Raw genomic sequence first — 240180 nt, 5'->3', positions numbered from 1 at the left:
TTTAGCTTGATAATTCCAAATGACTAGAGAGGAAGGCTTAAGCACTGAATTATTATTTATTTACTTATTTATTTTTTTACTTATTGAATTTATTTATTATTATTTTCTTTAAAAAACATTTTTTATATATATTTATGAGGCAGGATTGAGAACTTGCTGGATGTGGATGCAGGTGGCTGGCAGAGTGAAAACGTGGAATCTGACTGTCACAGCATTGGAAAAACTTAATTCAGAATTTTATTATTAATCTTGAGGTACCCAATGATTGCTTAAGGAGCTGAGGTCACCGGTGAAATCATGAAACACTCTGCTAAGGTGCCAATAAACGTTTACTTCCCATTGAATGAAAGCATTACCAGGTGGCTGAAGTATAAATGTCAAAGCTCACTGAAATTTATGGTAAACGTAAGTAAGTAATCGTATCCTTACAGGACTCGAACTGGAAACATTAGTTAAAAAATGTTTCTTCTTAGATGTGTGCTATTAAATGACGTCTTACAGTTTTTTTTCCTGATTTGTTCGTCTGACCTGAAAATGGGATTAACATGTAAAAACTCACAGTTGCCCCAAGCGCTATAATTTTACATCTTTGCAAATGTACGTACTTATTTATACTCTGTCTGATAATAATAGCCCAAGATTGATATTGTTTCTCTAAAAATTAGCTTTTGCATATTAGTCCAAATAACAAACGTTTCTTTCCTAACATCATACCATTACTCTGAAAAAAAAGAAGCTCATTTGATTCTACATAATTTGAACGTGTAAATCGGTTGCGCATGATTAAAAAGTGGTAGTTTTATGGAGGAAATGTGAAAAATGTGAAGAAAAAGTATCATAAATTGTTTGCAATTCAATAATTTTCTTGATGATGTTGCATATGGAAATTTCCAACCATAACCATTCTTAACAGCTATTTAAAGAAATAGTCTCTGCATTTAATCACCTGCTCGTTAGTAGAATTGCAAAACGTCCAAATCAATCATGGTTTATATTTGATTTTTTATTTAGATTGTTGATAAATGGCGATCAACACAAAAATATATTACATCTTGCCCAATAGCCATCGATAGTATGATGATTCATCTTTGTGAGTCTGCAACTTTTCCCTTTCAGTTTCTCACACTTGAAACTCACCAAAATAATCAAAATCTATGTCTCATGTTAAATCCCCCCCCTCAAAAAAGTTGAGTCGACATCTTACAAAACTCAAAAGTCAGCACAACATCCTTTAAGTCATGGATGACATTGGTGAGTACTGTTCTCTTTGTCTATTGTTGTAGGCATGTGTTGGAAACTTCCATTAAGAGCAAAACAATGACAAAGATGGGACTGATGCCATCATGCTATTAACAGCTGCTGTGTGTACTGTAGTACATCTGCACAACGTTGTATTAATTCAGGCAGGATATTAAAATTCAACTCAGGTATTTATTTGGGCGATTCCTGTTTGCTGTTCTGTGATTCTGCTGAACTTCAATTTGAGCAACCTTAGAAATGACAAATATAATACTGCATTGTCTTCACTTAATTTTGGCCCGATTTAAAAATTGTACAACTTTTGAGGTTCCAGGTGCTGTTGTACATTTTCCTACGAGCCCACGCAGTCTGGGAAGCAAGATGAATGACCTTAGCGTGAATGTTTGTCAGGAAACGTGGGCCTCTGCTCTGTTGTTGTATAGGCAAAGCAACCATTGTCTTGACCTTCTCATATTTGTCTCTCCACCACCCTTGCGGTTCAGCTCAATTTCTTTTTTAAGGATATTTTATGTTGTCAGAGTACCGGGGGCCTCTCAGATGGAATTTACGACAGACAAGTGGTAAAGAAAACACTGAGAAAAACAACAACAACAAAGGCCTGAGGCGGATGCAGAAATTGTCACTTGGAGTGAGTGATGTGAACACAGTGCAAGGACACGAAAGGAGTAGACAAGCAACAGAGACGCAGGCATGAAAAAGAGCGATGAGTGTTCCTACAGACCTTGCGCACGCCGTTGGAAGTCTTGCCAGTCCAAGCAGTGACTCATATGTGGCCTTGAGAGAAGAAATAACAACAGAGGGAACCCTGGACTTCCACGGCAGCTGATGTGGTCACCTTGTTTTCTCTTGTGAGGTTTCTGAATATGATTTAGGGGAAACTCTCCGGCGCTTATGAAGACCGACGTGACACATAGCAGCGTACGCAGAAACAAGGCTCAGTGTGAAAAAGCTTCGCTTAATTAGTCCCGTATCGGAATGGATAGCTGTAAAATGTGGGCCTCAATTATAGAATAAAGTAGTTCATCTCTCCAATGATGTAATGAGATGTGTCAATTACATAGCAAATTCTGTATTCACGTAAAAACTTACTTGCTCTGTTGCTATTTGCCGAGTCCAGAAACAAACACCGCTGAGGCATCTTTTAAAAAAATAAAATAAAGTAAATATTTTACAGGTACAGTTCAATCATTCAAACTGTTCTTTCTCTGTCGAATTTGTCTGCATCCTTCATTTCCTTGGAGGAAGAAGAAATGTTTATATTGGGCTTTCTCAGATAGAAAACATTTAGCTTGTTGATGTTTTATTTGAAATGTCATTCAAATCTGTTCCTGTTTACAAAAAAGGCAAGCAGTTGGTTTTGCATTTTGTTTGAATGTCAGCTGAACCAAAAACCAAATTATGACTTGAACTGTGACTTCACATACTGTTACACCCCCCGAGCCATTAACTATTGGTGTTGTTTCACTGTTACAACAATCCCCCTTGAGGCAACCGTACCAACGATGTGGTCTTTGGTCAAAACAAGTTTGACACGACTTATTTGCAAATCCTTTGCAAGTAAGATGGAAAAACAGGCCGACGGGGGGAAACGGTTGCCTGGTGGTTAGAAAATTTACCTCAAAGTCAACAATTTAAATTCGGGTCTCATTATAGAAAGTTTTTGGTGTAAATGCCAAGTTTTCCTGTGCTTCAGTGGATTTTGTTTTGGTGATACAGATAATAGATATGAGGAGATTTCATTTAAAACATCTGCGGCTTATAGTCCAGTGCGGCTTGTATATGAACAAAACAAGATTTTGCGGCTTATATTCAGGTGCGGTTTATAGTCCAGAAATTACGATATATATGGATATCAGTATAAATGGAAGGCAGACAGACAAGTTAGATGGCACAGTGAAATTTCATCACTGTGTCACATCAAATTGTTACTTTGAAACACCACACAGTTAGCATTTAAGAGTTAAATGAAGTTTTAATATAAAGACATGCCTATATAAACTTGGGAAATTTGCTCTCAAACATGTTTCCAGCTACATTAAAAGGATGTATTTTATATGTTTTATTTTTTTTCCAAGCAAAGTCAACAGATAAATGGGAGCAGCCTACTTCCTTGCTTGTTGGTATGTTCATTTCATGAGGTTGAATGCATGTAGTTGTGCTTCATGTTTACCAACCAAAACAAATTCTTACTCACTGGCCACACTGCGCAGTGGCACAGGCCCAATGTAAAGATGGCCGCACTGTGCAGCTACTGTGCTAACACCTCACTCGACAGGGTCTCACCCTTGGCTACCTCGTTAAACTCTCATGAAATAACCGGGGTAAAAATAAAAGACATCCCTTAAATAAGGAGGAAATGTCGGTTGGCTGCATGCCTTTAATCTGACACGTAAATATGAAATAACTCTCTTAAATTTGAAGTATTAAGTGCTCCCCTCAGGCAACCAGAAAAATCCCCCAATGCTGTGAAAATACAAAATGTTCTTTTTAAGAACTTTACATCAACTGGGGAAAAGACCCCATGGGGTCAAAAGTCAAACATAGCAATTTAATGGAAATCACCCTCATATTTTACCCTTAAGATGCCCCAACGGGCCGTATAAATAACTTTCTTGCTTTCTTTAAAGTTGGAAAAGGTCAGACATGAACGTTACTGTGCCAAAATGAAGTAACCTGACATGCTGGCTGCAGAAACTGTTACGAGTGACAGTTGGAAGGTGTTTTTATGCTCTGTACATTCTGGATGACACAGGCTAATCATTCCAACTACAGACCTGACAAACATTTATCATCACCTGCCAATCTGGACAAAACTTTCCGATGAAGAAAAGCATCTACTGTGCTTTCATCTTCTTTTACTGGGAAAAAAAACCAAACATGTCGACTTCATAGTTCTGATGGATGGATCACCCTGAAGCCTGGGGCACACAGCAATAAATTGTCGGCCGACTTCCAAACAATGAGAGAACCCACACGAGATGAGAAAAAAAACACAGCTAGAACAGTTTTGAATCATGTGTGCTGTGCAACGACACAGCAAGAGCAACACATCATACAAAAAGGGATTTCATTCATTAAAATTCCCACGGGTAGGACATTTGACACTCTGACGACACCACACCTAATTATCTGTTAAAGATTATCTTTGTAGCCATTACTAGAATCGGAGCTGACCTACGATTGTCGGGAAGGAAACCACGTGAACAGTAGCAGTGCTCGCTAATTGGCTCGATGAATGAGCGAGCAGCAGTGGTTTGCATCATCCATCTGTTATCAGCAAAGTAGTGCCATCCAAGACGTTTCAGGAGTCACGTTGAGTTGAATGCAGTCAAAAAGCTCCAACAAAGATTTCTACATCAACCCACAATCTTGGTCTAAAAATGACATATTCAAGGTAACAACTTGAGTCACATATTTGGTTTCTTTGTTGTCTTTTTTTTCCATTATTATCTCTGCAAGTATTTTCCATTGGGCTATTCTCCTGCAGTCTCTGGTTATCTTGGAAAAGATGACAAAGAGGTTAGCAGCCTGCGAAGCAGCAGCATGCTTCCTGTTCTCTCACCAGTATGCCACTGGAATGCAAGCCACTGGGCTTTCCCGCACTGGGCACTTAGCTGTGCGCCGAAAAACGGCCTGCCCGTCGGCCTGTCTGCATGCAAGTGTGTATTGGGGAGTGTGCGTGGGTGGGCGTGTGCTGCACACGCAGTCCGTGGGTGAAAAAAATGGTGGATATACCCCAGCACAGTGGGTGGGAGGCGCATGTGTTTCTTTGGAATGAGCAAATTATTTAATGGAAGTCGGGGAAATACATTTTTAAAGAATATTTTTAATGCAGAAATAGTGCGGCTGATCCTTAAAACGATGGCGAGAAACATTTTTCCCAATGTTGTATTTGTGGACTTTGTTGTTGGTCCAAGTAGCTTGAAATTTGTTTGCTCATTTTTCATTGTGACAACAATTCAATGACCGGAAAGTTGAATTTGAGCCTTTCTTTCAGCTCAAATTAGTACAGATCTGACGGTCAGATGTCTCTTAAAGATTATAAATATTAGTTTGGGGAAGGCTCGCAATTGTCGGTGGTGTTAGTAATTGCGTGGTATGTCGTGCTTTGTCATCAAGTACACCACACACACTTGCGGTAGATGCTGCAACATATTAATTTGGTTTTACAAAACAAATTGTAAGTGGTAATTTGGCGTTGCCCTCTTTCCGCAGTAAACTTATTTGCTGGTTGTTTGCTTATTTTCCTTTACTTTGTACTTCCGCAGCCGTCTCCGAGTTAACCTCTCTCCTTCATTTGCAACCAATAAAATGCGTTTGTCTTTTGAATGAGAAAGACTAGAACCGTGTTTATTTTATGCAAACAATGACCTGGAGCTTGAAAGAATAATAGTCTATAGAAATACACAGCCAAGCAGACACACATGCTTTCATTTGTTTTCTCCCTTCATCTGCCAGAAGAAGTGTGAGCTTAATCCAGTGATGGGTGCACTGCCAGTAAAAGGGCGTCGAAAGCTAAATTTGGCAGACTGGAACTGGCATGGAGGAAACCGTTGAATCCTTCTGGAGGGGGAAATTGATAGGTGCACAATGAGAGGGAAAAGTCCACAGAAATGAGGGCATGAGAAAAGAAGTGAATGTGATAAATGGATCTTAAATTTGGCGAATAAGGGAAATGGGATCACTTTGAATGCGTGTGCTTGCTCTCGCGTCGTCAAAACACTGCGCTGTATTTGTTTAACCCGGGCTTGTCATGAAGAATATTGAGTTAATTTTCACCTAATCTCTGCCCTGGACGTACTCCATTTCAGTGAGCATTCAACTTTTTTGTGGTCTGCTGAAGTTTATTATTTAATTTTTTTGCTGCAGTCAATGCTACAGATCGCTTCTTGAAAGTATCATTGCAACCCCACAGGTGAAAGACGTAATATTAAAATTGTTCACTAAAATTAGAGCGATGGAGTTTGGACTTTTTTCATGGATTTGTCCCATTGGTTAAATACAGACCATTTTTAACTTACTAAAATCTTGAGTAACTCCTCCCTTAAAAGCATAATGACAATAATGGCAAGTTGGGGAAAATTGGACTCATGAATTGACCATGAAATGGATTATATACTAATTTAAATGGTTACAAAACAATGAAGACAAAAAAAAGAACAAATAATGGAACACATACAAATACAGACCATTTTGAACGTATTAAAATCTTGAGTAACTCCTCCCTTAAAAGCATAATGACAATAATGGTAAGTTGGGGAAAAGAGGACTCATGAATTGACCATGAAATGGATTATATACTAATTTAAATGGTTACAAAACAATGAAGACAAAAAAGAACAAATAATGGAACACATTGTGATGTCATGCAACTGACTCAAGCCAAGGAAAAGAAAAGGTTTTCCTGCCTACCCAACAATTTTGGAATGTCTGGACTTTGGATTTCCAAAAGCTTCATTTTCAGTGACCTAAAACAGACTCTGCTTGTATAACTGAAGTCCAATACATAGTAAACCTGAACTTGGCACCAGTCATACAAAGTCAACAAACATGTTCCAAACGTTTGTGTGATGTAAAAAAAATAAATAATGAATACCAAAAAAAAAAATTACTTATAACCTGAACAACTGAAAGAAAAAATGAAGCGTTTGAATATTTGCTCCACTTGACGATGACTATGCTGTGTTCCTACGCCTCGGAGATTATTAAACCTTTGAACAATGGGAGGTCTCGGACACAAACTCTATTTTCATCTCCAGTGCAACATGCAGTCTAAATCTGTTCGGATACGTTTTAAACCAGGAGTTAGTAATTGACATGAGTCCACAATTTTCAAAAGGGCGGTTTGCACCATTGTGGGCGTGAACACAGCGGCCAATCAAAAGCGGCTCCGCTCATTCCCTTAATGAGGAGCACTCTCATCTTGCATGTCGACATCTGTGTGCAGAAAAGGACACAATGATCAGGCATGCAACCACAGAGAGCCCTTGAAAAATACAGATGGGAAGGCCAGAGCCGAAATTTAGCCGCGGGTCTTCTCGACAGACATGCTAACCATGATTTCATCCTGCTGTTCAAAATAATATGTGACCTCCCACAATGTTTTGTACTTTGCTGCCATGAAGAGTGAGCATAACAGTGTGCCAAAGGGTATGACCATTGAAAACCAAATTCTGTTTATAAATACACTTGTAAATAAAATGTGACAGCATGCTGACGAGGCAAAGTTCTCAACATTCAGTCAATCAATTGATCCACGCACCATTTGAGGTTACCCTATGCATGTCTATTGTGTAAAATCTGTGTGATCCCATTGTTTTACACTCTGTGCTGTCATCTCGATTTAACCACACAGATTTTTAATGGTGCTGCATTTTTGAATGATGGTGGGGAAAACACCAGCGTACTCATCATGCACTCTACAGACTAAATTCCCATTTGCATTTGTCATGACGTTACGGTAAAAAAAACATCAGTTCATTTGATGCTTTGTGTATTCTGCTTTGTAGCTCAACTCGAGAAGAAATGAAAATGTTTCCCCAAAGATTAGTTGCATTAAAACATCATGTCAAACACCATTTTAGGGATTAAAAGTTGGGCTCAAGGAAAGTCTTTGAGGCCTTAATCAGCAACTGCTGATGCCTTCCACAAACAGTTTCACAAAAGCCCCCAGTCAGAAACCATTTAGTTACACACACAATGCAGTCATAAACAAACTAATCTTTCTGAGTGGACTCACACACACACGCACACACACACCGTGGTCTAATGCTGGGAAAGCAGTGTGAGGCAGCCAGGACATCAAGCCGCCTTTTGCATCGGTGTGTGGGCAAGCCAGTAGCAGGGCTGGTAAAGCCAAGCAATGAGTAGTGGGTGCATTAATGCGTCATGGCTGAATAATCAGTGATGTTGTTGCTGTTGTAATGCTTGGCACGATGTTCACCTTTACTAAAGACATGAGGCTTGACACGTACGCTATGATGAGAAGGGAATTTTTACAGTAGCTTATTACTTTCTTCCAGCACTGTCGTCTATTGTTTCATTTTTTGATCAGTGGTGGGTTTGCTTTAGGGGCAACAGGAATTCAAAACCAGTGCGGTTCTGAGATTGTCACTAGCAGAAATGCTCGGATGTAATAACCAAGACTGTTCATTAAAACCTGGCAAAGTGCAAAAACAAGTAATACACAGCTGATTTTGCTCAATTGGCACAGTTCGGAAATGTGTCATGGTGGTATTAGAATTGGGAACTGGGATTTCCAGTGTGTAGTATATACAACGTTATTCCTCTTTTTTAGTCAAATAGTCCTTGAAATTGAAATCTTGCTGAAACTTGGAGCAATTATCACTGCAAGATAGAAGAAGATAAGTTTGAAGTTAAAATATTATGTCAAGCCCATATCCGGAAAGTTTGCGAGACTTGGCGAATGTTGATTGTTCTTCAGAGTTTGTTTAAAGTCGCAAATGGTCTCAAAGATGTCCGCCAGACATTCACAACCAGACATGTTGAAAATTTCTTGACAAGAACTGCTGGTTTTTGTCCGTTAACTGTTTGCAAATGTCTGGCGAATGTCTTTGGGACCAATTGTGACCTTGAATGACCCAGACGAAAAATATATTGGCAAATATTCGCAAAGCTTTGCTGCTCACGAGGATACTGGCAAATAAATCAAATTTTAGAAATAAGGATGTTTTTTGTTGGATGCAGATGGAAAATATTACTGTAATTTGCTTGTTTTATTAACATGGATTTGAAATAATAGTTTTATAAATATACACATACACAGCATGTTTTCATTGTAAACCTGATTTGGAACGTCGCAAAAAGAAAAAAAAATATTCCCGGAAATGTTTAGGGCCAGTAAATCGTGAGATTTAAATCATCTATTGGGATCAACCATTAAGACGCACACAATATGTCTCGAATAGAACAAAAGCACAGTCCAATAAGAAGCCTGCTTGAAGCCAAGTAAATCTGTCTGGGAAAGAGGAAAGAGAGAAAAACTAAAGTTAGTCCAACCAGAAAATGTGGAGAACGCACTGAGAACAGGGGGAGAAAAAAAAAAGTGCCGCTACTGAATTTGGAACAACAGCCATGTTAAAAAATAATTAAATAAAAATTGCTGTAACTTCATATCCCATACAGAGAGAATAATGATAATAATGAGAAATGAGATAATGACAATAAAGTTACAGTGTCCAAATGTTGTGAGTACAAACTGCTAAATACATTTGGGACCGATCTCAAGGCATGCCGATACAGTCACCAGGGAAATATTTAATGAAGGTTATCAACTGCGAGGCGACGTCTTCCCGCTGAACCCAAAAATGGTTGCACGGTTTACGGGGTGTGGTTTTCACAGGGTGTGAAAGCGGTGACTAAACTCACCGCTCATCTTTCACGTCTCGAAACCAAAACCAGGAGCGGGACTGTGATGACAGACAGCATATTCATTGTGTGAATCATTGGATTCTCTACGGTCACTTTTTTTTTTTCTCCACATAGTCAAGCCATCTCTCCCATGGTACCTCTTTATTTGGATCGCGTTTATTCAACCCTTTGCATAAAGGTAGTCGGTCAAATATGTAAAAGAGTCATTGAGTTTCATTCATCATGTAATAAATTCGGTGTAATTTTTCAAACTTTTTGTTGGAAAAATGTTTCATTTTTATCGTCCTTTAAAAAGCAGCCTGGCTTATCTAACAAGTGGTGACTATGGACTTGAACGGGTGAGCATCACCTGCTCCGAACGAACCCTAGATTGTCCAGAAGTTTCCAATAACACCGCATAAAGTTGCTTTACTTGTTGCTTCTTTGAAAAATAGCATTTAAATATAGAGCCTATGTCCCTGAGTCGTCTACACTGAGCAGTCCTGACTTTTGTCGCGTCTTAGCTCCTATAAAATATGGGGATCGGATCCAAGATTCCAGTGACGGGGCATTCCCGGCTTTGACTGCCACCATTGCACTCTGCCACCCTACAAAGGCCTGCACCATCAGCCAGCTGCGTTGAGCCTTCTGAAGGCAACATCAGAGAAGAGAATGTGGTCACTAGTGGTTAACCAGTAATTATTTCATGAGCTGAGCGCCTAAGCCTTTCTCTAAACCTACTCAAGGTTCAAAGCAGTGGTGAAATCTGGGGACATGGCATCTCCGTCATGCTACCCGCTCTAAGTATTGTGGTGGACGGGAATTGACCAAAATTGGTCCAGGGTACTTTATCAATAAAAAATAAAAGAGGCTGGTTTTGGATGTGAATGGTAGTTCAAATTATGTACAAAGGACTTATGTTAATCACAAATTGCATACATGCTAAATGTTTTATCTCGTCAAATTTTCCTCACCTAGAGGCTTGTAGAATTTCACCAAATCAAACCATTTGGTTATTCTTGCCAATGATGTGACAATCACGAAATAATGCCAAATGGAACAGAGGCGGTCAGCAAGTGATGGTAATCATTATTTCGTTCAAAAGCAACATTCCGGAAAGGTCTGGTCCGGAGGGATGTGGACACCAAATGAGAAGAATCTGAGTGGAACCAGCCATGGTGCTGCAATTTGTTGAGCGGTGATGGCCCAATCACTGCTGAGAAGCGAACTCCCTCAAGACAGAAACATCGTGGACTGTGATGGCATGTTGGAAGTATTACAGAGGCATGGCGAAAGTCAAAAAGAATCCAGGTGTTGGACTGGCTACCATTAGTCCAAGCTTGCCCTAAATTGAATACAGTTGAAACTCAAAGATTGGCTTAACCGCCAATTTGTTCTGGAAAAGAAAAATCCCAACGGAAACAATAGAAAGTGTCTTTTGATTTGAATCCCATTTTCTTGGCTATGGAAACAAATATTATTGCCTAACATCCTAATTTCTGATTTGAAATCTCGGTTTGGCCTCACTGTGTGTGGCAATGTTTTCCCCGTGCCAGTGTGGGTTTTCTGTCTGTACCTGGCAAAAACATGCACAGTAAATTAACCGAAGAGTCTAAATTGCCCGTCGGTGTTTATGTTAATGTGAACGGTTGCCGATGTGTATGTGCCCTGTGAATAACGAACGACCAGACCTAAACTTTTTTTTTTTATTATGACCCACCAACAACACGGTTGTCAAGAAAGAAGCAGAACACACTGGCTGCTGTAGTTATATTATCGTGGATAATAAATTAGAAAAAATACAATACAAGGAGGAAAGATTGTGGATATTTCAGGGGGTGTCAACAATGACAACCCAATTGACTGTAATTGTGCATTTTTGAAACAGAGACTCTCCTCGCTTCACTTTGTCACAGTTATAAGAAAAAATATTACGACAGTTAATTCCTGCTTGAACGATCATTCCTGAAACATTTTGTTTTTTGTTTGATTGAAATCTGAAATGAACAACCTTGGGGCTGGTCGTTGTTATATATATATATATATATATAAAAAAGAAAAACATCGCCATTTGGTAGAGAATTGCCCAATTAGCACTACCTGCTATGCAAAGGCTAGCACCTTGTAAGAGATACCTATGTATATTTCAGGTTTCTACAAATGTGCGTGTTGCTTGTCTACATGTGGCCAAAATCATCTGGCAAAGGCTCCAGCTCATCCATAGCCCTACTACGTTATAAAATGGGTAGTCTGTGTATTTGCTTCGTGACTGCGCAGGGCTGTGTGAATGTGCGTTCAACTGTTCAACAATCTTAAGTATGCTTTAGTGGGCCCTTGTCCCTCCTTAAAATGTGGTTTAGATGTTGTCAATTCCTGCCGCGGGGGGATTTCTTTCCAAGGTTCTGTTTTAGTGATTAACTATATTCCTCTGAGGCAGCCCCGCATTGAAATAGCTAAATAAAGCCTTAGTTGAGCCAGTATCTGCGTGTATTCTCGGAAGTTAAGACGGTTGATGTGGGTTTGTGATCCATCATGGTCACGTTTGTTCTTTTGAAAAATGTCATATTTATATGAAGAATAGCCGTGTGCGGAAAATGCCACCCTACTGTTTAACTTCTCATAATTCTTACGTGGTTTCCTCTTCAACGACAGGACTTCTAATCAATCTGACAATTTAACAATGGGAAGAAAACTGTCATCATTTCAATTTCAGAGATGTCAAAGTGGGAATTCCGGAGAAAGTACACATTCTAAGCGAGGTATTTTCTTTTTTAATTCCTTTACCGTGTGTGACAAACGCCAGGCTGCAACCCTGCCTGAGTAGTTAGTCAGGTCGCTTGCGAAAGAGACGCAGCCGAAACCCCCTTCAGTATTCCTGGCTTTCCCCTTCTTTTTAGTGGGGCACAATATAAACGGTCTAAGGCCTTTCTGTGGTCACACACTGTTCCAATTTCCTCTTTTCTTCTTTTCTCATCTTGTCAAGGAGCTGCCAAACTAGATGTCTGAATGAACCCTGAGCTGACATAACATCAGCTTAGTTTCATTCAGTGGTAAGAAATAAAAGGAATGGCAAACGAAAGGAATCCAGTGTTGTAAACGTTTGCTTTTAGGTTTTCAGAAGACTGACATACATAATGACTGTTTTAAATGAAGTTTAACCAATTTTTATATTTATTCACATTTCGATCAATACCCCCGAGGCCCAAAATTTCCCTCCCCTGGTAGAGTAGCCATAATGGTTTCCTCACCTTAATTCAATGGGTTCAATTGAATGCGAGTGTGAATAATTCTCTCAGTCCGCTCTGTGATTCGCTGGCAACCAAAATAGTGGGAGAATGTGTTAAACTATTTCCGTCTGTTCTTTCTAGTAAGTAATTTTAGATGACAGGATAAAGTGACATTAGTTGTAATTCACTTGTGATCAATTGTGTTTGTATTTCCACCGTGAGTAAGTGTTGAGACGGAGAAGCGACACCCCCTCCTTCAACGCAGCAATTTTCTCACAGACATGGAAATGAGACACATTCCAGATGGCATTCTACAAATTCTGTACACAAATGACATTACTTTTGAATTTGTTAATACAACACATCAGTCCTCACTACCTTAGGTGACCTTTAAGTCAAGGTCACATGTTATAGTTTCTTCCGTTACTTAATTTGATTGGTCTGCGAGAACAATTGTGAATGAGGAAGCCATTGCTAACCATTTTCTTTTCCAGGTATTTCTCAATGTATCTGTCAAGTTTGGTTTATGAAAATTACAATGAGAGGAACTGTTAGAAGACAATAAATGTGAGGCAGTATTGAGTGCATCTCCCATGATAATCATTTTGAATCCATGATCAAGATGTTGATGATAATGACCCTTCCCTAGATATTTCTTTTCCTGTGGTTGCGTGAAACAAAAACACTAGAAGCTCAATTTATCACTTGAAGACAATTCGGCTTTTCTTATCAAGGCCAACTTCTAAGTACACTTGAGCTGTCCTCATTTCCACCAGTGACTATCTCCGGCCAATAAGTGTAATTTTTCAAAACTGAAACAATGCAACTGTTCCTGCGGTAGAGACCATTTCGGAGAGGGAGGTTTTTTTTTTTTTTTTTTAAAGTGTCACTTTTTTTTTTTTTTTTTAAAGTGTCACTTTTTTTTTAAGACGCAGGCATTGCTAGTTTTTTTTTTTATTAGACAGTTCTGAGGTCTGTGGATCAAATCTCTCTTGTTGTAGACCATAGGTGTCAAACTCAAGGCCCGGGGGCCAGATACGGCCCGTCACATCATTATATGCAGCCCGCGAAGACAAATTGTGGATCGACTTCATGTATCAATACTGAAATCTTCACTTTTAAAAACTACAAATATTACTAACAATTTCTATTACCATTCATCTTTTTAAAATATTTGAACAGTTTTTACTAGTCTCTGATTTCAAAGCTAGTTATTTATCAATTTGTTGTGTAGCTTATGTGTACTGTATATAATATTAGGCGTTGACAGTCATAATGGGCACGCCGAAGGAAACAATGAGAACAATGTTTGAAAAAGGTTCATATCAACTGCGTAATTATTTCTGAAATTTGTTGGCTTCATAAGAAAAGCAACTATAGTTGACTTTCTTAGTGTTTCAGTGTACACAATGTGTGCGTGACTGTTTTTCACTCTAACAGGGGAAATTCCAGACTCTGGAGGACCTAATGAATGGGTCGTTTATGTCTTATTTTGTCACCCTTGTAAAATATTTCCAGTCTTGAAATTCGTGTCACAACACTCACACAATGATGTTTCTATTGTGTGCCGCATTATTTTTTTTTTAACCTACTAGGTGGCAATACTCCGAGAACATCATGAGCTAGTATTTGGTGACTCGCACCCAAGTGACATATGTGTTCATGGTCCAGACACACGACCGTGACTAATGATAAAGATGCTTCCAAACTCCTGTGGCTGCTTTAGATGAACAGGATAAGACAGGCGGAATCACTTAAACCCCAGTTTGGTTTTGATGGACCAACTCTACATATTGCCTCAATGATTTTGGTCATGAATATCTTTCTAACTTTAAACCCAATTTATGACCAAAACCACGCTGCTGAGCAGCAGGATTCTGTTTGTTCCAGCGATGGAAATAAAGTTAATTAATCTAACATCTGAAAATGCTCAGTGAAGCCTTTTTTTTTTTTTGAAGAAATGTTACTCCCCAAACACTGGAAACAAGTGTGGATATGTTGGCTGCAGACTTGTGACATCTTTAACTATTCCAGTAAATGTCTGTTCTATTCTAATGCTAAGGCAGAATTACAGCAAGGAAGAAGTAAACTTACAGTATACAGTAGAACAGTGTATCCCAACCTTTACTGAGCCAAGGGACGTATTTTATTATACGTAGAAACATATTTGACTTTTGCCATCTAATGCAAGAGCATTTATTTGTTCTGTCAGGCTGAACTATGTCTATGCATGGCTAGATAAATGAACAAAGATACATTACAATTCAGGGGAGGGCAACAAACTGATGAATAACTGGGATTGAAACTGGAGAATAAAACTGTTCAAATATTTTTAAAAGACCAATGGTAAAACTTTTTAGCAATATCTGTATTTCTTTAAAAGTGAAGAAAATTTGTCATTTTAATATTGACACGATGCACAATTTGTCTTCGGGGGCGACATAAAATGATGTGACGGGCCGGATCTGGGCCCCGGGCCCTGAGTTTGACACCTATGCATTACATGTAGTAAATAAATATTTTTTTTGTGACTTAAGGAGAATTTCCCATAGCACACTTTGGAAATGTACAGTATGTTTCAAGTGTGTGTCATGTCGCATTTGAGGTTCCACTCTGTAAAAATGAAAATACAGTACACACTTGAGTCTCTTGAGTGTACTACCAGATTGACGTGTTCGCGCAAGTCAGAAGCGCTCCACAGACGTCAACAGCTGACTTTAAGACGTCGTTTCCACAAACATATCCAGCAATTTCCATCCTGTTAAAGAAAAATTGGAAAAGTAGACACAACACAGTTTATTTTTCCTGTACAAACGTGACATTTCACTAACTTTACCAGATGGATGTTTTTTTTTCCCATAAGGATATCTTGATTCATCCTTGGTAGGTACAAATTGTGATGTAATTCCTGACCTTTCCAAAAGCGCGGCTTTGTTTGTGTGAAAGCATCCATAGAAGTGCATCTTTTTGACCTTTGTGACGTGATTTGGCCACTTAATGTGACTCCCAAAAGCTTTCTTAAGAGCCGCCGAGTACACATCAGTGTTGCCAGCACTTTGCAGTCTGCTCCTCTCATCAGAACCAAGAAAACCAAGCAAACGGGAAATGTGTGACGTATTGAGGCCATCAGACAATGAGTGGACATCAAATAAAATATGTTTTCTCAGAAAATGGTTTGGAAGATGGAAAAGATGATAAAGAGTGTCAGGAAGGACACCAGTACAATCAGACTCCTGTGACTCTTATTTGCCCACATCCAGAAAAGTCTCCACTGTAAATGGGCTGAACAACCACGATGTGTCTTTTGAGAGCCGTAATGATGATGATGTCAGTGAATCCCTGTTAGTCCAAACATGATGAGATGAGCAATAGTTCCGCTCGCTAAATTACAAAACTCTCTGGACTTTCATTTCATTTCAGGACAAACTTCAAAAATACAAACATCAATTAGACTGCTTCTGATGTAATGTAAAAGATTCTTTGGGAAATTGGAGAATTTACCTTACTAAAATCTTTCCATCCATTTCCCATAGAGAGAAATAATTCATTTTAGGCCATCGTGTCTATAATACAACCAAGGCAATGTTATGGCAATTGAGTTATCTGTTGAATGTTTTCCTCATAAGATCAGCCACACAATTTGGCTGCAGTTTTAACCAATATGCATATTTGTTACATTACATACCTTTTGTTAAAGTTGACGAATCATTTTCCCACTAGAAAGATGGCTGTGTGGGTGGATGAGCGCAACCGTCACAGGTCCTGACATTTCACAAGAACTGCAGTTAATCTAATGTGGCATGTTGTTTTAAAAAGGAAGAATAAAAATTATTTGGGTATTTTGCAGGTAACAGTGTATGCATGTATGTTTTTGCAAATAGAAGGGATACAATGTCTGTTATTCAACACTGATTGTCAAAGTAAAATGCTTTCATTGGTCGTCAAGTAGAAATATGGATCCCGCAAAAGAAACCACATTTGTAATTTGGGAAACCCCAATCTAAGGTTAGGAGAAGGTCATTTTATTGTAACCATCTGAAAAGATTCATGTTTTCAATAAACAGTACAATCAGGACAGCCAAGCTGGCCTGCAGCATCTTTTACATTGGAGATAATGGATCTTAGTCAGGTATGGCCTTCTCTTTGGTCTGTCAATGTACTGTAACTTAATACAGAGCATCCGGAACGTAGTTACAGCCCTTCAGTTTTTCCACAAGTTGTTCTGATGTAGCCATATTTCTAAATGCATTGACCCAGCCCACACAAAAAAAATACACGATTCCATAATGTCATTGTCAAGTGAAGTAATGCCATTGTGGGATCTTACGTTATGACTGTAACATGAAATGTGGAAAAAGAGCACAAGAGAAGACTATGATCGACCATCCAATAAGATGCTGGAGGCAAGCTTGGCTGATTTGAACGTGAACTTTTGCATGACACCGTATCAATCAGTCATCAAAATCGGCATTGCATCATCTTAATCTTTCCCCTCCCTTCCTGTCGTTTGCTGTATGGCGTGTTCCGCCTCAGTCCCTATGGAGTGAGTACGTACGCAAGCTTGCAACTGTGAGTGACATGCTGTCATCAATGTTTGCCAAAGTGAGAGCAGAAAGAATTAGAAGATGGAGAACGGAGACAAGTACTGACTAATATAGATTTGTTCAAGGTCAATTTAAATCAAATTCAAAAAGTTTAAAAAAAAAAGAAGTAAAAAAAAAGGTGAGTGAGAGCCAACGCAGCTTGTGTGCCGAAATGATTTTCACTGGAGAAAAGCATCAAATCATTTTGGCAATGATGAGCTTTTGTGTAATTTCTTTCAAACAATATCTGTCAAAGTTAAAAAGAAGCATGCATGATGGCCAAGCAGCGAACTCCTTCATGGTTTGGAGTTGCTGAGTTCAAATCTTGTTAGTGGATTCCTGTGTGGAGTTTCTGGTTTGGTTTGGTTTTCTTTGGATATAAGATTCAAGCAGCATAGTCCAAATCCTGATTGATTAATGACCTGATTAATTGATTAGTGTGTCCGTACGATAATAGCATCTTTTAGCTAAAGGTGTTTGATTTTCTTAAACAGTTTTTGTTTTTCTATAAAACTTAGCATTGTACATACCCTTCTGTTTCCAACACCCTGATGTTGTCATCCCCCCCAAAAATGAAAATGTGGTATAACTTTGGGCCATGGGAAAAATGTCATACATCAGTGATGCATGTTTTTCATCTCACATCCCTGTACTTTTTCAAATGATGTTTGCTTTTGCTGTGGCTTTACATCAATTTGTTTCCGAGTTGGAATCAATTACTCGTCATCGTCTCCTGCTCTTCTCTTTTCTTTCTCGTGTCAGACTTTAACCGCCGCATCGTTGGAAGGATTTATAGGGCCGAGTGTGGGAGCGCAGAACAGACTGTCACGGACCCATATGTCACGCAACCATTCGGGCTGTACATCACTTTTCCCAAACATTAGGATGGATCACATACACACGTCATACTATACTTCACTTTTCAATGCCAGGTATTGGGCAATCAAATAGAACAGATGCAGTGCTTTGGCGTGCTATGACGCACCTGATGAATCTGCACCAATAAGGTAATGACCGCTAGTATGATTTTTGTCCAAATCCAGGAACTAATGCCTAAATCAACATGGCGATCTTCAACATTAGTCTTCGAATGCAAATCCAGATTTCTGTTGTCATTCTGTGAAGTCAAGGAGCTTCAAAATTAAATTCAGAATGCCAGTGATTTATACTGTGTGGCATTAGATATAGTACAAGTTTTGAGGCCAAGAACTTAGTTGTAGTCTTCTTCCTCTCACTTTCATAAATCAAGGAATAGCAACGGTCACTATTCAGCTGTGTTTTCTTTATTTTTTAAGTTATGAAAGTATTTTCAGAAATTTGGGGAGAGTAAAAGCTTTGTCTCCCATCCTAGCCAAGGATTGGGTTAGGATTTTTTAAAGTCCTTCATTTTGACTCTTTTTATATCTATGTACTTTGTATATGTATTATGTTAAAATAACTGTTTATAATATATGAAGAATTGTAGCCAGGCAATCTGCTGACCTAGTGTCAAAGTCAAAGTCTGCTTTATTGTCAATTTCTTCACGTCAAGACACACAAAGAGATCGAAATTGCGTTTCCTACTATCCCACAGTCACCAGACATATTACATATTATATATATATATATATATATATATATATATATATATATATATATATGTATGTATATATATATTACATTATATTGGTCCACGGACAAACAAAACATTCAAGTAAACAATACAAAAAGTAAAAACAAGAAGGCGCATACAATGAATAAATAAAAACAATGAATAAATAATTAATAAATAAGAGCAACATGGTTGAAATGGAGCAATTGTGCATACAGCAGACAGTCAGAAGATTCTGCATATTCAGTTAACTGAAGACTTTGAATTTTCCATAGTTACCAATTTGAGTGATTGTTTGACTCTATGTGCCAAGTGACCTGTCCAGGGTATGCGTTGACTCTTACGCAAAGTCGGATGGATGAACGGATACACAAGACGACTGCAAATATCGTTATAGCAAAACCATTCATTCGAATTCAAGACGCTGTCTTATTACCACATTTAAAATACAGTACCATTTTGTTTTTTTATACTGATGTGTAATATTGAATAGAGTTGTTTCAGCTTCGGTAATCCAACGGTTATTTCCCATATTTAAAGGTGTAGTTTACATCCACACAGAAGGAATTAGATGTAATGCAATATGTCAATCATCAAGAATATGAGAGATGTAGAAATGCAACCACATGTCTGGATGAAGTATGCTAGAAAAACAGAGTGACACCCAAAACTGTGAGGTGGAGGCATGAGAAAGAGTGAAGTTGTTTTCTTAACATCCATCTGACAACTACGCCCACTTGACGTGTTTGCATCTTACCCCATCTGATATTTCATCAACCCTGTGACAATTTGGGAAAAAGGCTCCAAATGGAATAGAAACTGGAGAGAAAAGTATTTTTATACTCCCTTTTCATCCAGTCAACCAGATTTTTTTTTGTTAAAGTTGGCTTGAACATGAGGTCAAGATTATTTTATAAGCGTGTTTTCATTATTGTCTCGCCATATTTGTTGTTCACGCTACAGTGTGTTTTCTGAGCTTTCTGAACAGATTAGTGTCTGCCTATTTAAGTAACCATTTAAGGATTCTGTAACTTGAATTCACAGATTTCTGTCTAAATAAATAATGAATGAGTGACGATAATTACTGAGTTCGGAAAATTGCAGATGACTTTCCACAGTTACTGATACACATCACAATCATGAACGCACACGTAGCTGCGTCACTTCTGATGCTCCCAGTTGAATTTACATCGCGTCAGATTACATTCGAAAATTCTTCCTGACACAAACCTACAGTAAAATGGGTTTCATGTGTGTCCCAAGCCCAAAATGGACAAACAGGCGACACATGAGAAGCAAGTATGACAAACAGAGTGAAGGTTAGGATCAGGTTAAGGCAATAAACTGATGGCTGAGGTTTAGAAACAGAGCACTTTGTGTAAACTTGAGGAAAGCCGCTGGTCATGGTTGAAAAAGACAAACCTTTGTCTTCTACTCTCTATAAAAGAAGCCCTGGACATTGAACCAAAGTCAGCAAACATGTACTTCTGTGTTGTGGTTCAACGTTGGTACTTTCAGTCATACATACTACATTTCCATGTCAATCAAATGTGTGCCCAAAAAATACCATGACCTTTCCATAATCTTTGCTAAAGTGTAGATGCAGACTGTTGGATTGAACAACTTTTAGACCAACTTCTTCTTCATTCACTTCGGGAATGAGAGGAGTCGCTTTGATTGACGGCAATTCCAGTTGGCTGTGTTCACGCCCACATTGACGCAAATGGCCCTTTGGCAAATGTGCCGGCTTGCTATGTCGGTAGATTTTCGATTTCTGTTTCGTCATGTGTTTGATCAATGAAAATTTTGAAAACAACATTCCCAGAAGAAGCCCTTGCAAGCTCAAGCCATGACATTACCTCATCGGAGTTTCACAGACATTTTACATGAAGTTTATATATCATAGTCCCATAAGGTATCCATGTGCACTTACCAGATGTGTCTGTGTCTGCGTTTGATTCACTAGCATCCAAGCGGTCATGGAGTTGCCTACCATGAGTAATAGCCTGATAATGTTAGTGGCTTTCCTAATGAAAAGAAATTATGTTATGATTGTTGACTTTCCTTGATCATCATAGCTCAACAATTCCTGCGGGTGAACTGTACTAGTTGGGCTCAGATGATGCCTGTTTTGAAATTCCTCACAGTGATTGTCTTTATTTTCAGGAAATTCAAGTGAGGTATGAAAACTTGGAAATGCTTCTGTCTCCCCAGATTTATTTTGGGTTAGCTGAGATTTCACAACACGTGTGAAATGACTACAAAACGTTTCCCGCAACCTTTGCTTCTCTCCATGTTTTTCATGTCGACACCATTCTTGTGTCATGTTCAATCAGAACGGAAATTCTTGCCAAAGCAAGCGAAAAGGTAGAGTAATCCTATCCGACATTCAAAATCAACGAATGCTTTGCTGTTGCATAATATGATGAATAGCGTTTTCATCGTCACGGCGGTCTCAGGCCTCCTGGTGCCGTTCAAGGTATTTGTGTCACTGATAGTCACGCAATCTTCATACTTTTCAGTTTGGCCATAATATAATCACATTTTGATTCATTATTTCCAACTGCTCTCACAACCATCCAGGTTTCTTGAAGAAGTTGGTGACAGCAAAGACAACCACTTATCTCTGGTGACGATTGGCCGACAAAGGTTTGACCTTCAAAAGATACGTGAACTGCAAGTAAAGCAGCAAAGAGTTTTTTTGCTGCCTTGACCACAAGAGTCACCTCTCAATGTCAGGGTGTGAATCACACACTTAGTAAGAAAAAGCAACATGAACCACATGTATACAATTAGCTTCAGGATGCTTGTAAAGTACATTTGTATAGGTTGTACTCATCAAGCAGGAATGCAGAGAAAGTCCATGTAAAATGATCAAACATGAGTGTTGTGACACACTCATACAAAAAGTATTATTTGTCTGGTGAGGGTTTTATGCAAGATGTCCTTCCACTAAGTCTGTTGAAATCTGACCAAAGAGGATTGATTCTCAATAAAAAGTATCCTCATTGAGGTCACGGGTAAGCTGGAAGCTATTTCCGGTGACTTTGGGCAAGAGGCAGAGTACAACCTGGACAAATTGCCAGTCAACCCAGAGCACATGTCGGCAAAGAAGCAGTCACACTCACATCAATGGACAATTTAGTGTCTACAATGAACCCAACGTGAAGGTTGATGCACAAAAGGTCAGCAATGTCATCTGTTAAAGGGTTAAGCATGGCCTCTTGTAAGAGTTTATAAGAAAGCATGCTGTTGGCTTTAGTTGTTCTTCACAGCATGTCTCCCCAACCAAGCCAGCTATTGTCAGCAACATTAAAAGCCAGGACCATAAAAGAACTGCTGAACCAAAATACACAGATTTTGAAATCCATAAATTCCTCAGCAGAAACTATATCCTGAAGTCTTCGAAGTTTTGAACAAACATGACTTAATGCCAAAAGAAACTTTGGTCTTGCTCTATCAGTGATATCACAAGCATGAAGCCTGACTTGTTTTCTTGCTATTGTCTGTGGAAGACATGAAATAAGGTTCAGGATTGAGCAAAGGAAACAAACATGAGTATTAGGATCAAAAAAGTTATGAATGACTGACTCCATCACTGTTACAAGTCTGAATCATTTCCTCTCAAGAGTTAAATTAGGTCATGAATGCAAACAAAAGATGTTTTGGCATTTCCTAATCCATCTAAGCGGATTTGGCCTATCTTGTTTTCATGTGTGTCAAGTTGTCCTGATTTTCCCCAGTTCTTTGAAAAAGGGCTTTGGTCCTTAGAACGCAAGAACTCAGATCTTCCTCTTTTCTCTTTGCAGTTCATTGCACAATTAATTAGAGGGAGATTAGGTTGATAACATTAAACAAAGCAAACATTGCATTATTTTAAATTGAACTAAATTCAGTAATTGCATACCTATAGTAGGAAAATATGAAACATAAGTAACTACAAATTGATTGAGCCACTCAAAGTTAAGATAAACACAGTTTGTAGCTCAAACCAAACATTTCAAACAAACCAAGCATTAAGCAAACTTAGAACTATAGCAAACAAGTCCATTTCCTACCAGTTGCGTGTGAGCAGGAACTGAGGAGTCTCTTAGGGTTCCTTTTCTTTGCTTTCTCTGTTTAATTTTTTTTTTTCATTCACTAACAGGCTTTCCCCTAGGTCTGTAGGCAATATGCCCATCCCTGGCATCTGACAGAAAGTTTGGTGAATTGTGGTTGGGTTTTTTTCTCTGCCCCCTGCAGGTTTGAATGGGGACTAGTGGATATTTTGTCTGAATGATCTCTGCCTCTGTTTGTTGACGTGACAGTGTGCCTGCAAATATAAATAACAAATGCCAAGCATAGCAAAGGCTCTGAAACAATGAGCTCCAGTTCAAATTCCAAAGCCAATCCCAAAGGAAGCAATTGACGACGATGAATTTGTTTTCTTTCTGATTAGTACTCTTTTGATATTGTCAAACGTTTGTCGGACCTCAGAGACTACGGCACTTGAGTGCTTCTTATAATGCCACAAAAATGGAGTAAAAGTCATCTCAGGGGGAAAAAATCTAGAATCAGGCTTCTTCCTGGACTCAGGGCCAAAAACATGTTGCACAAACCACAATATCTTCCCTAACTTTTCCTCTCTCTGCCCTCCCAGTGTCTTCTTCCGTAATTAGGCCTCTTTTCTTTTTTTTTTTTTGCACATGAACTCCCTTTTTATCTCTTTCTCTGGTTTTCTTCTTCTATCCCACCAACTCCTCTAATCACGGCATGGTCACATACTTAGAAACCAGCGTTTGTTCACGCATAGTTTTTGTGTCTATCATGTCTTGCTGGTCTGTCAAACACATTGGCATGGGTTCGAGGCTCAAAAAAGCTTTTTGATCTGATGATATTCAGTGCTGATATGAAAAGAAAAACACAAGACCAAGTCATCCTTGGGTCAGTTTCAATATCAGTGCAGGAGATGGCAAACATACAGCAAGAAAATATGGAACCAATTTCCACTAAACTATGTGGATGGGTGTGGCACAGTCAAAGAAGGAATTCAATTTTAGAGCTGATCCATGACTTTTTTATTGCTGTCATTCTGAAAATAACCATTTTTTTGTTCAGCGGTTTCACCACTTTGCACCTTCAAGATGTCTTGCAGTGGTGTCAGCATTTTTCCATCCTCTGATTGGTTCAGCTAAATAGTGTTTTGTGTTTTTTTCCTCTGCGTTGTTGAACTAAATATGTGCAACAAAGATTGATTTACAGGGAGGATGATGTCGGGCAGGAGTAACAAAATTGTTCATGCTTCTATATTTTCAAATGATCACGTTCACAGCATTCCCTAGAAAATATTGTCTCGTCAACGGTGAGGTATTTTTAAAACAGACTACTCATGAGGTCCTCGGAATATACCATATTGGTGACCCCTATTGTAGAATATTGAAGTCAGGTGAGTGGCTTGTGATGATTCTGGTTAAGCTCCATGTTAATTATTGTGACTTAAACACAGAAGAATACCAGACTGGTATGTGTTGTTTGATAGCATGACAAGGAGCTGATAACTCTATGTAAACATGAGCATGTGTGTGTGTGTGTGTTTTCTGACATAAAGCTATGTGCTCATTAGTGCTGCACTGACCTACTGTTCTTTTCTAACATCTCTCAGTAGGCACTCTTTAGCACCAAGGAAGCGTTATCCTCATACAATTTTCAATCATTTCCTTTGGTACATGATGGCAAGTGGGTTATTCTTATTTTGTGTTACGGCGGCTATCTCCTACGTTTCCGCATCTCCCCAAGTCTGCAGCAACGCCCTCATACCTGGAGCTAAAGGTAAACACATGTATGTTGTTAATGTCTGCTTTGTTTTGCTGCAACAAAAGGGTTCAAGTCAAATGTATTTACTTCCGTTATTATGCGTAAGTGCCTCTATAAACTAGGATTCAGGAATGCAAATACTTTTCCATTCCAGACTGTTAACAAGTTGACTTGTCTCTTGTAAATTGGTTGTTTTGTTAATGTCAGTATGTGGTCAAATGAAAGAGCGAATGGAAAATTCTTAGGAAACACCAAGAATAATTTTCAAGGTCTTTATAGAGTTGTTGGTGAAGGTACCCAGCATGTAATGTCCTGTTGTTTAACAACGAGCTGACTGCTACCCCACAGATTTTTTTTTAGGAGGGAATGCCTTTCCATTTTACAACATCCAGTAGCTTATTCCCCTGCTGATTCAGACAGAGCCAATAAAACACACACCAGGCAAAGTTAAGCAGCATTTTTCTTTCCTCACTTTTGTGCCAAGAGGACACTAACGTAATGTGAGATGACGTGGAGAAAGTGAGGAAGTCAAGACCTGTTTGTGTGTGTGGTGCCACTGAGAAAGTCCCAGTGGAATTGTATGCGTTTAAACAGCTGCCGCTAAACTGAATTGATTATTTGCACAAGACTCCGATTCAAAATGACTCTAGAATTCATCACATGACAATGACCTGAACCATGTTTGTGTATTCTATAGTGTGGTTCTGGGTTAGCTGCGAATTACACAGCAACCACACTTTGTCAGTTTTCTCCATCACAGCTTCTTTTTCAGGCTTCATAATGCCTCACACTTTTACATAGACGTCAGCGTCCTGTTTTTTGAACAGGATGTGTGTTGTGAAACATTTTGTCAGGGACAAAACAAATGTCCCACAATCCTAGAATGACTCAATGCTAACTTGATTTTATTAATTTTATAATATCACCCATAAATATTATGGCTATATATATGAAGCCTCCACTCACCTTGATGCAACACAGTTTTTCTTTTGTTTATTTTTATTTTTTTATTGTGCCATTTGACCCTGGAAGGAATTAATTCACTTAACCGTGTTTCTCCTAAGAACTAGAAATGACAACCACTTGAAAGTCAACCGACGTCAATTGTGTTCACCTTTGGAGGTAGCATACTCAATTATAAATTGATGATGGTACAGTAAGAAATAGCCACACCAATTATCATTTGAGTAAAAGAAAGAAAACAATTCTAAACGAATGAAGGCAAAAAGGCTTTTAAAAGTGGGCATCTAAATATGCCTCAGTTCAAAGATGTTTGTTGCTTTCCTGCCTTTGCCCGGCACCTAGGTTACAAAGTGTCCCTGGCCGCTACGTCAGACATCTCATGTAGCCAAAACCTCTCTTGTACACCTCATTTTTGTTTTGACTCCCAAAAATGATGTCATAATTAATAGTTCAATGGAAGCTTTGCTATTAAAAAAGAAGTAGGCCCTCGCCTGTGTTTTTATTAGCATGCAGAGTCAAAAACACATCCGCAAAACATTAACCACACATTCAATCACGTCCCTCAATTGTGGACTTCATGCCCCAGTGATTTTGATAAAGATATATAATTAAACGGTTTTGAGAACTCTCTTGTGCGTCTTTATCGTCTTTCTGTCTATGCAGGAGACCAAGGTGAGATTGGACATGAAGGAGATGAGGGCAGAATGGGGAAGAATGGACCACCAGGACATCCAGGTAGCACGACCTAATTACTTTTCTCATTTCAATGATTCATCTTGATGCCAACATCTATTTCTACAACCATTGCTCTGCATATTGAAAAATCGTGTTGAATGAAAGCTACAAGTCCACTTCATGGTACAAATAGAACGTATGGAACTGAATATGGTGAATCGTAAAATCCCAATAGACACACATGCCCACACACAATGGCTGCCAGGTTGTTATTCTCCACAAATCTTCATTGAGTAACCTCATAAATGTAAGTACTAAATGTAAACATTTGGAGTGACTTCAGAGCAGCGTAGCCATGAGCCATTATGGTTTCTATGTGTTCACTTACTAACTGTCGCACCATTACAGCCTCCAACATCTCAGCTGCAGTATGTCAAGAGCTCAACAGATGACGCATAATTTCCCCTTTTTAATTTAGGAGATTTTACAGGAAAGCGTGGCTTAATTTTGGAATGTTAAGAGGGACTAAAGAGCAGTTAATGCCGTGGAAACAAAAACAATGCGTTGCTCTTGGATTATTAATGTCAACAAACACACACAACTGAATACAATAAAGGCTTCAGCTCAGGATGGTCGTCACAGTTTGAAAAGCTGCTTTACCGTCTTTGCGATCATATTTAGGTGATTTCAAATGTGTCTTCATAATAAAAAATGAGGCCTTCCACCTCTTTATCCACCAGCAGCTGCATGGGGAATCCAGACGTTAAGCCAGTTGGCGGGTTTGGCCATTATAAAAAGCAACAGCAGTGATAGGAGCAAGTGTTATCTGAAAGATGGATGAACCGTTTAACTGGCTAGTTTGAGCACGCAGAGTACAACATTCATCAACTCGAAACACAGGGAAGGCAAAGCAACACCTCCAGTTTCTATAAAAAGCAGAGAACAATTGGAATCTTTCATCACAGTATGCTCTCAGTGCGTCATTGTAATGTGCAGTTAGAAAAATATTGTTTTTGTTAGAAAGGTCTTTTTAAATACTCATATAGTACTTGTATTTAATTTTGACAAATATTTTGCACTGTATTTTCTTGAGAGCACATAAATTTCATGAGCACTTCTTAGACACCATCAAGAAGCAAATAAACTTGTGAATGTGTGTGTGCCACTTTGCTCTCATAGCAACAGCCCTCTCCAATGTGTCACTTTCTATTTCAAATATCATTCATTTCCAGTGAAATAGTTTCCTGAGGAAATAATCACAGCAGAAGGCCATGGTTTGGCTGTACTTTACTTACGCACACACTTTAAGCCTTGAAATAGTCTTAAGCTGTGGGTTTTGTTTAAAAAAAAGACAAGAAATTTCCCTTGCAGAACATAATCAAGTTTGACTCAGATAGTTTTTTTGTGTGTGTTGACGTTGATAATTACATACTCCATTAAATAACTTTTATGTACTCTAATTAAACCTGACCAACAAAGAGAATCACTCTAATGGCAGTCCAACAACAAATAAATATTACCTTGACTTATTATTATTATTATTATTATTTCCAGGAACATATAAAATGAATCAATTTCAATTTCTTTTTTTTCTCTACTTCCAGGAGCTTCGGGAGAGGTGGGGCTTAAGGGGGACGTTGGTCACATGGGAAAGATGGGACCCAGTGGAGACCAAGGTGCGACATAGAGAAATTTATTAGAATATTGAACATTAACACTATAGACTTGTTTATTGTGTTATTTAAAGTATGGGTCTTAATAAAATTCCCCTTCAAGAGAATACCTGAGTGATCAATAATTATATCCCAATTTATACACACTATTCCATGTCTTGAAATCAGCCTTTGTGCTGTAGCTAATATCATATTACACTTTTCAGCCAGTGTGCTGCAGCATACTAGTGAACCAAGGAGAGACATCATTATGCGTACTTCCGGAAATTATCCAAGTTCATTTTATATTCCCCAAAATGATTACTTATTTACTACAAACAGTATGTCTGTGTTCATATATATTTCGGTGACATTAAGTGACAGGCAGGAAAATTAAATGTTCTTCCACTAGATAACAGAATGGACAACATAAGATCTACCTACTGTCATTCAATACAATTTTGTTTCACTATCAGCAGTTTTCCACAATATATCCTATTTAATGTAACAATATGTTCATTTTATTGGTGATGGAGCTATTGGGTCGTCTGCCTCATGGTTCTGAGGTTGAGGGTTTGCATGTTCTCCCTCCTCTTGCAAGTTCTTCTTCACATATTGCCAAAACCCAGACCATTCATGGAAGACTTCAATATCATAGAAACACTGTTGACTTCACTGATGAAATTCTAAAATTGTACACATTTGTATGATGTCGCCATCTATTGGTAATATTTTGTTAGTACAACAATATATCTGATAAATCCATTTTGTGGTGGATTAGCAAATTTTATTATGTACTGTATTTCAGAGATCATATAATTGCCAAAATATTGTGTCATTGTCAACTGACTGTTGAATTGAATTCATTTTTAATTTGAGAAATATACACTTTTTGTACACTGGCTTTGTTTTAAATCACGCCTAGTGCTAGATATGCCCTGGCCAGAAAAATAAGCACCATGTGTTCCTCTGTAGGGGACAAAGGAGATGCAGGATTGGATGGACCCTTGGGTTTGAAAGGGAAAGCAGGTAGGGCCCTGGAACCTCATGGCACTATGAAACAGTTTCAAGCAGCTTACAGGATTTGTCTTCATGTATTTGTGTTGAAATTACACTCTCATCAATTTTAATATGTTGTAGCCAAATCTTCAGAAGTAGAATGCGATGATTCTGCTCAAAGATTTTGTTTTTCTAGGCACTACATGCGACTGTGGAAGGTACAGGAGGGTGGTTGGACAGATGGATGTCAATTTGGGCAAACTGAGGAACACAGTCAAGTTTGTCAAGAATAGTGAGTTTCTCATTTAAAGATCGTATATACTGTTTTCTAATGCAATAAAAAAAAAAAAAATCTCTTTTCCAGTCATGTTGGGCCTGACAGAAAGTGATGAGCACTACTACTTGCTGGTGAAGGAGTCCAAAAGGTTCAAGGAGGCCTCAATGAACTGCAAACTGAGAGGCGGTATCCTGGCCATGCCCAACAATAGCAATAGTAACCGTCTCATCGCTGATTATGTCAGTCAGGCTGGACTCACGAGGGTGTACATCGGAGTGCAGCCTAATAACACTGACCCGCTTATCGTATGTACATACTTTTTTTGGTTTCAGTAAATCCAAGTTTAATGAATGCTAAAAATAGAGTTCAGGTTAATAATAATAATATTGTTGAAAAAGCCCAATATGCTGAGCAAATTTGGCCACTAGGGTGTGTAAAGACACTCACTGTGTTTTTCACATTTATTCTTCAGCATGATGGAAGAAACAGTTCCCAAGCTGCAGATTCCAACCCACTCAAGGACTTTAGTGCATGGAGTCAAGATGAGGCACTCACTTCAACCAACCACAATGCGACCTGCGTAGAGCTGCTCAGCACAGGGACGTGGAGTCATGTTATGTGTGACATGGCCATGTTTTTCATCTGTGAGTTTCCAAAAAGCAGGATAAGAGGAGAAGGAGGAAGTGGAGGGACTATCGACTCAGCAATTTAAGTCATTGAACAGATTTTGATTTCGTTTTCGGCAAGTCCGACACACTTATTACAACTTCATTTCAACTCAAGACTGCAACTCTCTCTCTCATTTATGTATTGATGTACACACACGCTCAGCAATTCAACATTCCGCAATAGTGTTTATGCATTTACCGAAATGTTTAAGAGGTTTTGCAACAACATTTGCACGCATCAGCAGCACAGGCACCAGCCTCTATGGTAGACAAAATACAAGAGATTTCTATTCATTAGTCGGAAGTGTTCAAATATCAACAGTCCTCTGTGCTCAAGGTTATTTTGTCTCTGTTTGAAAATATTTTTTTTTTGTTAGGGGGTATATCAAGTATGTCCCCAGTTTGGTATTTTCATTTTTCTTCTTCAAAATAGAACTCCTTCAGAGTGTGTGTGCATTTTTTGTTTTACGCTGCAAGTATACATTCTCTTTTTTTTCTGACAGAAAATTAAAAGCTGGTTGATCTTAATAGGAAGTATTTCTTTAACCAAACCGACAACCTGCTGGTTGATAGACAAACACTCAACCACCTGAGCCATGATGCCCTAAAGTGACTCAAAGACTGACATGTCCAAATTTCTGTCCAAAATACTTTTTTTGGGGGGTGAGGCATTTAAAAGTCGAGCAATGACCTTAAATCCATGCACATGAACAATTGTGCTCTTGCAAATTTTTCTGACTTCCTGTTTTCGCAAAGCACAAGTTTGGAATTTGCTGACTGTCCCGAAATCTCAAAGATTCAGACCGCCTTCTACTGATAATGAGAGACAACAAACAAAAGTTTTACAAGTTACTCATTCTAGATAAAAGTACAGATAGTTAACGCGAGTTCCTAAAAACAACAGATGACAGTTCATATTAGGATTTGTATAATACGTATTGATGATAATAAATTAAGACACATATCACACTTATTCCCCCAGATGGCTCCTTTAAATTCAACAAAAGGTGTGGCCATTCATTTTCCCTGATTCAGCAGATGCGTGGGCCTTGGCAAGGACTATTTATTGCAACACTTGGTGGGGTAACAACCAGGAAAGCATCAATACAAATCGGACACATGTCTGTGACATTTAACCGAAACTTAGGGGTGGTTACAGGAGATGGGTGGGAATTAATGGAATCGAAATCAAATCACGGAGGGAGATTTTCTAAACCAGGTAAGAACAATTTAAATGTATACATTTTAAAAATGAGCAAACACCAATCTGTATTTCTTATTTGTGACTCAGCATGGTGGATTGGAGGTGTTGCAGTGTGTTTAGGATTGCTCTATCTTCTCCTGCTAGTTGTTATCATAGCCATGGTGGGCCAATGTGAGTACATGTCTGGACATGATTACAAGTCCCAACATCATTGCACTTATGTCATTGCTGTAGTTCACCAACACTTGCTATTATGTGCTCATTAATATTCCAGACATCAGACCGAGCCCTCTGACAGACGCTGAACATCCGCCCACCGCACTCACCACCTGTCAAAATGTGACTTCACAATATTTCCAGTTGCAAGGCAGATACAACACCTTGTCAGAAAGCAATAAGCAATTAGAGACTAAGATCTGCTCTCTGACCAAAGAGAAGGGCACGGTCGAGGGGGAACGAGATCGCCTTCAAAATCAGCGAGACGCCCTTCAGAACCAACGAGACGTGCTAGAAAGCGAGCGAAACGCCCTCCACGATGAACGCGACGGCCTCAAAATTGAACGAGGTACTATCAGGACTGAGCTGGACACACTTCATAATGAGCAGGAGGTCCTCACAAATGAGCGAGACACCTTCAAAGTTGAGCATGACGTCCTCAAAATCGAAGAAGAAAAGCTCAAGCATGAGGTGGACACCCTAAAGAATGATAAAGAGACACTTGAACAGGAACGAGACACCCTTCAAATTGAGCATGAAGTTCTCAAAAGTGAGCGTGATACTCTCAAGATAGATAAAAGCTCTCTCCACAAGGAGCAAGAGGTTCTCAAAAATGAGCGAGACAACCTCAAGAATGAGAAAGACATCCTCCAAAAAGAACAAGAAGCTCTCAAACGTGAGAGAGATGGCCTCAAACATGAGAAAGTTACCCTTCAAACAGAGCGAGATGGCCTCAGGGCAGAGCGGGACAACCTCACAGTTGAGCGGGACCAACTGAAATCAGTGTCCAGCAACCTGACCAACGAGCTGGAGGTGCTGCAGAGCCGATTCAGCAAAGTAGTTGCAAGTCGAGACGGCTTTAAGGAGGAGGCTCATGCGTTGAATAAAGACAGAACAGGCAAGTACTGCACACACACAAAAAACAAGTTGGAACCTAATTGTAAACACACATCTTTCCTTCTTTGAGATTCCCGATAAGCACAGTTAAATGGGCAAGATAAAGATCACATGAAGATAAAAAACACTTTCGCTTCACTCTCCATTGAAATAAAACTGAAAGAAAAAATATATTTATCCATCCATCCATACACCCGTCCGTCCATCCATCCATCCATCCATCCATCCATCCATCCATCCATCCATCCATCCATCCATCCATCCATCCATCCGTCCATCCGTCCATCCCTCATCCACCCCGCGCTCTCTCTCTCTCTCTCTCTCTCTCTCTCTCTCTCTCTCTCTCTCTCTCTCTCTCTCTCTCTCTCTCTCTCTCTCTCTCTCTCTCTCTCTCTCTCTCCGTCTATCTGTCTATAGATATCTAAATTAAGTAATTTTGCTGGATTTATTTTTCTCATAAATTATATTCATTATTAATGTATTAATTACTACATTGCATTAAAATATTATAATGTTTGTTCTTCTTATAGAAAAACTGTGCCCAACAAATTGGGTTAAATTCAAGGAGAAATGCTATTTCATCTCGGACAAAGGCGACAGCAATTCATGGAGATCGAGCAGAAGAAAGTGTCAAGACCGAGGAGGTGACCTGGTCATTGTCACCTCAAAAGAAGAGCAGGATTTTATTGTTACATATTATGATCGAGTGTGGATCGGTCTGTCTGACTTGGCGCATGAGGGCAAGTGGAAGTGGGTGAATGGAGACGAACTGAACTTTGATGGATTTTGGCAGAAAGGGGAGCCGAATGATGATTCCAGTTCCGAGGACTGTGTGGAGTTGTCACGTTCAGGGCAGGGATGGAACGACTTACCCTGCAGCACTGAACTCGCTTGGATTTGTGAGGATGAATGACTTTAACGTACAATCCATTTTTTCAGTTACATTTTAACATGCTTACCTGTCATACGAGTGTAGAACAAAGTCAACCACTGTGCTAATAAAGAAAAACAAAATACAAACACTGTACTATCTCTTTTTTGATGCCACGTCGTTTTTAGGAAAGGATAGATAGTCTTGGAGAAAGTCATGTTTGGCTCTTAAAAACCATGGAATGGTAGATCTTCACAACGTCCCTTGATTCACTGGAACTCGTCACCACTCCTCTTCCCCTGGGCCGGAATGCCCTTTTGGAGGTTATGTCAATATTGGTAGTTGTATTCCATATCCTAGCTAAATATTAACTGCAGCATGGCAGTCTTTCTCATTCTTTCTCTGTTGTCAGGTTTAATTTGTTTGACTTATATGGTCCTGCATTTAGTTAACCAGCTTCCACACCATTGTCCCTTCATTCAGTTTCTTTTCTTCTCTTGGTCACTTATGAGTAATCAATGAATGACTTGGTTCATCATTATCTTTCTTCTTACAAAAAGGAATACAGTGAGTCAGTGTTTCAATGATTAATTGCAGACTTGTTGCCTTCAGATGTGATTGGAAGAACCACAACTCCATGCAAAAGATATAATGATGTTTTAATTGAACATGTTAATTTAAAAGTAAGACCAGACAAACAAAGCATCGTTGAATGCCGTCATCAATATAAAATGGAATTGAAGTCCAAAAACAATGCACTCCATGAACTCGGTCATGTTGAAAGGGGATAGGGATTAGATTTGTTGGTGGTTCTCTACATAGTCGTGTGTATAATTATATAAAAAATAGATATAATTTCGAGAGGATGAAAATAGGATGAGCATTTTTATTTGATTGTGTTTCTCCATATCTCCACACATATGGATATATGAGGAAGCAGTACAATGCATTTTAATTAATTTTCTAATTTCGTTATTATTTGAATGTAATTTACTACCTTAATAGATTTTTAATAATAATATTTATACATATTTTGCAGTACTTTCTGGTATACAGCCTGGTTGCCTTCAGAAACTATCAATTATAAATTGGATTATGATCTTTCAATAACATTTGCATACACTTGCAGCCTTTTTAGTTAAATACAGTTGATGTACTGTAATTGAAATAAGTCCTCATGAAAGCGACCATTTTTCGCGCAGGCTATTTGGATGTGGAGATTTCCGTGAATCCGCGATGTCTATGAACGCAGCATCACGGTTCCAAAGGAGTGGCCGGTGCACCTGTCCGACCTGTTCTGTTGGAGAGACACATGACACCGGAGGAATTTCGCCCGAGTCTCCTGTCCTTTGTGCCAGTGGCTGCCCTGTTACCTCAGGGGTGAGAGAGCGAGAGAGGAGGCCGAGAAAGAGCGGCGAGAGAGGCGGACAGAGAGATGTCGGAGCCAGCCACCAATCCAGCTGCCACCACCTTCTCAGCGCCCACAATTTCGTTACCTTTGGGACTGGAAGTGTTGAGGACTTATTCTGGGGCGCTTATCTGCTTAGAAATAGTAAGTGTGGATCCTGAACTCATGAGATCACTCCTGTGGTTGTTTTGCATTGCAACATAGTAAACTTGTTGCAACCTCATGGTCTCTCCTGACAACCTTTAGAACTTGCAAGGTGATCTCACGGTTCTTGACACCTCTGAGCGGTTGCTTATTTTAACCCTTTCTCTCATATTTAAACTGTATTTGACATGTTTATATATGTATTCTTTAATTGCAATGTTGTGATTGTGATATTCCAGTCAAATATTGTTGAACCTGAATTTGTTATACAATTATAAAAACAATCTGAGCACTTCTTTGCAGTCATGCTAGAGTAACTAACTTCAAATTAAGAAAACTATTAACCGTTTGTATAGGGTTTACTGCAACTAACACATGTTCAGTATAATAAGCAATGTATATTGAATGGTTTATTATTTTGGTTATTTGATTAATTGAATTTCTCCATGTTGTGATGACCAGCTAGTAAACCGTGTCCTATGTTACCATGAGTTGCATTTCTGGTTCTGAGGTATTTTCATAGATATAGTTTCCGATTGTCAAACCGGCAGTGGCTATATTAAAGTACCGTTTATTTTTGCTATCTTTCTCAATGGGTGTATTTTGAAACGTTGTGTTCCTTTGCCTTGTATCTCCAGATATTTGGCGGCTTGGTATGGATCCTGGTAGCTTCCTCCAACGTGCCAGTCCCTCTGCTGCAGGGCTGGGTGATGTTTGTGTCTGTAACTTGCTTCTTCCTCTCCTCCACCTACCTCCTTTTCCTCATCACCGGCCTGGCTGACCGCATAAGTATTGACTGGAACTTTTCGGTAGGTTGTATTTGACTCTGTCGTTGGTTTACTCATTTAAGCAGTCATCTAGTCATGTATCCATTGAGTTAGCGGCTGTCATTTTGTCTCTATAGAAGATAGAAGTTGAAATGTTTTGCTCATCAGACTTGGCTATAGCAGTTTTGATCTGAATAACTAATCACAGGGTAAAAAAATACTGATGTTTGCATGGCCTGGCCAGCAAATCTTGTTTGGCATAACCCAGAAACCAGTGCAGTTTCTGTGAAGTGTGACCTGCAGCCTTGCTCTAGGTGCTAAGCGTCATTCAAAAGAAGCCGAACGTGCTATGTTTGTTTTCATCAGAACAATGAGCGACATGGATGATGAGCTCACAGCAGAAGACAACAAAGACCTCGCTGTTGCTCTCCCAACCCCTTCAACACAAACTCCCCCTTTCACTCTTTTGTTTTCCTCTGTAATGCAATACAATCTCGTTTTTTTTTCTCTTTTAAATCTGCCCTTTTCATTTCGCTATGTTTATAGTGCGTGGAATTATTGATACACTTCTGCATGTTTATATAAACTTTACAGTTAGTTGAATTTATTGACACATGAAACTTTTAGAATTATCTTGTTTATTTTGTGTGCTGTGTGCCGTCCTAATACGTCCCCTTTTCTCATTTACAGGATGTTTTTTACCATTTTTTAGCTTTGCTTTTCTATTTTGCCGCCTTTGTGCTGGAGGCGGCAACAACGGCAGCCAATGGAGGAGCCATCATCACACCACTGCCAAACAGTACAGGAACTGTAATGTGCATCCACTACCCTCGGGGAAATGTATTCACTCTGCTGACTGGCAACCAGTACAATATTAACGTGGTGGCCACAGTGAGTATAGTCTTTTTCAAACACCTTTCTAATTGTGCATATTTATATTCAAACCTTCAACCCTCTACAATGTGTCTCCACTGACACAATAATAATGAGGATCCTGCAGACAGGTGACGTTACACTATATGGCATATATGTGGGTGGGCGGGGGGGGCATCAGTCTACTGTTTGGATTCAAATTCTCCTCAAATATTTGCGATTGCCAGCTTTCCCAAACATGTTATATCCTCTCCATAATCTGTTTTGTCGTCACAGATATTTGCATTTGTGGTGACGCTATGCTACAGCTGCAGTTTGGTGATGGCCTTCAAGAGGTGGAGGATTTAACCTGAAACCCGAATTTTGCACCTGATCTCCACCAACAGGAGAAACATTCACAATACTACAATAGAATAGCTTCATAAATCATGCTGCTATTATTCATTGTGAAATTGGAATGCCCCTTTTCAAGTATGATCAGCTTGTGAATTTTATTTTTATTTTTTTTGTGGACTTTATTCATTACCGAATGACCAATATTTGTTCTAAGGTTATTAACATCTCACACATGTTGAGTGGTGTCGTAAATTGATGAGACAACATTGAAAAATGTTGCTATTTTATATTGCATGTATGTTTGTCATGTCCGTGACACTTATGCAACTAGTTTTTTATTCACACAAACACTGACTTCCTTATTCTACTGGATTCACATCCTCTATGAAGAGAATGTTTCCCAATTCCAAAACTTCTAAATCTCACTGAGTCGTGCTACTTTTGTTTCATGCACAAAAACAGAAACTTAATATGCTTGAACATTTTCTTGGACAGGCCCTACAAAAAAGGGGTGCAAAGGGAATGGAAACTCACCTCACAAGTGACATTATGTTATTAATTTTTTGAAATATGTACTGATATGGTATTTGAATTTCTATAAGAAAACATTTTGTTCGATTACATCATTGTATAGCTTCTGTTCAACAGGTAAGATTAAACACACAGATCTCCCAATATTGATATTTTAAAGAATTTTAACAAACTACACAGTTGGTTTTATACATACATATGACATTGCGTACCTTCTCTATAATTTATAGGATTAAACACTCAAGTCTACCAATATTAAAGAATTTCAACATAACCTACGCAGTTATTTCAATGGATAATAATAGTTCATTTACATTAAGAACAAATCATTATCATATTAAATTGTTGATTGATGTACCACTTTACAGTGATTAGTTAGATTTAGTGTAGGCTATCACGGTTTGTATTACAGTAGTAAATTATTACTAATTTAAAATAGATTGTTTGAATGCTTGTGCCTTTGTTACATTTTAGGACATTTTGCGAAGTAATGAAAAGTGAAACTGCAATAAAATCCTACAAAATGCCATGTCATTTATTTGCTGGATACATATATAAAGTCTTCACACCCCTATTTGTAATGCCAGGCTCTTTGTCATGTTTTATTTGAATAAAAAGAGAAGACAAAATCATAAGTTTAATCACTTTAAAACTGTCGAAGGACACAAACAAACAAATGACCCAAAATACACCACGGATCCGGTTTTTAATCTTGAAAGCTGAAACATAGTCTCCGTTTAAAACATGTCTCACTGTCAACCTCTAGTGGCTAAACGAGAGTCTTGTATTACAGACATTGAACATGGAGGGGGGGGAAAAAATCAGGATTACAATAACTAATTTTCAAATGCAATGTGTAAGTTAGTGTATGGACATCCACCCCCTGCCTCAAAAATGAACGAGAAATAAAATTAAATGGTAGTGAAACATTTCGTTACTGGCATGCAGTGAACAGATTGATTGATTGATTGAATATTTATTGATCCCCAGGGGTGGGGAAATTCAGGCCCCAGCAGTATCCATACCACAGAGTGGGTATACAAAAGACACATGAGCGCAACTCAATGAGCTCTCAAAAGGCTGCCACACAACGGCGCCACAAAGAAAGTCAGAAAGTGCTCAACATAAAAGCCATCAAAGCAAATCAAAGCTAAAAGACAAAGGGAAAAAAAAGTAACAGCGGCCATCCAGCACCCCTCAATACAAGAGAACACCCCAAAACACACAAAATAGCCTCCACGGGGTCCATTGTGAATTTAAAGACATTTTAAAAGTTTTTATTCAAACTGGGACATTGAAATCGATAACCGTAACGCAAGTTAGACACTTTTATTATTTTTATTATTTTATTATTTGGGGTAAATGTCATCGTCTGTTGTCGTTCAAACATCAGTCGCTAGATGACGCTCATTGACTGACATTCGGTACATGTTTTTTTTTTTAAATCGTGGAACTTGATGGTACAAAATATTCTATTATGAGAAACTGTCAGTTATTTATTCACAGACGTAAAGACGTGTTCTTAAATACTTCTTTTCATTATTTTTTCCAAACATCAAACATCCAAGCTAGTTCTGTTTAACTGACCTCTTTCATCACGGTAACGGCCGAGTCTTCACATTAAGAGTGAAAAAAAGTCTTAAATAAAATTTAAAAAACGCTGATAGATATTGAATATATATTTTCTACAAGATAATGGCGTCAAATAGAATGAGGGGATAATATATAATGTATATATATATATAATATAACTATTATAAAACTAAATATAACACTTTTATTTCTGTAAAAAAAAAAGTTGAATTGTACATTTTACGCAAGAGAAACTTTAGCACGTATTTTTTTTTTTTAATCCATCTTCAAAAGCATTTTTGTCATACATCTGCTTAGGAAATGCGTGTTCCTGTTAGTTGCACATCCTTTGTTATTGCTTTTATTTTGTAAGCCAACCGGAAGTGCATTTCTCCGGGTTATCGCGTGCTTGTCATGTTTTCGCTCTTGGTGTTTTTCACCGACTCTCTCAGTCGGTGTTTTTGATAGAGACGATAGAATACTCTGCCGGATATCTCAACTGGTTTACCTGTCAGTATCATCAGAGGATCGTAGATTTTGATAGTTTCTACTTCACTTGAACTTTCTGTTTTAACATGACTATTAAGCAAACGGCGTGGAGACGACAGTGGGAATTAAATTTTACTCTCGTTCCAACAGCCTCTTTGAAGTGAACGGTACACCGGGAGCAGTTTTTTTTTTCTCCTCACAACTTTGTGGTCGAAACGCCTCTTGTTGTTGATAACTCATCATTGGATATCCCAATTACAGCTCTTTTTTGTTTGTTTTGAATCTCTATTTTTGTTTTTCTTGTTGACTCTTCCGCCCTCACCTTCGGACCAGAGGTGTTGAGCTCAAGTCGAGGGTGACCACTTGGAGGTGGTCCTCTGAAAATGGAGGCTGTTATCGAGAAGGACTGCAGTGCACTTGGAGGACTTTTCCAAACTCTTATCGGAGACATGAAGGTAAGATGAAAGAAGTTATCGCACAGCTTCCAACAGACTACCATCTGAGTGATTTACTTGAGACGTGACTGCTTAGTGAAACTTGTTAGCGATGATCCATTTTTTAGACACAAGCAGGTGGAACGTCTTATTTCGCCCTCTTTTGACAGAGACGACTTGGAGAGACAATTGGCTGCTGTCTCAGCTGTTGTACTTGCCCCGCAGGAATGGAAAGAATGTGACCGACGGAGTGTAATAACGTCCGCGGGGTCTACTTGCATAGGGGTTGACGTATGGGGGGGCGCGCTGCAGGCATCGGTTTGCAAAGAAATTTGAAAACCTTTACGCTCCGGTGTTTAATTTCATAGTCAATATTGTCTCTAATATCAGTTGGAGTGAAATGGAGGCGAATATTTGGGAATTCCTTTTGAAATTTCTGCAGAAATTGATCATAAAACGTGACATGGTCTTCATCTAAATCAAAGTTAGAATGAACACGCTGCTTAAATTAAAACAACACAAACAATGATTTGTATTTTTTAAACAACATAAACATTTACAGGAAGATACGCTTGGATTGCATAACTGATTGACCCTTTCTCAGGAATAACGTCCAAGATTCCTGGGATGACTGGTGTGAATAGCTCCCTTAAGGTCATGCCATCGTATCTCAATCAGGTTGAGATCAGGATTGGTTGTAAAAGGTTACAAAAGTTGGGAAAGGGTACAAAAGTATCTTTAAAAGTCTTGATGATCATAGTGAACTGTAAAAGAAGTTATCTATAAATGGAGATGATTCAGCACTATTGCATCTCTTTCAAGTAGTGGCCATCTTGGAAAGATGATTGCCAAAACAAAAAAAAAGACCCAACATAAAACCGTCAGCTGATGACTTCACTGGCACATGCCAACATCTCTCTTAACAAATCTACCATACGCAAATCATTAAACTATCATGGGGTTCATGGGAAAATCCCAAGGAGGAAGCCATAGCTGTCTAAAAAAAGAAAACATTGCTGTGTGTTTGAAGTTGGTTAGGGAGCACTTGGGAGGAACACACAATGCCATGTGTGGGAAAAAAATGGCACAGCACCCAAACACCAAGACCTTATCCCAACTAAAGTGTGGTGGAGAGTAGGGCTGTCACAAACAAATATCTTTATCATCAATTATTCCATTGATCACACGAATAATTTAACATTACCCCTAATCAGTATTTATAGTCTTCCCTGGGCCGTATGAAAAGTACAAACGCATGAATGAAGCAACGAGCACAGCATCCTTTTCCGTGCAACCTTTCCTTCTGCAATCCTCCTCTGCTAGCTTTCTTGATCCATGCTGACGTGAGAGAGAGAGTAGTCAGAAGACGGCAAGAGCTTCATTGTTGGGTGTAATGTTTGACAGCATAACATAACATTCCTAAGGCACTTGACAGTAGTAGCACATCACTGGTAAACATTTGGTCAAGCCCTCGCTCTCTTTATCCTGTGCCGTTCCACTGCTGAGTTCCATTTCATAGCCTGCAGGCTCAACTGAACACCATTTTTTTTTTTTTTACTGTCATAGTTTAGATTCAACTATTTCAAGCGGTGGACCTCAATTTGGTAAATTTAGAGTCCCATTAGGTGCCGGGCTCATTATGACATGGTATTAATAGTTTTGCTGTGAGGGGACCGAAGAAGCCAGTGACCCATTTTGCAACCGACAGGACATGATGGTAAATATCTGTGTTCATAAGTGTTCTGATCGTTTTGAAGGTAAAATAATCATTTGAAGAGTAATTTGTTTGGGCAACAGTTTGCACATCTCTTCACCTGCGATACTAGATGTTATATAACCGGCGATTGCTAAATCTGTCTTGATCGCAACAAAGTTTTTCTCGTTGACAGAGCGGCTACCCGATTTGGGAGGACTTCATCACCAAGGCAGGCAAGCTGCAGTCACAGCTCAGGTGAGCATTTGCATGATTACATGGCTAATCTTTTTGTGGAGCTACATTCATACTGAATCAATGACTCACCAATGACCCCTTTTATATTAAAAATAACAATTCTATCAAAGATGACTTTTTACCTACTTGGTATAATATGTATGTCCTTCCAAAATTTAAATAAACCTCTCTCAGTCCTTTCTGCCCTTCCTGTCTGTTCATGTCTCAGTCCTAATTGTCTTCTTCAGGCTGTAAATTTGTGCACCTCCTGCCAGTCTTCTACTAACAATGTCCGCCACTTCTCGCCACTTCTCTTGGGCGCCTTTAAGTGGCCACGTGTCAGTAGACAAACAACTTACGACAGCTGCGATAAAAGCTTATTGTTCCCTATATACTGTCCTGCCGTCTTGAATGATCTTTGATTAACAATGTACGTCACATTTCTTGCCGAAGAAGTGTCCACGTGTTCCTGGACAGACTCATCGTGACAGCTGTATAAAGGCTCAGGGACTTAACAATAGCATCCAGAGGCCACACTGTGTTCCTTTCCTCTGTTTTCTCAGTGTTACAACTGATTGATGGTGATATGTTATTCGACTGTTACCATCATTTAGGGGTTAAATATGTGACCCTGTCATACTTTAGCTCAGGGGAGCATTTGTGCTCTTGTTGCTAATGACTCCCAATTTGCTAGTCTTAGAGTACATTGCGACCACTGACCGCTCTGGTGAAAAGGTTACGACGGAACGAATGGAGAGGAATCTCCATTTGACATAGATGATCCAAGTCAGGAGTGCAACAAGCGCTATTTATAGTCAGACTGTTGTGGGATTTCAAAACTTTGCCCCGATTACTGGACTTCGACTCTGCCATAGGTGGCAATCGCCCTTTCTACTGGATCACTTCCAAGTTTTGAGACTGAGCTCTACGAGTGAGCCTCTTGCCCTAATGGTAAACCACGATCGGGATTTTTTTTGGGTCCGCTTTAATGTTTTCTATAGCCACTTCCAATTTGGCACAAGTGGCGGTTTTGACCACAGCATAGCCAGCCCACACCCCATCCACCCATGGAGCTCTGTAATCTGTTGTGGGACCGGGTTGCATAAAGGGACACACACATGGTAAAACAAACACACCCACCTTCCCGCTTTGGTTCCGATAAGTGGCTTGCCAGCAGTGCTTGTGGCATGTGTCTATGTGTGTAATGATGTCCTTGGGGTACTGCTCTGTAATTTAGACCCTCTGCACCCCTCTCACAAGGCACCTAGGAAATCAACCAATTACAGTGTTTGGCCATTTTTTGGTCCATCAATGGCCTTTTTCCTTTCCTGCTAGTTTTGGTTTGAAGTATGGTGTAGAATAAAGGCTAGCTGATTTCTAATCATGGACTTTTTTGGTCCGTTTGTTGGCCGATGCAGCTGTGTGTAGGGATGAAGAATTTATTCTGGGTGGTGGAAAATGAAAGAAGCCCCTCAAGGCATGAATAAAATCAGTTTGAGCTCGGTTACTTAGATTATGGTCAATGCTTGCATGCAATGGCTTAAGTACATTTGACATACATACTCATCTGAAAATTGTTGGAATTTAGTGTGTCAGAAGTGGTGTCGAATTCACCTTCTTTCCAGGATGCAAATCAACCACAGCTACATTCCAGTTTCTGCTGCACTAAGAATAGATGGTGGCAGTCCATGTATCATTGTCGGCGGCTGAGCACTCAGTCTATAGGGAGTGGAGGTTGGCTTGGCCAGGCTTTCCTCAACTGACAACAATAAAATTGAATCCCTCACATTAAGGACAGGTGCTTTTTGACATCTGATACCATTTAAGAATGGTTTTACAAATATTGTTTCAAATTGAAGGAAACTTTTTGTCAGTGAATAACTTGAGCTGACTAGACTTTGGGAGAGCTTTCGATCCATGAGTATTGGATAAATGATCTGCTGGCTGGAGCTTCTCCATTGCCAGTGCTGTGCTTGAAATAGAATGGAATCTGAAGAGTGCCCACGTTGTTGTTTTTTTTCCATGGTCAAGCCACACCCTTTTTTTTCCATGGTCAAGCCACACCCTGGGATCTTTTTTCTAAATTCTTCCCCCAAACTGCTTGTTAGCCAATGCTACGTTTTATGAGATATTTGAGTGATAAGAAAAGTGGTGTTTGTTTGCATACAAAATCTTAAGACATTTTTGGCACTAAATTGTGGAATCCAGTTGTTTACGTTATTAGTTCTGGACTGTCATACCGGTAAGTTAATGAAGCAATAGTAAAAACTGTCCCCCAGTTTAGTGCGAAGGTTCTCTCTCGGACCCTGGAAATAAACAAGCATTGACAAATTGAATCACAGTTCAAAAGAAATGTCTTATTGTCATTTCTTGATTTTCATTAGATTTTCATTTACTTTTGTCAGATTTTGTCAGAAATGTACCGTAATTTTCGGACTATAAGTCGCACCGGAGTATAAGTCGCACCAGCCATAAAATGCCCAAAAAAGTGAAAAAAAACCCATATATATGTATATAAATCGCTCCTGAGTATAAGTCGCCCCCCCACCCAAACTATGAAAAAAACCGCGACTTATAGTCCGAAAATTACGGTAAGTTATTTCTTTGGCCACTTCGGGCTTTTCTTTTGTTAGCAGAAATGTACCAACAATTTTGTTCACGTGTGTACCTTCACTCAGTTCATGTTACCAACACATGGACTGCAAAATAGGATGTTTGTTCTGTAAGGATCGATTAATAAAGTGTTTTTTGTAACTGAAGCTCTTCTTTTTTTCATCTTCTAGAGCCACAGTGGTTGCTTTGGCTGCCTTCTTGGATGCCTTTCAGAAAGTGGCTGACCTGGCAACGAATTCAAGAGGTAGGAATCAAATGAATGGCTCCGCGCCATTTAGTGCAGGTGCTTTGGTCAAGTGAAACATTTTCGCTGCAGTTCAAAATCAACTGACACCAGTTAAGTTGTCCAGTTTGCTGAGAAGTATTTCTTAAGGTTGGTTTCTTTAACATATGGGTAATAAATCCATTATTTTGCTGTTTAAAGCTTTGTTTTGAGCATGCTCCCTCCCCTGATTTGAAGGCAGCTGCATTTGGACTAGCAGGGAAAATATTTGTGTGTGTTTATGAATGAGACATCAACTCCTTCCCCAGCACTAACCTGAGCCATCCCCCACCCCCCTCTCCTATAAATAGCAGATGACTTTTTGTATTTCGGTCCTAAATCAACATCATTCCACTGCCCCGTACGTTACCTAATGGATGCTACTAAACACACTTCAGATTTTTGACAGATTTGTCACAACTATAAAGTGATGGGAACAAAACACAACGCACATTTTCTCAAACAACGAAAACCGCCCCTTGACAATTAGACAACCATGCTACACATGGGTAACCATTCTAACCGAACCGCACCATGACCTGCGGATTTGTACGAAGTGTGAGAAAAATTGAAACATAACTATAAAGTAGATAATCGACCGAACACGTATCAATTTTCAAAGGCACCAGCCGCCTTTGTAGTTGATGTCGTAAAGCCTTCACGTTGTAAAGATTGACAAGTTGATCTATCGACTCTGGGACAGCCGTCGGTCTCTTATGTTTATACTGTAGTTGTAAAGAACTTCAGATGTAAGTCATTCCTCTGGAAATGTTATCAATGGTACTACTAAAAAGCTGAGACGGATTGATCCTTTTCCAACAGACTCATTTGAATCTGTTAAAACTTTGGGGTGGGGGGGGATCGGGATGATCGTCTTTAGTGCAATAAGCAATTATATCATCAATTACAGTTACATTTTGCAGCGTTTCACATGCTCCAAGAATGATTTCTTTAAATGCGTGCTCGAAAAACACGAGCTGCATAAGAACATCCTGTGTTAGTAGAGTGTTAGTGAGATGCACAGTTTAACAATTCACATGACAACCACTCTTTGAGGTTAATTCTGCCGTGCTTAATGAGGGTCCATATTTGGCGTAAGGTTTTGCAAAGCAGACATGGGAAAGTTGAGTTAATGTCCACTAATAGCTCTGAGTTCATTAAATGTGGCTGACGAACAGCGGGGACCAAAACTCTAAGAGGCATATAGGAGGTTACTAATGAGTGTGCGTCTGCACCAAGTCCATAAGCTCTTTGATTTTACAAGAGTCAAAAGGGGGCAAAAGAATGACCATTAAATCCCATGCACTGAAGCACACCGGAACCTAAGTGGAGACATGTTCACAGCACAAGTATGTGCATTCTCATGTGTGCATAGGAGTTAGCGTGTGCATGTGCGTACATTTTGCCAAGCACACGCTAAACACATCTTACGTTTGCCCAGCGATGTGTCCATCATTGCCCCCATTGACCCCGCCGTTGTTCCCTGTCACCTCGTTTTACATCATCATCATTCTGAATGAGAAAACACACTGCCTAGTTTTGACATATAACTGACTCTGTTGCCTATTGAATGACGCTTTTTTAAATTAGAAATGGAAAAACTGGGAAATCTTATCATTCCTTTTGTGCAGTGACGTATTTTTCGGTGCTCTCTGTGACCATAGAGGAAACTTTGCTGTGCTCAATTCATGGCTCGGCTTCTTGGTTACAGAGCAGCCTCACATCCTCAAGCGGGCCACTGCCTCAATGCCTCCTTTGAAAAGTCTGTCCTCTTTTTCACTTTTAGCCGTAGCGTGTACGATGTCTGTCCTCTATCCCGCTTAGAATCCTGTTCTCTGTACAAGTTTGGTGGATGGCTCTGAATTAAGTCTCTGTTCTCCCAGTTTGACCCGACCCCATCCTGAGAAACGTACAAATAGCTGGAGCCAGCAATTTAACTACCTACCAATATGGTCAAAAAGACACTCTGCCATTTACAAGTTTGCACAACCTTGTGTCTGCACAACCTTGTGTCTACACCCCCAAGCAACACAGCAGTTGATAAATACAGAATATATTAAATCCAAATAAATATTTAAAATATGCACACTTCTCTTTTTGACACACTTGATGACACGTTTTACAACTCTGCCTGTCATGAAAGCACTTTTTTTTTAGGGCATTCTGTAAAACCATTGCATTTTTTTATGCCACAATTTTACAATACATTAATGGGAAAATGATAATAATAATTCAAGTAAAAGAGCAATTAACATTTAACCTTCAAAAATCGCAAACATTGGCATTAAAATGTAGAACAACAAATGAACTATGAAAAAGTTTAGATAAATAAAAGAGCCAGGGCCTAGTTTGAAAAATATCCTTCCACAAATATTGACACACATAACTGCATCTTAAGTGTCAGAGTAAAATATTTCCATTGAGCGTATTTTTTAAGCAATACGTACTAAAGTCTACAGCATTTCTTGAAACGCTGATCTCCTCAACACTTGAATGGCGGCATCTCTTCGTCGATAACACCACGTAATGCCATCTGTGAGGCGTTAGAAATGCAAGCTGTCGCAAAATGGACGGCCAACCATGTCCTGCTGTGTTTTTTGTTAGGATTGATGATCGTGTTTAAATGGACGGTGAGGTTTGTTGTATTGCGACTTATACAATCGCAACATCCCAGCTTGGTGATGTTAGCTCGCCTCTCCGTGTTCTTTTGGCTTGAAACCAAAATGTTGTCATTGGCCTTTGGAACTAACTCCATTTATGCCACTGAATCTTGTGTAGTTGTGCAAGTGCAGCCATTTGAAAACTTAACTTTGAATATGCTAATCTTTTTTCTCCATTTCCATGTTGTTTGCACAGCCTGTTTGAATGAAGCAGCGTGACTCAATGATGACGACATATATAAACAAACTTTATTGGAACTGAAGGCGTCAATTTAATAATTATTGACAGGCATGTTAATAACAATAAAATTACTGTTATACTAGGTAAGCGTTAATTTACATTACAGAAGAAATAACTACCACATTTTTATCAAGAAAACAAAATAGGCTTAACAATCTCACTCTTGTCGGAGAAAGAAAGAATCAGTGTTGCACGTGTGTGTCACCAATGATGTTTGTGGGTGTTGTCTTTGTTTGCACTTTGTTTTTGTTTAAACATGAACCTGGCCAGACCAGTGAGTCGTGTCGGGAACGCGGTCACAAGGCCCCGTGTTTTCTAAATTTAGTTTTTCCTTTCTTCAACAAGCAATGCTGTACTAAAGACCACATTCCCCTTGGACCTTGGGCTGCCAGCCAACAATCCATCCTCTGTTCTATAGTAGCACGAAGGCTCTTACATTCTCACAGTAGGTCTCATAGATATGGAGCTTCTACCTTACCGGAGCTTGACTGAAACCCAAATAAAACAAGAGCATTAATCTGGCCATCGTTGGTGTGACTTTGACAGGAGCTTTGGCTTTCATACGGGACTACAATGAAAGACTTCATATTTTTCAGGGACTCTTTTCGCACTTCATCAAGAACGTTCTGTCTTAATTTATTGCGCTCTGCAGCATTTTCTTGCTTCTTTGTATTGGCATGCCTATCTACATTCATGACTGCCAAGCCAGGTGTTTATCTGCTGGTCTGTCAAGCAACACTAAAATGTTATTCGCTTCATCATGAGGATTTGAAAGCCAAAGAGGGAGAAGGTTGATAGGACTCGAGACAATAAAGTAACAAGATAGAAATAATACAAAGTCAAAATAGCAAATTTGTCATTGGGGCAAACCCTGATTGACTTCATAGTTTTGTTTTGGAAATTGCTCAATAGTTGCCGCTTTTGAAAGCGACCCAGCGAGTTGAGTGGTCCTGATTGTTCCTTGTTGTGCCGCAGACACTTCATGAAGCCCTTTCAATGAATGATGTGCTTGTGTGAAGACCATGTGTATGTGGGCGGGCGGATGGATATGGGGTGACGCCGGGTTGGATAATGTCACCTCACTTGCTCGTTGACAGTATCAGTGGCACATGTACACATGTACACACACACGAAGGCACACATGGTGGGTGTAATCTGTTGGTCATTATTTCGGACAAAAGCAGTGTTGTGTTCTAGTTGGAAACTGCTCAGTGTCTTCTGTTTATCTGGTTCTAATGATCACCAGTAGACATGGGACTGATGACTGGTTTGACGGTTTAACGTGGTTTCAAAAAGTCAAGGTTCCAATTACCGTTAAAACGCTCCATCACTGGTAATGTGCTTTTGTTTTGTTTTGTTTTTTTAGAGGACTTGTAAGCAGCTGCAATATGACCAGCAATTATGTTGCGAGTCACCGATAATAATCGGAATTAGTTGACTGATTGGGTCATCACAGCAGATTGCAGCAGCAAGCAGTTGTCTTTAGCAATGTTTGTGTTGTGAAATTTTAGGTATTACTTAAGTATTCATGTCATGTCTAATGCCTTCACTGTTTATGTAGCAAGAATGTCTGTGGTGGAAAGGAACATCTTGCAGCTTTTAAGATGTTATCGCGGGTGTTTTACGAGGGGACATACATACTGTCGTAAAATAAGTCTCTTCTTAAAAAGTTGTTTTGCTACCGACCGGGTACTTTCCCATGCAGCAATCAGTACTTTGCCCTGAATATTTATTTTGGTCCTGACTTTAGCCAGTCATTGAACCAGACGATTGTTTTCTAACTGGGACAAAACTCAGACAGCAAGTAAGCAGCAGGACACAGCCTACAGAGAAACAGAGAGCAAAGGTTGAAAATGAATGGACAATAATATATTTTGATTTTGACAGAAAGTATGCCACTACCATAACTTTAACATGCAAATATTTTGGTGATTGCCGATGCTGTTAATTTAGGGAAGCTGTGACAGAAAACTTCCATTGGATTATAGTCTAATAAATGTATCTGTACTACTCATTTGCATGTCAATTTCTAAGATTACACTTTGTTGAAAAACACTATGCATTCTTACTATCTTAATTGCGTCCCATTCATTGCATTGGTTGATAAGAAACATTCAGAATGCCTGGAATGGAGCTCCTAGGCATTGACCCATTTAATAATTTGTTAACAAAAATGCTATTTGTCAGCTATCTTTTCTTGTTTGTCCGTGCTCCCAAGACCTCGTTAGCATCCAAACTGCAAAACCACACAGAGGCGGAAGACTCAAATTACTCTTTGCTGTCATCTTTACTCCCTTCACAAATAACTTCCCACCTTATACTTAGTGTAGAATGTGTTTTCATGGAAGTATTTTCTGTGAGTATTGATAAGCCCCTACACAAAATTGTTACCATAACGATCTTGGAGAAATTCCACATTTTTAATTTATTTTGGCCGTTTGAATGTGTTTTTGCACCTTCTACCACTCTGATCTCATTTCTAACTTGCAATAAAATCAAGACATTTGTCTGTGAAGCATTTTCACAAGGAAATCAACTTGGATGAATGAGTAGAAATGAACTTTTTTTAAAACTGAACCATTGTGAACTCCAGTCGACGCCATGGCATTTAATTCCGTCACCAGAAAAAGGACTTTTCATTCAATGCTAATGTTCCAGCCTCTTATCCCCTCCCCTCTTTTTCCTTCTGTGTCAACAGCTGTTGATAGATGTGTTCGGACATTTTTTTTTTTTTTGCATGTCAGCACCCGTTGCTTTGCAGCAGGTGTGTGTGCGTGTGTTGCCCACAGCGGTTCTTTTGTGGCTTTCCACTGAGGCTAGACATTCTGACTATGGAGTATGTAGGTTGCCAAAGTAAGACCGCTAAGGACGCTGGCTGGCTGTCATCTGATCTATTAAGAGAGTGGCACATAAGCCCCCCATCATTCAGGAAAAACTGATAAAACAAGCAATTATTCGAAAAAAAACGTCCTCATTGATGGGCTTGCACCTCTTGTTTTGGCTCTTCTGGTCTTCCAGTCTCAGAATTGTACCCAACACATATGCTAGAATGAATAAAATTTTATTGCATAGTTTAACGTCAATGATGGCCGTTTATTATAAATGAGAACTGCTATTGCTAGCAAATTAAATGTTGCAGTTTTGCAAAAACAACACACCAGTAAAAGCTACATTTACAAATTATTTCCACAAAATTTCAACCATAGGTGAGTCATCATTGAAATTTTCATTTCTGATTTTTCTTTGTCTAAATTGCTTTTCAAAAGGATTTTATTCACACGCGTGACCAACTATGTAAGTGTGAATGCATTTGTCTGTCATATTGAAAGACTGATTACACAGGCACATAAATCAGTGAATGAAACACGAGTGCAATGTGGGTGGCTCAATCTGGACATACCAACAGCTCCAAAAGGAAAGTGTGTACCACGGGAATATTTAAACTATGGCCCGGGGGCTATTTGTGGACTGCCTCCCATTTTTCAGCAGCCTGTGTACTGTGTACATTGTACTAAAAATATTATTTCACTTGGCCCATTTCACAATTTAAAAAAACAGTGGCTCTTGCATTCTTCAAATTTTCTGTTTGCGGCCTTCAGAGAAAACGAGCTTGGACAGAATTGTCTCGCAGACAATGTTTGAAAGAATATTTAGATCCTACACCGTGCCACAAAAATGTCTTTTTGTTTTCACTGATGGAAGTTGTATTTGCAGTAAGCAAAATGTACTATTGTTTGAACATTCCTGCTGCATTTTTTTACAGCCATGCCCAAATGTACACCTCGAAGCCAACTCCAATTTGTTCTGGGCATGCTGGTTGACCTCTGAATTTGAAACATGGTGTTTCCCATCAGAACATTTTTTTGCAGTTCCTGAGTGCAAACAGTTTCATGATTCAACCTCAATCAAATGTACATGGAAATGTACACCAATCCAAGTGGAGGCCATCAATGAAGTCATTTTAATTCTTCAATCATCTTCTGTTAGTGCAGCCTTCTTGTTTTCTCTCGTGCTCTGATTTTTTTAAAGCAGAGTACCCTGGACCAGCTGGGTTAGTATATATGCGTATGTTTGAATCCAGCTGTACGGTCTCCAGCCTCTTATCAGTGCAACCACTGCCCCCCGCTTAACAGCAAACATGTGTTACGTGGCACACTGCTGGGATTACAACCTCTGTGCTCTGCAAGAAACTCAAATTGAATGTTTGCCTAAATTTCTGGCCATATTTTACCCATCACTCCAACAAGGTCCTTGATGACCTGTGACAGTTTGTCTTTTACCATTTTTAGCTTCACTCTACTGTATTATTGAATGTGCTGGACTTTTGTAAAAATGCGGAATTACGAAAAGGTTTCTTATTTCAATACTAATTTGTTTTGAATCTGTTACTTTGTGAACATTTATGCTATAATGCAATGGGGAAAAAAAGTTGTCCAGTTAGGATTATTGTTCACTAGAATGTAACAATGAAGATTATCTTGTTTCTTACAATGACCCCCCCCCACACACACACACCCCAACTACTTAAATGTTGAGCAGGTATAATTACAAGACTGCAAAACTGCATGTCACAATGCAGCTATTTCTGCAGACAGCTAGCTACAGCGCTCCATGTACACACTTAAAGCACTTTGGTAGGCTCGTCTGCTTTTGAGGTGCTCCGAGCTTGGTTTCATGTGCTTGTTGATGTGAGCCAGACAGCGTGTGTGGCACCCAACTTGAATTGTGTCTATTTGTGACAGTCACATGATGCTAGCCAGAGTAGATGCACTGTGGATAACAGTTTTACCCAGAAAGGACCACAACGGTTTTACAACAAGAACATAGGAACGTTCACATTTAGCTAGGCGAATTCTCTCATTACAGCTATTGCACAGCAGAGAATGCATGACTGTGAACTTTGGGCTAGGATTAATGAGAATATTGTTGTAGCCGTGAAAATGAAAAGAAAGTTGACATTGGCTCGAAGTAAGTTTTCTAAAAACAAAGAGCACCTAAAATCATATGAACCAAGCTGTAAATTTTATGGAAAGCCAGAACATGAAATATGCACAGCCACAGTATATACAAGCCTCTTTTACAAAAAGTGGCATGCCAGAACCATAAGAGAAGATTTACATTTATCTGGCCTTTCCTTTTACACGCAACTGAGCAAAGCAGGCTCGTGCAACACGGCATCCCGCTATCACATCATTTGATGCGTGACATGTCTAGTATGCCATATGAAATATTTGTCGGACAGCAACACAATAGGAGAAATGTTTGAGCCGGTGTTAAGTTACCCCCCCCCACCCTTCTACCGCCATTACAGCATTCCCTTCTACCTTCTGTCCTGCTTTTGTTATTGCATCCGTACTACCTTTGCCCCTCCCTCCCAACTCATCTCCCAAGCGCCGTTTATAGAGAACAGCCTCCCAGAAAAAAGTGATCAAAATGCCAACGTCAACATAAAAGAGGCTAGACGTGCACATGCAGTTTCCATGGTAACTGGCAATTGTTGCCGAAGCCACACGTTGACTTTTGCCGTAGGGGGGTCAGCATCATCAGTAGACACCTTTGTGGCAATGCCCATCGTGTTTGGCTGCATGGGTCATTTCAGATGAGACTTCTCCATTCAATGGGACATTGTTCAGACAAAACAGATTGCAGGTATTTCAGTCACATTGCCAACCCTTGACAGAGGCACTCTTGTTCCTGCTTCAAGATGACTGCGGTCTTTCCATATGCTTCATATCAAATCCAGATGTACGGGTGTGGTAGAAAAAAAAAATACATTATCAGCTGAAACCAAACTCTTCCCCTGACAGTACTGACTTGAGCTGCTGAATTACCGTGCAATGAAGAGATTTTGCCAGTACTAACACTTTCTTGGACCTTATGGCCTCCCTGTGGTACTCTTGACATCTGTTAGCCCCACCCTCAAGAATAATATGTTGTCTAGTGGTGAATGGATAGATGGATGGATGAATGACAAATAAGTGAAGCAAGAAACAAAAGAGCATCTTGTATTGTAGTTGTTAGTATCATTCACTTGCTTAACACGTTCTGGCTCACTCATTAAGAGAGAACAAACGTTATTAAATGTCCATAGTGTCTAGCAATAAAAATAATAATATATGTATATTTTTTTGTTGTTGTTTCCAGTCTAGGCGTGCAATCTGCAAAAACTGTGCTTACTTCACCAGAGCACAGTCCCACACATCCACACATAAGAACTTTCTGGCCTCACCTTTTCCCACATGCAGACACAAAGTCGTGCAAAGACGAACTCGTATATAGACACAAACACATGCAAGAACAATCTCACACAGAAACCTGAGTCATGCCGAGCAGTCAAACAAAAGTCCTGTCAGTCACCTTGACGTCCCGATGCAGACATCCAGTCTGAAAGACAGCTGCTGAGCCTTCAGGAAAGAATATGACACGAGTCTTTCGGGCCTTAATATCATCGTGGTCTTGTCTCGGTATGAAATAATAAGCCATTGTGTTTGAAGTTTTGGGCACGTCACATAGCCTGGCTGCTACAGCCATGGCAACAGAACTATCTCGAAAATTGTTGATATTACAATTTATTCAGTAATAAATATTTACTGCAATTCTTATTGTCAATTTTGTAGCTTTGTGTAGTGTTTCTGCATTCCAGTCCTGCCGATCTCCATCCGCATGAACGCATTGGTCACCTTTCTTTGTGATCAACTGCCCAAAACATAGAATGTAATTACGAAATACGTCTCGGGCAGGCCTCAAGTATCCAGTAAGAGTTTTAATGACAGCTTTGTGAAGTCATCTTGTTGTTAAGGTTTGTTGCTGAAATTGTTTCAACCTAGGCGTAGATGTTTTTGTACAATTCCCATATTGTGACTTTTTTTTTCCCATTTTACTTTTTTCTCATCGCGTTTCGTCTTCCCTCTTTTTTTTGTCATCGTACTGTGAGAGCGAGACTGTCACGTGGAAACTGATGTCCTGATCTTTGAAAACATATATCGTCTCTCCAGTGAAGCAAACACTGACTTTGTCACTGATTCACTCAACTCAATTATGCCTGTTTTTGTTTTCTATGTTTGTCTTTCAGGAGGCACCAGAGACATTGGATCAGCTTTGACCAGGATGTGCATGAGACATCGTGGCATTGAAGCTAAATTCAAACAGTTCTCCATGTAAGGAATTGAATTTGTGTGCGAATGTTTGGCACCTATCTTTGCTCAAGTACTGCACTACTGACATTTATTTACATGCCAGTACTGTTTTGGTCAGCACTTGACGGGAATGTATGATTGCCTGGTTTTGCATGTACAATCAAGCCTGCCATCCTGGAATATGTCGTAACGCGACACATTTGATGCGCTTCGACCCTCACGAGGCACATCCAATAAACGTCTTTGCGCATGTGGTGTCACTCTACGCACCAAGTGTTGATGTCATGTGCGAGAGTGCCCCCTGTAGTGCTGTACTTGTGCGAGAGACGATGCGTATAGCATTACGCATTAAGAATGTTTTAACGTCGACCCTCACACATGTCCACCGCATATCTGTCGCCATTTCACACACACACACACACACACATTACCCAGACAAGGGGCTCTAATTTCAAATGGCATTTCAGCGCATTCCTTTTGGATCTCCATAGCATGACCCTGTAGGTGGCAGCTACACCCGCACACCCACCCTCTGACAGACAGACAGACAGACAGACAGACAGACAGACAGACAGACAGACAGACAGACAGACACACAGACAGACAGACAGACAGACAGACAGACAGACAGACAGACAGACAGACAGACAGACAGACAGACAGACAGACAGAGAAATGTCGACAAGAGAGTGTTGCAGTCTAATTTTAATCGTAAGGACTAAGCCTGCAGCTGCCGAGCCCTCGCAGCTTCTTAAACACAGTCACATATGCACAAATGTCTCTCGACTCAGTGAGGTAATGATTGACAGATATGACTGCACAAGCGTCTAACATCCCACTGTGACACAGTTGGATATAAACACTCTTGCCCGGGTCGCCTGCCTATTAATGATTGACAAACGAGACGTCACCTTTTGCCAGTTTTCGGGCAAATATGTCAATAAGGTCTTCATTGTGGTTGTAACATAAAAATTAAACGTGAAAATATTTGCCCTCGTCAGTCTCAATGAAATATACTGAAAATGTGGGAGGACCTGTAAATTTTAAATGAACTTCACTAATAAAATAATAATAACTATGATTTTTCTGCAGGACCTTCCTGGAGGCTCTGATCAACCCCCTACAAGAACAGATGGAGGAGTGGAAAAGAGGGGTCTACACTTTGGATAAAGACCATGCCAAAGGTAGAACAGTCATAGGTCACTCACTTAAGCCCGTCACCATAATTACTTAACCATCCTATTGTTCGATAAATAAAATGGGCATCGTAGTTTTTCCCAGACTCGATACATTTTCTTTTCTTATATAATTAGCATTCTCGAATTTGCTTTTTCTGATGTCTTTGCAATTACAGAAAATTGGGCAGAATCAATGGAACTCATTTCGTTCCAAAGCTTTATGCCACAGTGGTGGTAATGTCTTGGGTTCAATCCAGATGAACACAGTGGCTGGCTAAAGTCAACAAGCTGGAATGTCGCATTTGTGTGGAGAAAGTTGCAAGACAGTGACCCTTCAGTTAAAAGTCCATTTCAAACACAGCCGTCCCAACCAATTGTAATGCCTGACATGTAGCGTGACTGGCTGTATAGAGAAAGAGATATAGCCATTTAACACTTGTTGAGACACCTGCATTTAAAGGAATGCTGCTGACGTTTATTAGGCAGCACAAATCCCCCTCCTAAAAAAAATTGCCATTCCAGCCTTATACAAATAGGTGATCGGTAAAGGAGATAAAAGTTCTCAGGAATCTCATTTTACTCTGCCGCTACATATATGTAGTTTTTTTTGGGCATGTGTTACTATTTAAGTGCATTTTTTTTTCCAGAGTCTGATTCTGTTTTATTGTAGATATATATGGTATTTGAATTGTTCTATATTTTAATGCCAAAGTTGATATCTATGTGAATCAAAAGTTAATAGTGCTTGAAAAAGATGTAACCTTCTGTAATATTAGCAGTGACATTAAAAAAAAACATGCTATTGGTTATGGCGGGTTTCTGGGAAAATATGTCGTCATAAAAGAAATGATCATGTAAGGCCAAGTCGCTGTCATCACTTTGAGCAAAGAAACATTTGATTGTAAGTCTGCTATGCCATTGAGGGACATTTACTAAATTCTTGCACACTCTTTTACTGTTTGTCTGAACTAGAGTACAAGAGAGCTCGGCAGGAGATCAAGAAAAAGTCATCAGACACACTGAAGCTTCAGAAGAAAGCAAAGAAAGGTAAAAAGACACTCTTAGTTTTGCTTTAATGCCAATGTCTTGGGAATAAATACATGACAAAGTAGGACCACAGTGAGACGTGCAGAATTACTTTGTCCTGACTGATGAACACTTGTGCAAATCTGGTACAGCTAAACATTGCCTTACTTGGTAGCTTGCATTGGGCAGTTTTTTTTTTCCTCTCTCTCAGGTTCTCTTGGCTCAGGATTTACAAACACATGTACCCACACTTGGATATATTGCTATGTTTTGGGATGTTTATAATTTGGCGTTTTAAAACATGACGTCAGTTGAACTTGTAAATCAGATTTGGCAATCATTCCTTGTTGTTCTTGAACAGCAAGTCACGATGAATACGCCGGCTGAGCGCAATGCAAACACGTTCTTTCAGTTGACTTTGTTTCTCTCCTTGTTCACATATGGTTCTGATAACCATCCTTGTCTTCCCGGAGCTGACACTTGGGGTAAGTCAGTCAGTGTCAAAGTGTCAATACATGGGTCGATATTTGTAATGCTTTGTCAAGTGATATGGAATATCAGTTGGCTAACTCTACAAATGTCATCTTTAATTTACGTTTCGGGGTTGCTATGGGTACATTGATAGTATGCTACTGGTTTAGGAGCCATACCCTAGGAAACGGAGACGCTTTTAATGTGTCTTTCCCTGCCTTTGTTTTTTCATGGCTTTTCTCGTTCAAGCTGTGCGGTTACACAGCATGTTGAATTAAACTCTTCACTCAACACTTTCCCTGGCTTCCAAGCTCCGTATTATTAGTCAGCACGAAAAGAGCAAGTTTCTCTATCTGGCTAACAGCAGAAAAGGCAAGTGTAAAGCTCATGGATCGACACTCGTTTTGAAATAAGGTTCTGGTTATTTTGCACTGATGTGCAGTTCAGATGAGATTTGTCAGCATACGGACTAAATAACAAATATCGTCTTTCTAGTCGTTTGGAATACAATAGATGAGCCACAACTCTAAAGCAACCAAGAAAATAAATACAAGTTTCTCATCCCATCTACGTAAAGTCCTAAGACGAGCAAAGTCAGTACACACGGTTATAACAAACAGCCCATGACTGTGGCTTAATGTAATCACTGCTCATGTGCAACCTGGAGAGGTTAATCGTGCATGTCAGATCACATGAACCGCACGTACACAGGCAATGTGCCAGTTAACATTACTTGGAAGGTAAAGTGAAATGTTTTGGAGGCTGGTGTTTTAGATACTTATTTAGCACTCTTCAGCAGTAAAAATCTCATATTTTGTCTATAATCATTTGATAATTTCATTATTTTTCCTGTATAAGTGACGAAGGTGATCCACATAAACGTGCATTTGTGTATGCACACCATCTTTTGGATCACTTCACTGTGAACTCTGTGAACGATGTCTTATTTCTTTGAAGACATAAGGAGTGAGGTGGTACAAATGGACTTGAAAACAAACTGTTCTATCGGAGAGAGCCAGCCTTCTCTTGTGGCATCACGACAGTAACATTTCTACTGCTCCATGAGAAAGGTCGGGCTTTGAAGTTCGAATCATTGTTCCACCACTTATTGTAGGACTTTCAAAAATGACTTGTTAAGAATAGCATGAATCGCAAATTGGACTCAATGTCACATTCAAACAGTGACAAAAAAAACAGATAGTGCGTGCTGGAGTAAAGAATAGCTCACAAGTTTGGTTATGTGGTTTAAGCCAAACAAATGACATGCACACTTCGGCCGTAGTTCCCATCATTCCCTTTGTACAGTCTCACGAGAAACTTGTGTTTGCCATTTAAGTGAAATGGAACTGCAACTTACCGTAATTTTCGGACTATAAGTCGCACCGGAGTATAAGTCGCACCAGCCATAAAATGCCCAAAAAAGTGAAAAAAAACATATATATGTATATAAGTCGCTCCTGAGTATAAGTCGCCCCCCCACCCAAACTATGAATGAAACCGCGACTTATAGTCCGAAAATTACGGTATATACCATATGTTGTCATGAAGTGCTGCAAAATTTCTCAGTTTATTGTAATTGGGCATTTCCTTCCTTTGGGTACAGGCGTGATCAGTAATGAACTCCATTCACTCAAAGCAGCTGTGAAACTTGCAGTGTGTATTTGTTGACATCATTCGTCATGTCTCATTGCCATTGCTTGTAATTTAGTCCGTCATGTAATGATTTTTTTTTTTTTAAACTTGACTCTACATAATGATCTAGTGTAGCTTCAGTGGACTACTATATACATTGAATTTGTCATCACGTTTGTGTTCACTGAGAGTTTAAGCATGGTGTGTCAGATTTTGCAAGACATTTTATGTGCCAGCTTTGGACAAATGCCAACCTTTGCACCTCCATTTGCAAACTCAGGATGGCTGGATTTGGGTTCAATGTATTTGGTCACCCCACACGTATGACACGATGTTGAGTTGTCACATTAAAAAAAAAAAAAACTTGCTACTATGGCGAGTGAACCTTCCTGTTCAGTATTGTAAACTCCTCTTCATCTTTGTCTTCTGTCCATAAGGTTTGCTAATTTTGTGTGTGTGTGCTCATTCTATCTGGCAGGTCGTGGTGATATCCTACCCCAGTTGGACTGCGCAATGCAGGATGTCAATGACAAATACATTCTTCTGGAAGAAATTGAGAAAGAGGCCCTGAGGAAAGCACTAATAGAGGAGAGACAAAGATTCTGCGCCTTTGTAGCCTTGCTGCGGCCTGTAGTGGTATGTAGCGTCTGGGTTTTCCTTCAGCACACCTCTTGATTGCTCAAGACTAAAAAAAAACTTAACTGGGTCACACTTTTAATACACATTTGGACAAACTAGTTAATTGTGTCAATACATACTGTGATTGCTACAAATTATTTTTACAGGATGAAGAGATTTCAATGTTGGGAGAGGTTACCCATCTCCAAGCCATCTCTGATGACCTCAAATTATTGACATCTGATCCTCACAAGCTACCCCCAGCCAGTGAACAAGTAATACAGCAATATTTAAAGAATTTTTTTTTTTTATGATCACTTTCAAAAGGTACACCATATGCGCAAGTATTTTAATCTTGTTTGTTCCTTCTAGGTGATAATGGATCTGAAAGGTTCAGACTACAATTGGTCATACCAAACTCCACCCTCTTCTCCTAGCACCCCTACGTCCAGGAAGTCCAGCATGTGCAGGTGACAACACACTATATACACAACAAAAAAGAAAATAGAGGACATAGATGTACATGATGGTATGAATTCACAATTATGGCATCAGCAAGGTTTTGTAGTCTTGTACGAAACATCTTTAAGTTCTGCCCTCTAGTGGTGGATATTAGCAGTAACTTGTGTTTTTAATGATTCATTGTGCTGTAAACGCTTGCTAAATATTTGTAGTGATGACGGAAGGCGATCCTTTTTTCATTAAATGGCAGTTCACACCTCTCATTGATTCAATGTGTCTTGCAATGTATAGTCGTTTTACTCGAACTTGTGTGCCAGCTAAACATATTTAATCCCGATAGTCACAGTAAGCAACAAGCTCGGTCCACCATATGCTCGGGAAGATCCATCTTCTCCCGTTGGCATTTCAGTCATCCTTTTACGTATTTGGCTTGTGTACTTTATAGGTACGCCGATTATGTTTTGACTCAAGTGGCCTCGGTCATTACCAGATGTAGTACATCACCTTGGGCTGCTGTGTTAATGATTTCCTACCTTGTTTTCTCCACGCACCCCGATTCCCTGCCTTCCTCATTTCCTCGTTTTCCCGACTCTTGATGCAAATCCCATCCTTTTCTTCACCTCTTTGGGTGGTTATCTGTTCTACCGTTGACTGTCCCTTCCTCCCTCCCTTCTCTGTCACAGTAGTCTGAACAGTGTTAACAGTAGTGACTCCAGGGGATCAAGTGGCTCTCACTCTCATTCTCCTTCCTCCTCTTCTTCCTCCTCTTCCTCACACCACCTCTTCCACCACCATCAACCTCGCCAACGGTATCGCAGCTCCACGCTGTCGCAGCAGGCCCCGGCTCGACTCTCCAGCATCTCCTCCCACGACTCTGGCTTTGTCTCTTCATCGCATGATCAGTGCACATCCTCAAAGTCATCGTCACCAATGCCGGCGAAAAACAAGGTGAGGGACATGCTCTTTGCTTAACACTTGTGCACCATATGAAAATACAACTGTGTTGTCTGATTTACAATCCGAGTGGGGGATCTAGCTGTTAATTCTCTACCTAACGAGCATTTTGAGCAATAACTTGATGTGACTGTGGTGAGGTTGACTGCACAGGAAATTAGTGTGCTTCCATTGTAGCCCAGGGCAAAGCAGGTCAGTCCCGTGCTACTATTAAACTCTCCACCGCTGTGAAAAAACGGAGTTTGCAGAGGCTCAGACATCCTGAGTTAATATCTTTTCCAAATGTGCATCTTAAAAAGTAACTCACAAGCAGGCTGGAAGTCTTTTTTTTACTGTTTCCTTATTCACAGGTCTCATTCTTGAAATTCAATAAAAAAAAAAAAAGTGAGAATGGGGCTAGTTTACGTTGATTTTCCGCAGGGCTGGAATAAATGAGTACCAGACCTCACTCACCAAGTTACCCACTAGAAGTTAATAATGTGTTAATATGATGCAATGATTGTGCTTTACTTCAACACTTGTAGTTGCTTGAAATATGAATAAATTACAAATGTTTATGACTGTTCTTTTAGCTCGCCTATAACTGCCTTTTTTTATTATGTTTTTTTTAATGCACTTCCCGCTGCACCTTCTCCACAGCCTGTACGGGCACATGAGTGCACATCTGAATAACTGCTTAGAACTATGGAAAAGGTGCCCGTGCTGTCTAACACACCGCTCGTCTCGCTGTCTTTCTGTCTTTGCCCTTGCTATTCTGTCCGTTTGTGTTTGTCGTCTGCTACCATCTTTTGCCTCTCCTGCTGCTGCTATGCTTGCTGCCCCAGCCTTGCGCCGGTTCCAGCTCTTCTGATGCGTCAGAGTATGAACAACTTCACAGTGACTTGGGCAGGAACCCCCCTGCTGGTGCTGCGTCTCTGCATACTGTTGACAAGGTGAAACACTCTTCCACTGTCTGCTCCAAATTAACCTGCATCCTTGCCCGCATCCTGCATCATACTGAAGCTAATACTTGGCTGAACATGATGTCAACATGGCTGTTTTTCCCCTTCACATGACAATAAAATTCTGATGAGCTAAAGGAAAGTACGAACCGTCCCAAAGGACTCCATATCCAATGTCATTTCCATTATTTGTCTCCTCAGTTAAAGCATTTATTTTCTTTTAGCTTTTCTTCTATGTTATGTAATTTTACAGAGCCCTGAAGGTGACATGCAAGAAAGAAAAAAACGAGAAAGAAACTTTGCCTTCCCTCGCAAAGTGAACACGGTTTGTTTTTCTTCCATGTCACCTTAGGGTCTTTGTACCATTTTGATATTTGTACAGGGTGGGTGAAAAGTAACTAGGCATTAAAAATTGGTCTTATAATTTTCATTCCCAGTACGTGGAAACAAATGTTATGCTATTTTATTACAATCAAAGAAGAATTGAAAAAAAAAAGTAAGCTGCTATGTATTTTAGCTCACTGGGTCATTTTTAGAAAATCAACAATAAGACAAGAAGAAATCCCCATTAGTGCTGTCTCTTCAAAAAAATATTTTGTAATGACGTCAGCAATACTAAAAATTTTATTTGTAATGTTACTGTGTTTCGCCCACACTTGTTCTCTCAGTTAATGTTTTTTTTTTTGGCTTATATTTTCATATCATTTATCATTCCAGTAATTCATCCCATCGTTTGTTTTTGTTGTCTCTTTTTGTTGTAATCCACCAACATACACAAGCAGCTGTCCAATGGCTTTGACCACTACAGCCCAGCCAACTCCCCTACCAATGGTGGGAGTTTGAGCTCAGGCACCAGCACAGCTTTCCCCTTCTTCCCTCCATCCTCCTCTTCCTCCTCCTGCCCATCGCGATCATGGTCACGTCCTGCCTCAGCGCTCCTGCCAGACTTCCCTCACAACTGCCCGATGGGCTCTCCCATGATGCCTTCCTCTCATGTTCCCAGCTGGAAGGTTTGTCCTAGAAAAATTCCAGGGTCTGATCAAAACATGCCATGCTTGTGTTTTGAAAGAAAGGAAAGAAGTGTACTTAGTTTGACAAAAAAAACAAATGATCAGAACAATGAGTTATGTTTCTTTCCAGGACTGGGCAAAACCGGGCCCATACGACCAGCCCATGGTCAATACATTGCGAAAGAAGAAAGACAAGGGACCTCCAGTTGTAATGGAAAGTAATGGAGATACAGGCAGGGAAAGCAGCGCACCGCAAAGCCTTACGACCACTACTCCGGCTCCAGCTGACCTGCATGCACCTCAAAAGGTCGCACTGGAAGAAAGAAACAGGACACCACTCAAGGTTATTTTCCCCATATCCGCTTGTCTCCTCAGGTAGTTTAACCATGTTAAAATGTGTCGATGTCTCCAGCCTGGTGATCTTGAGGCCCATGATGAGCTAGCTCTGGCCTTATCAAAAGGCCTGGAACTGGACACCCAGAGGTCCAATCGGGACTCAATCCAGTGCTCCAGTGGGTACAACACTCAGACAAATACACCCTGCTGCTCTGAGGACACCATTCCTTCACAAGGTAACACAAAGCACGCAAGCAGCAAGTTGAGTTTGGTCACTAACCTTGTTTTCCCCCCAACTTCTTTCCGTTTCAAACCCTCCAGTGTCAGATTTCGACTATTTTTCGATGGCCGAGGAACAGAATCCTGAGCAACAGCAGCCCGACTTTGACAAGTCATCCACCATCCCTAGAAACAGTGACATTGGCCAGTCATGCCGACGCATGTTTCAGACCAAGCGGCCCGCGTCCACAGCTGGCCTGCCCAGCACACCTGTGCAGGGGAGGTACCCCAACGGAGCTCCTCCCTCAACACCCACCCACACACCTTCTGGGCCTTATCCACCGACTCCGACAGGTTGGTACATCCCACGCGTGTACCCTCACCTCTCCCTTTGAGTACAGTGGTACCTTGACTTAGGAATTCAGTGAGTTTTATGACCAAGCTTGTAAGTCAGTGTATCACACTACCTGAATTGCTTCATTTGTTTTTCCCTTCACTCAAGTGGCATAACTTAATTTCAAGACAGGTAGTATTACGTCAGTTCGAAGACATTACTTATTGTAATCATGATTTTTTTTTGTGTGTGTGTGTGTTACTGTCCCTACAGGTTGTTTGAATCAGGGCTTTTATTCTGGATACCATAATGTCTCTGGGTCCTATTCTACAGGCCATGGTCCAGTTATTGTCACTCCAGGGGTTGCCACAATCCGCCGCACCCCTTCTTCCAAACCTTCTGCCCGCCGCTCAGGCTCAGTTGTCGGCGGAGGTCCCATTCCTATTCGTACACCAGTCGTCCCGGTTAAAATCCCAACAGTTCCTGACATCTCAGGAGTGGCAAATGGGAGCAGGAGCGGAGAGGAGATCAGAGGGAGTCCAGATTCTTCCACGTTCCCAAGAGGAGACAATGCTGGAGTGCCGCCTGGGGTGTCTTGGAGCGGTCAGGCTTCGATCAATCCTCCCACCGTCCTGCCGGCCAACCAACTGGCCCAGCAGCACCCTCATAGTGAGCGAGGAGAAACCGAAGCAGGAGAGGAGGTGGATGGCAACATGTTGGTGGCTATCCGTAACGGAGTCAAGCTGAAGAGGACCCTCACCAATGACCGCTCGGCACCACGCATCGCATGATTACGACAACACAGAGAGAAAGGAAAGAGATTGTGACATGACATTTTATTCAATAGGAAAATTTCGGTGTGTTAGGATGTCTTCCGACATGATCATCGGTGTGATCACTTTGACTCGTTGCTGCTTTTTCATTTGTTTTCACGAGTTTTCTCGCTCCCACTCTTGCCTGGCTAAATGTTTGATTTATGCCCGTGTTGCTAAAAAAGCATTTTCCTGCTTTTTACACTTACTTCCTCGTGCTCTTACACAGTGCTTGACACTTTCAGCATCACCCTTTGAACAAGGATGTGTAGCACATAAGTCTACTATACAGGAAAATGTGTACACACACACACACAGAACATTTTTTGTAGCATTTATTAGCAGTCATTAGCACTGCCTCATACTGCAGTTATTTGCGCATAGACCTTACTAATGTTATGTAAAAAATATGTTAAAGATTTTTTTTTAATGAAAGTTTAAGTTTAGTAGAAAACATAACAAAGTGTTTCTTTTGCAGCACTGTGTATCATTTATTCTATCACCTGTAGACAAACTGGTGTTGGGAATGTTATGTCAGTGGCGGCATTGAAACACATCCACTAAAATTTGTGTTATTTAAGAAATTTGGTTTTATTTTACAGTTGTTGCAGCAACATGAGGCCTTGTGCCGTGTTTTGTGTGTGTTTGCATTTCAGTTAAAGCACTGTGCGATCGTTGTGACTGCATATGGGCCTTGTAAATATTATTTAGCTTTACAAACATCTTTATTTATTTTCTCCATTTTGCAATGTTTATATCTTTTAAAACAGTGGTATTGACACCCATCCCATCTGATTTTACGGCTTTAGTGCCATATAGTTTTGGTCTATTATTTCACCTTCATTTCCAGTAGAATTCATTTTCATTTTGTCAAGGCTGACTGGTGAGAAAGCTGAAAGAAAAAAATCAAACAAGTCCATTGAAGGTCCACACAAGCATTACCGTATTGGCTTTGCGATGAAAACCCTTCATCAGCATTAATATTGTTGATATAGGAATACATTTAGTGCAGTCCCCCCTAAAAAATATCTTATTGTTTCATTTGTGTTGTAATCTCACCCGTCTTAACTAAAATACTCTTATTTCAGCTGTCCACTTGTACATAATATGTATTATCCACCATGGACTATTCATATTAAATGGCTAGTATAGCAGTTATATATTATATCAGAGTTCTGTATCTAGTGACTTAAGAAGTATATACTCTTCTGTTCTGAGGAGTGGAAAGTCAAGTTGTTTTAGTTCTGGTGTATAATTTCACACTCACTGCGTTAGACATATCTATTTGTCTGCACAATTGAACAGTTTGTTCCCTATCGTACTTTTGTGCAATGACCATGTCAGCAATATAATAAAAACAACAAAGACGAACGTGCTCCTTGTGCTTTGACTTTGCTGCTATTTTATTAATCTTTTTATTTTATTTTCGGAATTATTTAATTACTGCATTTCCTTCCTTTCAATTTAGGAAAATGATTGTCTGCAATTGAATACTGCGGTTTCCTGTCAAATTACAAAGACATGCATGCGTGTTGAGTAATGTAATTTACTCATGCGTGTGCATCGTTTTGGCCACCAGGGGTCAGTGTTGACCATGCTTTTTACGACACCGCTTTAAATGAGATTGTGATTTATGCACTTTCGTAGAAACATTATTTGGTGGAAACCTCTCACTTGATCAATAATCGTGTATCAAAACAAGCTGAAGGGCTTATAAACAGATGGACTTATAAAGGGCGCTTTGTTTTTATGTTAACTCTCTTAGAATGCACCACTGCTACCACTGCATAGTTTTCCACGCAGTCATCTTTTTCTCGAGGTGTGGAATTCAACCGGCACAACACGTATGTAAAAGAGGCAGGAATGTGATCACGCCCAACCATGCTTGTAATACTGATAAAGACTTAGCATTTTAACAATTATTATGCACTGTATGAGCTGGTTTCCTGTGCGTTTACAAAATCAAATTATTGAATAGTAACAAAATACTATTCATTCAGATTATTGTCTCTATGAGCTTGATATATCATTAACAGTACAGTACAGTAGTATTTTTATATAAATGTACTTCACCGTAGTATACTGGTTTTCCTGAACGTGCTTACGTCGACTGTGACGTCACGTTAAAGAAACCTGCCCCCTCATTGGTCACGTGTGGATGCTTCCAGCCGCTCCAGTCCGCCTCTCCCATCCGCCTCACAGCGTCCTGTCAACCGAAGGTTACAACGACAACAACCGCTTGCTAATATCATCATTGACGCCCATATTATCATTCAAAAATAGCATACTTTGAAGCTTTTTCTCGCTCCCATTTCCAGTTATCGTGCGGCGACTGGAAAAAAAGACACATATGCGCCGAGGCAGTCGCTGTTGTTATTTTCCGTTTTATTCCGGAGCTAGTTGGACGGGACAGCCGAGCATCGACTGAGGTGAGACAAGTTGCACAATTTGGACCGTTATCGCCTCATTTTGTAGTTTTCGTGATTGCCACTCCTGTTGTCAGCCTTCGAATGACCCGACTTGTGTTATCATGTGACCGCTTCTGAAAGGAGTTGTTCATGTGGGGCTTGTTCCATGACCCTGCAGCTTCCTGAGCCATACCCACTTCCACGGTCGTCCTCCCACCCGAGATGTTGCCCTGCCTGCGGGGAGTTTTGCGGCCCGTCCTCTACCTGCAAGCCGGTAGAAGGTCGCTCCAAGCCGAACTCTTGAGCCACCAAGCCGAACCTTTGGCAGTGTCGGCTGCAGAGCTCCCGGTCTCCGCGCTGGTTCAGCGGCGTCACCTCGGCACACACCCGCTGAAAGAGCCCGTAGAGCCCCTCAACTCGCCACAAGGAGCCAAGGAGTTTATTTATAGCCTCCATCCGTCTGAACGAACCTGCTTGCTGCGGGAACTGCACAAGTTCGAGTCCATCGCCATAGCTCAAGGTGAGTGATAGTGTCCAACTGGGAGTGTAAAATCCTTCCCTTTGTTGTGAACACAACAAAAATCGTGAAAGCATTTTTCCTCACTAGTTGTGCAATGTAAACATTCTACTAGGTCAACTACATCTTACTAGTAACATAATGAAACCAAAAGGCTACACTAGTGCATAACACATGCCACAAATGTTGCATCTGTTGCAATGTTAGCATAGCATTTGACTAAAAAGGTTTAATTATATACTTGTAGGCCAAGAGGGAAAAAACGTTATTGGTAAAACTTAGTCATCACTGTGTCACTGAACAGGCCTGGCTTTTAAAGCACCCATTCAATGCTGCAGTAATGTTGTAGAATGCAAGGATGGCAATACCAAGTGGACAAAAATAATACATATGCATATACTGCATGTTGGAATTAATATGCATAAAGCTTTAAGATATATGCCAATAGCAAAATAAACAGTCAGTGCTTTGTGGATGTCATCACTTGCAGGGGAAGTTTGTAATGTAACCCCTTGCAAATAAACAACAGACTAGTGTGTACATCTCTTTTTTTATCTTTTATGTGTGATAGTGTGGCGTGACATTTTCCTAATGCAAAATATGTTTCTTGGTTTAATAAAGGTTGAGAAACACACATTTATACTTGTTAGTGTAGCCTTAAAAAAGCATAGAGCTTGTTTATGATCTGGACAAATGAGCAGTGGTGAAACTGAGAGAATATAGAAAATCAATCAGATCCATGGAGCTAACATTGGCTATTGCTAATAAAACCATTTGGAGACTCCTGGAGAAGAAAGAAAACCCTTAAGAAACAGTTGCTTCATTTTTCCTTGATGTCATCATTCGGCATGAATTCATTTCCATCTCTGATGTTTGATCGTTGGAAGCCAGAGGAACTCTATATCCAGTCACACCGTCTGAGTTTGCTACAATGGATTAAGGTGATACGTTTTAAAAGTCTGGTTTCAATCGATTCATTGCCTCAGTTTTTTTTTTTTAAATGCCTACACTGTAGATCTACTGACTGACTAATTCATGCTGTTACAAGCTTCATTTCCAGGTAGCACTCTGCAATAATGAACTCCCCAGACACTTATTTAAGTACGCCTTCATAATGGATTGGTAATCTAATACAAGAGCGGTATAAAATTCAACATTAATAATGAATTATTTTGTAATTTTATTATTGCATTTGCAGAATCTCATTATTGTTATTATTATATTTGTGGCTCTCATTAGAAATTACAGGTGTACCAAATGTCAGTGTGGGAATCACACGCACCAGTTATTGAATCACTTTACCCCCCGGGTGCCGTTTTGCCTCAACCGCAATCTCTTACCTTCGACTTTCCTGCGTGCACAGGAAATCATTTATTGACGAGGATCAATTGGTTATGCTTAACCCCTGATTTCTGAAAGCATCAAGCAGTAGTCATTTGTAACACATTTTGTGTCTGCTTGGTCACGTCGTTCAAATTTAATATTTGATATGTGACAAAGCTTTCTGCTTCATCCTGGCATTGCAAGCTCAGCAACAAACTTTAATCAGCAGCCTTACATGGAAATTATGAATGTCAACAAGCTCTAATCTTCAGTAAAACAAAAAAGTTCTCATTTGGTTCATCATTTGCATTATCGCACCAACGCTTACGTTATACAATAATGAAAACAAATATTAACGTTGTGCGAAGAATTTGTAGAATACTGCTTTCTAATGAAGCGTGATGCAAATGTCCTTGGCACAGGTAAGATTAAACAAGCCTCCTTTTTGCTGCATAAATATTGACCCCAATTTAAAACTCCCATGAGCTCAACATTTTTGCGTCAAAGTAAAAATAAACTCTTTAATGTGCAAATTTCTCCCCAGTTTTCCGTCTCCCCATCCCCACTCCCATTTTGAAACCTTCAAAGCTTTTGACTGCTGAATGTGTTGCTCTCAATAATCCCCATAAAATCATTGCAATGCAGTATATGTTAACCTCAATTGTAACAATGAATAAATTGAGATGTTGAAATTAAACTAAATTAGCTAACAAATGTAGATGAAATTGTCGTGTCAATTCCAGCCTAAATGCTTGCTTGTTTATATTACATAGTACATTACTTTGAATATTGCTCACATATATCATTGTCATATACCATTAACATTGGTGACTGTACCTACTGAGAAAACCGTTATGCAAAGATCAGCTCTTTTTATTTCTTCCCATGACCTGCCTGGCCAGTTTCAAGTGTGATGACATCCTCACCTTCCCCTATCATCTATTTAGAAGCCCTCAGAGATTCTCTTACCGGGTGCCTATGCAGGTTGCGGAAGAGCTGAATCAGTGACTACTGAACCAGTTATGCGACAGTGGTTTTCATTTTTTAATAAACTTTGGATATATAGCACCTGTATTTAAATGTATTTACAAAGAATCTACATTTCCAATTCAATTTGTTATATTAAGATCCTAGACTGTCATTGGTGCTGCTCACTTTATTTTTAACAGGCACCTGCATTGAATATTGAATACTGGCGCTCTCTGAATGTTTTTTTTTTTTTTGTTAGAGAAAGCGAGAAGTCTCACCTTTTCATTTCTCCATAGTGCCTGAACTCATCTTCTGTATTTCACACACAGCTGTGCATCAGACAACCCATAGTGACACAAACACTCACGCACGCACACATCATTACAGACAAAAGAGCACCGCTGAAATTCATCTTAGCCTGATCTGAAACAAAAATGATTCTTCCTGAATGATTTGACATCATTTCACACTAGACAAGTCCAAACATGATTAATATTTATTCCCACGTGCAACAACAGTCATGCTAATTTATATTAAATTGCGTGAACATTGATCAAATTGAAGTAGCTCCTCTGAGTTAAGTAGCGTGGTCACGTTTGGAAATGAACTAATCGATTCATGTCCTCCAACTGGCTGTACTCAAAATGGAAGTGGCTACATATGGCAGGTCTTTATTGAGAAATCAGAACAGACAGACCCTTGTATAGATTTAATTATAACCGTACCACACACACTCAGTTAATGTGATTCCTCCAAAAATCATAGATGACTCTATATTCATGGCCAGAAGACGTTTTTAACATTATAAAGCATCATGGAATTCATATCTATGATGTACTACTTGGTGCGCTTCCAAAACTAAGATTGTTTGGCCTTGGCAGAGCTGTTCAAGGCTGATTTGCCAAAATTGCATGAAAATATGGTAAATATCGGTTTAAGTGGAAAAAAAGGGCAGATAAATCCGAGATTGGCCAAACTCATCAAAGCAGCTGCTATCAGTTTATCCTCAAGGTGCATGTCACACTATAAAGTCAGTTTCCTCTCTAGTTTCACCCTCAAGGTGATAAATGGCAAGGAGTGCGCCGGCAAGGGCAGGGGCAGGGAGGCCAATAACAATCAATCATCAATGCCGACAGTGATGATGCTTTAAGTAAGTGGGCGTCGCCGCCATGACGTGACTCATCACTTAGAGTCTAAGCCTAGCCTGTCTCACCTTTTCTGCCAATCCCAACATATACATTTGAATTGTGCGAAATACAACTTGAATGGGGCAAAATCAGTGCGGTTGCTTCCTGCAAATGAATGTTTGACGATATGTTGAATTGAAGTCATTTTGCAGCAGAACGTCTGCTTTTCTAAAGCGTCATTTACTTTGGCAGAGGTGAATATAACAACTCATTAACCACAAGTGCTCCATTCGGTCCCATCCGGAATTACTACACTACAAATGGATGTGAATGGTTTGGCTGGCGACTACCCTGTCTCTTGCCCAGAGTCAGCTGGGTTTGGTTTTAGTTGATCCGAAACCCAAATGAAGGTGAAGGGTATAGAAATCTGATAGCTTGGTGGTACTGTATAGTGATTTTGTCTGATGTGTTTAGGTTTGCTTTGTGCTGTAGCATAAAGAAAAAAACAATGACAGAGGCAAATTGGTCCAAGTGGAAAGGCCTTTGTCCTTTAAGTTTTGAGGTAACAATCTAAAATTAAATCTAAATTGAAATGGAGGTGAATTAAAGGTGTCTTTGAAAGATGAACTCGGCCTTACTTTAATTCCTTGGTACGCTGAAAAGCATAGTGTATTGCATTGCTTCATCGAGAGTGGAAGGCAATGTGCGAGAAAAGTATTTCCTGGCATGGGTTACATTGACTGCAATCGTGAGCAGATGGTGTCTATCAGCACTAAAATGGATGGAGCGTGAGATCAAATGTGTGCGCGGCTTCATCATCACCATCATCTCTGAGGAACTGTAGTCGCTTCGCTTTATGCTCAACGTGAATCCACTCTTTAGAGTTATTTTCAACAGCCCAATTAAAACCGCCGATTTCCCACGTCCTGTCAGGAGAAAGCTCGTTTTTCTTCTTCTTGAGGTTTCCTATGACTCTGTGCTGACATCTTGGGCAAACCAGCGAGATTCTCCTATCCTTGTATTCAGTTGAATTCATTTATTAATATTATTCCTGTAATGGGTCTTACATTTGGACTCCCTCTTTCCTAATCTCTGTTTCTGTCTCTCCAGCTCACATTTTTTGGGAATCATTTCTTGTGTTCTGTCTCATGAATCATATAAAAATACTGCAATGCTCTTAGCTTGATGAATGTCGCTCCTCCTGTACTGTGCTCTATTGATTTTGTAGATACGCAGGCAAGCGGTCTAATAGGCTGCGAGGAGCTCATCCGAGCAATTTCTTGAAATGATTGTCCGCACAAAAAGGAATGCCCACCAGGAGAGCAGCCACATGCCCAAACAGCAGAAGCATATGCGCCCACAAATGGGAAATACACTATCTGCTAGAATTAATGTGTGCTGCATCTCGCTGTTACTCAGCGAGGACCGATTCCTCATGAAACGCGATTTTCTATCACATCCCGAATGGGCGAAATCCCACACAGGGCGCAGCTTCAAAGTCTGAGATGAACAACGGCTCTGTGTTTAGTTTGATTTGCTCCCCATGCTAGTGAGCCAGCATTTCAGATTTTTAAAAACGTATCCTACTGATATTTAGTCATAATAAAATAAAAACAATAACCATATTACTCATACTTAAGATCATGTCATGTAAAAAGCTACTAATTAGCCACTAAAACAGAAATCGTCAACCTCGTAAAACAAAAAGACTCTTGGGCGTGTCTCTTTTAAACGTTTGCATTATTACCATTCAAAGCGTTTAACATACATCATAATTGGATCCTAAAGTGGCAGCTTTGTAATCATTTGAATGCCTTGGATTTGGGAGAATTTGGTCTGAGACAACATTCACCTACCGTATTTTCCGCACTATAAGGCACACCTAAAAACCTCCAATCTTCTCAAAAGCCGACAGTGCGCCTTATAATCAGGTGCGCCTTATATATGGACCAATATTGAGCCACTACAGCAGGCGTGTCCAAAGTCCGGCCTGCGGGCCAAATGTATATATCTTCTATATGGACAAAGTTTTAAAATGGGCCATTCATTGAAGGTGCGCCTTATAATCCGATGCGCCTTATATATGGACAAAGTTTTAAAGTGGGCCTTTCATTGAAGGTGCGCCTTATAATCCGGTGCGCCTTATAGTGCGGAAAATACGGTACTCTAGTTTATGACCTTTTAAAAATGCCATACAGTGTTAATATTATCCTGATTATCAACATATACTGACAGCTATCTTTCTGGTATTCTGAGTGACTGCATCAAATATCACCATACCCATCAACTGGGGGGAAAAAAACAAATAGAATCAGACATGAGTAGACTCTTAGATGCTTGCACTAGTGTGTGTGCGTGTGTGTGTGTACGTGTGCACTGCTCTGCTTTTAATAATCTAAAAGAATGTGTAAATGCTGCTTCAGGGTGCTGTTGGAGCTGACAGCCCCATTAACAAATGTGTATTTAAAGTTGTATCCATCAACACGACGCTAATCAGCAAGCAGTTATCTGCTGTATTGCTGCAGGATGGGGAATGCACCATCAGGGAAATAGGACGTGGCTGTCCCTGTTTGTGGCTAACCGCTCATCACAGTCCATTAAAGGCTTCCCCCCCCAGATCCTTTCTGCTGAGCCCAATCCTGGCAGTAAGGCAGCACTATGGGATTTTAGATGCCACACAATCAATACTTTACACTAGAAGCCTTTAGTGAGCCATGTCAGCCAATGAATTGGAAGGTGAGAAAAATCTTCGAGAGCTTCTACTACTTTGTTTGGCAATTTCACAATGATTTATTGTTTTGGAGTGGATTTGCCTTGGAGTTAAAGATTAAATGCCAAGTGGCATCACTCGAGTCTGACTAATGTGTGACTTTGGTGTGAGGAATGTGCTGTTATGAAACTCTCCCTTTATTGTTCTGTACAATAAGACAAAATGAGTCATGTGACCCTGCATCCTAAAAGGAATGGAAAGCAGGATATGAAACTAAATGTGGAAGGAGAAAACTGACTGATATAGCGCTTACAAGCTATCCATTTAACCTTATTATATGAACATGATTTGATTAAAATGACAAAGTCACAGTTTAAAACAACGTTGTCTTCCTCGAGGTGAGCCGGAATGAGTGACAGAATAGAAGTCAGCAAATGGAAAATCCGATTCCAATTTCCACAGACCTGAGTGAAACAAATCTAATTTCACAGAACCCGCAAAAGGGAACCGTTTTCTTGCCCTCGGCCTTTAAAACAACTGGCGTTAGCCAAAGAGGCTACATCGCGCAACTGTGACAGGACAACTGAAGTAACATTTAACTATTGCATATTCTTGACGTGCCCCCTGGCATGGCCTCCTCGGGAGCACAGTTGGATCAGCCGACGGGGGTCGGGAACTCGTCTACTTTTAGACACTCACCTTTCTGGGTGAAGGAGTCATCAAGAGAGATTTTCTACTGATGCACGTTTATCATATGGTCTTTTCTTTTTCTGTTTTGTCATGTATAAGCAAGCATAACATGTTCTCAACTTTTGTGTCAACAGGGCAGCTGGAAATAGCGCCCCCTACTTCAGCACAATTAAGATATGGTAAGAAGTAAATTATTTTTCCACAAATATTCTTGATGTTGTTTACAGAATGTTTGTATTCTACGTGTTTCCTTAGATGAACAATATCAGCCATAGATAGTTATTTTACCTCTGTACAAAACACATCAGATTTGATAAATTTTCTACTCTACCAAATGGATTATTGATTTACTGTTAAGTGTTTATTTTTCTTGTTAACGTAATTTGTGTGGTTGTTATTTTTCAGTTCTCCTGCACAATGCACTCCCTTTTGTTGGATTTGGATTTCTGGACAACTGCATTATGATTGTTGCCGTAAGTTTCACATACAGTAAACGCTAAAACAACTCCAAGTAGATGACAATGAATTATCTTGACTTTTTGCCATCTGCAATTGTTTTCCCGATTTGATTATCAGCACATCTCTACACATACATATTTACACCAAATTTGATTGGTTTGATTTGATTTGCCAGATTGAAGGAAGGTGGCTAAAGATAACTCAAATTAAAATTGAGATTTTGCCCTCAAATTAACCAAAGAAATTAAGTATTAAAATGTATCTAAAGTAATTAGACAGAAAGGCAACACTCCAGATGGGATTGTGACACTTTCTACTCAGTCATCATTTCACACTGTCTGTCTGATCTTGGTGCCTTTCTCCATCCCCTAACATTCTGCATCACATCTCACATTCTTCTTTAATCACCACTCATTAATCTTCCTGAAGGTCAAACAAACAAGATGGAAGAATGAAGTCTAATTTTTTGTTAGATGATGCCACGACTCAGTCAGATACTAATATACGTACATAGTTGACATTTATTACAGCGCCTTAAGCTATGATTACAGGATTTATGATCTGATATCATTTTAAGCTTTTGCAATGTCACAACCTTCATCTTGGATTTTGTATTGAAGATGTAAAAGTTTGATCAATGGCTAAGTTTATTGAATTGAACATTTAATTAGCCTTTAACAAATTGTTCACTATCAACAAAAAAATTTAGGTTTTTTTTTTCCACCATTAATCCAAGTTGTATTCACATGCTAGTCAATTAGTTCTCAAGGCAAATTTTATTATTTTAATCTACAAGCCAGCACTTGACCCTTTTGTTATGAGTTATCATCACCACTATATGTCCTTACAGTTATATCAATTAGACGTGGAAAAAAAAAAATGAAATAGCTTAATTCAAAGAAGCCAAGAAGAGCCTTGCCATCATTTCTGACACAGAAACAAGCAATGCCCCCTGTGTGGGGATAGAATATGAATTATGTATTATATGTAAAAGAAGAAAGTAACAAACAGAAAAGAACTTGCTCGCCGCAAAACAATTTGGACTCGTTATTGCACATTACGTAACTCACCGCAGTATAAAATATTGAAGTCATGCTTGTAAAATATTTACTATTTTTGTTGCTAGAACTAATTGTTTATAATACTTCAAGAGTTGAATGGATGGATGGATGGATGGATGGATGGATGGATGGATGGATGGATGGATGGATGGATGGATGGATGGATGGATGGATGGATGGATGGATGGATGGATGGATGGATGGATGGATGGATGGATGGATGGATGGATGGATGGATGGATGGACGGGTGCATGAATACACTGCAAGAAGTAAACACAGCTCCATCAGTAAAAATGCAAGAAGTATCACAGATTAACCTGTGTTATCATACTTCCTCAGTGTATTTGTTTCCCCCCCAGGGCACACAGATTGAGTTGTCTATTGGCGTGATCCTTGGCATTTCAACTATGGCAGGTAAGAGCATCACTGCTTCTTAATACATAATTTATTGAAGAGAAGAAAAAGGTGTCACCATGGCTGCCCTGTGGCAAATAAAGATTAGCTTTAGTTTATAACATTTCCTTTGTCTGTCTTTAGAGAGGCGGTGCCTATTGGCGGCCTGCCATTTGGTACCGGGTAGAGAGATACTGGCCGGAAAAAAGGGTTGGGAATCACTGCTTTAGAGAAATGATTATAAATGATAACTATGACAAAATATGGCACAACAAGGTAGACTCTAATGAGCTTTTAATGGCTTACTTACACTTGAGCAGTGTGTGTTTGTGTGTGTTTTCATAAAAGGGGCCATTTGCATTTTAACATGATGACTAAATGTGACTTTACAGTGATTTGCAATCCTATTCCTTCAAATGGACCTACGCATTCAGAAGTTAGATTAATTGGCATCATTCGGTGTGAAGGGATTTTTTTAAAGGTGAAGCTTTCTATTGATTTTAAATGCTGTCATATCTTCCATAAAATGGGTCGTTTCAGGTTCAGATGATGTTCCTCTTTGACCCAGTCGCAATCATGAAGAAAAACTTTCTCAAACACTTGTGATGTATTGCTCGACGACAGAGAGAACTCTTTTTGATTAACATTGAATCCTGTAGGATCTGTCCACTGCCTGTCAGGTCAAGAAAGATTAGTGGTCAGAGCTGAAGACTCAAGAGACGTTTTGATGCAAGCTGCTGATTTTTAGACATATACTGACTCTTATCTTTGATTGTAGAGATTTGCCCACAAGTGCGCTGGAGTTTATTTCATGCTTGAAGCTCACATTGGTGCCCAAAACTAGGAGATAGGAGCAGCTTCTTTTCCTTTCTGCCTGACATTTTCAACTGTTGAGATGCCATTACAGCCACTCTGGTGACATTCAAGATACAAATGGTTCCCTGGGTCACGGCTGCTTGGCAGTGATTTAGCACTCGTGTCAAGACTGCACTCAAGTCTCCCCAGCCAGCCAGCCAGCCAGCCAGCCAGCCAGCCAGCCACCCATCACTCCTTTTCTGGGATGCAAATGTGTGTAAATGATGACACGCACCATTGCTGATGGAAGGTCCGCCATTCCAAAATAATCTATGCTGTTCAATATTGCTGGAATAATAAGTGACAATTTGGTCAAATTAATATTTCACCCACACTTGTGGGTTTTATTTTTACAATTCATTTAACAATCAAAAGTGTTGAAAATGGCTTAGTCTCTTTGAGAATACAATGTTTGCCATTTTTGGGGTCTCCTGACGCGTGACTGTTTTGCAGGTATAAGGTTGGGGCACGATGCCAGCAATATCTCTTTTCCATTTGTTCTTCAGTGTAAAAAAACAATTTTTATTATTGCTTTTGAAAAGCTGCATGTATAATGCTACACAGGACATCATGGGTTAGAGGATGTTATGACCAATAGCACGCTCTGATTTAAGTTCTTTTCATGGCTCATTTATTCACTAGTTTTATATGTGGTGGGCAATATTTTTGGGTCAAGACATAGATCTGTATTTGCATGCCCAGCGCATTTCTAGCATGGTAAGATGTCTGAATCTGTACAGAGGCGGCGGCTTAGACCAATTTCTGACATCAAAATGTCAAAAGACCCGCCTTCTGTATCCCTGAACGCCCACCATGGCACAGAAAGTTGAACCAAATCCCCAACCTGGTGCGACAAGGCGAAAATTACGCCACAATTCACTTAGGCATTAAGCCGTAATTAATCATTCACTAAAAATACAGTATATACAATTTGAATGTTCTGCTGGCTAACTCCTGTGCTCCTCCCCTCCCCTTTCGTACACCAGCTTCTCCAGCACCACTACATAATGACTATTTTTGTCAGAGTGCAACTGCACCAACATGTGGAGGCGGACTGAAAAGTAAATGTTTTCATGTAGTAGCTGTGAGTTGCAAGCAGGGAGATGTGTGCCATTTCGTGCAACACATCTGCTCATTTAACAGTTTTCAGGATGTGCTGGCACGCATTCATTTCACTTAGCTAAAAATCCTCTGTGGCTCTTTAGCCCACGTGTTCAGGTGTATCATCCCAAAAAATAGATGAATAACCCTGGAAGGCTTACTTGCCATCTTGAAAGGCTGCTGGAATCCAAATTAGAAAAGCGGAAAATGGATACACTCACGGGAAATTTCAATTAAAAAAAAAATGTTATCTTTGGCAGTGTCACTCAATACTGTTTTGAGTCTTCAACTCTAAAATGGAAATTTTACTCTTCCCCAGCTGCTGCTCTTGGCAATTTGGTGTCCGATCTGGCAGGACTCGGGTAAGAAAAAGTTCACACTCAGTCATACGCACGCACGCACACACATACACACACACTCGCCTCCAGACACACTTAAAATACACACACAGTGACTTGAATTGAGATTTGTGACTCATGAGGTATGACTTGTGGCAAAGTGCATTTTATTATTAAACCTGAACTTTATAAAAGATAATGAGTGATGAAATGATATTTTTTTCATTTTGTGCGGAAATACTACGCGGAATTACACAGTGTAACAAATTTATTACACTACTGAGACTATATTTGTCTCAGAGGTCAAGTAACTTAGTGACTTTAGTCCAAAAAACAACAACTGGTTTCTGAAGCAATTTTGAAGCTTCATTTTCCCATCACAACCTTTGAGTGCCCAAAGTAGAAATGTGCCATACCCATTTGCCAAAAATAGTAACGGCAAAATGCTACTATAGCAGTTGAATTATTACGTTCCATGATGCAGCCATGCTGTTGTAATGAAGTCATGATCAAAAACATAACACATAGATATTGTTTCATGTTCAGTAGCAGGTCTACCGAAGCAGCACACAGACATCAACAAGGATGTGTTATGACCCCATGACGGATGACTCGTATTGTTATGGCCTTTTTACACACAAACACACGCCCTCACGTGTGTGTGTGTGTGCTAACTCTGTCACAATTAGACGGAGAACATCCCCGAGGTGTGTTGTCAAGATGAGACCAGATCAGGTCAGATATGAGAAACCAAGAGCTGTTGCTGTGCAACAATGGTGTCACACTTCATGTTCACTTTCATCAACAAAATGGAGGAAACCACACTAATCTAATTTGAAGTCCTTAGAGTCAAATAACCAGTGAACCAGATAAATGGTTAACATTGTTCAATTGTACAACGATGTATCGAAAAGCAATATAATACATGCCCATTGGTCTCTGTGATTATTCATAGAGCTCTGGTGGGAATCATTTCTTTTCCAGGGTAGGCCAGATGCCGAATAGCCAAATGTATGCTTGCACCCATACATTTGCATGATTTATAGAGTGGCCTTTGCTGCTCTGCCCAATTCCAGGCAGACTGGGTAGAATATCCATGAATTAGTCAGTCGTTATTCCGACCAAAAAGCCTCATGAAAAGCTCATCGATTGATGTTTGTTTTCACTCCGAGTCTCAGATTTGGAAAGCGTGGTGTTAAAGCTGCTGCATCACAGTAAGTCCCAAAATCTTTGGTCTAAATCGAAATTGTACGACGAAGAGAGCCTTCGGCTTAAGATGTACAACTACAGAGAAAGAATTTTGTGTGCTTGCTGAATTCAGTTAATGAGAATGCATTAGACACTCATCCTTTACCCCAACTAATGCATTTTAAATAGTAGCGGCAATCTCCCAAGTCAACAATTCCTTCCCATCATATCATTGCCATTTAATGTAAGGTCAGAAGATGAAAGTGTCTTCACACTGTTTTCGTCTTGAGACTTTCGCTTTAATTATTTTGTCGGCTTTCTCTTAAGTCAGTGCGTGAGCTGTACTGCTTTTTACAGTTTTTTTTAAAATGTGACTCATTTTATGGAGCTTGCATGGCACATTTGTGCCCATAGATCAAATGTTCTTCACCAGCTGTCTCGGCTGCAGTTTTTCTTTTTTTAATGGGCCAATTCATCTGGTGCTTCCTAGTACAGCACAGAAGGACCGTCTATAACATATACTAATTGGACCTAGAAAAGTTAAAGGGAAAAAAAGAAACAAAAAAATGCGTTTTTTGCCTCCAGGGGGATACGAGTGGAGAGAAATATATCTGCGCTCACCACGTTATGACCCACAAGCTGACTGTAACGCAAAGCTATGATGCATTATCATCATATCCTGCAGTTTATCCTCGTTCATCTCGCCACAACTCAAAATGTTATCTTATTTATCACACAAGCAGCCAGCTTCCATTTCTTTGACCATAAATATAACTGTCATTCAGCCTTAGCATACATATTGGTATTTGTCCCCCCCCCCCCAAAATTGTTGCTAACCAAAACAGCAGCACCCAAGCATATTGACAGTCTCACATGATCTGATGTTAGCCTGTCTTGCTACATTTCTCCATTACAATGCTTTTTATTGTCTTTCACTTCTTTTAGCCCAATGAATATTATCCTAAAAGACAAACTAATACCAGCCTAGATTCCCTCCATAGTTTCTGTTCCACTGTGTTTACAGTCATCCTGCAAAATATTGTCTTCACCCTTCCTTCCTGAAATATGATATTTGTCATCGCTCAACCTTGCTGATTCCACAGTCGGGTGACACGGAGTAGCTGAGCAGCCGTTAAATGTGTCATGTAGTTTTAACTTAAAATGTTACAAATGCATTTGTCACACCGAAACTGCACGCCGATGAAATATGATCGGTTTGAGTAGCAATAATTTTTTTTTTAACTGCTGTACATAAAAAAAGAAATGTTGCGAAAAAAGTCAAAAGGTATCCCAGTGGCCCCATATTCCCTCTGGTTTCCTTTTAGTGATGAATGACTTTGTAGCAGTTCAATTTTAAAATCTGTCACAAGACCCCAGATGATTCATTGATGTTTTTTTTTTGTATTTTGCACAGTCCTGACATTTGTTGCTCTGTAGGAGCCTCATAATCATCCTCATTTTTAAAATTATAATAATCAGATGGTCATTCATTGGTGTACATTGATTGCCGATTGTTGCTGGTTACAAAATGATAATAAGTGTGTATTGGAGTCCCGGAGATAGAAGGGCTAGGGGTGTGATTAAAGTCGTTGGCGAGAAAAAGGGGATTGTGCTGATATTTTGTGCAGTGTCCCTTGGGAGAGAGGGGACGTGAGCACAGGTCAAAAAATGATTGATTTATGGCGCGTCAAAGATGTTTTGGCCTCCTTGGCCGCCTCTTCATCCCCCACCAAAATAATAAAACTGTCAAAATGTTGATGACTCCACTTGTTGGTTGGGGTGACAAAGTGCTCTTCATGCTTTATGGGTCACAAAACAACCAAAAAATGCATAATGCATGTCATTTCAGGACGATTCCCAATCGCCACATGCAGACAGCCGATCATACCTCTGGACAATTTGGAGTCTTCAGCCAACCTAACGTCTTTTTGTTTATTTCTCTTATGAACTTTCCAGGCTGGCAGGTTACGTGGAAGCTCTGGCATCTCGACTGGGGATGCAGATTCCTGACCTGAGTCCAAAGCAGGCCGACATGTGGCAGACCAGAGTCAGCTCCCACTCGGTTGGTAATCAAGTCAGGCAAACACTTGCCAAATGTTGCTAAACTATGAAGCAACAATATCCAACAAAACAATGCTCCTTAAAATACCTGCTTAAAAATCATTCTGAATCAGCATGGATTGGTAATAAGACCCCATAAGTGGTAATGGTAATGCAGATGAGGGTTGTGTGCGTTGTTTAAAATTTGCAATCTATTGGTTGACTTCATTTAGTTTCACAGACACATATTAATTTATGTTTACCACAGTGATTAGAATTAAATAGCCCTTTCAAATTGGTAAGAGATGACTGGAGCAAATCAAAATTAATTTGCATCATTATTGCCTTTCGGTGCTTTAACTGGGTGCTTAAGCAGCTGCAGGCATTGATGGCTTTAATTTGTCTTGTTAGGCAAGTCAGATCTTGGCTTTGTGGCCTTTTAATCGCTCGATATTAGAAAGAAAATTACACTTGAAAGATTTTCAATCGTGCCTACCTGTGAGGTGTCATTAGGTATGACTGGTTTGATTTGTTTGACACTTAAAGGCGGACTGCAAAAGTTCACCCAACTCTTTTGTGCTGCGCTTTTCCGAAAGTTTTGATTGAAGTCAATGTTGTCCATGAATAGTTCCTGCAGACAAATCTCCCGTTTGCCGATAAATCCCCTTCATGGCCTACATCATGATGATATCACCGTGTTAGCTGGAGGCAAAAGAAACAAACATTGGGGGCAAGAGAACACGCCAGGAGTAAACCTCACTACTTTTATGTGAAAAATGTCATCAAGCAAAAACAAAAACTTGAAATTCAGCCACATCCCAGCCCAGGCTGTGGTTGAACGCGATTAGTCGACTGGACTGAGAGTATCATCAAGTATGCTCGCGTTGGCAACGCACACTTCATATCAGGTAAGATTTAACATGAAATGTACTCACATGAAATTTTGAAAGTTATTTTGTAAATCTTGAACATGTCCATTCAAGATGTAGTCATAGGCTTCTAATGATTTATAGGCCTCATTTTTTTTCTATGAGGTCGGTTTAAATGTCCGGTCATTGCACTGTGGGCAGTTCTGTGAAATGGCCCATCCAGTAAGTGGCGTAGGCGTTGAAAATAAAATAGCGAAATTGCTTCCCATGATGGGACTCCCATCAGCCACAGTCAACTTTTTAGAGTAACATTTATGGTCGTGTCCAGCTAAACCACTCCCGTAAATGACATCACATTGTTTCCAAACTTTGAAAGGGTCTAAGCAGACTTTGATATGACGTTAAGTGTGATGTACTGTTTATGACAGTAAGGCTGCACTCAATTCAATTCCCAGTAACCTTTCACATTTTTACTTGCAGGGCAAAGCCATCGGCGTGGGCATCGGTTGCATCCTGGGCATGTTCCCCCTCCTCTTCTTCAGTGACGACGATGACAAGAAAAAGGCAAACAAGGACGCCAACAAGGACAAGACGCAAACGGCTAAAACTGCCAATGACGGCAAGTGAGCTAAGTGCACTCACACTTTGGACCAATGGACCAAAACAGATAGCCAAATAGTCCAAGGCTTTAGATCTTATTGAAGAGCTTCGTGAAAGTGAAGCACATGGACATCTGCTCCAGACATCATCATCATCAGCTTGCTTTTGGGAACGAAAGGAGATAGACTTGGTTTTGACCAACATGAAACTTTAATTTAACATCATTCTAAATATAATTTTAAAGACCTCTAATATGGTAAAATAAAATGTTCTTTCATTTTAAATCTCAACTATCATGAGCTGTATGTGAATTTATTCCCAACTCCTATTGAACAGACACATTTTCGACATTAGAAAAAAGAAACAAAAATGTCATTTAAAGTATCGACAGTATAGTGAAAGAATGACGATCTCAGTTCACTTAAGCCTTGTTGAGCTTAACACAAAGGTTGGGTGAATAGCAACAGGTCGATTGTACCTTCTTCCATTTAGTGGAAGAGTTTTTAATTACTCACTGGCATAAATAGATGAACATTGATTGTAGTAGATAATTTGTTTTTGGACCCGGTAAGTGAAAATGGATAATTTCTCACAGGTCCTTGCAGTGGTTGGGAATGAGGGCATTCTTTTATGTCTCTACTGCACTCTGCTGGTTAAGATTCTCAACTTTTCAGGTCACATTATTGGCTACACTTCCACCCCTCTCATGAGCTCAAATCCAAGAGCTGAATTAACAATTATTTCCTTACAAAATATAATATTCACTTTTCAATTAAGAGCATGTTTAGTATTGTGGAAGTGCAACTCTCGAGCAGACAAAGTTTCAAATCATTTGTCCCTCATGTTGCTCAATAAATATCAGAAATAACTACTTGTCAGTTAAATCTGAGCATTTTTGTTATTGTTATGATGGTGATGTTTGAAAATGAGCAAGTGTGACTTCTGCCATCCTTTATCTTTTAAAATGTACTTTCGTTGCATCTCAGCAGCAGAACAATGTTCTCTCTTTTTGGGTTTTCGCCCTTGAGACACTTTTGTGTTTTAGCTGCTTTGCATTTCATTTCCTGCATATATAGTGTTTATTTAAAGCTGCCCATTTGTAGGTTGACATACCAAACGAGATGAAGTTTTTTCATAAATGTGACGGATTAATGAAGTTAGAGCAGGATGAAATAGTGGCAAAGTCAAGCTTTTTTTTAGCTTGCAAATCTTGATGCAATATGATAGAACGCAATATACAACTAACAAGGCACAAGTTGAGTTGAACATGAAAATATCAACATGATAGTGATAAGTTGTCATTTTACTCACATTTATCATTTATTTACTCACATTTATTTATCATGTACTTGATGTTCTTATTTTTAGAGAAACAATTGTAATATGACTGCAAAGATTACTTAAACAAAAGCAGAAAAGATGATGACACTTATTCAACTTGATATTTATTTATATAATACTTGTATTAAATGACTGTTTATTTGTTTTATTTTTGGTTGGTTGTCATGATGACTGTTATTTTGTGGGAAGTTTAGAAACGCATGTACTGGACTGTATTTCTTTCTTTCCTTTATTAGTTTGTGTTCCAGCTTGAGAAGTGGTTCCACGCCGCATGCTAATGCCAGCATGGGTGTAAAGGATTTGTAGGTGATGATTTTTCATTTGATCTGCTTTTATTAAACACTCTCCCAAATCAGATTGTATACTCTTTCAACTTGTGATACATTTGTTGTGATAGATAATGCAGAAAATATTTGTTTCACGGGGAATAGCTGTGGTGGACCTGTGGTCAAAACAGACCAAAAAAAGCCCGATCGGACTCCTTCTTCAGCCTGACAGCTTCTTCCTTACTGCTGGTGTCCAGTCCAAAAGTGTGAGTTGAAAATTCTCAGTTTTTAATCACCATTGGGGTGTTTGAGTAATATTTCTTTAGTCCCTCACCTAGGACCTACAGTATTTGCCATGGCAAATCCAGAAAGCCCAAATCGTTAACCCCCAGCATCACTGGCAAACACAAGCCCCTTCTCCATGGTAAGGTGACAATTTTAACTCAGCTCTAATAAGACCAATATTAGTAGAAGACTGCCAAAAAAAAAAAAAAAAAAGCTTGGGATGTTAGACATACAAATAGTTCCTTTATGGGCAACATAAAATAAATGCTAATATATATTAATCTTATTCAGCAATGTTTGTTGAAAAAAAACAAGTTGGTCTACATGACTTCATTAACACAGTGTCTAAATGTGACTAGTAGTTTTTGTTGTTTGCTTTTGTTTACACTGAAGTTCCAAAAATTCAAGTTGTCAGGAAGCTTTATTGGTTAAATTTCACGCAATTAAAAAAAACATGTACAGTACAGTTTAAAAAAAAGAATAGAAAAAAAAATCACTCACTCACAGTATGTTTTATATCGTGTGTAAACCAAAAAAAGATAAAAATCACACTGAATACGTTCTCTAACAATCCAGCCATACTGTCCACTGACATTTCTCTTTTGACTAAAACCACCCAACATAGGTGCATAATCACGTCAAATGGCGATATGTTTGGGAGCAACACTGACTCTTTTTTTTCCTCCATTAAAAAATTCTCAACGTCTATAAGTAGGAGCAATATTTGCTGTTTAACAACACATACATAAAATCAGTGTCAATATTTGTCGATTCAAGATTCATCATTTTACCAGCACTTATGCCTCCAGAATTATACATTTGCCTTAAAATATGTCAATTTTAACATACTTAAAAAGAGAACAACAGTTTTATCGTAAACCTTCTGACAAAAAATACATTCTCTGAGCCAAATATGAAAACAAACGTGCCACAGGGGAGACATGTTGTCAATTCCTGGGAGAAACACAACACCTATTTTCATCCTATTAGAACACCAATACATAAAGCTAACAGTGACCCAAAAAATACCCAATACACCCGGTGACCTAGTGATAATGGATTTTTTTTCTCTCAAATTAATGTTCACCTGTAAAGCAATACATTTTTCAGCACGTTAGTGTAACACGACTCAATTGTATGCTATTGACTTTTGCATGGGTTAGATGTGCTTAGTTTTTAAATATAATACATTAGCATTTAATCTTAAGAAGTGTGTTTAAAATCTTTATAGATATAATTTCCATTTAACTTTTAAGTAGATTTCAATTAAACCAATAAAGTTGTTTGTGCTCTAAATATTACTGCAGTCATTGCTCAAATTAGTTAATGTCTTACAATAATATAAAACAATTGCAAGCCACTGCTTTAAATAAACCTTTACCTTCAAGATATTGGATATCAATCGCCATTATTTTTTTTTTATCATCATGATAAATTTATATTGAACAGGCTCACTTGTTTGACTTGCGACATGCACACATACATCCAAACCCGCGCACACACTGGGGAGTGTCTGGTAACAGTAGGTAATGCAGCTCCAGTCACACAACAACAGCTTTGTGCGCCATCACAGCCACAATGTGCACATTTGTCCTCTAGTGTCTTGCTTGTGCGTGTGTGGTATTTGAGTCTAGCATGTGCGCGTGTTTTCACTCTCCCACTGTGCTGGCCAGAGTCCCACACCGAGACAAGGCGCCTCCAGTCAATCTTCTGTCAGATGCACTGGCAACACAATCTTGGCTCATGATGTCAACTTGACGACTAGATTGTCTTAAAAGAATAAATAGCACACTACTGTTCTTTCCTCTTTTTGGTTTGCCTGGAAGCCAATCGGGGCCTTCAGTGCGTTTTGTCATTGTTGTTACAGTGGACAGATAGACACTGGGAAAACGAGATGTGTGTGGTGGCCTTTGTGATGGCAGAAATTACTTTGCTCTTGAATTTGGGATGCAGGACAATCACAGCTAAGATGCTGAGGATGTGCATGTGGAAGTACATGGACCTGGAACACAGCCAGAGTCAGTGTCACAAAAGCTCCCAATAGATCTTTGATTTATTTTTTTTCTGTGGTTGTACAGTTGGAACCCTCTAGAAAACTCTCTTGAACCTCAGCTACAACACGTCTCCCTGACACATAAAGCTCTTAATACATCATACTTCCTTTACACCGATTACTACTTTCCTAATGGCCAGGGCCTTAGTGCCATCCTGTAGCATCTTACAGAACATTAGAAAAAAACAGTGGAGTATATAAGTACAATATAATTTTTAAATTTTATATTCTTATCTTGCATGAATACTGTTTTTATGTTAGAGGCCACAAAAATGATGATGGATTGAAGGTACCTGTAGTAGACCATGGTGGGTTCTACTGCCAACAGTAGAAAGGGCATGACCATGTAGCAAATGGCCAACTGAGTGGAAGCCCACGTCAAAACGTCGTAAGCCAGCTTTAAACTTCTGGAACCCAAGAAGTAGTGACGGAAGGATTTTCGTACCTTGTGGACAAAGATTGATGGAAATTTAGGACTATAGTGGTTTAATGTAGAAATTAAAAATTTACTGAACTCACAGCTCGTGCTGCCAGCGTGAGCGGGATGGCAGTGATGAAGGTGAAATAGTATCCTGGGTAAATGCCGTGCCACAGGGCAGACAAGATGTAAGTCAGGACCAAACGGTGACGTGGCGCTCGATTGTAACACACCCTGATGAGTGGCAGAACAAAAGGAAATAAAAGAAGAAAATAAAAAAAGAAAATACTAATACTGTCTGGAAGTATCCCACGTGATAAACATGGATTCACGGTATTTACATTTTAAGCCAATTTCCCGTTTGTATGTTCCAGTTGTCAATGAAAGTCTTGAAGCTGGTTGCTGTCTGAAAAAGACAAACAATCAAGTGGAAAAGGATTATTCATTTAAATCTCTCCCTCTCTCTCTCTCTCTCTCATGAACTGCACACTTAAGGGCATGGAAAGTACCTCAACTCGCATGATATTCAGGTTACTGAGGAGGTTCCAGGTAGCTTTTCCATGTTCATCCATTCCTGAGAAACCAAACCCGGCAGCGTTGTTGATGACATCACCTGACATGATAGAAGAATGAAAAGCAAATTTTAGATTGAAGCTGCAAACTTAAGTTAGAAGCGTTTCACAACAGGCAGCATGAGCTTCACAATGGGGTCAGAACCGCTAAGCTGAGTCAAATGTCTGGTTTCTTCACGCCCCAGCACAACATTTATGTTACTCACCGAGGGTCCAAGCAAAGTAGAATTTGGGTCTTGCAGCTTGAATGGAAAAAAATGCGTAGGTGAGTCGGGTGATGAAAGGGGCGTGGCTGACAAAGTGGGGGTGGGCGTTGTACGTTATTGGCAGCGACCGTGTGATGATGAAGAAGAAGAGCATGCAAAAACAGCACACCGATAACTTTTGACAGACAGCGTTCTGTGGAGGTGATGGACACAACACAAACAGGATGATCCTACCTACCGTATTAAAACAAAGGCGAGAAATCAAAGAGTGCATACAATAATCAAGAATGACTGTAATTTGCCTTAAAGACACATTCAAGTCAAATTCATCCATTTGAGAGCGAGAGAGAGAAGGGAAGACATGAAAGGAGAATCTTACCAGAGGTGACGGGTCAGGACATTTGTGGTAGGCATTCTTGCCGTTCGTCATGCTGGCGCCTTGCTGCTCGAGCTTGCTGCTGATGTGTGTGCCCTCAATGAAGTTGATGTAGTCCTTGTAGTTATTGAACGGACCCACCAACACGCTCAGGAAGTTGAGATTGTAACTCAGGTACTCGACAAGAGTAGGTTTCACACTTCACATAGACCAGAACAAGAAAAGAAAATGAAAAATGAAAGAAAAAAACCCATCAGAATAGTGTAAGAGCTTTAGATGAAAGAAGAGAATGCTATTTGGATCAAAGATGAAAAAGAGTTCATAAAAGTGTGATCAAAAATGATTTCTTGTGATTGTAGAGGCACTGTAGCGGAAGTTGATCCGCATCAGAAATGCCATTTTTTGAAATAGAGATGGATACCCAAACTTATAGGACACACTGTAATAATATCATCATGAGAATAGTCCAAAAATATTTCTTCTGAATGTCATCGTTCCCATGCAAAATGATATCTCAAAATAACACAACTCTTTCCTTTCCACCACAATTAAAATGGCACTGTTAGTATTGAAATATTTACACGCAAACTCACGATATTGCCAGTAGCTTCTGTTCTGCGGTCAGTTCGTCAGCTTTCTTGCACATACCTAGAATGAAAAAATATTTTACTATATCGCTATCATTGTTTCAAATTTACACATTCTGACATCCCACAATTAATACCTCTTTAATTCCACTGCTAAACCTCACATACAAGGTGTGTGTGCGCGTTTTCTTACCGTCATGGAGCTGGAATGCAAGTGAGGTAATCTTCTGGGTCATTATCATCAGTGGCCTGAGCAGAAAATAAATATCGAAATATTGTTAGACACTATCAGTGTTAATTTACTAAGCAGTTTAGTCATGAGCGAGCAAAAGCAACATGGACCATGACGGTGATGAGGGAAACCTAACAAGTTATGTGTTGAATCTCACTCATTTCACAGGAGAGCATGACGCAGTAACTAGTTGCGCACAATGAAATTGATTTAAAGTGATTCACCAAATCAACTCCCTGAAAACTGAACACAGTCCCCAAAGTCATGTGATGGGAGCTCATTGGCACGAGAACTGAGCTGATGAGCAAAGTCAGCTGATGTACATTTATTGGTGGAGCCTTGCTCAGCAAATGCCTTATTCTCTACTCATGGCCAGTATAACTACTGCTAGCATCTCCAGCATGCGCCTGAATGAGAGTAGGCTGTCCCATGTTTGTTCGAATTATTAATTTAATGCATTTAGTCTTGTACTTAAATTTTTATTCATTCAATAATTGAGGTGGGATACTTGAGTTAGACTTGTGATTTGCACAGCGAAAACGTGACAAGGCTTGACTTGACTTGGTATTCATGAGACTTGACGAGTCCTTCCTGTTTATCTTTGACAGTTACATTCTACAAGTCAATGTGTCATTTGTTTTGTTTTTGTTGTTCCTTCACAGTTAAGCTCACCAATAACTAAGCTTCATGTAGATTCTGAATATAATTGCGAAGACAAAATAATAGATTGGTTTGGATCATTTAAAAAAAAAAAAAAAAATCCTATTGTGTACGGCTAACTCTGAGAGAAAAGTGGCTAATATGACTAAACACCATCGTACGGCTTCACTTATGATGTGTTTAACCCAAGTTATGACTTGAATGACTTAAATTTAGTGGAGCCCTGACTTGACTTTCTGGATGTTTGACTTCCTCTAACCAGTGTTGCACAATAAAGCGCAACAGTCCATGAGTGATAACCATGTAGCTTATTTCTCTCGTTCCTTTTACTCTCTTTATTCTCTTTTGAGTCCAACAAAAAATAAGTAAATAATGAAATGCCACACTCAGGAGTGTTCTTTGTTTCCGAATTTTAAGTACCAGTTGCCAGGGGGGCAATATGAATTCCACCTGCTTAAACAATGTCACACAACAAACAGTGCACACACACTGCCTCCTTTTAATCAGCCGCACTGTATTTACTGAAGGCCGTGTCACTGGTGACTGAGTAAGCATGTGGAAAAGTTAACTGACAACATGCAAAGTGAAGTTACTAATGGACTGTCGTAGTAAAGGTGTAGCAAAAACTGTTTTCTCACCCGGAGAAGTCAGTGGACAGTATTTCATATTTAAAGATGAGGACTCGGCTCACTTGGCACACAGTCAGGTATCCCATCGCCACCACCATAGAATACCTTGGAGGGAACAGAAAGATGTTTTTGTGAGAGTTTCAGTTGATTATTGATTTTTGTGAGGTTCAGTTGATTATCTAGTCTAGTGCAACACACGCGGAATCTGGTTCAAGCTCAAATGAGCAAATGCTGTAACTAACAAAGCCTGAAGAGTACAAGGTCATTTAAATTACCATAATTTCCTGACTATAAACCGCACTTGAATATAAGCCGCACCAGCTAAAATAAGGGGAAAATCCTGCAGGTGTTTTAAATGAAATGTCCTCATTTCTATTGCCTGTATTACCAAAACAAATCATCCTACAATATCATAGAAATCATGAAAAATCCATTGATAAACAGCACCAGACTATAAGCCGCAGGGTTCAAAGCTTGTGCAAAAAGTAGCGTTTTATAGTCCGGAAATTACGGTATAACGAATATAGTGTCTATGCAAAAACATGGACCTGTGCAAATATATCTATATAAATGGGTTATGTTTAAAATGAGACACAGCTGCACCAAGTGAACCATACAGAACAATTCCAACACAGCCTTCAGTTCTCTCCTGTCTGTTTTTCTCCATTCACTCAGGTGTCACAACAAACTGAACCTGACTTGTTTGGTCTCATTCCTAAATATAAACTTGGGTGAAAACCGCAACACTTAAATTGTAACAGGAGCAGTCAAGATTTAAACAGGCCCTTTAAACACATGCGCACACTTTGTTTGTTTTTTTCCTTCTCTTGATTCAAAAGACTGATCTGTTAGGGCTGACGTTCCCTGGACATGTTTCACATTGGTGGCATACTTTCAATCAACCGTTTCTTCACTCAGGCTCCATCCGGAGCACTGGAATGTGCTTTGCGTCAATCAACTACTTGACCACTATCATGACTTAATTCACTCGCCGTAGTATCATTCCGTCCCATTTGTCATTATGTTGTCCCTCGGACTGGTCAGTCTAGTCGAGAGACCGCATTGGCTAGTTAGGAACAAAAGAGCTTCTTCTATCTAAAAACAATCTAGAGCGTCAGAAGTAAGAACCTGCTGCAGACCGGTAGACCTGATAGTTTAACATTTGTGCAGATTTAATCACAGACCAAAACATTAATGGAGAGTTGCTCAACAGGTACAAATCTAAACACAGGCCCCTTTCCATATAGATCCAGATGTAATATTACTTAAAACAATAGTGCAAAAAAAGTGCAAATTTGGGGTGTTTTACACAAGTCTTATTCTAATCATAGCGTTTCTGGTCACTACAGTACTATACAGGAACTACGCTAAAGAGGTCAAATAAAATGCAACTCCTCCCACATAAAATAACTCGGCCAATCTAGTCATTTATTCCGAGTAGCTTCACAATCAATCAGTGGCCCGCGGGCCGAATCTGGCCCGCCAAGCCATCCAATATGTTGCGGCAACAGCTGTTGTGCAAGCGCTACATAAAGACGTATTGTAATGTATTGTATTAGTAGTTGTGCTTGGCAGTGTTGTATAACCGCGCTGTCTAATAATTTATCCCTTCTGTCTAGATATATAAGACTTCCAAAACATAAGCAAATATTTTTTTTCTAAGAATCTCAAGAAAAAGGCACCAATTGAACAATGCGGCCAGTTTGTACTTGAATTGAATGGATCTCACAAACAAACAAAACATATTTACCTGTGTACATTTGTGATGTCAGCTTGGATGATAATAAGGTAGTTTGCAAGCACCACAGCCAGGAGGTGAGTGGAGTACCTGCAAAGAGGGACACATGTAATAAGAACTACATTTCATAGTCACCTGTGCTGGACTATGAGAAAGCATCAATTCCCTTTATCAACATGATACTCATCTCTTGCCAGACTCTATGGACTTAAAGGCCAACTGTACTTTTTAATAGTTGAACATATATGGGTGAGTGTGATGTGAAAGATCCTCTTACTGTACCATCCAAAGCAGAAAATGATGAATATGACACCAAGCAGAGCAGCCACCGTGTGCCTCACCAGGGGACTGCTCCGTCGAGGACTGAGGTAGAGACGAAACCAGAAGGCAAACGACAGAGCGAATAGCTGACACGCCAGAAAGTTCACCTGAGTAGCACATACATTTTTTTTTTTTTTTATTGCGTATTGTTTATATGTTGTTTTAGCCTTTTACTCTAGTCAGTGCACGTAAATCTCAGCTCACTTTGGGTCCATTCTGCAGTGGACTGTTCATCTGCCAGTCACAGGGCACTTTGACAAACAACCGTTTACACTCACAAACAATTATTACCGTAATTTTCGGACTATAAGTCGCACCGGAGTATAAGTCGCACCAGCCATAAAATGCCCAAAATAGTGAAAAAAACCCATATATATGTATATAAATCGCTCCTGAGTATAAGTCGCCCCCCACCCAAACTATGAAAAAAAAACGCGACTTATAGTCCGAAAATTACGGTAGTCAATTGCAGGGCACGTGGGAGCTGAACTCGCGCTGTCTGAGCCAAAGTCAATGTGCCACTACACCATCAGATTTAGAGACTTCGATTAACCCGACATGTATGTGTTTGGAACATGGAAGGAAGCTTGTATTATGTCGGGTCACTTTCAATGGCCTACTAACAATGGATTCATTCGTTTTCATTTATTCATAGTTGTGCTCGGAGGTTTGGGAGATTTTTGAAATATTGGCGATTTTTCATGATGATTAAGCATGGACAATCGAATTTTCTTTACTGCTATGTTTTGTTCAATGTTTGCGCTATTCTGAAATGACTTATAGTTTAATTTGCATTCTGTTAAAAATTATATAAACACCTCAGCACTTGTTTTCTTGAAAGAATTGCACTCATCTTACAATTCTGTTAGTTTAGAAATAACATGAACCCATTCGTCCACCTGTTGCCATTCAGACAGCAGAAAAGGAAAGGTTTCCTGCAGGTTTGTGATCAATTGCACAGGGACTGATTTTATGATGAGTACGTCATTTGTGAGTAAACTGAGACAAGATCATATGGGTATAATTTTTTTTTGGGGGGGGGGGGGGGGTAATTGGAGGTGTGAGGATTTATAAATCACGACGCGTCTCTCAAAACAAGTACATGCATATATGGTAGAAAACCATTGTGACAAGGTTAAGTACTACAGCAGTGTTCTTACCAGTGCGAGAGGAAATCCCAAATATTCAGTAACAGGCAGCAGCCACTGAGAACCAGTGGTCCGATATACATTGTCTACGCGCTCGGCCATCCTAAGAAATAAAAAACAACAAAAAACTTGTATCTAGACTACCCGTCCTTTTTTGCCCTTTTAAAACAAGGCAGAAACTACTTTGGTTAAGTGAAATACATCGTGCATATAATGGATCCCGTGACAAGTCAAACCAGTCCACGGTTTGGTGAAATCCCAAGCTGCCAAGCACGCCCGGCGGTATCTTGCGCCTTCCTCCTTCACCGCCTCTTTCAATCACTCCACAACAGCAGTTGGCAGTGCTTTTGGAGTCTGACACCAGAATGAAGATGAGCATTATTTCCTTATGTATCTTCAAAATAAAAGCAATTCGACTGCTGTCTGTTTAACTTGTTTTTAAAATGCTGTTAACCTCAGTGAGTTAATCCAATCAAATTGAATCAAAGAACATTTATGTGGCTTAGAAAAAGGGCTACATATAAACTGGTAAATTTTACGGTACAATTTTAAATTCTACAATTTTTTTTAAGCTTTTGTGGCAATCTGTGTTTTGTCCCACGTGACGAGTAATGCTTGTGTTTCTTTACAGATGGTGAATTAATAATAATCAACTTTGTGTTTATTAGACTGTACAAGTGTATCAATTTATGTTTTCCGTTGTAAATTCCCTCTTTAAATAGGGTTTATCTGCTCTTGAACAGTTTAGTCTCTGATTGCTGCATTAGTCACATCGGATCCACAATCATTGTTACACTTTTATTTATTTTTCATTAAGGAAGAGCTAATGAGAAAATTATCACACTGACGTGCCAACGCTGAACAATTTCAAACCCATGCTTTAATTTATGAAAACGGATTTATTGACCCCCCGTCTTTTTTTCCAATGCAATATCTCATTGAAATAAAAAACACACAATTATTTTCCAAGGAGTTCTAGGCAGCAACAAACAAAAATAAAATCAGTTTCTTTTACTTAGTTTTACTAGCATATTCCATGAACAAAGAGCAACAAAGAGTTTTAATAATCACAAACTGCACCTATATTCAATTTTGTAGTTAGTTGCTAGTGCCATCTAGCGCCCTAGTTGAGGATTACAGCACGTTTGCAAGTGACGTCGGCTGTTTACAACTGCCAATGAGCACGTGGCGCACGGGACTCCGCGATGTGATTGGGCAGATTCAGCAGAAACAGGGCGGAGACTGTCAACTAATCCGCCAATAGTCTTCAGTATGTAAATTTTGTTTGAAATCTTCCCGGGAAATCTGAGTTTCGCGGGAGGGCTCTTGAGCGCGTAAACCGTATCCCTTCATTCATCAGGCCGTTTCCTGAAGCCATTTCTCGACGGGCTAAAACGAGAGTTGCGCTACTTTCTAATCCATTGCATCTGCCTAAATGCACGTACACGAGGCCAAATACTTTTCGAAAGTCGATGATTCAGACTTTTATCTTCGCTTTGGTCTGATTATTTTTGTAACAATTGCGCTGGATTAGCAAGCGGAGCGGCTTGAAAGTGTCGAGACAAGAAAAGGGGCTACCCGAGAACAAGATGAGAAGAGGGATCTCTTCGGCTCCGGACAAAGTGATTTTAGCGGGCGTTGGGGGCTCCCATTTAGACAATAATATCATTTTGACAGCGCTCTCGGATCGTTTAAACCCTGTACAAGGCAACGCTACTTATATCCAAATAATAACGACACCGCCGCCTTGCAACGTTACCCAGACCTCCAATGTATGTTTATCCGAGCCCTCGATAAACAACATTTACACAACACCCCAACAAGCTGCAGCAAATGGAACAGGACATCGACCCGCATTGGGGAGACCACCGGTAATCCTCCCAAAACATCACGTTTGAATGCATTTTGTGTGGTACTAACAACCCGAAACACGACACAAGGCTAGCCTGCTAAGGTTAGCCGAGCTTGTTGTTCTGCCAGCTAGCTGCTAGCCACTTAGCCGGTCCCACGACCCAGCTTTAGCCGGGCAGCTAACTAACTACTACTAGTTGTCCAAGTGGACCTCTGTTGGTTTGAGGGTGGGTCAGATAAGAAAAACGACCATATAAAATGGCTCCATGTTGACATTGTGTACACTGGTGTGCGAACAGCTCGCTGTGCTAACTTCGTGATGCTTTTGAGTTCACCCCAGCCTCGCTGCCAGATGGAAACATTGGTAAGAGATGAGCAACGTTAGCGGTGGCCTAGTGGCTGCTCTCTTAGTCCTTAAATTTGGGGGGGTTGGGGTGGTATTCGGTTGTTTTTGCTCCACGTTTGCACATTTCGACTCTTTAGCTAGTTGACGTTTGCCTTCCACTTAATATCCTCGTTCTTGACAACACTTTAGATTCACCTCAGTTTTATCACCAGTCGACAGCGTCAAATCGTCGATTAAGATGCAAGTTGTATTGAAGCATGAAAATGAGTTAGCTGTCATGGCTAGTCGTAATGTTGACGAGGCGGGGACTAATTCTTCTTTTTCGAAGAGGTTTTAACAAGTTCCAACAAGTGGATGTTTACTGACTCCACTGAATAAAGTGCAACATGATGATGCCTTTCTTAGTGAAACCCGAGTTTGTTGCCTTTAGTGTTACTTTGCATATTTCCTGTACTTCCAGCATGCATAAACCACACGGAAAGTGTAAGCTTTATTCGGGCGTTGGTTATTGTAACTCTTTGCGTTGTAAACAGTTAATTTCTCGAGGTGAACTCGCGTGTTTGTGAGGCCAAAGCCATGAGCAGACGGGGTGAGGGGAGCTGCTTGCTGATATAAAATGGCTGACATTTCGATTGTCAACAGGGGACGTGGGACTTACCGACTAGTCTGAATAAAATGTGCAAGATCTGTTGTGGTATGATTAAAAAAAGGATGTGTCTTGTATGACACTTTTTAGGTGGGCTGCATCTTCGGCATGCTGCATTGCCCTGCAAAACATACACCAAAGTGGACTTGCTGTCTGAAGAAAAGTTTTGGGAGTTTGTTGAAAAGTCTAAAAATGTTGACAACCTTAAGAGTATTGTTGGGTTTGTAAAGCTTAAACAACATAAATTGGTTCGACTTAAAATTTGATCAGACAAAGTCATCAGGTTGAATTCAGTAGTCATGTCTGTTTCAAGGTGACATGATACTACTAGAAAAGATTCAAAACTTCAAATTGTAGCATGTTAATATGATTGTCTAAAAAAAATGATAATGGGGCTTGAAATCAGACAAGCATTTTAAGGCCACTCAGTCCATCAATGCATGCTAATGTTTAAATTAAATTTTCCATTCCATATCCTTCTTGAAGGCCAAAAGGCGACTGGCTCTTGACGATTCAGACCACCAGTACCAGTCGGAACCACCAAGGACTCCAAGAGGCAGAGCTACAATAGCCAATGGAGCACATTTAAAAACACCGAAAAGTAAATCCTTTGTACATATTATTTTATACATTATTATAATTGTGCTTTAAGTCTGGTGAGGCAGCCGGCACACAAAAAAAAGCACTTTCTCATTGAACAGACAATGGCCATGTTAAAAAATAACATTTAATCTATTTTGCTTGGAGGAGGCCTTTGTTAGCAGAACAATTGTTCTTTTTTTTTGGGCAAAGATAGTGTCTGATAGATATGAGATTTACTTTTACTGTTTCTCAGTAAGAACACATGGAGAAAGTATTTTTTTTTCAATAGATTTTTTAATGTGCCATGGCTGCTCTGAGATCTTTTTTTGTGCACACATCTCAGTTATATTTAGACAGTCTTACATTTTTATCTTACAATAATGGGGTATCTCAGTGTTATTCCAATCAAACACAAAAAGGCTGTTTAAGATAACTTTGTTGCAATACAAATGTTGAACATTTATAGTATGGCCAATGGGTTATAGTTTAACATGTGTTTTTCCTTTGCAGCGCCCAAGTCTCCGCCAGAGAGGACGCGGTATGACACGTCCCTGGGCCTCCTAACAAAGAAGTTTGTGGACCTGCTCGCTCAGTCTGTTGATGGGGTTTTGGACCTAAACATTGCTGCGGAAACGTTGCAGGTACGCCACGCCTCAAACCAAGGAGCTGCCTATTGATGCTACTGTAGATCTTCTAGCAGCCACATTAGGTGCTGGATAGGGCTAGGCGGTGAAATGACTTGGATATATATCGCGAAAGAACACGCGACATGCTCCAGAGACTTCCTTAGATTGCAATTGTCCGTGTTTTGAAGGACAGTGCGACTACCCAATGATGACACATTCTCCATGCTGAACCAATTATGTGGCTGGAATAGAGCCATGCCAAATTAGGTTGAGACACACACACAGCACAGTAACAGACACAACAGGTGCTTATGTTTGTGGCAGTGGGAGACTGATTAAAAAAAAAAAAAAAGACAACAAAAATGGAATTGTGATAGATGACAGCCCAAGGCACAATGGATTTCGAAACGTATGCTAGTGTGGAGTTGTTTTGGCTTTTTAAATGTCATACATGTATTTGCTCTGATTCTCAAACTGTGGTACTAGTACCACCAGTGGAACACTGCCTCCCTCTAGTGGTATATGAAAAAGTGTTCTGTTGTATTTAACCTTATGTTCAATATATTTGCATTCAGTTTAAAAAAAAAAAAAAATTCTTGATGTATTCGCTCGGGTACACTTTTAAAACTTTGTATGCAATAAAACACATTTTAACATAAATTGTATTAATGTTTTGTGGTGAAGGGTATTTGTATGGCTTGTCTTTCCTCCTGACTTTAGGTGCAGAAAAGAAGGCTGTATGACATCACTAATGTACTTGAGGGCATTCACCTCATCAAGAAGAAATCAAAGAACAACATTCAATGGATGTAAGTTGACATGCCCCTTTTATCTTACTGTGCTACTTTTCCCATTGCGTGTATTCAACACCACGACTGCGGGAGAAGCGCGTTTCTAATCGTTTGGCGCTCACAGGGGCTGTAGTCTGTTGGAGGTTGAGGGCTCACTGAACCAGAGACAAAGACTGACGGCAGAAGTTACTGCACTGGCGGAAGAAGAGCGCAGACTCGAGCAGCTCATCCAAAGATGCAGCCTGGATGCGAAGCACATGAGCGAGTTGCCGAGCAATGAGAAATATCCTTTCTTGTTTTGTTCTTCGGGTCAGTGCTGTGATCTTGAGAGGTCCGGTGGCACTCTGTCAGCAACACCTGTTTTCTCTTTCTGCACAAACATTACCGGCAATTAACAACTCTAACTCTCGGCAAAGTCTAAACTTTGTAATATGTTCCATGTGCCCCCACCAATCTAAAAATGCTATCCTGGAATGGATGAAAAACTGAATTCTTATGCCTCAAATGCAATATTCATCAGCTGGGGGTATATAGAACATGTTATTTCAAACAACATTTTAGATTTGAAATCTATGGTAATGTTACAAATAAATGATCCATCTGTTTTACTAGATTAATAGCTACAATTTTCAGCTATCTGATGCGTCACATGTAGTTTTTAGGTGTGGACTGCGGGTCTGGGCTTGTATCTAATATGAAGCCCTGTAGTCAGAACATGTGAATGTACCATGCATACTCCCTGAACAGTGTGGCTTGTCCCTGTGTGAGTAAAATAAGCTCAGAGCCATTTTTACACTTTTCATTTTACCCCTGATGGTACAGAACCAATATAACCTGCATGTGTGTTTCATCCTAATTGTCCATAACAGTCTAAAATTCATCAATTTTCTTTGACCATCCGATTACATTTGCTTATGTCACATATGAAGACATCAATCAGATCGGGGACCTTCATGATCAGACTGTTATTGTTATCAAAGCGCCCACAGACACGAAGCTAGAAGTATCGGACCCTGATGAGGTATGTGCTCAGACTGCAGGCGATGCCATTCTTGCACTTCTCACGAAGCAACAAGCGCAGTCGTCTTTTTTGGTGTAGCCCGACATGAGTGCACATTTTGGAATTGTATGCATTAGTGGAAAAATTATATTTATACAGTGTTCTTTCTTTCAATCACTCTAAAAATTCACCTCTCCACCACCTCCCCATTTTAAACAAAATCTTTCTTTCCTCAGAGTCTATCCATCCATTTGACCAGTACCAGAGGTCCTATAGAGGTTCTGTTGTGTCCAGACGAGAATGATCACAGTAGTCCGGTGAAGAATGGCGGCATGGACATCAATGGGAACTCGCCTTTCCTCAAAGTCCCTCAAGGTCTGCTTAAACCCCCCCCCGACGACCACCAATAAAAACCCGCATGTCGCCAAGATACCCGTGCATGATTAGTCAATTTATTGTACGCTGCGTGTGAGGTGTGCGGCACTTGGGTTTGTCGTTAGCTACTTGGACTGTGCCCGCCCAAAATTATGACTGCAGCTGACTGACATATTGACAATTGTGTGACCAACTTTAAAATGCTTGAAACCGGTCAATCAGTCAAAGTGATGACTAACTGATCATTGCTCTCATCTACTACAGAGCCCACCGTCCCGACAACGTCCACTGGCACCTCCGCCACCGTGTCCGTCACGACTCTCTCGCCCATCTCGTCACAGTACACCAGTCTTCTCCAGCAAACGGAAGACCAGATGCCCTCATCGCTGGGGCCCTTTTTGAACCTGGGGCCACCTCTTCTAGAGCAAGATGACTACCTGTTGAGTTTGGGAGATGACCAGGGAATCAGCGACCTGTTTGACACCTGTGACTTTGATAGGATGCCATCGCTCGGCCTGGACGACCTCCTGGGCAGCTAGTGCTCGCTGATGCAGATCCGAATCAGTGAGCTGAAGACGCGGTGAGCTTGGAGGCTGACTTTGTAGTTAGTACAAGTCAATCCTTAATACAAGCAGGTTCAACAAAAAGGGCTGTTTTTCCCTCCAGTTCCCAGACAGACTAAAATGCCACGTGTACTCGTGGTGTCCCAAAAACAGATTCAGGTGAAGATGTCCCATCTCAGGCTCTGGGAGGACTCCTGTGACGCTTAAGGGAGATACTAGGTACTTAAAATGCTTTAAGAGAAATATTAGCCTTTGTAAATGATTCGAGTCAGACCGGCATCAACAGAAGACACCACTTGGGTTGTGAAGGGAAGCTAGGAAAGAGTTTTTTTTTTTTTTTTTTTTTTGCCGCAAAATGAATGCACATGTTAAGATGACCCCTTAACTTGAACTAGAGGGAAGTCAAAGTCAAAAGTTTTTACAATGTTGTATGCGGTCCCTCTAGTCAAATCAGTATTCTGATTAATATTGCGTTTGTGGAAGCCACCCGTTTTTATTCATCTCAAGAGTTTTGCCACTGTTCACTTGCTTTGGTCGTGTAATGTTCACAAGCTGAGCCCTTACGCACTGTGGGGTCATTTTCAGTGAACAGCAAGTAGCAACAATCGATGGGTGGGTGAATTTTGCTGCTTAATTCATAATCCACAAATCAGTATTAATCAGAATACCATGTTTGAACTGGTGGGTGCATAGACTATATTGTAAAACAAATTCAATTTCCTCTAGAATTTTATGTCAATTTGGATCTTCAACAATACTTTTTGGAAATGAAAGTGGTCCCTTGCACCAGTCATTTCTTAAATATATTATTAATACAATAAATATGTCAGCCTTTACAGCCGTCACATATTTATTCTGGTTGACAAATCTGGCCCTTTTTGGAACATCTTTAATCTTAACTGCTAGCCTAATAAATTTAAGTAACCTCACCTACACAATGCTCATTTGGCTTTGTGTTCCTGTCATAGTATCCCAAAGCTCTGTCTGGGACAAAAAGGTGACCATTGACCACCTTCATTTGACATGTTTTCTGCTAAGCAGTATGACACATGTCTCGGTGAGTAGTATTTTTAGGTGATTTATTAGGATGTACTTTTACCGGATTTTAAAACCGTTAGAATTAACTAGTAATATGTCAATCGCAAAAAAAAAAAAAGCAACCACATTGAACATCATCCCTCATTGAACGCCACTGCTCCCTCTCCCTCCCAGTGGCTCAATATTTTGGATGAAGTACTGAAGGTAAAACACAATTATCTGAATCTCAAGCTCGGGAAACCTGCGGCTGCAGGTCGTATTGCTGCTCTTAGTATTCCCCCTTTTCCCCCCCGACCCGCTAGTGTGTTTGTGCAATTGTGCGCGTTGACGTCAGATCTTGCTTGCTCTAGAGTAAGCCTGCCATGTGTAAATGGATGAATGAACGGTTTTTCTACAAATTGTTCGTGCACAAGGTACCGTGGGCTACCTCTCAAATGATTGACAATACAATAGTAATTGGGCATAAGAATAAATGTCACCATTGCTTATTTTGTCATGGAGGTTACCTTGGTATCAGCAGTGAAGCTTTCTTGTACCCGTCTCACTTGTGTCCTATCTTTATATCCAGTAGAGAGTACTTTGGTATGGACACATTTATTGCAGGAGTTATTTTGTCGTGTGTGTGTGTGCGCGTTGTTTAATTTTTGTCTTTGCCATTCATTAAGCCCAAATTGTATATTCCTTGACTCACTCTCCCTAACTGTGAGCTCTTGAAATGGCCATTACAAGACATGACTGTCTCCACGGGACTGGCAACAGTGACTTCTGTCCACTGCTCAAGTGTCTACCTTTGCTTCTGTGACACTGTGTGTCAGTTTTTAACTATTTTGGACTTTGCTGTTATTTTCTTAATTTTAGTTTTACTTTTTTTTTTTTCCCCCCGTTAAGGTCCAGTCATCAGTTACCTGTTAATCCCCCCCCCCCCCCCCCCACCTAATTTTTTAGATTATGAAAAACTCTTTTGTGTTTATGAAAAGTGGGTAAGACCTTTTCCACATTTAATTGTCAAATCTTTGTGGGAAAATATTGTGGAGTATTATGGCCAAACTGAAAATACACTATGTATTTAAAAAATAAATAAAATGAGAATAAATCAGAGTTCCAAAAATGAAAACCATATTTCAAGGGGCGGGGAACAGGCTGTTATGCAACTGTCGGAAACACTTGTTTGCTCCAAAAAACGAGCAACACAAATTGAAGTGGCCTCTTGTGGTGTTTATTCTGTCAAATTAAAGTGTTTTAATATTTCGTGAATATGTATGACGTGATTAATGTATGGCAGAGCGAGGCGGTGGTATTTGTGAAAAATATTGTCATCAACCTGTTAGCAAACCTTTGTCATGTCATTCTTGTAAATGTATGACTTTTTTTAAATTCTGACTTTACTCTTGTAAACTTTCAACTTTTGTTCTGTTTGTTATGATTCTTTTCAGAATGGCCTTAATACTCCTTTATATACAAGCCAACTTTTCTGGATCTGGTCACAATGTTGTCTGCTTTTGTGTGTTTGAGACCTGGTTTTCGGAAAGATTGTGCCTTTCCACCAAGTGTTTCTAAAGGAATGTTGATATTTTTGTAATGCACAGTCAATCGTGTTGCTTACACAAGGTGAGATAAGTTTCATGATGACTGTTGCAAATGTTATTCTCAAAGAAATTATTCCAAATAAGAGCAAACATTTAAACAGCACTGTTCTAATTGTTGTGGTTCAAATTCAAACTGAAGTATTTGGTTCAAAGCCACCAAAACAAAATATTTTGTATGGGGAAAACATATAAATACTGCCTGAATCTACTAATTACTGGGAAGAAAAACCCAACATGGATTTTGATTTTTCCAATTTGGTTGAACGGTTCTTGGTCTGATGTCTAATGTTAGTGTTTTTGATGTGTGTTCATAAGGTTACTTTAACATCAGTTAAATGAGGAATTATCACTTGTGGTTGTATGTTTTGGGGAGGGTGAATTGGGAGATTTCTTTTGTACTGTCAGACTTTGTAATTGAACATTTGAATAAATGAAATAACTGAGCAAGAATTATTCCCTTTTGATTTTGTGGGTGGGAGGTTAACATTCACATAATCAACCTTTACAGCAAAAGACTATTATCCCTACTAATTACCATAGTTTATTCTCATTTGTATTATAATCTAGTTCGTTTTATGACCCAATTTCAGCAATGACTATACGGTTTGCACTTTAAACCATCCCAGTAAGATGTAGTTTGATATGTACTTGTAATAAATGTTCTCAAATTACCTTTAATCATACATTATTCTTATGCAATGAATAATTAATGATTTTCTATGATTAGAAAATTAATACATATCAATATGCAATTGATAAATGTCAAGATGCAACACCACCGTAAACATTACACAACAAGTCCGTTATCTATTATTTTGGGGGTTCATAGTCAGACTTCCGTTGAATCGCGTTCTTAGTATATAAAGTTTGTCCCTCTTCTCTCACGGTGCCCTCCTGTCAGGAAAATATGGCGGACAGGGAGTCTTGACGCGTTTGTTTTGGTGCTTCGTTTGGCTGTTTTCTGCATTTGATTTGGACTCTAAGTGATCAAGTCGCAACATTTGAACTGAGGTAAGGCTAAAATGTTGCAGTGCATTATGAATAGCTGGGCAAACTAGGTGTCGCGTCTTTTAAACGTGCTATCAGCTATCAGGGTCCAACCAAGCACATGGATGACTCCAAACAAACACCTTTCTCTGCAACAGTAAAAATCGGTACCACTCGTCCGATACCGCTAGTCCGTTGCAGTCTCATGCACGTGCATTAAAAACAACGATCGGTGCATTCACGTTTAGGCAAAGCCAGCGATCGATCCAAGCTCGGATGTCTTGATCTACGTTTGTTTTGCGTCGCATGCTATAATTGTGTTTATGTGGAGAATGTAAATAAGCCTAGAAGAGAAATACTAATTTATTGGCTTTAAATCTCGAGGCATATGATCAGATATCGGATGGTGGTTTTGGATTATAGTAATAATTTTCGAAATTTAATTTGCACACTAGCCCTGTGTGTGCGATTGCAGGAAACATCTTTTGAGTGATCCCTCGCTACTTCGCGGTTCGTTTCTCGCGGCTTCACTGCATCGCGGATTTTTCCCAGCCCCCCCAAAATAGTTATAACAAGAGTTCTAAAAACATAGTTGCAGTGTTGTACTTTGTCATAAAAAAAGTTATAATAAAATACTTCTGAAAACACATTTACAGTATTTTACCTTGTTATAAAAAGTTGTTATAATATTAAGAGTCCTCAAATCATATTTACAGTATGTATACTTTAGCTACATATACATATACAAAATGTGCATAGCACTGCTATGGTAACTTGTGACCACTAGAGGTCCCTGTTTAACCAAGGTTAACAACAGAACATCACATCTACATGTTACACACACCCACACATTAATATTTATACAATATTTTCTGTATGTTGTTTAATAAACAGAGAAAGTTTAGGAGAAAAAAAGAATAGATAATTCCATTTTTTTTTTTTGCAATTAAAGATGTGCTTTGATTATAGCTGATGTCTGTTAAGTTTATTACCTGCTCCATGTGTAATGTGCCCTGAGACAACTTCTATTGTGATTTGGTGCCATATACTTTAAATGAACTATGAATTGCTGTATGTTCAAATGCAATAAAAATAACAACAGGCATGAACATATCCTAAATAGACCAGCAAGCCAAGCAGTCCTGCGATTGGCTGGTGACCGTCACCAAGGTGCACTCTCCATCTTGCAAGTACTAACAAATGTACCAGTATTTGTGATTATCAAGGTTTTGTGAATTTACTAAAAATAATAATAATTGTAGACTTTAACAACAGCACGTTGTATAGGAAGTTAATCCTCAATTTTGCTGTCAAAGCATTGCTCCTATTTCAGATCATGCCTTCGGCCTGTGAGTCTCTGATTGACGACATTGAGGACATGGTGTCCTCTAGTGACCCCACTCCTCATGAGAGGCAGTCTGCTCGTAGGAGTATCATACCCAGAGCCAGGAAAAGAAATGAAATTTTGAACAGTGAGGAGCTACAAGCTGACAGGTAGGTCATTGCACACATGACCTGCTAAGGAACAGATTTTTATTATCTGCTATTAAATATCTTTCCAGTCTAATTCCTGGCACTCAGAAAATTTGGATGAAAACGTGGGGCTGCAGTCACAACAACTCAGATGGGGAGTACATGGCGGGACAGCTTGCTGCCAGCGGATACAAAATGACAAGTAAGAAACTTTCTGTGATCTGTATTGTTTTAAAATAATGGGAAATCTACTCAGCAATTAAAATGACGATACATACTAATAGGAAAGAAAAACATACGTTAAATATCGGAAGATTAAGTGCAATTTCACTTTAAATCAAATTAAGTTGTACCTTATATGGCATCGGAATCTGTGTAATGATGTTATGAAACACAAGAGGGCAGTGTTGCGCTGTTTGCCGTGAATTCTCCCTCAACATTTCAGCTCTGCATTGTGCTGTGTGCTATCTCACATGCTTTAAAAACAAATGTTTTATAAGTAAGATGGGATTCTATAGTAATGATCTGTGTGATGGACTACTGAAATTGATAATCCTTTTGAAATTTTAGAAAAAATGTTTCTGGAAGCTAATGTGTGAGACTCCAGGAAGAAAGTACAAGTTGTAGAAGTTCTTCCCTCATTATGGGGAGTGTTATAAAGAATTGTCATTAGGTTCTGTATAGATTTTAAGACTATTTAAAGATCAAACATAAAATATATTCATTTATTAGCTATTTTTTAATTTCTAAAGGTCTTAGATGACAACTACACCCCCCCTGCCATGTGTCACCGGAGGACTTGAGATGAGACACAGTCACTTCAGAAAAATAATTCATATTATAGACCAGAAAATATAAATGCTGGTGCATTATCCCCCATTAAGAAGCCCAAAAAATGACGGGCTGAAGTTTAATAGCAAAGTACCCGGCAGTACATAAAAGAATCAATCGCTGCTGCACTGTCTAACCTTCAGAGCTCTGGATTCACTTTTGATGTGTAAGAGTTTTTGAATGTCGACAAAGCCTATATAGTAGGAATTCTTAAATTGCCTTACTGTCAAGGTGCTTTGAATCTATAATTAAATAAAAGTACCATTTGTCAGAAAGTAGGTGCAGAGTTGTTTTCTATTCTCGCTTTCGTTCCTGTGCGGCAAATATATCCACCTTTCTCCCAATCTGATTACTGTACATTGCTTCTGCAGCTGTTTGAAGGTCCATTGCAAATAAAAGTGCAATTCAAGACAGTATAATGGTATAGTGTCTTGGTAATAAGATCAAAAGTTGCTTTTATGGATAGTTCAGTTCTCTTTTTTTTTTTTTTCTGTAGAATCTCATAATTCCCGGTTCTTATTGTATGCTTGTTAAATGAATTTTCCAAATATTATGATATGTGCAGCAACATAATAATACGCAGTCGGGGCACAAGAAGACATATACCGCTGAACTTACTGTTTTTCCATTATTTTATATTTATGGCCTAAAAGTGTTTCTCATATGTATCTACTGTCATAATGTCTGCGTGAAATGTATGTTAAGGGATTGCTGTGCACTGCTGTGCCGTGAGATAGCATCAGGTGCACCTTGGGACAGTGACCTAATTTCACTTAATTGGGCCAAAAATGTATTTACTATTAATAATGTATCTATGCTTGCCACAGGTGACAGGCACACAGATGATATGCTCTTTAATTAGGTGGCAGAAGTTACATAATTAATTAGTGGATTCACTTTTTATACCATTTAAAAAAAAATATATATAGGTGCCATGACTAAGTAGGAATTTAACCATGCGAAACCTACAACTTGACCTCCTTCTGGCAAAGGTTGGCGTAGTATAGTATATGCATATAATGCATAGTTAAGTTGTATGAAGAGCTTCAGTCTTATCATACCATTGTCGGATGTCTGTCATGAGCCTTCTTGGTTGGTATTCTTTCATGCCGTTAAGTAGTTTGAGGCTTCACCAACCATTTGGGAATATTGTTTCTCCCCATTGTCTACCACTTTCTGCCATGTCTGCAGGGTAGTGATTAAAGGGCTCGCAGCTCTCCGCTAAAGCTGAAGGATTAGTTTGATTCCATTTTCATTCCTCTCTGCAGTCTTCTGTCTTTTCCTCTTTGTTAGTCTTTTTCTCTTACCTCATGTTTTGAGAGGCCCCACTCCCTTGCTTTTTGAGTGAGTGTTTTTAAATTCAAATATGCACATCAGATTGATGCCACTTCATTTGATGAACACTTTTAGACAAAGACCAAGCTATAAAAAACATGACATCACCTTCTCCCCCTCCCTCACGTACTCTCCTCTTTCTCTTTCTGTTGTACTCCCCCCCCCCCCCCCCCCCAACTCTTTCATTCTTTCTCCAACTATGACATCACCTGGTGTGAAACGTAGTAGCAGTTGTTGTGCTGGCCTCTAGATGGCAGCCTTACCACAAGAGAAGTGGAAAACAGGATGAGGTCATACTACAGCTAAGAAACACTCTTGTAAACAACCCTTTCTTTTCTCATTCACAATTTTTAGATGTGTAACTTTTTCTCTGCAATGTGTGTTGAATCAGTTTATGTCATGGAGCTGCAAAGTATAGCTTTGTTTGTTATATTGTAAGTCTTTTTGCATGCTCTCTTTAGTTTTACCTATAAAAACACACCGTCCTCCATCAGTTGTTAATCAACAGTCATGCTATTGCATTGAAATAAAAAAAAAAGAAATTAAACATAATGCAATTTACAGCCTTTTGTCCCAATTGGTTGAACAAAATGGCAGATTGCAGTGGGTCGCTTTGCTTTTATTGTGTTTACACCTGCTCAACTCAACTGTCTGTCTGCTGGCCCACATGTTTAATGTCTCCCACTGTATGACCAAAGAGGGCACTGTTAACCCGCCATAGTGCACTGCTAGTTGAGAGCCTGGAACAATGTGCCAAAAATTGACTTCATAGAAAGGCGTGTAGATAAATGCTCTCCCTCCCTGTCTCTGTCGCTGCCAGCCGTGCTCACACAAAACACTTCAGTTATGAGTTTTACATAGCGGTTAGGCAAAACGACTCCCTTGTACACAGTGTCAGCCAAATGCGCTGCTCTTAGTTCCTTGTTTGGTCACAGGCAATTGAAGGGGTGTGTGTGAGGTGTTTTGCTAAGATGAGGTTGAACAACAGGTCTGCAGGTATTTGAGCTGGGAAGAACATTTTGTATTTTTTTCCTGTGGGTAAATGCAAATGACATATTGTTGCCCCTTGGACTTTTTTTAAATTAATGTCCTTTTATGGTTATTTTGAAACATCTCAACTTGTTATATGTAATATTTTTCATCCACCACTTATTTTTAATCCGCTCCGAGTGATTGCATTACATCACTGCAGAGTATTCTCGCTTTTAGTGTGTGGCGTTGCAGACGCAGCACCTCATTCATTCATAAATCGCAGGGTGAGGATCCTTCTGATTGGCCGGCCGTGCGCTACGCAATGTTACGCGCCGCCGTGTCATAGTGAGTGAAGCCTTAAAATGTTCCCTTTAACTCCTCCTCTCACATTTAGAAACGTACACACTTGGCCGTTCGACAGACATACACTTTGAGGTAGCGAGAAGCGCTTCGATATAGGGCTAATGTGTGATGCGGTGTGTGTGAGCTTTTGACAGCTGTCAGTTGATGTGTGTGAACGCACACACTGTCTTTCCGCTAACTCGCTCCTATATGTGTCTCACAGTCCACATCGCCGGATCGGAGAGGGACAATGATGTAAGGGAAAACGATGTAAGGAAAACAGGAGAGAATGTATCCGCGGGACAATGGATCAAGGTCGCAAGCCGAAAGAGGCAGATGCAAAATTTAAAGCGACAGTCGGTCTCACAGAAGTAGACACTCGCGAGCCGCACGCCTGACTATATGCCGTAGTAGCTCAAGCGGTTTAAAGGTAAAGCGATGATAGCAATAGACAAGTGAAGCTGACACTGGATGCACTAAATGGCTAAATGCATCCGCTGAAATAATGTTTATCATTACATTTGCACTTGCTTCTATTTATACTAAGACTCTAAAAGCGGAGAGCAGTTATATGACGGCCGGGGCGGCTGGTAATATGTAAATATGGATATGCAAATTCTTTTGTTGACAGGGTTAAAGCATTTTGAATATTAAAGTTGTCACCTAGACACACAGAATGCCTAATTATCCTTTACTGAGTGGCTGCGTTTGAAAAATGTCTTCTTTTTTAGTCTCACATAAACACAGAAATGTACATTGCTAAAAATTTGCATTTTGTACTTGAAGTGGAGATAAAAAATTCTAAACAAACATTTTCCATAGTCTGGAATTCGCCTAAAGCCTAGAAATAAACCATGAGTCCCAGCCGTCAAGTGTAACCATTTAGATGCTCGGAAATTGGAGTGATCTCAAGCCCCGTGCATGCGTGCGTGAGTGCGTGCGCATGTCCGGGTGATCCTACAAGGTGACCCTCATGTTTGCAGCACCCAGGAACCTTTTAGAAGCAATGGGATTAGGTAACCCAGCCTAGCCTGCTTTTAAAATTCCCTCAAGAGAAATAGGGATGGAGAAAAGGGGAGAGTGGGATTGCACGAGGAAAGGAGGGATCATTGCTCAATCTCATCTATTGATGACTCTGAGGATAGGAATTTTGACCACATCAAAAATGTAATGAAAACTGCTTCTTTTGAGAAGACGAGACCGAGAAAATTTGTGACACTTTCACTCTGGTTACATGACAACAGCAGTTTTGTGCCTGAGAAGGTAAAAATATTTGGACGTTTTTGAAAACAGTTGCAATTCAGCATGTGCAAGCAAATGCTGAAAATGTCTGACTATGAAAATAGAAGAGATGTATGGAGTGTTCAGACTGCATGAGCGAGCATGTCAGTCAAAACAGAAACGATAAATCACGGCTCTGCTTTACTGATTCTACTTATCCACCAATGTGTAGATTAACCGCACTGCTATTTTGGTTACATTACAGTGAGCTAGGGTTGCAAGTACCAATTATTTATTTTTTAATCAATTAATCTGTTGATTATTTGATCAATTAATCGATGGATCGGATAAAAAAAAAAACCATGTTTTAATTTCCAGCCCGGTTGTCAAAATCTGGACGTTATTTCAGTTTGACAAGACAGAAAATACTCAAAGATTAATTATATTTCCGTTACTGGTTTGGTTCATAACATGACAGAAAATCAGGAAACAATATTTGATTGTTTTCTAAAATAATAGCAGATGTTTGCAAATATCCTATTTTGATTCAATGCCGAGTTTGCGTTGAAAGACGACTACATGAATCTGAATTTGGACATTTTGAATTAATCAAGTGTTTAATTATGATAAAAAAATAACGATTGATTAATTTGTTAATTAGTTGTTGCCATGATTGGTCGGTTTCTGCACCCTGAGCAGTTCTGATGTCGTCTTCAGTTGAGATAGCAGAACATAGAGACTGAAAATAAGCTCTGCTCCAGTGCCATTCACCACAATTTGAGGAAAATGCTTTCCCCAAAAGATGTTGGTCTTGTTACCCACACTAAAAAGGCAATAGAATAGATAGAAAAAAAGATTCTCAAAATGTTTGCAATATTTATATGCTGTATTGTTAATTTATTTCAATGCGTTCCATCAACTAATGAAGCAACATGGGGATAAACGATAGGAGATACCGCCAGGGGTTTGGGTGGTTGGTGATGTATTCCCTATTCCCCACAGAAGTCATCCAGCGAGTCACCCCTTGTTATCCCAGGAAAACTGCCTGCATTCTGCAGGGATTTAAAATACCCACAAGGGAATGCCATAAATGTGATTTGAGCAACGGTATAAAATTGAAGCCATTGGATCAACAGAGAGGAAGAATTGCCCAACAAGTTTAGAAAAAAATAATAATTTTGGATCAGCACCAGCTAAATTTAGTTTATTTTACATTTTTGGAAGTTGTTGCTGCTTGTTCATCTTTTTAGGACACATTTGGAAATAATGTAACTGATTGCTTGACAGTCGCCCGGAAAGAAGCAAAAACAGATCGATATTCTTTGACATTTTCTTTGTCTGGTTGTCATTTAGTCGCTTATTTGGAATAATTAGCTTGTCCGTTCCATTGAAAGCTGATCTTTTTGCTCTCTCTTTCTACTAATTTCTCCTCTCTTTTGTTGCCCCTGTCATCTCTACTCAACAAAAACAAATGTGTAATTTCTCTCATAAAGAAGAAATTACCGCTTGAAAGACGTCAGCAATTAATGTGACGCGAGGATGACGGTGAGTCAGTGCCAATGTGTTTGAAGCAAAAGAAATCCACAATGAGGTTTTCAAGGGCATGCAACAAATGTTTTTTCAAGCCCCCCCCCCACACCTACCGTTTACCTTTTTGTATTGTTTTAGAACATGACCCCTGGTTTAGTTTTCAGACATTAGTAGCATAATTGTTGACCACCTGCTGAAATGGAAAGCAAAGTGTGCATGTTCGTGTAAGACCACCTGCTCAAGTGAAGCCATTGCTACATTCGATTGAACACTGTTTGGGCTTACTGGTTTATATGCTGTATAAAAGACCTGTGGGGGGAAAAAAAGGAATATGAGAGCAGTTGGGAAGGTTAAAGAATTTAAGTATTTTGCAGTGTGTGACACTACTGCTGTGTGTATGGGCATGTCATTGGTTTTGTAATAAATTAATTCTACACGCCCCCCTGTCTCATCTTTCCTTCATACATATAAATGACTTGGCTATGTGTTAGATTTCCATGTGAGAGCACAGATATTAGATAAAGTAGATTTAAAAGCTGTGAATGATTTCAGCAGCCGGTTTAATTTGAATCTGCGTCGGACAAAGTGACCTTGATCACTAAGCAGAAAAAAATGATTGGAGACGTTTGCAGGACCTTGCTTGACCAGACTAAAGCATCTACAGCAAGCAGCTCGTGAGCGTGCCTTAAGCACCATCATTTGTCGGCTGGCTATTTGTTGACAAATAATAATTGAGCTTGTTTTTGTTTATGTTTACACTGGAACGAGTGTGTGCTTTCATTTTTGTCCAGCATTCAAAACACAATGGTGTTTTATTGTGGCTGAACTGCGCATATTTATTCTCAAAAGGGCTTCCATTGAAAATAAAAACATTGACTTTGTAGACTTACAAATATGCATTGCTCTTGTACTACTATACTCGTTTTCTACTATGGCTTTGTTGCCATTTAAGAAATTACACACAACTGTTTTTTCATGATAATTACATGACCCAAAGCAATCACCATGCCTGCAGTTGTCCTTGTGGAAAATAGCTCACTGCCATGAATGTTGGTGTTAGCCAAGCTGCCCTCTTAGTATTCAAGTTTGAATAAGAGCTGGCAGCTTTGCTAATTCTCAAATGGGCAATTTATTTATGTTCTAGCTATATTTTTTTAAGGCTTAGGGTTGTGTGACACTGTTTAAAAAGATTTGACAATTTTTTTTCTTTTTTTTTTTTAAACCTCTATTTAAAGTTATATATTATATTTTCAAACTAAGTTACCCAAATTCCACCTTTTTCCTCAGGGTCCTTATTTTGAAGAGAAAAAAAATCATTCTATATAGATACCAATATTAACTTATATGAAGGACATATCTGTCCCCAATTCATCAGTGCCATCCCATAATAACTTCCTGCATGAATGTGTACAGCTTCATTTTCCTTTTAATAAAGGAGGCCTCTGATAATCCTTTATTCTCTCAATTTTCAGAAATTAGTTATGCAGTGGCAATCTTTAATCATTTTCATTTTGATCACGAGTCTCCTATTTTTTTAGACCAGTGTATTTCATCTTGTGACTTGCATAAGGGTCAACATTAAAAATATTTTGATACAGTGGTGCCAAACTGAACAAAACTGAAAAGAAAAGAGGCAGCCAATTATGCCTGACATCATCCCACTAAATGTCTCATGACTGAATGGCATCATTTTTTTTTTTTGGGTAGAGACACTACAATTTCTTTCTTTTCTACATGGTGGCATGGTATTCACTATTCATGTCATGTCTTTATGTTGCAAAGAACATGATTGGTATTTGCTTTCCCACTTTCTTAAATAACTAATTATAAAGCATAACTAATAAGAAGTGAAGACATCTTGTGATGTTCTAAAAATCTTAATCCTTGGACATACGAGGTCAAACTATGAGGTCGTCTTATTTGACACTTTGTCTCTGGTCTGTGACAAGTGGCCTATTGATCTTCTCAACTTTTTTTCCCCCTCCCTTGCAGTGTTAAAGAAGTGGTTGATATTTTTTGGTGTGGTTTTGCATAGTTCAAAGGCAACTCTTGCTTTTAGATCAGCTTTGTTAGCAACAATTCTGTTGTATTTTCCCATTGAACCAAGGTGGCTTTACAGCTGTCACTGCCTTCACTTTGAGGTTGGGGAGCGATCAACTTTTCATCAGCGATGGCTTGAAGCGTGGCTTACAGCTGCAAATGAGCTGAGTGGAACAGATGACAGCAGGACCCCCACTGTGCTGTTTGAATGACAGAATGAGTACTCGCATATAACATGTCACGGTGAGCCAAATTTGAGGTGGGATGCCCTTTTATAGGTAAATGAATTATTATAACTTGAGTCCTTCTAATTTGAAAGCCTCCAAAAATACATGAAATACCAGATTGTCTCTTCACAATGTCTGGTGACGCATTGGCGAGTTCCTGTCTTGGTGTGTTGTTATCCATTCGCAGCTTGATTTAGATCCTGACCACACATTAAAGAGATTCAGATGAATACAGCCGCCAGATTAGCATATGAAAAGACGGTGACAGGACATGCAATAATTTTGATGCCATCTGCTGTCATTGAAATTTATTCGAGGGTAATGTGTACCTGTGCGTTTTGGTGTCTGTCGAGGTGTGTGAACCACGTGTACATTTGCAGCGAGTACAGTACACTCGCTTTCCACTCGTGTTAACATTTTTTTTTCCCCCATTGCGATTTCTTATTGAACACGTACTGTGACCCGATACATGTATTATTTACTACGAAAAACACATCAAATTGTTTCATTTTGTCATGATTTATTCATTTGGAGGCAAATTCTCCGGGATACAACCATGTCTGCACCACCTAACTAATGTATTCATGCTCAGATGCATGGAAGCTCTCACGCGAGCAACTTAAATATTCCATAGCTACTTGGTGTTCTTTAGAAGTTCTCCGCAATGTATCAGACTCTTTGAGGTATGTTAAGAATCTTCTGGATGCTCCATAGATTTTTCTATTGAAACGGGTTTACTAATATTGAGATGATGCATATTACATCTGCGTATTTGTGACATGTTAGACCGACTGTCATGGTGCTTTCAAGCTATGGTTCGCTTTCCCTCTTGGTGCAGAACGTTTATTGAACACAGTAATCCAACTTGATTTTAGACCAGATGAACCACACAGTTCCAAATTGAGTTGGCATGGTTTTGTTTATGGAGAGAAAAACATCCAATATAATTTTTTTTTTTTAGCTAATCAGGCTCATTCTGAAATGAGTGACTTATTTGCTTCTCCTCCCTTAAACTATGTGCACTTTTATATTTACTGTTGTAGTGTAGGGATAGATTGCCCCAGATTTTAAACAATATAATAATAATAATCTAATTAATCGGCAGGCATTCATAATTTACTTTAATCTCCCACATTACATTTTTTTTTTTTGCTTCTTCCTTGTCTTCTACAACATGACTTTTGTCCCCATATCCTTTTGTTAGATAGGATATTCAAATTAAAGGTGCTGCATTCAGATCTCTTATAATCCCAAGATTCAAACTGTTTTGCTGAACAAAGCCAGAAAATACATCCGCTTTCCTTGGTGATACGCAAGGAAAGCGAGAGACACGTCACTTGTGTGCGAGTTGGCATCATTTGAGTAAGAGAAGGCTTTCTAATCATCTCTCTTTTCTGCCAACATCCACATTCCTTTTACCACCATGTGCTAAGCACTTGGGCCAGAATCTCATACGGAGGGTTGGAGGCTGTGATTAAGGGCTTTGGGGTGTTTGTTTCAAATGCATCGGCATGGCAGCCAGACTTGGATCTGGTAGTATGTTTGAGGAAATAAAGTTAACATTTAATGCATTATAGTGATTATTTCCAACATTGTCGATGTGCAGGTGTGTGCAGATGAAGCTATGTGTGTTTGACGATGATGCATTTAATTTGCAAAGACATTGCCAATTGAAGCTTATCTGCTTTGCAAAATATGTTTCCCTTAGATTATTTCACCACACAAAATTTTTCTTTGCATATTTACCTCAACCCTATTTCAAAGTGCCCATGCCGAGTTTAAATTTTCCTCTCACTTTCTCCAAGCTGTTTCAGAAAGACTGCTTGAAGCATCGGTCCTGCGAACTCGTTCTCAAGATTTTCTTGCCAATTTTGCAATAGTTGTTGTTTTAGCAACTCTCCCCATCTCATTTGCCTCAGTATCTTTAGCTTTTAACGACATTACCATTCATTCCTCTAACTTTATTTGGCTTCCCTCCGATTTGCATCTCAGTTGGGCCGGTTTGCTGTCCTGCAGCTGCCTTTGTTTGTGCACTTATCTTTCTAATCTTCCGTCTATTTATTTTTTTAAAATGATTTCATCGTTCTCTTTTCCATGTTTGATGGACTCAAATTCTTGATTAACATCTCATTGAATGTCTTACACACCTCGAGGCTGTTTTCTTTCAGTTTAGTCGGACAACTCATTGCGTTTTGGAAAGTGTCAGAAGAGGAATGCAAATGTGTCACGGGGATTGCACGATGAGCTGGCTTCAAAACCATGATATCATATGGCCGTGTTATGGGCCTGTGCCTTCGAAGCCATCAGGATGCCCCCGTGTGCTCAGTGCATCAGGAAAAATAAAAGCGCTCTACATCTGGGCTATTTGCATACCATTTGCATTTGAACCCCAACTGGCTGTTTTTGGAATGCCAAGAGGCTAAATTCAGTATTTATTACTCAGGCCCATGACTAGTTCCACATTTTTGTGGCATTTGCATCTGATTTGCATGTCCCTCAGCCTGGTTGTGGGAATATGGGGCCAGATGACCTAAATTGTTTCAATTCCACTTTGAAATGAGTAAAAAAAAACGGACGGATAAAGGCCTCATATCACTATTAATCGAATTAGGCTACTTAACATATGAAGGCGTAAATATCGGAAGGGTTATTAGCCACAGTGGCAAGTCAAAGAAAATTGCTTTTTAACTGAACTCTTATTCCACGGAGATGTGTGACAATGTGCGTGGTTGCGTGTGTGGTCTAGAGATTGAACAATTTGTGCTCTCAATGTTGATCACAAAGCTCTCCTTTCTCTTTCAAAATCTTCTCTATATTCTAGTTTGTCAAGGGTGGACAGTTTAGTTACAATACAGCAACCTTTGCCCTTTAGCGTCTTAAGTCTTTGAAACCAGATGGACGAATGGGTGAATGGATGGATGGATGGATGGATGGATGGATGGATGGATATTTAGAGAGGATAACAGATATGCAGTAGATTCTTATGAAAATGGTATAAAATAGGTTATAGTAGTAAGAATAATACTGTATAGTATAGAGTAAACCTGTTGAGGTTGACATCAGCACCTACCTCTCACTTTTATTCAATTGTAAGCTTTAGCCCCACCTGCCACAGTTCATCCAGGGCAGGTGAGCTTTTACATACAGGTGGCTTCTACGCTGCTCTTTCTTTGTCTTTGTGTTCCAGGGGTCGAACCTGGAAGAAAAGGAAGAAAACACACACACCTGCATGTTTTTTTTGGATCTCATCCAGACCATTTCATAGTTACTGCAAACTAATGTATGACTTTTGGAATACACTTAACACGCACACAACGGCTGGCATGCACATCTCTTAATGAAAGTGAAGTGCCATAGCCGAGGGCAAATAACAAACTGTGATGACAGTTATGTCAAAAATGTAGGGCATCATTATTAAACCCTAATTTTCCCCTAAGTTTAGCTGATTTGTCTTATATTCGCATGAAATTACGGTACTTCAAGCATTACATTTCTATCTCTTTATATTTAATTAGTCAGCATTGATCTGATTTCATTTTCTTTCACTGAGGCAAAATGTGAACTTGCTGAGCAGACATCTTGAAGGTTCCATAATTCTGGGGAAATGTGCGGTAAAAGTGAAATCACAAGTAAATGACTGTCTATCTAACCTTCCTCCTGCCCTTAGATGCTGACTTTCTTGCCCTTGACTCTTAACAGTCTCCCTGACTGTGTGGAACATCTTTTCATGCTTGCACTGATGACCATAATGGCTTTCTGTCTGGGCCGCAGACTCGTGATTGGCCCCAATTAGTGCTTGAAACTGAGGCTTCATATCATTGTCTCTATGCAAGGTAGGATGTGCAGTGGCAAAAATCGTTTCTTTCCCCTGCGTGCACGCAGCTCAATAAATCACCGTTAATACGAATTTAAAATCACAGTGAAGCCATTATCACATTTTTATCACTACCACTGGAATCTTTCGAGCTCATATGTGCTCTATGAGTTCTTTTCTTCTCTCTAGTTTTCAATGTTATTGCGTGTTTTTCAGCGTTTCTAGTCTTTTCCTGTCAGCTGGAACGTATTTGCTGAACCCAGGTGTACTCATTGGCAGCCAAATTAGTACTTGGCTTGACTCAGCATTCATCATTCCTGTTCCTTTCTAAGCATTGCTTGCCCATTAGCTCGAATTAACCCGATTTAATCACCTATTATGCTTCAACACATTGGAGTAACTTTAAAGTGAAACTTCTAAAGTTCAATACCGTTTGTTCTATGACGTGGGCGAACACGTGATTATTTTGGATTTTAAAATAAAGGAAATGAGAAAATTACCGCTCATGACACAATAATAATAAAGTCCAAAATCTTTGGACAGTCTCATGTATGTGATACCGTCCTGGCAGCTGCCTTTTTGAATGGCCAGGTCAAGTTGATTGGCTTCGACTTGAAGGCCTTGAGCCAAACTGATCTTGATCTGAATGCTGATCTGAATGCTTCAGTTTGTGCAGATTTTTAAAAGAAAACATGGCACTTCAACATGGAGCGGTGAATTCGATTTTGGTGGGTTAGAGTGAAGCTCTAGACAAGAACGTGACGCTGTTAAGGTTCTTTAAATTTTCTCTAAATAAAACTAAGCAACATCCTCGTTTGAGTCTTATGCATCACAGCTAGAGTAAAAACTTGTGGCTCACTCTAACTTTGCAATACTTTTCCCTCTTTACTTGGCCTTTGCACCCAATTTTTTTAATACCCCCCCATTTCAGCCCACTTTCCTCCCGTTTGATGTTGCAGCACCATGAGATCAGATGTAATGGACTCACTGCTAGTTAAAAACTGGAGACAATCCCCAAGTGCATGGTTGTTTTTAAGATGCTGTCAAGCTGTTTGGTAGGATATCTCTGGTATGCCCCCAACTGTGCTCAACTAAGCGAACACGCCGGCTTCCGAAAACACAGTGATGCACATTGACATTCGCCCACCCAGCTATGTCATGAGATTAAGCATGGACTATGTCTTTTCTGCAAAGATCTCTGGTGATCCTGTTTACCAGTTTCGACTCTGCACACACTATTGACAGCTGCTCGCGATAGTCTCGACCTCGCTAGCCTCTAGTTTGATGGAGGTGGCTTTATCCCTTTCTTTTCATTTTTCCAAGTCTGCAGCCCCAACAGAGGTTTCCACATGGGACACAACATGGAGCATGTGATCAAATTTTGGCACTCCTCTCTTTGGAGCCAAAATGGCTTTAGGGTCTGTTTTCACTCGCTGTTTTTTGTGATAGCTTATGACCTCAATTTTTCTGCATCTCTCTGAAGAGCTTAATGTTGCATGATAGAGCTGGGTGATTTAGCCCATCAGTGATGTTCCAATATTTTCATGTCACATTGCACAACTGCTTTTTTCCTTGTCGCTATATTTTTACAAGGCATAATTATCACCCTGCATAATATACCTGAATTTTCAGCCCCTTCGTAAATACTAATCAATTAAAATGACTGAATAAGATGCAGTTATTTGTATGTCACATACAATAAATTTATACATAATTTATTTCTGGTGAGAAAATGTTGTGCCCTCACAACAATATTTGAATGTTATTTTTGCCTTTCCTCTGCATTTTAAAATATTTGCGCTGGGGAATGTGTGCACAATTGTCAGCTTGTAAAGACTCTGCTTGGGGAACTTGTATTGCTGCAACGAAATGGCCTGTGTGTCATTTTGAACAAATGACTGACAGCTGAAAGAGCATCATTTGTGCCCTGTGTGCGTGTATTCAGTCCCTCTAATGACAGTTGATTGCATTATCATCCATGCCTGAGTGGCTGCTCACCCTTCTAGACGGATAGACCAACCGCCAAACCCCCAGGCCCCCCTGTGTGTGTCGTGTGTGTAAGTGTGTTTGTGATAGTGTGTGTGTATCTGTGTCTATTTGTGTGTGACTTGATTGGAGGTGAAACTCGTTAATCCTCTAAGGCCCATACAAATTTGCCACGTCAGTAAGGCTCATGTGCACGCACGTACTGTACACTTGGCCCATATATCTTTAAATATACATGCACATGTTGAAAGTAATTTGTATTTTGATTTGTGCACACTAGTACGGGTCATGTTAGCTCTGGTATACGTCATAATTTAATGAAATTAATTATTGTCCATCCTCTTTCTTTGTAATGGTGGGCTTAAAGTACCGTATTTTCCGCACTATAAGGCACACCGGATTATAAGGCGCACCTTCAATGAATGGCCCATTTTAAAACTTTGTCCATATATAAGGCGCACCGGATTATAAGGCGCACCTTCAATGAATGGCCCATTTTAAAACTTTGTCCATATATATACATTTGGCCTGCGGGCTGGACTTTGGACACGTCTGCTGTAGTGGCTCAATATTGGTCCATATATAAGGCACCTGATTATAAGGCGCACTGTCAGCTTTTGAGAAAATTGGAGGTTTATAGGTGCGCCTTATAGTGCGGAAAATACGGTAGGTTCAATCCTGACCCCCTGTGATCATGTCAATGTCCTTGAGCAATATATTGAGCCCGCAGTTGCTCCTAATGCCACGCCATTCGTAGGTGAATGAGGAGAGCGTTAAAGCGCTTTGAGTGCCCTGAAGGTGGGAAAGCTTGATACAAGCAAATGCTCATTTACCATCCAAGAACCATTTATATTTGAGTAAAAGTCACCAAGTCGTCTTGATGCAGAGCACTGCGGTCACTCCCCCACACTGCCTTTCAGTGCACCTGTCCACTGAGCCATCCTGGCATCCAGCAGTCTGGTTAGCCAATAAGGCCAGACAGGCCTTGTTAGCTCAGTCAAGTGTGTCTATTCACCCCAAAGCTACCCTTTGCACCAGCATGCTGGTTCCTATAACCCTCTATGGCATTGCATCCCAAGGTCAGCATGTCCTCTCTGTGTCGTGTGTGTGTGTTGCCTTGTGTGTGAAGATAGTAGATAAGAGGGGCCGTGCCGGGAGGCCAGCATTGAGATATGGGATGGAAAGGATGGGAGGGAACAAGACAGAAATGACAACACAAATGTGTTGGTGTGCGCGTGCGTGAGGCAATGTGTGGGGGATCGGGTGGAAAACTGGGTCATGATACAGTATGTGTGTGTGAAGCTCACGAGCATTGTATTGAGCCCCAGGCTGGCCGCTGTCTGCATCTTCTGTGTCTCTCGAGCATACATTTGCATGTGTGCGTGGACACACACACACACACGCACGCACCACGGGGTTTTGGCAGTGGCCTTTACCTTTCAATGTTGTCTACCAGAGGTAAATGCTTCAAAGGGAGTCAGAGATACTGTGTTGTTATACTTGTGGTGTTTTCGTCTCATCATGGTGGCTTTTAGCTCTTTTAAGTTGCTCCTTAGAAGATATGCTGTATTTCCATAATTGCATAAGATGAGCATCACATATTTAACATCTTGCAACAAGTAAAACATGAAGTAAGGCTCCCCCAAAACCATTTGATGTTCTCTCTCTCACAGCCCCCTGCAAAAGTAATATCTCATCAAATTTATACTAAATTCAAGCAAAACATTTTCACACTTGACAGGTTTGTTTTGGATAAAATGAACTCTGGTGCTATTTCTCAGTGTATGGTTTGTTCGATCAAGTGTGAACGCTATCATTCGAACCCCGCTGTGCGCCAAAATATTGGCTAGACAAACTCTCGGGCCGTTTGGATCTGTTCTGCTGAAATGGAAACATTACACGGACCAAAAAACACAGATTAGTGTTTCTGGAGCAGAAAGCTTAGGGAAATCAGAAATATATAGCAGTTAAGTCCGGTACAGTCGTCAGAATTGCCAGTGGTGCACAGAATTAAATTCTGTAGCTCTTCTAGACATTTTGGCTGTTTAAAAATAGAAATACTGCAAGTCTATATAACTAAACAGACAAATTAATGTTTTTGAAAATTGAGTTATAGCTTATGAGTGGACACCCACTATTTGCAGGCGATAGTGACTGACAAAATCTGTAGATAAGTGAAAACAGAATTGTAATTGGATATGGCGGCCACAAAAAAAACCCATTTAGAACTAAGAGGATTCTAAAGCATTGATGCCATGCATCTCGCATGTATGCAATCATGAGTACATGTTACATAAACTGTAGTGGGTACGTTACTCAGCACAAACCATCTTCACATGAGGTTTACGGATAGTATTAATTAGCATTCTAGCTTAAAATGATGTGGCATCATGTGTGCAAACAAATAAGTGCACGAGCACTTAACACAAATGGTAGTTATTTATGAAACTCACCTTTTGGCATTTACATACGTTAGGTCTTCAGGAATACAGACAAATTAGCACAGTTGACTAACAATACAGGACATGCATTTTGCCTGCAAGATTTTGGAACATCTATTCATGTTTTAATTTTGTAATTTAGGTTCTTGGCCCTATTGGAGCCACAAAAGAAAAAAATGTAAACAACTTTGTAAAGTAGGTCTACACGTCTGCAAGGAAGCGTATGAATTGAGTTGATAAAGAAACCTGGGTTATAGTACATGATATGGATCCATAATCAAGAGTGGCAATTAAAGAAGTCTGTATCAAAGGGCCTCGTACTCTGAAAGTCGAATCTCCAGAGATCTCTTTCTAACATCACTTTATAAGATCTGACTACTCTCAACTTCCCTGGACGGTCTGAAAACCCAAGAAGGTTGTATAGAATAATCCCCATGGGAACTGCATAGTGCTCATAAGCAGCATCATTCTATTGTTTCACACTTCAGACAAGACCGTTTGGTGTGCCAGACGTGCTGAAGTCTTAGAAGATGTTTTGACACAGTTAAACAACATAGAATACTTTCTTAGTTACTTTTAGAAAAAAAACAGATGATATTTTACCGATAGCAACAGCTGTCTACTTAATGAGAGCAAATCACTCAGTTTACACTTCCTGTTTGTATGCTGTGCACATTCGCATACTTGGAGTTTTGGGAAATTATCTTATTGCCAGTTTGTTAGATGTGTTTTTTGGTGTGTGCATTGGTGCTCTCTGACACTCCAGCTGAGCCTCATCTCTACCTCTGCGGGGTGCTTCACACACCTGTGGGTAAATCAATAACAGATTTACAGCACAGAATGCACTAGTCCATTTTTCGTTTTTCTTGGCTTGTATTTGGATGGTAACTACTTGCTCACTTGTGGCATCGTGTTGTTTACATATTTGTTAGTTATTTTGCTCTCTGAATGAATGCACTGGCTTTTAACCCCAGCTTTTTGTCCACCAATCTGTATGTCGCTTTCACAAATTCACCCCTAACACTGACCCTTTCTCCTAATCTCCATAGTGAGTGTGTGATTGAAATGTGTTATGACCTTGGGTACATGGTGCAGACACACACACACACATACACGCGCACAGGTCACATTTGTGAATAACACACAGACGTACACTGTATGAATAACTCTCATACAAACACAGAGTCAAAGCACATGGACACACAGGGAAAGGTCATGTTATTTTCACTGCCTGGGTTCAACTGCAATCTCTCTTTTACTGAAATACTCAATTTCTTTGAGGGGGTCAGCTGTTGGGGTCAGATGTAATATTTCCCATATATTACAATATAAATCAAAGAGTTCATCTTTGGGTCCAAATGGAATTAAGTTGTGATTTATGTTATTGCCGTGTATATACACAGGCTGCAAGTATAACTCCTGCGTGCTCACCGATACTATGTAACTGATACCACTAGTTCTTGTGATACATAACATTTTTAATCTTTTGTTGTCACTGTACAAAACATAATTTATCATTATAATACACCGACAACTCACTCTGAATTGGGATTATTTGTAATAAATTAATAGTACAAAATAAAACCGATAGCTGTCTAAATTGTAGTAAACTGAAGACCAAAAATAATACAGGTTCAATAATGTAGTTTCATATCATAGCTCATACTACCATTCATATCACTTGATCTCTCCAGGTCCTCTTTGTTCAATAATTCTCAACCAAGTTTTTAAAGTACAGACATGCTCACAAATTTCAGGATGCTTGTCTTAACCCTAAGGGGTTTTCTTCATCAGATAAGTCAACAGTTTTTTGCGTACATCTGCAGTAACAACACTTCACATAATTGCCTGATGGCCATGATATGCAAAAACTGAGCAAATCACTCCTTTGCCATTGGCTACACCCCTATACCTATGCAAATGTTATGCAAATCCAACTTTCCAGGGATTTCCTAATCACAGCGCTTCATAGAGTTGTTGAAGGATAAGCATACTTACATGCTGAGTCATTGCAAGTAACTTTGCCATACTGATCAAGAAAACTGAATGGCAAACTTTGGAACTCATGATTGGCTGTTATGGTTTCTGTTGTCAAAGCATGTTATGATGTAGGAGCTGTACCTAGCCTGGTTTCAGTTGTGTTAATGTTTTTTTTTTTCAATCTTGCATGAACTTACAACAAATGAGATACCAGCAAATCAGTGACTTCTGCTCTTGCCTTTGCAAAACCAGTTCGGATATGTGTTATCACGAATTTACACGACATTCAGGTGTGTTCGGCCCTCCGCAGTGGAGGCTCTGCCGAACCCCTGAGACCGACTCACTGGACCCCTAGGGTTCGATCGAACCCAGGTTAAGAACCACTGATTCAGATAGTAGTGTCTTCCTTAATGCATGAGTTTCAGTTGATGTTCTGGAAAAAAAAAAGGAAACTATTGAGGAAAAAAACAACTTTCATAAAAATAGTGGGAAGTCACACATCCAAGGCCTTACCTTTCTCCATAGACTAGAATGGCGCAGGACCAAAGTGTCTGCATAATGTGGAATGTCTATTTTTTTTTTTTAAATATTTCATCATAACCTAACTAAATAATGTGTGAACAATGAAATCTTGTTTTTTTTTCTCTTTTTCTCAGATGACCCAGCCGAAGCAGATTTGTGGCTTCTGAACAGCTGCACTGTCAAAAATCCTGCAGAAGACCACTTCAGAAACTCAATCAAGTACTGAATTCCCTATTACTTTTCTCACCAACCTTTTCCATTTTAAACTTTTTAATTACCGGTACTTGTAAATTTTGGTCTACAATCAGCCCACCTGGCCGTAACATTTGTCAGAACTGTTAAACGGCTATTTCAATGCATATTACACACACGAGCGGAAAATTAGAGAAAGGGATGTACATTTGCATAAACGCCGTCAAATTAAGCTAGAAACTGTTTTGCATTTTGATTAATTTTCTTTCATCGGGGGCACACCCACACCCAGCGGATGTGCTTGTTGTGCCGTGAGAGCAAACGATGATTCACTGGGTTTGTAACAATTTTGGAATTAAATTGTTCTTAGCCCTCCCAGAAAAATCAACACGTGTAAAGTGAGTGTAGGTATAATTAAGTGCATTATTGCATAAATCACTTTTTTTTTTACACTGAACGATTATTGTCGATTTGAACCTTTTGTGTAAAATGTTTATACGCTGGAAATTCAGAGCCTTTTTATAAGTAAAATGCTGGTTTCTTGGTTACAGGTTTAATAATTAGTGACTCAATCTCTTTCTGAGAAAAACAGCTAATGAGTTTGAGCTTGTCTCTTTAGTGTTCTCAATTAAATATAGGCAGAAAGGGGTTTGCAAATCATTGGATTCTATTTTTTTCAAGGGGGGTTTGTAGAACACATGCATTTCTTTAGATTTTTTTTGTTTGTCCTGGAATCTAAAATAATGAGTCACATGTTTTTTGTTCATTTTTTTACCATTGACTTTAGAAGCACATAGACACAGAAAGAATAGAGTGTGTGTGTCTGCCTTTTATTACAGCACTTGATGCTTGCAGGAGGTACAGTATCAGAGCCCCCCCCCCCCCCCCCCCCCCCCCCCCCTCTTAATCTTTTCATGACTGTAAGAAATAATATGCAAGATGACAGATCCCCTTGCACTGCATTGCACTCAGTCACACTCCTGACCACGATGCGTGCGTGCGCCTCCTGGTACGAAAACCATGAGATCTTAACTCTCACAAACAAAGATTTGTCCAGTTTCAAGATTAATGTCCTCTTTTTTCCTTATTATTTTTTTAACAAGAGTGTTTGATGTTTTTGTTACAAGTTTAAAGCCTGCAGTCAAGCCTGTTGATCCTTGTTTGAGATTAAAGGTAAAATTGCGCTCCATGCATTTGTAAGCATTCACCTACAGTGTTGTAAAGGTTAGAGTACGTCAGATATGTACACTAAGAGAATGAACTACTTCTTGAGATTCCTCAATGATGGTTAATTAAATCGCATCGAACGGTAGCTTCCTGAATTCCTATTGAATCATGAGATTGCTATAGATTCCCGTGCATAGTACTGGCTATATTTTCATGGATTTTAGTGAAAACTTAAAGGGATTTCAGACCCCTCTGTTATGGTTAAGAGAGGCAGAGTGTAAATACATTTTTATTACTTCTGGAGAACTGGGGCTCAGCAGTCTTCCGTGCCAAGTATGGATGTGAATGTTTTGGAGGGTGAGTCTTTGAGAGAATGTGAGCAGATGGGGATATGACTTGTGTACGTTGTTCATCCATCAATCCACTGTATATTCCGCTTACGCTGTGTGCTTTCTGCGTGAGCTGGCTCCCATCCCAGCTCCCATTAGGCAAAAGGCACGGTACAGACCGAACAGACACCTTGTTAATTACAAACTAATTCACACCAGGGGAAATTTAAAATCGCCAAGGAGCTTAACATGCATGGATTTCTACAAACCCCAATTCCAATGAATTTAGAACGTCGTGTAAAATGTCAATAAAAAAAACATAACGCAATGGTTTGCAAATATCTTTCAACCTGTATTCAGATGAATACACTACAAAGACAAGTGTCATGATTGGGGGTAAAGGGATCATCAATGTGGCTCGGTTGTTCACAAGCAGGGACATGAGAAGGTTCATCAGATTTTGAACAACCCCCTGAGTAATTAGTTCAAGAGTTTAAGAACTTTTCTCTACATCCAATTGCACCAAAATTATTGCTACTGGTTGATTGAGATTCAAACCTGGATTGCCTGGCTGTGAGGTTGACGCACTAACCACAAACTCACTATGCTGCCACTTAAATATTTTCATCTTAAATCTTCAACCACATTGTAGGTGTCATCTTATTGTTTATTGGTCAAAATCATACCCAAATGTACACTACAACTTTCCCCTTAAGTACTCACTTTGTTGTATAAACTGGTAATCTAGCAACTGAGGAATGCTAACAAGTCAATTAGGAAGGATAATGGGATGTATGTATGCATGTTTTAAAATGCTAAAATTAATAGTTTATTTGATGTCAAACACCTTTCATATCATTGACTCTGATTGAGTTACGGAAGCTGTTGCTCACCGGCATGTAATTAAACAGCACTGTTTGTGCTTGCATTTTTTTTTTTTGCATGTTGAATTTTTCACTTGGCTGTCTCCACAATAATTTTTATGATCAAGAGAATGTTTGCCTCATGAATTAGTACCAAATTCAGAGTTCTGTACAGCAGTTTTTAAAATACACCAATCCCCTGTTATATTGAAATTCATTTCATTATCATTTTAATATTCATAAAGCAACCATGAGAGAGTGAGTGAGGGGGGGGGGAGGAACATTCCTTTTAATTGAAAAGGGACACACAACACACAGAATGAACCCTTGGAATGTGTCCAAATTGTATATGCTTTGCTTATATTGTGTATTTAGCCAGATGTTTGCTCTGGTGCTGCAAGTAATTACTATGGCCTCTAGAAACGCTTTCTTGGCAACGTTGCTTTTGCAGACGTCAAACTTTAAACTCTTTTTGCCCTCAGTTGTTAAATATGTTGCTGGACAAAGTTTCTTTGTACATAAACCCTATTACTTTTGACAATTTGGGCTTTTTAAAATTATTCCCTAACATGAATTTATCTTGTATTATTTTGCTTACTTAAATGATATTTTTTACACATTGTCTTCTACAGAAATATAAAAAAGTAAGGACAACACCATTTGACATTCATCAAGTAAATAAACATCCATAAACGAATGCATATTTCATACCTATCATAGTTCCCTTTTGATCAGGTCAATATGTTATATTTTATCAGTGATGTTTCTCTCCTAATCGGAGTCTGCATCCTTCTAAAACATTTTAAAATGATAACCGGTATCACATTGGTGTAAAATATGATACGACCAAAAGAGCTAATTGAAGATCTACTTGAAGAAGGCTTTATTTCTTCAAATGCTATTGAATAATTTATATTTTGCATAGTTAAAAGCAATCTTTTTTTTATTTATTTTTTTATTTCCTGATTTAATTACCCAGTGAAAGAGCATGCATGCCATTTTTGCTTCATAGAGTTAAGAGTGGTGAATATGCATCATAGAGCTCTTAGCCACATCTGCTCATTAGTAAATTGCCCACTGATGTTGGGCACACAGTCAAAGCAACCGGCCGATTGTCAGGGCAGTAGGGTGAGCCTACTGTATGTATTCTGCAGTGACAGTCGAGTATAAATTTCAGATGTACAATTGTACAGGTTTTATTAGGTCATATTATTTGTTGAAAAAGTTTTGGTACGTTGTGGTTAGGTACAATGAAGACATTGTTTCTGCTTTGTCGTTTATAAATAACCTAAAAAGTGTGAGGCCGTTAACGTGTCATGTAGTCTGAAATCCGGAGTGACCTTTATATTTTTTTCCTCTTTTACTCTGGGCAGTTTTTTAAAATCTGTGTCCACTGATTCCCATCGACAAGACGTACATTTGTCGTTGACTAGACACAAACGCTTGCGCGCACAGACAAAAATGCTGCTTAAGGGCTGGTTTTGGTACAACCCAGGGATTGGCATTAAATCTGTCAGTTCTGGAGGGCATTAGCCTACATTTCAGGGTAGACACAAACAAAACTCCCCACAGAGAAAGAGCAAGATGGGCAGACCATTGATGGGACGTAAAAAGTGTATTTCTGAGTTCCGATACCATTGAGCTAACTTCAGGACACCAATGACCACACAAAGGTCAAGGGCAATGCAATACAATTTGACTTAATTTTTATTTAGTTTGAGCTTAATCTTGTCTGTTTTGTTGTTCGTTTTCTTTGGTTGTCATTATTTAAAAAAAACAAAAAACAGTTCAATCAATCAGTAAACCACACTGTCAATGACATGAGTGGGCACAACAAGCATTCTTCTCAATGGTGACCAAAATCAGCCATGTCAGATTTCTGATTTATGTTGTAAAGACCTTGAAACCTGGAGGCTTTGTTCCTTGCACGTAACGAATGGGCAGCGGCGTTTACTGAGTATACTACGTTCTCTTTTTCAAGTCTGGAAAAGTAGTAGATAAGCAAAGCAGACATCAGAAGGGATGACGCCAATGTGATGGAAGGCTAATAATGTTTAAATCCCTTTTCCTAATGGACTTGACTTTTATCAGCTCCATTGGCTTTGAATGGCCAGGTATTAGTTCCTCTCATTTTCCAGAGGCACTGAAAAGTTTTATAGACTTTCTGCAATGGAATGTCAAGTCAGAGGACATTCAGTTTATTAACAGTCTTACTACATCAATTTGGTTCTCTTTCATTTTTAAGCTATAACTTTAGAAAGGGTACAGGAATCTTCCACACAAAAGCATCAGATTTAATTTTCCTTGATGATCAACATGTTTTCATACAATACTAAATAGAGTATTTTTTCCACTGCATTTTTATCACAATTATATTTCAAATGTGTTGAATTTAAAACATAAGTGTTTAAAAGTTTTCGGTCATCGAACCAACTTGAATAGCCACAAAAACAAACCATTTGGGCTTCAGCAATCAAACAGTTTGGTATTTGGATGTCTTGCTTTCAATGCTATCGAATAAACAAGTATTCATATTAATATTGAACAATTGTTCAAAAGCGAGTATGACACAGTTACCTCAGAATCACATGAGCCACTTTTCTGGCTAAAACAGCACATTTGACGAACACTGGATCCTTAAAAAATGATCAGTACAAAATGCGAACCGGTGTTCGACTTTAAGCATCACAATCGTCAGCATCAGGACCCAAAAGAGAGTCGCGATCCATTTAGGGTGGGTTGCGGACAGCTTTTAAAAAAACATCATCGTTTGATGTTTCTGCTTCGGTACAAAGACGTAACAAGTTTCCTCCTTGAACGTAATTAAGTAAGCGACAGGAGGTGTAGCTTCCTCATTATAATTTACACCATGAGCAAATAAAGTGCAGCTCAGCCTCTGGCTAGCAGAAGTTATACTGAGTGATAGGTAACACCTTTGGAAAACATATCATACGCATGCGGTGCCAGAGGCTATTTTTAAACAAAAGATGTTTTCTATTGATCTTAACGTTCGTAAATGTTGGTGGTGACAATGTAACAATAAATGAAATGTGGATCCTAGGGTGGCAACAGATGAGAATCTAAACCATCCAGGCAGTTATTAAACCTGGGCTTTTACATTTTGTTTGTTAAAATTTAATATTTTGTTAAAAAATTGATAATATGAATTAAATATGAATTACCTTACATTTTAAGATGTCAAATGCACTGCCAGAAATCTTAGTCTGTTTCCAAATTAAGGGACGTCATATCCCACACAAACTGGTATAGTACTGCATCCATGTGTTTTTGTGTTATGCTTAGCATGTGTGTGTACATGAATATTTGGTGAAATGAATGGCTGCATAATCACAGGCTGTCACGTTGTGGCTGTGGCTTTTATAAGGCTTTTCAAAACAGCAGTCACAAACAACTACAGGCTTTTATCCGTTCAGTCTCAGATGGATGGTTGCTTTTAAGACACCCCACAGGGTTCCAGCCTTTTTTCAGCTGAATCTCAATTGTGGGTTGAAGCCCTTAGAGCCCAAGTTACTGGTAATATAGGATTGGAGATAAAATGGAGACCTTTCACCCTGGTGTATTGCAAAAGTCCGAGTACATTTGAATACCAAGTCAGATTTTGCATTTTGTCTAGGGATTGAGTTGGAGTTTAGTTTCGGTGCTTTAAGGACTCATTTAATCTAGTATATTGAATAGCTCAGTGAGCATATCATCCGTTTTAGTTTTGAAAGGAACATGACAAAGATAAGAGAATTTTTTTTGAAACAATGACTTTTTAAACTAGACCAAGCATTTGATGTTGTATTATCCCCAATATTTTTTAACACAGTATTTTGAAGGTTAAAACCATATGGCTAATATTGAAGCTGGTAAAGAAGGACGGAGGGAAAGTAGATATTCTTTCATTTATTCTGCATTCTCCCTTTAGGATAGGACAGGATGAGAAGTGTCTCATGCTAATAACTTTCTCTCCTTCTGCAGAGGGAGTCTCAATGTTGCGTCAGCTTTTAAGATACTTGGCACATGATTGCTTCTTCTTAATAACATCTTAATAAAAGACAATTTTAAAAGACAATCTTAATAAAAGACAATTTCTATGAAATATCTTTAGACACCCTAAAATTATATTTCATGTATCGTGATATTATAATATTATGTATAATATGTGTCGTTGAATGTTTTTTCAAAACAATAGGACCGATTAATGTAAAGAAAGACTCACGTTTAAAATAGTAGAATTAATTTCCGTGTTAATCTCTGATCGCTGCCATAAAAAAGTTACTTAAAATTTTGTAGAACATTTCAAATCTAAAAATAACTTATAAAGTGTACTAGTGCCGCTAGCCACTCAACATGTTGGAAACTGTAGCATTCGACTACCTGTAAATGTCAATTCTAAGAATCCACATCTCTATCATCTCTGTCAATGTCAACTGTTGACACAGTAGTTAAATATTTAATGAAAAATATGTTTTTGTCCAACATACAAAACAAAATTTATTGAATACTTACCTATTTAATTGGATGATCTACTCTCTCCTTCAACTCTGATGAAAACTTGAACTCTTAGATTTTATGAAAACATTCGCGCTATAGTACTTCTACAACTTGCCACCCTTTCTCTATTTACTATTATCATAATTTCTGAATTCTCCAGCTCTCTCTCTCTGACCAGCTACAACATACTGTGTGTGGGTGTTCATAATAAACCAGCTGTCAGTGAAAATGGAGGTCATTTTTCTTGCAATTAAGTTGGTTTTACTTTGCCAAACGGTTTTCTTTGCCAAACGGTTTTGATATAACCAGCTGTTACGTGAGATTCCTTAATTTTCTCTCCTTAGTAAATGGAAATGGATTTTTTTTTAATGCAACAAAGGATTAGTACTGTTATCGGAGGAAGCACAAACATTATTATTCAGGAAATTAAGTGGATGTGAGGTTCTAGTCAAGCTCACAGAAAAAAATCATAGAAAGTAAGTAGTGATGTAATAGAATACATACAGATAGGTGCATACTACGATGACAACAGTACCGTCAAATTCTTGGCATTGTGAGGGTGGTATGTAAATAATTGTCACTATTGTGTCACTCCAGGGGCCCAACTATTAGTATACAAGAAATTAAAAAGAAGTTTGTGCAAGCTGCTTAATTTGGTGAAACATGCATTTAGTGTGACAGCAATAACATTTTCTCTTGCAAAGCTGTTAACGATCGAGAGTTTAGAAGAGTCCATTTTGATGTTTCAGGTGCTCCAGCTTTTTCCTTCAGGACATTTTTCTCTCAGCTGGTGATGACAGATGAGCACTAGGTCACACCATTACAGCTCTTTGTCTCTCATTCTCTCACTCACTTATCGCTGCTCTACTTTTTCACCTTCACTCGCTTTGGTGACTTTACTTTTTATACATCCTTTACTCATAATTGGCCACATTTTCTGTGAGTTGTCTTTTGTCTTGGGTTTCTTAGTTGAAAACCTTGAGATACAGTGGATAAAAAAATGCTGAAATTCCTCTTCATCTTCAGCTGTGATGCAAAAGCTTAAGGCTAACACTGACTGGTGTTTAGAACGGTTCATAAATCTCTCCACCTTGGCAACATGGGTATCATGAAAAACACAATTTAAAGATGATACCACACAGATGGGTGACAGGTGGTTTTCACAGATTCTCAATGGTATAAATTGATTCCACCTCTGACCCAGACACTTTAGCCGTCTTGCATGGTGAAATGAATAGCAAAAGAACAGTGATTCTTCATCTTTTTGTGAGAAATTCCCGACAAATGCAACTCCTAGACAAAACATTTCATGCTTGACCATTTTTGGCACTAGCTGTGTCAGACAGCTATCAAAGTCACATCACTAATGCTATGGACTAATCAAGATCTAATAGGAAAAATAGGAACATACAACATCAGTATCCTCACATTCCGCCGTGTTAAAGAGCTTAAAAAATCATATAGGGATGGTCTTAACTTTTGTTTATGACCATGAATGAATATGACTGACAAATATTTATATAGTGTAAAATACAAAATTATATGTAGCGTAAACCCACAGCATTAAAACAACAAATGAACAAATAACGAACTAAATAAAATAAGTTGGCTTTCCACTCCACTTATCACGTTTGAATCTTTTGATATTTTAATTTTAGAAATTGAAAATGATGCCTCACAAAATAAGGTAAAAAAATGTCTGATTAAGTGGTGCCTTGACAATGACGATGAGTGCAAGGAAATGTCATTGCGTGACATGTAGTTGATCTGGCAGCTGGCATATGGATAATACCACATTGGCACACATACAAGCACGCAGCACCTGCCTCTCCACCTTGCTTGTTCTTTTGAATTTGATGAAACTGCTTCAGTGGCACGAACGATACGAAGAACAGCAATGCGGCGTGGAGATGAGAATCTGTTTTCACCATTTGTTTGGTCACATTTGTCAGTATAAAATAGTAAAGGTCGCCATTATGTACTTAAGCCGTGTTTTGTGTGAGAAGGTATGAGAGACACCACTGACTCAGGTAGCAGGTGTGTATGCGTAACAGCCAGCATAGCAGCTGCTGTGTTCCTATCAAGTATCTTTATATAAACACAGAGTGCTATGACACTCAACCAAACTGATGCTGAAACCTGATCAACCAGGATCCGTTCACCAACGGACAAAGACAGTGTGGAAACCACAAACCTAAGCAAACACACTCTACTTTTATCACAAACATGACAGTTGAGTCACAGATGAGCCTAAACCTAAAGCCTTTTTTGTGCAGGTTTTTACATGCTGGGGGCTAAAAATGTTTAACTTCTGTGAGAAAAGGAGCTCATCCAAGGTGCATCCAGATGCATTTTCTCTGGTGAGCTATGAATCTCGGATTGTTTGCTAAACGAGCAGTGACTGAGATATTACAGACAACAGTCGTGCCCTCTCTAAATGTTGCCATGCACCTCGAGGGTGATGATTGTCAGCTGTATCGCTTGAGAAACTTTGAAATAACACATCGATTAAGACCTGGGAAGGACACACTTGACTTCTCAGTGGATGTCACATCCATCCTCTATAAGTTAAATCTTCCAGACATGCTTGATATACATTAAGTCATGTAAAATGACAGTAGAACCTTTGACCTTTCAGTGGCTTATGCTGAAACCTCGAGGGGGATTGCAGAAGGGGTGCATGCAACGGAAGAGAAGCAGGAGATGTGATAGAAATAGAAATAAATGGCAGCATGATGAGTTGTTCAACATAAGGATGAGGCATATATTTAAAGAGGTCAAAAGTGAAGTAATGGCTAACTTGTTGATTGGTGCAAAGAAATTACAGTCCCTGCAATAGAGCCGTAAAACCATTTACAGTTAACTTTTGGTTAATTTAGCTTGATTTATTTCTTATTTTCGAAGAACGCAGATGGAGATTCTGCAACCGAGCCAGGAAACAATTTAAGCAAACAATATTTGGAGTGACACAAGCCCTGGGCTTACAACTTGGCCATAGGTGCATGCACTGTATGTGCAAAAAAACTGATGGAAGCACGGGCACATAAACAGAAAGATGCCAAGCTCTGGAAGGCACGAGGTCATTGGGTTGGTGCTTTAATATACCCGGGGCAGTCCTTAACCTCTGAGGTGCTATGAACAAACAGACAGATAGCTGGAGATATACAAGGAAGGAATATTGCTGTGGGGAAATCAGGCCACATGTGGTATATGGGCTACTCCCTTTCATGGCTGCCTGAATATCATTTGAGCCCGACAATGACTTTGACATGCAATTGTGTTGGTTGAGGGATGGTCTTTAAGGGACCACACTGCACTTTCCCCCAAAATAAGGGTCATTGAGACTACTAAATTTTGTTGTTCCACAAACATATAACAGCATGAGATGGGGTATAATCCACATAAAGTCTTTTCTTTTTTAAATGTGTGGATGAAATACAAATATTTGGCTACCGGAGAGCGCAATATTGATGAACTATTTGATTTTCATACTTTTTCATACATAAGGTGCAATATGGATGCTTTTATTTGCCGTGCAATTACACTGACTTGCTTTGAGTGGAGCGGGAAAGGGGCTCTTGCGACAGTTGGAAACAAATTTTGAATTTTGCTTCTCAATCTTGTGACTGTGTTATTACAGCATTTGTTTTAAATGAAATGTGTTCTGAAAATCTTTAAATAAGTCCTGTCATATTTTACTTACTTACCCATGAGAACCCAGTCTACTCAAATGTATGACATTGTATTGGATCTAATTGGTTTTAAAGACATAAAGGCCCTTGTGCTATATAAAGAGATTATATAATAGTTCCGGCAATAATCAGTGAAGTTAATTAGTGAGACTTTATGTGCAGTACAGCAAATAGTTTGTAGAGATCTATGTTTTACTAAGGATAGTACAGCATAAAATAGGTAGGGGAAAGAAAAAAACCTCAAGAATTCTTAAACACTAATTGCACAGTATGAAATAAAATCACTCATTAGGTGGCTTGATCCATGTTTTCCAGCTCCATCAATTAGATCTTGAAAGTATGATGTATGATTAAAATATATCTTAAATGGAATTTTTAATCATCTCATTTAAGTTGATTTGACGCCTACAGAAACAGCCGCTCTATAAAGCTTACTGAATGAAGTCCATTTGGGTTGACAAAGAAAAGGAGATTGCTTCATATTTCCAACTGAAAGAAAAAAAATCTTTTAACGAGCCAAATGTATGAAAAGAAAACACCTCTTCATTCAGCATTTTTCTTCCCAAACATTTCACCACCCGTCAGCTTGAACCTTCCTCTTAATTGGTGTGATCTCAAGCAGTTGTACACATGGGGGGTAAAGATATACTTTTTTTTTACCCCCTCAAGTAATGGGGTTCTGCATAGAAATTTAATCAGACAGTTGCTTTTTGTGCATTGCGTGCTTGGCTTTTAAATGGATGTTATTTCGAATAAATAAGGCTGCGGTTAAATGCAAAGGCCTTTTAAAGGCACTGATGAGCCACCAAGGAACTACTTGAGGCTACGCTGGGGAGAAGACATCAGCCGGGGAAATTAACAGCTAAGTTAAGACGGTGGTGCGCTATGAGACCATTTATAGTCTGTATCGTCCCCAAACATTGCCGCTCTACATGTATTCACATATATGCTTCCAGATGCAAGTGGAAGTGAACATGCATCAACTGTCTTAAAAAAAGAAACAGGCCTTTAAAAGGTAACAATCATAACAAAGTAGAACTTTCAGAATTTAGACCCAAACACACCTAGTGTGTACTTTATTGGCTTGACTGATTTTTTTTTGTTTTGTAAGGTTTTTGTTCCAGTCCACTGCTGGACTTTAAAATATTCTGAGGCTAACAAATAGTTTGCTTTTTATGTATAACAAAATTGCCATTTTATGTTTGGGTGAGTTGTGAGCGAAGCGATTTTCCAAGATTTTTGTTGCATCCCAGGTCACTGAGCTTGTGCCCTTCCACTTTAACAAATGCTCGTATGTAATAATTCATGATCTTGAAACCAATCATGGTTGTTTATGCTTGAACTAACTTTGCATTGATTCATTCAACCATGAATGCCCTTTCACCTCTGTCAGCCTGGCAAGGATTTGTAGTGCTCTCCACTTTGGGATCAATGCGCACACGCACACGCATACACGGTTTGGTGTCACTTTGGCGTGTATTGTAAAGATACAAGAGATACCGGTAATGGCATAGATTTTTACATGAATGCTTTCACACTCTTTGGGAGTATCTTTAGCTCACCCTGTGACCTAATCTGACAAATGCCGACATTGAAACATACAGATCAGGGATTGGCATTTAAAAACGTATCCTTGAACAACTTTGAATGTATAAATCTTAATTGGTTTGTCCAGCACATCAGCACATTCTGATGCACAATTGTTTCTGTCCCAGGTTTTATCCTTTTAAGGAAAAGCCTAATAATGTTTTTATTTAAATAACAGTTATTTAAAAAATATATACTATGACTCTCTGGAATTAATGTGGGTCATAAACAGCTTTCATATATTTTACTTGTAGTCAAATCTCATAGGCGAAGAGTTTGTCAGGCATTTTAATTTATAAACTTATTTCCCCAAGAGAAACTATAGTCGTCATATATGCAACCATGTATTTGTCTACATTTATGTCGCCCAGCCTGTCAATCACTGATGATTCATCTTCCGCTGCTGGAAAACAAATATGGAAACATGAATAAAACATTAGAAAAATAGACGTATAGCTAAAGCAAAAGTAAGTACTCATATTTGAGTGAATAACAGGATCCCTTGCGACATTGAAATTGGGGCAATGACAAAACTCGATGTCGAAGCCTGAAAAGTTTGTTACGGTGTCAAAAGTGGACTATAAGAATTAAAAGACAAAATGTGGCATATCCCCCTGCCCCTTTCTACTTGTGTTACACTTGCGCACACCAACTCATATCTTAATTACTGAGGCTTGATGGGTACTTAACCTTGCCTCTCGCTGCTTAGGCTAATGCAGAGAGGTCAGAAGTGTGCTGATTGGCTGGCTCACTGTCAACTCAGCCAGAAACGACTGTTGGAGTGCAAATGAGCGGATGAGCAAGGGGATGAGACACAGCCGCAAGGACAAGGGAAAGGAGAGACACCTAAAAGAAAATCTACTTTAGTACAAGTGTGAATCAAATCTAGCAGCTAAAATTTAATGTAGAGATTTTTTACTGCATGGTTCATTTCAAATTATTTTCCAATGGAAGGTACTGTTGTGTTTTATGCATGTCAGTTACATTACGTTACATTATGCAGTATTTCTCTTTTGTTATTTTTACGTTTTTGCCATTTTTTAGACGTCACTTTTACATCTCCAGGATCCTTATGGGGGCAGAACATCTCACTCTAAATTGTTCCTGCTCCAAACATCCCTTCACCACCTTCATGTTTGTGCCGTGGCCATGTTAGGACATAGTAGCCATCTACCCATCGTCCAGAACACCATCCGTCTTGACCAGTAGTTAGGCATCAAATAAATAAAATGGCTCACTGCAAATATTTTTTTCTTGTGGGAATGATTTAAAGGTGACCAAAATAGAATTTATGCACAACTTAAACCCTTTGGACGGAAAGATTCTCAGTGACCAAAGCAGCTTCAAATTCCTGGTTTGTGATAAGCTGTAGCTTATGAACAGCTGCTGCTTTTTTACTGTGATACACATTGGATGACAGAAAATTTCCCTAATAAGCTTTTATCTGAAAAATCCTGTTTAGTTTTGGAATGACACGCACGCTTAGTTTAACAGTGCCGCTTAAGTTGTCTTGAAATGTCAAATGTTTTCATTATTTTTACAAGGCAGTGGATTCTGTCAAGCTTTTCATCAGCAGAAAAAGACTTGTCTTGTATAGAGAAACTAGTAAAGGTTCAGATCAAAACTTGAAAAATAATATTATGAACTTTCTTTTTGATATTTATATATAGGAGTGAAGCATACAGACCATGATCTTTATATAGCATAGCATGTGCACCATCCTTTGCAGTATGAACTTGAAATATATTTGGTGATAGTTGAACCATCAAATCATTTACAGGAAGACTTATCAACCCTTTATTAATTCAGATTTAGTATATGTTTCTGTGAAACTGACTATTACTTCATACAATGTTTTGTCATAGGAAAACTACAGTGAAGAGAAAATCCTTGTTTTAACATTCATTAAGTTCACGACTGTGAAAATGTTCTGGTCAGAAGTTTAGGTCAAGTTACAAACTAAAACTTAAATGGCCTTTGACTTATGAGCTTACATGATAGAAGCAACATTTGCTTGTCTCAGTGCGTAATGAACTCGTGTGGTTCCCCACTAAGTATGTATTGCAAAATGGTTGGGGGTGTCAGACAGAGTCACTGAAAGGGCATAATTCTCATGTGCACAAACTTCTCTTAAAATAGAATTGACTTGAAACCCAACAAAACCCAGCAAGGGATCCTTGTTGATGTTCAGAATGCAATCTTACTGGCGTGCCAAGGGGATGTATCATTTTGGGCTTTTTAGGAACGAGCAAGCCATATATTTTTTTTTCTTTACTGCAGTTCAAGAGATTCCTTTCAGATGTCTGGCTTTTGCGCTTTGGATTTTCTTAGCGCATTGACATCTTCTATATAGGTCATGCACTGTGGTTTTGCCTTGAGTGGTTCAACATTGTATTTACAGTAAGGGCTTATCTAAGTCAACCTGATCAATTGAGTTAGACATTTAGTCTGGTCTAATTTGACTGATTCACTGTGTCCACTCAGCTGTTAAAAAACATTGTGTACAGCAGATCCCTCCTCATCATACATGCATACTGTACATACCGCAGAGGTCATACATCTATGCATAGGCTGTTACATCGCCATCCGTGACTATGTGCAGTATGTTTAAGGGATGTGGTTTGTTAATACCATCTGTGGCTGTGCATGGATGCGTGTGGTCTTCAGGCAATGGAGAGCAGCAACACAAAGTTGACGGGGGCTGAAGATGTTTAGGGCGCGATGCCAAGGAAATGGGCACGCACACACACACACACACACACACATCCCTTTTCTTGTGATCTCATGGGACATCTGCTCTGGTCCGGGTCACTGGCAGCGAATGCTCGGTTGGGCTCAAAAGTATCGCCAAGGCAACCGCATCGCATAATCCCAATCCATTTCATCCCATACGGGAACTGTGTGCGACCAAATTGTGCTGTTCCCCTCGAGGTGATGAGACAATGACTCTGATGTCAGCGATGTCTATGGGCAGGGAGCAAGTATCGTATTGGAGGAATGTTGGGCCCGTTTTGGCAGGCGATGGTGTGAATTATGCAGGCGTACCTCTACTGTGTCTGTGATGAGAGTGTGAGTCCTTCATGACGAGCGCTGTCAAGAGAACAAGCTACTCGGCTACAGCTACAATGTCTACTGTCAGGCTTTCCTCGCTTCAGCAAGCATTTCAGCTTGTTGTACTCACCATTTTGTCATTAAAGTGGAGCCTCCAGATTTGAACAGCCCTGAGGTTGAACAATTGGACAAACAACCAAAATATGGTTTTAACGTTTCTCAACATCCGAGTTACATCAGCATATTGAACTGTAATCCAGAAAATATTGTGAGATCAGTTTATCTCAGCAGAGCTCAGTTCCATCAGGATCAATTTTATTCACTCTGCGGGTTTGCGCTTTAGCTTGTAGTATAGATCAACCTTTCTCAATGTTCTTTAAGTTGGCAGTGGTGTTGACGTGATAGCCCATCTTCAGTAGAACCTGGATCTAGATCAGTGTCTTTGTTTCACATTCTTCATTTTTGTAATTATTATGCATGTCTAACAAGCATTTATAATTGTGCAGAAATAGATCCTAAAATGATCGTGACTACACGCCGGTCATATCTTACAGACGTTTGCTTTCATCCAGTGTGCTTCTGCTCGTTTTGGCTCCGAATTGGTCGTTTGTCGTCTTTCAACATGTTCTCTCTGTTTTTTTTCTTTTATTTTATATTTGCACACCCACCTCCTCCACCTCACTATCTTTGTTTTGCTGAAGAATACAAACACGCTGTGAACCAAAACACAACTGACAGTTTGCATCCACTTTTATTACTCCTCCTCCTCTGTCCTCTTAATTCCTCCCTCACATTCATGCACCCCCTCACTCCCTTCACCCCTCCCTTTCTACCTCCAGCTGTCAGGAGGCTTCATTATTAAAGATTCATAGTCGAGTCTGGGCTGCGCCTCCAAAAGCTTTTGTCAGACAGAGTGTCTCAAATCTTACTGCCACTAACTGGAGGTGACATGGAAACACTCCCATGCTCCCCCCACATACACATAAATGTGGAGGCTTCACCATGTATAGTTCTGCCCACTATGTTTTATTTTATTTTATTTTATTATTTTAGATATAATGCAAATAAATAGACAACTCTGAAGTCACTTCATGTTCCTCTTATTGTTTCCAGGCTTGGCCTTGAATTTCCAGCTGTTGTCAACTGTCCACATGGACAGTAGATACATGTGATATGCTGTGGTGTAAATAAACAATATTTGTGTTTTTCCATTATCCATCTGACATCAACGTTTAAGAGGATTTTAGATTCAGAGGGGAGACAGTTTGACGTGTCAACTAAACTGACCTCTGAGCTGTTGCAATGTGTCATTTGTTGTCTATGGACCAGGCATCTTTCCAACAATGTTTTTAACCAATTTCTCCTACATAGCAAAATTTTTATTTTATTTAGTATTATCATATTTTCCACTGTGGTAAAGAAAACGTTTGGTTATTTTGCTCTTCTTTTTAAATTAAAGTAGCAAAATGTGTCATCTGCCTTTCTTGTAGCAAGAACCCAACACTGACGGGTGAAGGCCTTTTAAGTATCTTGTCAACCATTTGAATGAGTAGATTAGTGGCTCTGAATTTTCCTTTCAAAAACAGTTTTTCGTGAAATGTCTAGACAGGCCCGGTTATTTATGGCCATTAAGTTATTCGCATGTGTGTTTACCAGTTAGAATAAAGTCTTGTCAAACTGAGTGATGGAGGAGCACATTTTAAGTGTTCCTGCTGATCTGTAATTTTGTTGGGGAACAAAGTTTTAATATATTATGCTCCTTCTTTTTTCTTTTACAGAAAAGCCCAGGAGCAACAAAAAAAGGTGGTATTAGCCGGTTGTGTTCCACAGGCCCAACCTCGAATGGACTATCTCAAAGGGCTCAGCATCATAGGGGTATGTTTGCTAGTAGTTTGCCTTTATTCTATTGTACATTTGGCTATAAAATCAGAGTTTGAAGTAAGAGTCTTTCATTTTAATCGTTGGCTTTTTTTTTTGTACATACACCCATTAAAGATATCACGGGCCATTTTTACAAGTCACTTGCAGCATGTTGAGTCTGGTTTGGTCTGTTCGGACCCCCCTGCTGTTTTGTGAATCAGTATCGCTCCCCAGAATACAAGACCAGTACCACTCAAATAAACCTGGATAGACAATAGAAAAGAGGGCAACGTTTTAGTTGTATGAGAAGCAACGAAAGAAATAAGATAAAGAGCAACTCGAATGGGGAGAACGAGCCATATAATGCCATATATTATATTAGATCTGAATGGAATCACAAATTTCAACCTCTGAAGCAACCGTTGGAATAATAACATAGCGATAATTATCATTAGATTAATTGAATCTGAGTCTAGACAGCAAATCAACACCCCCTCATCTAAAATGATCAGTAATATTATATTGCTATGGGTTGTAGTGTGTAACCAGACTATGTAATGAATCAGACCAGCTCAAGCTAAATTCCACAGCTGTTGCATTTTGAAGAGTGCACATTTATGTATTGATAATACTTAATAATGATGCAAAATTAGTGTTTCCTGGCAAATGAACATTCATCAAACAGAAGTACTTGCTCTTTAATATTCACAACCATTATTGCAGTACTGTTACAGTTTTTCTCATCTTTCCCCCCTTATTTTTCCTTTCGGTTCATTACTTGTCCCGAGACAACAACATTTACTCCAACAATCTTTTGTGACTGTTAAGAAAAGACTACATTGCAAACTATGGTTGTGTTCAGGCCTGCTTAGTTGAGTTCATATAAATAATATCAGGGGGAAATAAGCATTATTTCAGGTGAAGTTAGATATATTTTACAAATAACTAATCTTGTAACCATACCTTTATTAACTCCTTGACCTCCAAGAAGCTATTTATAAATTTCACCAAAGAACTTTTAAAATGAAAAAAATAAAATAATGTGCAAATTAATAGCTCAAGTTGAAACATATATGTGAAGTACTTTGTTGAAATTGTTGGTAAATCAAGCAAATACTCTTGGTCACTTTAAAATCTATTGTTCAGGAGTAGATATTTTGCATTAAATGAATAATGCAGTTCCATTTAAGTAAACATGCCACTATGTAACGTAATTACATTCAAATCACATTCAAGTAGCATGTATGTATAATATAATTACATTCAGATAAACAAGCTTGTATGCGCGTACGCCTTCAGGGCGCGGCAGAAACATCTGGGAAGTTTGCCACTGCTGTGCATCTTATTGTCATGAAGAGATTGGATTTTGCATTGATACAGACACACGTGCACACGCAAACAGACAGACAGAAACCCGCACACGCATGAAGGGGCACATATGGTAACAATCACGCACACTCCTTTCATGTGTCCTCTTATCAAAACACACAACGGTAGTGACAGTTGGTGGTATATGAAAATCAGATTCAAAGTACCAATCGTGAATTTGTGTTTAGTGAATCCTCTTAATGGCTAGGTGGGGGGTGCTTAAGACTGCTTTTGAAATAATTTGCTCTTGTAGTGTTCACATGCTCTACATGATTATGTGCTTTGTTTGTTTTGTTGTTTTGAGACTTTATTGTGAAATGAATGACAGTGTAACTGTGCGCGAGGTACACAGTCACGCAAGCCCACGGTGTTTCACGTCGCCGAACCTGTCGAACATGTCGCATCCTTTATCTAAGATGCATCACACATCTCCACGCAAACAAACAACAGCTCCGGCTTAGTAATCAGAGAATTACAAGAGATACATGGTGCACATCAGCCCTCATGGTGCACATCTTTTTGTACCTCTTGCATGTTCTTTGTTTTTGTATTTGTCCCACATACGTACACATTTCACACTGCCTACTACTGTTATCAAATTTTACAAGATAACAAAAAGGAAACCTCATTCCAAAAAAAACTCGTTTGTAATAGAAAACGTACATTCTGAATCAGTCGCGAATCAGTCACAGGCCACATATAGAGGTGAACAAACATTTACAAAATGTGAATGTCTATGTATGAAAATAAATGCCAATGAAATATAAAAAACATCAGGAAGCATGACATGAATGTGTCTTCTTATGTCAGGTTTTATGCCACCAAACTAGTTTGTTGCGTGCCTTTTATCATATCAACGCGTTATACAATGAGTCCTGACCCACCAGTTGAGAATCGCAGATTTAGATTGTCCTTTGTTACTCCGTACTTTGTTGTTCAATCCAATCAGTTCATGCCAAATGTACAATCACATAGGGGCTTATGCTGCCACAGCCAGGACATTTATATGGCGACATACCGAGTACTTAATGGCCACTTAAAAACCTGAGCCGTATCGCTCTCACATACTGTTTTACAGGTGGAAAGTAAATGTACTGTTTAATGGCAAACATTGATAGGAACTCAACGACACACACATTCCCCACTAGCAGTTGATTGCAATATCTACAGTATATGCGAGCAATGCTGCAGGAATTCTGTAACATCTTGGAATTCTGGACATCTTCTTATCCACAATGTGCTGACTTGACATAGACACAATCTGATTTTATCAGTTTGAACTTGACTGTGCACAAACATGCCTTTGCTTTTGTGTATTTTAGGTCCAACAGATTGATCGAGTGGTAGAGGTGGTGGACGAGGCTGTTAAAGGTATTTAAATGTACACAGAAATACACCACTGTTTAATTCAGATTACCCCGAGTTTGTTGTATAAAAAATGTATTAGTCCGTTTTGGTTCTTTCTAAAACAGCTTGTCAAATGCTTTTTTCTGTCAAGGAAGACTGACTCACGTGTCAGTAATTAGTTCAACCATTTAAAACTATATTGGCACCGCAGTACTCTGCTGTTAATGAAGGTCACACAGAGTTTATTATGAATGTCCACTAAAGCTGTCATACACCCCCCAGCTGTTCTCTTCTAAAAACAACAACTGTAAAACAGATTGGCTTTTGCATGTGTGCCTGTGTTTGAGTGTGTGTTTGCACTGGAAGCTTCTTAATTAGGGACATTTAAATTTTACAGTGTAATCAACTCTAAATTGTCTGACTACACGCACTTACTGGACAGTATGCACATACAGCGCATATGAACTACATCCAGAATAAATTTTTGATATTGATTACCATGTTTCCCCTCAGCATCTTTAAACATGTGATTCTTTTGACCTATCTGCCTTCTCATACGGTTCTCGATCTCCTCCTGCCCCCCCCCCCCCCCCCCCAACAGAAACTAATTTACCCAGTATCATTACTGTTCTTTATGACCTCATATAAATGGCCAGGAGACCTTTAAACTGGGGATTTGCCTTTTGTAATGGTAACTGAAATGCACATGCCAATGAATCGTAAGACGCAGTTCTTTGCTTCAACAAAATTGCTTGCAGGTCTCTTTTCCACATAACGAAAACATTGGCAAGCTTTTATGAGCTTGTGTCTTCATGTGTGAGACAATCATTTCAGTTTGGGTCTTCGTTTAAAAGGAATATAACCGCCACTCAATAAGAATACCCCACCACAGTAAAGCTGTGTTTAATTTTACTGAATCTTTGAACCATAAAGCTTATGTTACTACGTGTTGTAAATGACTTGCGTTATCTTGGGTCGAGTTGCTGAGCGTGCATGCAGTATTTTAACATTATGTGTTCACATACATATTGTTGGATAGGGTAGTTAATGCGGTCAAAAGCTTACTTATCCAGTTTAGTTGTCTTTCACCACATGTTGATTTTCTTGCAAGCACAGTTTGACCATGCAAATCCATTTTTTCACTTTTATTTTTTTTCTCAGTTTTTCTGCAATAATGTTTACTTCACAATAAAATCTGAAAAAATCTAACAATTGCTTTTCAATATGTAAATTCTGCCAATGTTTGGCAAAGTCACCAAGTAAAAGAAATGTTGGACCGTGCCAAGACTGAAATACATTTTTGATTGTCAGATGCCATAATACATATGTGTATCCTTTTCAGTGTTTCAATTGGTGTTCTGATATTGATCTCTCCTAGTTGAGATTAAATCCTCAGATGATACCATTTCACCTGTTATTCTGAGTTTTTTTTAGAAACAGTTTAGATTCCGCCTGTACTTGTGTGTGTATGAGAGAGATCGGGGCACACAAGGTTAGCCGGGCTAATGCATCTACTTAGCTAGAGATCAGAGGCTATATAGCATCAATATGACCTCATGATCCGTATTTCACCAGGATAAACAAACTGTTACCGTGTTCCTTGCTAAAAATAAGATCAAGCTTAAGAATAAAGATATATCTGCGACAGAAACAAAGTTGACCCATTCACATCGATTTAAAATGGAATTCTGAATGATATTGTAAACACCATCTTTTGATGCTTAGTGACCTCGTATTTTGATGTGACAACATCAAATGCTGGGTACAGAGGCTTGCTGCTGCTATGTGCTGCAGTTAAAATTGTTTTGGTTTTATAGAAACGTGGATTTTTTTCTGTAGTTTTCTTTAAAAACACTACAAAGCCATGTCCCCTTATAATTAATTTAGCAGACATTACCGAGATATTAACCCCGTTCGATACAATTGTAGGTGTTGCTTGGGCCATTACATTGACAAGATAACCGATAAACATTAAACCCCCTTGCTCTCCTCGTCATCAGCCACCTTCGTCCGTTATTTCCAATGTTCCCCACCCTGTTGATACCTCCCAATCAAACAGCAGATCCACCACTTATGAGACATCAGTCGTAAGTCAAGAGGTCATCCTTTTAGCCCCTATCGCTGTGATCCAACCATCCATCTACCCGTCGTATACAGCTTTCATCTGTGAGGAATTCATCTTCTTGTCTTCTATCTATTCTTTTTTCCCATCTTTGCCGTCACCTTTTCGGAGGCATTTATGAGTGGATTGATTACATCAAGCCAAATTTATAGAGATGTGAAAAAGCAGGAACATTTGAAGGATGGGAAAGACTAAGGCATGGAGAATGTGGTTATCAAGTGTATATATAGGATTGCCCACCAGAACAATTGAGCCCGAGATGAAAAATGGACAGCACTTTTCAATTTTGCCCACTTTGGCAAAATATTGTAAGATAGTCAGTGGCATACAATTGACAAGATTCAAAGATCTCAAGGGACTTGCCCACAATAATAATAATAATAATAATAATAATAATAATAATAATAGTAACATATTAAAATAAAAAAGCCTTAAATAGTTCATTTAAACTTTCCTGTGTTGATGCACTGACTTACTGGATCAAAGAACTGATCGGGTCTAGCAAAAAAAAAAAAAAACACAATAATAATAAATGATAGAAAAGAATATATATTGCTACATTGCCAGTCAGCTTTCTGGCAACAGCAGAAAGCCAAATCCGCAGCGAGTCCTACGTTTCGTGAGCGGAATTTTCTCATTTCCCAGCTTGTACTGGGATATTACGACCAGTCACGCCTCACCGATTGGCTTTTTGTCCTCCTCAGGGGCAGATAGTAATTTTTATCTACCAATGATAGCCATGCTTCCTGCCCTGAGCCCACCCTCCCTGGAGACTCATGTAAAGCGGATAGAAACAGCAAGACAATTCCATCCCTCAGCGCCTTCATCTCGCGCACATCTTTCTATAAGGCTATTAGATGCTTAGAGAGAGGAGACCACAGCATTCCATTTCGACACAATAAAGGTTGAACATCACTGACATTTAACTATTTGACTCAGTTATGGATTTTTATTTGTGCCCCTTGTATGGTGTGTTTTCTAGATAACTTTATCAATTTTTGTCATTTACAAGTCACTCTGTGTGCAGAATCCATTTATTGAAATGAAAATGTGTCCGTATTGCCACACGTTAAGCTGAATGTTTTTGTTTAGCAAGTTGCGGGGATCGGCAACTAGTTCAGTTTTCATTAATGGCATAATTATAACTGCCTTAAAAAAATGCATGAGCTTTCACCCAAAAACTAATGAAAAGAAAGTTCAGGGTTTTCAGTAAGATTTTTATTGTGTTTAACATTAATATTTATAAATATTTAAAAACATAATTTCATACGTACCTGAGGCTAGAAATTAAAGCAAGTCTGTTGTCTAAAATGCGTGATCATTGCAAACAGCAAATAGCCAGACACCTTATTTTTGCTTGATTTCTGTCTTTATGGCTCCTTCTTGACAAACAGACTATAGTTTTGTTGTTCAATGAAGAAATAATACAGTGGAGTGTATTGTATGTGGAACTTCAAAACCCGATGCAGGGTCACAATTTTCTGTTGAAGTGTGCAATGTAGATGTGCAATGTTCATTCGCTTGATGTTCGGTGAAGAGTCTCCATCTGTATTTTTTTGTGATCATCTACTCAAGTTGTGTGTTAATTTTTAACTAATGCAACTCAAGCTGATCAAAAACAACCAAACAAACTGGCGCTGTTTGAGGAGAGGGAGACATTACTATTGCTTTAATTTGCCGCATAATTTTGTTTTCTGTTTTAATTCAGGTCATTCAGTTCGTCTTTTGGGCCAGAAGAAAGATGGAGGCCGGAGGCTAGGGGGAGCAAGACTTGACCTTCCCAAAATAAGGAAAAACCCTCTAATTGAAATCATCTCCATTAACACGGGGTAAGACACAAATGATATACAGTACAATATTATCCAGCTCCCTTGATTTGAGTTTGTATGTGATTTACAACTTGACAAAACAAATTACACAGCTATCAATTGTGAGCAGTTCACTTTAGCTCTGTTATGTAAGCTCTTAAGTAGTTATTCCATTGTCCTTAGTTGAAATGTAGAGTATTAGAAAACCACACGTTTACAGTGTTAACAATAATAGCAGTGTATTAAAAAAAAGTGAAAAGCTCAGATTCATTATAATAGTTGCATTGCATCAAAGACATTGCAAATTGCATTACAAATTAAAACATGAAGAAAAATGTGTACAAAAAAAAAAGCTAATGATGGTGTTCACAAATAGCAGTCCCTGCTAATATTTTAATTCGTTTTTTTCTTATGTTGCTACATAGACGTTGCTTTACAGGACTTAATTTCTCGAGAAGTATGGACTTGAAAAATGTCTTGCAATCTAATTGCTAAAACAGAAATTTATTTAAAATGGTAATTTATGACAATTTAACTAACCAGGTCTGCAGCCACGCTCATATCACAACATTTTATGAACTAATTTCATGTTGCTACAAACCATGTCCTGTATTCTCAGTGGGCTACTTAAAAAAGGGTTCGTTCAGACTAATTCCTCTGTGCTTGACCTTCACTAATGGCAATCTAGAAGCCATTCCTGTGCACATCCTCAATGTCCGTACATTAATGATGTCCATCACGAAGCAATGAACTGCCGATTGTAGCCACAATGCTTGCTTTGATTTCTTCAGCTTTTGTTCCGCCACTTTTGTCCTGTATCCAAGCATCACATAATTCCTTTGTTTGACATGTTCTGTAAAGAGTTTTCCGCAGTTTAGTGGTCTTGAGACTTCATGCACTAACTTCATATTTATTTTCATATCCATTATAATGGAACATGAGGACTAGGGTACTCTTACCTGCCCTTGGGTTCTGGGCTTAAATGTATTACTGCCCAAACACAAGAAGACCGAGACATTGTTGTTATTAAGAGTGTGACATTGATGCAGCACAAGAAAATTTTCCATCTACAGCACATTACTATAAATGTCATACTTTATGTAATGTATAATTTAGAGCTTGAGTCACGTTGAATGTTGCTGTTTTTTCTTTCTGTAGTATGTATGTATGCATGCCTTTATTTTTTAAGGGGTCACATAAGCAACAAGCAAATCCTCTTGTGTTTTTGTTATTTTATACTGGAAGTCTTTTAAGTAGGCTGTTGGATAAAGTGAATAGTTGCTGCAAATCCCTACTGAACATCTGCTTTTGTGTAATTTAGTCAGTCATTGGTGTCCCTAATTTGACCAGGCTTCGCTGATATAAAATTATATGTGAGAGAGACAGTGTGTTCTTTATGTGCTCTGTTTTTAGATAATCCATTTTAAATCCTCTTCTGAAGTCGTGACATCATTGGTGACATTTGTTAGCAGACAAAACAAGAGAGATCTTTGTGCAACGCGCAAATGCAGAGCAGACCCAACTCCTGCTGCCTCCTGCCTCAAAAGAGAATGTTGGAAAGATGACAAGAGGCATTAGAGGACTTTTTTCTTTTGGACAAATGTTAGATTGAAGACTTGCTCCGTCATAAAACAAATTCATTTTCATACATAGTTTCATGTTAATGTCAAAACGTTATTATAAATTGCATTTATGTTCTCATACGACTGCTATACAAAAATTTTTATACAAGTACATCAAAGACATTTTGCGTTTAAAAAAAACTAGCTCATAGACAGTCAGACTTGGAGGTCTTGGGTACGGAGATGATGGAGGCAGTGTTTTGGCAGGTTGACTGGACCAAGGTGTTGAAAATATGTTGTTAGCTTCTTGGTCAGCTGGTGGACAGTCCCTCAGTACATGCTGATTTAAGAGGCACATGTGTTGATCAGACAGGACTATAAACTATAATGTGAGTATTAACATGTTGCGGTAAATTATTTTTGTTATATTGTAATCCACCTTTACTTAAGCACACAGACTCTCAACGGCATCAGGGTGTAGTTTTTACACATGGTACAACCTCATGGAAATGTCGTTCTATATTCCATTTGAGTCACAATATGCCGTTCATTAAGTTGCGTATTAATATCATTTGCACCTATTTAATCCAAATTCGATTAGCTTCCCCCTTCCTCTAAATTAGTTTTATTCTCACACGGGGGTTGGATGGGGTGCAGTGAGACTGTTTTTTTTGTTGTTTTTTTTAACGGTAAGGGTTAGTTTAAAAAAAAAAAGTATTTCGGCTAACACTCAAATGTCTTGGATAGTGTATTAAAGTAGCACTGGCAGGTTTCTTCTATTCTGACTATAATTGTAGTTTTAGGTCTATAAAGACAAAGAAAAACAGACATTTTGTCCACTATGCCCACTCAATTTGAAACCACCCTCCAGAGTGAAAAATTAAAATATACTCTGTCGTTGTGTTTCGATATACACGTCCTGTTAACGTCGTGCACACGTTGACACATACATGTAGCAGTGCAAGGAAGTAAACATCCGACTACATTTGTTTTGGTCCTTCAAGCTGATCTCGCTGCTTCATTAACCCAGGAGTCCTTCCAACATTTTTCCAAACTTTCATTGTTTTTCTTTTTGCTCCTAATTCCATTAATCTTCTTTACTGGTTGTGTTGAACAAATCATGCAAATGATATCTCTCCTTCCTTGCCCATCTGCCAATAGACATGCTCTAGCATTAGATCATGTTCCTATTCAATTTTCACATTACTGTTGTAAGCAGTTCTTTGTCATCTTGTTCTTGCAATCGCTCCTAGTTTTAGAACATTTGATGCTACCAGCCAAAACTGGCATGGTACATGTGTGTGTCTGGACCTAGGGTACTCTAAGGGTCCATTCTGACTGTGTGTGTGCGTGCGTGTGCGCGCGTGTCTTGCCAGTATCAACTAAAGTCACTTTGTGAGCAAGCTGAATTGGGATGCTTTGGCATCATAAACCAGGAATTTACAGCCACTCAGACAGAATGGGTCATTAAATGTGTGTTGTGTGTTGCTGTTTGTTTGTGTGAACCATTGCCAATGAACTCCAGGCATTAAAAAAAAGCCATTTGTTCCACTGTTACAGCTCATTTCATTTCATTATGTGTCCCTTCCCTTCTCTCTATTTAGTTACATTTCTGGTAGTTATGATCTCTCACATTGCTATTACAATGCTAAAGTCTTGTCTGATCTTCTGCCTTTTACAGCAAACCAATAACTTGTCATTATTTGTGTCCTCCAGGCACGCAGGTAGATACGCGGGCAGGATATTTTCTCTTCATTTGACTAATTGCAGTTGCTTTGGTGAACTTCCAGGATGTTCTGTTTTAGAATCTGCAGTATTCTTAGGGTTTAAAAAAAAATAAGGCAAGGCTTTATTTATTGAAAAGAAAGTTACTCATTTCGTTCTCTCCTTTTATTCCTCCCCAATCTTTGAATATCTAAAACAATAATTGTGATAACTCACCATGCCAAAATACACACAGGCATGCATTAAGCATGTAAATAAAGCCCCAGAGACTTATAAAGTGTTTTTGTGCAACTTTAAGTAGATTTTTTTAATGTTTGCGTTTGGTCATCAGGCCCCACAATTGTTCACTGTGACTTTCCTCCGATTTCCTTCTGGCCGCCATAACTTCTTCGTCTACTCTCCGGGTGGACAAAGAACAATAATGGGTCTTATCAACCTTGCTGCTGACCTTAACATAGATTTGTGTTAAGCATTGTGACCAAGGTGTAACAGTAACAGCTTTAGCCAGCTGAGAGGGGTAAGTTTGGGGTCACAGACATGGACATGTAGAGGAAAAACAATAAACCGACTCGAAGGGCCAGGGTTAGAACTCCCCTTGAAACAACAGCCACCACACTAATGTTCTCTCTGTCAGCGTTAGAATTATTACCTTGAAAAAACAACAACAAAAAAACTGAAGTAATTGAAAATTTGACACTTTGACCTGAAATGTTGCAGAGGTATCGCTTGCTATCTTTTTAGGTATTGTGTCACAAGTCAGTCAGATAATAGAAAGGTTCTGTATTTTTACACACAATAGAGTAGAAATTCCATATTGTAAAGTCTTTGTAACAAGGGGTAGGACTCAATATGTCTTCTAATGTCTTTTGACTCCATTTCAACATGTAAACTGCACTGAACTAAGACATTTGTAGAAATGATCTTTCCCTTTCTATCAGTTTTATTTATTTTCTTTATATTTTTTTTGTTTATATGTTACTTGACAAAAAAGTTGCACAACAATTCAGAGGACAAAGCGTTGCCTTGCATTATGTATTGAGAGACCTAAGCACACGTGGTTTATTTTTGGGGGGGGCTGTTTTGTGTTTTTCTGTGGTATCACCAAAGGTTACTGATAATGGTGAAGGGACGCAGTTTCATAATGACCAACAAACCGTAAATGAAAGTTATTGCAACATAAAAAAGGTGGTAAACGCATCTCTACTTGAGCTGCTGGAGTGCAATAAGTCTCCGTCAAAATTAATGATTGGGAAGAGACGTATCAAATGCCGTATAGTTTCTCAGTAGATTATTTGTTGTTTCATTAGAATTAACTGTGATTACTCAACTGTAATATACTCAACTTGTTTGATGTTAAAAAATTGAAGCAAACACGATACTTGAAGTGGCCTTTAAAAATACTCTTCCCTCTTTTTTATATACTCTGCGTCTTTTATGTCATTATTATTATTATTATTGGTGTTTAGAGTATGACTGATTCTTTTTCTCTGGTATGACAGTTAGCAATTTTAAACTGTAAACATATATGCAGTTAGTATTTTATAATAGCAACAGATGGGATCTGTAGTCAGTTTTCAGTTGGCCTGTTTTCTATTCGGACCTCAGTTAACCTTTTTTCAATTCATGATATTTATTATTATTACTATTTTTATCCTTCGTGTTACAGCTTGCCTAAACAATTATTTTTAGTTAGGGAACCCTGTTCAAGATGCAATATCTTGTTGACAAGTTATTTCAAAAGCATTCATAAACTACTGCTTGACACTTCAGCTGTACCATATGTATTTGTTTGTCACTCCTCATTGGCATTCTTTTTTCTTTTTGGTCTGCTGTATCCTAAAGCATCAGACAAAGCCAAGGCCAAGAAGAGACACTATGTTGACATTATTTAGAAATGTTGGCACTCTTGTCAGTGTTTTTTCATGACAAAAAGAAAATCTCTTCGTCAAAATTTGACAAACTGTAAAGGGTTGTCTACACAATAGTCTCCTGTGTGAGAGATTGACAATGCATGCATGCAGGATGTCGGCAAAAGCACATTACATTTGGCGCTCTAGCATGTTTTCTATCACACATGCACAAAGAAACCCACAAATGCATTTTTATTTATTTATTTTCACACAACCCCAATACACCAATGTAGATTCTGTCACACACCTCCACCTCCTCTGGCTGTGCACCACAGTGGCCTTCCTGATGTTTATCAAACCAATGTATGGGTAGTTTTCAGCTCCACTGGTCTGAACATATTATTCCATTTCCCTCTTTCCCACTGTTTAACACACAAACACACAAATGCATGTTAGACACACACGCACACACAAACGACTCTTGCTCCCTCAGTCTCCAGGAGACCAGGAGGGCCTGTGCTCCCTGCAGTAAATCCAAAAGATTGATGTGTCTCCTTGGACAAAATGAGATTGTATGTCATTACAAGACATTACGCTACAGAACCCCCGAGTAACCGAATTAACACCAGCATGTCACAGGAAAGCACACTTTACGTACACACACACACACACGCACGTTCACACAACAGATTGTGTCTCAGAGTATTTGAATATACCAGGTTTTTCATGTTTGCCTTTCAAGTGTTGAAATTTCCCCAGTGAACTGAATGTTGTAAACTTGTTAATTTGACATCAGCACTCCCTTGTTGAGTTAACTTCTGCAACTTTGGAAGTCACGATGGAATCGATAGTGGTGGTTGTCTACCTGTGTTCATCTTGAAGACTGACCATTATTTCTTACTTATTTCGGCCCAAGTGGCGAGTCGACAGCAGACAGTGAGGCTCTGATCATTTTGATGGGTGGCTCTCCCAGAAGGGAATTAATTTTGTTGATAAATGTAGGCCTCGACTTACATCCACAGGTGTGAAGGTATAAAGTAATAAAGTAATGTTTCATGTGGCCCACAAAGACAAATTTTGCATCGACTTTAAATAGAGACATTGCTAGCAATTTTTATTACCAATCGCCCTTTTCGAATATTTGAAAAATTGTTGCTGGTCTCTCTGGTTTGTTGTGTTGCCGATACTGTATGTATATAGGATGGCAATTCTCATCACATAAAGACTAAACTCACTTGTCCTTTAAAAATAAAGAAATAAAAAGTAAAATGTTTGCCTCTGTCATAACAGAGACACGGTAAATCACAGCAAATCACTTACTATTGTACTTCTGGTGCCATGGTAACATATTTTGCCAATAATGTTACCATTCTGTAGTGGACTCATACAAAAACCACGCTAATCTCAAAAAATGGTGCACAAAACCATTTTTGTCCTGTAACAATGACCTGACTGATCTAATAAAAACAGTCTCGAGGTCTGCCTACAGTCAAAACAAGAAGTTCTGAAAACACTCAGAGGTCCCATGTTGACATGAGGTTGTGGTCTCACACACACATCTTGCGCGTGCTCTCAATCTACGAGCCAAAACAACAATCTAGACTTCTGTAGTTGGCAAATGTCTCTAAGGTCATTTTGTGACCTTTTGGCAAATTAACAAGCAGTAGTTTCACTTGGTAGCGTGACGAAATTCACGTGCAAAGGCTTGACTGAATAAATTGTTAGCTATGCTGTAGTTGACATGCACAAAACGCAGAAAGGCAGTTGGCTCAGGATCCGTGCGTGTATACAGATTCAACAAAAGCAAACACCCACATTCTATTATGGGCAACTGTGAGGGAACCTTGTGAATGTTTATTTCTCAGCATTCATACCTTGACCAGAGATAGTTATTGGCAAAATAGAAAACAACTCAGCGGGGCCACATATTCTTATTATCTTATTAACCGCGTGGGTTTTGAACAAGCTTGCATATATTTCTGACGTATTAATGATGACTCTGTTAATGACCTCAATGGTAGGAACACTTTAATTAGTGGCCTTATATGCAAATTCTCCATGCAACAACCAGGCTCATGTCCTCGCGCAAGGATGATTTAAACTGCCAACCATTCTCAATATAATAATAATCCACTTTCCCACCATATGGCTTCATTGTTGAGTATGCAATATTCTTTGACTCCCGACTTTGACTTGCGGTGGCTAACTACTTGCAAAGCGTGGCTTTGTTCGCCCATCGAAAGGCAGTTTAAGGTTCTGTTTGCTCATTGACCAACTCCGCCCTATCTCAGCGTGAATAATACATGCACTGAATAACCCTGCTTTACAATTGAAAGACTCTCCGATTTGCCCAGCAGCCTAAGCTTTGTTGCTACCGGTAATTGCATTCTCACACTGGCACGGTGCAAACCCCGTCAGCAGACTAAGACACACGCACACACGGCCCAATTTGTTTATGCATGGAGCAGTTTTCTAATTAATGTGCAAAACCTAAGTCCTTATCATTGAGAAAACCTTTTCCTGCTTAACTGTCTCCAAGTCTGTGTCTTTAAGATGCCGCACAAGGGAGTCCCTCTAAAGGAAACTGCGTGTGTGAGAATGTGTGTGCACATGTCAAGGGAGGTTTACAAATGTAGAGAGAAACCACAGGGCTTTCTTTTTCAAGACTTGCAACACAATAGCGCTTTTAGCACACACATATACGGACACATTTGTGCACACACGAACCAGCCCCAGACACACTAGGGAGGAAGCCCCTCTCATTGTAACACATTGATGAACTACACAGTTGTGCTGCAGCTACCTCGGTGGTTTAATTAGCCAGTAGGAAACAGAAGGGCTATAGTGAGAAACAAAGGGTGAAATCAAATTGTTAAGGCGGTAAACAATATACAAGCATTTACTTTTAGTGTCATTCTGGAAGTTGACCGTGTTATAGCTTTAAAATTAAACCCGGCTCTCGCTTGGGTCCAAGAAACTTCACTTCATGGCAAGCATGGGTATTTTTATGGGGCATGCTGTGACACCGCTCCTCTGCTCCAACTTTTTTTTTTGTGTCAGAGTGCTGACTAGTTGTCGCACGTTGTTTGGTGTGATGGGGATGTCGAATCTGCTAATGCGATGTGGTGATATTGGACAAATGCCCACCAACAGCGCACTGACAATGTCACATGCACACATTCGGGGAATTGATACGCACACACACACACACACACACACACACACACACACACACACACACACACACACACACACACACACACACACAATTATGCAAACACACACACGTACACACACACTGAAGCAAGTAGACCACTGTCTCTTGAGATTAATGTTGGTGTGATCCACTCAGCTGGGCCTGATCACATTAAGATGGATGGACCCCCTGGTGGTGGTGGCTGTGGTGAATGTCTGTGTGTGAGCGTTTGCGGAGTCCCATCTGTCTCTGTTTTCTCCACATCGGGGTTATGTGACCTAGCTGCCATCTTTAGTGCCCTCAACTGGGATAAGCAACGCATAGTGTGGCAGGGATAGACAGATTAAAACACAACTATTTTTCTCCTCAATTTCTTGCCTTTGGTGACATGCCTCTATGCTTGGAGTTTATAGTTCTAAAGGATTATTGATGCATTGATGCGTTAATCTCTTAACTGCTTCCTAGAGTTCTCTTTCAAACAATAAATTCGAAAATTGTGATTGAAATGAACTGTGGATTATGGGTTTTGGTTTATCTTCAGATGGTGGTGATGTTATTAAAATTAATCAAATCAAATGAAGAAACAGTTGCAAGTTAGTATTTTACTCTAGCAGTTGTGGCTCTGAGTTTATTTAACCTGAAATGACAGTAGTACAACTAATCTCAAATACTGTGTGGGATTCAGAAAGAAGAAACAAATGAAGAATCGTTCAAACAATGGCAACACTTGTTTGAACCAAATATTTTTGTGTCTCTGGGTCCAAGGCCAGTTTACGTGAAGCCATAGTGCAATGCCTGTTATTTAGATTTTTCTCAGTAGCAGACAGAATAGTTTTCCCAAAATCCCACATTTACCATCATCGCATTAGTTGGTTCAAATCACAGCCTTTTTCTGCTTATTGATCATCAACTAGTTGTTTTGTCAAGGCAATTTATTCCACTTAAAAATGAATTAGAAAAAACAGAAATCTTTTCAATTTTTTGTATAAAAGGCACTAAGTGGAACAACAGAGGCTTCTTTCACTGAGAAACTGGGCTGAGGTCAAACATTTGTCACAGTTTGATATTTTAGGGCATTTGGATGAAATGCTATTTTGCCATGCTCCAGCATATTTTATAGCACATCAACAGTTTTTGCACTAAAAAATGTGTTTCATTGTGCCAAATTTATTATTTGACTTAAATCGATGAAATTCATAATATATCTTTTTGTGTAGTCCTCCAAGTAAGTGCTTCATTGTAAATAAACATACAGTAATTTTTGTGTTATTTCAACATCCATTCACAAGACACAGGGGGTCCTTATACGGTGCACTTAAAAATATTTTGTGAGCCTTGTACTCCCAAAAGTATGGAAGATTTTTGAGGCATAACTAACCACTACAAAGACTGCTCTTTCATTTGTTAGATAATGGACCTAATCCTCTCTCTACCTACTTGTTCAGGTGCCTGAATGCATGTACCTATTGCAAGACAAAGCATGCCAGAGGAGACCTGGCCAGCTATCCCATAGAAGAGCTGCTTGAAAGAGCTCGACAGTCTTTCCAAGGTGAGTTACATATTTCTCACATATTTTCACATTGGTAATTGTTGATTTCAGTTCGCGTGTGGCCCTCCTATCATGCGGCAAAGGTTTTACTAACACATGTTGTTTTTTTTTGTTCTTGCTTTGTGGGTCCATCCATTTGGCTTGATTTGATGCCAGATGAACAGCTGTTGTGCCCTGGCATCTGTTTCTTAAGTGTAGACTCCCAGCTTCCCTGCCGCACAGCAGGCGATGGCTCAAAAAGACCCCCAGGCGGGTCAGTCAAGGGCAAATCTACCTATTGACATTACAGATCCTGATTTTAGTGGATTATTGTGAACAGTAGCTACAATGCCTAGTCAATCTGGCTTTTGCATATAAAGCTGTTTTTTTTTTTTTTTTTTTGGAAGACTTACCACAATTATGGTACACAGGATTTTTTTTTTTTGGGTGGGGGGCAGTACTGTATTTGGTCAGAGGTAACAGATGTAAAGATCTGGCTCAGCTCTAGTTCATTCCGATGTTTGATGGAGGTCAGGCCTTTATGTGCACAAGTCACAGAAAACATACTTGATTATGGCTTGACTGTTAGCCATTGACAAATGGATCCACAAAATTGGAAATATAAGATTCAGCTATAACTAAGGAGCATGCCCCAACTCTTGATTGATTCATTGATTAAATGGTTATCTCGCCATCTGTCCGTCCGTCTCTCCGACGCACCACCAAATCAATCCATCCATCCGCCTGTCTGTCCATTCATCCACCCATCCACCCACTCAAAGTGCTTATTCTGTGGAGTGTGGAAGGAGCCTGAACCCTATCCCAAGTGTCCTCATTGAATGATGACATGTCAAGAACAAGAACTGTTCTCACTCAAATCGATACAAATGAGCAGTGAAAAGGCATGTTTTTGCTCTACGGGAGGAAGCCATGTACTGTACTGTGAACAACTAGCACAAGCAGAACACGCATATAATGGCCGCAACCCATATTGGAACTTGAGACCTTTTTGCAGCCAACTACAGTATCCAGAACTCTTTAAAACAACTGCATGCACAATATTGCCCGGGGGTGGCCATTCAAGGGCGAATTCACCAGCTGGTGTTGGCGTGTGCGTGCATTCATATAAGATAGAAGACACTGCTGGTTGAAGATAGATCTCATGCCCTTTTCACTTTTTGCACAGTTGAGAGACACATGTAGCATTCTGGAAACTGTTTTTTAAGACTGTGTTGTACATTGTTTTGTTGCTTGAAATTATATTCTCATTTGCCAAATGTTCACTTTTGTAGATGATTTTACAAATATTATTTTGTATTACAGTGTAATGTAACATGTTTAAGTTCAAGAGAAACACGTTTCATAAAACACGAGGCAGGAAGCTTAGTTTGTCGGTGAGATTATGTATGACTGATCCGTTATAACAGGAAACATGATAGCAAGAGGCGGTTGTTGTTTTCAAAATACAAAAAGAGGAAGCTGAAGGTTGTGGCCCCCTTTAAAAAAACAGTGGATGTACCACAGACAAGATCGGGTTTTTTTTGTTTTTTTTTTAATGAGACTTTTAGGTCCACAACATACAATCCTCATAATTCATGTTTAAATCCAAACATGAGATCACACTTAAAGGTTTCCTTTCATCCATGTGTCTCTGAAAATGGATTTAATTCTTTGCAACATGATCATTTCACGCAAACACACTACAGACTGGCAAGTGTGATAAGCAGGTTTCTTTTTGGGCATAATTACTCCTTGCGCCCTTTAGCCATCTAATCAAAATGCTCCCTTTTAGAAATCTCTTTTTATTAAACATATCATGCACCACATTTATAAACCGAAGACCCTTTGTTCAGTTTGAAATTATATCATTGTTAAATGAAATGCGCCCTCTTTTTGCTTTGACTCTCACTTTAATTGCTATTCGTTTTCTTTTTTGAACCAAATCGAAATGACCATAATAAAACCCACAGTTGGATTTGCTATTTGATGGCGAATAGGAAAATGTAACAAGCAAATATGAATGGTATTTCTCATTGACCAGTCAGCCAGCTTTGGGAGTTGATTGGTTCATCTTGGGTAACTTTGAAAGGATTTATGAAATGTATTATTTACGTTAGGCATTACATTAATTAAAATCCCTGAGCAACTACTGTTTTTGTGATATAATTTTACAAATACCTTAAGAGTTCCTTCAGTTGGAATGGCCAAAGCTGTTTCACCTACGAGTGAATTTAATTTTATTGGGATACTTTGGCTTTTGTCGTAGCATTTTAAACTATCAGGCGGATGTCTCAACCACAGCACAGCATGACACTTCATAGACACAACAGCTATCACTCCTGCATGACGCATCTCATTAGTGTGTGACATGCGTCCTAAAAATCACGACACCACTTGTGTTTCGAGCCAGTGTCATAATGCCATGACTTGCTAGCACCCAATATCTAAAACCTTCCGTTTGAGTCTTTAATTATTGCCGTATTTTTACTGTATTTTGTTTCCATTTTGTTTTGATTCCCAATCTTTCTAATGGGTCAAATAAATTGTGAACCAATCAAAGGTCAAACAGCCTCCTGGCCTTTGCTGTCCAGTGACAACCAATGCCCAATGTGCCTACGTTTGATATTCCTTACTATGTCATTTCCACATGACTGAATGATCCGTTTCAAACAGCAAGAACGACACATTTATTCCATTGGCATCAGCTGGATGGCATTTGACAGATCGCCTCCGATAGATATGTGGGCAAGCTCACTGCTTAGCTGCAACATCTGTGACAGGTGTCAGCTCTTGTTTACCTCCGCCGCTGCTGTAACGTGACACTTGGGCAGACAGGGCTGCCAAGGTTTGCCAGGAACAATCCAGCATGGGTCAGTGGTTCCACCAGTTTTATTGGTAGCGCTGAGTTTTTGATGAGTGGAGTAACCCGCCTGAAGTACACAAGGGTTATTTACCCTGTGAGTAGATCCAGTCATGCCGTGGTTAAGGCTGAAAAGAGTGCCGGATTCATAGCACGCATAGCTTTATTTTTACCTTATTCACTGCCATTGACAGCTATAGACGTCAAAGACACGTTTTAACTGTGCTGGCAGTGAATGAGTTAATAATAGAATGAGCATATGGGTACAGTTCTGAAAAATGTGTCTTGTATTGATGTGTAGATGACAGATTGGAACAATTTAAATATTGACACAGCAGCTGCATTGATCGTGGTTGAGTCACCACTATGTACGGCCTGTTTGAAATAACATGGAAATCTGCTGCGCTTGCTAAATAAATTCTGGCCAAAGTCATTATCCTCTGGTAAAGCTCTCATGGATGAGCTAAAATTGATTTCTGGATAGAAGTGCTTGCAGACTGAGAAGCTGTTATTTTTAAGCAGGAAAGTCTCCCCATGTGTGCTCGGCCACGCTCAGATATATCGTTTAGGCTCCAGCAACAGTTTTTCATTATGTGGCTCTTGTACAGCCACTGAATTCTCAACCACACACTCAGAGCAGAGTTCACATGTATGCCACCCCGACTTGTAGAAACATTTCCTGACTTCTTTCTTTGCAAATCTTTGCAGCTTGATGTATTCAGAATGGAGACAATAGTGCACTTGGAGGAAATGTTTTCTCGAAAGAATAGAATCGGTTATGGGGAGTCCCAGACAAAAATGGTTAAAGATTCTAATTGGAGATTGACATATTATTGGATAAATTGAAAGTTAAGATTGCAACGAGTTTGTGGAATTGAATGTTGATTAACATGCATATACAACACGTGACGTATAAATAAATGCACTACTTCACTTTATCCAGCAGAGACTTTGTTGATCAAGTCACAACTTTTGCGTTCTAAAGAGCAAAGTGTTCTATACAAGAACGATGACATCATCAATGGGAAGTTGACTTCCATGCAGACTTCCTCTGTGGCACAACCTTTCCCAGCATTCTACTCGGTAGCACATGGGCATCGAGAGAGATTCTGTCATACCATTAAAACTTTGATTTAAAAAGTGACAATGAATTGATAAATTGGGGATGACCACTTGAAGAAAGAGTCAAATGCTCATCTGTAATTTGAAAATTCTGGAAGACCTGAATTAAAAACTTCACATGAAGTCCTGCATGAAATCTCAAACATATGTTTTCCCCATTTATATTTCCGTTGTATTTGTGCAGCCACATCCACACACAGCAGAACAACTCAACCCAATCTTAACTTTGTTTTAAAACGTTGTGTCCTCTCTCAAACTGTTTTCACAATACTCTGCGTCCAAACATTTGTCCCTACCATGATAGAAAGCCATACACACTTTACCCGGGCACTCTCTTGAGGCCCGATTTGGACACACGGCTGCAGTCTCACCTCTACCACAGCGTATTATGCATGGCCATGGTGCTTAATGTGTGTGCGTTTGTGTGTGTTTGTGAGTGTGTATGGTTAGTGGATTGTTAGTGCTAGAGCAAGGTGACATTTATTTTTTACTCCTCTGCTTTTGTTTACACAGTTTCATTTTAAAGTTCAGCCAAAGTATCGTTGTATTTGATTTGTTTCTCTCTGGCTTCTTCTTTGACCTCCTTTCAATCGCTCCATAGGCTGGACAAAAAGGCAACAGAGGGTGGTGTTTGCGCGCGTGGCTTTGTGTGTCTGTGTGTGTGCCTGTCCTAGTGTGTGCATGTAGTGTGTTGTCCTGTGATTAAGTGCCAAGCTGGCAGCAGAGTGGAGTGAATAGGGGGCCCCTTTCACACAAAGAGAGCAAGGGATCGAGACAACACACACTTGCACACTTTGGCCCATGCCAGACTGCAGGCCACCAACTGCACACCTGGCATGCTACTATTATGTCACCAGTGTGTGCTTGTGTATTTGTGCATATGCAATGTGTGTGAGTGTTATTGTGTGAGTGAAGCAGACGCCATCTGCTCTGTCCTCTGTGAACTTGTGTCCACACCTTTTTTTCTTTCCTCTGTCCTTTTTCCATAGTTAGTGGATTGTATTACGTTGTTCATGGTCCACCTTCCATTTAAACAACTTAATTTTTTCATTTTTCTTTTCAAAAGTGTAACTACAATATAGCTTTTTTTAAGTACTGTAATTAGATAAACTATCTTGTGAATTTCTCACTTCTTTTAAAATTAATGACGTTTTTTATCAATTTTCTCAGCTTTTTATTGTCCTTCGGAGGGCATTGAGGCTGACTCCTCTGTGGGGGAGGGGAGAGCAGTTGCACATTCAGTCAATAGGTGGCAGTACAACACTTACGTTTAAGCTCAGACCATGTGCTCAACCACCAAACTTATTTATTGTCTGTAAGGCCTTACACGCTTCGGAAGAGTCGGTTTGTGCCTGTTAAAATGTTTAACTCCTCTCAATCCTCTGACTCATATTTGGCTCGCCCCCATGATAGCACCACTGTGCATTTCCTATTCGCAAGATGTTAGGCATACAATTGTGTTCAGATTTATATGGGATATCAATTTACTGCCAGTTTTCCTGTTGTTGTCAGTTTAAGCCCCAAACGGGTTTGAAAAGAGTAATTGAATATCTTTCTTGTTTTTGCAGATTAGTTGAGTTTTGTTTGCATTTAGATGTTAAAAAGAATAAAAAAAGTTTCATGGCAATCGCGTAAGACTGTAAGTCAACAAATTGCATAAGATTGTCACTTGATTACGTCATGATAATGACGATGTACTGTCGCATAGTCAATAGATGTGCAAAAACATACACGCACACTAAGTGTTGCACTGTATTGAATTCTATAATAATGATTTCTGTATTTCATGCCACAATTTATTTTCCTTTCCTGTTTGCCAGCACGCCCTTCTGCACTGCTTCACGGTCTTTCAGGCTTTATTCCCTTCATGTCACAAGATCGCCGATGTAATTTAATCTTGAACTTGAAATTTTATTCTCTTTTCAGCTTAGCTTTTTTCCTCCCTTTTAGCTTTTTTTTTTTTTCCCCTCCCTTTTGTCAGATGGTTTTATGTCCTCGGGCAACACAAGGAAGTTTTACACTCTGCCCTGACTGGTTCGTATACAGTCACTCTCCTATTGAAGATAAGAGACTACACGACTACAAGGTTGTTTCCATAAACCCATTGAGTCACACATGAGTGAAAACCAAAATGTACAAATGGCTCAAGTCCTCAACTTTGTGTGTGCTTTGAAGTTGAGACCTGCAGTTTGGCAGGCTGAAGAAGGGGAGATTAATTGGCCTGTTTAATCTACACAAGCCGTTGTCTGAACCCTTTCAGCCTTTTGGTCGTGTGTCACTAACCAAATCCTGATTGATACCTACGAGTTCTGCTCTGTGGCACATATATGTCCTTTGCATTTCTCAAATGCTTCAGATCAGAGGAGGTAGCTGATAGAAAGCGTTCATCTTCAGACATTCACACAGAGAATTATTATTTGTCATTTTTCGGACTGCACTAATCAAAGTTGAAGTGCTTTAAAGAGGCAAAGTAGTCAAAAGCAGTGCACTCATTGCCAGCAGGCACATAAACGACTCATTAAAGACTCTCTAATTAAAAGTCTTAATAGGTTGTAACATTCAAAGAAATGACACATCTAAAGAAATACTGGGGTACCTGGCTTTAATAATTATTGTTTCAATATATTTTTGGGGTTATTTTCTGACTGTGCAAACCAATATAAAAAAAAAGAGGGCATTCCAAAATTTTGGGTACAACTCAGCGATCACCACGTCTTGAGACTAGTGCACTGGGCAGTTGATAATAAAGAGATTGATTTGTTTTTGCAGAGTAACATCATTCATGAAAAAAAAAAGTGGCTTTGTCTTTCTCTTGGAACAATGCTTGTAAGAATTCAAATTCAGTGGAGCTGTTTGAAATCCACCGAAATTTGGGGTTGAAACTAAGTGCTGAAAATGTAGAGATGCCGCTCTGATTATTCAATACTGTCAAAGTGTCCTTGAGAAAAACATCATCCCCACGTTCTAGCTCTAAAGGTGCAGCCGCTTTCACTCTGACATCTCCTGATTAATTGACATATTCTGTGTTGTACACTGGAAACTGAGTCCTTTTTTTATGTGCCCGGAATTCCCTCATCCCGACATCTGACACACCCACCGCCCCTAACCTGGAATTTTTATTGAATTATTTTCCAGCCCAAGTGTTAACATTGGTAAAAGAAACCTCACCCTAATGCTGTCGTGACGGCAATGCTCTACTTGAAAGAGATTGGCTAAAATACCCTAAGAGAACAATAAAGATGTAACCAAAGTGTTGAAAACCAAACGTGTTGGCAAATAAAATGTCAACACGTGAGCAGTGGCTGGGCAGTGTTTCATGGTGACATGTTCTTATGAAATGTTTGTGACAAACGAATTCAGATAATATGGTTTTGCTCAATTGAGACATTATGCAACTTGTCCCACTTTGCCGATGTTTCTCTTTCCCTGCCTGAAACCATTCAGTCACTTCACTCCCACATTACACGCAGTGATGATTCGATCCTCATGTGTTCCGTGTTTCTTTTTGCCCCTTTGCGCTGTCCCGGTTGATCATTACTGTCTCCCCTTTTGATCCTCCCTCACATTCCGTCTCTTAAGCATTCTCAGTTGTCTGTTTTGGTTCAAATCACACCACTGTTAGCAGTGCCTAGTGTCTTTGATCAACAAGTGAATTTTGTGTGATCGCTCTGCCTTAAATGTCTGATGCTCTGCCACGACTGGCTTATCTGCAACGAAGCAGAGCGATTAAAACTGTACTTTGGAAATATAGTTCATCACATTCTACCAGGCGGTTTTCTCATCAGCAAATCCCATACTGCAACATGAATAGGAGGTGCCAGAAGCAGAATGATGATATTGTCATTGTGGGATTAGAAACTGCAGTATTTCCCTAAAGGGACCTTAGTGTAAAACCATTGTGTTATGTTTTAAGTATAAGGCTTAGCTTTCGGAATTATTTTAAAGTTTGGAATTAAAAACAGGAGTCACATCACTTGGACACTGGACTGTTTGCACACATTTGACATTTACTCTAGTGGAGCAGTAAAAATAAGACATATATTGATATCAAAATGCATAATAACAAAGGCACACTTGTACGGATACAGATGAAACCCATTTGTTTGCTTCAGGAATCAGAGTTGATGTCTTCAAGCATTTCATAGAGATGACTTTGGTTTGTGCTTCTGTTATCACTGCAACACTCTGGTCCCCTTGTGAGTGTGTATGCATTCTTGCGTGTTTGTGTGTGCCCTCCCCATGATGTATATTTTGATATCATCTAGGGGATTTTTTTCACACTCCCTGCAGGAATCAGTTCTCACAGAGTGGGCCACCCATGGCCACAGCCCTGAGCCCCTAGTGGTGGGTGTCACGAATGGGCTACGGGGGGTGGGGACAGCTTTTGCACTCACTCATACCCACAAAGACAATTGCTCCGAGAAATGTTTGGAAATGCTACATAGTGCAAACTGTTGCATATGTCCTCCAGTAATGTTCCCTTCCACTCTTTTAACTCTGTTGCTCTCTTTGGTTGCTTCAGGTTGCAAATGACTTCATTGCCCTTGCCTGACTGGTAGTAAGTGTGTAAATGTTTCTTCCACTACTCAAGCGACTTACTATTTCATAAAATGTTAAGGAACCATTTGAAAGAGGGATCATCAAAATGCAATATTTTTGTGCAACAGCAGATGACAAACAAACAAATACATAAATAAATAAAATGAATGAATTAACGAATGAACGAATGAATAAATAAAGTGATAACAGAAAAAATAAAAGAAAACATGTATTCATGGAAAATGAGAAACATTTAGAATGTTTTGGGGGTTACAAGTTGGCTACATGTCTGTACATGTCAGGACATGTTTGGACAGGAATCTGTGTCAGCCTGCCCTGCAGTCTGATCAGCTTGTGTCTGAAGTCTGTGCAACAATGTTGCGAGTTACAGTTTCTGAGGATTTTTTACGTTTAGGTAACGTTGCATTTTTTTTTTTTTTTCTGTTTACGAGTAAATCTGCACAAATGCGTTCTTGGCACTTTTTGGCATCTGCTGCCCTCCGAATGTAATGGAACACTGAGCCTAATTGGTTGACTGAAGATATTTGGATTTGATATTAAAATATATGGGATGACATACAGCCTTTATATGAACATTGCATATGAACTTGATATACAACATAAAATTATTGTTTTTTAATGAAATTTTAACATTTTGGTTAGCAAAATGATTGGCACATATTGACTCAAAAACAAGTAGCATTTAGTTTCAAATCCTTTGCTTGAATAACTGCATCATCACGATGCAAAAATGTGACTTATACTCCAGTGCGACATATATATGTCTTTTTCTTCTTTATTATGCATTTTATGGCTGGTGCGACTTGTACTCCGGAGCAACTTATAGTCCGGAAAATATGGTAGTTTTTGTTTAATTAGAAAACATTTTATTTAATTTTCAATTTCAAAAAACAAATGTTTAGAGCAAAAGGCAAATGTTTTTTTCCTCACAGGTTCGCAGTTGTTTTAATTCTTTGTGAGAAACTGGTTCTTCCTGAAACCTCATTCTTTGTGTCACATTAAATTGTAGCTTCTTCAACTTTTAAGATGGTAATGTGGGCACACATTTGTGCAAATTGTAACAATGTATGCCTAAGAGAGGCCAGAAATGAAAATCATGTGCTGCAATTACTTTCTGCAATTTAGTGTAATTTTGCTGCATGCGTGTTTATGCTTTCACATTTGGGACTGTGCTGACATGACTGGCTTGCTCTCAACCACCAGTAAATGTCACTTCAGCTTTTCGGCTGAAGAAGCTGTTGAGTGTTTCTGCCTGACAAGATGGCCTCTCCTGGCATCTGTCATGCCAGAGAAAAGCCTTCTCTTTGATTCCCTCTGACCCCCATTGCGTGTGTAGGTTAGGGGGAAAACTCTCCCATGCTGATGAAGTGTGTGAACGTGTTTGTGTTTTTGTGTGTGTGTGCGGGCACACTCTTTAGTTGTCTCTGTGGGGATCCCTCAGAAATACCTACTCATGAATAAAAAGTAATCTTACTTTATAGTTTATTGCACGACCTGGAAACATGGCAGCTGTCAATCATAAGCCTTGACGTGGGGACATTTGTGTTGTGAGCGGACCATTTTTGTCGTTATTGCCGTCATTATTGTTGTTGACACGGCAGTTGTGCCCATGGTTCCCTCATCCTTCCCCCTGGCTTCTTAACTCCTCTATCTTGTTTTCGCTCTTTTTATCTGTTGTCTGTCTCTTCACTCTCTCTCCATCTCAAAGCAAGGCAAGTTGCCCCACAGAGGGAGTTTTCCCTTGCATCCGTCGCCAAGTGCTTGCTCATGTCAGGTTCTGTTGATTATCTTGCATATGAATATATAAACAGCAACACTTCTGTTTTCTTTCTTTTCTGTTTGTGTGCTTCTGATAATACTGTTTCGAGCAATATTAAACTTGCGCAGCAACCCTTATCCATTAAGTCATTAGCCCTGGGCAATAATAAAGAATGTAATGCATGTTTAAAAAAATACTAACATTTACATACACATTATATTTACATTATTAAATGTATGTAAATATCAATCCTCCAAATTAACGTGCACACTGTTGTCATGAATGCAGTTTTTATAATTTAATGCAGTTATACAAGCCACATTGTTGTAGTGACCAATGAGAGCAAAAACACACAAGGTTGCAAGTGAACTTCATCAGAGTTTGCCACAGTAACTCATTTTACATACACACAGACACACGCCGACTAAGCGAATTAACAAACACAAACATGATGCCTGCCGGTGGTCATGAATAAATTAGCATAAATACTGACCAAACGTATTATTATTTATCAAATTAGTCTCTGTACAAGCTCACAGGCCAGTGCGCGCACACAGCCTTACACAATACGAACAGAAATTAGGTCGACAGCCTTGAATTAAAGTTAAACCTTATTTCGTCTGATTAATCATAATAGCAAGTGTGTGCGTGTGTGTCTGTTGCCTTGACTTCTTTGATAGCAGATATGAACTATTACAACCTCAATAGCTTTTTAATAGGAAGTCATTTCCATATGTTATGTGAGTGTGGGTGTGTACGTGGTTGCTCCCAGTGGCTTCCTGTTCTCTGAGCTCTGTGAACCGAGATGTGATCTGCCCCCTACAGCTTCCTTTGACTCTTAGACCCTCTGACACTCGCTGTGTGTTAGCCTCTCCGTCTTCTTATCCATGAGCCCTGTCGACATTCGTCCCCCCCCTTTGGCTTCAATTCATGCGCTTTTAATGACGCATTGTACATGTTCATTATCCTGATAGACTGACATTGGGGTCAAGTGTGCATGATTCCTGTATGATGGATAACCCTTTCTATAGAGTTTGTAATTTACAGTTACGTACAAGAGAAAATAATGACTCAAATGTTCAAATGTTTTAATTAGCCTTGGGAGAAAGTACTGATTAAAAAGGTTGTTTAGGGCTTCTTTTAATCTTGTAAACTTCAGCAAGGCTCTAAAACCACCCTAGACTCAATTCGGTGTTTGTGCGTTCAATCACTTTGTCATCTGAGCTAGCTTTTCTGTTGTTTTGGGCAGCTTCCCTGACTGGTGTGCAAACAAAATATACAGGGGTGTAAGTGTGCTGATTGCTGAAAAGCATCTTGTACGCACATGTACACAAACGCATAACATATGTACAAACTATGCATACATTAGTTTTTTTTTAAATTTGGATACTCCATGGGTTGTTCCAACAGTTATATGTTTTCGTTTTTTTTTAGTCTTTGGTGGCTTCACTCTAATATCATCTTTCTGCTGGACATTTGTTTTAATGCAAAAGCAGGTAACTGGTTATCTTTGCAACCATTATGTGTGGTATTAACATGAATACATGAAAGGGCTTAACATGGGCCAAAATTAGTCTCTTCCTTCAATTCTGATGAAGGCACGTGTTGAAGTTCATAGATTAAATGCCATTTTATAGAAAACTGAGATTTCTTAATATTACCTTTTGTGCTTCTGGTCCATTAAATAAAATTAAAAAAGGGTATCTGCCACTGCACGTTTAAGGTGAAAAAAGTTCAACCCCCTTGCAAATTTAATCTCTTTCCACCCAAATCTAGATCAATGAATAATTGGGAATTTACTCAAATATTCTTCTCTGTCCATCACCTCAGAATTTCTCCACTCCCAAGTTCACAGCAAATACTCATAGCTTGGAGCACTTCTGTCAAGAGCTGTACTTGTCCCTACAGATCCACTTTCCTCTTATGTAGCCGTCCATCTGCTTGGGAAAACTTCACAAGATACTTCTGTCTTGACACACTCAGAGAAAAGATGAAAGGGAGGATGTAACATTTCTTCCAGTCGACCCTATACATTCATATACACACCCGCAAATATAAGTATATCCACCAGCACACACACATGCACAAACGTACAACTGAGAGCCCCTTTGCCAATTACTTCTGATATAGCCATACAATATGTCTGACCCATATATTATATGGCACATTTTCCCCTCACATGCATTGCATGCAACGAGCATGCTCACAAACACACCAGTAGAAGCTTTGATGTATCCAGGCACTTTATCTCATGTGCAGAAGGTCATGCCTGTAGTTTGGAAACTCTGGGAAAGTAGGTTAAAGCTGACACGTGTTGTTTAAAGGATTGTGTTGGCTCTTCATTAAACTTGCTCACATCCATGTGTGTGTGTGTGTGTGTGTGTGTGTGTGTGTGTGTGTGTGTGTGTGTGTGTGTGTGTGTGTGTGTGTGTGTGTGTGTGTGTGTGTGTGTGTCCATTTGTGTACGTGCATACATGCATCTTTTTTAATGTAAACATGCCTGAGAGGGGATATTTGCATAATACAAAGTGCGTGTTGGTTTAATCCACGAGGATGATGCTACCTGCCAGGCTGCCCACGCTCCACATCAACACTTGTTACTCTAAATTAAGCCGTTTACTTATGCCCGCTGAACTCTGTCTGTGTGTGTGGCATTTTTTCATGCGTGTTTGAATGTATGGAAATAGGAGTGGCATGGGACTAAGCACGTCTATGTTTATCTTTTTATATGCTTCATTATAGGTATGCAAAACCTACTGCATAGCATCCTTTATTTTAATAGAAGAAGCAAACTGTGTAAGAATACGGTTACAAACCAACAATAAGTAGTTCTCTTCTTAAATTGCATCAAGTTCAGGTTGATTTGTGCTCCACACAGTAATGATATAGCATCAAATAATTAGGGAAAATTGATTTATCATATGTTGGGATGAAGTTATGTCACAAGAATTATATTGATGTCAGGCAGCCGCACATAAATCAAAAAGCACTTGCGCATACAGTACAGTTAATATTGACAATGACAAATGGTCACTGCTGTAGCATGCACACTGTCAGACGTACTCTTCCTTTCAGTTGCTCAACTTGCTGTTGTTGACATCTGGCGTCAAATTAGTCTCTTTCCCGAAGTGGGTGGAGAGGTTTACTGCAAAGGCACAAGACAGCCATGGGGGGCATGATTGTTGGATGGGGGTGGGACCAAAGTAATTGAAGGTCATACAGGCCTTTAAGTCATGGCAGCATTGTGCAAGAATTATTGCCTGCTTATGTATGAGATGTGTGTTCTCTTCGTATGTGATTACAAAAATGAATCATATAATTACAAAATTCCTTGTCCATATTCATGTTGGTGTCTCTGACCAATAGCTACTGCAAATAGACATTTTCACTTTCTCTTATTACATCAGAACTTGTATAATTGAACATCCTAAATGTCATGATCATAACCATGGTGAGTTATCTGCCTGAATCCCCTTCATAGTGATATTCATGAACAAGTATCCCCATCTTTAAGTTCACTTTCCATGTTCTTGTTATTTATTGTGGTGAGAAGCTATAGATCTGAACATAACACAACGGTGCATGCTATTGACGCAGTATTCTTTCTTTAGCTTTGTGTTGTTTCTTTGTGAATTGCTGTGCGTTAACAAGCTGAATATACACTTGGGGGAGCGTATCGATCCTTGTGCTATGTTTATCCTCTTCTCTCTTTGTGCCAGGCAGATGTGTGTTTGTGCATATTTATATTCTGTCTAATTATCATCTCCATGGGAATCGACTCGGAGAGTTGACTCAGGTCAAATCGAGGGAAACGAGTCGCGGTTGAGGCTTATTTAAATCATTTAAAAAGGAGTGGTCACTGAGTGGTGCATATGCCACCTATTTAAAATGGTTTCAGTAAAAATAAAAATCCAAAACTAAACTGGGCTGTTCTTGGTACTTTTGACCTCCATATCCTTTCCATTTAAAATGCTTTAAACTACAGATACCAGATGAAGAACATACTGTACAAGCTGTTAGATCACTTAAGCTAATATTCTCAAAGGGATCTATCCAAGTTGTTATTGCTGTTCATGAGGTCATGCACTTTCTTACTGGTTGCGTGAGTGCTAATGTTTATTAGATTATAGATTATAATGCACATGAAGCTGATCCTGTTAGACTGTATCAAATCCTTGTTTTCCATGACACAAAGAAACACACAGCTAAGCATTTTTTTAAGCCCTTGTGATGTGTGATGAGGGCATGAGTGTTTAAAGTGTAAACATTTACCAGCGTGTAGACCACAGATTTGTTTATATGGACAGTCCACTGATAGAAACCTAAAAAAAAATGATCGAAACATTTTTTCTTTTCCTCTTCTACTGTCAAGCTCACTCACATGCTGCATACTGGATGTTTTGTAACATTTAAAGTTATTGGTTGATTTGTGACTGGGAAAATTGGGTTTTACTGCAGTTTAATGAGATCATTTTCATGCTCATGTAATTTACAATCTGTTAAAAACTTCTAAGCCAGTGGCAGTATCCAGTTGATCCTTCTGAAAAAAATATGACCTTTAATAGATCAAATAAATATTACAAGAAAATTAAGCATATGGAAGAGGAAGTAACCTGTGGAAAAGCAAATTATTCTCTAATGTACAATAATGACAATTCTCTTTACAGAGATGCCAACACCCTTTACGTGTTCTTTTTTTTTTAATTGGCATTCAATATGTTAATTGTTGACAGACTATATAGCCGTTTAATGTGTGTATGTATGTTCAGATCATGCTTTTTAATTTGATTAGGTTTTGCGGGTGTGCTTACATGATTTCATGCTGTTTGTATGCTATAGGTATGGGTGGTCACAACTTCAGGCCTCTGCACAGCTGTTTCCTCTGGTACTGTGTATTATTCTTTGTGTCTGTACTTCTCTTTGGCAGCTAAGACTGCTCATACCCTAAACAAAGTGGGTCCTGCTCTTTAGCCCACATAAGTTACCGCCAGTCCCTTGTCTCCTTTCATCTTCCGTTGTTTTGCAGTCCTTACGAGGCTGTGCCAAAGTTAATTGTGTGCAGGAAAAGTTCTTCTGCCTTGGTCCTTGTTTACATTTGTTGAGTTACTGACAAAAAAATGGTTAGGCTTGAGGGTTTTGTTTCATGAACATGCACATACGAGGTTTGCAGCAACATTTTGACCACAATTCAAAAGTTGTAGGACATATTCAGACTTTTTCAGCAAAGTCTACTTTTACCTCTCCGCTTTTTAGTGTAGTTTGCATGGTTGCATGGCATACTATCCATCAATTATTTTTAAAGTGAGATTGCTACTACTGGTTTTCATGCATGTGCCCATTACCACCATTTCAGGTCATCAAAGTACTTTGAGATTGTTGACATGGGTTCATTTTCATTACAACTATTTAACTGTTGTTTTCATGTAAAGATTCTTGGTTTACCATTTTGTAGTTCTTGTAGTAAACCCCAGGAGGTTGAATGCAAGATAAAAAGTTAATTTTAATTCCGGATGTCATATTTTCCATTAATATGCCTTAGCAATGGAATTTCTGATACAATTTGTGGCCCCTCATTTTGCTGCACATATTGAAAGCAGAGGAAACAGCTGTGTATGTTTTAGTGCACAGATGAGGGAGACCAAGCTAACATTTCCGACTCAACGCTCACATCTTTTGCCAGCGGTAACCCGATTGACGTGATAATACAAACAAGCCTACTGATCAAGCAGAGGCTGCAATCAACTGGGCAGGTCATTGGGTGTATTGGGACCCCTGCAATGTGGCCTCTTTCCCGAAAACATAATTAGCAGAGGACCATGAACATTTTAATATCAGACAATAATATCCAGGCTTAATGGCTTGGCAGAAACATGTGCGAAGTGACTGGAATTTTGTTTTGAAAAGGACAAAATTAGCTCCCTGCTGCATTTACAGCAGGTCTAGTTCTTTCTAAAGCATGTGGCCTGCAATTAACTAGGACAGAGCTTTGACACAAAATGTGATGTCTTTTTTTGTGGCAGCTACAGGAATACATCAATCATGCATGATGCAAGCAAAGGCTTTTTTGAGTTCATACAAAGTAACATTAGCTGATGTGAATTTGCCCATTGTTCAAATAAATAAACGAACAAAAAATAAGAAATCCGCAGCAATTAATTGCCAAGACACTGCTCACATATAAAACACGCATGCACAATCCGCCACTAGTTTTAATCTTATGTTTTACTCAACATTGGTTGTTGCTGACGTCATTTTATCCTTAATTAACCTTCACCTCCACTATCTGCAAAATGGTATACCAGCGTATACTTAAAAAAGTCCCCGTTTACTTCCTCAAATTTCAAATTAATAACTTAAGATAGCGATTAGGTGAATTTAATGAACCAAGCCATTCTGATTGTTAGTCCAAGGTGAACTGTCTTTAATTAATTGCATACAGAAGCAAATCTTCCCACTATCCCATTGTTTTTTTTTAGTGTGTGCACGTGTGTCTGCATGTGTGTGTCTTGCTCAGTACTTGATCATGCGTGATTGATGGATGTGTTTGTAGGTGCAGCTGTCCTGCAAAAACCATTAGTGCATCCTATTGTCAATGATGAGCCTTTGAAAACCCTCTTAATCGGGACAATTATCATTTTTAATTTTTGTGGTCCCTGCACACCTTTAAATATGCTTTTACTCCTTTAAGTGTTCCACACTCAGACGCATCCACTTAGTCACACCATTTCTCCTCTCTGAATGACCACATGCATCTTTCCGTCCGACTCCACTTGGCTAATGGGGATGACAGTTGTGTGTTTGTGAGTGTGTACCACTGCCTCCCTGCAAGTGCAAATGCATTTAGATTTGCCTGCATGATCCGGGGTATGTCGTAACACATAGCTTAAGCAGACAATCAACTATTTCCAGACCTGCAGCCTAATGACAGTTAGCTCATTAAGCTGTAGTAGTCAGCGATGCTCTAATTTAGCACGAAGCAGGATAAATCTCCTCTTGCTGTAGATGACCTTCACTTTACGAGAATCATGTTTATAAGGTGGTTATTTTAATTATTGTGAGTGACTGTGATGGCCTTGCAGCAAAGAATCAATGACAAGGAAAGTCTTATCAGCAATTAAAGGGACTGGTGTGATTTTTGATTAGCATTTTGGACTATAATGGTGCATAAAACTGACTACTGAATGTCAAATGTAGCCCTTTTTTCTCCCCCTCCTCAGTAACGTTTCAGTTGTCTGTACTCCAAACTGAATTTAAGTCTTCTTTTTCTGTTGACGGAGGACATTTGAGTTTTACAGCAAAAAAAATGCATGTGTTGTATTAATGCATATATTAATTAGCTTGTTCCAGAAGAAGGCATTCTGCTCAAGCCTTGATTTAAAGATATCAATCAATCAATCAATCAATCAAACCTCCGTGGAGTTTCACGTAGCTGAGTTTGAGATCATGAGCAGAACCTTTTCAAAGCTTAAGCTTTTCCTCCTTCACTTTGATAAATTCAATTTGGTATCATCCATCCAAAATACTTTATCGCACAATTCTTAAGGGCTGTTTTTGTCCTTTTTGGCTAATGTCTGCCTGTAATTGCTTAACTTCTTTTTATGAGTCGTTTGTAACTTTGGGTGGCGCAACAGTAGTCTATTTTTTTTTTTCCATCAAGTCTTCTGTGAAAAATAGACTGCACCTCCATCACTCCTACTGGCTATGGCCAACATTTGCGCAGTGGCTCTGATTTATTTTCCATTTTCTCTCAGCTTCACAATTGCTTATTTTCCCACCAACCGGCAGCTCTCTTAACCAAATAAATGCAGACCTCTGCAACGAAATGGAAATCTGAAACAGACCATTGCCATTTGGTGATATTTATTATTTGAAACATCAATGTATTACAACACATCTGGGCAACAAAGCACACCTGTATGTCAATAATATGTTCAAATACTTTTACTCACATGAGAAATGGTTAAGACTTATGTTATTATTATTTGGCAACTGTTTGCCCTTTGAGACTCTTGTTATTAAGGCCTTCATAAATAAAATTGAGTTAACTTGGTTATTTAAATTTTATTTAGATTGACATTATAAGTTAATTTTCCTTTAGTTGCTAAATTTGAAGAAAAAAAAAAGCTGTTGTTTTTAATCATCCTCTTTTGTATAAAATTGTGAAAGCTCCCCTTTTCAAGTATGTTTGTATTGCAGACACAGGTCTGAAATAAGGTGATATGAAATCCAATTAATAATAAAAACGATCCTCCAGGGTTCCTTCTCGTAGCAAAGAAAGTCCTCTTGTGTATTGCATGCTAGTTACCACAATAAGGTTGTGTTATATGTATTTACCGTGGCAATGTATTGTTCATGCACAAGTGAAATTAAAGCTGCGTCTCAAGCTGCATAGTTCACTTCTGCTTGCCGGTTTACAGTTTACAACGGTTCATCTTGATCTGGCGTGTTTCTGCCGCGGGCTACGTATGTAGGCGTCTTCATAGCAGTAGGACAACATGCAGCTTGCCAGTGAGTTAACCAAAGATGACGTGACACGGTACAAGGCGGATATTATCTGTATACTGAACAACGAACACGATCTTAATTCCTCGAGTGTGTGTGTGCGTGCGTGTGATTGTGTGTGTCTACTGCCAGCTAATTAGGGGATGGCAGTTTGTTGATCTGATGTAGGGTGAGCCTGCAACCCTCGACAAATGGGTGCCGCAATAATTTAGGATCCTTTACAAAAGACACACAATATTTACACTACACTTAACTGTATTGAATCACGTTGTTCAATGGAAAAGGGTCTTTTGTTCACGTCTGCAATATTTTCTTGTTTTTATGTCTGTTTAGAGGGAGTGTGTGAAGTCTGGCTGACCAGCGAAGACACTGGAGCTTATGGTCGAGACATTGGGACTGACCTGCCCACTCTACTGTGGAGGCTGGTTGAGGAGATTCCTGAAGGGGCTATGCTTAGGCTCGGGATGACCAACCCTCCTTACATCCTGGAACACCTTGAGGTACATAAAACCACAAACATTTGTGTTAATTCATGGCAAGGGTACCAGGAGATGTTGTCAGAACGCGTCTTTGGGGAAAAAAAAATAATAATGACAATAGAGCTGAGTATAGAGATTTTTTTTTGTTTTTTTTTTGTTTTGTGGTGTCCCTGTGGCATTTTGTTATCTCTTCTAGTGGACAAATATTGCTTTGTCTAGATTTAATAAACTAAATGCCTTTCTGTTTTGCTTAGCAAGCAGTATGGCTGCAAACCTCCATTCATTAGTGCAGTTCATTCTCCTCTCTCACTAATGAGTCAATTAAGGACCATTGTGTCCTCTTTAGTAGTCTCGTTTTATCAGTCATTATTGCCTTGCCTAATGGAACAATGGACATTGTTATGCCCTCTTTCTCTCTCCGTTCAGGCTGCTCTTTGCCATGCATCTTGTCAGTCTGACTTACTATCATTGAAATCTCCCAATTTTTATCCTATCTTTGTGTGTTTTTTTTCTGCATCTATTGTCTCGGTCGGAGGTAACAGTAGATGAAGTCACCATTTTCAATAGGAAATAGACTTACTAACCCAGACAACAAATTGTTTTTGGGGAGGCAGGATCAGAAATTAATACATATTTAAGGAATGTGGAGGATAGATTAACATGTGACTCTTATTTGTTGGAATAATTTGAATGAATCAAGATTGATAATTACTATAAATCAATAATGCATGATGTGGTCAAACAATAATTCCATTATTTTATATGAATTTGTTCAGTGGTCAGTAACTTATATGAATTTGTTCAGTGGTCAGTAACATCTAGACATTATTAGTTAACAATTTAAAGTATGTTCTCCATCCAAAAACTGTAACAAGTGGCTGTGCTGGATCCTATCTCAGTTGACTCTGAGCAAGAAGCAGGGTACATCCAGGCCACTGTTCTGCCGGTATTGTTACTATTTATTTCAAATTATTAGCTGTTCCTCATGATAATTTTATAATTTAAATCTACTTATTAATGATTATTTCCAGTTTTAGTAAAATGCAACTTTAAAAATTATTTTGAAATGATTAAGCTGATTGTCATCCTTGTAGCATTCTTTTCTACTTTGTGTATTCTATTTGGGCTATGATGACCAAAATTGCATTTGTCTTAAGATGTTTTGATGGTGTTTTCTACACAGGTTTACTTTTCCAGGGTCCCCCACCATATTTAGCCTATGAATATGTGATTGCTCATTTCTGAGAAGCAATTGTGCTTATCTTTTTGAAATTACAATCAATCTCTGAGGAAATGTTGAAGCGAAAATTAAAAAGGGAGAAAGAGATTACATGGAGGACTCAAACGGAGTTCTAACCTAGAAAAGAAAGACAAACTTGTAAAGTTGACACCCTACAGTATATGCATTTGAATCAAACAATTAAGACTGATAGGCTATCATAAACTAAAATGAGGACAGAACTACAGGAAAATGGGGATGAAGGCCCGGGGATAGATTTGAGGGGTAAAGAGGAGTGAGAACAGAGCTGTGGGATGTAGCAGTGGAGGTTGTAATTAACCAGGGGTTAATGGAGGTGGCTAATTGTCCCCCACATGTATAGGTAGGGTTTCTGCTTGGCTACATTACAATTAAAAACCACCCTCCTAATGATAGGGAATAACAATTAACTGATAATTAGAAATATGCTCGGATGACACACTATCTTAGTCTCTCTGTGTGTATTTTAATAATCATTTCATATGCTCGCAACCCGTTTATTGTTACTGTCCGTGCATCACATTGAATTATATATTTTTTCTTTTAATTCCTCAGCCAATTAACCTAAATAGAAAAAAGATGAGAGTCATCATCTTCAACTTATCTTTGCCTTTTGTTGCTCTTGTCCCCCATTTACCCTTTCTTCACTCAACTTCCACCCACACTTCACTTCTTGATTTGTTTCCTATCCACTTCCACAACCCTCTTTGCTGACCTACTTGTAAACGCCACGTTGATATCTAATTATTGGCACCAATGTCAACTTTTTGCTGAATTATATTTTTTGTTTGCTCCTTTTGAGCCTGCAGCAACCATAAACTATAAGGTTGTTAATTGGCGTAAAAAGTAAACCTGATAAAGATCCTTTTTTTAATTTCAAGGGAATATTAACCTCTCAAACGTAACCAGATTAGTATATCATTATTTGGTCGATATCGCCTATGTATCGAGTATTCTACTATTTCTATATTTTATTTCATTTCATTTATTTATTTGTTCGTTCATTTATTCATTCATTCATTCATTCTACATCACATTGCACATCCCTTTGGAGGCAGCTTTCTGTAATATGGCCGAGTTGAAGAGTGAAATGTACACAACACAATGAGCTGATTTCTCGTCTTTATGACAGACTTGCATCCTCTCTCCCTCTTAACTGTTTCCTGTAAAATTAATAAAAACATCTCCTTTTCCTACCTTTAAATTTGTACATTTCTTCTAATTGCGACAGTTTGTCCACTTTCTACGTGACAGTGGTAATCACAGCAATAAGAACGGTTTGATGATAAAGACCAAAAGTCGATGTAGTCATCAAATAGAGTGATGTCCAAATTACAGCCTGCTCCCTTTTCATTTTAAAAAGAACAGCGCTTATACTGTGAAACAGCATCATAGTAAATGGCCGTGATTGAAACTGAAAATGTTAAGTAACCTCTTCTCTTCTTTTGAAAAGTTCACCCCTCCAAGCACACTCGCTCACATTTTTCTCTGCCTTGTCTCCGCCTGACACCCAAGAACATGCAATTTCCTCTCATGCGCTGCCTTTTTCTTCTCTCTCTTTTTTTTTTTTCCTCCTGTCAGACATCCTCAATACCATTTGCTGATTGGAGCAGTTACAGGCAGAGTCGCCTCTCTCGGTCCTCTGCTCTCTGACGTTTTAGTTGATTGCATTCAGCAATCAGTATTTTCCTTTTTTCGTTTTAAGTAAAATGCCACATTTTTGTTCCTCGTTTTCTTCCATTTTGACACTTTCGGATTTTTTTTTTGCCATTCATCCAGCTGTCCATTGAGCCACCTGATAATGAATTGCTAAATGGCTGTCAGAGGTGCACCAGATTATCCTTTGATCGTGTAAGGTGTCTGTGCACGCATGCACACGATGCTACCTGTGCGGCTGCTTTTGCAAGCCCCGCGTGTGATTGAATTGAGCATGGTAGCAGCAAATGAGGTGTGAAAGTAGCCTCGTACGTTGCAGCAATCAGCCAGGCTGAGATGAATGAAATTGCTCTTGTCCATTAAACATCCTCCTCAAAGATCCTCGGAGTTTGACCAGAGAGCTATTAGATATGCTGTTCACACATTCCACACAGAGTGCTGTGCAGTAGTGGGCTCATGAATGACCATACAAGCTCAGAGGAATTTACTTTACATTTTATGCTTTATTCTAACAGAAATCTCGCAGTCCCATATGCCATGACATGGACTTTTAAAATGTTAAAATTGCATCATAAGAAAGTTTTTATTCCAATGTGATAGTAAGTCTCACACATGTGAACAAATACGGAATAATTCCCCACACCCATCTTTCACCTTCACACCGAGACTTGCGCACAAGCAAACTACATGAGCACACACTTAGATGCCAACACTTCACGACCATTTTCATTTTAATGAACCCTTTGGGGGCCTCTTCACATTAGCGGCTTAATGTTGCATTGTGTGAGGAACCGCCACACCAAATGAAGCCCCCACAGTCAAACTGTTCTCATACGTCTCGAAATTATGACCTCTGGCTTCTTTCATAGTCCTTTGTTTTCTGAATGATGGTAATCAATTTAAAGGGTTTCTGGAGACTATGCTTGCCATGGTTGTTGGAGATTGAAAATGTTGAGTTCTTTTCAGTATAATTAGAGAATTTAATGAGCAAAAACAACACCTTAAGAATGCATTCACCATTTAAGCCTTTCGCCTACCGTTTTAACAAACCACCGAATATCTTGTGCAGCTGTTTCCTGTCTATTTTGCTCCACCTCACTAAACACTGTAGATGAAGGCCGAGTTGTGCTTCATCTGCCTCAGCAATCCGACACAGGCACCTTTCTTCATTTTTTTAGAAAATGTTTTAATTGGGCCATTTTTATCCCTTCACTTGGCAGCATCTAGTTTTTTTTATCCTGCTGAGAGTGTTACTAAACTCATGGGTTGCACTTGAATTATCTTGGATTTCATGATACAAAGTGAAACAAATATGCTCACTTATGAAATGACCTTTAGTCTACCAAATCTCCGGTATCAATCTGTTTTTTTTTTTATCATCTAATAATTTCTTATCTCCACTGTATATTGTGTATACTGTGTAAAAGTGTATTGTGTACATACTGTCCATATTTCTTTTTAATTATATATATCTTTACTTTTTTAAATATTTTACCCCCTTCCCTGCATGCTTGTGTGCGTGTATGTTAAGTGTACTGCTGCTTACACAGGAGTTTCCCCATTGAGGGAATAATAAAGGACTATCTTATCTTATCTTATCTTATTATACAAATGTTTTTGTAATAATGATAGTAATTATATATTGTTGTCATTTTAAATCTATGAAGTAAAATAGACACCAACATACACCAATGCAAAACACACAAAGTACATAAATATGGATTCACTGTCATTGGTAGTCCTGAACCCGTTTTCCAAACAGCAGATGGTCTTATTCTGGTGAAATGAGTGTTCCAAAGTTAAATGAAACTGCAAATCATTGGTTTACACACAAACAACTTTAACATGCATGTATTCATTTGAGATCTGTAATATTTTGTAACCTGACATTTTTGTTGGACTTAAAAAGTCAAACTAACTGTGTGTTCTTCAAACAAAATGCATTTAAAAGTAATTAATATAGTTCCAATAAGGAGCCTGAGACATTACTGAAATGATTCTGTATGTATTTTTTTAATTACTTCCAAAACTGTTTTGCAAGCTGATTCAGATGCATAATAGAGTCACCTCAGTCACTATTAACGTGTGATGACAATGTCCCATTGATTTTCTTATTTGTACAATCCATGTATCGTAACCACACTGTGTGGTGCTGAATGCTGACGTTACCCTCATGGGAAAATTAAGTACGATCCTTGAGATGTATAATATCATAAGAAGCTCAGTTTCTCTTGGCTGCGGCTGAATGCACTTCCCACCAAGTGGGATTTGACGTACTATCCTGGGAACAGATATAGAATATGGTTCCCCTCAGACTCCCTTGGGTATACCCACTTAATACAACTTGTGGGTTTGTGTATAGGTGTCCAAATATATAAGGTGCACCAGTCAAGTTCCAGCGCTGTTGTCACAAAATAAATATTTCAACCCAAGCTACAAATAATAAATTTTCCCCTTCAGCATTGGCCAAATGATCAAAAAACACATTTACAAAGGGATCTCCTACGTCCTTCAAGATCTCTCATCTACCATAACATTCTTGGGGTGAGTCCATTCATATATAACTGGGTTCTGGACTTCCTGAACTAACAAACCACAGACTGCCTCTCTCTTTGTCACCCCCAAAATCTAGAAAATACATTTTATCTGTAATGTAAGCTTGCAGACAAGCACAGGAAGGCATTGGTTCAGAGAGCAACAGTCAAATCCCCAGAAGATAACTTTCTAAAGAAAACAAAAGACTGCAGTTTGTTTGTTTTTTATGAAATAGAGGATAGACGTATAAGTTAGTATGAGATCTTTCAACCTAGTGTTTTTCTACCCCCCCCCCTCCCTTTTTCCCTGCCTACCGTATACTGTCTGTTCCTTTCAGTGCTATCTGATTTTAAGGGGCTAGATATCAGATCCTTTGAGCTAAGGCAGTTAAGATAGAACCTTTCCGATTTGTGTGTTTATCAGAGCTGATATAGCGAAGATGAAAGGGTTTTGTGTCTCGCTCGCGTGAGCGAGAACGATAGGCTTCATGGGGCAGGGAGGGAAAAAGTGACACACTGTTATACCGATGTGAAACTGATAATCACAACTCATCCTCAAAGATGTACTTGTACCACAATTTAACGGAAAAAGATCATCAGCTCACGAGGTGATGTTTGAACGTGCTGTCGTTATCGCCACATCTTTTTCTCTGCGGACTCGCAAAAGTGTCCGTGAGCACTAAAAAGGCCTGCTCTCTGCAGGGATTGCTAACGACAGAGATTCATATCAGGATTGTGGATAATGATTGGAGGATGGGATGCAGACACACACGATAAATGGCTCATGTGAATGAAAATTCCTCCCCTTATGGATTAATCCTGCAGTTGCCTTCAGAGTCATCCAGGGTATCTTGACTGCAACATATTGCACTGCCTAATAATGTATGCCGCTTGCATACTAAAACAACACTACGATGAACATAGCCACGCAGAAACAAGGAGTTTACACGCATGGATCCAGTTTCTACCCTGGTATCCATTGCTGACCTCCAGACAGATGACTCTCCTCATCAAAATAATTGACAGCTCACTAAGCTCAGTTCACAAGTGCTAAAGGCGACAGTTTGGCTTCGTCCCAGTGTGCCTTCGTACTATGACCTGTACATGCTGATTACACTCACACTGGACATGCATGTCACACGAGCTCTGATGGTTTCTTTGACGTGTTCTATTTTTTTGATAACGTATTGTAAAATTTAGCATAGATTCAGAGCACACACTTCAATGTATGTCTGTTCTTTTGAAGTCACCCAAGTGACACTAGTATTATGATAAAAAATTATATATCCATATATAAGCTAGTGTTGAACAATTTTCAGGAATCTAAAAGCCATCTTTGAATTCATCCGGTGACCCTGTAATCAATCATTTTAACACGCCCACCACATACAAACCCCAATTTCAACAAAATTGGGCTTGAACATTTACAACAAAACAAAATTGAGCCGTACAAAGTTGAGCCGTTTGATCTTTAAATATCTCAGATGTATGAAGTGACAGAAGAGTTAGGAGTTAACTGTACGATAAAAATCATCTTGCAGACGAGAAGGATGAAATAACTCAAAGAAAACAAAAAAATTAAATAAAACACTGGGACACTTCCTGGCACTAAAACCTATAAATATGAAGTGAACACTTCAGCATTGATGTTTTGATGATGACAATTTGATGTCGCTGTCCAGTCAATCAAGACAGTACAGCGTTGTCAGCCTGAGAGATTGCATCATCACATATTTATATGTTCCTATACTAAATACAGAATATATATATTTAATAATAATAAAATGAGTTTATCAGCATACCTGGTTGATATTTAACATTGTCCAACTAGAAAATGTTTTTGCTATCCAGCAATAGTGTTTGCATTCCCACAGATCTTATTTCATGCAACCATTTGACAAAATGACATTGAGTAAATTCAACACGATTTTCTTTTCAAGGTGAGGCTTTTTTCCCATACATTATTTTTCTTACACGGAAATAACCGCAACCATATGTGCTACTTTACATATTCCAGTTTTTCATGAATTTCTTTTGGCTGTATATCCAATAGTTTCTTTTTCTGTTATCAGTTCATATTTTGGTCTAAAAGAAGGAAGAAAACTAATGTTAAGGTTGCTTGCAAGTAGATGGTCAGTCGCTCTTCTGACAATGTAAAACTTAGGTAAGACCAAAAAATTGTTAATAATCAAATCACTCTAAGCAGAGTAGTTTGGGAGCACTTTGAAATGAAATACTGATTGTCAGTTCTCCACACAGTACAAGAGCAAACATTATTTTATGATGTACTTGAATTGTTTTTCTTTAACCCACTCTCACACACATGCACAGACATACATATATTCTCTCACACTTGTAGCAAGCTGATTTCTGTCACCAATCAAGCAGCTTTTTTTCCCCATCCAAATTAATTCTTTCTAATTTGGAGCTTGCAGTGGTCAACCCCCTACGGTGCACTGTGACTGAGCTCTCTATGTCTGTGTGAGGACGTGTGCGCGCGTACGTGCGTGTACATGTGCGTTTGTCTGCGCATAAAGTAGGAACCTTCTTCAATAGGTCTTAATGAGAAGACGGACTGCAATCAGCACATTCTTGTAGGGAATCATTAAATCATTTTATTCTTCCCTCTCCTTTTCTCTCTCCCCTTCTTGTGGTGATTAACATGCTAATGATACCACCTTGATGATGTCCATCAGACAAATTTAACATCTGTGCCCTCTCCAGCCTTTTAGCTGTGGAAATTATGGTTCGAAAAAAAATTAATAGCCCTGAAAACTATCCTAATTAATATGGCATATTAAAAAGCATGTTATTTTAAACCGATTGTTTTTACAAAAAAACAACATACTGCAGTGACAGTCCCAAATCTTTTTGCGTTTGGTTTTACAAAAATGAACATTAGAAAATGAGGCGAAAAAATACTTTTCATCATCATAATTATTAGTCCCGGTAAACACATGAATACATTTGTGAGCCTCCTACTTTCTTGAATCTTTTGAAACATTTAACAAATGGTACCCTTCATTTCTCGTCTTTAGGAGATGGCGAAGATATTGAATCATCCGCGTGTCTATGCCTTCCTTCATGTTCCTGTGCAATCAGCCTCAGACAGCGTACTCATGGACATGAAGAGAGAGTATTGCATTGATGACTTCAGAAGAGTGGTTGACTTCTTGAAAGAGCGGTAAGTCAAGCTTTTGCCCTTTAGTGGACTCATGGTTTTGAAAGGAGACATCACCTTAATGATGATGTCTTCTTCCATCACTGTTGCTATTTAGTACACCTTTTAATAGTTATATTTAAATCCCGAAGACAAGATTTTCTGACTTTAATCAAATGTATCTTATAGTTTTCTTGTAGTACGGGTTGGAAATCTTTGTTCAGCATGACGCAATTCGTCACAGTGTCACCTCTAGGTTTGCAGGAGACTGCCCAGCAGTCATCAAGGGAATAAACCAAACATCATAAACAGAACTTAGGAGCAGCAGGGGTATAACTGCCTCAACATAAAACAAAAGCGAGAAGATCCTTAATATATTCAGAATAGTGTCTCATCTAACAGCGACATTTGCACACTCCGTACATCTTAGCACTCTCACAGGATTACACATACTTTATGCCATCTTATCTTCTCAAACTCTGCTCTTTTGTTCACACTACTTTACTCAGATTTGTTGTTCTTATGCCTGGAGTTAAGGTTCTTCCTTTCATTAGACAGTATTTCCCTTTGATAATGCTATTCTTAGCTGTTTCTGCTCTGCACGAGGCAATACAACCCCTGAATATTAATTTAGTTTTCAAAATGCGCAGTGACATCATTGACAACAATCTCCCCTCCAAATCTTCAGTCCCAATATATACCTCTAAAGCCATATCCCCCTTGGACAAACTAAACTATAATGCACATTGTATGTAAAAATAATCAGTTTGACCGTGATTGATTGTTGCTGTGCTTAAATATCAGCAAGATAATACGACATGAAGAGATTCATATGAAAATGGGTTTATGGCTTATATCTGGCTCAAATCTTTTCATATTACAGAGTGATTTGGGAGCACGTGTATATTATATGCAAGGATGTTATTGCTGTTGCCAGATGATAACCTCTTATCCTTAAGTAAGGCTTTCCCAGGAATTAAATGGCAAGCAAGCATGTTTTCAGATAAGCGGTGTATGAGGTATTTGTGCTTCAGCACGGTGTTTAGTTGAGAAATATGACAGTTATTCTGGCCGTTTGCTATTATCTTTTATCTAACTTATTCTGCCATTGCAGATTAAATACGTTAAGGCATTTATATCTTGCCCTAAGCAAGTGAAATCCATTTATTGCACAATTCAGTACATGTTTGTATCTATACAGTATAGAGGTAACTTGTAGGTCAACGTAAGTCAGCAGTTAAATACATGCGGAAAGGTACAGTAATGACACATAACATTGATATTCACATCATGGATCACTGCATTATATTATTAGTTTTTATCTTTTTGTTTATATTTATTTATTTTACACATTTGTGGATTGCTTAAATATTACGTATGTATTTGTACTTTTCCTACTTGTACTGTTGCACCATATAATACTTGGTTTGGTTTTAGTGGTTTTTGGTTTCATTTAGTAACTTGTCGTGTAAAAAGTCATCTTGACCCATCTGGTCTTTGTAGTTTAGATTACCAACCTCAAGTTTGAAACATTATTTGGTATTGGGATGTTAAACTCCAATGTTTGACTCTTTTACAGTCCCCATATTTCGCTTTAGAATTTGTCAGCTTTAGAGTTTCCTCCTGTGTCAGTGCTATGGCATGTTTTTCTCTTTTTCCGACCGTCTGTCAAGCCTGTCTTCTAAGTTTTTTAGGTGTCTGATTCGTCACGGTCTATCTTTCATTGGGGCTGAAGACTTAACGATTCAATTTTTTCTGCTCAGGACCGATGCCCCTTTAACATTGACTCTTGTCTCTGTGTGTTGATTTGTGTCTTAGGCGATTGTTTGGCCTAGTAGAGGTCTCCTCCACTGTCTCCAGTTGTCATTTTAGTGTTCCGATGAAATTCAACACAGTGACACTAATCCTAAGAGTCCGTGACAAATGTCTAAGGATACCCACACAAGCTTACCACACTCAGTGCATTTCATCATATGATCTTGTTTATACTGGTAGACTACTCTGCTGTGCGAGTCATCTTTGTGTGTGTGCATTAAATACAGAAATCCAAGTGTCTGGATAGTTTTTCTTCCAGATGTAGACTTGTTTAGAGGATCTAGAAAATATTAAAAATGCCAATCTGTTTGTGTGAATGTTTGAGTCATCAAGTGACTAATTCATTTGTCTTTTCACCAAGGTGTGCGCTGTCAAAGCTGACTACTCAAACTGAAAGGGGATTCTCTGAGTGTGCGTGAGTTTGTGTATGTGCTTGCGTGTGTAGGTTGACAGGTGCTTGGGTTAGGAGCCTCACAATTAGTGCTTTGTCAGACCAAAAGAACTTAACCACAAAGCAAGAGACAGACCAGCTCTTGTTCAGTGCAAGGTCAGGGTTTATCTACTTGACTCACACATGACAGGAGATAAATATATATATATATTTCTTTTCTGCTTCATGCCACCAACAGTGCGGAGGTCATGAAGGGTTAAATGCTTCTGGCCTCTCTAATCAGCAAAAACATGTAGACACACATCGGAGCTCCTTCCGTGACATCCTCAACAGTGGAATTCCATGGTAACTATAAGGCAGTAATGTAATAGGTTTTTGAAGTTATATTTTTAGATACTATTTAAAGACATTTTCATTCGGCATCCTAGCGGAAAAAAACATCTAACTGTGGAAATTACAAATAATGTGCGATAAGCCTTGGAAAATCCTTGAAAGTTGTGTAATAGCTGTGTGGAATAAAAAAAATAAGCAACAGACTTCCAAGCTCCAATGGTGTATCTCTAATCACTTTTACACATGCTATATTAGTGCAATATTGTTCTTCACAAGAAGCTTATTGTTAGTTTTTTGTTAACATTAATGCTTAATTAAACCACATTGTATTGGAAGCTTTTTCTTGTATAAAATAGAATGCATATTTACATTTGAGGGGTAGTTTTCAAGTCCATTGTTTTTGAAATGGATAATCACCCTCAGAAAAAGGCTGTTCAACTAAATGCTCTGCCCTTAACATAACCCATTTTTCAAATCTCATCAGAACAAGGAGCATGCATAATTCCCACTGTAAGTGGAATGATCATTCCATTATATTTGGTAATTTGTCATCATCAGACAACTTTTTTCACCGTTTTCTTCCCGCTTCTATCAATTAAAGTCAAATCATGAAGTGCAGGCTTTCAGTGACGATGTATGGAGAAAATCCTGTTATAGTGGAATAAAGCGGTTACACACTTTGTGAACATGGTCAGAAGATTCTCCACACTTATTTTGCAGTTTATTATATGATCCGAGCAGACCCCCCCCCCTCCCCCCCAACTACGTCCTTGGATTAAGCATGTCTGAACCACAGGGACCAATGATGAAACTCATGCAAGTGTCTGAGGGTTGATTGCTGCTGTCTGTGCACAGAGGAGGAGAGTCTGTCAGTTAGGTTGTAATGCATAACTGCAAGGCTAGTCGGCTGCTAGGGGCAGAAGTGGAAGGACTACCCATTATGTTACCAGAAAGGTATTGATGGAGGTGGTGGTGGTGGGCGATCTGTGGCTAAGGGCCTTCCAGGCATTCTTAAGTTCTTGTCAGCTTTGTGGATCGGTTTTCCAAGGGGTTGTTTGTTCCTGACCTCTGAAATCTCTGTCCACCTCAAGGCGTGGGGATTCTTCGATTAAGGCGACAACCTCACTTCACCTTGCTTTCTCATAGATGTTCACTACTGGCAGGTTCCGTATCAACCTCTTAGGATGAAAGGAAAGAGAAAAAAACACTTTACTTTCACATTTGATGTTTTTTAAGATGTATCCGATAGGTCAGCAGGTAATTAATATGTGAGGCTCAGTAGATGACTGGAACAATGACCCTTAACCTACGATGTGACCTGTGGGAACCTAGCCTTCCCTTTTCAATCTGCTAGTAGGGATTTAGTTACCAGTGCCTCTTTTTTTTTTTTTTTTTTTTACATCCGTTTTTAGTTTTATGTTGTTAAATGTTCCAAAGAAAAACATGATGATACATTTCATTTCATTTTAATAATTTGCAACCAATGTGCCTATACATGTCAGATTTAAGTAAATCCAAAGGATCCATTTATTTACCAGCATTTCTGCAGCATACTTTAAAGTTTGGATTATAAATTGACAAAATAAGCTTTAACACTTGTTTTCATTAAAAAAAAAAAAGTAATTTTCCCAATCACAGGCATGTCACGGTCGCGACTATGCTTAGCTGTTGTTGTTTTTTTATAAACATATTTTCTGTAAATTAATTTTTTGATTCATTTGAAACGTTATTTGACCCATTACATTTGCACATAGCTTGTTCACACACATTTATCATGCTGAAAAAGTGACAATAGCATTATTTTTCCTTCTGGCTGTGCTGTTTCCACATATTTTCTTAGAGTATGGTTTGCAATAACAATCCCCCCTGCCCCCCCCCCCCCAGGTTCTTGGCAAATTGTGAACAAAACTCTGACTACAATTGTGACAAAACAACTCAGACATTATTTCTCTCTTTCCTCATTTCCCATGTCACATTTGTAGGTACCAAATAGTAATCTGCTAAACACTATGTTATTTGTTTGCTGTGTAAAACTGTCTGCAGTCGATGCTGTTGACTGTTGATTGAAAGTGTTGATAAATGCTGCATGCGTGTGTATGTGTTTCTGTCTGCCAGTCTGTCTCTTGAGTCTAGTGACTGGCTCCAAACGGCTCCAAGATGGTTGTGTTTGTGTAGCGTCTGTGTGTGTTCATGTGTTAGTCATCTCTATTAGTCAGAGCGAGTGACAGGGTGATATCAAGCCTCCCTGTGTTTCAAGAGGACACAGGCAGTTGTAGCGTGACTGCTTTGAGTGCGTGTGTGTGTGTGTGTGTGTGTGCGCGTGGGCGTTGCTGATGACATGCCTTCATCGCTTTACTGGTCACACTCTTTCAGGTTTAAGGTATCAGATGAGGCTAATGTTTCACCGGCATAGCATGCAGGAGGGGTGTCACTCTCCCCGGGGGCCTGGAAAGAAAGCAACAAGTAAAAAAAAAAAAGCAGTGATAAGACAGGAAAGGGAAAAAAAATGGTACTATGTGGAGGGAAGGGAAGCGGGAAGCGAGAGGAACAAATACGTACTACGTAAGGCAAGTCTGGCCCGGTTTCACTGACGAGAATTCTCAGCAATTTGCTCCTCAATTATTTTACTGCCAAATGATCCAAGGAAATGTAAAGACAGACAGCCTTCATGTTCAGTGCACTCGCAGCTTCAACAAAGCTTTACCTTTCAATAAAACCGAGTTTTACTCCTCAGGAGAGTACTGTTCCCCCCCAAACCTGATGAATCCTCTTGTTTTCCTTTTTTTTTCATGACTTAGGTGTAAATGAAAATAACCGTTTTATGTTTTTATGCAAGGTCTCTGACGTGCCTGCTTACCCATCAAGTGTGAAATTCCATAATAAAAGCAGTCTATTTATCGGGGTATTTCTGCAAATACTGAATTATACTGCACATAAATAATTAACATAGCGACCTCCACACCAAATTTCACAAGAAATCGAGGTTGCTTAAAAAAAGACTCTATTGGTAATCAATCTTTGCTCATCTAGAACTTCATGTTTCGATCCAAAGTAGTTGGTTATTTTCACTAATGATTTCTTTTTTTATGTCTATAAACAGTATTTGGGAAAATGATTTTACACTTATATGGAAACTATTTTTTTTTTCTCGATTCAAAAATGATTCAATGGTGACAACTTTAATATTCTTATTATCATGTGTTGCGAAAGTACAGTCGTTACAAAAGTCATGTTTACATGTCAAAATGTTTGTCATATTGACACATCATTGCACTTTGCATTATTTATGTACACTCACAGAGTAGAGACTTAAAGCTTTAATTACCAGAAACAACTCATTCATTAAAGGACGTAATTGATTTTTCTCTTCTCAGACACCCATTACCTGTCTTTCCTGCTGTAAAGCGTTCACGTTCATATGGAGAGAGAGAGGGAGGGTGTAGAAAAACAGATATACTTAGTTATATTGTCACTCAGCTAAATGTTAGGAGTGTGAGTCTTCCGTGTACTCTCAGCTGAATGTTGAACAGAGTGCCATTTCATGAAGCAATTTTGAATCTTCATTTCCCCCATGACTAAGATACAAAATATACAAATGTATGTAGCACCAGCATGTCAACGCAATGTAAACAGGTAAATCATATTTAGTTGCTCATTTACCATCTGTACGTGCTCAAACATACCAGAACAGCTGATACATCTAACAACACTGCCATGTTTCACTTTGTGACTCACCCCTCCGGTCTCTCACTCTCATCATGTCAGTCACAGTTTGCGTGCGGGATTTCTGGCACGTGCTCGATAGGGTGACGCTCGTATTTTTTTGACCACTGAGGGTAGATTACAACTGACGGACAGCACTGTCTTCAGTTGCTTGCTTTTGTTTCTCTGCATTCTTTTACTCTGTTGTCAACAGGGGAGGGAACTGTGCCGCCAACGCGGTAAGCCTTCAGGTTAAGTTACGTCTAGTTGCTAAGCTGCTTAGGCCTTAGGAATGCACTCTTAACCCGTTCCATTTCAACACTTGAACTGTGAAGTTCATTTCAATCTATCGACATATCTGGTATCCATCTAGCCACCTATCCATTATCTTAATTTTGCTTATCTCGCTACTATCTTAGCTTATCTATCTTATCTAGGCTTTAATTTCTTCAGGGCTTTTATTAATACTACAGTTTGTGGTAGTCTTTCATTTAGATTTTTTTGCATCATATTTTTCCCTCACTGACAAAAGCTGAGTGAAATCGTCATACATTTCGTTTCCTTATTTGTCCTGTTATTTGTGTCTTATTGGATAACTGGCCAGGTCGAATCGGTGCAGCACTGCAAGCATGTCAATGAAGGTTTGATTGAGTTGAAACGAAGCGCAAAGCTGTCTGGCCGGCTGAATGATCGCTGCATACACGCATTGTCTGTCTGTCCGTTGGTCCTTTTGTCTTGGCTGTTCTCAGAAATCTATTCCATGCTTAATGAAGCATGCATGTTTCTGCATGTGCACTCAAGTTCAATTGAACTGCAGTTCTGCTCAGGGTCTTTTATTAAATGATAAAGTTTACTGATGACTCCAGTGGGAACATTTTTCATGTGGGCTCTCCCTTCCTTCCCTTGATCTTTACAAATGACTTACTGCACACAAGCGCAGAGGTTATTTTGCACTGCAGGTTTCCAGACAAATGGCTGGTGTTTACTCAAAGAAACTAGCCACAGTCAACATTCCTCTATCTGCACAGAATGTGGGTCATTTGTTTGCATAGGGAAGACATGCATTGATTTGTCTTCCAAAGTTATGATGAATTCTAGGTAAACAATATGCAATACTCTTACTGGGGTAATGTTTTCTGTCGGGGCGCAACTAACAATTATCTTAGCAATTTATTCATCTATCGGTTATTTTGTTGATTAATCAATGACTCAAAAAATACCCATGTTTGTTTCTGCTACCTCCATTCAAATTTCTTATTTTCATCAGTTCAATGTGGAACGAATCATCACCCTAAAATACATTCCATTAAATGCAGATGGGTGAATGATAAATGTACCGGGATATGTGGCAATCTCATTGGTGTGTTTTATTATTCATGAATATCATGTTATAATAAAGCCCAACAACTTTAAAAAAAGAATAGAACAATGTTAATAAAGTTGAGCAACATCAGGAATAAGGCTTGTGCTTACTGCACAGTCACCAACACAAACTGATGACTTCCATTAATGCCAAGAATTATTTATTTAGCCTTCTCATTCAATGTAATTGAGGCAGCATTGACGGCCTACTTTAAGTTGTATCATGTTATTTTACGTGTGTGGATTTGATCATATCTTCAAAAGATTTTTTTATTTGATTCTATAAATCGCAGAAAATGAACATACCGATTACCTTTGTCTACCTCTGTGTATTGTGTGATGTAAAAGGAATAAATACTGATAGATGATGTTTCCATTTTAAGAATTGTTTCTCTGGGCTTTGAAGGTTACATTCATCTTGCAAAAAAATCGGCACCAGTGTATTTTTAAAGCCTTTGAAGCATGGCCTAGAAATAGTGAGGCTCCACTAAATTGTAGCAGCATGTATCATATTATAGGGGTTGAGTGACTTCGGATTTTTTTGCAGTCAATGCTAAGATAGTGATAGTCAAGTGAATGCTGATAATGATTGTTGAGGTGATTTTGACTAATCGGTGATGTCATTATATATATTTTATTCTATTGTTAAATCACTGTGAGTGCTTTTGCCTCCAAACACAAGCTCACTCACTTACTCTCCCCGCTACAGTAAATTTGCATGTGGAGGCACTGCTTTGCAATAATTTGGTGTAGCAAATTTGGATTGTTACAAGAATTTTATTAGCTTATTGGCCTTGGCAGTCTCTGACACCATAAAGTTGTCAGTGATTTGGGATTTGCGAGTGGGGCCAGGAGACGGAATATTTTGAGTGACCCCACCAGTATATTTTCTGCCTTTTCATCATTACAGGAAGATTTCTGGTGTATTTACTGACAGCCGACGTGATGATTTAAAGCCGCTCATTAACATGCGTTAACAGTCAGCCTCAGCCAGCCAGCTGAAATTTGTATTCTAAGAATTCAAATTGTTCATGGTGGGCATTTTCGCATCACAGCATGAATAACGATGGAGAAACAGCCCTGTGGTTTTAACACTTCTCAAGCAAAGTGCACATTTTGGACATCACTTCTGTGTATAGCTGAATTGCATCAATTATAGTCAGCATGTACACTAGCAAATATTCTTTTAATGTCAGGCAAGGCAAGCAATTGGTGCCTTGTGATTCTTGATAAAGTATCACCATAACAGGAATAATCTTGCTGACATTAACATTTTTGTGAAGAATTTCTTTTTTTTTTTTTTGACTTGGTCAGTGCGATATAAAGGCACGTGTGGTGGCTATTACATATCTTCAATCCAGTCGATGACTACCCCTCGGGCCATTTTGCTGCTTCTTTTTTCACTATACTGTAGTTAATCCTTGAATGTATTTGAATGTGGACCAATTGGGTGTAATATGTCTTGTCTCCACCGTGGGATAGTAGGAAACGCAATTTCGATCTCTTTGTATGTCTTGACATGTGAAGAAATTGACAATGAAGCAGACTTAGACTTTAACACGTATGATTATGTCTTAGTATGTTTTTGTTTTTTTCCCCGGCGGTAACTCAAGGCTGCAATTTAACAAACCTCCAAACTGCACTCTTCAATGTCCACCTCTGACTCTATAGCAGCCTTGCAGTGTCATACATTAGCATTTCAGAAAAGCACACACAATACAGCACAGATGGGTAGCACGATCTCTTCTCAGCCAATGAATCTGTAAATATTTACCTTTCCAGATTGTCTCTTTCACTTCCACCCTTCCATCTCCTTCTTTGTTATACCTCCATGACATCCTTATATTTTTCTTTTCCTCTTTTTCTCTGAGTTTTTTTCTGTCCCAGTGGTCCTGTATTTATCTTATCATGGGGGACTGGCTCACAGGCTTCTGTTGAGTAAATATGCTTGCATCCGCATGCACACAGAGTGAATATATGATGAAGTGGTTGACTGAGTATATGGAAATGAATACACACACAAGAGCCTCAGCAAACAAAGAGTTGATAATAAATAAGCAGAAGACAATTTATTTAATGAGGCTTAATTCAGCCTTTTGTAGGCAGATGGACAATGATGGTGCGATTAACATTTCAATTAAACTGCTTTTATTTCCTTTGACCATGTTTTTCTGTCAATGCTAGCTCAAACTGGTGGCACTGGTACTGTATATTGATTTTCTTTAACGGCTCAATAATGCCTCTTCATTCGTGGAATTATTGTGAAGCAGTTATGAAAAATTATTTTCAAATTGGACATTATGACATTTAGAAAAAAAATAATATTTTAGGTTATATTAAATTACCTAAATTATGGCAGACAGTAAAAGAAAATGTATTTTTGCATCGTGAGTGTAATTTTCTTTCCACCTAAGTGTTGAAATCACACTAACAAAAGTGTCGTCCCTTATTCTGAGTTCCTTTGCCAGTTTTGCATTAATGGGAACATAGCACCATGTCGACATAATTGAAAGCAAACTGAAGCTGCAAAGTCATTTGGCACGTCTTGATTTCCACCCTTGTCTTGGTATCATTACTTCCATCCCTCTGTTTTTGCCACTCTTGTTTTGAAAGGTGAACAATAACAAGTTGCATTTTTCCCCATTTCATTTTAACAAGGAGTATAGAAATGTGGCCCTTGTTCATTACAATCTCACATCACACCTTTTGTCACCCTTAGATCTTGGAGAGACAAAGGTGTCAAAATCACAGTGTGTTATGTGTGTTTTTTCAGCTTCAACCTTATCCGCAAAAGTCAATTTGCACATATTTCCTACAGTATTCCATCTCCACGTGCTGCATTGCAGTTTGGCCGCATTTATTCATTTTTGTCCATCGATGGTGTGAAGACTCTTAGTAAACTAATGTCACACTTGCTGCAGAATGCAACCTCCCCCACCACGAAAGGCTTCAAACAGCAAATTAAATAAATCCCTTTGGAAAAAAAAAAAAAATAAGAAAAATCTGCATGTTTATTACTTAATTTTATTTACTTCCCCTCCCACTGAATAGAGCAGCTTGAAGCAATTTGCTCATACACTCCAGTGACAAGAACATTACACTACACAACAGTAAACAGTGCTAACTTATCATTTATTAATTTGTCATAATGCTTCCAAAATACCAATTGAGCTTTTAGTGCAAAATTTTATGGGTCCTACAAACCACATATAAAGCCATTAAAACTTCCATTTCTGTGGGTATATTGAAAATCCCCAAAATATCTTCACTTAAAATGTCCACAAAAAACTATGACAGATATTTTAGAGCCCCATATATCCTAATGCAGCATTTCCCCTTAAAATTACAACAAATGTTTTTTTTATTTATTTCTATTTCTATATGTATACTTTTTCACGATAAACTCAATACTTATAGAGACATTTTGACTAAATGTCAGACATGTATGCCTTAAGTTCCCGATTGTAAAACGGCCACAATACCATCACATTGCCATCACAAGTACTGATACCTTGAAAAAAGGCCGGGTATTGGCCCGATACGACACCTGGTATTGGTTCTCACCCATCCTTCATATCAATGTAATGTATACATAAATATTATAATTTTAGTGTCATTCATATTCACTTTTCCCTTCCACATTTGATTTTTCTTCCATTAGGGAAGTTATCAGTTAAGCCTAAAAGGTCAAGGATGATTGTGCCTGAAGGCCATTGGTTAATATTAATGACCATCAGCCAATTGGAACTCATCAATAGGTCAGGGGTTATCAGAGGGTTGCAGATGCAGGAAGTTAATGTCATCAAAGTGGATCAAGGAGGTCGAACATTACTTTTTTCAGTTTTGTTACGCAACATCTTTTTCTTGTTATATCTCCCCGTTTGTTATTTACTTGGGTGCTTGTTTTGTACATATCTCTCAATCAGGCTACATGTTTTTTTCCGAAAAGCCCTTCTTGGTGCCACCCAATCGTAACTGAGGTGAAAAAAAACTAGTGCGCTATAACCTCACGGCTCATAAAGGCGACCAGCTGCTTAGCACTTATGGGTTGAATACACAATACTCAACATTATAGCACCGTGTGTGTTTCGGAAACACACAAAAAGGGGGAAGGAGGATGACTGCAACACCTGCATGCATAGAGCTTCGCCTACAAGGTGCTGTACTAATGAAATAAGGGCTTTCAAAGCCATGTCAAGCTGTTGACTGACATTTAATTGTCATGTTGATTTTCGATGAGGTGATACGATCGGGACAACTCTGTCTATTCTCTTCTGAATGTTGTGTCAGATTTCTCTTATTGCTAATTTTTGCCCTTTTGTGGTAATTGACAGCTGGTTTAGCCATCAGGTACGAGGCCAAATGCCTCAGGGGTTGTAGCTAACCATTAAAACTGTATTGCAACATGTGAAAACGGCATACATTAAAACTGTAATGTCAAATATGGACTCGAGAGAGATGGTTGTTTAAGTTGCTGATGACCCGGCCATGATTTCCCTTCACAATCTGTCCCAACGTTTGCCGATACAAATGCAATACTCACAGCAAATCAATTCATTATTCCGCTTTCCCGGCTACAATTAATGCAGTGAGCACCCAGATCAATAATCAATTGCAACCAATTGGCTAAAGGTTTCCAAATCAGGTTTTGATTGTCTGAATGAGTCCATGGGGACGGGCCCTTCTGCAGAACATTTTCTAGTTTTTTGACGGTGGCAAAATGTCAAAAAATCACAAACCTCAGCATCATCTTTTACACATAAACCATTTTATCAAGCATCCTGACCTTTTCCTATCATAGGCAGTTATCTCCTGCAGTGTATGGGGGTATGCTGGAATAGATTTTTTTCGTCTCCTATTTCCTATCTTACAAACACTAGTTTGAAAATGTTCATGATCAGCCCTCCCATTGTATGTTGCGGTCATTAATTTAAACAGCACCGTCTCACACTCTTCGTCTCTGTCTTTCTCTCAGGGTCCCAGGTGTAACAATTGCGACAGATATAATCTGTGGCTTTCCTGGCGAGACAGAGGAAGACTTCAGAGAAACGATGGACTTGGTGAACTGTTATCGATTCCCCAGTCTCTTCATCAATCAGTTCTACCCCAGACCTGGGACACCAGCCGCCAAAATGGAGCAAGTGCCTCCACATGTGGTGAGTGCACACAAGGAGAGAAGACAGTCATTCATTTGGAAAATTCAAATGCTAAGTATTTTATCTTGACCTGTATGCATCACTGTAAATTCCAACAAATTTAACACACAATTTCAATTCAGCTGTAATCCAAACCTGAAGTGTTTTGAATTTTGTGATATGAGTGGCATGTTCCTTTTTTAGGTTAGACTTTTCCTCCTCGTATGTGCATGTACAGAGTTACACACTTCAAAAATTGTGCCTGGGTGGGTTAAGAGGAAACACATGCCTGCCTCTTGTCATTTAAAATCCCCAAATCCTGCTCCAGTTCTGTCTCTATAACTTCTATACAGACTCGAATATCACTAATCCTGAAAGCTATCAAAAGACAAACCCACATATATGCGCATAGTCATCATTTGAAGGTAGCAAGTATTAAAGCGTAAGTATAAGTGTTGAAGCCTGCTTGTGATTTCCAAATGTGCTGCAAGTGGAAACTAAGTGGATGGATTTACTTTGGATTAGCATATGCCATGACTGTAGGTGATGGGATGAGGCATATGTCTGTCAAGCACCTCTCAGAACGCCAACAGGTCTTACAGCTGTGATAAAATTCAGTACAATTTCTACCCAGCAACCCTTTAGAACAGTGGTTATCAAGCTAGAGTCCCCAGTGAATATAGCAAGCTAAATTTTCTCTCCGGAATATTTCCAATTTATCTGTAACAGTGGAACATATGGCAACTGCCCGCAACAAAATGTGGATAAATCAGACCACTTGGCATCTCTGGCATCTGCTGCCTCAAACCCAATCCCGATGACGTGCTATTTTTCTAGGAAATGAAATCCCCTTACTCCACATCTGGTTCTGCTTAAGCCATTTCCAAAAATGTTATTGTTAGAAAGCACACGGTGCAAGTTAATACTAATTGATTTGTGTGCCCTGCCCACGAGTAGCATGCATCATTCGATTGGCGGAATGTTAGAGAGACAACAGGTAGTCGTCATGTCAAGTCATATTCATATAGCAGAAAAGCGTCTCGATGGATGCATGAAGCTATTGTATTAATGAGACAGTTCCGGATTGCTCATATAATTGTGCTCCAAAACCCAACAGGTTCAACACAGACGCATGCCAGTGCTGCTTATTTTCTCCTTATAGAAGCTTCTTTGACCTTTTTTCTTGACCGTGACCCGTTATGCTACACCTTCCATGTTATGTTCCATCTTCCCGCACATTTGCACTCTCTCGCTCTTTACCATCAAAGTGTTGACACATCTCTTTCATGTGAAGCATCTTCATAAGTCATTCCCTTTGTCCCTCCCTTCACTTGATTCTCTGAGGAGACGCTGAGTGCGTCTTAGCGGGATCAATCCCCAGGCAACTGCACAGCCGCTCCGCTTCTTATCTTTTTCTACTCGCTTTTCTTTCTGTCGGATCGGTCTCATCCGACTCGTATTGTCAGAGGTGGGGATGTAAGCAGGCATCTTCTTGCACCCTTCTTCTATAGAACAAGACTGACAGACAATGAAAATATGTCTGAGCTCAAAGAAACCGTTTATAACAAATTAGACTTTTTCCAAACTTGATTTCAAATGCTTGCTTTTCAAGAATAGATCACCAAAACTTATCCAGATTTAAATACAACCTACTTTTTTCATAGCAATGGGCCACTGGCCAACCGCATGTTTAAATGAAATTTTATTAATTGTGTACTTACCGCTAACTATGTGACACGAATAAAAACATGATGTGAGTGTTACACCTGCTTTTGTAGGGCAAACCTGCAAAGGAACATTGCATCATTTGTCAGCATGCACCTGCTCTTAGGCACATTCACACACACACACAAACACACACACACACTTTGGTGACAGCTAGGCGACGTTGAGGCCGTGAAGGGTCAGTCATTAATAAAGTGGACCAGATGGTTTGTCGGGAACACTACTGTGCTGAATAGCCATGGGAGGGAGGGATGGATGGAGTAGTAGATGGAGTATAAAAGCGAGTAATAAAGAAATTGGAAATGGAATGAAAAGAATATTGGGGAATGAGCCATTGGGCTTTGGAGTGGCACTGTGCGCTTAGATAGTGTTCACCATCTTTGTTCATCTGTCAAATGTATTAGCTGGAAGTTCACATCAATTAGCTGTGGGGTCAGTGACAATTTGTATCCGCTTTGCATGATGAGTGCGCGAGCAAACTTATGTATGCCTTCTACATTCACACATTTTAACAGTAGATTGACCGTTTTTTTCATATAAATTTTTTATAAATCACCAGGTCCGAGAGCACCCTTTTGAAAACAAAAATAATTGCAGAAAATGAATATCAGACCAGTTCGGACACATGTCAAAACAAATATCCAAAAAGTGCTCACTTTTTTTATGTTTGGTTAGATGATTAGTTCTCTTATTGGCACTGCAAGAAAGAACTCAACAGAGGTTACGCGTAATCTATTCAGGGGACTGTTTTGTTTAACATTAACAACACATGAAAAGGCAACCGGTGATGAACTTGGATAAACACCAAAGGCTGATGTCTTAGGCCAGTGGTCTGAGCCAGCTAACTAATTAGGGAAGCAAAAAAAAACACACAAGACTTTGAGACGGTCCAGCTGTGAGGAGGTCCAGGTGCTTTGTGGTATAAGTTATTGCCTATTGTAGTCTGTGATATATGAGAAAAAGCCGCATGAAGCGTAGAGTCGAAGCAGATGGAAGGAAAATAAGACCACAGGGATGGAGACAGAGTCGGGAGCATGTAGAGAATATAAGGAAGTGAATGCTATTAGCTGGGATCTCCATAATCATCCCCAGGTGACCGGAACTTATCCTTGATAAATGGACTTGCTGAATGGAGTCTGCGTGTGTGTGTGTGTGTTGGGCTGTCTGTTTGAATGCCACAAAGAGTTTCCAGTGAGCAGCTGCCGAAGCGAGTGAGCGCACAAAAAAAAAGTGATGGTGAAAGAGATTAGTTGCTCTGTTGGGACTGTAGTTTTAATTTCCCTAGATTTTAATTGGTTAAGGACTCCATTACCCATGAGGCATTGGTACAGCTGCCCTAAAAGTAAAACAGCTGGCCAGCTACTAGTAGCACTATCCTAAAGTGTTGCCATCATTCATCTACGCCATGATGCAAATGCAAATACATGCAGGTCTGTCCCAAATGCAAACTCTTCCTCTCTAATGAATATCAGGGGAGCCCATAATACTTGACCAGAGGCAACAGGCATTAAGTGCGAGGTTATGCTGAAGTTGCTGTCTTGGCTCAAACAGGACATGCACATGATTAATGACGTTGTTGGTATAACATAGTCCATGTTTTCTTCCTTCAGGATTCACTTTTACATGCAAGTATTTAAATGTTGCAAAATCACTTGTTCACTTGTTCTCAAAAACTATGCAAGAGGCGTTATTTTATGGCTGCACGTTATTGCATCAAACTCATCTTTGAAGTGAGACAATTTAACATGCGTCCAAAACGGACGTTTAATTGCAATCTTTGTACTATTTAATCTTTTGGTTATTTGTTTACCCTAACCTCTCTGAAGAAAATTGTAACAAAATAATTTTGCTGTTCAGTGTTTTGGAGCTTATCCATAATTATAGCATGCCCCAGTGAGATGCTGCGTATAATTACTATAATAATTTATGTACTGTATTTTCCGGACTATAAGTCGCTCCGGAGTACAAGTCGCACCAGCCATAAAATGCATAGTAAAGAAAAAAAAAGATATATATATATAGTATATATATATATATGTCACATTTTTGGGGGAAATTTATTTGATAAAATCCAACACCAAGAACAAACATGACAGGCAATTTAAAATAAAAATAGAATAGAGTTTGAAAAATAAAGCCAATTTCTTAATTCAGAAAAACATCAGCCTCATACAGATTTAATCCATATGAAATGTGTTCTCACAAAACAGCAATATCTTCACACATGCGTGCACCATGTTATTCATAAAATGAGGCAGTTTCTGAGTTGTTGGCAGTCGGGTGTGTGCCTCTGTATTGTCTGTACATGTAAGCATCCATGGAATGTCACTTCCTGTTAGTCACAGCATCTGTCTCTAGTGGCAACAACAGATGGACGTCATGGTAACAACTATCGTTCCCCATCATGTTGATGGCAAAGCCGCATAAACACATTGGCTTTGCATTGCCGGGTTGTCACTGACACAACATTGACAGCATGCTAGATTAGGTTTTCTGGTTTGAAGGCAACACACACACACACACACACACACACACACCGACACTAACACAGCTTATTCTATTACATTATTAGAACTTGGCACTTGTGCAGAAGCATTACAGTCATATTGGAACAAATGTGTGTTGTCTGTGATCTACAAATGCCAAATGTGTTTATTTTAATCAATCAACTTGATGAAAATGCTGCATTAGAAAATAAATGTAATTGATTAATTTAAACATCAAAACAAAATAGCATGCATCGTCAACCAACCCTGACATATCCTACCTGGAGCACCAAGGTTAATTGAACATGTGTAATGCTGACGTCACCATGTGATAATCTCATATTATTCCTCTGAAGATTATATTAAGAAGGAGAATCTTTATGATATCAGTATTTTATCATCGTTGACGCCTAGTTCATATTTCGGACTGTATTTGCACTTTCACTGCAGCTTCTCCTTCTGTTTAATTCACTTTATACTTCACTTTATTGAATTGTTCCGTGTAGGCCACTTGGTTTGCAGCATCTCACACTGACAAGCATCCAACAAAACATTTGCATATCCAAAATAATAGTAATGGGCAATAAATTGCATCAAATGTGTCACGTGCACCAATATAACATAGTGAAGTTTATGAATAAGTCTACAAGGCTAAAATCAGTGCATGGTTTTTGATATAGATTAAAATAACAACATTAATACAGATTACTGGTTAGCATATATGCAGTAGCTGTAGGTGGCGTGCATAATATACAGTAAGTAAGCAAATAAATAAATAAATATAATAAATAAATAAATATAATAAATAAATACACACTATGGTAGTCAGCATGTATGCAGTAGCCATAAGTAAAGTGCAAATGTGCAGTAAATAAATAAAATATATATCAGACTACAAGTCAGTCAATAAACAGTAGCTGTAGGTACCGTGCGTGCGTGGGTGCGTGTGCGCACAAGTGTACGTGAATGTGCAACAAACCACAACAGAGATGTAACCTCAGTTTAGGGTTTCTCAATCCCCGTGTAATTTACACACATACACACATGATGATGGGGGGCAAGGGGGGGGGGGGGCGCAGAATGGTTCTAAGGAGTGATGATGAGAGGATTGCTCTCACCTAAGGTGCTCCAGGCATATATGGTGAAATGTATAGACTAAGGGGGGAGGAGAAGTTGGGGAAGAGAGTGAAGAGTGAATAAGTATGAGTGAGCCCATCCTGTGGGGAAATATAGGAGATGAGGAAAAGAAATGAGCGTACCGAGGGATACGTGGAAAGCCAAAGAAAAGATTGAGAGAGCAAGAGAGGCAGGCTTTGAATCAGTGGAGCGCTCCTTGACTGAGAGTGTTAGAGGGATTTAGGTGAAAGCAAAGGAAATTCTGAGGTAGATTGACGTGAAAAATTATGATGGGTTTGGAATCCAGAAGAGCCTTGAGGGAACAACAAATGAGGACTACATTGAGAATTGTCATTCGGATGAAAAAAAAACAGAAATAAAGGGTACAATGAGGCATGAGGAGGCGATAGAATGGTTGTCATTTGACCATTCTGGAAAATGATTCTCTCCATACTTCAGTTGTTTCAAATACTAGTCATAAAAAATACCCCCTTATTACAAAACAAGATTATTTCATGTTTGCTAAAGCTTCAATGATGACTGCATGTGTCCGCAGACCAAACCTGTTGGCTTTCTGCTTCTGATGTATAGAACTGTCCCGAGGACACCAGACCAACTCTTAACTTATTAGCACTCAGTGGAATAAAGCTTAAGAAAGAATAGCAATGGTTCCAATTTTCCTGTAGCAATAGCAGCAAGTACATACGGCCTTTCCCCCTCAGCCAGACATGGCCTAATCAGTGGGTTAATTACACTTCTTTGTAACAATGTCAGCATCATGTAACTGATTGCATTAACAACCGCTGTATATCAAACAGTCACGTCTCATGCGTGTGCATCTTATTACACATCGCAAAGGTTAAAGGTGGACTTTGAGCACAAATTACATAAAAAATTACTTTCCGATACGGCTGCTAGGCAAAAGTCTCCCTCGCTTTCTTCCTCTGTCTTCATTTTATATTTTATTGAGCTACTGAATGACTGTAGGCGTTGCTGTTACTCGTAATAAGTCTTCTCCATCTGCTCAAGTGACCCTTTAAGTTAATAAGTGAAGATGTATCGCATGTCTTGCATCTTTACACCATATGCCTTGTTTTTTTTACCTTAAATTAGACATCATTAGCGTACTGGAGTGGAACAGTTTTAAGCTTTGGAATTCAGTGTTAAAATCCACATGGTTGTTGTCAAAGCTGTAAGAACAAGCCCAATGGTTTTCATATCTTTCGTTAAGTCTGATCTTCAAACCGGGTTCTTTCAGTCTGAGTTAATGGATCATAATAAAGATAAGTAGTGATAAACTAAATTTGGATTTTTCATTTGCGTTCAAGTTGCATATTGTATATCGTCTGTGTATCTTTCTTACATTTAATTTCCTATCTGTTTTTTTCAATCACAGAAGAAACAACGGACAAAAGAACTGTCTCAACTATTCCACTCCTACAACCCTTACGACCATAAGGTAAGCGTTTTTCAGTCTTTTCATTCCCCTCCATCCCATACTGACGAGTCCTTGTCCATCTCCATCACGATGCACTTGTTTCATCATCTTGTGTCTTCCTTAATCGGCCTCAGAAGAAGCCTCTCACTTGACAGCAGAAGTTGTCAGTCATCATTCATGTATTGTCTTAAGGGCTGTGATGATTTTGTTTTCTACTTATGGGGATCATCTCTTGATAGCAATCTTGTGGATAAGAGCATGTTAAGTGTTGACTCCTGATTACGATGGGGCCCCATTTTCTTTTGAGCTGGATGCTCGAAATTTAACTAAATGGTGTGGTGATCGATATTCACTGAATTCAATGAAGCATTTAGCATCAGGTGGAAGGAAAAAGCACCATCAACTAAATTAGGTGGAAAGTCTTGGTGACAATCACTCTCTTTTCTGGAAAGCTTTACTTTTCAATACAGACACCCACCTGTGCGAAGTTCTAAAATAATGAACAAAGGCAATATATGTTAGTGCAAATATATATTTTTATAGTCATACAAGTATAACAAGGAGTTTACAACACTAATACTTTAAAAATGTGGCATTGCTAATGGAGAGTGAAAATATTTGACTGGCAAATACATTAAAACATACATTTGTTCAGCTTTTTTAATAGAATGTTAAAAGGAAATCATGCACTGCAGACTACACAAGCAATATTTATGTACTTAATTTATATTTATAAAAATATAGGTCAAATGCTAAAACATAGCAGCGGCAAAATAGCATTTTCTTTTGACTTGCACATGTGCAAGTTAAAACCTGTTAGTTTTTAGTGTTTAGTCTCCGTTTATGCTGAAACATATATACAAATTGGTTTTAAAGGTATTTTCAATTACATTTTAACTCAAGTGAGAAAATATTTTCAAATGCGTTTGAACATACATCGATTTAAAGTCACAATAATACAAACATGAACTGATATGTTTCCCGCTTTCAGTAAAATTGTTTCACAAATCTGCTATCCCAACATGTCTGGTAAAGCCTTGAATGTTCCTGTAAGTCTGATTCCATTTCAACATACAAAATAAATCCCCGTGTGTTACAAGTCCAGATAACGGTGAATAATGCTTTGCTCAAAAGATCTAATGTCAAGCATGAGCCTTCCCAGATCCACCAAGGTCTTCCTGTCCTTCTCTCTGTCCATTCACTGAGGAAATATGGAGGCAAATCAGCTTTTATTAAGACCATACAGCTGATAGTCTGATATCGCTCCCTTTACATTAGATTGTAGGAGTGCCTGACCTTTTCGCTAATAGTTGTTCATGAGTTTACATCGGTGTGCTGTTTATGTACACATCTCATAGCGAGAATGCATGTATATCAAGGGTAGGGATAAATCCGCGTCTATATGGCAATTACTGCTAATATGCATTTGGCAATGTAGAAAAAGGTCATTAATAAAGGCGGAGTTGCGCAGGGGCTGTTGTGTTTGTGGGCCTTTATTGTTTCAAAGCTGCAGGCTACCAACCTAAATGAAACAATGTTGTTGTTGTTTTTTTTAATGAACTAATTGTTGTTTTATTACCAAGATTGTGTCTTAACCTCCCACGGCTAACAAAAAATCACGGAAGAAGTAAATGTCAACCTTCAATACAGACTAATATTGACACCCAATGGGATTAATGAAATATTAGCTTGCCTCTTTATTGGGCTCTCTATCTTCCTGCCATGTAGTTTATCTCAGTTAAAATGTTTTACTTGTATATATGACATTAGATTATAGATTTTTACATATATGTATGTACATACAGTGTCGAACACTGCTCCCCCGGTGTGTGTTTTAAGAGACCCGTTGTGAGTGGATGTGCCTTTGTGTGTGTTTGCAATGATTAATGTGAAGTATCCTATAGCCAGATGGCGCTGAACCAGGCCCATCCATCAGCAATGAAAAGACCAGTGGGCAGAAACCTGGCAGATCACTTTGTCTAGGGCCAGTGCCCTGCACCACACACACGCACGCACAAGCATACTCACACACACACGCTCAGTAGGATTTAAAATGAACTCGCAGCAACGCCTCATTTTGTTTGTATTGTTTTTAAATATCTGAATATTGCATTGGTTTTATAAATGGCAAGTTTCAGTTATTATTTGTTGATCCAACATGTGTGATTATATATAGCTACATTTAAGATTGGTGTTCTTGCTTGCAATTTATTACTACTCTACAGAGAATATGCTTTGCTAAGCTCAAAGATACTCTAAGGGCGTAAGATTGTATAAAAACACAATACGCAAGCTTGCACCTCTGCATTTTCTCTTGAAGCCTTTGCCCCTGAAGGCTTGGCCCTGCCAGGTCAAAGTTGTGAGACTCGTGTCGGTTGTGTGTGCGTGCATTCAGCTGGTTCTCAGAGTGCTTACAGTGCCCCTTGCCCCTGTCACCGTGCGCTGTCATAATCTCCCGAGAACACACAAATACAGATGCCCACATCCATTTTCCATGCGGTGTGCATAGGCCTGAATGACAAGAGTGACAGTTTGCCTTGCAGCTAGAGAGAAGGAACAAGCTGTCAACATGGACCGTTGCACCTGCTCAGCCCCACCGGGGACGCCCAAAATTGAGAATATAAAAAATGCAAGTTGAAGAAAGGAAATAAGGGTAGCTGGTTAAAATTGAGGCCGATAATGAAAAGCCAATAAGCAAGTGTTCATGGAAAATAAAACTTAATTGCACACAATAAATTATCCCCTCCCCACCCTCAGTTATGTGAATTCCCACATTGCCTTATAACGTTGACGTAATTATCATTTGTCACAAAGAAAGAAATACACTAGAAGAAGTTAATTAGTCTAACAAGTTTCTCTCTCCCCATTTCCCCAGCAGATCACTTTTAATATTTTCAACAATTAGTGTTCTGTTTTTCGTCCCCTTTGGGGATCCTAATTGTGTGTATTTGCTGAGGGATTTTTTCCAAGCTGCTGCTTTATATTGTTAGGAAAAGCTAACCTCTATCTTTGTCAAACTTGACATTTGCTCGCTACACTTTTTCCTCATTTTCCCTGTTAATTAATGTACTATTTGAGTAGACAAAAGCGACAATAGAACAAGACAAAACATACATTCACTGGGTTCAGTGGTTTGTTTGCTTGACATGTTCTATTTGCTTGTCATTAAAAAGTCTGCAACGATCACACTATCTTCAGAATATTGGTGTCAGATGCTTGTTAGCAACACAAATAATGTTTACCAATTCAAATTTAGATGAATAACTGAGGCGGTGCTACCAACTGTCCTCAGTCCGCTTGAATCCTTCTTTAAATCAGGTGTGCCACTTGCCGCTTATCCTATGCAGTATAATTTGAGTTGACCGCTCCATATCAAAGAATATGACGGAAAAGATGAGTTGTAAAAGTGGCACAATTCTATCATGGCTTTACATAGCAAATTCACCTTTAATAAGTTATTTGACAGGATAATGTTGCCCCTCCTTTTTGATCAAAGGCTACACAAATGGAACCAGACTGGCTGGTGTGCACTTGTGCAAAAACCTGCAATGATATTCCGCCCACATTGCTATGCTGTTTGCCAAAGACATGCCTGTCTTTTATTTTACTGTTCCACTGTAGACTTCTATAGACATGTATACTTGTGCTCAATCTGTCAAGGTTACACAACAGGGACTTATGAAACACACATGCGCATGTATGGCCTCACAAATGTTCAAAATGCACATGAGAGTCATGACTTCATTTGGAAGCCATTTTCTGTGATTGTATTCTCTCTAGCTCCTGTATGAATTGTCCCTGTAGCTTTCGATAAGTAGGCGAGATGTGAGATATAAGGAATGAGAGGGACTTTAAAATAGAATAAGAAGAGAATTATCTTAACATCAGTAGGAATAAATGCAGTCAAAAGTCAGTCAGTTGCTGAACTGAATTCTTGAGTGATTGTGTGGCTTTTATGCACATTCTCCCGTTTTGTCAATTCCAATTTGTGAAGCCTCAGATTGTGCTGTACTGTTAGTTTCAAAGAGTCCAACATGGCCCCAGCAGTCTTAATTGCGTCTTGGCCAAATAGGCGTAAAGGTTTATTATGAATGCAGCCTCATTTGCCTAATTGTTTCTCTGTCCCTGATTGCAGCAAATCCTCAGACATTTGAAGCTGGCTTCAACAAAATCATTCCAATCTATACGGGCATTCAGACACATCTCACGCTATTAACAAAAAACAGGTTTAACTTTTGTTCCGTCTTTTCTTCAGAGGAATTCCTTGCTGGTTCTGGTTCCGCCTCTATTTATTTGCGCACAAGATCACGAGGGACAGATGAATGATCCAGCTGCAGTAGTTAGGAGTAGTCACTGATGTTATGCATGTTGTATGGGCTGGCTTTTAATTCACCCTTTTCCCAATTAAATGCCTGTTTATCATTTTATCACAGACTTGCACACACAATGTTAAGACAGCCAATATCTGCAGGATTAATTCACTTTGCCTTGGGAGCCGCACACTACATTGGTTTTCTTTGTTAGGCACTTCAGCTTTTCACTAAACAAGCCATGGAGAGCTTATCGCTCACTGTGCATGTACATGTTGTTTACATGCTAACACCATTTTAAATCTTGCATTACTTATTGATTTTGCCCGGTAGTTGCAGCATTTTATCTGAAGTTGAGTTTACAGGTCGTAAACTATCCAAAATAACTTCAGAAGCAGAGGGGGGGTTCCCCATAAATGCTTAATTGATATAAGTAAATAGCAGCTCATGAAGAAGATAAGCCGCATTTAAAATGTAAAAGAGCTTTGACATTTTGGGTTTAGTTCATCATCAAGGTTTTAAAACTACTCAAGCTTTTAACATTTTTACATTCACAATATAAATACTATAATAAAAAGCTTACCTCAGTTTGCGGGCTGTGAGATCCATCTCTAGCAACAAGTGGCCCTTAACCCCTGCTTATAACACCATTTTAGCCATTACAACATATTTATGGTAAATACAAGTAATAGTGGTTTGATTAAAAGAGGTCAAGGAAAACAGACGGGCTCCGACAATTATTCTTGAATACCACATATTAATTTGGGATTAATACATTAAAGAAGAAACCAACAAAAATACCCTCAAAAAGCATTGCTGATCTAAGTATATGAGCACATGCAGTGTAGGTAAAATATAAGGACCCATCCCCAAACACACACACATAGGCACATGCAAATGTGAACATTGAAAATATAAAATAGTCATTCTCCCAGTAGTTTTCTTGAAAGTCTTGTTTCAATAGCTTACTGTTGTAGCGTGCATGTGGTTTATCATACAAACCATATAAACCTAAATAAGGTCTGCTTGTTGCTGCTCAAATATAAAAGCTAATTATTTGTATAAGACAAAATAAGTCACCTCACAAAAATACCGGGATAAATCTTCTAGTGTTTTGCAAACTTTGTTCTGCAATCACTCTGATGTCTGAGAGTTTCTCCAATTGAATAGCATGATTTTAAAAATGACAGAGATAGGTGTATGTCTTATCTGTTCATCTGTGTGGGAAAGCACCATCAGTTTGACAACATTTCAACATCTGCTTTTTCGTCTGTTGAGTCAGCAGACACTAACTCCTCACACCTGCACTTATGTTTGTGCTGTATGTACAATAAAAAAGAGCAAGCACTTGGATACCATAACACATTTAGGAATGGTGCATTCTGCAGTTTAGGCTTGTTATGGCCATGCCATGTAAAGTATTTTTTTTCTGCTTTCTTCATTATAAAAGCATACAAAATAGCTTACATGTGCTGGCGGACGGACAGACGAGTCAATTGATCTGCAAGTGTAATTTTAGGAAACACATAATAAGTGTCCACTATTATTGTGAAACTCAAACTAATCACTAATCTCTTTAGTCGTATGATTTATGGATTTTAACTTTATGCAATGTGCCCATCATCCAGGGTTTTCCCCTAAATTGTTTTTTTTTTTATGTGATGACTCTTTCTGAAAATAAGCAAAATCTTAAATGTTGGACATTTGTGACCTGTATTTAAATATATGTGTACATATATTTTTGTTTTACTTTGGCAATCCAATAATCTACACGAAAATGATAAAAAGGTGTAAACATACATTAATTGAATCAAAAGAATTAACCGAAAAATGACTCTCTGAATATTAATGGGGTTAAGAGACCTTTTTAATAGCTTTGACACCTATTCACATCTTTGCGCCTTTTACATTTATTGGCCTTTTTTCTTGGTCATCTCTCTGTGTTGTGTTTAGATTAGCGTGTTCCCTTCTGCCAAAACTGTTAATTGGCTGGTAGGAGCTAATAAATAGCTTTAATTAACAGGCCTAGTAAGATAAGGTAAGGATATTACGTATGAGATAGAAACCAAAGTGAATTGTGGAGTTGTTTCTAGATTCCCCCCCTCCTTGTTAATCAGGAAATTCAAATGAAATATATAATGAAGTTTTTAGAGCTCATGGCATGGCTTGACATTACAGTCTGATCAATCAGTGATCTCGACAGTATTTATATTCAAAGTTTATTAATGTATTTATTCATTTATTTATGTCTGTAAAAAATATCACACACGCATTCATTGGGTTATTTTATTGTTTTATTGGGTTAACTTTATTCTATTAGTGAAGTTAACTGATGACGAGTATTTCACTTTCATTTATGCAGGGTAGTATAATAGATTATATGTAATAATGATTTAATTAATCATCACAATGTGGAGTAATTAAAAGCATTGTGAAGTGTTGTTAGAAATGGATAATATGCTTTTTTATTTTCTTGCACCTGTCATTTTCCTTACACTACTTCTTTGTAATTCAATAGGCAGTTCTTCCTCAAAGTCTGGTAGAAAATGCAGCCACACCATCACTAATTTCGATTTTTAAGTTTTTGTTACAGCCACTCTTACATGTTTTTCTCCCTTTTGCTCTATTTCTTTGTCTGTCTTTTTCTTTCCTGTTCACCGTAGCTCATCTCTGAGTGTTGATATATAAGAGCCCAGACTTGTTGAAGCAGCTTGTTTGAAGTCCTGCCAGTGGGTGGAAAAGTGGACTTGGTGCTCTTTTAAACAGTAAAGCAATATCAGGGATTTTCTCCTTTCTTTGACAAGATCAGCTTAGTTTTTCATCCTTGGTTGTATTTCATGCCGTCAGAAAGGTAAATATGGGTGCAGATGTGCCGCACACTCACCTTTTGTCACATTCAGTCTTTCAGAGAGGTGTGCTTATAATACCACAATTACCGAGAGTGTTGTAATTTTCTTTTTGCATATACTGCTTATACTGACAGGTATGAGAATAAATATTCATAGTCATTAGTAGTCTTCCACTCCCATATATTTTGTCATAATTTGCAGCACTAACAACATGTGGTTTTACCACTAGAAATATACATTTTAGGGGTAAAGCGCATATGAGGAAATTAAAAAAATACACAATTATAATATAATATACTGTTTTCTGCAGTTTGTCATGGATTTACTGTATTGTATTGTATTCACACCACAGTCTCTTTATCGTCAGACTTTTATCATTCTCCCTCAAGTTACCCTTTATATATATTTAGCATAGTTATTTCAAATACATTTGCATAATTTGGAAACATCAACTACTAAAAAGGAGGCTGACTAATCTAAAAGTTTCTTTGTGTTCATCATTTTCTCTTTTTTTTTGTCACTTCCTCAAGCATCTATGCCTCTCATCTACTGTATTGCTGTCTCTATGCCTCTCATCTACTGTATTGCTGTCATACTATTAACGCAAGTGTGTCCATTAAAAGGTAAGAGCAGCAGCCTGCAGGCTTACCAGACTATGTGATGACAGCTCCTGCTGACTGAAGCACTGGAGATCAAAGTACTTGAATTGACCACCTGTGCATGTGTCCATGTAGCTTCACTTGTCTGTGCATGGTACATACGATTGCTTTGGAGCAAAATTGTAATCATAGCATTTATTTAGTAATGTATTATATAATAATATTGTCATCTGACATCAAGCAGGGTCTTCAAGACCGAATCTAAATGTAATGGTGCTTTTTTATTTCAAGTTCCCATAGCACTTGGCCTGATTAGAGAAATGTTCAAATGTGGGCGTTGCATGTGTTTTTTGTTTTGCATATCCGTACTCTGAGGCACACCACAAGGCCACATTGTAATTGAGTTGTTTGGAGAGTGTTTTTTGATGAAGACAAAACACACCCTGACAAAGTCCTCAAGCGAATGTTAAAATAAAACACACTCGCTAAAATTAATTTGCCAGGAGTAAACAGGGCGGTGTATTGGATGTGTGTAGCAGCATCATCATTTTTTTCCCTTGTGGGGAAAGGTGAGTCATTGATTTGGATGAATAAACTGCCAGTTGTTTTTGCATGCCTTCCATTTGATCTGATCTGCCAAATTTTACTTTTACTATTCATTTTGTATTACATGGACATACTGCAGGGAGTTCGTACATTGTAGTATATATCTGTTCCTATGCTAATGCTGAGGATACAATCTATTTAGATGATGAACGTTTATAAATCCTAAAATGAAATAAAGTAAAAGCAGGAACCTAAAGATAACAATTTCTTACCTTTCTGTGGCGTGCACATTGGAAATGGTGCAAAGTAGTTATCTTCGTGCTGTTTGCAGCAACAAAATTACATAGGTGGGGATTGCCGTAAACTGAGGGCCCTCGTATCATTGCCAGCACGACCAAGTTATCGTAAGATCTGTGTTGCGGCGGTGCATCTTACTCTTTGATGAAACTATGGAGGGCTTCTGGAGGACAGGGGGTAGTTGATTAATCTGATGTTGTATGAATTCATTTCCACTTGCACTGACCTGTTTATGGCTAAAGGCCCATTGACATTAATGTGTGAAGGCTCATGCTCATTAGGAAGCGAATGTATAGAGCTGGCGAAACCGCCATCAGCTGTCGTCAGCCACATAGGCCACATTCACCACAAGCTAATCTGCCAGTTTACATGGTCTATCTTGTGGCCTTTATCATATGTGAGAAGATGGAACAATGGATTCACTGATACAAACAAGGTCACGACATTCTCACAGTACATTGAAAGCTCACATTGACAGCTTGAACATTGTTTTGTTTTATTTGTTGTCTTACGTGCTTACTTGCACACCCAGCTGCTCTGTTTTAGGAAATATTTTTGACAATTTTTAGATGATCTCTTATCAGATGTTTTAAAAAAAATAAATAAAATCGGCCTGGACAATAATTGGTCTATCCCTACCCCACATGACCAATCAGCCCTCACTTAAATCCCCTTGATGCATTCATGTATCCGTTGGATTGAGTATAAACCAATCAGTCATCCTTGGAGAGCGAGGCACAAGGATGAAGTAATTGAATGCCGACGGTTGTTGTGGCAAAGCTTAGCCGCACATTAAATCAATATAAATGATCAAACAGTCAATGTTTTTACATCATTCTATGATATACTCAGTTGAAGTCAGAACCGTAAGTCAGATTTGAGCTCCCAGTCTGCTTCATTGAACTCTGCTGAGTGCTGAAGGTTTTCTTTTGTCTTGTCTGCCTGTTGGTTTGAAAGACACAGCTGCACATTAGCAGTCTCCCTTCTGTCTGATTACTACCTGCTCCGTTTGATGAATGTGCACGAGTTGTGGGTGTGTGCTCTCTGAGTCAGTTTGAACTACAAGTTGCCCCGCCACCTCCCCCAGGATAAATCAATCAACACCATAGAATTGCTAATATCACGCTCATTTAAGAGCTGTTTTCTCCTTTAAGTCACATCTTGCTGAATGCAATATGACTTTTACTGCAAATAATTTGGGCTTCTCCGTTTAGATTTTTGCTTTGTAGATTTAGACTCAATTTTATTCATCCCCTGGGAGTGCGCCCTCAGGAAATTCTGGTTTCAGTAGCTCACATAGAAAGAGTACAAAAGAGAACATTACACATGAGTAAATTTAGCTATTAGGTGATACAACTTGTTCATGTTCCTTCCAACTGTTCATGTCCCGTGTCTTTGTCACATATATTAATATGGAAGCTTACTTGTCATGCTGTAGTAGGCACATTGTCCATACAGTGGCCAGTAAGCATTCTTACACACCACAATGGCTTTTTTCTCCGCCTGTGGCAACTGAACGGCCACGACACATTAATCTCCTCCTCGCCCTGAGTAAATTTGATATAATTAACCATTTGCATTTATGTGGAAACCAGTTAATCTTAATATAATTTATACAGTATTTACACATACTGTAATTCTTATTATAACGACTTATTTTTGAGCTTCCACACCTTTTCAGATTCTATAGATTTCACACCGATTCATAGTGATGCATATAGAGTGAGATGAGCTTTAGTCCTGGTGCACACTAACAAAAACATTTCATTCACACAAAAACAAGACGGATTTAAGCATGAGCGAGAAAACTAGAAGCTATGACTAAATTCCAAAATTCTAGAAAAAGTCTAAAATAAAATTGATTAACAACAGTTTAAACATATTTTGCTTTGTGAAATAAGAACAAGTAGAATACAATATGTCGTCTCGTTCTACTTGGAAACATGGCTTCTCAATTCTGGGTTTATTGATTTGGATGTCAATATTTGAATCAGCCAGGCCGATTCCCACCATAAGTGGGAGGCTAATAGTTCAACAACTTCAATACTGCTTTGCCTCTGAAAGAAATGCATAACTTTGTTTGCGATTAAAGCCAGACTGTAAATTAAATTTGTGTTTGATCTCAAGGCAGGAGTGTATAGATTTGTACTTCCAGCTCTTTTGGGATTCATAGAAAATTAGGATTAAAAGAGTGGGCAACATCCATTCCAGAGTTTCCAACACACTGACACAAATCTATCCACAGTTATTGAAATGATACATTGGGGAAGAGCTAGGTATAATTCTTCATATGTAAAGTTGCAACTTGATTAATGTAACAATAACAAATTTAATCCAAACTTGTTAAGAGTTAGTGGACTGAAAACGCAACTAAGGTTTCAGGGAAACAAATTGTTGTTTTACTATGCCAATAATTAATTGGGTATTATTTCCTGTAGGCAATGTAACGTTTATGTTGTATTCTTCTGACACACTAATAATCTGTAGACGATCTTTTTCTTGCTGACCCGGCCGAAATGTCTCTCTGCATAAATTACTCTGGTCACCTCGGGCTTAGCATCTCTCTACAGGGAGCTACATTATGTGAGCTCCATGCTTCCCATATACTCTGACCTATAGAGCCCATGTGCTGAGCTATCAGGGCTTTCCAACCTAATATTTTCTCCACACTGCACAATGTCTGAACCAATAAAATCCCTCTGGCTCTGCATTTGGTTCTTAAACTTTTCCATTTCCCAAACCTGAATTGTTGGACAATACTCAGAATTTGAAGTGTACACACACTATAGGGTTACACAACATTTAAGGCATATATGTCCCCCTGGAAATTTTGATTAGGCGAGAGAAAGACAAGAGTTCTGTCGTTTGGCTGTTTTTATTTTCTTTTGTTTTTATTCTGCATTATATTATTGACTTCCAATGAGAAATCGGATTTGTTGATTACCCAATAAAATAAGGTTAAGAAGATATTTGTGGCATCAATAAAACATGAAAAATATTTTCTTAGCACCTATTTAATGTCTTATATTTTAAATCTATATTTCAGTTATTAATAAAAGCCAGAAGAAGGGAAAACAGCAATAGGGTACACACCAAAGATGATATGCAGGCTTTAAAGCCAATCAAACATAAGAAGCAAGAGATCCTTTCCTTATCCAAAGAGCCACCAGGATGGCCTTGTAACCTAGAGTTTTTCCCCCTCCCTTATCGAAACGCATATATTTCTCTCCTACTTGGGGGCTAGCCTCCAATTGTAATCAGACGTGTTTGCTAGATTGCTTTTCCTCCGCTTGTATGATTTGCTGTCTTCAGGTGGGGCCTCCAGTAATCATAATCATACTCCAAGCACCAAGGCATTATTTTCCACCTCAATTATAGATTAATGTGGATGTATAGTTCTGTGCATTACATGTTCACTTACTTATTCCGCCGTTCGTTCTCCCTCAGACACAAATTCAGTCCAAGGCCTCCAGGCCCACACAGACATAATGGACAATCAGCCTGACAATCACAGCCTACCTCTGATTGATGCGGGAGCTGCAAACATATAGGCGCTCTAATGCCAGAGGCTGGTTCCCCACAAGCTTTGCACATAATCACATACACGCGTATTCACACACTCCCATCATTCAATGAATAAATATTTATTTTTGTGACTGCATATTTTTTTAAGCCTGTCTTGCACAGGTGAGTAACTTATGATTGGACCTTACAGAACCAAATAACATGGCTGCTCATTATTGGCTCGGCAGTACTCGCCTCAGTTTCGGACAGTATGATTTCCCACTTAAAATTGTGCTGTAAGAAACTGTAAAAAAATATATTATTATTTGGTTTCAGTGGGGTGCACTTGTCCCGCCTTACAGTATATTAAGTGGACATATTCAGTCAGTACAACAGTAAGGTAACATAAAAGTGATATATTTTGAGGTTACTTGAAATAAAAAACCTTCTGCATGCATGCATGGAAATGATACATCAATCTCATCTGTCAGTCACACAATGGGGAGGTAGAATATATTTTTGTGTTGATGAGCTGAATAACTGCTGCAATCAAGAGTGAATGTGCATTTGTGTTTATGCTTTAATTGTGTGAACATGCAGTATTTGCTTCTATCAGGACCATCAAGTGTTCATGTTAAGGACATAGGAACACCCTACCTGACACCCAATTCTTCACTTAAATGTATGACATGTCTCTCAGCTCAAACTTGTTTTGTTGACAGTGATTAATTGTGGACTTACACATATTCATATATCACATATTGCATCTTCTGTTATTGACTCATCCACACTGTTCTCTCTCTTCTGCAATCTTCTTTCAGCAGTCTTACTAAAACAGAACTTATATTTTGCCTCTTCTCAATGACTGTTAAACTCTCCCTACAAGGAGCCATACAGGGCTGACTTTGAGGGAAGATGGAGATTTGTGTGCAGCGCTGTCGGTTTTTATGTACATAATACATTTGCATTGGTTTGACAAGAAGAAGGCCAATGAAATTCCACACTCTTCACTGGGATTGTATGTGTGTGTGTTATCAGTAGACTGAAAGTGTGCATAGGAGAGATAAGGACTAGATAATGAATTGAAGCGATGGGTGAAGAAATAAAAACGTGTGGGTCGGTCAGACACAATTATGCATTGGTGGAGGTGCAAGATCTTTTCAGTCCTTTTTCAAGTCAAACACAAGATGATTAAAAAATTAAAGATAAGAGGGCAGTGTAATTTTGTAAGAAACCTATAAATGATCAATTCATACTTTCTTTGTTCAAAAGAGTTGCATTGTTTGCATACATTAATGTTACTTGCCCTCTTTTCTCCCACATAAATTTAGTTGCAGCAGTCCAGCTGCCATTCACTGTGGTTTGCCATATTCTGTTTGCATCGCTTAAAAAGCCAACAAGGTGGCAAGGGATTTTGCATGCTGTTTGAGTGACTTGCTCCTTTATTTATGACACAGATAAAAACATTGATTACAAATTCAAAGCCACGGTGCTGTCATTACCCATGTTAAGATCTGGATTAATTAGCAATTAAACTCATGATCCCATAAATCTGTTGCGGATCTGCCATGTACCAAGGGATGTTGTCTTCTGGATGTTGATGTAAATTAAAACTCACTGTGCGAAGACATGCCATTTGGTGGCCTGCTATTCAAACAACTGTGTAAACACAAATCTAAATACGCTCGGTCTGCAGCAGGAAGTGTACAAGTGAAGGCCTACTTAAATTATTTTGCATGCAAACACACAGAGTTCACTGTGTATTTGACATGGGAAAATCACCAACTTTTGATTTGCTGCAAACATATTTTTGATGCAGGGATCCGTCCATGTGTGATACTCCCTTTCGCACGTACACTAAGCCGAGATCATTGCAGCTTGCTGCTTACTTAGGTGAGGATCATTAAGGTAGGCAGATGCACATAACACGTATCACCTACTACTAAGTCAACCACTCCATCTTTAAATTGGAATATAAAATTTCTTGCCGCAAATTAAAAGTCTCCAACTGGTCAGCCACTGCTCATTTCGGCTATTTAAAAACATTTATAAATAATTTGCCTTAGACTTAACATACTGTGTTTACAAAATCAATATATGTATACCAAACTAAACAAGCCTCCTTGCCAAATAAAATAAGAAAACAAAGTTCTTCGCCTCATGAGCTCAGGATTTAGTCCACAAGTCCCACAAAAAAAAAAAAAAGACATCTGCCTCCAATCCAAAGTAGCAAAAATCCAAATGTTTGCCTTGCGTTAATCACGTTCAAAGGGTTTGTACCCTCTGAATTTTGCTTTGTTTGCTAAAGTCTGTGATTTATTTAAGCCTTTGGAGCTTGTCAACGTGCTAGTGCAGGTGGTGGCTATGTTAGAACACTCACATTCCAACGTAACATAGATAGGACTTGATCTTAAAAACTCAAAGGGGGAAAGTAGGAAGGGAGGGCAGATGTCTGCGGAAATGCAAGTGTTCAGAGCCTTACTTCTAAGGCATTCAAAGACGGATTGCTTGGAAAGTGATCAGTCAGATCCGTTTTCAAGTATAGGGTGCATTACAAACGGTATCAAAATGCAGTTTGCGGTCATTTGGCCTGCAGGACATCTTATACCTTCCTGTTTTCTTGCTGCTCAGTTCAATGGGTGCAGTGCCTTCAAAAATTGCCAAGTTTGGGGGTTGAGTCTGTGAATGACAAGACCATTTGCATTCCTCTACCAGGCCAGGCTTTGGCAACATTTCAGCATGAAGATCCAGCCTTAAAAGCACGCACAAAATGGATGATTAAGATATTTTGGGGAAAATATATTGGAAAATAAAGAAGACTGTCAAAGTCTGTCCTCTGTATTCATGGTTGCAAAACTTGCAATCATTCAATTTTGCTATATCCTGCATCAAAGTTATTTGATTAACAGGATCCTCTCCCAGAATTTCTCTTGACATATGTTTGGGTTAGCATTTTAATGTTTTTCTTAATTCAGAGACCTTTTGATTTTCAAACTTTTAAAAAGAAAGGGAAAACAAAAATTATACCTTCAATTACTTGCTCTGCAAATGCTTTAGACAATTGAGGACGTTTTGGAAAGAGTAAGCCAATCAGATGATAGTGATATCATGGCCCTGCTCAGCCGGCCTCTTAGAAGCAGGTTCTGAGGAACTGTAAGTGCACAACTCTAAAAATGTGCCAAGGATAAGCGGCCACACAAGGAGAAACCAGACTGATTCGGGGCACAACCGGAACTCTGGAAAAGGGGCGTAACACCAACCGCATTTCATTAGTGCTTTCAGTTCACTTCATGATTAACAGTCATTCATGAACTGCCTGAAATATGTTGCTCTTCATCCGCACACCACAGTGTGGCTCTGAACACAAATCGTACAAGTAATATACATCTGTTTCTGCCATATGATCCTTATATGAGCCTTTGGCCATCTGGGCTGGCTTAGTGCCTGTTAAAGAGGCAAAATAAGACAAATTGAAGCAGTTTTGCGATCATGCAAAACAGATCTGGATTATCCATCCAGTTGATTTATCACAAAAAATATATATACAGTATTTCTTTTTTGGTGCCATCTCAAGAGTTTGATTGTAATTGTTGCTTTAATACTTTGTTTGCATTTTAGTTGTTATGACACTTGTTTATATTTTGCAAGGACCCCGTGTTTTTTTGTACACTTCTCACACCATTATTATATTTACTCTCTAAAACGCACTGAATAGCTCAGTCGAAATAATTGTGAAACGAAGTGGCCTTGCCTTGCCAGGATTTCCTGTTATACTGAGGTCTTTTCAGTATTTAATTTGCAGTCTTGCTTTTGTTTCCATTCTCCTTTCATCATTTTTTTAACCTTTTCTAAGGGTCGGGGATGAATACTGCAGACTATTATTCTTAAGCAAGCCACCAAAACTGAAGTGGCTCGAGAGCCTTGAGGTTGTAATTAAATGTTCAGGTGCAATGAAAATTGAGGAGCAAAACTTTGTGTTGAGATCATGATGAACACAAACACACACAATGAAATAGTCATTTTATGTGGGTGAAAGTGAAGTTTGAAAGTTTGTGTCAAATAAACTGAGCAAAACATATTTTTCCTTGTGTCAGTCAGGCAAACCAACGGCAAGAATGTTAAATACCGAAAAGCAATTTAATGAAATAAAAAGACTTAATGAGGAAATACATCCCATGAACTTGTAATTCTGTCTGATTTAGTCTTGACAATGTATAAAAATTTTTTTTTTTTTTTTTTATGTTTGTGTTTAGGTTGGCGAGAGACAACAGGTGTTGGTGACAGAAGAGTCATTTGATTCCCAATATTATGTGGCTCACAACAAGTTCTATGAGCAGGTAAGATATATTTAACAATTAAAAAAACATTCAGATTTACAAATGCTCTTCTTGATCAAGTTAATTGAGCGTTTTTGTAGAATATCTTCATTGTTGTTGGAAGCTTCACTTCAGTACAAGTACAGTACAAGTGAGTGTGCTATAACTAATTAGTATCTCAGATTGCATATATTTCAGATTTCAGTCATTTTACTAACTGAGTTCTTGCTAGACTTCATATTTTAAAAATCAGATGAGGGGCTTTGCTATGCATGTCACATGAGTTCTCACAGGAAGGTGCCACCAGCTTAAGCTCATCTACCGAATAAAGTAGGTTAGCTTGAATATTATAGACTCACAAATGTGCACCCCACACCCTACGGTGGTCATAAGAGCATTTGGCAGCAATACGTTTTTTACCCCCCCCCCCCCCCCCCCCCCCTTCAAATGTACGAACATCAGCCCTAAAGACATGAACATTCCTTCCAACACCCACAGCTGTTCATCGAACGTGGCTTCAAAGAACCTCTCTGAACCTGCGAAAAATTAACTTTAAAACATCTTCAAATAAATCAATTTCCTCCGCGCTTTAACTATCATCAGAAACATGTTTGAAGTTGTGCTTTTTATTAGCGGGGAGGGCAGCGGATGGCAATATTTTTTTTTTTCCCCTCACCTTCCTCGCTCCCTCCTTATCGTTCTCTCCTACCCGCTCCCCTCTGCACCTTCTGTATGCTGTGAACTCAGTTTGCAAGTTTCACTCGCTCCCTGCATGTGTTGCGCAAATAGACACTTCACACAGGTGCTCATGCGGGCATGCTTGCCATGTGTATGCATTGATTGTATTGGAACACGGATTTGTCATAGTTGAGATAGCCTTGTAAAAATCAATAATTTGATTAGGACAAATCTCAAAAGCAGAATTGAATTCCTCCATCCCAGGTGTGAAAATCAAATAACTCTAAAATGTAGTGGTACCTTGACTTAAGAGTGCCCCACTGTGCAAGCTTTTGAGTTACTTGGTCTTCAAGGTGAGGTTCAGATACACAAGTGCACAAGTGAACCTCAGAACAGTGAGATGGATTTGCTATTAAATTGTTTGCTGTATTATTTACCATGCATTTTATAAATTGAACTAAGAAAGAGCTTCGCTGGATTACTTGGTCTGTCAATTGCCTCATGAATGAAATTGTAAGATGGCGGAGTTCTGAAGCCTGTGTACATGTGGGGAGCAAATAAGAAGAGGTTAAGGGTGAGTTAAGCAGAGCGGTGGGGGCAATGAAATTGATGTGGAAAGGTGGGGGATTAATCTTCGAAGGGAAGGACAGAAACGGAGTGTGAACAAATCACCCAGTCTCACTGTAACACCAATCAGATGGCTATCTAACCTGTCAATTATAACAGGCAGTCGCCTCACCTGCATGTGCAAGGTTAGGCGGGGTTACGATGGAGGTTCCAATGACATAGGACAAGCTCTTTCATCATTTGATCTCGCTTTAATGGACCTCAAATGACCCTCACCTACATGCACAATGTCGCCTACCTCCTCCACATCCACTGATTCGCCCCTCTCAGATTGCTGCCTGCTCGCTCTCGCCCACACACACACACACATACACACTCACCCTCTGCGCTGAGCATCAGGTGTAATGATTAGGCAGGTGAGGCGCTTGGCAGGTCGACGCCATGGCCTCCTTTCCCCCGCCGATCATATTCCAGCCGCTGGATAAAAGCTGACAGATTAGCACTGAGCCAGGCATAATTGTGCCACCACAGCGGTGACTCTTCAACTCCATCATTTCACTTATTTTGCACTAGTATGTAGTGATTAGCACACAGTTATTCTGTGTTTGTGCAATGTGGAAAGAGCGAGTACGAGATTATTGTAGTTTAGGAAATGCTAAAATACCACAGGAATTATAGAATTGAAGTTGCATTTGACAAAAAATGTAGCAACATAAAGTGCATAGTTATGGTTGTAAAGCTATTCCACATGGCTACTGTATTTTCAGAGAACTGTCCATAATGAAATTTTTTAAGATGAACACAATCAATCGATTGATTGTAATTTCCGTTTTGCAGGTACTGGTTCCCAAGAGGTTAGAGTTCAAGGGGAAAATGATTGAAGTAGACATCTATGAGGCAGGAAAACACTTCCTGAAAGGACAACCAGTGGAAAACACTAAACCTTTCACTCCCTCCATCGCTGCCCCACTTCAAAAGGGAGAAGTGTCTGGCCTGATGCAGGTAAATACTTTGAATGATAGCAAATCAAATCTGAAATGTTCATAGTTTCACACCTAATAATCCTCTGATTATTTGTTAAACACTAAAATTAAGAACTTTGATTTTTTTGCCTCAATTAAATTGTGTATAATGACTAAGTTACTCCCAACATTATCTGGATAAATATGAAATAATAATCTCAAGTAGTTATAACATGCATAGCATAGTGAGGTAGAAACAAAAACAAGTTGTGTATACATATTTGTGTCCCCCACTCCAAAAAAAGCCAATATGTCAGTGATAAATCATCTAAAATAAGCTGTGACTGGATAAAATGATGCGCACACACACATGAGCACATGCACACACAGACAGACCTACACACGTATGGGCTTGCACAAACACCATGTTAATGTATCTGTTTCAGTGCGTGTTATTTTTCACTGTGACTAGCTGTAGCTTATAGCTCAGGACACAGAGCCACAGAGCAGAATATGATACACTTTCTAATTTCACACTTCATCAACCTTTACTGCCAGACAGCCAGAGAAAGCAGGCAGAGAAAGAACAGAGGCAAAGGGGTCGCAGCGATCAAGGGAAGACAAGTCGAGACAGAAAGTGAGAAGGAAATGGATGGCAGAATGAAATAAGGAATAGTGAGAAGGGATTCACATTAAGCCGACCGACATGTCACTCTGCAATGAAAAGTTCAGCGGTAAAGACCTTTTATAGTTGCCTCATAAAGTCCACACCCCATCCAACGCACACACACACACACACACACACACACACACACGCATTCCACTCCTCATTAATTTCACCCACACATGCCCCGTTTGGACAAAAACCCTTTGATTTTATTTAGCATATGCATTTTGGCTATATTTTTGTCATTAGGTCAGTTTGATTTGTATTCTTACGTTTAAAAAAAAAAAAAAGGCTATTTTAACACAAATACATTGAAAACAGCCTTTAGTATCACCTTAACAAGTCATTCATTGAAATTAATAATCCATGGCTGTTTCTACCAATATGACGTAGCTTTTGAATATATATTTTTTGCCCATACATCTAAGAGTTCCTCAGCAGCTTTTTCCCCACCTACTTGAGTGTTTCTAAAATAGAAATTTAAAATAAAATCAAAAGTACAAACCCTGTGAAGTAGCGCATTCGCGAAAGGTGAAGCGCAAAGTGGCGAGGGATCACTGTACTGCTCTTTCTGCCTCTGGAATGAATACATTTAGAAAAAGAATGTTCTACCTCCTCACAGCATTTCATTAAACTGTCTACATGCCTTGGTAACATTTTGACATTTCTGTCCTTTAGTAGAATGAGATATTAAATGTTTAAAACTGCATAGGCTAAACTTTTCTCCGTATGCTTGAAAGCAGCATTCTAATTTACTGAGCCCAGGAGACATCATGGATAAATATACCTGCACTCTTAAATCAACCATTTATGTTATGTCAACTGCACATCTGCTATTGTACAAAAGAGGCATAATTTTGGAAAGTCCAGAGGTTCTAGTCCAGAGGTGCTTGGCCAGAGTTTTCCAAAGGGTCAGTTTTTAAAGATATAAAACATTCTATGTTTGGTAATCATCAATGGTTAAACAGGAAACCTAACAAAAAATGTTGGACAGGAACGTGTTATTATTTTGTCATTTCTATGATTTCAAACTTATATACAAAGTTATATGCAGCATAGATATACAGCATGTAACTAAAACACTGAGTAAACTTAGTTTTTCAATGTGGTTTATGCTTTCCAATGTGTTAAAAAAACAGTTGAAATAGATTTGTTTAGAACGTGTTTATTATTATAAGGCTTGAACACACACACAGACAAAATAACGTTTTCTTTATATGGTATCTATTTCATAGAATTCCATCTATCACTGATGTGTCTAGAACGTAACTCCAGCAATGAATGAGCGATCACTATAGTTGGAAACTTTACAACTCTAACTTGGAGAAATGCAATAGAGCATCAGCTAGATTTCCTTCTTTTCCAGCTTCTTTATAGGACAATGTAACTCCCCGGTTGCCCTCGAATCATCAAGTAACAATGCAAACTAAAAAATGAGACCCAGCAGATAATAGCTTGTTTGTTTGATTGTGTTTTTTTAAGCCGACGCTTTTCAAACAGTGTCCGTCAGAGCTTTCTCGGATGGAAACGTCAGTGCATAATCAACTTCTGTATAGCAGCCGTATGCATCAAACGTACATTGTTTCACATGATTACATTCATAGACATCCACTTTTACGCCTCAGACATCATAGCCAAGTATCGACCTGGCCGTATTTGCTCAACACATGCACATCTGTATAGAAGCTGGCTAGTGTGCAATCATTTCTCTAGGCGGCTTCAAAATGACAGACGTCTTACTTTGTTCTACTTTGTGCAGCTAGACATGAAAGACCTTGGAAGGTTGATCTGCCTTTCCAATCAGTTGGCGCTATCATCGAGCAAACTATCATGCAGTTATGATGCATCACACCATCTCGTTCCCCCTTTATTCTCCAGTTTTTCCGCAAGCCTGTAATTTTGAGACAGCAAGACGTGGATGAAAGTGTAATCATTCAGTCCTTTCTCACAAGCGCACGTACGGTACATTTGCGCCCCTCAGTGTGTGGTGGACTCAAGCAATAACTGGTTGATATTAGATAGTCTTCAGATACAATAAGATTAGCTTAGTAGGACAGGGGGTCCCAGTTCTTTTTGAAACTGGTTATGTGATTGCATTACTTAAGTCTCTTTGGTGGTAGGCATCGTTCTGATAATTTTCTTTCAATCACAACACCTACTGCAAGTTTAGAAAGCTTTTGGTATGCACAGAAAATAGTAAAGCTGGTTGGCAATAAAGTGCTCACTACTAGCTTGATTCTGATCCACAATATTGCCAAAGAGGTAAATTTATTTCATTTTATACTAACTATATTTGATGTTTCTTCTCATTGGTGGTAGATTGCCAAGCAGACATCACATTTGCCCTCATTACTAACAATAGTTGACTCATTTTCAACGTCTTTCTTGCGTTTCTTCAGCAAAGGTTGCTATGGGATGTGTATTAAGAGGTATTTTTGCTCTTTCATTCCACTGAAAAACCAAGGTTGCAGAGTGACAACAGCACCTGAAAATTTAGCTCTTTGTTCTCAGTCCGCCTCTCCTAGCCGTCTGTAAAACCTTCATTTACAGAAACAGCACTTTCCGGTGGAAAGGGGAAGGACAGTAATGAGTCTTTTAGTCGGACACAATAGCAGAAAAAGCACTCAACAGCGCAGTAAAGGGGAAAAATGAGAACGTATCTTCACCGGTCCTCATTCTCAGATGAAATTAAATGATAGAAGGGGGGGGAGACAAAAAGTGAAGCAAGAAAGAAAGCGACCAAGGTAGATGGATAGATCGGGAGACAGCAAAGGCAGCATGAGTGCCATCTCATATAATCAGGTCTTTTCAGAGCATACTTTCTCAAGGAGACTCAGAGAATGGATGAGAGGGGAGAAAACAGCTTCGGTCCCTCCGCAAGGCAGAAAATTGACAGTTTGTATGAAAGACATAAAAAGAAGATGCATCGAGAGGGAGATAAATTAGGCTAGTAAAAAAAAAATTCTTGATAACCAATGACACATATTGGCTAAATTGGACTATTACATTTTCTTGGTCTTTCCTTTCATCAAGGACATACAAAATATTTCCTTGTTTGTTTTCATATCTGGTCAAATGGCAGAATTCTCAAATGTGGTGATCACTGTCAGAATGGTGTTCATTGAATATCTTTATTATTGTTGCTATAGTTTGTGTTGTGGAAAGCACCGTTGCTAATAATGAGCCTCTGATGTGAAAAACATACTCTACACATTCCGTTCAGATGTGAGCTGCATTCTATATGGATAAAAAAAAAAAAACATTGTCTCTAAACATCCATCCATTTTCGGAACCATTTTATCCTCAATTTTCGCTGGCGTGCTGGATCCTCTCCCAGCAGTCTTCACACAATCTTTATGAAACTAAAACACTTGCTAGACACACAAACACAATTTAAATGAGCAGGTTTGCAATTGCAGCTAGTTGTATGTGTTTTGTATTTAACTCGTGTTGCTTGATGTCACGCATTGTCAAAAAACAATAAAAATCAAACAGTTACTGCTCGCTCATCTATTTTTAAACATTTTATTTTCTTAGAAATGTCACGAGGTTGCGGTTGGCCTCTGTCTGACTGTTGTCTCTCAGCAAATAATTTGGTTCGGTCTTCAAAACACCAGGCATAGCTATTTCAAGCATTTCACATGGCATGTCAAATTTCATTACACGGCCAGTGGTTCAGGGAACCAAAAAATGATTACACCATCAAAAATATTAGTCATGTCTGCCTTTCAGTACTTGAGCCACATATGCCAACTGGAATTACACAGTTTCATTCTGTTTTATTTATTTCATATCAAGAGGCTTTGTGTGCCCCTTGCTCCGTGCTTGCCTTTGAACAAATCTGAGCAATATGTCTAAATAACACGGAACACAGCATTCAGTTGCAGAGAAACAAAGTCATTAGGTACGTTAATCAGTGTTTTCTTTCCAGTTCTAATAAGTACCTGGATAGATAGGTAGATGGATGGAAAGACGGATGGACAGACTACTGGCCATTGAAGACCAGCCAAGATAAATGGCTCATTCGAAAATTATGTAACTACCTTTGAGGATAGTGTACCCAATTACTTCTCATCAAGTACACATCTTCCTACACTCTTTATGAAATGACTCCTGAAAGTACCACACTGTTAAAAACCTGACCCCACACTATTCCCATAGCCAGTAAATACTGGAGGCTTTGCATTGCATTGTCATAGCTGTTTAAATCTTGTGAGGGTTTGCCGAGATCCACTTACGAAATTTGATCCTCTGTCGCAGTCGCTAAAAAACACTTTCGCACCTAATCACCAGACACCTAGGATTAGTGGCAAATAGCTCTTACCCACAAGCTACTAGCAGTCAAATGCACTCGTTTGGAGAGGGCACCACAGCAGGAGTAAAAGGAGAAAGGAGACTAACTGACTGGTGGGCTTTAAGTCTTTTTCAACAAGCCATATGCATGCTCGTCTCTCAACAGGATGTCTTGAAAGTAATCGTAACTCAGGTCAATGCTTTACCCCGGTGCCTGAAGCATTTGCTATATTTCTTGTTCTATGGCTGTCATGTGCCCAACATGTGTTTGCATGGACGTCATTGACACAAATGGGTTCCACTGTATTTCATTGAGGCGGCCATAAAACTTAACATACAGTCCATCTGTATGCTCGCTTGTGGTTGTGCTAATTGTCAAAGGAGCCTTTTTTCTCATGTGGACCAATGTTGCTGCCCAAAAGCTTTTACTTTTTATTTTCAAATGATCATTTTACCACAATATTATAGGTTACACGTTATTCAACTTCTCCGGAAGTTACCGGTCTAGTGATTAGCATGCTTGCCTCACAGTCTGCAGTTCCCGTTTCCAGGTTAATTTCAATTTAAACAATTCTCATTTTATGGCATTTGAGTGTACCAGGATATTTTTCCAGTAGACAAATATGTGCTTTGTTGGTAATGAAATCATAGGCTTGCTTTGTCAATAACCAAAGGCAATGTGACTAATCTGCATTTAAAGGAATGTGTTCCTCATTATTTATGAATTTGTAAGTTCTGCACCCCAGGCAAACAGAACAGCTATTACTGTTATTTTTTTTACCCTCTGTTCAACGGACTTGTTGACACTAATCACTTGCTGTTTTGGAGGACTGAGCAGCCAGTCTGACTGAACATATGGACATGGAATCCAGTCCTCTAATACAAGTTAACATCTACTAAATTGGTCAAAAGTAATGTTTGTCATCACTACATGCAAAACATTGAATGCTGTTGTTATCGTATTAAATGGCAAGGGGACTTTTGATTTAAGAAAAAAAATAACTTTCGAAGCTCTTAAGAAATGTTATTTGTTCCTGTGACCCTTTGTTCATCGATATATTGAACTACAGCTTGTCGTAATTCTCCCTGTGGTTTAGATAGGTCACTCTTGGCCAACTAAAGCGCCTTTTCCAGTATCTTTTTACACACGCACACTCACACACACACACACGCACGCACACACACACACAAAACTTCAGTTGTGTCTAGAGTGACACTGACAGCTGGTGAGGATCATGTGAGAAATGTGACCGCTGCGTATTGTTGTTTCTTCTTTCTCTCGTGAAGCTGGCGTCAAATTTCAGTAGTGAGAAACAAAAGTACCATTTCAGTCGTCCAGACTATTTTACCTATGTCAGTCCACACGTTGATGATTTTCTGGATGATTATCTTTGCTCTGTTCCCCCCCCGCTGTGTGCAGAGAGCGCAACACCGTGCTGTAAAACCTGCACATGTTCACATGGTGGTGAAATGTCACACAATAGCTGATCTTTTCCTACGGCATTCTCTCGTTCCTCTCAGTTTTTCACTACATTTCTCTGCCCTCCCACTGTGCTGACATGCACCCACTGCCACTTAGATTTGCACTTATCCTCCCAACTAGTAATAGATTTTAGACTGTCTCTGTCCTGGCACCCCGTTGTTTAATGACACCTGCGGCGAGACAGCTAAATAGACAGATGGAGAAGAAGGTAGTAGTACACTTGGGCCTGACACCATTTGATGGATGATGTTCCATTTGGCTCTTGCTTTTTCTTGGCTCTCTCTTTTAAAAAAAAAAATTGACAGCAAGGTTTTAGTTTTTTGAAAACCTAAATGGTTTTGCACATATTAGCTCTGAGCTTTGTAAAACTTACCTGAGCTCCCCTTTTGGCATCAATTTATTGCTTAATAAGCAGCTAGTGTCTGTACTTGATCAGATGGGGAAAGTGTGGCAGCATCCTTCCCATCAAGAAAAACATCAAGTGTCGATTAATAACAGCTTTTGCATCACGGGCACCATATGGTTGGCAATGTGAAACACAACTGACTCAGTGAGCCACCAGGCTCCCTTCTTGCCATACAGAAAATAATGTCAAACTGATTATGTGCCTGTTTGTTTCAAAGTGAGAACTAAAATCAGAAGTCTTTTCTTTTTTAAAGAGCTGTGAAAGAGTTTCAAAAAGTTGCTAATTTGGCAACATCGGACGTGTAAAACTACAGAAACTGCTATTAATAATTTAATTTCCCCCAAGAGATGAATAAAGTGTTAATCGAAAAAAATATTTTTAAAATCAAAATTATTTGGATAAATAAAGATTGATTAATTGCCCAGCCTTACATACAAATGAGAGCTGCAACCGTGCAAAAGTCTCAGATGGACAAATAAAACTAAACTGAGCAACTCACAGTTGCCAAAAACATTTGTTGTACACCGTTCATGACAATGAACTTGACTTGATTCCCATCAACTAGTCCAGCTTGGAGCATCTTATTGTATGTGAAGCAACTGCCACAATACAAAAGTATTAGTTTCACCATCAGGTGAGAACATGAACCAAACTTGTATGTGTCAGTTAGACCACTATTGTCCACCACCACTGGTAAGTGACTTATGGAGGCGTTGACTGTTCTTATATCCCTCCAGCATTAAGTGCAGCAACAGAGGAGAAAGTGAAGAAGTGGCGGTAGTACAGTCGATAGTATAGATGACTGCAGCGTGTTTGACCAATGTGCAGCTGCTTCCACAAAGTCATGTGGATGCAACGTGTGGGCGTCCACTATAACACTCTTATGCATAATTCTGTTTTCAGAGGTCAAAAGTGCAGTTGGTTGGCCAAGAAATTCAGTATACTCACAACTTGGGAAAATTGTACCTATAGCATTGTGTACTTTGTCAAGACACGGCAGATAGTACAGGAAAATCATTATTTCTTTATGATGTGTGGACATGAAAGATTACTATTAACGATGGTCAGAAAGCCAAAAGGCATCAAAGGGTTGATCATTATGAAAGAATTGATGGTTGAGGTGCAAAGTGTGCAGGGGGCCGAATAGGTCGGTCCACTTTTGGTAAATATAAAATGCCATCGCTTATGATGCTTTCCCTAGTGAACTTGATGAAAGGTTATTCAAGAAAGCCGCAGATCAATTGCTCAATATCCCTCTGCATAATCCATCTTGGTGGTGATAAGGCATTTTATCAACAGTCGGGCAGGAGGAGATGTGCAGCAACCACCTCAAGGTCATCCCAATCCATTTCCACAGATTCTCTCCTCCAATGGTTTCAAAGCTTACATTGACACATCTCGTGTAGAATTCCCTATTTATTTAGTGATCAATAGCCTAAGCCTGAGCTGTCTTGCCTTCCTTAAACTAAAAAGAAAATAAATGGACTATTTCTCCATTTCAGCAACTAACATCAGAACATTCCCTGATTTTGACGCAAAGGCGCTGTATGCCTTTTGAATTTGGCAAATTATAGGGCGCAATAACAGTGTGTGTGTGTGTGCGTTCAAGTTGCAACTTGTAGCAAAACAACTTAACATAAAAATCAATGTTGTATTGCTTTACCGTCCCCACATTGATCTTTCACAAACCCCATCACGGCTCATTGTCAACATCAACTCAAATTCAGCAGACGAGCGCCTCGGAATAATTTGATTACCACCCAAAACTGCATTTGCTGCTTCCCGATTTAATTACGCTCACTTATACTCTGCATTTATTCATAAAATAACAGCTGTTTTTTACCATGAATGCATTCATCTACAAGGTATCAGATTTGCTTCATTATCATGTTAGTTATTCTCAAATTATACTGCGTCGCTGAGAGGCAACAGATGGAGGTAGACAGAAGGTGAAAATGCTTGTTAAAGAAAAACAGCAAAATAAAAATTGTAACCTTTATTAGTCTTATTGTTTAAAAAAATTATTTTTTCTGTCTATTTATGTGCTGGTTAGAAGCAGTCTTTCACTTTCACTAGTTACAATATCTTCTTGTGCTGCATGTAGAGAGAGTTACTGTAGCAGGTCATCACACATACCCTCAATTCAACTTTATTCTAACTGCAAACTTATAGTGGATCCGCCACTTCTTTGTGGCAAAATTCACATTCTTTTGTTGCCAAGGAAGATGTTGAAAAGACACGTTTCACTTTGTGTGTTTTCTTCACAGGAGCAGATGTCAAATGCTGTCCAAGGTCCCTCTTCTAGGTCTTCCTCTGTTTTGTTGATTGGGTCTTACAGTGTGGACCGAGAGCTATTGAAGAGGCTGGGGGTCGGACTGGCGCTGGCAGCCGCCTTTCTGGCTTTTATTGTGGAGAGAATCTATTAACGTTCCAACCGTACGCTGGAAGAGAAGCCGTAACCAGAGAGAGGATGGCGACATTAACAGCACCTTTGAATGGGAGTCACATCATCAAATTATCCTACATGTTTCTTTCTGTGCCTTATGCACTCAAAAGTAGGGGATCTCGGTTGGATATTTGCTTTTAATCTCATTTTATTTAGCCAATGTTTGCTTGTTTTTGGATGAAGGCAAATAAATGTTTTGTACGTCTTTGAGTACAAATTGTTCCCATCCTGAAGTACTGTCCTTCAGTATTATAAGTGACTTGTGATGACCATGTCCTGCATTTGTATTTCTCTCTCAGGTTTCTGTGATGAGTTCGATTTAAACATATACGTATACTGTGTTCCATTTCCATAGTTACTTTGTTGCAAACTGTCATTTTCTCAGTAATCTTCAGATGTCATTTTACATAACTTTATTTTAGACCACTGCGCATAAAATACTGTTAGACATACAAAATCAATCAATAGCAAAAACAATAAACACAATCAAACATGCCGACCCTCATGCTGAGTTGAAAGCCAGACAGATAGACAGACTGTGGCCATTTATTTTTTTAATAGATCAATTTTAATGAAGTAACATACAGTACCTCAGTATTTTAGAAGCATACCAGCACCCAGTATGTTGGGTATTTGTGAGAAAGAGATGCGTGACTTTCCATTTTAGAATGTATGACTACATAGTTTTGTCCATATGCGCATGAAGCATGTTTACACCGCTGTTGCTGAAAAATCAACTATTGCACCCTGTAACTTTTCTAGGATTTACTACAAAATTCATGTGAACGTGTGTACCTCTGAGGGTTAGAGAGTCTAAACAGGGTCCTATAGAATCACAGATGAAGTGTCTCCCAAGTCTTTACTGGAGCCGGTGTTTTTCTGTCTTTTGCACACATACATACTCTCTGCCTGTCTAATCCCTTCCTGGTTGAAGGTGCAGCCATCCCCGCATGCTCTCTGAAATCTCACACTTAATAATGTGTGCCCCCCATTTTCTATCGCATTGTGCCGGCACACGAGGCCTTGTCAGTGATTTTCTTTTGTTGGTTGTTCCCTCACTGTTGCATGTTTTTGTGTGTCCGTGTGTTTATGCGTCTCAGCACTTTCTAATGTTGTGCCTGTAGGTTCCCCAATGCTTAATTTAGCAGAAGGCCAGGAGGCTGTATAGGTATTGTATGTGTGTGTATTTCCAAACAGACAGGATCCTTCACCTCTTCATTCAGAAAACCTGTTATTAGATATAGCAACAGTTTGCTGCCTTTACATGCTAGCTTTGTATTATCTCAGCAAATGATGCATGTCATGTGTTCACCAAATACACACACACACACACACACACACACACACATGCATGTGTCGTGGCTTTTCCACGTCAACACACAGCATACACAAAACACAACTTTTGTATCGTACGGGCAAACGATGCGTGCCGAGTCGCACACAAACCCGGGCGCTAAAGCTTTATATTAGTTGATCAAATGATGCGTGTCGTACACACAGACACACACAGCGTAGCTTTGTATTAGGCGATCAAATGATGCGTGTCGCTGTGAAGCTTGTTACATCCATCCAGCGGTGCCCTATATTATTCTCCAGCCAGCTATAGTGTGTGACACTTCTTTTGATGCTTTGTAAGCACATTTCCACCGTGTGTGTGTCAGTTACACTGCATTGTTCTCCAATGAAATATGGATGCTGGGACACCCTTTATATTTGGCGCATCATCACTAAGCATGAAATATTGAGGCGGTACCCGTAGAGAGAAGATCGTTATTCACTTTGCATCTTTCCCTTCAGTTGTTTCTCACGAAAACGAGACTTTCTGACTTCTTTTCACAGTCACAGCTATTGCCAATTTGTCATTGGAGCTGAGATTAACTTTGGACTCGAGACGATGCAACAAACGAGTGGGCTTCTGTCAATGCAACTCAGCAGTCTTTACAACATACACATTTTCGGTGCACCTACAATTCTTGGCGGGTATGCGTTTCATGGCAAAAGAAAAAAGTCTAATAAGTACTGCATCTAAATACTGTTAACTTTACAAGAATAGTTTCATGGGGGGAAAAATTGTCATGTATGGAACCACGCCATCTCCATCTACCAAGTTGCTCATTAACCTCCATCTCCGACTGTGACCTTTTCATTTGTCTAAATAAGTCAGCAGCAGCGCCTGCATTTACCACTTTGATTATTGTATAGCGCCTGCTTACCTGCATTTATAATTGTGAACATTTCATGACATTTACAACACATTTGCATGGGTCTGTGCGTGATCACTGTCATCTATTCCATTCTGTCATGAACGCCCTTGGTTTTCGACATAAGAGATCTTGGATGTTTTGTTTTGTGCAAACCAAAAACAGAAATAGAAACTATATTTTATAGAAAATATATCAGTCACTTACGAAACCTGTTAAAGTTTTTTACTTCTGAAGCAGTCAATCATTGTGACTGTCAAGAGGAAACATTGACATAATTACACCGTCAATGTTTTCCTGCAGCCCAATTTAGCTCCTCCAGTTGCCGTCGTTCTGGGCAACAATTCTCTGGAACTAATCCACTAGAAAGCAGTTTTTTTTCCTCACTTGATGCATGTTTTATACTAACAGGAGAAATTTAATGGTGCACTTTCTCTTAGTACACAGTATGAGTAAGTCTTGAGAGGGAGAGATCTTTTTTGCCCTCAGACAGACCATGTGTATGTGCACGTGTGTGCATGTGTGTTCATATATTGAGGACATTCACATATCTGCTGTCTAAAAAAACTCGCTTAATTTTCTGTCTTTTTTTTAGGTGTGGAGTAGTAAATAATGAATTATTTTACAAAGTAGATTTATGGTAGTTTCTCTTGACAATTAATAAATGTTTAACATTTGCCGCTTAGCACAATGTACATTATGACCCCTGTTTTCCGTGTCTATTAACATTTTTATTTCTGGGCCAATGTAGGGACAGCAGAAAGGCAGGGTTTGTCTTGCATTTAACTATCTTACAAATGAATTGTACGCCGAAAAAAAGTAAATGATGTACCCTGCATTTTTGAATGTACCAAAGGTACCAAAGTGGCACTCATAGTTGTCATGGCAAGTCATGATAGATGCCACTCAAGTAAACTGCTTCAGCTCATTAGTAAATGAGAAAAAAATGTGTTGTATGTGCCGAGTCTGGATCATGTGCAAGTGCAACTGTCTTTTCCCCCATTGCTAATTCCGTGAAGCAGTGTACAGTAGTGCTAGCCAAGATGGTTGCGTCTATAGTTGCCCAGGCAAAGTATATACTAGTTTATTATTTATAATTTCGTAATTTGTGGACCTTAAGCCGCACCCGAATATAAGCAGCACCAGCTAAAATGATGGGAAAATCCTATTTTGTTCACATATAAGACATATTGGACTATAAGATGCAGGTGTATTAATGTTTAATTTCCATATATGAGAATATGCACAAATCATACAATATCAAAATCAAGCAAAACCCATAGATAAGCCGCACTGGACTACAAGCCTCAGGGTTCAAAGCTTGTGCAAAAAGTAGCGGCTTATAGTCCAGAAAATACGGTATATGTATATTCTCTGCTACTAATGTTTAATTGGGAACCTTCTTTGCCTCTTCTTCTTGCTCTTTGTTACACTGCATCTCCATCAAGTAGAGCTCAGTGATGCCCCGCATATTGTGGTAAGACGTGGTACTACAATGAAGGCTCGCGACTCAAAATGCTAAATTGACTGTATACTGTAATAAGAGCCTCGAAATGAGCGCTACAGCTGTGACTCGAAAGATGAAACACATTACAGGCCTTCACTTGACTCACTCGAGTCTTAATGTTTGGAAAAAAATGTGCAGAGGGAGATTGCCACTTGCGCTTGCAAGAAGGGTCTCTTCACGTAAAGACTGCACTGCTCACTTTCTGTTATACACCATGTTCCGCTTATTTTTGTTGAGTAGCTTTATCCATAATCAGACAGGATAGAAAGTGTTTCATATGATGTCTAGAGCAACAGCAGTTCGACCTCTGAAACTCTGAGCAACTTTAGAGGCCTGAGATAATAATTCTAGTCCATGTAATATACAATGTACTCAAGCATGATGTGGAAGTTTCAAGCCAAATAGCTCAACACAGCTGAAAGTAGACTTAAAACCGTGTGCTTCTACAATTTGAAAAAGAAAAGTCTCTAAATGTAAGTCGCACTATGAAGCGTGATTAGAAGTTAGAAAAAAAAAAAAAGGTTTCACTGAAGCGTTGCATTCAAAGTCTTGAATAGCACATTCATTCCCAACAACTGTGGGCATCAGTGAAATTGCCAGAAGCAAGCTGGCTCACGTGAGTGTGACCAATTAATTTTTGCAATTTTGGGGACCAACATGCTTTGTTGCATTCTGTCGTCACCTCCCTCCTCCTAAACACCCAAATCCACACACGCAAACCCCCTCCCCCCTTTCCTCATTTGCCTTTGCTTTTCTATAGGCTCTTCACTGCACACCAATGCCTTCTGGAACAGAGGAGAAAATTACTTGGCAGGCATATCCATTCCTAATGTGTGTGTGAGAGTGTGTATGTGCACAAGTCCACGAGTCCTTAAGTTCAACCCAGTGGGGTTTGATGGACTTTTATGCCTGCATTCAGTGATTGCTGGGTTTTATCTACACACAGACACACACAGTGTTGACGCAACACAAACTGGCCATTTACAATGCGCAAGGGAGAGATTGGCTCTCTTTAAGTGTTGCGGTGGCTTGCCAATTGTGTTTTGTTGTGTACGTGTGTTTGATGGGCTCCTTTGACTTTGAGTGTTTTGAGGCACTTGTTTTCACGATTGGGCTACGGGACCAGAGTCACTACTGTAGCGCAGCACAGTTTTGTTTCATAAGAGAAACAGCAGAAGGCTGTTTTAACTTTGAGGATAGTTCAAGCTGCTTTTTGACTCAGCGCTAAGAAATATTTCAATTCATTGACTCCAGATGTTCTGTGATGGAAATGTGGACAAGCACTACAGAATATAGCTGTGTATATATATATGTATTAGTAGTGTATTTGATTAAGAGATTATTGAAAGGCAAATAAAGTAGGACTGGACCTGCAGCTGTTGTTTTCCTCCTGTTAATATTTGATTAGAGGTCTTCTGTTGGCGGCCCTGAAACTTTTAATGATGTAGTTGTCATAATAACTTCATCGCATGAGAATCCTGAGGGCTTCCTGGTTGCTATGGTGATGTGCTCCCGTGGAATCGTCCACACATAAAACAATGCTATTTTACATAACTATGTGGTTGATGTTTAAGCCCATCATGCGGAACTTAAGTCTAGCACTCCTGGCAGTAATTATAAAAGTGTAATTCCAATGGTGTTGACAATATTGTGAAGACAATATACGATCGGATAAGACGACGCCCTTAGGTGAGCTCTAGGGCTTTTGTCAGCATCGTGTTGACAAATGTTATTTTGTGGCCATGCCATTGTTTTTCTGACGCAAATTTAATTCAAACAATTCTTGAACATGACCTCATTTGCTATTTAAAGTACCGCTCACTCACCATGTTACCTGATAATCAATTGTGATCTGCTGATGTTGGATATGACCTTGTCGAATAACCTTTCAAGTGAAAAACAATCAATGGAAGTCGTGTTTGAACTGAGGAAGGCTGCCGTCTGCGGATGTGTGATGGATTTAGAGAGACACTTGCATTCAACTCCACCCAATAAAAGGCCTTCTTTGGTGGAACAAAAAAAGTGATCGATAAATACATGACAAATTTGTTACTTGTAAAATGGGAAAAAAACTTCTCTGACTCACTTCAGAGCAATTTATAAGATATCAGGATTTTATATTTGGATTTGTGATTTGTAAACATTTATCACGACTAATCCAAGAAGTAGGAAAGAGCACCTAGAGCGCCCT

General features: G+C 39.1%; 8 protein-coding genes across 23 annotated transcripts; 7 read left to right on the top strand and 1 right to left on the bottom strand.

The window, feature by feature from the left end:
* The first annotated feature begins 24630 nt into the window (after positions 1 to 24630).
* On the top strand, positions 24631 to 30519 carry colec10 (collectin sub-family member 10 (C-type lectin)). Its single transcript, XM_037273658.1, has 7 exons — positions 24631 to 24839; positions 26451 to 26522; positions 28067 to 28138; positions 29090 to 29143; positions 29310 to 29405; positions 29478 to 29695; positions 29863 to 30519. The coding sequence occupies exons 1-7, from the start codon at positions 24737 to 24739 to the stop codon at positions 30100 to 30102; spliced, it is 855 nt and encodes a 284-aa protein (XP_037129553.1). The 5' UTR covers positions 24631 to 24736; the 3' UTR covers positions 30103 to 30519.
* Positions 30520 to 31073: 554 nt separating this feature from the next.
* On the top strand, positions 31074 to 33395 carry LOC119135973 (CD209 antigen-like). Its single transcript, XM_037274009.1, has 4 exons — positions 31074 to 31277; positions 31350 to 31433; positions 31537 to 32376; positions 32906 to 33395. The coding sequence occupies exons 1-4, from the start codon at positions 31097 to 31099 to the stop codon at positions 33286 to 33288; spliced, it is 1488 nt and encodes a 495-aa protein (XP_037129904.1). The 5' UTR covers positions 31074 to 31096; the 3' UTR covers positions 33289 to 33395.
* A 1153-nt stretch (positions 33396 to 34548) lies between these two features.
* Positions 34549 to 37831, top strand: mal2 (mal, T cell differentiation protein 2). The gene is made up of 4 exons (XM_037273990.1): positions 34549 to 34798; positions 35437 to 35607; positions 36256 to 36456; positions 36715 to 37831. The coding sequence occupies exons 1-4, from the start codon at positions 34682 to 34684 to the stop codon at positions 36784 to 36786; spliced, it is 561 nt and encodes a 186-aa protein (XP_037129885.1). The 5' UTR covers positions 34549 to 34681; the 3' UTR covers positions 36787 to 37831.
* A 1466-nt stretch (positions 37832 to 39297) lies between these two features.
* LOC119135815 (protein MTSS 1-like) lies at positions 39298 to 66006 on the top strand. Of its 10 annotated transcripts, none has more exons than XM_037273756.1 (18): positions 39298 to 39821; positions 41690 to 41751; positions 44514 to 44587; positions 54579 to 54663; positions 55735 to 55826; positions 56793 to 56867; positions 57320 to 57331; positions 59428 to 59585; positions 59735 to 59842; positions 59940 to 60037; positions 60848 to 60977; positions 61808 to 61915; positions 62178 to 62249; positions 62707 to 62934; positions 63065 to 63277; positions 63347 to 63506; positions 63592 to 63843; positions 64097 to 66006. In XM_037273756.1, exons 1-18 carry the CDS (start codon positions 39750 to 39752, stop codon positions 64612 to 64614), a joined length of 2517 nt encoding a protein of 838 aa, XP_037129651.1. In that variant the 5' UTR covers positions 39298 to 39749; the 3' UTR covers positions 64615 to 66006. The 10 variants fall into 10 exon arrangements, with proteins under 10 accessions (XP_037129651.1, XP_037129645.1, XP_037129644.1 ...); XM_037273750.1 differs by having other exon boundaries at positions 60716 to 60977; XM_037273749.1 differs by having other exon boundaries at positions 39299 to 39821; positions 60713 to 60977.
* A 778-nt stretch (positions 66007 to 66784) lies between these two features.
* Positions 66785 to 84987, top strand: LOC119135821 (transmembrane protein 65-like). 2 transcript variants are annotated; one of them, XM_037273768.1, is made up of 8 exons: positions 66785 to 67064; positions 67185 to 67563; positions 74514 to 74558; positions 74785 to 74852; positions 76260 to 76314; positions 78569 to 78611; positions 81732 to 81837; positions 83165 to 84987. In XM_037273768.1, exons 2-8 carry the CDS (start codon positions 67266 to 67268, stop codon positions 83309 to 83311), a joined length of 762 nt encoding a protein of 253 aa, XP_037129663.1. In that variant the 5' UTR covers positions 66785 to 67064; positions 67185 to 67265; the 3' UTR covers positions 83312 to 84987. The 2 variants fall into 2 exon arrangements, with proteins under 2 accessions (XP_037129663.1, XP_037129662.1); XM_037273767.1 differs by having other exon boundaries at positions 66786 to 67064; positions 67222 to 67563.
* Positions 84988 to 85578: 591 nt separating this feature from the next.
* mboat1 (membrane bound O-acyltransferase domain containing 1) lies at positions 85579 to 94452 on the bottom strand. Of its 2 annotated transcripts, none has more exons than XM_037273763.1 (14): positions 94318 to 94450; positions 94129 to 94219; positions 92930 to 93075; positions 92660 to 92737; positions 90919 to 91014; positions 89582 to 89637; positions 89395 to 89449; positions 88805 to 89000; positions 88426 to 88618; positions 88157 to 88260; positions 87989 to 88053; positions 87749 to 87881; positions 87523 to 87674; positions 85579 to 87178 (listed from the first exon to the last, which is right to left on the bottom strand). In XM_037273763.1, coding segments are annotated over exons 1-14 (1530 nt in total). In that variant the 5' UTR covers positions 94320 to 94450; the 3' UTR covers positions 85579 to 87015. The 2 variants fall into 2 exon arrangements, with proteins under 2 accessions (XP_037129658.1, XP_037129659.1); XM_037273764.1 differs by lacking the exon at positions 85579 to 87178 and adding an exon at positions 87268 to 87455 and having other exon boundaries at positions 87486 to 87674; positions 94318 to 94452.
* Positions 94453 to 95480: 1028 nt separating this feature from the next.
* LOC119135819 (transcription factor E2F3-like) lies at positions 95481 to 103410 on the top strand. Of its 2 annotated transcripts, none has more exons than XM_037273765.1 (8): positions 95481 to 95987; positions 97446 to 97560; positions 98052 to 98182; positions 98888 to 98976; positions 99083 to 99241; positions 99865 to 99979; positions 100195 to 100333; positions 100598 to 103410. In XM_037273765.1, exons 1-8 carry the CDS (start codon positions 95706 to 95708, stop codon positions 100870 to 100872), a joined length of 1305 nt encoding a protein of 434 aa, XP_037129660.1. In that variant the 5' UTR covers positions 95481 to 95705; the 3' UTR covers positions 100873 to 103410. The 2 variants fall into 2 exon arrangements, with proteins under 2 accessions (XP_037129660.1, XP_037129661.1); XM_037273766.1 differs by lacking the exon at positions 95481 to 95987 and adding an exon at positions 96184 to 96331.
* A 999-nt stretch (positions 103411 to 104409) lies between these two features.
* Positions 104410 to 234607, top strand: cdkal1 (CDK5 regulatory subunit associated protein 1-like 1). 4 transcript variants are annotated; one of them, XM_037273759.1, is made up of 16 exons: positions 104410 to 104531; positions 105631 to 105677; positions 105841 to 106001; positions 106070 to 106182; positions 125356 to 125440; positions 142378 to 142474; positions 145150 to 145198; positions 149005 to 149125; positions 158883 to 158986; positions 178102 to 178268; positions 186734 to 186879; positions 199434 to 199614; positions 206317 to 206379; positions 222717 to 222800; positions 224862 to 225026; positions 234103 to 234607. In XM_037273759.1, the coding sequence occupies exons 3-16, from the start codon at positions 105844 to 105846 to the stop codon at positions 234259 to 234261; spliced, it is 1692 nt and encodes a 563-aa protein (XP_037129654.1). In that variant the 5' UTR covers positions 104410 to 104531; positions 105631 to 105677; positions 105841 to 105843; the 3' UTR covers positions 234262 to 234607. The 4 variants fall into 4 exon arrangements, with proteins under 4 accessions (XP_037129654.1, XP_037129655.1, XP_037129656.1 ...); XM_037273760.1 differs by having other exon boundaries at positions 105631 to 105697; XM_037273761.1 differs by lacking the exon at positions 105631 to 105677.
* The last annotated feature ends 5573 nt before the right edge of the window (positions 234608 to 240180 follow it).

Source organism: Syngnathus acus, chromosome 16, assembly GCF_901709675.1.
Source record: "Syngnathus acus chromosome 16, fSynAcu1.2, whole genome shotgun sequence".
Classification (NCBI taxonomy): Eukaryota; Metazoa; Chordata; class Actinopteri; order Syngnathiformes; family Syngnathidae; genus Syngnathus; species Syngnathus acus.
The sequence above is the reverse complement of the archived record's forward strand: the minus strand, read 5'-3'. Positions and strand labels throughout refer to the sequence as shown.

Coding starts and splice junctions, on each gene's coding strand:
- mal2 (XM_037273990.1), top strand. CDS start 34,682: ATGTCGGAGCCAGCCACCAATCCAGCTGCCACCACCTTCTCAGCGCCC. Junction 34,799..35,436: donor CGCTTATCTGCTTAGAAATA/GTAAGTGTGGAT, acceptor TTGTATCTCCAG/ATATTTGGCGGCTTGGTATG. Junction 36,457..36,714: donor ATATTAACGTGGTGGCCACA/GTGAGTATAGTC, acceptor TTGTCGTCACAG/ATATTTGCATTTGTGGTGAC.
- LOC119135819 (XM_037273765.1), top strand. CDS start 95,706: ATGAGAAGAGGGATCTCTTCGGCTCCGGACAAAGTGATTTTAGCGGGC. Junction 99,242..99,864: donor GAGTTGCCGAGCAATGAGAA/ATATCCTTTCTT, acceptor CCATCCGATTAC/ATTTGCTTATGTCACATATG. Junction 99,980..100,194: donor AAGTATCGGACCCTGATGAG/GTATGTGCTCAG, acceptor TTCTTTCCTCAG/AGTCTATCCATCCATTTGAC.
- cdkal1 (XM_037273761.1), top strand. CDS start 105,844: ATGCCTTCGGCCTGTGAGTCTCTGATTGACGACATTGAGGACATGGTG. Junction 145,199..149,004: donor GGTGGACGAGGCTGTTAAAG/GTATTTAAATGT, acceptor GTTTTAATTCAG/GTCATTCAGTTCGTCTTTTG. Junction 225,027..234,102: donor AAGTGTCTGGCCTGATGCAG/GTAAATACTTTG, acceptor TTTTCTTCACAG/GAGCAGATGTCAAATGCTGT.
- mboat1 (XM_037273763.1), bottom strand. Junction 88,054..88,156: donor TGAATATCATGCGAGTTGAG/GTACTTTCCATG, acceptor TGTCTTTTTCAG/ACAGCAACCAGCTTCAAGAC. Junction 87,179..87,522: donor CCCACCATGGTCTACTACAG/GTACCTTCAATC, acceptor GCTGTGTTCCAG/GTCCATGTACTTCCACATGC.
- LOC119135815 (XM_037273749.1), top strand. CDS start 39,750: ATGGAGGCTGTTATCGAGAAGGACTGCAGTGCACTTGGAGGACTTTTC. Junction 62,250..62,706: donor TCCCTCGCAAAGTGAACACG/GTTTGTTTTTCT, acceptor ATACACAAGCAG/CTGTCCAATGGCTTTGACCA. Junction 62,935..63,064: donor CTCATGTTCCCAGCTGGAAG/GTTTGTCCTAGA, acceptor GTTTCTTTCCAG/GACTGGGCAAAACCGGGCCC.
- LOC119135973 (XM_037274009.1), top strand. CDS start 31,097: ATGCGTGGGCCTTGGCAAGGACTATTTATTGCAACACTTGGTGGGGTA. Junction 31,434..31,536: donor CATAGCCATGGTGGGCCAAT/GTGAGTACATGT, acceptor TTAATATTCCAG/ACATCAGACCGAGCCCTCTG. Junction 32,377..32,905: donor GTTGAATAAAGACAGAACAG/GCAAGTACTGCA, acceptor TTCTTCTTATAG/AAAAACTGTGCCCAACAAAT.
- LOC119135821 (XM_037273768.1), top strand. CDS start 67,266: ATGTTGCCCTGCCTGCGGGGAGTTTTGCGGCCCGTCCTCTACCTGCAA. Junction 74,559..74,784: donor TTCAGCACAATTAAGATATG/GTAAGAAGTAAA, acceptor GTTATTTTTCAG/TTCTCCTGCACAATGCACTC. Junction 76,315..78,568: donor TGGCATTTCAACTATGGCAG/GTAAGAGCATCA, acceptor ACTCTTCCCCAG/CTGCTGCTCTTGGCAATTTG.
- colec10 (XM_037273658.1), top strand. CDS start 24,737: ATGATGGCAAGTGGGTTATTCTTATTTTGTGTTACGGCGGCTATCTCC. Junction 29,144..29,309: donor GGGTTTGAAAGGGAAAGCAG/GTAGGGCCCTGG, acceptor TTGTTTTTCTAG/GCACTACATGCGACTGTGGA. Junction 29,696..29,862: donor ATAACACTGACCCGCTTATC/GTATGTACATAC, acceptor TTTATTCTTCAG/CATGATGGAAGAAACAGTTC.